At 37.9% G+C, this 244,819-nt stretch overlaps 7 protein-coding genes and 1 long non-coding RNA gene across 13 annotated transcripts; 3 read left to right on the plus strand and 5 right to left on the minus strand.

Moving 5' to 3' along the window:
- Positions 1 to 4,478: 4,478 nt before the first annotated feature.
- naga (N-acetylgalactosaminidase, alpha) lies at positions 4,479 to 13,661 on the minus strand. The gene is made up of 9 exons (XM_039660787.2): positions 13,507 to 13,661; positions 12,309 to 12,465; positions 11,056 to 11,196; positions 10,558 to 10,769; positions 9,768 to 9,862; positions 7,698 to 7,859; positions 7,259 to 7,456; positions 6,088 to 6,228; positions 4,479 to 5,427 (listed from the first exon to the last, which is right to left on the minus strand). The coding sequence occupies exons 2-9, from the start codon at positions 12,461 to 12,463 to the stop codon at positions 5,215 to 5,217; spliced, it is 1,317 nt and encodes a 438-aa protein (XP_039516721.1). The 5' UTR covers positions 12,464 to 12,465; positions 13,507 to 13,661; the 3' UTR covers positions 4,479 to 5,214.
- Positions 13,662 to 14,707: 1,046 nt separating this feature from the next.
- Positions 14,708 to 47,530, minus strand: LOC120471029 (glutamate receptor ionotropic, kainate 2). Its single transcript, XM_039660780.2, has 16 exons — positions 47,147 to 47,530; positions 38,080 to 38,247; positions 36,726 to 36,983; positions 34,750 to 34,931; positions 33,689 to 33,742; positions 30,628 to 30,801; positions 27,859 to 28,002; positions 25,443 to 25,550; positions 25,193 to 25,306; positions 24,666 to 24,872; positions 23,104 to 23,327; positions 21,085 to 21,203; positions 20,740 to 20,957; positions 19,370 to 19,595; positions 19,026 to 19,276; positions 14,708 to 17,717 (listed from the first exon to the last, which is right to left on the minus strand). The coding sequence occupies exons 1-16, from the start codon at positions 47,289 to 47,291 to the stop codon at positions 17,553 to 17,555; spliced, it is 2,757 nt and encodes a 918-aa protein (XP_039516714.2). The 5' UTR covers positions 47,292 to 47,530; the 3' UTR covers positions 14,708 to 17,552.
- Positions 47,531 to 61,788: 14,258 nt separating this feature from the next.
- sim1b (SIM bHLH transcription factor 1b) lies at positions 61,789 to 74,831 on the plus strand. Of its 2 annotated transcripts, none has more exons than XM_039660778.2 (12): positions 61,789 to 61,928; positions 62,267 to 62,599; positions 65,956 to 66,053; positions 66,460 to 66,549; positions 67,086 to 67,194; positions 68,704 to 68,789; positions 68,866 to 69,065; positions 69,593 to 69,699; positions 70,916 to 71,063; positions 72,384 to 72,531; positions 72,855 to 73,095; positions 73,760 to 74,831. In XM_039660778.2, the coding sequence occupies exons 2-12, from the start codon at positions 62,425 to 62,427 to the stop codon at positions 74,101 to 74,103; spliced, it is 1,746 nt and encodes a 581-aa protein (XP_039516712.1). In that variant the 5' UTR covers positions 61,789 to 61,928; positions 62,267 to 62,424; the 3' UTR covers positions 74,104 to 74,831. The 2 variants fall into 2 exon arrangements, with proteins under 2 accessions (XP_039516712.1, XP_039516713.1); XM_039660779.2 differs by having other exon boundaries at positions 65,956 to 66,029.
- A 9,930-nt stretch (positions 74,832 to 84,761) lies between these two features.
- LOC120471049 (uncharacterized) lies at positions 84,762 to 85,843 on the plus strand. Its single transcript, XR_005620735.2, has 2 exons — positions 84,762 to 84,892; positions 85,727 to 85,843. It is a non-coding gene; the product is annotated as an uncharacterized LOC120471049 (long non-coding RNA).
- Positions 85,844 to 86,127: 284 nt separating this feature from the next.
- On the minus strand, positions 86,128 to 92,315 carry fbxo7 (F-box protein 7). 2 transcript variants are annotated; one of them, XM_089126793.1, is made up of 10 exons: positions 92,207 to 92,315; positions 91,873 to 91,980; positions 91,194 to 91,386; positions 90,178 to 90,408; positions 89,923 to 90,067; positions 88,379 to 88,462; positions 87,895 to 87,990; positions 87,626 to 87,802; positions 87,092 to 87,138; positions 86,128 to 86,511 (listed from the first exon to the last, which is right to left on the minus strand). In XM_089126793.1, exons 1-10 carry the CDS (start codon positions 92,281 to 92,283, stop codon positions 86,215 to 86,217), a joined length of 1,455 nt encoding a protein of 484 aa, XP_088982919.1. In that variant the 5' UTR covers positions 92,284 to 92,315; the 3' UTR covers positions 86,128 to 86,214. The 2 variants fall into 2 exon arrangements, with proteins under 2 accessions (XP_088982919.1, XP_039516724.2); XM_039660790.2 differs by having other exon boundaries at positions 92,109 to 92,248.
- A 471-nt stretch (positions 92,316 to 92,786) lies between these two features.
- Positions 92,787 to 100,762, plus strand: rtcb (RNA 2',3'-cyclic phosphate and 5'-OH ligase). Its single transcript, XM_039660610.2, has 12 exons — positions 92,787 to 92,970; positions 93,138 to 93,216; positions 93,593 to 93,660; positions 94,025 to 94,124; positions 94,600 to 94,756; positions 95,105 to 95,261; positions 95,871 to 96,030; positions 96,858 to 97,033; positions 98,287 to 98,475; positions 98,731 to 98,841; positions 99,140 to 99,259; positions 100,339 to 100,762. Exons 1-12 carry the CDS (start codon positions 92,878 to 92,880, stop codon positions 100,444 to 100,446), a joined length of 1,518 nt encoding a protein of 505 aa, XP_039516544.1. The 5' UTR covers positions 92,787 to 92,877; the 3' UTR covers positions 100,447 to 100,762.
- A 672-nt stretch (positions 100,763 to 101,434) lies between these two features.
- Positions 101,435 to 120,572, minus strand: xpot (exportin, tRNA (nuclear export receptor for tRNAs)). Of its 2 annotated transcripts, none has more exons than XM_039660609.2 (25): positions 120,451 to 120,572; positions 118,925 to 119,075; positions 118,191 to 118,273; positions 118,038 to 118,094; positions 117,038 to 117,107; positions 116,732 to 116,950; positions 115,719 to 115,903; positions 114,576 to 114,744; positions 114,166 to 114,399; positions 112,637 to 112,675; positions 112,492 to 112,554; positions 111,706 to 111,830; positions 110,897 to 111,041; positions 108,683 to 108,802; positions 108,258 to 108,352; positions 107,694 to 107,763; positions 107,365 to 107,603; positions 105,957 to 106,242; positions 105,336 to 105,525; positions 104,151 to 104,267; positions 102,824 to 102,939; positions 102,697 to 102,744; positions 102,548 to 102,616; positions 102,208 to 102,264; positions 101,435 to 102,119 (listed from the first exon to the last, which is right to left on the minus strand). In XM_039660609.2, the coding sequence occupies exons 2-25, from the start codon at positions 119,012 to 119,014 to the stop codon at positions 102,093 to 102,095; spliced, it is 2,913 nt and encodes a 970-aa protein (XP_039516543.1). In that variant the 5' UTR covers positions 119,015 to 119,075; positions 120,451 to 120,572; the 3' UTR covers positions 101,435 to 102,092. The 2 variants fall into 2 exon arrangements, with proteins under 2 accessions (XP_039516543.1, XP_039516542.1); XM_039660608.2 differs by having other exon boundaries at positions 120,456 to 120,567.
- A 3,560-nt stretch (positions 120,573 to 124,132) lies between these two features.
- Positions 124,133 to 205,417, minus strand: pthlha (parathyroid hormone-like hormone a). Of its 3 annotated transcripts, XM_089127064.1 has the most exons (6): positions 205,114 to 205,417; positions 204,902 to 205,026; positions 136,567 to 136,634; positions 135,484 to 135,607; positions 127,095 to 127,586; positions 124,133 to 125,922 (listed from the first exon to the last, which is right to left on the minus strand). In XM_089127064.1, exons 2-5 carry the CDS (start codon positions 204,916 to 204,918, stop codon positions 127,118 to 127,120), a joined length of 678 nt encoding a protein of 225 aa, XP_088983190.1. In that variant the 5' UTR covers positions 204,919 to 205,026; positions 205,114 to 205,417; the 3' UTR covers positions 124,133 to 125,922; positions 127,095 to 127,117. The 3 variants fall into 3 exon arrangements, with proteins under 3 accessions (XP_088983190.1, XP_039516476.1, XP_039516478.1); XM_039660542.2 differs by lacking the exons at positions 204,902 to 205,026; positions 205,114 to 205,417 and adding an exon at positions 145,057 to 145,194; XM_039660544.2 differs by lacking the exons at positions 204,902 to 205,026; positions 205,114 to 205,417 and having other exon boundaries at positions 136,563 to 136,923.
- Positions 205,418 to 244,819: the final 39,402 nt, after the last annotated feature.

Raw genomic sequence — 244,819 nt, forward strand, 5'->3', positions numbered from 1 at the left:
ATTGGAAAACAAACCACTTATCTGATTAAAACGTGATGGCAAACTCAAAAACCCTGGAGGACATGTGAAGAGTTCAGATGCAAAAGCCTCTAAATGCCATTTGAAATTTTCTTCTTTAATGATGATTTTTATCAAACTTGTATATTTAAGTTCAGTAATTTCACTTAAATAACAATTAATAGGTAATTATCATTGCCATTTAAGTGAAATCACTGAACTTAAATATACAAGTTTGATAAAAATCAACATTAAAGAAGAAAATTTCAAATGGCATTTAGAGGCTTTTGCATCTGAACTCTTCATGTACAAACTGGGCAAAGAATGGTCAAACTTTTCACATGTGCATCAGCATTAAGATTTTTCCAAAGTATTGCAAAAAAATCCACCTTTAATTCACTGTAACAACTTCTGAGTGTAGATACTGTTTAGAATTATTGATTAGTTTGATGGTAACCCCGCTAGCAGATAATGTTCCCAGAACAAGATTCTCTCGCTCAGTTTGATGTTCGTCTAATGTTTCAGAATGTTCAGAGAACATTCAAATGGTCGTATATTGTTTGAAGAATGATGGAATTCCCTTGATTCGTATAACCAAGAAAATGTTTTAAAACATTTACAAAACTGGATGGGAACATTTTCGTTTTCATAACTTAAAGCCACACTATGCACTCCCTGATTTTTTTTGTAAAACAGTGACCTCTAGAGCCGCTGTGGTGTACTTGCACTGTCGTAAATAACCGTTACTGCATTCCTACTGAACTACTGTCAAGTTTTAGACTACTTTATAATAATAAAGTTGCCGATCGCGTTTGCTGGCTTATAACGTTTTTACATGATTTTTGCTAAATCACAAGTAAATAGCCTATAGTGTAGGACTATATAATTTTAATTTTTTTTTTATTTTTTTATTATTTTAATGTCAGATGACATCAATAAAGTAAATGTACGTCGCATTATTTCATTGGCCGTTATCATTTCATTAGACATGATTGACATAATAGTTAGCAAATGTGTTGAATTACACTATTTATAAACCTCTAGGCTTATGTCCTAATAATTATATTGACTATGTCCTCATGATAATCGCAGGAATCAACATCAGCGTCAAGATTTAATTGATTAATAATCAACACAATTTGAAGAAAAATTGCAGTCGGGAAGTCCACTGTTAGTCAGATAAAGTTTATAACAGTAACTTACGCACGACATAAGAAATCCGAACCAGACACAGGACTAACGTTACGTGATAAATTCACATCACAACACCTGAGTTGAGCTAGCAAACTAGCTCTTGTGGCAACCTCGGCAATAAAACATAACGAAAAAAACAAACAAACAACAAAACTAAGAGAAACGACTGTTTGTTAGGAAGTTACAGCTTTTGTAAACGAAAGCTAGCAAGACGTGTGTGAATTATTGAACTGTTCTAATTATCAACAATGGATGAATGAAGCACCGTAAAAAATGACAATCTACAAGCTAGCGCAGCAATTACAACATAGAACGCAAACAAGTTTACAAATTAGAGATTTACTTACAAGTTCATCACAAGATCGCCAGGTCAGCATCGCAGTAACAGAGCTGCTTTTAAGCTCGCGCCAACGAGTGAAAGCCCGACCGAGTGGACTCCTGTCCGGTTTCTAGCACGGTCCGATTCTCTTTCCCTTTTTTCTGGACATTTCTGACCGAGGTTTTCTTGGATGCGCGCAATGTTGTTGTTGTTGATGTGTGTGACGTCGTTGCCGTAAAGCATTTCGTGATTCTCGCGAGCTCTGTCAGGGGCGCCACTCTCAAACTTGCATGGCTGGTTTTTCCGGATTCGCCCTACGACTTTGTTAACCACCGAAACGACTTTGAAGCTGTTATATTAAGGTACAGATCTTGCATAGAATGCCTTTAATAGCAAAAAAAATTGGAACGTATTTTTGTTGGCTATATTTGTAATAATATACATAAAAATAGTTCTATCTTTTTGTTAGTGGAGGCATTCATTAATGAAGTGCATTTTTTCATTATGTTTCGTGAAGTGAACATGCTGTGTGTTTTTCTCTGATTGTCTTTATGTTGTGCTAAAGAATATCCATGTTTTGCATCCATCTGTGTCAACACGGGACATGGTATCTCCTCACGCGTACAGATGTTCCTCCACTTGTTATTCACTTATTATTTGTTATCCTAATAAAACAAGGAGCCGGAAAATACAGGCAGCTGCAACATCAGCTCTGGACTCCATCAACACGCGTTCACTGCAAATATAATCCATATAATCAATATGAGCGATGGTTTGATACAACCCAACTAATGTTCTAAGAAATCATGATCTGCCCTTCTCAAAACATTACAACAACATTATTTATACATCATTCCTTCTTTGTGTTTTAAATGTCAGAGAACATTCAAAAGTAATATTGAAACTTGGTTTGCAAGATGGCAACATGGAATATTCTATTAATAACAGAGAAATTAGTATTTTTTTAGAACATTCAGAAAATTTTCTGGATATTTTAACTTTTGGCAGTATTTTCTGGTTGTGATCAAAAGAGATATACAAAAGAAAGAAAAAAAACATTATCTCTTAACAAAATGCATTACCTAATCTTCAGATTTCCGTTCTTGAAATGCATGCATGAACGAGAGCATGCATATTTAATTATAGAATACCTTATCTGCATAGGCTATTTAAATATATTATTTGAGAAAACTTGTAAAACAAAAATGTATTTTAAAGACCGCATTATCAGTAAATCACTCAGTCAAATCTCACACTGATGAAAAAGGTTCTGTGGTTCTATATAGAACTCTAGGGTTCTTGGCTCAATTAAAAAAAAAAAAAAAAAAAAAAAAACTTTCCAAAAAGATTCTATATATATATATTGCATAATACTCTCATGCTCAATGTGTAAAATTAAAAAGGAGTTAAAACATAATTAATTAGTTGAAACTAAATCCATAAAAATGATTCCATGATGGGAACCCCTATAAGTGCCTGACAGAACTTTACAACTATTCTAGTTCTATTTAGAACCAATTTAGAAGTTCTATTTAGAAGCTTTTCTTCTTAGAGTGGCAGGACTGAATGAGTTGTCAGGATCTCTCTCTCTCCTATGCATTCGTCATGTGCCGGTCATTTTCCAAACGGCTCCTGATGCACAAACAACACTGATATGCTGTCCCTGTAGTTTTCCACAGAGCAGCCGGAGACTTCATGCTCGTCCACCCACAGTGATTTGAAAACTATCTGACACTCGGGCTGAGAAATTCTCTGCTTTATTTCCAGCACATCAATCCTCACTCACTGCCCTCATTCACCAGTGGGCAGAAGCAGAGGAGACGGGCATTTGAGTGAAGGAACTCAAGCAATGATTTGATGGATTTTCATATTGAAATGTGCGGCTACAATGAAGAGACAAAAGCCTAATTTCCACCAACTTAAAAACTCAAGTTGCGGTCTTAAATAAAGTACAATCAAATTAGATGGGCAAGTCTTTTCACAAATTAAATTAAACTGACTTTAAAAAGTTGATGAATCTTGCATATCTGAGAAAAAAAAGTTATATTTATGCAACACTGTCCTATTTTACCCATGCATATAAATACATACATACATGTACATAATTGTATAAAGTGTGTGTATCTGCATATGGAAAATGTGTATCCTGTGTTCATATTAATATGGGATTTTTCAATGCTTCAAAAAATTGTGTTTGTTGGCCAATAAATCTGGAAATTATTTTGAAGAGTTAAAATGTTTGTCTAAATGTCTAGGCATAGCACGTGAAGTTTATATTCGTTTTGTTTTTCTGTCAAAGTTGATTCGTCAAAGTTTTCAACAAAACTATTTTTGTTCTGCGAATGTGCAATGGAAGCATCACAATGTTCTCAGAGGCTTTGTTTCCACTCGTGTTTCCTGTTCAGTGTCAGATTGTGTTTGTTTGCAGAGGCTGGATGGTTTTTGAGATGATCTGTATAAATAATCTCATGTGTGGTCAGATGGATGAGCAGCTGTGTTTTCCTCAGCATAACCTCGCCCACCTTCGTGTCTTCTCTCATGTTCTCTTGCGATCTCCAGAAACTCCTGACCCACATTTCTCAGCAAACACCAACATCATAGACCCCCAGTAAGACACTGTTTTAGGCTATTTTTCAAGCAATATGTGTGCAGGTGCTCAATATATACACACACACATATATATAAATCTGTTTTCTGGACTGCTTGTTTAGAGTGCATCATGATAAGTAAAAGGAAAGACATTTAAAGCAGTTGAGTGGTGAGATCTGTCAGCAAATGTTTAAAGGAAGACTCCGACTTTTTGGGACTTTAGCCTATTCACCTTATGAGTTAGATAAGTCCATACACACCTTTTTCATCTCTGTGCAGCACGTAAGTCTGTTTGACGCACCCACCGCTAGCCTAGCTTAGCACAAAGACTGGATGTAAATGGTTGCAGCTAGCTTACTAATCCAAATCAGTGACAACATAATGCAAACGTTTTTCTATTTATAGTATAGTCACAGAGTGTACAAAAAACAAAGTCAAATGAGACACAGACATCTTTTAAGCGTATCAATACTGGGAACTATTCTCTGAAGTCGAAGCACTGCTACTTTTACTTTACAAATTGACGTGTTTCAATTCGCAATTTCAAGGGTAATGGAAACTGAAAAAATATGAAATGCTCTTATATGAAGTGAGGTTTGGTTCCTGTTCACTGATTAGTCTGAAATCATATCAAACTGGACATAACAAATTGGATTTAACATTTTTGAATGAGAAACCCTGATTCAGGAACTGAAAACACGTTCAGTCAGTGGATTGGAATTTTCGGTTTAATGAAATCCACCTTTTGAAAGCTGCAGCCAATTATCATCATGCCTCTAACCAATCAGGGTTAAGCATCAAGCAAATACTAGTGTACAGTAACGTCTGTGAGTTTGACCATCATTTGAGTTCAAATACAGTACCACACATCAGCGAACGCATCATGATCTTGATTTACGTGCGAAAGCGACTTGAAATGTGAATTTGCACAAATGAGAGGCTAGCGTTTGGCGTCTTATTAAAGTCAATGCTAAAACATTCATGGAAACTCATTTAAAACACATTTAGTAAAAACAGGCCTAAAAAATGTACATTTAAAAAAAAAAAAAAGAGTGAGGCACGTTTGATTGGCTATAGATCCCTGAGTGCGTAGTTAATTTCCTTTTCAAAAACAATCAAAGAACTAGAGGGGCGTCGACCTCATTAGCATATCGATGGATCTTCGGACCCTTCAGCTTCTCGCTGAAACGACTAGTCTCCGCCCCTTTCCACCAATCAGCTGCTGGATAGATGTACCACATGACCACGCCAGACGGGTTGACCGACACAACGAACTCTGTGCTGTCCTTCAGCTCGGGAAAACGCTTCTCCGAAAACACATCAAACACCTGAGAGAGAGAGAGAGCGAGAGAGAGAGAGAGAGAGAGAGAGGGATCCACTTTTATGATGGACAGATGCACTTTTATGATGGACAGATGCACTTTTATGATGGATAGATGCACTTTTATGATGGATAGATGCACTTTTATGATGGATAGATGCACTTTTATGATGGACAGATGCACTTTTATGATGGACAGATGCACTTTTATGATGGACAGATGCACTTTTATGATGGATAGATGCACTTTTATGATGGATAGATGCACTTTTATGATGGACAGATGCACTTTTATGATGGACAGATGCACTTTTATCATGGATAGATGCATTTTTATGATGGACAGATGCACTTTTATGATGGATGGATGCACTTTTATGATGGACAGATGCACTTTTATGATGGACAGATGCACTTTTATGATGGATAGACGCACTTTTATAGACTTCCAAAAAAATATACCCATTGAATCCTATTATAAAGCTTGGAAGAGCCAGGACATTTTTTAATATAACTCAAATTGTGTCCGTCTGAAAGAAGAAAGTCATACACATCTAGGACGGCTTCAGGGTGAGTAAATCATGGGGTAATTTTCATTTTTGTGAGAACTATCCCTATAAAAGAGAGAAAACAGTGTGTTTTCCAGCTAATCTGTGTAAAGGCTCACCTCATAGACTCCAGGTGTGTATCCCAGCGTCTTCAGAGATGTCATGTATCGATTGGGCATATCTGTCCTCCGGCTGAAGAACACCAGAGCGCTGGCTCCTTTAGAGAGAGGCCGAAGGTACACCTCAATCCCACTCTTCTCCTGAGAGAAATAAGATATCACGTCAAAAATGCACTTTGTCTCATTTATATATATATATATATATATATCTTATATATCATATGATACAGTTAAGCAATATCACACGAGCGCAAATGTGATACTGATTTTATACGACAGTTCAATAAGTGAATTTTCTGTTATATTTAAGACACAATATTGTCTGTTTTTGCTCAATATTTGCACAATAGGTCAAGTTTCATTTCTGAATGAATCAGAGTTTTGAACGAATCAATCAGGTGAACCAATGATTCAATGACTCATTCAAAAACAAAAAACATGGCTAAGGATTTATGAGTAATAAATTCTGTTGAATCTAATAAAATACGTCTCTCTCAATCTATTTTTCTAATGTCTATTTGATGCAGTTTAACACACATTAAATTAAACATTCATTTAACATAATAATGACTTTAAATGAACTTTTAAGGGGAAATTTCTCGGCCAAATTTCATGTGTGATCAATTAATCGGCATAATTAATTAGATTAAAAAAAATGTAATCGCTCAACATCCATTTGTTAAATTTGAACCTTTTCACCTGTAGTGTCTTGGCTTAAAATATTATTAAATAAATACATGTATTTATTAATTATAATAAAGTAATACAAATCTGTTTAAATAATACATTCTACAATATTTAAATAAATAAATACAGTAAAAGTGAGTACCTTTATTAATATTTTTAAAGTTTTTTTTTTAAATCTTGCTATTTTTCCAAAACAAAAAAATATACTTAAAGGTTTTCAACTAATATAAATATTTAATTGAATGTTTATAATTGTCTTAGTTTTAGTCAAAACCCCTGCAATTGTATTAACATTTTCAATTAACTACTATTTATAGCATTCATTTTAGTTTAATTTTAGCAGTTTGCTTTTGTCATATTAGTTTTTTAGGCTTTAAAAAATAAAAATAAAAAAATATTTAGTTGAACGTTTTCCACAAATTGTAGTCTTAGTTGTAGCCAGTACCGCTGCTAAGAGTGAAAGCCAATCCTGTGGACCACTGACCTTGAACAGGCGTCTGCCCTGGACACCCAACGGGTCCTGATTGATGGCGATGGCGGCTTTATTCTGCAGGATTGCGCGAGCGGCGCTGCTAATCGTACGCAGGTCGTTGGACATGAAGAGAGGCGCGGCCATGATCGCCCACAGCGCCATCTGAGTGCGCGATTGGTCCAGGCTGAGGCCGAAGTCTCCAATCAGCAACTGAGGAGAATGCAAATGAGTAAATAAATCATTATTCATTAGCATAAATCATGGCTGTCAGTGGCTGCATTTCTTAATGCACAGATCCAATCGTTTGATCACATGTGACCCTGGACCGTCGCACTTCAGCTAATTCAAATTTGCGGATAAATCTGGTTTGGATTTTTGTGTTTACAACATTGTGTGCATCAGAATGGTGTGTGAGCAGAGATGGGATTGTTGTGGCAGTGGCGATGATCACCATGTCGGGGTCGTTCCACTGGCCCGGTCCGGCCACCGGTTGCAGGACGTCCTGATTGTCAAAGAACCAGTCCGCGATTCCCAGTACACTATCCCACGAGTCCTGGATGTCACCGTAGTTCCGCCACAGATTACAGATCTGACCCAGCAGTGTGTAGTTCACCTGAGGAACACATCCCGACACACACACACACACACACATCACCACACTGAACTCACCACACCATATTACTGACATACTACAAGACACGTGATACAAAAAACTGTTGATTAAAATGCTAAAATTGATTATTTGTTTGTGTGTGTGACGCCCTCTGGTGTTCAGATAGATATGTGGTGTGTGGTGTGTGTGTGTGTGTGTGTGTGTGAGATGCCCACTGGTGTTCAGATAGATACGTAGAGTGTGTGTGTGTGACGCCCTCTGGTGTTCAGATAGATATGTGATATGTGGTGTGTGTGTGTGTGTGTGTGTGAGAGACGCCCTCTGGTGTGTGTTTATATTATGTGTGTAAATGAATAGACTTGGACTTGCTGCTGAAACCCAATGAACAATAGAGACACCAAAATAACAATATTCATGATCCTGAAGCTGAAAATATCATTATTTTAGACGAATGCTTGCACTCTTTCACTGATTAGATCTATTTAAACTAATGTATAGGCCACTTTTACTGGTAACAAGACGTGGCATTATCAGGACACACTAATATGCATTATTACAGGGTTCTCAAGTTTGAGCAAAAGCTTGGAGTGAGATCACACGTGGTTAGGGGAGGAGCCATAATGAAGCCCCGCCCCACCCATCCCCGCCCCCAATTTTACCCATTGTTCATAATTAACCAGAACAAATTAAAATTATAACAATTAGTAAATCTGATAAATGACAGAGCAATTCATCACATCAAATACTCTTTAATGCAGTATTACAAATATAGCTAACCAAAAATATAACAAATTGCTCCAAACAGTTTCAAACAAATCTTTAAAAATTGCATTTTGATTTTTGAATGCGTCTTCTATCTAGACGAATGATTTATTGTGTGGTGGGACATTGAGAACAAATGGACAGATTAGAGTGCACCACCTCTTCCACTGTCTCCTCCTCTAATCTGGCAACCTTTTTAGGGGGCTTACCCTTTGGTGCCCAAAATGACAAAATATCTTTCTGCTTTTTTCCTGACATCTTTGAAAAATACAAATGCAACATTATGACAATGATTAAATATTACCCAGAGCAATCTGCTGTAATACATCCTTAATGTAACTAGAAAGACTATTAATATTACAGTATAATATAATTTAAAATAAAATCAGTAAATCTTCATTCCTTTCCATACCCACTAACATTTCTCTTAGTTTCAGATAACGTAAGATAGCCAAACTGAGCCTGGTTGCAAAGTAGTTGTAGAGTTTTTGACTGCATCAATAATAATGTACGATGGGCTACATATTAAATGTTCTAGCCCAAAAATGTTAGACGAGCTTCTTCCAACTTACCTTCTTCTCCATCACGACACGTGTGTTCGGGCGATGTTGTTGGTTACCTAGTAACGAACGTACGGTGACCGAGGATGTTCCGTCCATTTCCGTGTGTTCGCGCTACTGAATGACATGTCATGTATAGATCAGTGGTGCACGCAGCGCGCATATATGTTGCCTAGTAACGAACGCAATCTGGCGGAGATACGTGCTGGCGGCAGGAAACTTCACTTTGTTTGCCTGCGCCTCGTATACAACGTTAGAAAGCTTTCAGCCAGGACAACTTGGTTGGCATTGCCTTTTCAGCGTGAGAAATACACAGTGTGGCGTGTGAGCGTGTGAACCGGTCGAAATGAGTGTGTCTCACGGCCAATGCGTGAGACTTGAGAAGCCTGATTATTATACATTATATACAGTAGTTTAATGGAGTACTGACACTAAAACTCATTTTAATCTTGAGTGAACTACACTATCCACAATACATATTGGTGCTTTTTTATATTGCGATATATTGTGACACGATACACTCCTGTTAGTCGTACAATACAGTTCATCATGTGTCCGACTAGAGACACTCCAGATATGGACTCACTTTAGGAGGGAGGCCGCCCTGGTAGGCGGGCCAACTGCAGGAGTAGCCAATGGGACGGCCCGTAGCGTTCAGGGCCTTCGACATCATTGGATAACCTGTGTTTGAATATAATCAACAAAAGATCATGAGAACAGAAACCATCGCCAGACATAGACTGTAAAAAACATGAGCGCGACGTCATCCGTAAACAAATAACTGAATAAAGCTGATTAGAGTTGACGTGACTGTTTCTGTTCATGATTTTTTACCTGTTTTATAAACTTGTAGTCATTTAACGGCACGTTGTATAATGAATCGTCTGTAGTTTATAGTCTCTGTTGGTCTGATTAATCAAGCTTTAGCATTTGGTGTGTAAAAGGTGTTTTTTATGCATCTTTTGAATTATTTTACTAAACAATCGGTTTCAATTGAATAAAAGTTTTGACTATGTCTGCCTATTATCCTTTCACACAGTCGTGATGTTGTCGTTTCTCTACTAGAACAGGTTTTCCTGCTTGAATGTTGATTATTCTCCTCATATTCTCCATTGTTGCGGCTCCTCTCTTCCCAGTCTGTCAGTAACGCTCTGTTTACTTCCTGTCTCTATGAAGCCCCTCCTCCTGAAAGCACACTGCGCTCTGATTGGTCGGCACACGGAGGAATTGGTCGAGCGCTTCGAGTGTGTTTGGGTATGTCCCGCCCCTTTCCATAACCGCCAGTTTAACACACTACTAACTAACTCACCCAGGCCCCGCCCCTTTATCCTGCGCATTAATTATTATAATGAGGACTCTAGTGTTGGTTTCCTCACCTTGCTCCTGATAGCTGGAGTTTGAGTAACAGCCGTCCAGCTTGAGCATGTCGATTTCCCAGTCCGCAAACGTCTGGGCGTCCATCTGCACTTTATCCAGAGTTGTTCCGGGGTATCCGCCACACGTGTGTGTGCCCATGTCTCCATAAATGCCCAGCTTTAACCCACGATCATGGATGTAACGCGCCAAATGAGGAATGCCATGTGGAAACCTGCAGATCGATTCACAATCACATGAGTCTGCTGTAGAGCGATTCATCACAGTTCCCATGTTTATTAAAGCTGCAGTGTGTGGTGTGTAGCGCATCTAGTGGTGAGGTTGTGAACTGCACGGTGGCCGACACAGGAAGTGATGTCGAGAGAGTAGCCAGTTAAACGATGAGGTTTCTTTACAAAGATAAATTAATAAGTTACGTTTACTTTATTATTCAGTAAAACGGTGAATATTATTGTGACATCGTCGTGTCAGTGCTTGACTCTACTGTCAGAGGTCAGCACCGTTTGGGGTCGGCCTGCAGTCGGCCCTGATTGTCTCTCTCTTTGGAGGACCAGCAGTCGTCGATGTTGACGTAGACGTAACCCAGCTCTCTCCAACCGTCCTCCGCCAGTCTGTCGGCCATGTCTGTGAACAACGCCTCACTGCGGGACACACACACACACACAGCGGCAGCGTTAGGATTCTTCATGCGTTCAACAAAACAGAATCAGTATTAGATGAAACACTTAGACTAGAAGAACATTAGAAACTTTCTCTTCCTTGGCAATGACCTGAAATAAATGATAGTTAAATCAATGAAATTATTCACTGTTAACAAATAAAATATAACTGAAGTAAAAACTGAAATGAAACATTACATATTTAAAAAAAAATTATCAAAAAATAACAAAAAGATAAAAAAATACACTAAAATTAAAATATTAATATAAAAGCAAATTCAAAATATTAATACAAATTATAAAAATATTTTGATTAATTGAAATAAAGCTGAAATAAAATATGGATAAATATTAGATAAGAAAACAAAGTAAATGGAAATTAGAAATGGTGCCTTGGCAATAAACTGTTACTGAAATAATTTTAAATTAAAGCTGAAATTAAAATAAATTGAACCTAAATAGTAATATTTAAAAAAAACAAAACTGAAAAAGCACATAAAAAAATTCTAAATATCTTTTAACTAAAATTAAAACAATATTAATGTTTTAAACAAATAAACTATAACTAAATTTAAATTTAAAACTTTTAGTTTTAAATATAACTAAATTTAAAACTAAAATTAAAATAAACTGAATCAAAATAATAAAATAAAAACACAATAGCAATGCACAATAAAATGATTATAAATACATCAAAATTAAAATCAAAACAGAAAATGACACAATAAAAGCTAATTCAAAATTTAATAAAAACTAAATAAATGACACTAAAGCATTTTTGTTAATAAAATAAAGCTGAAATTGATTAAATTAGTTAAAAATAAATAAACTAAACCTTAATAGTGATCCTTCCTAAAAGAACTGGAAGCACATAAAAGTATTAAAAATAAACTAAAATAGATTAGAATAGACTAAAAGAACATTTTTTGATTAAATAAAGCTGAAATTGATTAATTAAAAATAAATGAATTAAACCTTAATAGTAATACTCACTAAAAGAATAGACAAAAGCACATAGAATTATTAAAAATAAAGAGAAAACAGAAAACCAGGCTGGTTCTGGATCAGTGAACGAAAGGCTGGTTCTGGATCACCTGATGCAGTTCTGCGGGTCGTTCTCACAGTCGATGTCACAGCGGAAGCGTTCCCATGCCAACCAGCCCATGGGAGGGGTCCTCATCAGACCGTTATCAAGAGCCAAGGTGGCCGCGGAGAACGCCAGAACCAGAGTCAGCGCGGACCCCTGCATGTCTGAAACACATAACCATAACAGACTCATTCTGACGGCATGGCATTTTAAATAAACATGTTTGAGTAGAGAATAGAAAGTTTTCCTTGTGTTCATTACTTTAATGAGCTCGTTAAATTATTACATTGTTTAAATAATACATTTTTAGCAAACTGTGACTTTGCACATTTTTGAAATACATAACTTTGACAGTTTCCACTGATAACAGAACTATCCTAACTGTAACGTGGACTCGTGCACTTTCATGAAATGATGCGTATTGTGAAAAGCGCTACACAAATAAACGTGAATTGAATTTGACAGGAAGTAAGAATATCATTTAATGTCAAGTCACATTTATTTACACAGATTGTATTGAATTCAATTATGAAACGCCTTCAAGTTCATAAGACAATAGTGACATTATTTAGATCAAGACAGTTCAATGTCAAATACTGTGAAAAAAACTGTGACGTTACATTCTATTTGTCCAAATGTAGCAATTCTGTAAACCAATGTAACAATGAACATTGTAATTGGAATTTTTGACGCAAACACTGAATGATTACATAATTGTGTATTAAACAGACATTAATGTGGAATTAGACCATTTCAATTATATTTTGCACTACTAAAGCTTTATTTGAATGTCTGTTGTAAACATCATGAGAGAAACACCTGTTAGGGTCACATGACTCACATGATACACACGTGACTTTCACACACACAGGTAATGACATCCTTAAGAACCCCAAGCTTAAGAAATCTTCCTCACTTATATATATATATATAGCCTACTGGAACAAACAGCGATATCAATCTAATTTTAATGATAACTCATCACAATAATGTGCACGTCTTTTACTTCCTGTTAGACACTTCCTGCTAAAATGCACAACACGAATCTATGTGCATCGCATACATTATAGCCTATAGAAAAGAAGAATTGTTTAAATCTACACATGTATTGATATTCTGTAGAACTGCGTTGATCTGTTTAATCAATATAGTTAAAAGCCTGAATGAAACTGATGCACGCGATTGATCATGGTTTCATCACTCACCGGATCCGGATCCAGAAGTTCTCTCACTCCGAATCAGAAGTCACTTTTTTCTGTGTCGGATCGGTTCAGTTCTGCTGCGGTAAAATGCCCTCTCTCTCTGTGTGTGTGTGTGTGTGAGTCAGCCGGTCATGTGACCGCATCATGTCATGTGACGCAGCATCAGCTGACCGATGGTTCACGAGGAAGTTCCACATACACACAAAATATTTGGATGTTACAAGTAAAATCAAACAAACTATTAGAGCCTGTAACATTATTAAAGTCCCCATGAAATTAAAATGAACAGTGCCTATTTTTAAGACATATTGCAATATTTAAGGCTATTATAAATATATGCACATCGGATTTTTATTCGTAATGTTTAGTCAAAATAACTTCCCCTAATCTCCTCTATAGAGACGGTCTTGTAGAGTAAATCCTCCATTAATTTTCTCCACAGAGAAATTGATTTTTATGGATAACTTTAATCAATTTTACTTTAACTTTAATAAATCATTAAAGACAGCCATACTGTGAGCTACAAGGTTAATCAGCCTGCTATATTATTTATTTATTATTTACTGCTATATATTTTTTCTATTTAATCTTGTTTAAGAGTGAAATTCCTGGTGAAAACTACATTACCCATGATGCTGTGCAAATTGCACTAATCACAGTCGAAAAAAGCAACTACGTCAAAATAGCTCTTTAGCTCCGCCCACTCCCATGAAATCCGAGTCCATCTACCTATACGCTAAATGGGTAGTTATATATTTCTCCATTTTTAATTCGATCATGCTGTTTGCAATGCTTTATGGGATTGTAGTTCTTTCCCTCACTAAAGCCTTTAAGTACTTTTGTCTTTTTGTCTGATTTTCGGAAACATTTTCGCTTCAAATCAAAGTGTTGTGACTCTCCCCGTAACTGGTTCTCTGATGACCTGTCACTCTGATGAGATCCACCAATAGCAAACCACAACCATCCAATCAATTCCCCACGGACAAAATCAAGTCCCGCCCACATTTGTTCTTGTTCCAGAAGCATTTCACTCCTATACACGACACAATAAGAGTGTAAAATTTCCTTTCATACTGACTTTAGTAACAGACAGTCCAGTTGATCTACTAGAATAACTTGATTTACAATTAAAAATGATAAACCGTGAGCACACACACACACACACACATACACACACAGAAAGGGAACGACACGTTCTACACAGTATAATCTCTTTTTTTTATTACAAGATGAGCTTGACCAGTTCTCCACCCGATGCTAATTTGCACATGGTCCAATTCCCTGTAGATTAAACGCGGTTTGGAGAAATCGTAGTGTTTGCTCAGCACACTATTATACAGTAGAGAGACTCGCCGTCAGGTAAAACACAAACATCAGCACACGGAAACAGAAAATATGCTTGGGAATATGCTGTCTGGGTTTGTACCCAGACTGCAACACAGTGTCGTCTCGGATCCGGGCCACATCTGGTACATGTGGATTCTACGCGTATTCAGATGTGAGCCGGATGAGAGCCGGATATGGATCGGATGTGAGCCGGATGTGGGTCAGAAGTGAGCTGGATGTGAGCCGGATATGGATCGGATGTGAGCCGGATGTGGGTCAGATGTGAGCCGAATGTGGGCCGGATGAGAGCCGGATATGGATCAGATGTGAGCCGGATGTGAGCTGGATGTGGGCCGGATGTGGGTCAGATGTGAGCCGGATGAGAGCCGGATGTGGGTCAGATGTGGGCCGGATGTGGGTCAGATGTAGGGCCGGATGAGAGCCGGATGTGGGTCAGATGTGGGCCCGAACTATGTTGCTGTCTGGGATAGAAAAGCTGCTTGCTCTCGGCTAGATGGACGTGTGTGTATGGGGGGGGGGGGGGGTGTCTAATGCGCAGCCGTCCTCTTTAACCTACATATGCATCAGACACAGCAATATAAAGATTTACTACAAAATTTGTCTGTACAAAAACTGCTTTTCTCTTTTTTTCTCGATATAAATCTCCGTTGAATGACAAAGTCGAGTTGCCTGTGACGGACAGAATGGACGCTAGTAGAAAGTTTTCCTAGAAAAGTTGAAGTTTATCTAAACGACAGAACTTTGGTTTGAGTGGTTGATCTTCATGACTCCGAGTGTGAATGCGGCTGCGTCCCAAATGGCCAGGAATGACTTTGCGACCACTAAAAAAGCATGTTCTATAGAGTATGAATGCGATCCTGATGTAGTGCATGTGCCAAGTCGGCATTCACAGTCATAAAGTGTCCATCAGATGCACACTTCAGAATCCCACCGGAAATAGCAGGTCGTACGGGTACTTTCAGCACACATACTGCTTTTCATCCACTATATAGCAGAGAAGTATGTGATTTAGGACGCAGCCTTTAGCACGACATACAACTGACAGACATTGTTTCGTGTATTTTACTGGTGCCTTCAAGTCAGTATTCATGTGGCGTTTCTGTGCGCTCCAACGTCATCCGTCTTCAATCGGGTCATTTTGACCCGAAACTCTTTTTTACAAATTGAGTGTCCAAGACCCCAGGACGTTTGTCGCACTTGAACCACGAATACACACAAGAAAATGAAAAGGATTTGAGGAGTTTTGTGGGTTAAAATTTAAAAGAGTAACAAATGCTTCCCTTGTGGGTCAATTTGAGCCCCTTAGGAATGAATGAAAGTGAGGAATTCTTCAGTACACATAGAAAAACATAAATATGCTCAAAATTCTAAATAAAAATGCTAAAAATGTACCAAAAATCATTTATTTAATGAGTGCACGTGTGTCTGAATGTGCACTGAAGAGAAACTGGCTTTAAATCATGTGTTATTATTATTTTATTTCCACAAGAGGTCAAACACTCACAATGTAAGATTGCTAGAGCTGAATTAAAAGGGTTATGCATGAAATTTGAGTTATTTTGTTTTTAAGTTGGGGAATGGGAAAAAAAAAAATTTCCCCAAAAAATTGCATAAAAAAAATGTAAAAAATATTATCAAAATGAAACAAAATAAGTTTTCTGGACAACAACAAAATATATACTTTTAGGGCTTCGGGTCATTTTGACCCGCAAGGGAAAGATGTGCTACAAAGTGCGAGGAAAAGATGAAGGTTTTAAAAGACATTATTGCGTAAGATAATTTTAATTAAATTAATTTCTGTGTTTAACACATTCTGCCTTCCAGCTTTAGCGGTCTCTTACTCATCATTTTGTTGCATTGATGCAAAAACGCTTCCTGTATTTGTCAGTTTTCGTTCACGCACATCAGATCAGGATCAAGACTTTTGACATCTAACAATTCCATGGAACGTTCTCTCAAGGTTCTATTTTGAGTAACAAACATTCTAAAAACATTGCAGGAAGGCGTCTATGTAACAAAACTAACAAGAACTTTCTCTAAACGTCTAAATGAACGTCTAATAACTAGGGTTGCACCGATATGAACATTTTGGCCGATACCGATAATTCTTTATATTTGAAAGCTGAAGGCTGATAAAATCTAAATCCATATTTTTATTTAACTTTTAAGAGCCTGATTACAAAAACAAAAGTCTCACCATTAAAATCCACATCCCAAACACACAATCATAATGTTATAATGTTCTGTAGCCGATATGACTTTACTGTATTTTCCTTTTTTGAAGTGCAATTCAAATCCATCATGTTGAACCGCGCATCTGAAGCGTCTCAGCTGAAGGAAATATTACATTATTTATCAGATTTAATATATCGGCTACATTTACTTATCCGGCCGATACCCATACATCGTGCGTCCCTACCAATAACAACGTCTAATAAACGTTTGGAGAAGTTCTGGGAGTCTGTCGTCATCCGGCGCTCTTGAAGGCAGCGTTTCTCTCACATCAAAACCGATCCGTTTAACATCTACTTCATTTCACAGCATCCTACATGTCTTTCACAGAGAAAACAGAGATAAGCAACACAGGACGCCGCAGGACAGAGAGAGACCGATCACCGAGTCGCTCGCGTATCCGGATTTCCACAGGAAACATCTTTGTGTCCGTCGTCGGGACGAGAGTTACAGGAGGATCCCGCGGGATCTCAGGCCATGGTCTCTTTCCCCGGGAGCCTCCTGTCGTTAAAGGTGTGCATGTTAATGACCTCTTCTGTTTTGACGATGGCGGGAGGTTGAGGCTTTTGTTTCCGCCGCCGCTGGCATTTCAGAGACACCCTGAGCTCCTCCACCATCGCACTGCAGAACGAGCGCTAGAGAAATCAACATAAGACAGGTGAACACACACACACACACCTGCTCAGGTCATTATTATAGTAAATAATGACTGAAATACTCATTAATGGGGGGACTATTCTTAAATATAATGGCTTTGCATGTAAAAGGTTGTGTATTTAAACATTTGTTGTGTTGACTTCCATCATCAGTTCCTTTTTTATCAAATTAGATTATAGTTCAATTTAAAGTATTAAAATAAATAAATATAAAATGGGCAAATAAACAAATTAATCAATAAAAATTTATGTATTTACAATTTGTGTATTTACCGATAACTGTTTAAAATGTTAAACATGTAAAAACAAAAATAAATAAATGAATAAAGAAATAAACGGGTATATTAATTAATATAAAACAAGTACGGAGGCGTATTGCATTCACTTGAAGAAAAAAAATCTACTCTGTTTTTCTGAATTAACGAGTTAATTTTTCATGGATTTTTTTTGCTCTGTTTTTCTGAGTTAACTCATTAATTCAGAAAAACGGAGCAAAAACTTTTTTTCTCATGAAAAATTAACTCGTTAATTCAGAAAAACAGAGCAAAATCTTTTTTTCTCACGAAAAATTAACTCATTAATTCAGAAAAACAGAGCAAAAAAAAAAATATCCATAAAAATTAACTCATTAATTCAGAAAAACAGAGCAAAATCTTTTTTTCTCATGAAAAATTAACTCATTAATTCAGAAAAACAGAGCAAAAAAATGTTTTCTCATGAAAAATTAACTCGTTAATTCAGAAAAACAGAGCAAAAAAAAAAAAATCCATAAAAATTAACTCATTAATTCAGAAAAACAGAACAAATTTTTTTTTTCTCATGAAAAATTAACTCATTAATTCAGAAAAACAGAGCAAAAACTTTTTTTCTCAAGAAAAATCAACTCGTTAATTCAGAAAAACAGTAGATTTTTTTTCTTCAAGTGAATGCAATACGCCTCCGTAACAAGTACATACACAAACAAATAAATAAAAACAAGAACATAAGGTAAATACACAAATTGATAAAATAATATTTTATGAATGCAAATAAACAAGAAAATAAATAAAATCAATAATTAAATAAATATAAAAAATAGGTAAATACACAAATGAATTCAGCTGTTTGAGCAAGAAGTTCTTCTCTATATCAGTGTCAGTGTTTCTGAACTCCTCCATTGTAGTCTGGAGTTTCTTCCGGGAACGAACACGTCACAATATTCCTCATTATAATAATTCATATGCAGGAAAGGGGCGGGGCCTGGTCGAGTGAGTCAGTAGTGTGTTAAACTGGCTGATGTTTAAGTACCTTCTGAATGTGAGCGTTCTGCCTGGACTTGTAGAGCACCTCGCCGACGGCCACGAACACGGACAGCACGAGCCCGGCGGCCAGAACGATGAAGATTCCCCCGATGTTCTGCACGCCGAGAGCGCTGGCCTCTTTACTCTCCTCCTCGGGACAGCCGTTGCCCCGCCACCACTTCTCCTTCATCATGTGCAGCTTCCCCTCCTCCTGCAGCTGGAGGATCGCGATGGTGATGCGGTCCCGATACGGGGAGCCTGCGGGACAGGGAGAGGAATCAGTCGACGTGTGTGTGTGTGTGATGCGGAGGTGGAGATTCAATCCATCAACCATCTGTGTGTGTGTGTTACCCATGGGAGTTCCCACGCCGTAGGCCTTGGAGTCGATGAGTCCTCCGACCTGCGTGAGGTTGCAGTTGCGCTGCGTGACGAACTCGATGGCCGTCGACTCCATCAGGAAAGCGTAATCCGACGTCAGCACTCGATGGATGCCCTCCTCCACGCTCTTCACGATCACAGACTGACTGCGACTCTTCATGAACTCCCACATCTTATCGTACGTGGAGATCTTGGTTTTCTACCGCAAAGCGCACACAGAGAACTTTACGTTAGCCAGTTAAAGCTGCAGTGTGTGGTGTCTAGCGCATCTAGTGGTGAGATTGCGAACTGCACCCAACAGAAGTTACGGTGGCCGACACAGGAAGTGATGTGGAGAGAGTAGCCAGTTAAACGATGAGGTTTCTTCACAAAGATACATTAATAAGTTAGGTTAGTTCACCCAAAAATGAAAATTCTGTCAGTATTTACTCACCCTCATGTTGTTCCAACCCCGTAAGACCTTCGTTCATCTTCGCAACACAAATTAAGATATTTAAGATATTAAGATCGCTCCTGTATACTAGTCCATAGGCTTCTTGAGGGAATGACTCTTGATGGCCTCGAAAAGTCATTAAAGACATCGTTAAAATAGTCCAAGTGACTACAGGGGCTCAATCTTAACTTTATCAAACGACGAGAACACTTTTGTGCGCAACAAAAATAACGACTTTATTTCAACTATTGGTTTATTTCTCCCTCTGCGCGAGTCAGGTTACTAGTTTAATAGCGTAAGCTTCTGTTATTGTACGTCACACGCATCACACACACATGACCAGCGTCGGCCAATAGTGAGCCTACGTGTGACGTAGCTTTACGCAATCACACTACGTTAACTGACTACAGGCTCATGGAGAAGGAAGTGAATAGTTGTAAATAAAGTTTGTTTTTGCGCACAAAAGTGTTCTCGTCGTTTGATAAAGTTAAGATTGAGCCCCTGTAGTCACTTGGACTATTTTAACGATGTCTTTAATGACTTTTCGAGGCCATCAAGAGTCATTCCCTCAAGAAGCCTATGGACTGTATGCAGGAGCGATCTTAATATCTTAAATATCTTAATTTGTGTTGCGAAGATGAACGAAGGTCTTACGGGGTTGGAGTTATTTTTGGGTGAACTAACCCTTTAATTATTCAGTAAAACGGCGAATATTATTGTGACTTGTTCATCATCGTGTCAGTGTTTTACTCGCTGACTTTAGCAGCTTCTGATCATGAAGAACAACACAGTGACCAAACGCGTTTGTCCGCTCAGGAGCGTCGAAACAACGATCTCTGATATTCTGCATTTGGACTGCAGTGCCGATCTCGACCACTAGCTGTCTTTGGTGCAGGACTGAATGCAGTACCTTGAAGAAGGTCATGGTGGCGCCGTCCTCCACCAGGCCGTACAGGATCTTGGTCTGCTTGGCCAGATCGTCCGCCGAGTCGATGGGCGACTCCATTCGCTCCACCGTCAGGAACGCCGCCAGATTCGCCGTGTACGAGGAGATGATGATCAGCGTGAAGAACCACCAGATCCCTCCCACGATCCTGGTGGACAGAGCCTTCGGCATGAGCTCCGATCCTGAGGAGAGACCACAGTGAGTGTGTGTGTGTGTGTGTGTGTGAGAGCCTTCGGCATGAGCTCCGATCTTAAAGAGAGACCACAGTGAGTGTGTGTGTGTGCGAGTGTGTGTGTGTTCACAGCTCACCCTGACGCATGAGAGCTCCGACACCAAACCAGAAGCTGTTGAGGAGAGTGAAGTTGTTCTCCACCACGTCCGAGTCGGGATTGCAGGGATGAGGATTATACCACTCGTACGGACTGAACCTGCGCGAGAACACACACTCACGCGTTTACTGTCACCACACACACACACTCACTCACTCACGCCTTTACTGTCACGTGTCACCACACACACACACACACACACTCACACGTTTACTGTCACAGCACACACTCAGTCACCGCACACTCACACACACACATTACTGTAACAAACTCACACACACGGATGCAAGCATTTACTGTCACAGCACACACACATTAACACACTGACAGCAAACATTAATATTTCAGACACACAGTTGTTTATGCACTGCTCAGTTTCGAGCTCTATAACAGAAAACATCAAACACACATTTAAGTGTTTATTTTACGGCACTTCTGTTTTTTGTGTGTGTAGATTTTAGATTTAAAGGCGGCGAGTTTGATCATGACGTCACCAGTGAACACACACATCTAACACTCACATGCTCTGCTCAGACTCTCCTTATATCAGCTGTGTGTGTGTGTGTGTTTGTACTGTATATGAACACTGAGTGGTTCAGTCAGAAAAGTGTTGAGGTTAAAATAGGACATTACAGTTTTTTCCAATTGCTAACACACTAAAATGACATGCACAGCACACTTCTTTAAACAGACACACAGAGAGCAAATCTTCTTCACATTTTCTGCTTTACACACATTTTGCATTTCAAAATGCCACTTTTTAAATGCACTGAGCACAGTTCTCTGCATAAGACACGACAATCTGACATAAAGTCAAAACACTACCATTCAAAATGACACTACATGAGCTAATTGGCCAATTACATGTGCCATCTGGCCATTGTGAACACTTCAATCAGGATGTAAGCACTATAAAAACTATAAAAATTATTTTTCTTGCCGCTTTTTTTTACTGTAATATATTTTCTGGAAGTTTCTTTTTCAGTTTACTGTTTTTTTTTTGTAAGTATTTTTTTTCAGTCCCATGTAAATATTTCTGCTGTGCATACGTTGCACTGACTTTTTTACTGTAGTAATAAAATACATTACTGTAAAATGAAGTTTCAACAGCATGTGTGTGTCTGCAAATATTTCTGTGCAGGTGAACAATCTGATACATATTTTAGTATAATGGCACAGCATCCTAAAGATAAGAGTGCTTTTCATTATGCCCAACAGTGTGTAGTTGTTTAGGCAAAAATCTGGTCATATGAATGAAGTGTGTGCCATTTCATGCAAAAGTTGTGTAGTTTCGGTTGCAGTGCTTCATTTTGCAGGATATATGAGGTATTTTGCAGTTTGGGTGTGTGGTTTTGTGGTTTTGATAAAACCAGACTAGTTTGCAAAATTGTGTGTTAGCAATTGGAAAAAACTGTAATATATCATATAATATCTTTTTTTCTTCTAAGTGACTCTTTCTATAGGATGCATCAGAATATAAAATAACTCCAGTTCTCGGTGTGTGTGTGTGTGTGTGTGCAGGTTCAGGAACATCTATGTGTGTTTAGAGGTAATTCAGGGCTTTTCTAATCAATAAAGCAGTTGAAAAGTCAATATTGCAATTATAGAGCAGAGCAAACATGAGCGGGAAGCTGTCGACATCACATCATTCTGCACAAATACAGCTGGAATCATCCAGAACTTACCCAGAATGCCTCACAAACACACTGTGCATATTCCAAACTAACTTAGGTGACAGTCGTGGCTCTGCATTGGTCTCGTCTCGCCAGTAACACTAAACGCCGGCGCTGAGCGGCTGCTGGAAATCATGTGCTTTGATGCCATCCAAATCTCACGGGTTATTTCTAATTACATTTCAGACACGAACGGCCCGGTTTCCCGAGACTGAAGATGCATGAGGATGAAGACGGTCACACACACACACACACACACACACACACACACACACACACACACACACACACACACACACACAAACTAGCGCGAGGTCACATGTTACCTGGCTATGACAAACAGCACACAACTGACACCCAAGCAAGCCAGCAGAATATACATCCAGATATCAGGGGACAGGGGGTTGAGGAAGGAGAACACGCCGGGGTTGGTGCCGTTGGGTTTGCGGTAGAGGATGCTGATTCCCAGAGTCATGAAGGGTTTGGAGAAGTCAATCACCTTCTCTCGCACGTACGTGATGGTCAGCGGCGCCACGGCCAGGTCTGCTTTCTGTCAATCACCAACACGACACACCAATGACACTTCTCTAGCAGCAACAACCACTGAAGCTTCAGAACCAAACAAAAGATTCAAATGAATCACCGAGGCTCCGTTTATTTGATAAAAACTAAACAAAAATACAGGAAAACAGTGAAATATTATTATAATGTAAATCGGGCGTATTGCATTTACTTGAAGAAAAAAAAATGTACTCTGTTTTTCTGAATTAATGAGTTAATTTTTCATGAGAAAAAAAATGTTGCTCTGTTTTTCTGAATTAATGAGTTAATTTTTCATGGAATTTTTTTTTGCTCTGTTTTTCTGAATTAACTCGTTAATTCAGAAAAACAGAGCAAAAACTTTTTTTTCTCATGAAAAATGAACTCATTAATTCAGAAAAAACAGAGTAAAAAAAATTTTCTCATGAAAAATTAACTCATTAATTCAGAAAAACAAAGCAAATTTTTTTTCTCATGAAAAATTAACTCGTTAATTCAGAAAAACTGAATAAAAAAAAAACTGAATTTTTTTCTTCAAGTGAATGCAATACGCCTCCGTAGTTCTCTGTGTGAATATACAGTAACGTGTACTTTATTCCTGAATTTATCATCATTACTCCAGTCTTCAGTGTCACATGACCCTTCAGAAATCACTCTAATATGAGGATCTGATGATCAACACACAGTTATGATTATGAACAGTGTTGGAAACGGTTATAAAAAATATATTTCACATTCTAATAATATTTTAAGTTTATGCAGAGACTTATTTTAAACGATGGCCAAATGGCTTGATTTCTCTGATAGGTGGATACCTCATAGGCGCTGTTCTGGATTAATGGGAGTGGCTTATGGAGCTGTGCAATGTGGTGCATTGTGGGAGTTGTTGTCTTTCATATAAATGTGCCCTAAAATTACTTTGTCTTTTCTCGGTCAAGAAGGCACCAAATACAAAATTTATTTTTACTACATGGCCTACTTTCAATAAAGAGTAATGCTCCCTTAAGATATTAATAATAACATTAATAATAATAATAATAATAAAATATATATAAAAAGCATTAATTATGAATATACAAAATATATAAAATTTATATATAAATATATATAAAATTTTTGATGATGATAATGCTGTTTAAGTTAAAGTGAATATATATATATATTTCTTCTTCTTTTTTGATGATAATGCTGTTTAAGTTAAAGTGAATATATATATATATATATATATATATATATATATATATATTTCTTCTTCTTTTTTGATGATAATGCTGTTTAAGTCAGTGTTATTTAAAAACAATAAAAATCTTACTAAAAACTTTTGACTGGTAGTGTGTGTGTGACTCACGTGGTCGATGAGCTCGCGGATCATGCCGTTCCACTGGCCCGTGTTCTCCTCGAAGGCGCCGTACTTGCCGTCCTCCACCAGCCGGATCTCGTAGCGGAAGCCCAGGATCGCCGCTAGCTCGCGCAGCAGATCCACACAGAAGCCCTCGAAGCGGTCGTTACCGTACAGCGGCTTATCCGACTTCTTGAACATCACGTACGGCTCCTCCTGAACACACACACACACACACACACGCATCGAGTTCATTAGTTACGCGATTAGCAGAACTGTGTTTACAGTGAGTCAAAATCAAAAGCAGGAAAATAGTTCATGCAAAAATTAGATTTAGGTAATTTAGGTCCATTTTTTCGGTTAATTTTGTCTACAAATGTTAAATATTCCTCATAATATCACACATATTGTATGTGGACAACAGCGTGTACAGAAAATCAGAAAACCATGTACATTTCTTTTGAACAAATGAATAATAAGATTAAAATAGATAAATGAATGTGGCTGAGAGAGAGTGTGTGTGTGTGTGTGTTTACCAGTATGGTGGACACGCGCAGTGATTTGTTGGCGAGCGAGTCTGTGATGTTGGTGATTTTACTCTTGTGATTCTCTGTCATGTTCAGTCCACGCGGAGGGTCCCACGTCCCGATCTGTGCAACACACACACACACCAATATATGAATTCACTTATATATTATCACAAAAAAACTACTTACACACACACACACAAATTCACTCATATATTATCACAAAAAACCACTCTCTCTCTCTCACACACACACACACCTTCTCGAGGCCGTTCTCTTTGAGACTGATCACGTCCAGGTCGAAGTCGGTCCTCAAGCCGTTGGTTTTGTTGAAGAGGATTCGCCCCGTCAGTCCGTCCCATGATGCCTGACGAGATATCAGGGATATATAAATATTTATAAATTAATAATATTTCACAATTTAACTCATTAAATAAATAAATAATTTATATTTCTGTTTATTTTAGTATAGTGCTTTGGATGTCAGAAAAGAGCATTACAAATCAAATGTATTATTATTATTCACGTACAGTAGAGGCTTTATATCAGAATGTGTTCATTTCTCTCTGTATGAATCTTATTGGGTTTTATTGGCAGTGTTTTCTCTCTCTCTCTCTCTCTCTCTGTGTGTGTGTGTGTGTGAGACGCATTGTTCCTCAGGATGATGTTTGACTGCAAACACTGCAGGTTCAGTGCGTCATTTCCACAAATTACCAGCTATGAGTCCAAAGATCTGAGGAACACACAGAAGACTCTCCATCTGAACATTACTGCGCAGAACACACACACACACACACCTGCAGTCAAAGACAAAGAGTGAATTATGTCTGAGATAATGACACACACACACACACAAACACACACAGAGAAAACAATCACTTTTATCAGATCAAACTGATTTATATAAATCAGGCAAATTTGTTTTTTATTCTAATATTCTAATATTTATATTTTATTTCAGCTAAAAATAATTCTTTTTAGTATTATTTACATTTTACATACTATTATAGTTTTAATTTTTTTATTAGACCTTTTTCATATTTTGTTTTTATTTTTTTGTGATTTCTATTATTTTTGTGTATTAATATTTTAATTTAAGTTGATTTTAATTTGAATTTAGTTTCATCAAGGCATCAACTAGTTTGGGTTTAATCTAATATTCATATAAATGTTCCACTGTAAGAGCTGAATATGGTGTTTCTCACTCATCTCTGTTCATGATTTCTCATCTGATAATTAACAGCTCTGTGTAACGACACTAATATGTGGTTTAGGTCGTATCTGAGCGGAAGACAGCAATGTGTTAGGGTAAATGGGGTGAGGTCAACTATGCAAGCCAATAATATGGGAGTACCGCAAGGGTCTGTACTTGCCCCATTGTTGTTTACCATGTATATAAATGACCTACCAAAATGCTGTCCAGGCATAAACTGTCAGATGTATGCGGATGACACTGTGGTCCATGTTTCCGCTAAAACATCTAGTCTGGCAGGTGAACACCTGACAAAAGCATTAATTAATATTTCTAAATGGCTTGAGTCATCCCATTTATCCTTTAATGTTAAGAAAACAGTCTCTATGTGTTTCTCCATACGAAATAGACCTTTAAGTGATATATTTGAGGTTCAGATAAAAAAAGAAGTAATAGAAGTAGTTAACGAAGTCAAGTACCTTGGGATAATTCTAGATAACAATTTAAAATTTGACAATCATGTTAAGTACATATGTAAAAAGGTCAAACCAAATATAAACTGTTTTCGATTTATAAGAAGAGATCTGTCTTGTCACACTGCAAAACTCTACATGCATGCGATGATATTCTCACATTTATCATATTGCATTACATCATGGTCACAAGCATCCCCATCCAAACTAAAACCTATTTTCTCCATTTACAAACAGACAATAAAAATTATGGACCGGAAACCTATGAAGTGGCATCATTGTGATGTTTTAACAAAGCATCAGCTTATGGGCTTTGACAGTTTTATTGATTTTAATTATATCAAATTGGTCTATAAATGTTTAAATAATCATGTTTCACCAATGTTCTCTGAATTAGTAAGCAGACGGCAAAGTTCTCAGAGGGCGAACACAAGGGCCACTGTCAGAGGTGACTGTCTAGTTCCAAAGTGTAAGACCTCTTTTGGTCAGTCTGCTTTCTCTGTAAAGGGGCCAAAACCCTGGAATGCTTTGCCCACTAATTTAAAACTAGAGACAGATGGAAATGCTTTTAACAGAGGACTGAAACAATGGCTGAAAACTAAACAACAGTGCTCACATGTATAGTCTATTACTAATACTTTCTGATTCTGATACTTGCTGTTTTTATTTTTTGTTTACTTATTTATTTATTTATTTCTTCTTTTTTTTTTCTTCCCCTTGTAACTGTATTTTATTTTATTTTCAAAAGCCTTCCGTGGACAGGTGTTGAAAATTAGCATGTATGCTATAATCACTAAAAAACAAATGCATATGGCTCGTCCAATGTAATTGTATGTCCATGTCAAATAAAGATATAAAAAAAAAAAAAAAAAAAATATACGTATAGATCTCTGAACTCGCTGAGATGTTTAATGAAGCTCATGGATCTTCTATATGCAAATATATATAAATATTTGCACTGCCACTTTAAGAGCAGTATATGCTAATGATGTGTGTGTGTGTGTGTGTACCTCTTTGATGAGGCTGATGAATCTCCCGCCGAAGCGCCAGGGTTTGTGTCTGTTACACTGAAGAGAACTGACCGTGATCTGAGACGACTGCTGGACGGCCACAGCGACAACGTGAACCGCATCGTACATGAGCGCAGCGTCCGTCTGCACACACACACACACACACACACACACACACACACACACACACACACACACACACACACACAGGTTTGGTTAGCTATACTTGTGAGGACATTCCATGAGTGTAATGGTCTTTATACTGTACAAACTGTATCTTCCGTTCCCCTACACTAACCCTACCCATCTCACACACACGCACGCACACACACACTCTAACCCAACCCCTAACCAAACCCATCACACACACACATACACGCAACCACTCGTCCCAATTAGTGTGAGATCCTTAAGGCTCATAAATAGATCCCATGACTGACAATTTAAACACACACACTGTTACCAAGAGGATGCTCCTCTCATTACTGCTCTTCTGGATAATGTGTGTGAGTTTGAGTGTGTGCGTGAGAGAGAGAGTGAGTGAGTGAGTGAGCTTGAGTGGGTGTGTGTTTGTAAGTGTATGTGTGTGTGTGTGTGTGTGTCTAATGATGGCTTCCAGCTCAGACAGAAGAATTGGAGACGATCCTACAGTGTTTTCAGTCTCTGCATGTGTGTGACGTGTTGAAATCAGCCGTGTGAGTGTGTGTGTGTGTTGAGCTGTGCTCTGATAGACTACAGGATGATGATGAGCTCTTCATTACTACAGTGTTTAATTAGAACCAATCACAGGACTGAAATCACCAGGGAAACCCTTGTCCCATCACAGGCCTCCTGCTGTACCCTAGCAACAAAGATTCACCACACCAGCAACGGTTTCCATGGCAACTCACTGGCAGCAACGGTTGTCAAGATGATAGAGAGAGAGAGGGGGGGGGGTTCTCTCTCTCTCTCTCTCTATTGACTTTCAGTTTGATGGTATGTGATATTTTATATCTTTTTTACTGTATAAACAAAAAATCAACACTCACACACCCACACACTCACAAACAGATACACATTCTCTCACACACACACACACACACACACACACACACACACGCACACACTCTCACACATCCTCACCCACACACACACACACTCTGTCTGACACATGCACAAATAAACACACAGACACTCTCTCTATTTCACAAACACACACGCATAGTTAAAGTTTTAACTTCTCAAAAATTCTCAAATCAGGTTTAGCTCGTCTTCATGAAGGGTGTGTTTTTAAAAGTTGCCAGATTTTGTTTTTCTCTTGGAGCCGAACAGGCGCGGCGTTACCGACGAAGAGCGTCTCTACGGCAGCAGCGTTCCAACGAAGAGCGTCTCCATGGCAACAGCGTTCCGATGAAGAGCGTCTCCATGGCAACAGCGTTCCAATGAAGAGCTTCTCCATGGCAACAGCGTTCCGATGAAGAGCGTCTCCATGGCAACAGCAACAGGATCAGAACAGGAGAACCGGCACTGTTAACCCTGTAAAGCTTTCTTTGTTTTTAAATGCAGCCGTTTATTAAATACTTTTAGGAAATCTAAAAATTAAGTTTGCATGTGTTTTTTGTTGAGCATCATATTTGATACATCAGGCGTTTATGGCTCATATAGTCTGATATAGTGAGAATATGATGGAAAATCTACATTTTATTCAGAGGCCCAAAGTTAGCAAAAATATGCAAATAGAAGATACTGACATCAAATGCATATAAATATGAATCGTCACTCTACGTACATCTGCCAATAATGTCTTATTAAGATGATATTTAAATTAGTGCAGGGCAACGATTAATCACAACTGTAGTAAAAGTTTGTGTTTACATATATATATATGTGTGTGTGTGTGTGTGTGTGTGCAGTGTATAACTATTTTGTATGTATAACTACACACACATGCGTATATATATTTAAGAAAAAAATTATATTTAAAAAAATTATATTTATACAATATAAATTATGTATATATATATATATATATATATACAGTATATATATATATATATATATATATATACACACAATATACACGTGTGTGTGTATTTATATATACAAAATAGTTATAAAACACAGCACACACACATAGGTTATGTAAACACTTTTATTATGGATGTGATTGATCGTTGCACTAATTTAAATGCTTTCTGATTAAAACTCAAAGAAGCTTTAGAGCCGCATGCATCAGATATAACACAGCAGGCTTTATAGGGTTAACTCATTATTATAAACTCGCATCTGATATCAAATCACCGGCTTCATCTCTTTGTCTTTAAATGACAGACAACAAACTGCAGATGAACTTTCCTCCCGCCGACGAGTCCCATTATCCGAGAGTCTGATTAAATCTGAAGAGCAGATTCACTCAGTCATAAACATCCGTAACGCTAATGAAGCGTTTCATCAGCTCACGTCTCCACACACACACACACGCACTCACGTCTCCACACTTACAGCGCTTATTTATTATGAAGCCCAATCCTCTATCTACTCATGTTAATAATAGTTCAGCTGATGATTTACTGCAGATCTGAGCCGAGTTTGAGAGCATTTCTCTGTGGGATTTTCCAGATCGAAGAAACTGGAAGACGGTTAATATTCCCAAACACAGTAAACTTGTGTATATGTGAGTATATATGAAACTGCTGACACACACACACATACTCACTCACTCACTCACACTCACTCACTCTCACTCACTCTCTCACTCACTCACAAACACACACACACACACTCACTCACCGTCATGAACCCGTCCAGCAGGCCTGAGTCTGGTTTGGGCGGCGCCTGTAGTCTCTCCATGCTCCACTTCTCGATGATGGACGAAACCTGTTGACTCTCGGTGTTCAGGATCCGGAAACCCGTCATGTTCACTCCACTGAACCGATACGGCTCCATATCCAGAGCAAACAGATCCTGTGGAGTCACACACACACACTTATGATCAACAGTGTTATTATCCTTAACTACAACTGAAACTACCCAAAAATGTTCTTTTTTTATTTTCTACTAACTTTCGGCACTTGCTGTGTGAACACACACATAAATCAGGGTCATGATGTGAACAGGTTTAATGGTCCTGTAACAATATTCACACTGGTGCTCCTCGCGGCCAGAAACGGCGCACTGGAAATGAAGCGCGAGTTTCCTCTAGTGGACGCGTTTGGAACTGCAGCTGAACAGCATCTCACTGGAAGATCATTCACTGAGATACGGCTCGCATTCACAAAAAACATATTTCATATAAAAATTGAAAATAGTATTTTTGTGGATTTTTCATAACAATAAATGTTTCTGACTTCAGGAATAATCTGCAAGTGTCGTGTTTGAGTAGAGATCTTCAGTCTGTCCTCTAAAACGTTCCAGATTCACCAGTTTCAGTCGTAATGCTCAAAATGTGAATAAATGGATTATAAATACAGCGTACATATACTGTAGTGTCATAAAATACCATAAAAATAGTAAATATTAAATAAAAAACATTATCGAACTAAAATATAGTACATTCGTTTCATTTTTGACCGACACGTGAAGAGCACCAGACGGTTAACAACATTTCTGTTCATTGAAACTAAGCTGAAATAAAATCAATATAAATATTAAAGGGACAACACACACGAAATGAAAAAGCTTCCACATAAAGCTGACTGAGGATGTGATCTCTCACACACACACACACACACCGTGAGTGAATCAAAGCCTGTCGTTTCAGACGAGCCTCTGGAGTCACGGGAGGATCTCAGATCAAACCTCCACAGCGCTCCGAGTCTGAGACGAGTTCAGCGTTCCTCTTTCACACTCTCCAGCAAAGACTCGAGCGCTTTTACTCTCCGCACACACTCTTATCAAAGCAGACGAGACTCAAACACACCCGAGTGACAGATGCGACTTCAAGAAGAGTCCAAATTACACCGTTTAGCTTCAAAATGAAGCTTTCAAACATTCCAAAACAAAAAAACTGTGTGTGTGTGAGAGTTTGTGTGTGAGTGAATGAGTGAGTGTGTGTGTGTGTGTGTGTGTGTGTGTGAGAGTACATATGAGTGAGTGAGTGAGTGAGTTAGTGTGTGTGTGTGAGTGAGTCAGTGAATGAGTTAGTGTGTGTGTGAGTGAGTGAGTCAGTGAGTGATTGAGTGAGTGAGCGAGTGTGTGTGTGTGTGTGAGTGAGTGAGTCAGTGAGTGAGTGAGTGAGGGAGTCAGTGAGTGAGTGAGTGAGGGAGTCAGTGAGTGAGTGAGTGAGTCAGTGAGTGAGTCAGTGAGTGAGTGAGTAAGTCAGTGAGTGAGTCAGTGAGTGAGTGAGTCAGTGAATGAGTGAGTCAGTGAGTGAGTGAGTCAGTGAGTGAGTGAGTCAGTCAGTGAGTGAGTCAGTGAGTGAGGGAGTCAGTGAGTGAGTGAGTTAGGGAGTCAGTGAGTGAGTGAGTTAGGGAGTCAGTGAGTGAGTCAGTGAGTGAGTCAGTGAGTGAGTGAGTCAGTGAGTGAGTGAGTCAGTGAGTGAGTCAGTGAGTGAGTGAGTGAGTGAGTGAGTGAGTCAGTGAATGAGTGAGTCAGTGAATGAGTGAGTCAGTGAGTGAGTGAGTGAGTCAGTGAGTGAGTCAGTGAATGAGTGAGTCAGTGAGTGAGTGAGTCAGTGAGTGAGTCAGTGAGTGAGTGAGTGAGTCAGTGAGTGAGTCAGTGAATGAGTGAGTCAGTGAGTGAGTGAGTGAGTCAGTGAGTGAGTCAGTGAATGAGTGAGTCAGTGAGTGAGTGAGTGAGTCAGTGAGTGAGTGAGTGAGTCAGTGAGTGAGTGAGTCAGTGAGTGAGTGAGTCAGTGAGTGAGTCAGTGAGTGAGTGAGTGAGTCAGTGAGTGAGTCAGTGAATGAGTGAGTCAGTGAGTGAGTGAGTGAGTCAGTGAGTGAGTCAGTGAATGAGTGAGTCAGTGAGTGAGTGAGTGAGTCAGTGAGTGAGTGAGTGAGTCAGTGAGTGAGTGAGTCAGTGAGTGAGTGAGTCAGTGAGTGAGTGAGTGAGTCAGTGAGTGAGTGAGTCAGTGAGTGAGTGAGTCAGTGAGTGAGTGAGTCAGTCAGTGAGTGAGTCAGTGAGTGAGTGAGTCAGTGAATGAGTGAGTCAGTGAGTGAGTCAGTGAGTGAGTGAGTCAGTGAGTGAGTCAGTGGGTGCTTCTCAATATCCCTCCTCGTCTCCTCGCTCCTCCGTCCTCCCTCCTATGACCCGGAAACCGATCGAGCTCAGCCATCTTGAAGGACATCTCAATTCTCTAATTGCACCGTGAGGAGTCGAGGATCGAGGAGATAGGAGGCTTCCTGAGGAGTCATAAGCGAGGATACACAGGTGCATCCTACGCGGAACTGTTATATTGACTAAACGTGACGCACGTGTCAATTCTCCTCCCACTTTACATCGGTCACAATCATTTTAATTTATACTTTACCTTTGCAGTTTATATAAACCACACATCTCAGATATTTCAACAGTATAGCCTATCTTTATTATTATTTATTATGAATTTATTAAATAACCAAACTTCAACATCATAAGGGCAGATCCTTTTAGCGCTGCTGATGACACTGTGGAGTGACGCTCGACTGATCAAGTATTCCAATGGATATAAAAAAGCTTTTATTCGATTCCTCTGTCCTCCTTTCCTTTCCTCGCTTCCTTCCCTCACGTCCTACAGGGGGTGGAGCTGAGACGCAAGGAAAGGAAACAAGGAAAGGAAACGAGGATGCACAAATAAAAAATGAGAAGCACCCAGTGAGTGAGTGAGTGAGTGAGTCAGTGAGTGAGTGAGTGAGTCTGTGTGTGTGAGTCTCACCAGAGTTGTAAAGATGTAATGATAGTATTCTGTCACCATCCCCATTGAAAGAGCCTGTGTGAAATAAAAGAACACAAACATGAATAGGTCATATTTCAACAAATACAAAACAAAACAGAAAATTACATTTTACAGCTTTTACCATTTTATTTTACTTTTATTTTCCTGAGAATGAAGCAGCACAAAGAAACCTTGAGAGTTTTTAGTAACTCTTATAATCCCATCCCAATAATGAATCTCTTTATATTCTCATAACTGCAATATAATGATTCATTATTGAAATAACCATAGATTAATTATCAGTACAAAAAATGAAACTGTGATCTCTAAATCTTTTCCCGTTTAAATAATATATCATTACGCTGTCCCAGCGTACAAAAGTATGTTCTAAGAACGTTTTTATTAACATATATTTGTGTGTGTTTAGTGTTTGTTAGTTGTGTTTGAGTCCAGTGACATTTTTATTTTTATATTTATCTGACAGTGTTTATGTCAGAATGTTGATTTTTAAACCACAACCTTCTAAGTGCTTCTTTTACTGATATCTTTTGCATTTTTTATTCCAAACAACATCAAACTCTGCACACTGCACACACACACTGACGGTCGAGGGACATGCGAGTAACAGACCGATATAGATGTTCAAAACAACCATCCGTGACACTGTATCGTTCTTCACACATTATGGAACGTTACTTTTGAATAAAGTAGAAACATTTAAAAACCGTTACATTTAAAAACACACATCAACTGAAACATTCCATGAGCGATGATGTTTCATCATTAAAGAGCAGATAACTTTGAACTTCTGTTCACGTAACAGGACGAAGGATAGTCAGAAACACCTCCATCATCATCAGCGCTGCGGGGATAAACGAGTGTGTTCATCAGATCTTCAAGCCCTGCGGCCAAACCGCCTTTTTAATTACATTCCCATTTCGGTTTCGAGGCGTCTGTAATAATGTCACACTAATAGAATTTCTAACACTGAGATTTAACATGAGAAATGGAGACGAGCATCCTCGTGAAGGTGTGTGTGTGTGTGTGTGAGGAACGCTCACCTGCTTGAGGATCCAGGCTGCCATCTCGTGACTGCAGTCGAAGATGACGTGGAACTCCTTGGCTTTCTTCATGTCTTTGAGGAGCGGTTTGGCGTCTTTGGTGTCGGCGGAGAGTTGCCGGATCTTCAGCCGGATGTTGAAACGAGAAGGAGCTTTAATGAGCTCCTGCAGACGTATGAGACCTGAGGAGAACAACAGCAGGTCCAGATCACACACACACACACACCACAGCAGACCCATCTCTAGGGTTGTGTAAAGTTTTAGACAGGTCTGAATTGATCTGATCACATGTGTGGACATGATGTCGCTCCGCTGGGACTCGTCTCATTGCAGCAGAGCATTCTGGGATACTCAGAGGGAGGGGCTTCATGTGACCTTAACAACGGTAACTAATGGTCGCCTGGCAACTGCCTCCTGCTACTCTAGGTGAGACTGAGGACTTCAGCAAAAGATGCAGTAAAAAATAATACATCAAGCCTTCAGAACACACACACACACACACACACACACACACACAGTAATATACACTGAATCTCAGCATCACGGTGGCCATTGAACATGTTTTCATCGGGGCCCATTTGATTTGCCAACAGCAGGAGTCTCACACACACACACACACACACACATCACGATGGCCGTTGAACATGTTTACAGGCGTTTGCTTTGCCGACAGCAGGAGCCGCCGCTGAACGCCTAATTAAAACAAATGATTCCGGCTCCCAGTTTGATTCAATTTGCGTGATTAAAGGCAAAACGCTCGGAGAACGTAATACAATACTTTCTATTAATTAGAACAGACTAATGAGGAGACGCAGCGGTGAGATTCATGAGGCGGGAGAGACTGAGATCTGATACGACTGTACGCAAATAAGCCAGTTATTTAGTCTTTATTATAATCATCAACGTTATTCTTCTCCAATAACCCGAGCTCGTGCTGTACTCGCTCTATCAGTGTGATGAATTACTGCACATTATGCTAATTTTCTATATGCATAAAACACCCAGATGACCAACTAGGCAGTCGACAAATGGACCTGTCGGTGAAATATTCTATTTTTATTTACTTAACGTGGAGATTTTAGGTTCAAATTTACATATTTGCATAAGAGAATGTGTGTGTTTAGGTCCTGGAACATTTGTTGTACTATTGTTGTCCTCAATAATCATTTTAAACATTTGCAGAGTGACAAACGTATTTTTTTTAAAAGTACAAATAATCCAAACAATAATTTGAAATTTTTTCTATTTACAATTTTTTTATAATCTTCCTGAGTAACAAATATCATAAATCCAAATAATTTATAAAAGCTATTTAAAACACTTCTAACAAATGTTTATTTATATATATTTACAGTTCTGATTTTTATTTACAAATTCTTTAACTTTTTTATTGCAATTTTTCAATCTTCCTGAGTGACAAATGTATATTTTAAAAGTATAAATAATCCCAATAATTTATGAAAAGCTATTTACTTTTTTTTTCAAATGTTTAGACTATTTACAATACTTTACATTTTTATTTACAAATATTTACATTCTTGATTTATTTACAAAGTCTTTAACTTTTTTATTTGTAACTTTTTAAATCAAAAAGTGAGTGACAAATATATATTTTAAAAGTTTAAATAATCCAAACAATTAAAAATATATATACAATTTTTTTTTTACAAATGTTTACACTTTTTATTTACACATCTTTACATTTATATTTACAAATTTCCTGAATTCTTCTATTTGTACTGTCATCAATAGTCATTTTAAAGGCGTGACAAATATATACTTTAAAAGTATAAAAAATACAAATAATTTACACACCGCTAGATTAAAAACATTTAGAATTTTTAAATAAAAATAAAATAAGCATATTTATTTCTGAATAGCACACTGTGCACAAACTATCATTAAGAAGTAGTCCCTAGATGTGAATGTAGTTGGTGTGAAGAAGTGTGTGTGTGTGTGTGTGTGTGTGTGCTCACCCGTGCTGTCGTCGTACACCACCGTGACGGTCCTCCACCTGAAGAAGTGCACGAGGTCCAGGATGGCCCGGCTGAGCGAGGAGAAGTCGGGATACAGACTGACATAATAAGAGTCCCTGTTATCCGACACCTGGTGCTTCCAGCGGGTCTGAATGTGAGGGACACCGAGAGCGTTCGAGATCGACTGCACCGCATTGGCTGACGAGCTGTGGGAGGGGCCAAAGATCGAAGCCACGCCCAGGGAGAGCTGCTCACAGGCTGCCGATTGGACAGAACAAAACAACACATGACCAATCAAACGCTGAACCACAGAAAATGTTTACATTCTTGATTCTTTTTTAGAATTATAAACATTTTTGATTATTTTTGTACAAATATTCACATTTTTTGTTTTGTTATTTACAAAAATTTACATGATTTCATTATTACTTACATTACGGGGTTAACTTAGAAATATTTACATTTGCAAATACAAATATATATATGTACACATTTTATTTACATTCTCTTTTTTAGAATAATAAACATTTTTGATTATTATTTACAATTGTTTATTTTGATATTTGATTATTATTTACAAAAATGTACAAGATTTCATTATTAATTACATTTTGGGATTTTTTATTTGCATATATTTACATTCTTGATTATTATTTACAAATATTTAAGTTATTATTTACAAACATCACATTTTTATTTATAAATGTGTACATTCTTGTGTAGTGGTTACAGTAAATACATAATTTGTGAGGTCTTGCAGGTTTATTTTGCAAGAGTGTATTCTAGAGTTTACAGCCATCGGATGTGTTTTTAAATCCAAATTATTTTCTGTGTATTTATAGATGATGCAGTTCATACGGTGAAATTAAAGAAACCAGAACTTTCTTTAATATTGGCTCCTCTTTTGTCACACAAAGTGATCATACAATTCTGAAGTGATTTTTTTGTTCCCTTTAGAGCATGACTGTATAAATCAGCATAAATGTACTTATAGTATTTCGTTTTGGAACGACGTGATGACAGAATGCTGTCTGAGCAACACAGAGATTAGCTTTTATGATAAAAACACAGTTTTCCCTCAGCAGTCGAGGTCACTAATGCACATATTCAAATGAGCTGCTTCTGTTCGTCCATCTCAGTCTCAGTTTTAAACTGGATGTTCTTTGACCGCAAACGCAGCTCACATGCTAGTTCTCTAAATGAGCCCAATTTTATTCCGGCGTAAAAAAAAAAGGTCATTAAAATTACAAACGAGGCCAGAGCTGAAGCTTTGGGTGTGCACAGGAAAATAGGGCAGCATTTGGGAAGACAAAAGAGCCCGTTTCAGGAGCGTTTGGGAGGGAAACTCTCTCACCTTTCCTGGACGCCTCGAAACTGTCGAAGACGTTGATTCTCTGGATGTCGTACGTGAGCGTCGTGTTGGGCAGAAGCGTCCGGTTCCTGTTGATGGTGTTCAGGGCGAATTTAAAGGCCAGTTCTTCTGGTCCAGATGGGCCGCTCTCGATCGACTCGAAGATCCCTCCTGCACACAGCGGTGGCGAAAGTCACTTTTAACATAATGCATAATGCAAAAAGTTACTTTTTATGAAATGTAATGGGTTACGTTACTTTTGAGTTACTTTTTCTCACCTGCAGGGCTGGGCTTGCTTGTTTGTTTTTTAATAACAACAAAAAAAGTAATTTTGGTAAGTAAGTTAAGGCCTTTTCTCATCGAAAGAGAAGTGAACAATCCTCATGATGAAGTAAATACAGATTTAACCCTTTCAGCTGCTCATATTCTGGATTACAGAGAAGTCAACACTCTTATGACTAAATCTCATCTAAAGTCATGTTTGCTTATAAGTCTGGCTGAATCAGATCATTGAAGGTCAGCAGCAAAGACATCGGTTAATAAAGTGAGATTAAATACATAAAGTATATTTGTGTCATTTAATAGGGTTAATTATAATTATGGACGTGCATTTTACTATTTATTAATTTTGAGGAAAACTGAATGTTTTCGTGAAAGTGAGACAAATAAATGCATGATCACATTTAGTCTAGAACTGAAATAACCATCATGTTTACACAGCGCGCACACACACACACACCTCACTTTATTTCCCTCAACATGAGGACAAGAGAGCTGTCAGTCAATGAATGTGAAAAAGTAACTTAGCTATTTTGTTGTATATTGAAAAAGTAATGTGTTACTTTACTAGTTACTTGAAAAAGTAATCAGATTACATTACTCAAGTTACCTGTAATAAGTTACAAACAACACTGCCTGGAGAGGAGACACACACACACACACACACACAGACACACACAGGCTTCATCTTCTCACTTACACACACCAACGTCAGAGAGAGAAAACAGCATCTGGACACCAAAACACTGAAACTCCCAAAGCGCCGGAGCTTCATCAGTCAAACATCTGCACTCCTGTGTTCTACTAGATCTTTTGTTTTCATGTTAATCCCTGTGGGGAAAATCAAGTTTTTAATGTTGTTTATGCGTGTATGTGGTGTTTTTAATACACTTTAAGACACTCCATGTGTAAATTCATAAGTCGACAGCATTGCTGAGTATTGTAAGACAGCCTCAAAAACACGGTTTGAAATCGCTGGTGTTTCTGACGTCACAAACGACCTTGTAATCAATCAGATCAAGTGAGTGGGTGAGTGAGTGGAGGCGGGGCTCATTTGCATATTCATAGCACCGCACATCCTAAATGAGGCGAGGGTGTCGAGTTTTAAATGTCATTTTGGTGATCGAAGATGAGTTTAAAGTATGGCTGTCAAACGATTAATCGCGATTAATCGCATCCAAAATAAAAGTTTGTGTTTACATAATATATGTGGGTGCACTGTGTATAATTATTTTGTATATATATAAATACACACACACAGGCATGTATATTTAAGAAAAAAATATTATTTATATATAAAATGTTTATATTTATATATAATATAAATCTATATACAGGATATACATGACAATATTTCTTAAATATATACAAGCATATTTGTGTATTTATATATATATATATATATATATATAATTATACACTGTGCACCCACATATATTATGTAAACACAAACTTTTATTTTGGATGCGATTAACCGCAGCCCTAGTTTAAAGGGATCAAATTATTGCATAACAGGGAATTCATTTCTTTATGTGCTTTTACATTTATATTTATTCATTTAGCTGATTGATTTAGCTTTTGTCATATTCAAATTATTATTATTATTTCAATATTGCTATTAAGGTTTAATTTATTTTTATTTTAGTTTTAGTATTAGTTAATCATAAAAACCCTACTAATAACTGACTTAAATAACAAACTGAAAATACAATTAAAATAAAATATAGAATTAGTCTTTTATTTCAGGCAAATTTCTTGTTTAATCTTGATGTACTAAAATAACTACAACTTAAGAAAAAAATAATAAAAGCTAATGCAATACAGTGCAATAACAGAATTCTGGAGATCAAACTAAATTTAATTCAAGCTTGTTTTATTTTATATTCACTTTCACAAGGTTTTGAAATGTGTTCGAAAATCATGTGAGATAGATAAATAAATATATTTTTGGTCATTAAAAGACTCTTCGGTCTTCTGTAAAGCTGCTTAATTCCTGAATCTAAATTTGATGATGAAGTTTGCATAATTGACTCTGTTTATTACCATGAAGCTGCTTTGAAACAATCTGTGATGTAAAAAGCGCTGGATAAATAGATCTGACATGACGTGATTTTGGATAAAAGCCCTGCTAAATGCATGCAAAATAAATGAAACGAATGCATCTGACCACATCTGGAGGCGATTGGCCACGAGTTGTGCATTACTGTGGAAATTAATTATGCAATGAGTTACCGAATAATTGGCAATATCTTTATGACTCTCACTGCCTCCGTCTGCAGGAACACACGCACATAGAGAAGTGCAGCACAAAGCTCGTTTCTGCCCTCTGAGTGGATCATTATATTCTCCTGCTGTTGAATCTGAGGTGTTAATGTGTGAATGTGAGAATTTACTAATGATTACAGTCACCAAAACACTCTCTCAGACAGAGATGATTGAAACTAGAGATGCACCCGTACTAGAAACTACTGAAAATCACTCCTAACTAATGCTGTAAATACACACATACACACTGTAAATGATCACAGGTACTGTACATCATATTATCAGAGGTTCAAATTAACAACAGAGCCCAAACATGTATATTAAGCAGTAAGTATAATAATTAGTGCTGTGGAATGATTAATCAAACCACAATAAAAGTTTGTGTCCACATAATATATGTATGTGTGCTCTGTTTCATTATTTTGTATATAATACACACACATGCATGTATATCTATATTTTTACTCTGGCTTTTAACACCAGTTAATCATGATTGATGTGGTTTAAATGTGTTCACTTTACTCACAAAATTATTCAATTTGAATTGATTTTATTTTTATGCTATTATTATAATTATGTATTATTGTACATCTTACTTTTTCATTGTTGTGGTGTACGGCACTTTGGAAACCCTGTGTTTGTTTAAATTGTGCTATATAAATAAAGTGGATTGGATTGGATATATATTTAAGAATATTTTTTATTTATACATAAAATATTAATATTTATATATAATATAAATTATATGTAGATATATATACAGTATATACATGCAAATATTTCTTAAATATGCTGTCAATGATTGTAAATAAACACTTTAAAATCAAAACAAAAGCAAGTTTGAGCTGCTGAATCAACAGATGCACGATTAGTTACAGAAAAACTAGACTTTCAGGAATTTTGCAGCTGAATTTATCTCTCCTTCTCTCTCTCGTCTCTGTGTAATTATGATAAAGCTGTTATCCTGCTTCAGTCTTTGCGGAGCTAAAAACAGCCCTGAGTTGAGTCGATGTTATCCGCCTTGCGAAGGTAAAATGTCAAGCCTTCGCTCGCTTTCACGCAGGTCTCAGATCAGTGTTCAGAGGATATAATATTTCATCTGCACTTACTCCTCAGAATCAAACCCAGAACATCTGAGGCTCCGTCTCGTCTCGCGCTAGTGTGATCTGAGCCTCAACTAACTCAATTATTTAACTTCAGAAACAAAACCAAAGAAATCTGAGCTGTTTCATTGAAGCATGACTGACAGATATACTGCGTTTTACATGCATTTCAAATACATTAATCCTATATTTATTAGGGGTGTAACAATATCACGATACTGATACTAAATATACTGAAAAGAATAATATAGTGAGGATTTTAGAGAGCACACACACACATCTGTCTGACAAACACACCGAGACAGACGGCTTCTGCTTACACACGCGCACACACACACACACACACACACTCGTGTGTATGATGGACCTCCTCTGGGCTGATGGATGAATTTCCTGATCAAAGTGTATTAAAAATATTACTATTGATGAAATGTTTGTTTAGATCAATGGCTGGAATTAAGAGCGTCGATTACGGCTGAGTGAACCGACACTGCGGTAGAACTAAAGGAGTAATTCTGCTCATTTCAGTTTAACGAATGTTAATATAAAATAATGTTGAAATAAAAACAAAAAAATAAAATAATAACAAAAAATAAATAAATAAAAAATAAAAAAACTCAAAAATTAAAGTCAAATTAACAAAATGTTAATAATACTATAATAAAAACTTATATAAAACTGGGTAAAACTAAGTAAAAAAAATAAATTATATTAATATAAAATGAAATAAGAAAATTATATAAAAAATAAAACAACATTAATTGAATTAAATAAAAATATAAATATAAAATATCTTATAAATCTTATAAATATAAAATATATAAATAGACCTTTAACAAACATTGCATCTGTGTCTTTGATTTTATGATCTTGCACACCGCCTCATCTCATGATTTACGGCAAAATCAGGATTACCATTATTTCTGTTAATTCAAATAAAGCTGAAATAAAATAAAATAAAATGTAAACAGTTGAGAAACTTAAACTAAATGAAAATAAGAAATGTTGCCTTGGCAACTACTTGAAACAAATTTAAGTTGAAGCACTATAATTATCAACTCAAAACTAAAAATGTATTAAACATAAATAGCAATATTTTAAGAAAACTCAATAAAAATGAAATTCAAATAAAACTATAATAAAAACTTAAATAACACTGGGTAAAACTAAGCAAATAAAAAAATATGAGAATATTCTCATACTTCATTTATTTGTAAGTGCTTCAAATGCAAACATAAGAATAAAAACAGTTTGGTTACAAATATCTTGCGAGCAAACTTCATGCAGGTTTAGAACGAGTAAATGATGAATTATAGGGTTAATCTGCGGTCCCTTCCCACAATGCCCTGCAGGAACAGCAGAACAACAGGAATGAATGTGGAAACCCTGATGAAATGCAGCATTGGGTTTCAGTCGTGACCTTTTGAGCGTCTCGACACGCTCAAACACTGATGCAATCTTCTAACACTCTCTCTCTCTCTCTCTCTGTCGCTTGCCCTTTGACCTGTGTGGCTCCCAGGGTTCGATAAATCACTCTCTCTCTCTGACCTCACAGGTGTGTTACAGGAATATTTCCGAGACGAAGCAAACGCTTGGGTTTGAGAGTGAAGTGAACAGAAGCTCATGTTAAACACTGATGGGAATCAACACAAGTAAATCACACTCGTTTCTGATTGTTTTAGATGCGACGTCTGTGTGAGCTGACAGGTCAGTGTGTGTGTGTGTGTCTGGAAACACCGGATCAATCCCCCTCCCTCCACTCTCGCTCAGTTTCTCTCTCTCTGACTCATGAGTGCCACGAATGCTAATAGCCGATGGATTTGTTCTCTGCTCTTGAAAGCCGTGGTTATATTTTTAAACCGTGAAAGGTGCAATTTGCTCCTGGAGAAACAGTTGACCCGCTTCTGATGTCTTACAGAGGTTCGAGTCGCTGTGCTCCTGTTAAAACGAGGCTGTCGTGAAACGGATGGACACAAGTAGAGGCCTTCCTCATCACATCTGAACTCATCAGGTGTTACGGCATTATTCATAAATATATGTTTAGAAACGTCATGAACACATAAAACTGACTGGCTTTGACACGTGAAATGCCTTAATTTCTCCTACAGCGTGAGCCTGATACATCATTTATTACTTGGAATCGAGCATTATATAATGACACAAATTATAAACATTTTATAATTAAAATAATGAAAAAAAATAAAATAAAATAAGCCCATATCATTAAATTTAATGCTGTAAAAATATGAATATTATATAATTATTCTATTATATAATAGAATAGAAATTATATAAAATCCATATACTAACATTCAATTATCATAAATGTATTATATAAATAATATAGAAAAATAATAAGAAAGGAAAATATAGAATATATAGGAAATAATTAAAAATATTTTGTAATAGGGAAAACTTGTCTACTTTATAACCGTGTTTTTTTAGTTTCTTTATTTTTTCTCCCCATCAGATTGCAACTCCCCTGCTGGAAACACTAAAAATATTTCATTTTTGATTACGGTGCTTATTTTTCCCTTATTTGAATGAAATAATGTGATTAAAACATAAACGGCACAACGTAAACAGACCTGACATTTCATTCAGAAAAAAACACCTTACCAACACAGAGCAACACCCTTTCAACAGACTATCGTCATGGCAACACCTTAGAAACCAGAGAGCAATGTGCTTGCAACGCACTTTAGTCATGGCAACACCTTAGAAACCACAGAGCAATGCCCTTGCAAACACCCTGTTGTCATGGCAACGCCTTAGAAACCACAGAGCAATGCCCTTGCAACACCCTGTTGTCATGGCAACACTTTAGAAACCACAGAGCAGTGCCTTTGCAACACCCTGTCATCATGCCAGCGAGGTAAACAGAACTCACATTCCCTTCAAAACAATGTACACACACAAAGAACACCTCAGCAAACATCGCAACACCTTTCCGTCATGGTGATAAACTTCCGCAGGTAAGCAGGAAAAAAACACCTTAGCAACCGCGCGCAGAGCAATGCCTTTGCAACACCTCGTCGTCATGGAAACACCTTAGCAACTGCAGAGCAATGCCTTTGCTACACCTTGTCGTCATGGCGATACACTTGCACAGGTAAACAGAATTGTACACATGCAGTTTAAATAAAAGCATTCTCTCCATCATCTTCGTTCAGTCAGTGACGAGGTCGGCTTCATGAGTGCGACTGTGACCGAACTCTCCAACAGCAGAAAAGAGGATCCGTAAACGAGTCGCGTTGTTTCTGTTTGATTACAGACGGCCAGTGTTTGTCTAATTCACAGTCACTTCAGACTGACACACACTGTGATGCATTCATAAACTGAGTGCAAGTGTGTGTGTGTGTGTGTGTGTGTGTGTGCGTGAGAGAGAGAGAAGTGAATTCCAGATGAGCTCTGACTCAAGCTGGACAAACAGCTAATAATGACTAACACACACACACACACACACACAAGTGTTTCACTGAGAATCGTCCATCTCCGTCAGCGTAAACATCAGCTGCGGCTACACACACACTCAGTCCACACACACACACTCTCAGTCCAAACACACACACACACAACGACACCACACAACAACAACAACACTACACAAAAACACTACAAAACAGCATACAGTAACAATATAACATAACACAACAAGTCATGAGAAATCTGATCAAAGTAGTCCGACTGAAACAGATTTTCAGGAAGAAGATTTGAATATGATTTGAACACATGAATGAAGCTCCACACAGATCGCGTTTCAAGTGATTTCTGGCCGTTCACACACACACACACACACAGCTAAATCTGATGGGATCTCAATGTACACACACACATCAGATGTGCACTGGCAGCCTGAACGAAGCCTAAAGTACTCAGTATCAGCTGAACGAGGGACCAGGGAACGGTTCTCCGACAGAACACACACACACTCCTGCAGTCGTTCATGCAGCGTCTTTCTCTGGAACGTTTCAGTTGATGTTGGTTTTTAAATGTAACGTTTTTAAATGTAACTTGCTCCTGAACGTTCAGATCCAAAAGTAACGTTCCGTTCTGTTTGAAGAATGATGCGATGGAATGTTCTACACACAACCAATATTTCACAGAACACTCCGTTTTCAGAAAAGAATGGGAACGTTAGCAGAACGATCTTAGAACATAATGTCCAGCTGAAGAGTCAGACAACCTGACCCTCATCCTGACTGTGTGTGTGTGTGTGTGTGTGTGTGTGTGTGTGTGGATCCTGCCGGGAGACACGAGAAGATCTGTGTATGAAGCTGATGGATGAACAAAGATGTGCTTCACACACACACACACACACACAGAGGCCTCGTTTTCCCCACATGCACAGCGCATCTGTGTTGCCATAGAGGCTCATAGTTGTGCGGATGCAGACTGACTCTTAAACGCACACACACACACACACAGGCCAAATGTTCAGAGTCTGATGAGATCTGCCTGTGGCTTCACTGAGAACGAGACCCTCAACACACACACACACTGACTGAATCACACTAATGAAGCTTCTGCCGCTGAAGAAAGATGAAGACTGAGATCTCACAGTCGTTATGAGGATCACACATTCAGATGGAGTGAAGGCCTTAACGACTAATACTTCATCCTGATCATCTTTCAGGATGATGCACAGCTCCTCTTCTCACACTCACGCCCAGCAGATCATACACACACCAGAAGGAAAACACTGGAATGATGTACTTTACAATCATCAGAGTTTCTCACTAACCGAACACGGTGTCATCATCAAATATTCATATGCAACAATCTGCGCTTTTTACATTTAGTTGAAAAAACAACTGGCAATTTGCACCGTTTACGTTTTACAAAGAATTCTTGAAGTAGGGAATCTGAAATAGTATTCTCCTGTGGAGTGTACTCTAATAATCTTTGTTTACAACCTCGAAAAATCATTTCACACTCTATTTTTGTGTGAACTGACCCGTGAGAATCGGTTTCATGAAAATGTGTCATTATTAGAGCGAGTTTTACAGTGTGTGTGTGTGTGTGTGTCTGAGTGAGAGTGTGTCTGAGTGTTTGTATGGATGTATGTGTGTGTGTGTGTGTTCTACCAATGCCATTAATCTCAAAATGCACAATACATCAGTCCACCACTAGCATAAGAAAAGTTATTTTGCAAAGCGTTCGGCTCTTTTGAGATGTGCAGATCATAAGCCCATGACGTGCTCCACAACATCAAACTTGCTGATATTGATCTCCAGCACGCGCTCAATGAGTTGACAGATGTGATTCTGTGCGGCCTGATGTCAAACACTGCGTGAGACTGAGATACCACGGCCAGAAGTGATGCTGAACACCACACACACACACACACACACATGCATGAATCACAATCAATGAATCAATCACAAGGACTCGTCATCATTAAATAATCGATCAACTCTCACCGAATCTGAGCACGTGCGGCATCCCGCTCGACCCGGCGACAAACATCAGCACCGCGAGTCTGATCACGAGCCCCGGTAACCGGAGGAGAGCTCCGGTCCTCACCACCACCATCATCATCATCATCATCATCATCTTCTTCATCATCTTCACAAGCACGGCTGACGCGTCCGTGCGCGTGACACCATCACGGCGGTCCGCGCGGGAGTCTCCGGTACACGGATCCGTTTGTGCGCGAGGAGACGAGCGGGGAATCCACGCATGAGTGGGGTCGATATCATCCGCGAGCCCTGCGCGCGCGACACTGCAATGCCGCACCGAATCTAACGGGCATCTCACGGAGACTGCGAGTGTGCGCGCGGGCGGGCGCGTTCATTCAGACGCGAGCGAGCGCGTCACATACCTGACCGAACGCGTCACGCGCCAGACTGACCCAGAATATCACTTCCCTGAGCAAAAGTGCCAACAAGTGTCGAACACCGCAGTCATACACTAAAAGCTGGTTCCGAGATGAAGAACGCGTAATTTCCCCCACAAAGCGTTCTTTACATCATTAAAATAAGAAGAAAACTGAGTTTTTTTTATCAATTGTTGACTGAAATGTTTTTTTTTTTTTTTTTTTTTTATAAGCGCATCAGTGATTCAGCACTGGACACACACACACACACACACACACACACACACACACACACACACACACACACACACACACACACACACACACACACACACACACACACAGAGCTGTAGTATTTTAAATGTTTTGAAAAATTGTATCATTCATTCTTCAAACATTAGTTTTGAAACTGTACGTTCTGAAACATTTAACAACCGTTAGATGAACATCCAACCCAAACACACCGTAAAAAAGTACCAACCCATGAAATCTAAGAGTTTATTTCCTTTAACAAAATTATATTTTCCTTTTTCTTTTGATTGGTGGTTGAACAATGACCAAGAGATTCCCAGATGTGATTCAGCAGTTCACACACACACACACACACACACTAGATCATGATGCTGCTTGATGATGAGGACGTGTGTTTTACACTCAGAGAGACTGATTCACTAAAATACACACTGAGATCAACAGAGCACTGTGTGTGTGTCTCTGTGTGTGTGTGTGTGTGTGTGTGTGTGTGTGAGAGAGAGAGAGAGAGAGAGAGAGAGAGAGAGAGAGAGAGAGAGAGAGAGACACACACACACACATTGATGCACAAGAGGTCTCTGCGGGATTGACAGTGTGAAGATGCAGATGATGAAGTTTGTCACTCAAATAACTGCAAACACAAACACACACACACACACACACACACACACACACACACACAAATCCAGAGAAATTTACTGTTTGAGACACACACCATCTGTTGCATTAGCATAATTATGCAAATAGCCAGAGAGGGTGTTGTGGGTCGACTGAAAAGGAAACAATACACACACTAACACAAGTGTACACCTCCATATATTTACAAAGTATATACACTGTCTTAGTGTGTGTGTGTGTGTGTGTGTGTGTGTGTGTGTGTACTCTCCCTGCATGTTACACTGATACACCAGTAGGTGGCAACAAATGACTCATTCTAAAAAAATATTTATGAGTGACTCACTGAACCATTCATTCGTTCACACTGATTCATCTGGGAAAGTGAACAATGTTCTCAGAACGTTCAAATAGTCAATTATAAAAACTTTTTTCTTGGTTGTATGAACGTTAAGATAACATCATTCTTCAAACAGGAACGTTACTTTTGAATCTGAACGTTCTGAAACACGTTAGAACATCTAAATAAACATTTCAGGGAAAAAAAGACTACCGTTGTTCTAACGTTCAGATCAGAACATCATTAAAGACCAGATAAGTGCACAAACACTCTATTAATGTTATTGGAAGAACATCTGATCATAACGTCGAGAAAACTTTGGTCTGAGATATAATTGAGAGATATTAAAGACATCGGATCCGTGATCTTTCGGTTCCCACAGGATTTCCCTCTTCTCTCTCCACTGTCCTGCTCTTCTTCTCCCTCTCTCTCAGTGTTTGTTTCAGTGATGCGGAAACCATGGTAACACTCGTGTGGTGTGAGCGAGAGACACACACACACACACACACACACATGACTTGTTTTTTGTTCTATGAACCTATGTAAGCATAGGCGTTTATGCACTGATATATGAATGGTTTATTTTTGTATGCATATTGTTCCCTATATTTGAGTTTGTAAATTGATACTGTTTCAATAAAAACACACACACACACACACACACACACACACACACACACACACACACACACACACACACACGACTCTCAGCACATCTGTCCTTTAGCTCGAACACACTCATGATAACGCAGATAAAGCCATAATACAACAACTCCGTGTACGTCATTCACAATTACGCAAACATCACACAGATATTGGGTAAAATCGTCCATTTTTAACTGAATAATTGACTTATATTCAATATATATCAATATATAATTGAAATAAATATTTATAATTGTAATCAACATTTCTCTTAAATTAAAAAAAAAATGCATTTTGGGATTGCCTTTAGATAAATATGATGCTAAATAAAACGTCTTGTTTGTGATTATGTCTTAAAGGTGCAGTACGGGATTTCTGAGAAACGCTGTCGAAACCACAAAACACACTTGTAGCCAATTAGGAGTAAGGGGCATGTCCACATACGAAGGGGGAGGAGCCTGCGTTGCACAGTGTGTTCATTAATTTGGGGGCGGAGCTATAATGATTGGGGTGTGGTCATTTTGAATATGGGCATGTCTATGCATGATAGGGGAGGAGCCTGTGCTGCACAGTGTGTTCGTTAATTTGGGGGCGGGGCTATAATGATAGGGGTGTGGTCATTTTGAATATGGACATGTCTATGCATGAGGGGGAGGAGCCTGTGCTGCATAGTGTGTTTGTGAATTTGAGGGCGATGATTGTGAAGATGATTGTGGTTTGCTATTAGCTGATCTCAAGTGAGTGACAGGCTATAGCCCCGCCCACGTCATCAGAGAATTCAATATTACCAGGAACATGAATTTAAACGGATAAATAATTTATCACAAACATTGCGATTTTAAAACACACACACACACAATTGTCAGCTTTGATTTGACAGTGACTTTAAGCTTTGAAAGAGCAATGAAACGCTCCTGTGGGAAGAAGCACCACGTCGAGAGTGAGAACGATCAGAACAGCTTGGACTGCAAACCGCTAACAGCTTGAAGCAAAGCGAGTTGGCAGCGAGCGCAACCGAGGCGCTCTCACACACACACCCTTGTGTTTCTGCGGTTCTCGAGCTGAATGACGTCTGATTAAAAGCTCGTTTAGGCATGCCTGTTCCTAACATCTTATAAAACATGACGCAATAAAGGCGTGAAGTAATATAACGTGCACTAGTACAAATCAAGACTCTTAATGTAAAGTGTGCGCTCTCATGTTACAAGACTAAACGAAAAAGCCATCTGCAGTGTTCACACACTCAAACTCTCTAGAAGAAGCGAGCCGGTTGAGCTCCCGAGGGCTTATTGCAGTAATTATGATTTTCATAAACCCCTTTGTGAGCGTCTTACGCAGAGAAAAGCTCTCTGCATTGTATCCGAACCCCAAAACCCGGAGAATAACTCATCCTGGCGCAGCTGTGGTTCTGCTCGGGCCTGAGAGGATTAATCTCCAGAAGCTTCTGCACACGACACGCTTCAGAGACAAAATGACGTTCAGAAGCACTAACCACACCACAAACGAGTCATCTACTGTTCATAATTAGATTCACATTTATGTTTTTTTGTTTTGGTAGATGTGGAGTGGAGCAAGTGGAGCTACTTTTACTTTAATTTCATTTATTTCAATGAAAAAATAAAACTCTAAAAAAGGCTGGGTTGTTTCAACCCAAATTTGGGTCAAATATGGACAAACCCAAATGTTGCGTTAAAAATGCAATAAAAAAAATGTACAGTTGAAAGTGAAAGTTGGGTTGGGTTAAAATTTGAAATTACATTTTTTAACCCAACATTTGAGTTTGTCCATATTTTACCCAAATTTGGGTTAAAACAACCCAGCATTGTCAAGAGTGTATGTATTAGAGCCCGACCAATAAAGGATTTTGAAGGCCGATACCGATACAAATATTTTTGAGTTTTAAAATCCCATATATAAATTCCCATATATTGGCCGATATTTGGACATGATGGTCACAAATTTTGTCATGCTTATTTGAGTTTAGAGAACTGATGGGAATGTTCTTTTACTTGTTATTCAAGCAATGTATGTCTCGTGACCAACTCAACGAGTGTTGCCAACAGGAACGGTGTAGAGCGCCCTCTGGTGGACAAACTATACAACTCCAACACTCATGACATGGTTGAAGCGTGTTTCGTCCGTTTTTATTTTATTTTTGAAATATTCCTTTATCGGCCATTATAACTGCCGATACCGATAGTTTGGAAAATGCCTAATATCGGTCTGCCGATATATCGGTCTGGCTCTAGTATGTATTATATAGGGTTCCTATGTAAATGATTAGTTGCCATCAAAATGATTGCAAATCAGGCTAAATTTACAGACTTTCAGCTGTTTGCAATGAACAAATCAAATGAAAAAGCTCAACACAAATTCGCCTGAAAGTTCAACTTTTAATGACTTTTGCAGTTCACGACAAGCATATTTAGCACTTAGTAGAACAACTTTTACTGTTCTGCAGTAGAGCATGACGAGCTCCACACGCTGAACTGCAGGCCGTGTTCATCACAGCGCTTCATTCTTCTTCCTCCAGACATAACGCTATCTTTTTATAACCTCTTCCTTGTTTGTGAAGGGTAATGATATCTTGTCTTAACATTCGGACCATATTTCTAACACACAGTCAAACGTGATCCTCAAAAAACCTCTCCAGTTCAGATATATTTCATGTGTTGTAGCTCAAGCACACCTGGTGCAGCTCATGAGGCCCTTGATGAGTGAGACGACTCCTGTCCTGCAGATCTGAGCTGTAGTGAGGGGGTTTTAAGTCATTAAAAGTTGCATTTTCAGTTGAATTTGTGGAAAACACTTGAAGCTTTTGTTTGTTACTTTTGTTTGATTTGTTCATTGCAAACAAACCTGATTTGAACACAGTTCCACCTTCTCAAGGAGCGAATGTCCCTGTTCACTGAGCTCTGGACCGCTCAAGGACACACGCGTGTGCCGCTGACTGTAGGAGGTGTGTGTATGAATGCAGAGTGTGAGATAATAACTGAGGAAGAGGAGCTCAGATCACAGCAGGAGGAAGAAACACAGACTCACCGTGACCCGCTTAACATCATCAGTTCATCCCGACACAAGCTTGATTCATTACTGGGAATATCGGAGTATTATGACACTCGTGCTGTGGACGGAGGAGAGCACACACTGATCTCAACCAGAACCACACACTGAACATCCACACACCACAACTACTGTATAAACATGCTGTAAGAACACTTTCTTAATGTCACGATTCCTGTCTTGTGTGGACTTTAGTTATTTCCTGTTCTGAGCCATGTTTTGTAGTCCTTTGTAGTTTTTCTTGTTGATGAGTTCCCCCAGGTGTTTCTGATTAGCCACGCCCCCTTGTTCCCTTGTTTAGCTTGTTTGTCTGTGTATTTAAACCTCTGTGTTTCAGTTGTTGGGTGTCGGTCGTTGTTTGAATGTAGCTTTGTTCCTGTTCCTAAGTTTTCCTGTTTCGGAGTTTCTTTGTTTTCCTTGGATTACTCTTTTGTTTGATTTATTATTAAAATTAGTGCCTGCATTTGGATTCGTCCTTGCCTCATCATTACAGTTAATGTACGTTTATGTGTTAAGTTATGAAAACAGCATTTCTGAATATTCTCGGAATTATCTCAGACAGAAATTATGACTACGTTATATTTATGACATGAGTCAAAATTGGCATTTAAAGACAAAATGAGGAAAAAAAAGTCATATAAAAGTTATAATAATCAAATTGCAAGATCTCACACACACAAAGTTAATAATAATCAAAGATATTTGATTATATGATAATATATTAATCCTGAATAATCAAATTGACGTTAAAATTATGAAAATAATAGTAAAAATTATGCTATACTAAGTCGAAATTCTGAAATAATGTTGTAGTTTAACTCTTAGTGAGTGTGTCAGTCTGAAACGCAGTGTAAATACTGTGTGTGAGACAAGGACGGCGGGCTGCAGATTCACAGGGTCGAGCCGTTAAAAGAGCGTGACTCCATTTCATCGGCAGCGACGGCCTTGTGCTGTCATTCATTAGTGCTAAATGTGTGTGAGCCACAGGGGAGCGGATATATATCACACACACACACACACACACACACACACACACTTGCTCAGCCCTTGACTCCAGAACAGAGATGACAAGCAGACCTACAGTCATTCATCATCCTGCGCTCTCGTCCTTTATCTGTATCTCTCTCTCTCTGTAAAGCTGCTGACTTTGAATATTCAGCTCTATATGTGCTATTTTTCTCCACACATACACACACACACTCGCACGAAGCACAAATTAAAACATGCAAAACTGATGCACACTGCATGTAAATCCGCAGAGCAACAGCACACACTAACCAGACTCTAACCAGAGGGCAAAGGTCATATGACTTGACTCTATGGAATAATCATATTAATGGAATATTTTCACGTATATACATACACCTGCACTTCTTGGAAACAGTACAGTATGTAATGCAGTACACAACAACACTAAAGTAGTTTCCTTCACTAACCACGCAAATCAATCAATCAATCAATCAATAATCATAATTATGTTTTTCTCAAACATTTTAGTTAGATTTAGTTTCTACTTATTAAGACAGTAACGTTTTATCATGTGATATTTTTACTTGTTTTTTATCTGTTTATTTTCTGTATTATAACAATTATCTCTTTCTCTCTCTCTCTCTCAAAACAAATGTGCAGTATTTATTTCTGAAACACTGAGACGGACAGATGTGTGTGACAGACAGAGAGAGAGAGAGAGAGATGGTCATTTTTGCAGGTGATCCTTCACTCAACATCCATTTCACATCTTGACAAGCAATCAATCAAATCTGGCCGCCGAGACTCAGCAAACGGACAGCTGTTACCACGGAAACCCCATCAGCTCCACAGCCAATCAGAGAGCGAGAACAAGGATCTGACAGACACGCCTCTCTGTGGTGACGGATCGTCTGTGCGTCTAGTGAAGCAGCTCATCAATAATCCAGTCAGTTTATAGTGAACAACACATACGTCAAGCTGGAAATAAAGATAATCTGAATGAGAGAGTGAATGAAATCAGTGAAATCCTCACATTCATATAAACTGCTGTTATGATGCGTTTATGGTGTTTTTGGCCCTTTGGAGCTCATTAACGAGCCAATTAAGTTATAAAAATTACATTTTATCATTCTTCAAACATTATGGGAACACAGACTGCAACATTGTGTCGGCCCAGATCCGGTTCACATCCGGTTCACATTCGAATCTGGGCCGAAACTATGTTGCCGTCTGGGAAAGTTACTTTTTAATGTTCTCTGACCGTTCAAACACACACACACACATCCTGAATAATCTGGTGGTCGTCGCCATCTTGGCCACTAAATGTGCAGCGAGGCAGATTAGCTGAGGTGACGTGACCCTAACACAGCAGACAAACGGCCATCCACCTGTCACTCAAGTGGCCACACCCTCAATTATGCAGAACTTTAAGATAAATAAAAAAAATTCACCCGCCTCACAGTCGTCATGAAGAACAAAACTAGCAATATAGAGCAAAACCAGTTTCTGCTCCAGACTGTAAACATGTGTTTTCCTGCTGTAAAGTTGGGTCTATGGGAGTGAGTCTCTTCTGCAGCGCCTCTAGTGGCCAGAGGAGGAACTGCAGTTTGAGGCACTCAGTGGAGAGAGACTGGAAATATAGAGTTAATATTGTGCCCTAATTAATTAGAGAGATATGCATTTGTATGCACTAGATTTGGTAGCTATTTGTTTTTATTTATTTATTTACATTTGTAAAACACAATACATATTTTTTTACTCGCTCAAATTGGCCTTAATTATGGCACAATATTAATTCCATGCTGGAAGGTGGCCGTTTGGTAAAAACCCTTCAATGAATCACGTTTTCAGAGCATTATTTTAACTTTGCACGAAGGATCTTATAGTTAGGAGTATTTTCTAATGACAGTTTCCGCATGGAGAGGCTCACCGGGAAGCGCGCGGGTGTCGTTGCTCGTCCCTGAGAGCGCGCGCGCATCGATCTCATTCACAACTCGTTCCGAATCCCCGAGCGCGCGTGACTGATCGTGAAGGTGCTCTTCTTCAGGTGTTGAGTTCAGTGTGTGCCGGAGATGCTCAGATAATGAGATTTCACAGATCAGAAGTGCTTATTTCTGCTCCGTCCTCAAGAGGACTAAACTCAGATATATTCATTCTAAAGTCTGTGTGTGTGTGTGTGTGTGTGTGTGTGATATATATATATATATATATATATATATATAGAGAGAGAGAGAGAGAGAGAGAGAGAGAGAGTGTGTGTGTGTGCTGTGTGTATGTGACAGAGACGGATGTAGATGAAGATAGTGGCTCTTCTGGGCATTATAATTAAAAGCTGGCTATTTTCCTGATGAGTGTTTTGTAACTGTGTGTGTGTGTGTGTGTGTGTGTGTCCAAACTCATTACTGCTGCTGTCTGTCTGTGAGAGAGAAACACATCAATCAATAATATCTACAACTGCCACAGACAACACTGACCGAGCACAACTGACACTCTCTCTCTCTCTCACACACACACACACACACACACACTCTCTCTCTCTCTCTCTCTCTCTCTCTCTCTCTCTCTCTCTCTCTCACACACACACACACACACACACACACTCTCTCTCTCAAACACACACACACACACACACTCTCTCTCTCTCTCTCTCTCTCTCTCTCTCTCACACACACACATACACATTCTCTCTCTCTCTCTCTCTCTCTCTCACACACACACACACGGGATTGAAAGAAGGTCTGTTGCGCCCTCTATGTGTCAAACCGCTGAATTACACACATGTTTCCACTGCAATATTTTCCAGAACTATCCAGATAAATGACCATAAAAAGCAATAGAGATGTGATTTCAGTCTCACTGGTTGCTTTCAAGTTTCAAACTTCAAACACTAAAAACTGATTTGTTAGAACATTTACATTTATTGTACATTTATTAATTTAGCAGACGCTTTTGTCCAAAATCCGACTTACAAATGAAAGCAATAGATGCAGTGAAACTAACAATATGCAAGTGCTATGACCCTTCAGTTTAATCTAACGCAACATAAAGGTCAGACAAAGAGATTTTGTGCCTCTTTGAGATGATGCACCACAAGATGGCGTTCACTTGCAGAGCGCAGAAGTCTGAAGAAATGAGTTTAGGTATCCTTCGGTATACTTCACGGTGACTCGCTTGCTTTAGTCCTAAATGTAACATGTGAATAAAGACCAAGGTCAGTAGGATCCACTCCTGAGTTTAGGAGGATGTTGGCGGAGAGCTTCATCGTAGGTTCTTCCGAAAGGTGACCAGAAGAGTTAACAATGCTCAAAATATATATATATTTTTAATATATTTTAATATATCTAAATTATAGATTTATTCTAATTTTATCCAGGTATACATTATTTATTTGTATATACTTATATTTAGTAATTAAAAAATAATCAAAATCCTTCAAAAGTCATTATAATTTCAATGGTAAACAATAATGTATTTGTCCATTATTTGTGTGTGTGTGTTTCCCTGCACGGGCCACTAGAGGGCGCCGCTGCTTCATGTTTCACACTCATCGTTATGACACTGCAGTGACAGGAATGTGTTTAAATCTGATCTCTCTGCTAGATTGTGAAATATGTGAATATTAATATTTCTGCTTCTGATTGCATTTGTCCTCATGAGCATCTTTATCCATCTCTCATGAGGGACAGCACGTGCACTTTTATTTGGTCCTTAGCTCCTAGCAACATACAGTTTTGCTAACGTTCCCAGATATTAGGTTAGGAAAAGGTTATTTCTATACGTTCTGTTCAAAAAATGTTTTAATAACGTGTTTTTTTTGCTCAATTTATCAATGGGGAGAGCGGGGCACAACCTAACACATTTTGGTTTTAGCTAAATTATTTTAAAAATGATTAAGTTAGATTCAACTTTTTTTACACAAGCAACATATACACATACACATCTCTGCTACAAAACCGTATTCTGGACAAATGTGGGCAAAACAGTTTTGATTTATTTTTTAAAAATACTTCCCTTGATCTGAGTGGTACAAGACTTGGCTACTTTTCCTACGTTTGCCTCCTGAACACACACAATTTTTTTGACTCAATTCTACAATGTTAAGTGTGTGAAAAAGAAACTCTTTAATCTTGTATTTGGGTCAAAAATGGGCACCCATAGAAATGAATGGGAAAAACTGTAATTTGCAATCTAAAATAAGCCAAAATAAGACACCGGGTGACAGCAAAGACACTTCATCTTTAGGTTTTACATTTGACAACAAATACTACATCATGGATTAAAGTCCATATTTTGTTACATTCAACACAAAATAACTTAAAATAACATTAAAATGTTCTTGCTGCATATTTTATTCTGTTGCGCTTATATTTTTCTGTTACTAAAACGTCTGAATCAACGAGGCTTTAAAAGAATAATTCTTAATCAACTAGTTTTCCTCCAGAAAAAATATTTCAGTGGTGTAATTAACACATTTTACCACTGGAGGGCGTTTTCAATTCAAATTTAAAAGTATGTACAATTATTATAGGCCTACTACTAAATATATAAATAAAAGGGGTCATGTGTTTCATGTGGTAACGAACAATTTAGTCAAAGTTTTCCTTTGACTTGAATTAACTAAAAGTAGGTAGAAATGTTTAGGTAGAAATAATTAACAGGAGTGTAATTCACATGAATTCACCACAGTTCGATCAAGACATTGGACTTATTAAAATTATATTATGTATTTGTTTATTTTAAGTAGGTACAATAAACAGAGAATGATACAATCAATTTTTCATAATTATCCCTAAGTGTATGCATCCAACAATATATTTCATTTTAAAACTACATGTTTGCCAGATGTTTTCAACTATTCATCAAATGATTTCAATCAATGCAAATAATTTAATAAAAGGTTTTAACAGAAATGAAATAATTAACAGCGGTGTAATGCACATAATAGATATATTATATTTTTACAGATATAAGTATATATTTCCACGGAACAAAAGCAAACTTTTTTAGATTTTTTACTATGTCACGTTAAATTAATAATTTATTAAATAATGTGAAATTAACGCAAAGTAAGTGCAGTTTTCCTCTGGCGCTCTGAATACGGTGCAGCAGTGTAATTCACACAGTTCACCACAGGAGGGCGACAAAACTCCATTTTAAAAAGAATATCGCAGATGTAAAATATATTTATAGACAATTTAAAAAAGGAAATTGCCAGATATTTTACTGCGTCACATGGCAACCAACAATTTAGTAAATATTACAACATATTGTAACTCAAAGTTTTCCTCTGACTGCAGAACACTCTTTGTCCAGTATCTTCACGAAATATTATCAAAACTTTCCGCAAATTCGCGGAAGGCAGCCAGAGAAAAAGAGCGGAAACAAACCTTCTTGATCCTGAAAACTATGTAAAAGGTCCGTGTAACATTTAACCCCGCGTTAGGTTGCGCACCGTCCTCCCATATCGTTTTATAAAAAAAGGGGAACTTTACTTTTGGGTAAAAAAACAAAACACCCAATTGAAATGTTTCAAAAAAATGTTTTGAGAACATTATTATAGACCAGATACCTTTGAATGAACGTTCAGCGGTCTATTAATGTTACTGAAAGGGTGTTTGTTCCCAACGTTGACAGAACGTTCCCAGTTGGCACACGCGCGCGCACACACGCACACACACCCTGTTAATGAGTCTTTTGTATGCCGGGTCACTCTCTCACTCTCTCTCTCTCTGCTTCACCAATCATCATACTCAGACAGGAAGTGGCGGTGTGAGACTTCCTGCTGCGCGCGCCCTGTGATGACCTCCTGTTTAAAGCGCGTGTCTGATAAACGCGCTCAGGAAGATTTCAGTTCACAGTCTCACTAATGGAGGAGACACAGGAAAGACAGCGTGACCCGCTGCACACACACACACACACACACACACACACACACACACACACACACACACACACACACACACTCCGTGAACATGAAGTAACGCGCACACGCTCTCCACAGACCGGGGCAAGTTGTCACACCAAATAAACGACTACAGAGTTTATGATTGACTATTTAATGACTTTGCATTGAAAAATATGATGTGATATGATATGAAACAACAACCGAGATCCTGACGTCTAGACACGTGACACCCGATACACACCCGCTCTCACTAATGAGCCATGAAGAGAAGCAGTTGTAAATCTATTGCTTTAGAAACGCACAACACACAGGTTTAGAAGCTCAGATGAAACCAGGAGAAAGTTTCACTTCAGAGAGAGAAAATCCTGCTCTTCATATCATTTTACATCCTCCTTCCCACAGGACTCGAGATCGGGATCATGTGTCTCAGCTCACCCTCATGAAGCTCAGAGAAACTGGACTCTCTCTCTCTCTCTCTCTCTCTCTCTCTCTCTCTCTCTCTCTCTCTGCTCTGTGGTTCAGGGTCTGAACACACATTAATGGTCACTGTGTGCATTACTATGGCAACGGTGAGATCTGCAGCCCGAGCGACTCATCAAGGGTTAATGACAGGAGACCGGGGCATGTTGTCACACCATGAGTGACTGCGACCACGGAGTTTAAGATTGACGATTTAATGTATTTGCATTGACTGATATTTAGCTAACAGATCATTGATCAATGACATGAAATTAAAAAACACACATCTGACATTTTGATTATGGTAAAATATTTTAGCTATAAGTGCATAAAAGTTCGTTTATATAAGATGCGCGTGTGTGTGTGTGTGTGTTTGTGCGTGTTTGAGAGAGAGAGAGTGTGTGTATATTAAATATATGAATTATATGCATGCTAAAGTTCACTCTTATACACTGGACCGAAATCATCAGAAATGTTCCGGAATGGATCATGTGTGTGTGTGTGTGTGTGTGTGTATGAATGGACATGTTCCTTTAGATGAAAAGACTCGCATATAAACCGCTGCGCGTTCTGGGGGGTGCGCGCTCTCGCCCAGCGCACGCGGCCTGCTAATGACACAAGCGTATGCGCGACCGCGCTCCCATCAAACACACACAGATTAATGTGATGATTAATATGATCGACAGATTATGAGCTGTTTCCACATCTTCAAAAGCGGTCTTTTTGTAATGTGTGCTAAACATCACTAACAAACCAGCGGCAATAAACATATTTACAATTACCGCGAATTAGCCTATTAGGCCTATATTGTAGCTAAATAAAGTCAGTAGGCTAGAACAATTGTGCCGTATGCGGAACCAAACATAGGCTATTTTATTTTTCCCACAAGCAATAGTTAGTTCTATCGATAAAAATAAAGAAAGTTTGTGTTATGTAGCCTAGTTAAACGCGCTAGCCTATTTGTATGCACGTTAGGACACTTTCCACAGATCTCCGTCATTTCCTGCATATGGAGTTTGTCGTGCACGAGCAGAAAGAGAAGCAGAGCTGATGTTTTCTCTGAGAGTGAAAGGCTTTTGTCGGTGATTGATAAATAGTTCCTGTGAGGTTAAAGTGTGTGTCAGCGCGAGCGTGCTCTGGAGCTGCAGCGCGTGATTTCGCTCTCTCTCTCTCTTGCACACACACACACACACACACACACACACACACACCGCCAGCCTAAACTAAAACAGCCTGTGCTGTCCACAATATAATCCTAATTTTAAGAAAGCCTGTCTTCTTCTCCTTCGTTTTCTCCATTTCCCCCATTTATTTTCAGTTCTGACCTTTGTTCTCATTTCAGTGTGTGTTCCGCATTCGGTCTGAAAATGCATATAGAGTTGAAATATTCAAATGCTCTGCGAATATATTTCCAGACGACACTGGGATAAAAGGAAAACGTCTATCCTTATTTTTTTTTTATTAATTGCTTTGCAGAGACAAAATTTCGTTAATCCTTTATTTCACAGCGTCATTGTTACAAATGGTACATGTGGTTTTGTGGCTATAAATTATGCACAATTACATGCAATTAACCCTAAACCAAACACCTACATGTTAATTAGAACTTAATTAGAATTACACTGTGACACCTTAAACACGGTGTAACCACATTTTGCACGTGCATAATCGAGATCTTATTCTAATCTAGATTAATTACAAATATAAACTGACCATTTCATTTAAACATAAACATTAATTATAAAATACCTAAAGGTCTATTATAAAAATCAACTCTTCATGATCATATGTACGCTATCTTTTTTTTTTTTTTTTTGCATTTTATACTTGGTTTATATTAAAGGCTTTAATTTGTTAGTCGCAAATGACGTTAATTTGTCATTGTACAGTTCGTAAGTTTGTCTTCTCTCGCGCGCGCCTTCAGAAACTCAGACCAATGAGCGCGTGAGTGACGGTAAGACTGGACAGCTCGAGCTCGTTTCAGACACACACACACACACACACACACACACACACACACGGTAGGCTAACTACCTGAGGATGAGCTTATGTAGTGAAGATTCCAAGCCGAATAGAATAGAATAGAATAGATGAACGGTCTGCGAATGTTGTGGAAATATTGATCTCAAACAAAAGGGGGTGAGTATACGTTATGTTAACATGTTTTTGTGAGTTTTACTGTGATAATAAAATTAAATGATAATAAATAATGATAATAAAATTAAATAGGCCTACTATAGCATTTTAAATTATCATAATTATAAGACATAAATGCTAGTTTTGATAGACGTTTAACTGCACTGCGTGTCTGCAATCAGGCTCGTGAATTACGCGGAATATTATTCAATTCAGTTCACATGTATTTGCTCAACATGCCGTTTCAATGCAGCTTTACAGAAATGCATGCTTCCATAATTTAGAGTTATGTATTTCAGAAATGATGCACGTGATTAATCTGCATTTGCTTTTGTTTATAGCTGGGAAACGGCGGATTGATAAAGTTTTTGTGTGTCTGAGGCCTGCGCGGGTCAGATGCGCGTCCACGCGTCGGTGTCACACACCTGTCCGATGAGCTCTGCGCGTGTCGCTGGATGGACTGACACTTTAACGGGATTTGAACTCTATTCGCGCTGAGATGAAGGAGAAGTCCAAGACCGCGGCGAGAACGCGCCGGGAGAAAGAGAACAGCGAGTTTTACGAGCTCGCCAAGATGTTGCCGTTACCGTCCGCGATCACATCTCAGCTGGACAAAGCGTCCATCATCAGACTGACCAGCAGCTACCTGAAGATGCGCCTGGTGTTCCCGCAAGGTCAGAGCTCTTCAACACACACACACACACGCAATGAGCAAATACAGTCCTCTTTCAGTCAGCGCGCCAAACATTACGCGTTATACTTCCAGTCCGTTCCGCGAAACATTTACAGCGCTGCGAAATTATTATTATTCACACACACACACACTCACTAAAAAATCCTCTTTGTTGAGCCAAAAACTGTTCTTTCACTGGGAAACACCCGTTTGGAAACTTTATTTTTTAATAATAATAATAATAATAATAATAATAGCTCGAGCTATATTTCAAAATGTTCAGCATCTCAGAGTCAGAGGGAAATGCCTCATAAATTCTTCCGTTTTCCATCATATTTTTCACTAGGCCGAAGTCTATTTGTGGGTTTTGAAGAGTCCTGTCACATCTTCAACACGCTCTAAAAATATAGACTAGCACGACATTATAAATATTCTGTCATATAGTAACAGTAAAGCTGCAATCAAACGGTCTGTAGCCTATATTTTTAAAAGCGTTATGCAAATAAAGCGCGTGCTTCATTACAGCTTGATTAGGTTACACTGTCTTGTTTTCCAGTGCAAATATATAAACATACATCAAGATACATTTGCAGTGTCATTACACATGTCACAGTTACTATAACTGTAAATTATGCATAATTACACGCAACTATAACCCAAACCAAACCGACAATAACTATACGGCAATATATTCAATAATATGGTAAGAGTTGCAATATCATGCAGCATAACGGGCTGTTTTTTTATTTTATTTTTTTACAGCTAATAATAACTGGAAAATTTAATATAGCTTAAAATGCGCTTTACAGCCGAGCTTCCTTCGCTTTTCAAATCGATTTTACTTTACAGGAAATACATCAAATAATTGTTCAGATTCATAGGCTATAGTGTGTTTAAAATGCTGCATTGGAAATAAACATTTTGAAAAAAAATTTATTGATTGGTAGATGGATAGAGAGAGAGAGAGAGAGAGAGAGAGTGGTGTTTGTGAGAGGATGAGTCGCCCTGATCTCTCGCGGTCACGAGCGTGCCTGCGCACCCTGCGCGCTCATTACACCGGGCGCGCGTGAGGCTGTCTGGACCCCGCGAGCACGAGTCACTTAAGAAACAGATGAAATTATAATTGATGCTCGAGCGGATGATTTTCTTCTTTCTTTGAAGCCACATCTGCGAGAAACATCGTTTTCATGAATTAAGCAGCTTTAACTTTGCCACGATAATTATCAATGTGAAATAATTAGAGCGGTTTTGGGGTGTAGGGCCTAAATGTTCGAAGTGTTCATCACACCGTAATGGTGTTTACATTTACCCAAATCTAAATGTTTGATCAGAGACCTAAGAATATTAAAATTTAATGAGAACAAATGTTAAAAACTCGTGTTAGAAATACGTAGTCGAAAAAGACACTTAATTTTGTATCGTGCGTTAATTTAGTTATTGTGCCTGAAATCTAATAAATACGATATCCTTACGCGGCCTTTTCCTCCATATTTATCAGCACTGGACACACACACACACCCACACACACACACACACACACACACACATGAAGGAAACGCAAACTGAGTAAAAGGCCAACATATAGGGCAATAATAATAATTATAGCCTAATAATAGTTATCGTTAATAGTAGTAAAATAATAAACAGTATTATCATTACAATAGACAATATATATATATATATATATATATATATATATATATATATATATATATATATATATATATATATATATATATATATATATATATAGGCTATATAGGCCTATATTTACGTTTCGTCGCTATAGTCCCCGTATATAACTCACCGCAATGTGCGAATCATTACACTAATGGATCAATTCAGAAAATAGGCAAGTCCAGCAGTGTGTGCGTGTGTGTGTGTGTGTGTATGTGTGTAGGCCTACGTGTGGCATTTACAGGCTTGTGAGCGAGTGTGTATTAATATGTCGGTCACGTGATTTGCGGCTGATGTCCGTGATTTGCTTTCCCGACGGCAGTGTTTGTTCACGAGCTTACATTCACTCACACTATCGATAGTCTCTCTCTCTCTCTCTCTCTCTCTCTCTCTCTCTCTCTCTCTCTCTCTCTCTCTCTCTCTCTCTCTCTCTCTCTCTCTCACACACACACACACACACACAGCTTATGGCTAAGTGAATGTTATAACAAGGATTATGAGTATTACAATAAAATTATAATTCTGATTTTATAAAATATTATAAAATGTTTGAATTAAAAACAGATTAAATTATAGCTGAATGTAAACATGTAAGTTGTATATGATATTTACCCAAGTGCACAAAACCTGCAGAATCCTTCTGTGGTGTGAATATGAGTTATTGATAAAGATGTGATTATGGGTTATTGATTGAGACGTGTGATTATGGGTTATTGATTGAGACGTGTGATTATGGGTTATTGATTGAGACGTGTGATTATGGGTTATTGATTGAGACGTGTGATTATGGGTTATTAATAAAGACTTGTGATTATGGGTTATTGATAAAGACTTGTGATTATGGGTTATTGATTGAGACGTGTGATTATGGGTTATTGATTGAGACGTGTGATTATGAGTTATTGATTGAGACGTGTGATTATGGGTTATTGATAAAGACTTGTGATTATGGGTTATTGATTGAGACGTGTGATTATGGGTTATTGATTGAGACGTGTGATTATGGGTTATTGATTGAGACGTGTGATTATGGGTTATTGATTGAGACGTGTGATTATGGGTTATTGATAAAGACTTGTGATTATGGGTTATTGATAAAGACTTGTGATTATGGGTTATTGATTGAGACGTGTGATTATGGGTTATTGATTGAGACGTGTGATTATGGGTTATTGATTGAGACGTGTGATTATGAGTTATTGATTGAGACGTGTGATTATGGGTTATTGATAAAGACTTGTGATTATGGGTTATTGATTGAGACGTGTGATTATGGGTTATTGATTGAGACGTGTGATTATGAGTTATTGATTGAGACGTGTGATTATGGGTTATTGATTGAGACGTGTGATTATGGGTTATTGATTGAGACGTGTGATTATGGGTTATTGATTGAGACGTGTGATTATGGGTTATTGATTGAGACGTGTGATTATGAGTTATTGATTGAGACGTGTGATTATGGGTTATTGATTGAGACGTGTGATTATGGGTTATTGATTGAGACGTGTGATTATGGGTTATTGATAAAGACTTGTGATTATGGGTTATTGATTGAGACGTGTGATTATGGGTTATTGATTGAGACGTGTGATTATGGGTTATTGATTGAGACGTGTGATTATGGGTTATTGATTGAGACGTGTGATTATTGAGATGTGTGTGTGTGTGTGTGTGCAGGTTTGGGGGAGGTGTGGGGTCGAGCCCGATCTAGAGATCACACAGCACAAGAGCTCGGATCACATTTACTCCAGGTAATAATCAGCAAGATGCTCCAGGTAATATGAAGACTTTTTTATTATTATCATTGGCTTTAATAATTTAGAAATACTTCAGGAAATGTTTTACATGTAAATAGCAACAACGGTTACACTTTATTTTATGGTGTCATTGTGTAAATATATATTCAAGTACTGAGTCATATTAAGCAACTACAGTACATGTGCTTACTCTAGGGTTAGGATTAGGTTAAGGGTTATTTGCATGTAATTACGCATAATTTACTGTTATTACTACGGTAAGTACATGTAACATATGTAACAAGGACATTGTAATATAAAGTGTAACCTGAGGAGCCCTGAAACACGCATGCCTGGTTGTCAGTGTCTAACGAAGCTTGTTTGCAGATCGTTGTGTGTGTGTGTGTGTTCCGGTCATGACCCGTCTGATATTCTTGATCTGCAGACGTTAGACGGGTTTATATTTGTAGTTGCTGCAGATGGAAAGATCATGTATATTTCTGAGACGGCGTCGGTTCATCTGGGACTCTCACAGGTGAAGAACACACTAACATCTGACGGATGCCACGTTCATGTGTGTATGTGTGTGTGTGAGACGCTGGACCAAAAAACCAGTCACATGACGCACGGGTGTATCAGAGGCAATAGCAAACAATACAGTGTATGGGTCAGAATTATCAATTTTTCTTTAATGATAAAAATCATTAAGATATCAAGTCAAGATCATATTCTATGAAGATATTATGTAAATGTATAAAAATGTATTTCTTTTTTGGACAAGCAATATCGTGAACATAAATGCACAACTTTAGGAGATTTTCTCAATGTTTTGACTTTTTTGCACCCTCAGATTCCAGATGTTCAATAAAAACACACACCATACATCAATGGAAAGCTCATTTATTGAGCTTGATGTGTAGATCTCAACCCTAGTGACTGGCTTTGTGGTTTTGTGATTATGTTTGTTCGGCTCTATGGAAGCTTGTTTCCGCCATAATCAAATATTTGAAAATATTGTGAATTTTGATCTCACGATTGCTCCAGTAGAATGACAGAAGTCCTTCCACACAGGTAGAGCTGACGGGAAACAGCATTTATGAATATGTTCATCCGGCCGATCATGACGAGATGGCGGCGGTTCTGACGCCACAAGCGGCGTATCACACACACTTCGTCCAAGGTAAGACATCACACACGCTTTGCAAACTCACTTTATCTAGAACAACATATTGGTCGATGTCTTGTTATGGAGGCGGGCATATGCAAATTAATTAGCCCACGTGACATCACAGATCCCACCATGTTTTTGAGGTTTTTGAGTTCGATTAAATCTGCTTTGTTTATAACGAAGAGGATGTTTTAAGCTCTGAAACTTGCATGTTTTAATGTTATTAAATGTCAAAATGTTATTATTTCATGACTCCTTTGACCCTCTGGGGTTGTTCGGCCCAAATGGACCCGAAGAATTTAAATAAATGTTTTTTTAAAATCACAGCTTCCTCGGAGTGGTCTGAAATTTGGTGACTTTGTTGTTATTTGGTATTTGAACACCCAAAAAAATTGGGGACAGGATGTGAGTAGTCTAAGTGGTTGTAAAAAAAATTGTCACACTTGGGGTGTTCGGGTCCAAATGGACCCGCATGGAAAATGAATGGGAAATTGGCAAAAATGTGAAAATACTGAGTTTTTTTGTGCGTACAATCTACAAATCAGCCACGATCTTGAAAAAAAGCACACAACAGTGAAGGGGTGAATCTATAAAACATCAAGAGTGCAAAACAGACATATCCAGACACACACACACACACACACACTTTTATACACAAACACACCAACAAATTCAGATTATACATGTGTTTTGCATTTTTAAAATGCTCAGTTTGTCCACCAGATGGCATCCATCTCATTTTAAAAATTGCTTTTATGAGGCCTAGGCTTGACTCTAAAATGAAATACAGCTTTAAAAAAAAAAAAAAAAAAAAATTAAAAAAAAAAAATTTCTATTATGTTCAATGGGGGGAAATTTTGTCATAAATATTGCATCAATACTAATTATATATTTATTTTTTGAAATTTTCTTTTGAAGAAAAAATATTATAAAAAAAATATAATAATAAAAAAATATATATTTTTTTAAAATATGAATCCCGCAATTTGGGTCCATTTGGACCCGAACACCCCGAGTGTGACTCTGAAATGAACAACCCCAGAGGGTTAATAATGTTGTAAGACCGTTCAATAATAATCTTAAAATCCCCCCGTAGTCAATCATTTTATCTCTTAAAACTTCACAAAATTACATATTTAAGCATCATTAATTCTTCATGCCTTAAAATTTCTTGAATGTAACTCGACACCATTGCCTCATTTAGTATGCGCGGATCTATGAATATGCACATGAGCCCCGCCTCCACTCACTCACTCCCTCACTCAGAGATCCACTGGTTGACGATCACATGTTGAACTGATTGGTTACGAGCTCGTTTGTGACGTCAGAAACACCAGCGATTTCAAAGCGTGTTTTTGAGACTGTCTTACAATACTCAGCAATGCTGTCGACACATGATTTGTCTTAAAAACACCACATAATGAACAATAAACAACATTAAACGCTGGATTTACACCACAGGGGGACTTTTTAGTAAAAACCAGAACTCAAGTTGATGAATGTGAATTATTCTCCTTTTAGAGTACGAAGTTGAGCGATCGTTCTTCTTGAGGATGAAATGTGTTTTGGCCAAACGTAACGCTGGGCTCACGAGTGGAGGATATAAGGTAACACTTGACTAATATTTCGAGTTAGGCTTTAGTGATGTGCCGAAGAGCGTAAGAGTTGACCTTTGACCCTCAGGTGATCCACTGCAGTGGGTATCTGAAGATCCGGCCGTTCGGGCTGGACTCGGCTCTGTTCGACGGCTGCTATCAGAACGTGGGTCTGGTGGCGGTCGGACACACTCTACCGCCCAGCGCCGTCACCGAGATCAAACTTCACAGCAACATGTTCATGTTTCGGGCCAGTCTGGACATGAAGCTCATATTCCTGGACTCAAGGTGGAGCGTGCGCTGTAATACACACGTCACACCGCACACACATCAGAGTTTCAGTCTCGTTGCAGTGCATATATCGAAACATTCTTAAATCAAAATAATTGTACTTTTTCAGTTGGTGTTTGTTTTTAAATGTAACGGTTTTTAAATGTTTCAGATTCAAAAGTAACATTCCATAATGTGTGAAGAATGATACAGTGTCTCTGTCCCCGTAACGTTCAAGAAAACACATTCATGGGATATATTTATGTTAGCTTGTAAAGTTTTGTTTTCTGAAAAATGCATCAAAATGAAGTGAGTTTAACAAAATATCTGCCAATAGAGTCAGGAAATTAATCCTGTTTGTTGTTCTTGTTTTAAACACAAACTGATGCATGTTTCACATCTTGATTTCTCCGGTCGTCGTTCTCCTCCAGTAATGTATCTTGATTGGAGAATGTTGAGATATTAGCGCTGTAAAACGAGACTGAGAGGAAGAGCTTGATGTGTTTCGGGGTCAGTGCTGACTCTAGTGTGTTCTGATCTATAAGGGTTTCAGAGCTGACAGGATATGAGCCACAGGACCTGATTGAGAAGACCCTGTATCATCACGTGCACAGCTGTGACAGTTTTCACCTGCGCTGCGCTCATCATCTGTGTGAGTCTGCATCATACAGTAACACACTGTTATTCACTTCTAATGAGCTACTGTTATACATATATATATATATCGCGTCAGAGAGGATAATATGTTTGTTCAGTGCGCTTGACTATGGCACTATAGAAGCTTGTTTCCGCCAAAGAATAAAACATTTTAAAATATAATTGCATCATTTTATCTCACAATTGTAAGTTTACATCTTGCAATTCTGACTTTATTTCTCACAATTGCGAGATATGAATTCAGAATTGCAAGATATGAATTCAGAATTATGAGATATGAATTCAGAATTGCGAGATATAAATCCAGAATTGCGAGATATGAATTCAGAATTGCGAGATATTAATTCAGAATTATGAGATATGAATTCAGAATTGCGAGATATAAATCCATAATTGCAAGATATGAATTCAGAATTGCAAGATATGAATTTAGAATTGCGAGATATTAATTCAGAATTATGAGATATGAATTCAGAATTGCGAGATATAAATCCATAATTGCAAGATATGAATTCAGAATTGCAAGATATGAATTTAGAATTGCGAGATATTAATTCAGAATTATGAGATATGAATTCAGAATTGCGAGATATAAATCCAGAATTGCGAGATATGAATTCAGAATTGCGAGATATAAATCCAGAATTGCGAGATATGAATTCAGAATTGCAAGATATGAATTCAGAATTATGAGATATAAATCCAGAATTGCGAGATATGAATTCAGAATTGCGAGATATAAATCCAGAATTGCGCGATATGAATTCAGAATTGCGAGATATAAATCCAGAATTGCGCGATATGAATTCAGAATTGCGAGATATAAATCCAGAATTGCGAGATATAGTCAGAATTGCGAGATATGAATTCAGAATTGCGAGATAAAAAGTTTTTTATGTTTTATTCTGTGCTTGAAAGCTTTCAAAGGTGCACAGTGTGATGGAAAGTTTCTATATTTATATATATAGATATTATATATATTATATATATGGAACCTTAAAGGGTTCCATCAGATGATATATGTATATATATTATATATATATACATATATCATCTGATAATATATATATACATATATCATCTGATGGAACCCTTTAAGGTTCCATATAGAACCTTCTCTTCTATCAGTGTAACATTATCTAATGTAAAGAGAAACATGAGCCATATGTTTAATGTGATCTCTGTGTGTGTGTGTGTGTGTGTGTGTGTAGTGCTTGTGAAAGGACAGGTCACCACGAAGTATTACCGCTTCTTGTCGAAGCATGGCGGATGGGTTTGGGTTCAAAGTTACGCCACAATCGTCCACAACAGTCGTTCGTCTCGACCGCACTGCATCGTCAGCGTCAATTACGTCCTCACGTGAGTCCCACACACACACACACACACCTGTGACCAGGGGACAAGCGACAGTATTTCAATCGTTACTCACCCTCGTGTCTTTCATTGTAGAGATGTGTTTAACTTTATGATGTATAAACACGTTTTCACACGCCAAATTTGAATATGCAAATGAGATTTAAGAGCTGCAGATTTTTAGTTAACGTAAAAGAGCTTAAGTTTTGTAGTGTTATGATGAACTCTTATTTAAAGTGCGGGGTCAAACTGAGGTCATCTGAAACTCACAGTACAATATCAATATCACAGATGATGAAACCGGCTTCTCATTATGCAAACGATGATAAGAGCCGAATAATGTTTACTGTCTGTCCCAGTGTGGGGTCAAAGGTCACCAACACAAAACCACAGGTGTGAAATCAATGAGAGACGTTTCACAAGTGCTCAGGACTCATGTTCAGGGGTCGCAGTCAGTGACATCATCACAATAAAACGCTTCCTTCATTAATGAGTAACTGCACAGGAACTAACGAGTAACGCAGTTAACACTCGAGTGACTGCTAATCACTAACAACAAACTCTCATTAACGCATCAGTAATAGCGCTCAGGTTCACTCTTAGCTCATCAATAACTACTTTTTTTTTCCATAGAGAACTACGATATACAGGTTCATAAATAATATGAATAATAATAATTAGGGCTGTCAAACGATTAATCATGATTAATCACATCCAAAATAAAAGTTTTTGTTTACATAATATATATATGTGGGTGCACTGTGTATAATTATTTTCTATATATAAATACACACACATGCTGGTATTAAATATTTAAAAAAAATATTGTGTGTGTATTTATATATACAAAATAATTATACACAGTGCACCCACATATATAGTATGTAAACAAAAACTTTTATTTTGGATGTGATTAATCGTGATTAATAGTTTGACAGCCCTAATAATAATATATTATATAAGGTAACTCATTAGTAATGACTCAAGGTTTACTACAGTTTTCTAAAGGAACTATTCATTCATTATCTAGGGGTGCAGATCATGGGAACACACATCAGTCATGGCTGAAGTCGCCGAATCCATCAGAAGAAATTACTATTCAAAATCTAATAAAATAACAATAACTTCAGTCGATATTAGGGAGTTATAATGTTGTTGACTTTAGATACTGATCTACATAATTAGTATTAATATAGGATATAGTAACACTTGATTTATAAGTGCTAAATAAGTGCGTTACTCATTCGTTCCTGTGTAGTTATTCATTAAGACGGAACAGTGTTATAAAGTGTTAAAACATGAGGGTGTGTGTGTGTGTGTGTTTAGGGACACTGAATATAAAGGCCTGCTGCTGTCTCTGGACCAGTTGAATCCCAGTAAACCAGCGTTCCCGTACACAAACCATCACGAGCGCGAGGACAAACCTCCAGTGCCCAACGCCAGGAGCAAGATCTCTCTCTCTCCTTACTCACAGGTCTCACACACACACCTTCAACATTTCTCACACTATCACAGTTTATTAACTTTTAATTTTTGGTCCGAAATTTCTATATGTCACTGGTAGTCGTTGTATGAAGAATATTTGTGTGTAATATGTCCCAGTTTACTTTATTTAGCTCTCCTCACTAAATTATCTATAGTGTCCTGATCACACTTACTGAAAAAATATGAAAAATTTTCAAATTTTTACAATTTTTATAATTTTAGAGGTTTTTTTTTTTTTTTTACAATTGTATTATGTAAACACAAACTTCTGTCTGAATAATTTGTGATATTTTCATTCGGTTCTGTGTCCAGCCGTTCTCGGGCTTCCCGCCGGATCGCTCGGACTCGGATCACGACAGCCAATGGGACGGCAGCCCTCAGCCTGACTCCGCCTCCCCGCGGCCGGACCCGTCAGAAGCGGCGGGAGTGTGTTACGGCCTCGCTCAGGCTGACGTGATGCACATGCACACCGCGCACACACACACACCGCTGGGCGTGAGAGAGGGATGGTGGGACGCCGCGCGAGACGGACGAGCGTTTCATCAAACTCACGGTCAGTGATTGGACGAACAAGTCACATGACCCCGCAGAAATCACACACACTTTAAAAAAAACGAAGATTTGTGGAAACATGATCGTTTTTAGGATTCCTTAATATTGAGGAAGTTTATTTAATGCTGGGAATCATAATCTCTCATCAAAACCACTTTTACATGACGTCATCTTGGCCACGTGTTAAGTATTGTAAATTGGCACACTGGTGTTTATTGTTCCCGATAAAGTCATTGATATTCATGTTTATATTTAAATTAGTGCTGAGCGACAATTAATCACATCCAAAATAAAAGTTCATTTACGTAATATACTTGTGTGTGTGCGCTGGGTATAATTATTTTGTATATAGTAACACACACACACACACGCATGTATTTATTTAAAAAATATTTTCATGTATATACTGTATTTATAAGTAATTTAAATTATATATTAATATAAATATTTTATGTGTAAAAAACAATTTTTATATTTTTTATATAAATATATACATGCACGTGTGTATTTATATATATATATACAGTATATATATAATTCTTCCCATAATTCTCATTACTTTGATGTGAAATCACTCAGATCGTCTTCGTATATTTGCAGATCAGTGCACTGGCAGTTCAGTAAACGACAATCTGAATGTGTGTGTGTGTGTGTTTCGCCGACAGCTCACTGGGACGAGGAGCGTGCGGTCAGCTCACCGGGAGCGTCGTCGGGTGATTCCGGAGACAGTTGCCATGACAACGGACCGTTTCGCTCGACCCCTCGGGATCCGGAGAGGATGGAGACCCGGATCAGAGCCAAACAGGAGATGATTAAAGTGGAGGACGTTCAGATGAGAGATTACCCCTCCCCGGTGCTGTTCTCCTCCATGGGGTGCAGAGGGGCCCCGGGGCCCCGGATCGGCCAGGACGGGACCAGTCCTTACCATGTGAACTCACACGTGCACTTTCAGACGAGCACTACACACACACACAACGGCACATCCGTCATCATCAGCAACGGCAGCTGACGGGAAACACTCACTGATCAGCCGAGGAGGAGGAAGAATCCGGAGTCACTCTCAGCCGAGGAAGAGGAAGAATCCGGAGTCACTCTCAGCCGAGGAAGAGGAAGAATCCGGAGTCACTCTCAGCCGAGGAAGAGGAAGAATCCGGAGTCACTCTCAGTCGAGGGGATTATATTCTGCATGAAGAAAATCAAGTGTGTTTAAAAAATGTCAATTAAGGACATTTTCACATTAATTCTCATTATTGTGATGCAATTGTGCAGTGTTTACAGATCATTGGTTGCACTGCCTTTCACAAATTTATATTATTTGTTTACAGTATTTAGAATCGAAAGAGATAATCATTTAAATTATGAGAATCAAATTCAAAACTATGAGCATAAATTGAAATTTTGATAGTCGTAATTTTGATTTATGTCAGTTATGAGATTAAACGGCAAAATTATGAGATCGAGAAAGTCAACAGATCATTGGTTGCAAATTTAAAAAAAAAAATTTAATAGACAATAAAACATGCAAAATAGAAAAAACACTATTAAAGTGATCAGTACAGTAATGAGAATATGATTATTATAATAAAAAATTACCAGCTTCATTTTGTTTGTGCAGAATATAATTTGAGAATTTGAGGTGTAATATTTTTCCTGTAGTTTTCCCTCCCGAAATGATCAACTCTGTCAAGTGAAATTAAATTTTATATACAATCAACTCAATAAATCCAGAAGTGTGTGTTTCCTGATGTTAGAAGTGTGTTTTCATGCATTGATATTCACGAGAGCTGGATTTGCACTTGATCAGTGGTTTTTACTCTCATGAAACGGTTCACATCACACTCCCTTGATTCCTGCACGTGTGTGAATGTGACCGGTACGTTTGGACATGCATAAAACATGTGTGTGTGTGTGCGACTGCAGTGTGTAGTTCTGCGGGAGAATAATGTGATGCTGCAGTTTCTGTGACGCGAGAATCAGAACGCCAGAGAAATCACGGTCTGATGTCACGTCCAGATGTTAAACACGTGTGTGTGCGTGTGTTTCGGGCCTCTCACCCACAAATGCCTCTAAGGCATTCACATGATGCATTACAGCTCCAAACCTGTGTGCACACACACACACACACACACACACACACACACACACACACACACACACACACACACACACACACACACGTGTACACACACACACACACACACACACACACACACTCTTTCTCATACTCACACTCAGATTTAAACACACACTCAGACTCACACACATACACACACACCTCTTACACACACGCAATCTCACAAGGATAGTACACAAATCCTAGTAATGTGATCAAACCAATAAGCACTAAGTATTAAACTCAATACAACAACAAATTCAGCAACAAACCACAAGACCCTAGCAACCACATAGCAACGCAGTGAAACCAACAACAGTGCATAAGAACCGTACCCAGAGCGTCATAGCAACCGCACAGCATAGCCTCGGTAACCAAGCAACGCGTAACCGCCTGTGGTCGCCACAACACACTAACACACACTAGCGACCACATGCCAGTATGATAATAAACCCTCCCACCTGTTAAAACACACAAAAAACTTGAATAAATGCATAGCAACACCCTAGCAACCACTTAACAAATCCTGAGCAGTAACCTAGAATGATTTAGTAAATCTATAATTGTAAATAGACAAGCTCCATAAACTAGTAATGAATTGTTGAAACATTCTTCATTACATCACACTAGGGCTGCGTTCCACACGCACTTGCAAACCTCCCTACGCACTTACCCTCGGGGGAATCCGCCATTTTGAAGTGCCTTACACTTTGTGAAGCGAACGAGGGAAGCTTAAATGGACAGACACTCGTTCTCTCGATTTGGACCGAGGGTCCCTGTACACTTCAGGGATCTATATGTCCCACAATGCAGTACGATTGTGATGTAACCACAGATCGTCTAATCACCACCACAACAAACACACTCTATGATATATTAATTATAATTTATTTATTTTAAAATAACCCAAACACACCTATATACTTGTGGATGATGCATTTAACACTTACTCTTAAAGGGGACTTTATGGCTTTCTATGGGATATAACATCCCAGTTTGCCCCTCCCTCTTCACACTGGTTAGCCCCGCCCCTTCACCCCTCTCCACCCCACCCCCGACGCCTCTCCGCTCCTCTGTGTGTCCTGTTGTGTCTCGGTAAGCGTGGTAATGTATTCTAGCTCAGGTCTGTCTCATGTGAAGATTAATAACTAATTACTACAGGTCACTCAAGCAGATGGGCCTTCAGAGACTGGGAGTGTGTGTGTGTTTGAGTGAGTGAGTAAGAGAGAGAGAGAGTGTGTGTGTGTGTGTGTGTGTGTCGGTGTCTCAGTGAATTCATGTGTCCTGTCTGAGATGTTGCACCATGTACAGGATTCTGTATCGAACGCTGCTGTGTCGTGATCAACAGATGGCACACACACACACACTCAGAGAATCACTCACTCAGACTCTCTCTTTCACTCTCTCACACACACACACACCTGGTAATCAAACTGTTCAATAGTTAATTGAGGCATTCCATGAGCGCGGGGCAGAACCAGCATCTGATGAACATTAACCTGCGTCTGTGAACACTGAAATTATACTTTATTTTATAAGTGTGTGTGTGTGTGTGTGTGTGTTACTGCCTCCCAGACTGTTTGATTTATGAGCTTTCAGAGAAGCTTCGACCTCCAGCTGCATTTCAGATGGTGAAGAACTGAACACACACACACACACACACACACCAATAACTTTTATTCAGCGGTATCTGCTCTTTAATAATGTTCTTAAATATTTAGCACAAAAATATTATTTACACATCAATCAAATGTTTTTTAAACATTTTATCCGGAATTTAAATATTTTTTTTAGTTTTAGGCTACCTGTTTCAGATCGTTCCCAGTGTTTGAAGAACCAAGAACAAACATTTTTGAAACATTTTAAAAGCAGTAAAACGTTCTTAAACCCGTTTTATTAATCTAACTAATTAAGTTAATTTATTAAGTTATTAACTTAATTATTAAGTTAACGTTAGTGTACTAGTACGCGAAGAGGGTTTTCATGAAGTGTCATCAATCCGGAAGTAGGCCATCTTGGAGGCACTGGACATGAACAATGCCATTGAACTGAACAGACTCACAAATTTGGCGGATTGAAACGGATTTCATGTGCTTCTTAGACTGACAATCTAAACGTAGCGGGATAAGAAATAGAAGGAAGAATTGCAGTAACGTTACGGGCTAGAGAAGCTAGCTCGTTCGGACCTTTACCACATATTACCTTTAGTTTGTCAAAATTTGGCGCTGCAATTGCAGTATGACTGCAAAACGATTGCGTCATACCCACGCGACTCTCTGTCGCACAGAAGAGAGATTACCGTATGGACATGAGAAGAAGCTCGCGGGCAATCGGGGAAACGTGGAGGCAAAATGACAAAATAATTAATCAGAATACCTAGCAAAAGTGTCTCCTGCTCCTCGCTCATGGACAGCTCCTATTCACACTCTCCACCTCTGCATGTTTTGGGAAGGGAATTATTCAGATTTCTCATGCCACAGCACTAGGAGACAGACGGGTTACTCACGTCACATCTACGTCGTCAAGCTCTGTTTGAGTCTGCGCGTCAGGGACAGAAGTGCTAAAAAAAAAATCGCCAAAAACGGGCTTCAATCGTCTCAATAAATGGAGTTACAATGAGATCACTCTGTCCATTTCTTATACTGTCTATGGTGAAAACCCTCTATTACAATGCACTTTTAAACTTGTGTTGAGGACAACACATTTTGTGTTACTTTTAACGAAACAATGTGTTATTCTTGATAATTTTACACACAAATGTGTTATTATTACACAATTTGTGTCAATGACGTAACGTTAGTTAATCAAATTTTTAACTTTACCTTGATAAATCATGTTAATCTTAATATTATACATTTAACTAAACATCAATAAATTCTGTTGTTTAATAAAGAGAGGCGAAAGTGGGGACGTAACCACTAAGTTAACGGTAACGTTAGTTTGTGAAACTCGTTAACCATACCCAGACAGCAAACTGACATTGAATCAACGTGGAAACGACGTCTCTCATGACATTGAAACAACGTTGATTTGCTCATCGAATTAACGTTGAACCAACGTCAGACGCGGCATTCTTCAAAGCTAAATGAAATCGAAAATTGGTTTGCTTTCATAACGTTGAAACAACGCGTTGATTTCAAGTTGATTTTCCGTTAGTTTTGAAAGAATGACGCGTCTGACGTTGGTTCAACGTTAATTCGATGAGCAAAACAATGTCAGATCAACGTTGTTTCGATGTCATATTTCCACGTTGATTCAATGTCAGTCTGCTATCTGGGTAGACATATACACTAGACCTCACCTTGGGGTTCTAAGCATACGTCAAAACCGCCGCCATCTTGGAACAGGGGTCTTGTCATAGGAAGTAGCTAGGTAACGCTGCTATCTCTGCCTTTACTTCGAATTCATTGATGGTGGCAGACTTTTGTGCAGCGTATGATGTTCACGGATGAAATCTGAACTAGGAAGAATGTTTAAAAAAAAAATTCTTTCTGGAATCAATGATAAATACATGTCTGACCGTTGGAACGAACCAAAAAAACAAGAAAAATCGCATTCATGATAATTTATGGTGATTTTATTTGCGTTAGACCTGTGTCTACTACATTGACGCTCATGCATTAAAGTGGAGGAGCTCCCCTGTTTCAAGATGGCGGCTCTATTGACGCATTCGTTCCAATGAACTGCCGTAGCCAAGGTGACGTCTAGTCTAGTGTATATATCTATGCTCGTTAACGAGCTGCAGCATTTTATCAGACATCATGCCATTTGCAACTAAAAAAACAAAGAAAAAACAATCGTTAAAAATGAGTTCTCTCTAGAAAGTGAGGGACAAACCTACCAAAGTTTATGAGGAAAAATAAAAATCATTTGTGAAGCACTATTAACTTAGATGCCGTTGCGGCCTTGTTCAAGTTCAAGCCTCTCGCGTCATCGGAAAGTAACGGTAAACAGTTAGAGGTCGCCAACTAAATACACATTTTACCGTCGAAAAACATAACAACTATGATACAAAACATTTGACAATTTATAATAAAAAATCAATAGAATTACCTGACGCGTGCATCCGAACTTGTTTCTTGCAGAGCCATCAGCCATGTACAGTGTGACGTTGCAGCAATGTGATTGGATGATAGTTAACACATGTTGGACACACTGTGTTGTTTCTCTCTCTCTCTGTTTATTTTTCTTTTTACACATGATCAACTTAAAATCGCACAAAATGTGTTATTAATTAACACATCCTTATGAGAGTGTGTGTTTGGTCAGTCATGGTTCAGTTAGAAAACATCAAATACAATTAACCCTATAAGTTAATTAAGTATAATAACAAACAGACGTATCGGCTTTCAAAAAGGAAATATTACACAGGCATTAAATATGAATAAATCATTCCTCAGCCAGTTGTGTTTATCATTTTGAGCAACAGTTCATGATTCAGTTCATTAAAAAATACATATTCAGCTAAATCTGACAAAGCCTGACTTTAGACACACTCTCAATGCTTAAAGATTCATAAACTAGACTAAATAATGTTTTCATATTTTCGCCAGGTTATTCTAAAAACAGCAGAAGTATGACGTATCATTTATGACATCCGACTGTATTTGCATATCTTCAAGCGTCCACAACATTCATGTTTTCAGTATAGCACAATTATTAGTTATTATCAAAATCATCATATAGATACATTTGCTGATAGTGTAATGCGTTATATATATATACATACATGGTTTGATAAAAGTGAAAGAAGCAAAGCTGAAGAGTGACATCATCCATCATATCATCATCATCATCATAACTCGAGACTTTAAACACTCGTCAGGAATAAAGCGTGTGTGATACAGCCTGGACTGCAGTCACGGCTGTAGGAATAAGTTGCAGCAGTGTAATTCACACAATTCACCACAGGAGGGCGACTGGCTAAGTTGCCTTGTTATAAAGTTTTAGTGCTTAACTTTTTGTGTTCAAAATGTTCAAAGGTTATATAGTGAGCGAGTACATGAATCAGTTGTCCAAATCGTGCTTTGTCTTATCCTGAATCACTGTGGTACACCTATAATAAGTGTTTATATTCGGACTATTTTATACTGGTTCTGGTCTTACCGCTGCGGAGGAGCACAGGACCTGCGTGACTCGTCATACATGTTTGGTTCAATATTAAATTATACTCTAACTCAGGGACGTGCACAGGAATTTTGAGGGGCAGTTGCTCTGACCTGAAAAAAGGGCACCCCCCCCCCTCCTCCCCCCTCACGGGCTATATGAAGGAATATATTCAGTTGAATTTGTCCCCTTCCAAATTGCCTCATCTGGCCGTGTTTATGTCCAAACGCAATGCCTCATCTTATGGTCTTATAATTATTTATAAAGATTGCAAAATGTCAGAGATGAGACAAATGAGCAAAAGAGTTCTTCATATTGTTGTTTATTGTTTTTTAAATTATTTATTTATTTATTTATTTGAAAAGAAATAACCTGGATTGAATGGAAAAAACTCGAAAAAATAAAAAACGCTTAGATTTCGGGAAAAAATACAATTCTTTTTTTTTGCCAATCCTGACCTCCCCCTGGGGCCCTAAGCAAAATTCTGCTAAGGGGCCCTCTACCTGATCTGTGATGCCGTGAGCCATGTAAACCATTTGCCATTGCCACTCAATACCACCCAATACAATCCTCCCTCCTTTAAACAAAACAGTCAAAGAATAAGTACAACAATATAGAACAGAATGAGGTTCAAACAAACAATATTTACTGAATAAAGCATTTTTATAGAATGTTAAGATTACATTAACATTCACATAGCTAAGTGAATATTAACGTAAACATAAACAAGAAGAAAATAATAAAGTACAACCCTGAACTTTGGCTTTTGGGAGTGACTTTGGTTCTCTCTACAGCCAGGGTATTTTCGGAATCAGTAGCCTATGATTTTTATTTAATTTTTTTTTTATGCATGTTAAAGCAAATCTTGATTTATGGTTATTTACTGAGGGATTTGCATTCATATTGACCAGAATGTCCATCTAATCATCATTTTAAATTCAATACAGCCTATAAATCAATCAATCAATGTCAAATTGCCAATACATTGGTTTATATCTTGCATAGTGCAGTTGTTTAGAGTTTTTAACTACACTGAGACTAGATAATCAGTGTCTTTATAATGTGTACTTTGATTGGAAGTGCCATCATTCACGTATTGTACAGTATTTCTCTGGTCTCCACATTTCTGCTTGAAAAATGCGAGCTTCATTTCGTGCACGCGCATATGAACGCAACACACGCGACGCGGTTATGTTTTCCGAGCTGCAGTAAACAAACACTGTTGTTGCACTTTGTCGTTTATCAAAAACAAAACGTAATAAATAATGGTATTTTACTCTCACTTTTGTCAGGCAAAAAGTGATGCAAGAGATGCACTGCCTGCCCAGACAAACCATCAAACTTTGCTGACACTAGAGAGGAGAGAACACAAGTTTACCTGAATGCTGTTCCCGCAATTCACTCTCATGTTTTTCTTCTTCCTCTTTTCGTGACGAGAAGGATAGTTTCGCTTCATTTTGTCATGGACTTCGTACACATTAATTAGCGCACGACACGAGATTGAGGCGCGGCCCGAGTATTTGCGGTGCCTTATTACGCACCGGTCGCGTGCAGTCTATGGTCTCGTGGAAACAGTTTGACTTTCAATTTTTTTTTTTTTGGGAAGTGAATGAGGCTTTGCGATTTTTATATTATTTTTTGTCTAGGCCTACGTGAAATTCTACATCCATTGTACGATTTTTTTTTTTTTTTCCTCAGAAGGGCAACCTGAGTCGAGAAGGGCATATGGGCAGTTGTCCGGGCAACCTGAGCAACCCCCCTGTGCACGTCCCTGCTCTAACTTAACGTTACCTTTGGCTCGTGGAGAGAATAATATTCATTTGAACTTTTTTCATTTCACTTGAACACACACCAGAATTCTTGCAGAGTCGATTTATCTATTTCGCTGACTCAAATCTTTAAATGTTTATGGGTAAAATGACAGCAGTGTAATTCACACAGTTCACCACAGGAGGGCGTCCAGATAAAAACAAATGTTCGTCTTAACCGTATTCTGGACAAAGGTGGGCAAAATAGTTTTGATTTATTTTTAAAAAAAATACTTCCCTAGATCTGAGCGGTACAAGATTTGGCTACTTTCCCTAAGTTTGCCTCCTGAACACACACTTTTTTTTTTGACTCAATTCTATAATGTTAAGTGGGTGAAAAAGAAACTCCTTAATCTTGTATTTAGGTCAAAAATGGGCACCCATAGAAATGAATGGGAAAAACTGTAATTTTAGAGCATTCTAAAATAAGACAAAATAAGACACCAGGTGACAGCAAAGTCACTTCATCTTTAGGTTTTACATTTGCCAACAAATACGTTGTGGATTAAAGTCCATATTATGTTACATTCAACACAAAATAACTTAAAATAACATTAAAATGTTCTCGCTGCATGTTTTATTCTGTTGCGCTTTTATTTTTCTGTTATTAAAACGTCTGAATCAACGAGGCTTTAAAAGAATAATTCTTAATCAAACTAGTTTTCCTCTAGACTAGAGTTACTGCTGTAGAAAAAAAGTTTCAGTGGTGTAATTAACACATTTTACCACAGGAGGGCGTTTCAATTCAAATATAAAAGTATGTACAATTATTAGGCCTACTACTAAATATACAAATAAAAGGGATTAGGGCCTATGTGTTTCATGTGGTAACGAACAATTTATTTAATATGAAATCAATGTAAAATAATGTAATGCAAAGTTTTCCTTTGACTTGAATTAACTAGAAGTAGGTAGAAATTTTTAGGTAGAAATAATTAACAGGAGTGTAATTCACATGAATTCACCACAGCTCGATCAAGACATTGGACTTTTTAAAATTAGATTATGTATTTGTTTATTTTAACAAATCGGGAGGCAGTACGTACAATACACACAGAATGATACAATCAATTTTTCATAATTATCCCTTAGTTTATGCATCCAACAATATATTTCATTTTAAAACTACATGTTTGCCAGATGTTTTAAACTATTTATCAAATGATTTTAATCAATAAAAATAATTTAATAAAAGGTTTTAACAGAAATGAAATAATTAACAGCGGTGTAATGCACATAATTTAGACGCGAGTCTTTAAATTGATATTACAGAAGAATATATTTCCACTAAACAAAAGCGAACTTTTATAGATTTTTTACTATGTCGCGTTAAATTAATAATTTATTAAATAATGTGAAATTAACGCAAAGTAAGTGCAGAGTGCAGAGTTTAGCTCTGGTGCTCTGAATACGGTGCAGCAGTGTAATTCACACGTGAGGGCGATTAAACTCCATTTTAAAAAGAATATCGCAGATGTAAAATATATTTATAGAAAATAAGAATGGTAATTTCCAGATGTTTTACTGCGTCACATGACAACCAACAATTTATTAAATATTACAAAATATTGTAACTCAAAGTTTTCCTCTGACTGCAGTCACGGCTGTAGGAATAAGTTGCAGCAGTGTAATTCACACAATTCACCACAGGAGGGCGACTGGCTAAGTTGTTTTGTTTTAAAGTTTTAGTGCTTATCTTTTTGTGTTCAAAATGTTCAAAGGTTATATAGTGAGCGAGTACATGCATCAGTTGTCCAAATCGTGCTTTGTCTTATCCTGAATCACTGTGGTACACCTATAATAAGTGTTTATATTCGGACTATTTTATACTGGTTCTGGTCTTACCGCTGCGGAGGAGCACAGGACCTGCGTGACTCGTCATACATGTTTGTTTCAATATTAAATTATACTCTAACGTTACCTTTGGCTCGTGGAGAGAATAATATTCATTTGAACTTTTTTCATTTCACTTGAACACACACCAGAATTCTTGCACTCTCGATTTATCTATTTCGCTGACTCAAATCTTTAAATGTTTATGGGTAAAATGACAGCAGTGTAATTCACACAGTTCACCACAGGAGGGCGTCCAGATAAAAACAAATGTTCGTCTTAACCCTAAAACCGTATTCTGGACAAATGTGGGCAAAATAGTTTTGATTTATTTTTAAATATACTTCCCTTGATCTGAGCGGTACAAGACTTGGCTACTTTTCCTAAGTTTTCCTCCTGAACACACATTTTTCTACTTTGGCTCGTGGAGAGATTAATATTCATTTGAACTTTTTTTCCATTTCATTTGAACACACACCAGAATTCAGCTTCATAATATTAAACTCTAGAGGAAAACTAGTTTGATTAAGAATTATTCTTTTAAAGCCTCGTTGATTCAGACGTTTTAATAACAGAAAAAATATAAGCGCAACAGAATAAAACATGCAGCGAGAACATTTTAATGTTATTTTAAGTTATTTTGTGTTGAATGTAACAAAATATGGACTTTAATCCACGATGTATTTGTTGGCAAATCTTCCATGTACAAAAAATACCTTTATTTAGGAGAACAGCTAAAATTCACTTCCGGTGTTGTCACTGTCTTCACTACCCCGTGCTTATTTACTTTCTCTGCAGTGATTAAATATGACTGTAAGCGGAATTTACAAAGCGTCAAACCTTCTGAAGTCCAGCGGGGAGTTTTGGAGGATCTGGATGAGGAAGATGAGCGCCGATTCTTCCTCTCTGACCGTCAGAAAACAGCAGGATGGAATCAGGTGCGAACTTCTAGCGTGACCTCTGACCCGCATCGCTCGATATTATTTGTCTTATTTAGGCTAAAAAAAAGTTGTCACGTTTATAATACTCACTTTTTGTGTATTCAAACAATTGAACAAAAATAAACCCATTGTAATACACTGAGGAAAAAGTGAATTAATTGCTAACGACAGAAAAATATAATGTAATATTCCTAATAAATGAAGAAAACGAAAATATATTACATCAATTAAAGTATACAAATCAAAGGCAATGCAAATGTAAGTCGTTCTACATGCTTTCTTATTTACTGAAGATGAAATGGTGTCCAAATTCTTTTGAAATTCATTAAAAAAGGGGTTGGTGAAGCAGATTCATAGTGTCCTAAAATAAGAATTATGGTTACATTTGGTAGATATTATCATAAATGTACCGATAGTCCACAGTTCAGTATAACGACAGGCCCAAAATATGAATGGACTTAAACTTGCTCACTTCATTCCATAGTTTTAGAACTATAATAATTACTGATGATAATAATATAAAAAATAACCTAACCCTGATAATAATTCTAATATTATCAAACCATATTATAACATCATTATTATTAAAACTAATAAACAGGAAGACTGAAATATTATGGTTGTAGTATAAAAAATAACATTTGATAATACTATTGTTAAAACCATACAATGAAAATAATAATTAATATAATATTATTTTAACCAATTATAAAAAATAATTTACAATTTGACTGTAAATTGATTATTGTTTTTTTAAACACAAATTACTAATATTTAGAGTAATGAATGAAAGCAAGTATGATGCTTGACCCCTGTCTCCGTCTCCTCCAGGTGGTTATGGAGATGTTGCTTCACAGGCTCACAAACTCACAAACTTTTTGATTGAATGTTTATTCGCACACAAGCTCTTGCTTCTTCAAATGTAATGTCTTAATAAAGGGAATAGTTCATTTTTTGGGTGAATTATCCCTATTTTTAAAGGGGTGGTACAATACCCTTTTCATAAGATGTAAAAGCAGTTTCCATTTGCATTCTTCACACACACATAAGTGTGTATGTGAAGTTTGAGCTCAAATACCCCACACATATTTTATATATCATGTTAAAATTGTCACATTATGAGGGTGAGCAAAAATGTGTGTGTGTGTCCCTTTAAATGCAAATGAGTTGCTGCACTGGCGTGTGTTTGCTGCTTTAATCTCCTCACACAGACACACACTGAATTGCTAGTCTGAACGTCCCAGGAATGCTTTAATTAATGAACACACAAAAAAAAAATCATCATCAAAATAATTTCATCGTCTACAGTCTTTAGGAGCTCAAATGAAACCTCTCCTGACGTCTGCTGGTCGATTCCCTCCCGGACGCAGATTACGTCGGCCAATGGGAACGCTCGTTCCGGGGAGGTGACCCGGGAGTGGACCAATGGGGTCGAAGCGTGGGCGGGGCAGGAGGACAGGTGATTGGTCGTAATCTCCTCCGATGATGCCGGGAGGGTAAAGCGGGAGTGGGAGCGGGGGGGACGGGAACGGGGAAAGAGGGAAAATCGGAGGAACGTGGTGTGGGTAGAAACGGCATCTGTGTACATTCTTCAGTTTATACTTCTTTTTGTAAAGCTGAGGGCAAAAAGAAAAGTCATGTCAGCTTTATACAATACAGACGGTTTCAAACTTTTTTGAGACAATGCTGTCATTATTCAGATCACTTATGTGAAGGCCATCAATTATAAAATGAGTTGAATTCAGCACTATCACACCAGTGTTAATAATCATCTCAAGTCAACTCAATATTGGACAGTTGAAAAGCAGAGCTTAGAGTTTAGAAGAGCATTTATAAAAGTAGTCAAATTAACTATTCAGTTTAGATTGTTTGGTGACTCGAGGGTCAGTGAGAAATTATTCTGTTCATAAATCCTTTTATTATCAGTTTCAATTTGGTTTTTATTTTGTGACATTATTACATCATAACATTTAATTTATACATTTAAATAATACAAAAATAATCAACATTTAGATTGTGTGATAGATATTAAAAATGAATAAATTGCTAAATTGAATATTACATTGCCATTAATGTTTTGTTTATAATTTTGCAGAACATGATCATAAGTAATTTCGTTTTTTTTTTTATTATTATTATTGAGTGCCAATGCTATAAGAGATGTTTATAAATGTGATTGACAGATGTTTTGCTCACCTCTCTCCAGTCTGTGTCTCTGTGTTGATTTCCTGCAGAAAAACGCACTGCAAAACCACACAACACTTACAGTTACACTTCATCTGTCTGATAGATAGATAGATAGATAGATAGATAGATAGATAGATAGACATTTATAGATAGATACATGGATGGATGGAAAGATGGATGGATGGATAGATAGATGGATAGACATTTATAGATAGATTGATGGATAGATAGATAGATAGATAGATAGATAGATAGATAGATAGATAGATAGATAGACATTTATAGATAGATACTTGGATGGATGGAAAGATGGATGGATGGATGGATAGATAGATAGACATTTATAGCTAGATAGATAGATAGATAGATGGATGGATGGATGGATAGATAGATAGATAGACATTTATAGATAGATACATGGATGGATGGAAAGATGGATGGATGGATAGATAGATGGATAGACATTTATAGGTAGATTGATGGATAGATAGATAGATAGGTAGATTGATGGATAGATAGATAGATAGATAGATAGATAGATACCCCTAAAGTCTCTGTGCAGCAGGTGTCTCCAGAGTGAAGGATCTTGGGTAGCGACGTTCAGGTCTCGGCACACAGTCGACAGCGAGACGAGAGAGACGACGTCCAGGAGCCGTAACACACGCAACAGAAGCTCAGGAGGAAGAACAGCCAGACCGAACAGAGCCGGCAGACCCAGCGCTGCAACACACACACACACACACACACAGCCATAAAACACTCTGAACGGACTCACGTTACCAGTCTGAACGCATCGCGAGAGGAATCATCACCCTGTCTGGCGGCGGCCATGAGCGGATACACCAGCTGATCTTTAAAGAGACAAGACAGTTTTCTTAAGTCTCTGTAGACGACGACTGCGCTGCCGCCTGCGGAAAGAGACGACTTCATCTGTGAGCATCAAGTCAACTACAACAGAAAATCACACTGTGGTACAAACATTTTTGATTTATATGTCTGTGGTGTTTTTAAAATTTTCTCCTTAAAACATTTTTGACCTTGTACTGTGTCATCAAAATATCTTTGTCCAATGTTGACAAAATATTAGGGATCCATTATAAAAGCTGATAAATAATGTATAATTTCCTTCAGATGCTCAACATGATGGGCTTGAAATAGGATTGGAATAAAAAAGGAAAACACAGTGCCAGTCATATAGGCTACACACAGTTATGATGAGAACATGAAAACACAATGTTTTCAGTTGTGTGCTCGGAAATAATACACATAATACAGAAGATTCATCATAAAACGTACCTGCCCAATCAGCTGTCACATAAGCATCTGGTTTCAGCGCCAGCTTGCGAGAATTCTCCATAGTCTTGTCCATCTTAAGAACAGCTGTTTCACAACAGAGAGAATAAACACTTCAGAAATACCATACATCAGCATAAATATAACCTACCATTTACAGTATTAAAAAAATAAGTTATTCTCAAGATCATGTAATCGAAAAACTGAAAGAATGAGGCAGCTTGATCTTAGGAATAGACACATTACTGCGACACTGACAATCATAAATCTGTGAGATTCTGATACAGCGGACGGGGAGATGTTGTTCGTTTCAACGGCCTTTTCATTTATTTGTAAAAAAGTTTACTAGCTGAGAACAAAAACACTTATTGTCAAAACTTAACTGTCACCGTCCCACAGGTGGGACCTTTGCCACTATATTTTTAAAACAATAATATCTTAGTAAATACCTTTAGTAATATTGACAAACTATATACGTATCATTTGAAAGATTACAATCTCTAGTTTCCATATTTGGTGACTGATTTTCAAAATATATTACAGAGGAACCATAATTTATCAATATGCAACAAGAATATTTTCATACTCATAAAGCGAGTTCAGACCTTTATTTTAAAACAGCAGTGAACATGAAAAATCATGAAAAAATGGTAGATACCTCAGTTTGTTTTCTTGCCAAAAGTTCAAAAGATAACATCCATTTAATTATTTTGGAAAAAAAGGTTTGAAATATGAAGAAAAAAAAATAATAAATTCACCATTTGTGACGTGGCAGCGAGCTATGACTTTGGTTCGCTGTAGGATTTGTGTTTCTTAGAGGTTGAATTCATTTCAGAATCTGCCAAACTTCCCATATTACTTCTGAATAGGATCTCTACTTCATAAATTGTATGAAAATTGTGGAAATAATGGTTCATATCACTCAAAACACGAATGGAAATGCAGACGCCCTTATATGGGCAGTAATGGAGTCTGGTTGTGCCCTAGTGGAAAAGTTTGGTACTGCGCTCAAACAAAATCTTACTGAAAGCTCATTTTTTAAGATATCAACCTAAGATTTGAAACACAGCTTGTTCAGATTTTTGGCTTTGATTTTTCTGCAGTTTTAGAGTAGCCCAGGTTTTGAAAATATATATTTTATGTAAAATATAAATAATTCATATTTTTACAGCATACATTTCCATAAACTCAAACTTCTATAACTTTTTGTCTGTTTCACTTTCTTAATTTATTTCACTTCGACAAATATCTGCCAAATGTCTTCTTTAAAACAAGACCAATCATATGTCTATATTCCAAAGCATTCTTGAATTACAACCATTTAAGTTCGAAATGTGCATTTCCATGTCTATTCAAAAAAGGGGGGTTACAGAATAGGTTTTCTTGTCACTGTCCCATCGTGTCCTAACCAGACGCGATGCGACCCACGGTGATCCTATTTTAGAAACACACCGGACCCGAACAATACACATGTGACTTGATCCGTGACAAGTGAAACGAACGATTATTTTCATGAACCGTTCCGCCCCTAATGCAGATTAACACACCATTAATGACGAGCGTTTGGCCCATTGGCACAGAAACCACTGACACCAGGCTGTTCTCCAGGAGTGGGTGGGCGTATTGAAGCCTGTACACGCCCCCTGCCGCCCGCCAGCCAATCGGCATCTCGCCTGAGTTCACATTAGAACCCTGAAAGGGAGAATAACCAATGTGAGACTTGTGTGAATGTGCCATATTACCGGCACAACTCATATAAACGTGAATCGAATTGAACTATATTGAATCAGGTGAACTCTGACCTGTGGAAGGAAGCCGGTCTCCAGAAGCAGTAAATGTGCCGCCAGTATCAGACAGTCTGATGTGTTTCTACATGTCGCTGAGTCCAGGAGCCTCTCGAGCGCGTGAGGAATCACTCCCTCCTCCTCCGTCTCACAGCACAGGAGCGGCGGAGGAGCGAACACACACTCCTCGTCCTCCAACCACTCCTCCATCACAGCATCCCTCGCACTGCTGCTGTCTGCGCCACCGGCCTGAGTCAGGACACACACACACACACACACACACACACACCATCAGGGTGTTTGTCATTTCAGTTTCTTTTCTTTGGTTGTTGATGCTTATTAAATAATGCCAGCAATGCACTTTTAGGGACCTATGAAATCGCTTTTTACATTATGTTTACATTTTTAAAATAAAAGTTCACAAATCAAAAAGGATGTCTAATACAATCGAATGCATAATACTTTAACGATTTAAATTGAACCATAATAGAGAAATTCTAGAAATTCTATGTTGACTGTTTTCATTTATCTGGATTCTTTTTTAATGGTTTAATTCATTTTTAATCATTATAATATTAGGTCTAATTCATAAAACTTTAACAATTTAATAATTCACAAAAAAGTTAACAAATAATAGTTCCCTATGAAAGGTTTCATTTTTCAGAAATTCTGATGTCTGTTTTTTTTTTTGTTCTATGATTTAATGCAACTTTTATAATAATAAAAACTGGTGACGAAATGAATGCAAACATTTTGTGTATATTATAGTTTGTTTAATGCACTAAATTCAAAACCTCATATTAACAAATGTCAAAATTCAAAATCTCATATTAACAAATGTCAATATATATATATATATATATATATATATATATATATATATATATATATAAATAGAGAGAGAGAGATATTAGATATTGAAATTTGTTAATAAACACACTCACATGTGTGTGTGTGTTTATGTTTGGATGGTCTTGACTGTATTATTTTAATCCTACTGTCCAACAGTGATATATATGAGGGTGGGATCTGACCTCCTCGCTGGAGCCGGGTGTGTTTTCTGCTCTACTCTTGGTTTCTGGGGCAGTTTGTGTTTGCTGAGAGCTGCTCTGGGGCAAAATCACACTGATCATATCTCCAGAAACAACCCCAGAGGAGGCCAGCGTCTGTCCCGTGTCCAAAAGCTCCTCTGTCCCGTTCAGAGACAGCTTGAACTGCACATCAGATCTACACAGAAAGAGAAAGAGATGACACATGCCTCTCCGGCAAGCCTACTTTTATTCATTTCCAGATGTAATTCCCGATATCAAAAATTGCAATTGTTACTAGTAGAAATCTAATTCCTGATATGAAGAATGATCATTTTAACTAGTGAAAATTGAATGGTTGATATCAGCAATCCATATCGTGGAAAGGAATAAAAGTCAAAACGGCTTGCCAGTGCTTTAGATGGGCAGAAATGAAAGTGTGAACATTATATCTGTGCAAAACTATCAAACCAAACTCATGTGGAAAAGCCAACTAATAATAATAATCATCATCAAAAAACAAAAACAAACCAAAAAAAATATGTATAGACAAGTTTAAGTAAATGTAAACAACAGTGAAAGATGAAAAACTTGCAGAAATGTAAGCTTGGCAACTAACTGACGCACTACAATTACTCACTGGAAATAAACAAAGACTTGACTATGAAACCTAATGAAAGCTCACCCCAGCAGGGTGTCTCTGATCCGGACTCTGAGCTCGGAGAGAGTCGGTTCTGGTCCGTCCAGTTCCAGTCGCCTGGTCTGTCTGTTGATTCGGACCCGGAGCTTCATTCTAGACAGAATACAGTAACATGAAACATGAAAACAGATCCGTGCTCCTCAGATTCGCTTTCACTTCAGAGAAACTCTCCAGAACCGCTTTTACTTTCACTAAACTACACAGCGATATTTCACCGTTACCTGCTGAATTTAGCCCAGTGTTCGGTGCCACTGCTTATTCAAAGAGAATAACCTCGAATTATTGTGTTAATATTACATATTAATGAACAAATGTAAACATGTCAAAGTAGCGCAGAAACTGCAGCCGAGCAAAACAGCTGAGCGAGAGACAGTCAAAATAAAAGTCCCATGACATTAGCCATTTGCTGTAAATAAATCTGCCAACTCATTGTCAAGTTTCATAACATTATTTGTCAATATGTATTTAGATGTATAAATTAAAGTTTATAAATATTTATTTATAAATAGCTAATATGTACAGCAAGAAGAAGGCAAGGTCGTCTTTTTTGTAATTTGATGCAAAGGTAATATAACACAAAATATTGTGTTATATATGTAAATACATCTAAAAAAATTAAATATAAAAAACTTAAGATGTAAAACGCAGGATTTACGATAAAGATGACGTTCAAACGCGTCATCATCACTGTCAGTGAAAAGGGTCCGTTGAAAGTGCACATTTTCGGTGCTTTTCCCTGTCGTTTTTATTTACAAATATATAATTATTAATTTATTACTACATTGTATTTATCCCATGTTTACTGCCCAGTAAGTTTATATATAATTCTCCATTTACTACATTAATTGCAATAACCTCGTGGAGCGGTAGGCGGCGCTGAACATAATGAACAAACTCGCGACAATCGTATAAAACCCACGTGAAGAAGAAGGAAGTACCGGAGAAGCGTGTGAAGAGTGTCAAAAGTGCGTTCATTAATTTGATTTTAAAATGAGTCGCACCTATAACGATGAGCTTCAGTATCTGGATAAAGTCCACAAAAACTGCTGGCGGATCAAGAAGGGTTTCGTGCCTAATATGCAGGTAAATCACGTGAAACGCAAACGTATCAGGTTCTGATTCAGTGACGCATATAGAGAATCCAATCATTACATCAATAACACAATTTGTAATACTCAGTAAATTAGTATTTAACAGTACTGCACTTTGTGTCGGATTGATTTAGATGTTGAATAATGCTTTATCCTCAGGTGGAGGGTATTTTCTATGTCAATGATCCACTGGAGAAACTGATGTTTGAGGAGCTGAGAAACGCCTGTCGCGGTGGAGGTGACGTCACCACGTTTTATTGAGTCATTCGTACAAACACCCTGGAAATAACAATATGCGTTTGCATAGAGTAATTTACATAGTCATTTTGCCCTAAATCAAAGTTTGTAACATGGTGATTAATCTCAAAGCTGATTGGCTAATAAAATACTCCACGAACTCAAACACACCTGTCAATCATAGTCATAAAACACACCTTATGCACAGACCCAAGGTTCATTGATATTATGTGGGGTAAATTCTTCCAGAAAAATTCATGATAATATGACAAAACATTAAAGCATTGTTTTAGCCAACAGAAATTGTAATTGCTCATTTGAATAGAACATAAAATGTGAGTCAATGTTAATGAGATGCTCTTGACCTGTTTTCACAGGGATTGGTGGTTTCTTACCTGCCATGAAGCAAATCGGAAACGTTGCCGCCCTGCCGGGAATCGTACATGTGAGTAAAATTAGTGGGATTTATCATCACATGAACCAGCTTTCAGCAAAAGTATAAATATCTATCATACCTTTCAGATACAAAGTAGCGCAGAAACTCGAGATTGTCAATTAAAGTCCCTAGAATTACAGTTGCAACATCTCAAAGTCCCTCAAACTGCGTTTGAGTTTAATGAATAGTGATGTATATTATGAGAAAATGAAAGTTTATGTGACGTTTGATGCATAGAGACTCCAAAACAATATTAGAAAACTTTAAAATAGAGGCACTTTAAATAATATTATTTTGCTTTGTCTGCTCTCGCTCATGCTCACTGCTGTATTTGTTGCTGCCTGTGGTTTCCTCATTCACATCTGTTCTTCAGCGGTCTATCGGCTTACCCGACGTCCACTCCGGATACGGGTTTGCCATCGGGAACATGGCTGCGTTTGACATGTCGAACCCGGATGCTGTGGTCTCTCCCGGTACGTAATGATCCGTGTCGTCTCATTCCAGTTCAATTTTATACACGCAAATCTAAATATCTGAACGTGAAACCGAAGTTCTGTCTATTTCACAATGAGTTTCTTTATAAAAATGCCCTTAAAATGATGAAAAGTAAACTTTTTTTTGCTACAATAGAAGAATATGACTTGAAAAGTAATCTCATCTTACTTTTTTTCTTTTCTGTTATGCACTTTTGCACCTGATCCTATTGTCATAGTGTAGTTATATTATATTGTTTGTACATGACAAATTGTTCAATAGGGAAAAAAAACGTAATGGATCCCTGTTCAGATTCACGATCGATCACTTTACACTTTATTTTTTACTTAACATCAGGATTTTAGATAAATTTAGTTCATTATTGAAAGTATACATTTTTATTTACTTCTCGAAATTGAACGATTTTTGTTTACTACCCTAACCCATGTAAATATCACTGACGACTGTGTGCAGGGGGAGTGGGGTTTGACATAAACTGTGGCGTGCGACTCCTGCGGACGAACCTGGATGAGTGTGACGTGCAGCCGGTGAAGGAGCAGCTGGCCCAGTCCATGTTTGACCACATCCCCGTCGGAGTCGGGTCCAAGGGCGTCATCCCAATGGGTGCAAAGTAAACACCGTTAAACACTAGCTCAAGAAAGCTTTCGTCTTCATCTCGTCTATTTGTTCTCAACCTGCTTGACTAGAGAAATCAGAAAAAGAGATTATTCTAGGGGAAAAGGGAAACACACAAAATGCAGAAGTTTAATGTGTAGTTTTAACAAAAGCCCCGGAGATGTTGGAAAGACTGTCAGATGATTCAAAAAGATGCGGTTCGATTGAAAAAAAAAATGGATTAGAAATTCCAATTCAAATAGTATATAAATAATACTAAAATAACAGTGTTTCACACTCAGGACATGTAAAACTAGCTCTACTGGCACAGGCTTTAGTAAGCGGTGTGTGTGTGTGTGTGTAGAGATCTGGAGGAGGCTCTAGAGATGGGTGTGGACTGGTCTCTGAGGGAGGGATACGCCTGGGCCGAGGATAAGGAACATTGTGAGGAATACGGCCGAATGCTGCAGGCCGATCCCAACAAAGTCTCGTCCAAAGCTAAGAAGAGAGGACTGCCACAGGTACACACACACACACAAAAACTGCTGCAAAACATTCATATCAGACTGTTTTACAGTTGTATAAAGTAGTGATGCACTGAAATTGACAAAGGAAAATATTCGGCCAAAAAATAAAAAGACCATGAAACTGTTTTGGAGGGCCGAAATCTATACCAGAAACATCATGACCGATCGATCGATCAGGTTTCAGCTGCGGAGAGACAGCTTGTTAACTTTACTTATTACTGTTACTTATTATGTTTGTTTACTCGGTTTGCTGGGAAGTTCGTATAAGACACATCTGTGCAGATCTAGCACAAACACTTATGAGTTATAATATAATAACAGAATCTGCTCATATCTAATAACAACAAATAACAGCACGCTTGTTTATTTGCATTGAAGCAACAGCGAAGATTAAAAAATTTGCTGAACAGAAAATATTTCATTATATTTGTACTTAACCTGTTGTCCTCAATCTCATTAACCTTTTGTATGTTTGAATAAATCAAAAAGTTATTACAACTGAGTTGGAATAGAAACACCATTAAGAAGTTGACAAAGTATTATTTGATTCATTAATTGATTATTAAATTAAAACGAGTTTAAAGTCTTGGTTCTGTTGTGTAGCTGGGGACGTTGGGTGCAGGAAATCACTACGCCGAGATCCAGGTGGTGGATGAGATCTATAATGATTACGCCGCAAAGAAGATGGGCATCGACCACAAGGGGCAGGTGTGTGTGATGATCCACAGCGGCAGTCGAGGCCTCGGCCACCAGGTGGCGACAGGTGAGCATCAACTGATCTGTGACTGGATTATAATGCTTTTTTACACACTCTTGCTGTCGTTTCTCTACTAGAACAGGTTTTCCTGCTTGAATGTTGATTATTCTCCTCATATTCTCCATTGTTGCGGCTCCTCTCTTCCCAGTCTGTCAGTAACGCTCTGCTTACTTCCTGTCTCTATGATGCCCCTCCTCCTGAAAGCACACTGTGCTCTGATTGGTCAGCTGGATCAGTGTGTTGTGATTGGTCGAGTGTGTTCGGGAAATGTCCCGCCCCTTTCCATAACCGCCAGTTTAACACACTACTAACTCAACCAGGCCCCGCCCATTTATTTCCCACCCTTCTATTCATTTTGTTTGAGGCAGATAAAAAAGTGCACGGATAAATCTTTTAGAAAACTGCAATATTCTATTAAAAAAAAAAAATGAAGAATAGTCAATTTTGATTTCATGGCGACTTCAGAGCAAGCATCAATTTGTTCACATTTTAATTATTTAGCACACGCTTTTATCCAAAGCTACTTACAAATGAGAACAGTAGTGAAACTAACAATAGGACGGCAATATTATGAGCATTCTCGGTTTAGTCTAAAGGTCCTTGTACACTGAATTTTCACATGTAAAAAAATAAATATAACCTTGCTTTGTCAATCACGTTTAAATCGTACTGCCTCCGAAACTTCGTCCATCATAAAAATAATTTGGATCGAGTTCGATTTTCTGCGTTTTCCGCATATGTAGCAATCGTGACGATTCAGAACCAACTAATATGAACATTTCGGACCCTGTGTGCAATGACCTTAACGCAGTAATTATTTTTGTACCGTTTAGATGCTCTGGTTGCCATGGAGAAGGCGATGAAGCGAGACCAGATCACGGTGAACGACCGTCAGCTGGCCTGCGCTCGCATCTCGTCTCCCGAGGGTCAGGACTATCTGAAGGGCATGGCGGCCGCCGGGAACTACGCCTGGGTCAACCGATCCTCCATGACCTTCCTCACCCGACAGGTCAGCTCAAACACTGGTCAGAACAATGGTGGTGTGTAATCTTTAGTGGTGAGGTTACAAATTGCAACCGACAGGAAGTGATGTCGTCGTCTGAGACCACAGAGTAGCCAGTTATGCAATGATGTTCCTTTACAAAGATAAATTAAGAAATTGGGTTTACTTGATTATTCAGTAATTAATTATTCTTCACATGAAGAACAAGTGACGAAACACGTTTGTCCGTTCAGGGCCACCATAGAAACATGTCGATGTAAGGGGACCCGCGGTGTGTGTACGGAGAAATGCTCATATTAAAGGAGTAGTTCACTTTTGAAAAAACTTTTGCTGATAATTTACTCACCACCATGTCATCCAAGATGTCCATGTCTTTCTTTCTTCAGTCGAAAAGAAATTAAGGTTTTTGATGAAAATATTCCAGGATTTTCTCCATATAATGGACTTCAATGGGGACCAAACGGCTCGAGTTCCAAAAGACAGTTTCAGTGCAAACTGTTCAAAGGGCTTTAAACGACACCAGATGATGAATAAGGGTCTTATCATGCGAAACGGTCGGTTATTTCAAAACTTATTCCAGAAATGTAACTTTTCTAAGGACAAATGCTAGCCTTGCTCTATTCTGTGAGGCGCGTTTGTAACGTCACGTAATGCGTAATTACGTTCAAAAGGTCACGGGCGACGTAGCCGGAAGTACAGAATCAAAATCGTCCGACATTGTTGTTTTACGTTTTAATTCCTTTTTTTGTGAACGGCGTTTGAGTTAGTTTGCACGTTCAACCTATGCGTTCAACTTGTAAACTCTGACTCTGTACTTCAGGCTACGTCGCCCGTGACCTTTTGAACGTAATTACGTATTACGTGATGTTACAAACGCGCCTCACAGAATAGAGCAAGGCTAGCATTTGTCCTTAGAAAAGTTACATTTTTGGACTAAGTTTTGAAATAAACTTATTCATCAGAAAAATTCATCGTCTGGTGTCGTTTAAAGACATTTGAAGCTGCGTCTGAAACTGTTATTAACTGTCTTTTGGACCTTGAACCGTTTGGTCCCCATTGAAGTCCATTATATGGAGAAAAATCCTGGAATGTTTTCATCAAAAACCTTCATTTCTTTTCGACTGAGGAAAGAAAGACATGGACATCTTGGATGACATGGAGGTGAGTAAATTATCAGCAAAAGTTTTCAAAAGTGAACTAATCCTTTAAGGTAAAAAAAAAACAAAAAAAAAACGTGTCCGTACTGACCTTCACTGCAGGCCTTCTCTAAAGTCTTCACCACGACACCAGACGACCTGGACATGCACGTCATCTACGACGTCTCGCACAACATCGCCAAGGTGGAGGAGCACATGGTGGACGGCAAACAGAAGACGCTGCTCGTGCACCGGAAGGGTTCGACACGGGCGTTTCCACCACACCATCCGCTCATACCCGTCGACTATCAGGTGTGAGCAAACCTTTCTCCAGACACCTTCAACATTTCGCACATTATCAGTTTATTCGCTAGAAAATTGTAATAAATTATTGTGTATATATAAATATATATATAAATTTTTTTTTTTAATTATTATGTTGAATATACATAATAATTGATGTATTATTAAAAATTATATCTGGTGTCTGAATCATTTTTGGTTTGACTGTGAACCAAATCAAACAAAACTGCTTCTTTATTCTCAACGTTTCTTCGTGTCCTTCAGCTGACGGGTCAGCCGGTTCTGATCGGGGGAACCATGGGCACCTGCAGTTATGTGCTGACGGGCACAGAGCAGGGCATGACCGAGACGTTCGGCACCACGTGTCACGGCGCGGTGAGCGACCTGAGGAAATGTTGCAGCGATTGTAACACTAGCTTACATGTCAAGTCACAATATAGATAGGTTGACATACACCTATTTATTGCTATATTTTCAAAATGTCATAATAAACAAGTATGGAAATTAAAGTAACAGATTTACAGCAGCTCTAGAATATAGCTATTGTCTAGATAAAGTTAGCTTGATTCACTTCCATTGCAAAGATCATTAGTTGTTAACTTAATGAGCACTAACACGACACCGCTTTAACATGCGCATTTGAATGTCTGATGTGTGTTTGTGAACGCTGTAGGGTCGAGCTCTATCCAGAGCCAAATCCAGACGCAACATAGACTTCCAGGATGTTCTGGATAAACTGGCAGACATGGGCATCGCCATTAGAGTCGCGTCACCAAAGCTGGTGATGGAGGAGGTGAGGACGTTACACTCACATCTCGTTGCACATTTAGTGTTTTTATTTTATTTTTATTTAAATTAAGGATCCAAAACCACAGGGAAAAAAAATATAATTTTAATAAAATATTTTATGTATTTATGCCATGTCAGCAGAAAATAGAATAAACTAAATTAATACAATTTAACAAACTATAGAAGACATTTCAGGTTATTACAAGATAGATATTCTAATACATTCAGGTGATGCTTTCTTTTAAAATACATCAGTTACACAAATTATATTTTATAAAAAATATTTGATTTAATTATACTACTAAAAGGTCACAAATTATTTCGTTTTGTTACTTTATTATTTCAGAAGAGCAGAAACTATGGTTTTATTTCTTTTTGTTGTATGATAGTTTTTCTTTTTTAAAAAAAAAAAACATTAAAATGCATTGAATATTTATATATTCAATTATATTTTAAGTTGCTTTAAGTAACTTTTAAGCTTGTAGAGTAGCGTTAAATCAGCAAACTACACAATTAAAATTTTCATTTGAATTTTTTCAATAATCATCCTAGAATAAAACTCATTGAATATATTCAACTTGTTTTGTGATCTAAATGGGAACAATTTAATTTCTTGTAATTCCAGTTTTATTGAACTATTAAGCTTAATCAGTCCTTCAATCACAGGTCTACTAATAAGAGTTAAGTAGAATAGCCATTAAATTGGAAGTTTCATCTGTTTGTATTTTTTTTAAAGGGGTCATGACATGAGAAATCAAATTTCCATTTATCCATGTACCATTAAAACATCCTCATATGTAATAAACATCATTATTTAATAATGCTTCATCTGTAAATTATGTTTTTTTATGGATAATGTTTCCTATGCAATGATAATCAATTGCTGTTGAAAAACAGTTGCTGTTTTCAGACAGAGGGTCAGAATGAAGACTGAAAATAATGTTTTCTGGTGCAAAAAATGTGTAACAGAAGTGAATTTCAAGGAACATTAAAATAAATAACGTCATGACCTCTTTAATCGGCCAATCCAAAAAAAGCTGAAAGAAATTTAGCCGTTTGAATTGTTGTTGTCTTGCACATCAGGCTCCTGAATCCTACAAGAACGTCACGGATGTGGTGAACACGTGCCATGACGCCGGCATCAGTAAAAAGGCCATCAAGCTCAGACCCATCGCTGTGATTAAAGGTTAAAACATCGTGACGAAGGCGGAGAAAGGCTCTAAATACTGAACGCAATGCGTTTCCTGTGGCGTTAAAGACTGAAGACTCGACTGCATCAAATATTTCTGCACTTATGAAGGTGGAATGGCTCAAGTCAGCGTTATTTTTGTTTCATTAAGGGTTAAAGGTAAAAAGTTTGAGCTGATAATTAATTTCAAATAATTTGTGTTAAATAAGCACGTTTTCTGTTGGTCTGAGTTTAGTAAATACTTTATTGGTCATGACAAAAGGGAGTGAGAGGGGCGTGTCCCAGCATATCAAAAATAAATCAAGTTTACACAGTCTACCTTTCATGTTTCTCTCCTCTTATTTGGCATAAACACAGTGGGCTTGACGAGCAGGACTGAGTGACAGGTGTGTGCTGGGTAAATCACAGCAAGTCTGAAGCAAAGACTCATGGATTATGAGAGACAGTCATTCTAATACATGTCAGTTAATGGCAAAGTGCTTCATCCATTAATATTGGGATACCTTTTCCCCTCATCGTGATTCTCAAGCCAGTGTGATCTAAGTTGAATCGGCCCCCGAGCTTTCCATGTGTGCTTTGATGGGTTTGTATCTGAAGTGGGATCCAGGGATGAAAGGGTTAATACATGTGCAGTGTCACAAAATCCAACACAGATTGTCAAAAATGTCATTCTAACAAAAGAGGCTGATGCAAATGCGCGTCAGATAGACTCAATGATGAGAGTTTAAATTAAATTTCCCAACAAAATGATTCCTAGCAGCGAAATATTCGCACTGCAGATCCAAGGATCAAACCACCTCGTCATATTTTCACAGTCAGTAACATTACACGTATTGCATATTTCAAATGGGCTTTGAACGACAGCGAATCGCAAGACTGTGACGCAGCGGATAAACAGGTAGTGTTCAGTTTGTTCTGAAATGATATGCAGTTACAGTACAGCTTTTGTGAAATGCCGTAGTTCACGTTATTTATGGGGAAACTGGGGGATTGCTGATAAATTAGCAGTTTATTAACCATTGGAGGAAAAAAAACACTGAAAATAAATGCAAAGACCTAATGATTTGCCAGGTTGAGCCCACATCAAGAGCACTTCCATTTGCTAACCTCGTCACGTCAAACTAAAACCTATGCTTCATTTCTGGAAGTTAAAAAAAAAACAAATTAAGTTAAATCGGCCCTTTTTAAGATGAAAGTTTCGGAAAAATCCGGATCTCAAGCGCACACAAAAAAAATAAACATTTCATTAAATTCATTCTAGTAATTTTCTGTAACATTTCCAAACAATTACCACGTTTCAATGGAAAAGCATTAAACTTGTGACTTTCCCTTGAAATTCTGTCCAGGACTGAAGCCCCGCCCACCCTCACAAACCCCACCTACTCTCCATCTCGTCCAATCGCAGACCAGTCCGGGTGGCTGAACCTCCAATGGAGAGCACAACTCTGATTGGGCCAAGGTCAGTGTGGGGGCGTGGTCACCGTCACGTGACAGCCAATCCCTACGTGACTCCTGTTGGGGGTCCGTGTCCGTGGTTAAGCTTCTTTAAGTGCAAAAGTAGCTCCTATGCTAAGCTCTGTCATTATGGTGGTCTGTATGTGGCGTGGACTGCCGAGCCCCTGACACGCTCCGCTTGACAATTCCAGTTTTAAAGTTTGGCCTGCTGGAAGAAAACCTACACACACAGGGAACAGCATGTTAAAACACTCACATCTACATTTAATGATCTCTGAAAACAACAAAGTGTTTCAACCCTGAAATACCTTCATGTAGTTCTTCAGCACCTTAACGTCCGGCTGCTGAAGCACTTGACACAGTTCCTAACAAGAAGAAAAAGTTTAAATAAATCAGATATTTGACCAAAATAAAAGTGGCATCAGCATAATAATTTAACTAAAAGGTGAAACTAATATATAGACTCATTACATGCAAAGTGAGATATTTCAAGCCTTTTTTGTAATAATATTGATGATTATGGCTTACAGGTTATGAAAACCTTTTCAGAATATTCTAATTTTGCCCTACCCTTCCTAAAACCTTGGTTTTTCATCAAATGAAGCGTAAATGTGTCTCTGAGACACCAGAAGCGTGTCATTTCATCACCTGTGTGATCTCAGGCGAGACCTGCAGCGACGGCAGATACTCCTGAAGAAACTGAATACACTCCGGCCCCTGTGCAAACACCAGACATCAAGCATTAAATACTAAGTAGCTATAGCTATTGTTATTGTTTTCCCTAAAAAAAAACTCACTCTTTTGAGATGAATCATTTGCAGAGTCAGTGTGCACTCCGACAGCGTCTGTGACAGAAGAGCAAATCGTTACAAATCAGCATTTAGATTTAATACAAGCGGTGTATAAAAGCCTCGTCTTGCTTACCAGAACCGTCTGCGCATCTGAAAGGTCAAAGGTTGGTTTAAGAGGGGCCATGAAGCATGCTGGGACGATATGCTTGTAAATGAAATCTGGAAATCCCACCAAACCGTCTTTGCCACCTGAGAAAGGGAACATGTTAAAAGCATTATTTATAGTTATGTTAATATTTAGAATTAATTTTATTTTTATATTTACAGTTTTCGTTTGAGTTAATTTTTATTTATTTATAATTTTGTTGTTTTTAAGTCTCATTTATTTGAAACTAAATTAATTTTTAGATCAATAAACTAATCTAAAACTTAAATTAAAATCAACTAAACGTAAATAATCATTAAAAAAATATTTTACACTAATGAGTAATTTTACTGCTTCAATTTTTTTAGTAGGTTTCATTTATATTTCTATAATTTAACAAGTTATTTATATACAAGTTTTCAACTAATATTTATAATTTATATAATTTCAGCTTTATTTCGATTAACAAATGTTTTTCACAGTTTTAGTTAACGATAATAACCCTGGCCTAAAGTCGCTGTTCAGAAGCACATCAATCTGCTTTGCTTAAAGGAGTAGTTCACTTTCAAATAAAAATTCGTATAATTTACTCACACACATCATATCCATGTCTTTCTTTCTTCAGTGGAAAAGAAATGAAGGTCTTCAATGGGGTCCAACGGGTCGAAGGTCCAGACGAGAGTTTCAGTGCAGCTTCAAAGTCTCGACACGATCCAGCCGAGGAATAAGTGTCTAATCAAGCGAAACGATCATTTATTTAAAAAAAAAAAAGTATACACTTTTTAACTACAAATGCGCCATGCATTACGTCATCACATTGGAAAGGTCACGTGTGACGTAGTCGGAAATACCGACCCGGTGTTTACAAGTTTGGAGTAGGAGGATCGTTCAAAGTCATTGTATGTTGAATGACACATGTATTTGTGTCAGTTTATTGTTAAAAATGGTCATCCTGGATGTTTAACAATGTCACGTGTGACCCTTTCCAAAGTGATTACGTAATGCGTCAAGAGAGATTGTACAAGATGGGCATTTGTGGTTAGAAAGTATAATTATTTATGTTTTAGAAAATGGCCGCTGGTTTGTCTGGATCAGACTCTTATTCATCGAGACTTTGAAGCTGCACTGAAACTCACATGTGGACCTTTGACCCATTGGACCCCATTGAAGACACTATATGGAGAAATCCTGGAGTGTGCCCCTTTCTTTTCGACTGAAGAAAGACAGACATGAACATCTTGGATGATGTGTGTGTGAGTAAATTATCAGGAAATTTTGATTAGAAAGTGAACTACTCCTTTGAAGTGTTCCGTACCCCAGAGTTCCACCAGTCTGGACAGAATAATGAAGCATGTCTTCTGGGCGACGGGGTCTGGGAAGTCCACGGCTCCCTGGATGATGGTGAACAGCACACGCTCGATATTCTCAGCTCCTGCCGAACACAAAGCGTTTCAGTCACTTCATGTTTTCAGGCACACGGGTTCGTGTGGTGTGTTTCCCGTACGACTCGCTGCTTCACTACTATAGTACGATGCATCGTTAAAGAAATCAACCAGCTAGTCACGACCGTTTCCTGAAACCTTACTGTCACAAATCGCTAGTCGGTTAATGATGGAGTAATAACTACTGTTAATGAATATCTTTGAGATCGAATTAATGCTAGATGTTTTGCTATATATATGGACACTAGAGCCAGACCGATATATCGGCCGGCCGATATTAGGCATTTTCCAAAATATCGTATCGGCAGTTATAATGGCCGATAAATGAATATTTCAAAAATTAAATAAAACAAACGAAACACACTTCAATCATCTCTCCTTGGCCTGTTATATTGAAAATGTAAATTTACAATTTGCAGTATGATGTTATCTATTGCTAATCATAGACTAGCTAACCACAAAGCTAGCTAATGCCACCATCATCAGTGGAAGACCGCTAACGTTAACATTAATGAGCTTGGAAACCACAATGAACTTTTTCTGCCTAAATAAAGTAATGATTACTATATTTATAACTAGCATATCTCTAGTTACAGTCCCTGCATTGTAAAATGTAAGTTATACTTGCGAGGAGTGAACATTTAGACAGAGAAAAAGTATCAAACGTATCTTGTGCAGAAAAGTTAGCTTTTCTTTTACACGTGTGTGAAATCCAACAATATTTAATAAAAAAAAAAATATCGGCCGATATATCGTATTTTAAAACCCCAAAATATTTGTATCGGCCTTCAAAATCCTTTATCGGTCGGGCTCTAACGGACACACATGAGATTTCCACGACGCGAGAACTGAACACGAAGGAGTAGAGTTAGCTATTAACCCATGTTATAAAAACAAGAAACTCTGCTTCTACCCACGGGTCTAGTCGTTCCAAACACACAACTCTGCGATGCGGTTTGCGAATGTTCGTTGGAACGGTGGTTTCGGGAAACACCGACTGCTGATAACGAATACGATGGTTTCGGGAAACACACCCCAGGACAGCAGTGGCGTCTCACCCTGACTGGCCATGACCTCGTTCATGCCACTGCTAGCGATGGTCTGAATGAAGCTGAAGTAGCTTCTTCTCAACATCTGCTTCTCCAGCGCAGCCGTCTGATCGTTCTCCTCCGCTGGACGAGACAACACCTCGAATATGGCCATCACCAGAGGCATGAAGATCTCCTGGAGGAAAGGAGACACCTGGTTCTGGGGGGAAAAGAGAGTCCATTACAGTGATGTTGTTAAGGGTCCTAAAATCAGTTCACTTCAGATACACATGTAGACATTACAAAATATTAGCTTATAGCATCTCTAGGTTTTTCGATGTGTACTGAAGCATTCCATTCATTCCTATGGGGGTCAAATATTTTTTCAAAGGGTTCATTACTTTTTTAAATTGCAGCCACAAAACTCCTCAAACCCATTCAATAATTTATGCTGTGTGTATTTGTGGTTTGTCTAACCCAGTTTTTTTTTAACTTTTCTTATAAACTGAGTAAAATAAAACTCAGTACACCACATACCAGTACATTTTCTGCATTGTTCACACATTAACATATGACCCCTCTGATGAACACATTTTCAGGTCAAAATGACCCGCGAGAGAAGGTTTGTGTGGATTATTCGTGCAGCCCTACCTTGAACTTGGCTGTGATCTGACTGATGAGAGGAATGAACTCCTGCAGGTCTCGAGGCTCGCAGTCCTTCAGCATGTGCTGCGACGCCGCAGGGATGAAGGGCAGCACCTCTTCCTCCAGGCAGATGATCATGCGGTGGATGAAGGAGCGGACGGCGCTGCGTAACGGGCCTCGCTGGACGGGACAGCTCAGCGCCGGCAGGACCGTCTGCAGGCAGTCCAGATAAACCTCCGAGCAGCCGCACTGCTTCACCGTCTGCTTATTACTGAACGCCTTACTGGTGCGACTGAGGAAGAGGAACAAATCACGGGAAATACTGGACAAACTTGGACACTGAGTCTAATAGACCATTTCACAAGATGTAAACAATACTGGTCCAGAAGCACTTCCTGTTTGAGTTTTTTAACACTACATAAAAGCTGGGTTAAAATACAACCAACAGAACATTTAAAACTGAATCAAAAAGTTAAACAAATATCTTTAAGATTTTTTTTTTTACATGTGAAACAAAGAAAACAGGAAGTGTTTCTGGACCAGTGTTGTTTACATCTTGTGAAATGGTCTATATACAGGTTTGAGGTTCTTAATTTATTTTTATTAATTAAACAATTGTAAACTGATGTTCACTGTGCTTTTTTATAAATATAGGGTTTGTATTAATCATCGAGTCGAATCGATAGCCGTGAAGCTGGGTGATATATCTAATACTTGTCTTGAAATGAATTTAAGTTGCTCTGTATTTGGACAAGCTTTTTTAGGTAGCGCCAACTCATGTTATGAACTAAAAATTGCATCTCTTACGCAGTAATAAATATTTGAAGTGGATCAAAACCTTTCAAAGTTATACATGAATTTTGAACAACACTCGTGCTAGTCTGACAACTTTATTGATCCACTTCAAATGTTGACTACTGTATTTAGGGATGCACCGATATGAACATTTTGATACCGATAACTCTTTATATTTGAAAGCCAATGTCCGATATATTGGCCGATAAATCTAAATCCAAACTTTTATATAATTTTTGAGAGCCTGATTACAAAAACAGAAGTCAATTATAATGACGTTCTCATGATAATTGTGTTTAGCTGATATCACATATTTACGTCGAACTTAACTGCATTTTCCTTTTGGTTTCCAATCATATTTCAAGAAAAAAATAACTAAATCAAGGAAAAACATTTAAAGGTCATTTTGGTGATCAAAGATGAGTTTTAAAGAACAAAATTATAGACTACAGGCAGAATGCACTGTGATTAATAAACATGATATGATGATAAATGGTGATACGGCATTAGTTATAGTTTAAAAGTATTCACCTGTGGCGTCTTGCCTTAAAGCACTTTAAAAGGTTGATTTATTTTTTTGTAAATCAGTTCAGCGGTGCGTGCGTGTGTGTGTGTTTACCTGGCAAACCCCACCGCGTGACTCAGACAGTCCGCCAGCGCCACCTGTCTCTCTTCATCGCCCTCCTGTGGCAGTTTCGCGAGTAGCATCCGAAACGCCTCCATTAGCGGCGTGAGAAGGCTTCGCATCAGAGCCTGTTTGCGTTCGGCCGGACTCTCTCCGTTCACGATCAACACGCCGGCCGTCTCAAACATGAACAGCTGGTCATCGTTGCTGAGCAGCGCTGGAAACCCATTCTCCTGGAGAGACAGAGTTGACATTAGACGAAACAAAGTAGACGTTTACGGCATGTTTAAATGCAGCTGAATGATTTTTATAAGCCGTTTTACCGGGGGAGCGAGTTCTAACAGGTCCTGTATTCTGCTGAGTATGTCCTCAATAAACGCGTTCATGTGTTTACTGCACAAATAAACAAGAGAGAGTATTATTAGATGAATCAACAGCACCAATGCTACACTTTTCTATATGACATAATCATTGGTTACCAAACAGGTCTTCAACACTTCATTGAGCTCATTATTTCACCCTTAAATTACTACATTGTTTAAATTAATAATTTTTTTGACAACTGTGATCTGCTTATGTACATTTCTGAAATTGCATAACAGATCACTCTAAATTGTAATGTGGATTATGTGCATTTTCTGTAAAGCTGCTTTGAAATGAAGTGTATTGTCAAAAGCGTTACTCAAATAAATTGATTATTATTAACATTGATAAAATGTATAAATTAAATGCACTGTAAAATGACATTTGATTCATTATTTCAATGTTTGCTAAAATTGCAGAACTATATATTTAAGCTTTCTTTCACGTCTTATCGTGCTTGAATGGTTTAAAAGCACTTTAATGAATGATAACGTGATTATATCGTGTAACGGATGCTGACTCACTGCAGGGTTTTGATGAACCGTGAGAACAGGTAAGCCACTCGACTGCGCACCTTCGGACTGCTGTGCCTCAGACCACGCTGGTCTAAAAACGCCATCTGAACACAAAACATCTCTGAAAAATCAGGTCGAACTAAATCTGCACCACCCTCACATGTGTAAATAATGGGTGACGCATAGATTCAGATTATTTTATTTAGTGCCATGTCAGCATTAAAAGCTATTTTCATGGCAAAAAAATGCAATACAAATATCATATAAATACAAAAAACAAAACAGCAAGTCATATTATACAAGATTTTTAAATAACCATATGATAAATTCAAAACAGTTTCAGTCTAAATCTTATTAAATATGTTTGACAGATCTTACAGAAAATCAGCTTTGTGGAAAGGAGTGCAATTGAATAACAGGCTTGAAACACTCACCAAGACACTGGGAATGTGCTGCGGCTCAACCAGAAAGAATTTATCATAACGAACGACGGTCTCGAAGAACTCCAGAGTAACAGAGGAATGCTGATATCCGCTCACGCCACAGGAGATGAGCTACACACACACACACACATTAGAGAATGGTCATCTTGATGTAACCTTACTTTGTGCCCGATTTATTCTTTCTTATACTCGTTCTTTCTTTGAGAATGTTTACATGCACATCAATGTGGTAAAACAGAATTATTATTACTATATCTTTTCTTATATACTTCACTGTGAAATATTACAGTAGCAATAATTAATCTGAAATAAAATACATTTTAGTTGAAAAACAATGACAATTAGAAATGAAAATACATTTGCAATATTTATTGAAATTTAAAAAAGCACACAACAAAATTATTAATTGTTATTATTAATTTTTAGCTGCATCTAGTGGTGAGGTTACGAATTGCCGACAGGAAGTGATGTCGTCTGAGAGTTAACTGAGACTAGCCAGTTAAACAATGAGGTTTCTTTACAAAGATAATTTAAGAAATTAAGTTTGCTTCATTATCAAGTAAAATTATGTTATTGTTTAATATTAATATTATTGTTACTTGTTCATATTTGCGTCAGTGTTATATTAACTGACTTAAGCAGCTTCTTATGAACAACAACAGTGATGTAGTAGTTTGTCCGTTTAGGGTCACCGTAGAAACATAGTGGTACAAAATTGACCTTTCGCCGGCCCCTCCCACAAAATGGCCATTGTCCAATCACACATCATAGAAACCGTTACTGTGTGAGCTGTTCCGTCAAACAGTAAGCGGTGCGCCCACGGCGTTAGTAAATCGGACACATGATACCCCGAGAGATTGTCTGGAGAAGTTGTGTTTTTTCCCTTTCCAAAGCCCAAAACACAACGCGAGCGGTGCCTAAGATGTATTAAACAGTGTGGACGCCCCAATCCCAGTTAAATGTGTCGAACATGGTTAACTCGTCTCGCGTGCAGCGTGCGTGCGACTGAGATTAGTCAAAGAAGCACGGAGAAAGCAGATCAAGAGGATCCACAAAGGACTTACTGTACATTTTCTAAAGGGTTGTTGTTAACATACCATGATATTCTCTGGGAAAATGAGCAGCAGTCAGCTAAGTTAGCAGTGCAGCACCGTAGACTACAGTTTAGAGGACGTTCGCAACGGGGAAAGCATGAAGCTTACATGACAACATCAGTTCATATATCAATATCGTAACGAATAGAAATAACCTTAAATAACGTATGGTTCTCTGCCTCTTTCCGTCTCTTATGCATAACGTTAGTTACTTTTTAAACACGAAAATCGCATTCAGCATGAGCATGACACGCAATCGGTTGCTGTGGTAATGAACAACCTGCTTGTTAAAGCGAACGTGCTACTCCTGTATCGGAGGCAAAATGAATAAATATGCAGCGCAAGTTATATATTTCGAACTCCAAACAATTAGCCACTGAACCAGTTTATAAAATCTTCAAGGCTGTGCTGGTTGCATTTGAGGTAACTTAGCATGGTCATGGGGTTTTTCTGATTTTTCTTGAGACTGGTAAGCATTAGCATCAATAGTAGTCGTGTCTCATTCATTTCTTAATTTTATATTTGGAATAAATCCCTCCACCGCATACCGTAACCCCTTTTGCTTCGATCTTGCTTGATATCAGCGGAGGTATTGCTCCAAAAAAGGTCACTGACACGCACGGGAATACCCTTTGCCGTCATGGCAATCTGTCGCGCTGCCCGTGTTTGACCATTTGTTTGACGGAGGTAGCAGCAGTAACTAAGGGGGGCGGGGCTCGGCGAAAGGCTAATTGCTATTTTATTATATAGATAGAAATGACTCATTTTAAGGTAATAAAAACATAACAGTTCATTATGTAAGGTACACCACTGAAAACATAGTTATGTATATTATATTGCATTTCTGTCAACAGATCCTTCTAAATATTACACAATGCACCTTTAAAATGAAACAAAAATAAAAGCTCTTATTAAACTAAAATAACACTGCAGCAAGAAAGGACAGCAAACCTGGAGCATCAAAAAAAAAAAAAAAGATATCAGTAAACGCGACTTTGTCCTGTCAGATAACCAGACATCCATGTTGTTTTGGCTACGGTGTGCATGTAAACGTGATAATTTTCTATTCGCTCAGAGCACTCGAGAGAAAAGCCAGGTCTGCTGGTCTCACCGTCCTCATCATGGCCTGCAGCGTGCTGGTTTTAGCAGTGTCTCCGGAGAAATGCGCTCCATGAGACGCGGGAAGAGCTTCACCCAGCATATACAGCAGCCTAATGGCCACCTCCACCTCCATGAACTGCACCGTCTGCCAGTTCCTACACACACACACACAAATCAATGAACACAGGTCAGGTGATGTCTTTAGATGGGCTTTTTTTAAGAGCACCTATTCTGCTTTTTTTCATCTTTCTTTAGTGTGTAAACTTGCTGTTTGAGCATGAAAAGGGTTTCAAAGTCACTCTCTAAATCAGTGTCAGTGTTTCTGAACTCCTGAAACGCCTCCATGAGATTCTTCGGGGAACAAACACGTCACAATATTTCTCATTATAATAAATAATACGCAGAGTAAAGGGGCGGGGCCTGGTTGAGTTAGTTAGTAGTGTGTTAAAAAGCACAGTATGCTTTCAGGAGGAGGGGCTTCATAGAGACAGGAAGTAATCAGAGCGTTACTGACAGACTGGGAAGAGAGGAGCCGCAACAATGGAGAATATGAGGAGAATAATCAACATTCAAGCAGGAAAACCTGTTCTAGTAGAGAAACAACAACATCAAGACTTTGAAAAAGGACATAATAGATCCTGTTTAAATTTAGGACTTATGAAAAGTCATGTGAGTGCAAGTCTGTGATGTCATAATGAAGACTTCAGACTACAACCCGTTTAGCAGGTTCTTAAGAGTCACGAGGAAGCTTGAAAAGGAACAAACGAACAAGGAAAACAGTTTAATCTGATATTTCCATTTCAGTGGCTCATGTCTTACTGCATGGTGGCGTTGAAGACTCTGTGCACAGACTCCAGCAGAAGCTCTGGAGAGACTTGAGCCAGTCGATCCAGCAACATCTTCAACTGTTTCCTGTATTCGACAAACATGGCCTCATCCTCGCCCTGAGAGAAGCAAACCTTTATTTTTATTATTACAGACAACAACTTATATACTTGGGCTGCAGGATGTTTCTAAATAAACCCGAAATCACAATATGGCTGAGTAGGAATGTCAAAATGGCCGAAAAGCTAAAATTCAAATTTCTTCCTTAAATATTGTCAATTCTAATTATATTTGAATTCTAAAGGCAATAAAGGGAAACAAATACTGTATTTTCTCCTGCGCACATAAACCAAATCAAGCATCACATCTTTTAATGAAATGACATTCACTTTTGAAACAATTGTTCTTAAATAAAATATAATTTCCTTAATGTGCATGCAAGGAAAATTAGGTTACAGTAGTGCATCAGTAACCTGAAAAAACTGGATAAGTTAACAAAAACAAACCGCTTCAGTTACATCATCATGTGACGCCAAAAATTAGAATGCACGGTTTTTGCATTCAAAAGTGCATGTTTTTTGTTTTATTTATTCAACGAATATTCAAAATTCTAATTTTTTTATTTGACAGCCATATAGCTTAGTGTGATTATCAAATCGCAAAAGCTGGAATTGAATTAAATGCATAATCTGGGAACGCCACACTCGCCACTGTAAACACGGTGTTGTCACCACAAACACTGCACATGTATATTGCCAAAGCACACTTTTCCACACTGACCTCATTCTCGAAGTTATACTCGTCATCGTACTTGAGTTTGTTCATCACAGCCAGCATGATCCTCTGTTAGCAAGACAACAATCATCAACAACAGCACTAATCAACACTAATGATGCTGCTATATGAGCCTGTGATGCTGCCGTACCTCCACGTTGCTCTTCTGCTGCTCATTGAGAGCTGGGAGCTGAAAAACACAAACACACAAAGTTAATCACGAGGTTCATGTGTAGATAGGGCTGGGCAAACATTTTTTCTTTCAATTTTTTTTTAAATGTGGTCGATTCAAAGTCGATTGTTAAAGGCCACAAATCAATATTTTCCCATATTTATTTATCTATCACCCATAAGGCAGTATTAGTTATTAGGGCTGGGTAATAAATATCGATTTCTCGATATTAATCGATTCTCATTTTTACGAACCGATATCGATTCTTAAATCTCAAGAATCGATTAGTCATCCTGTTTCATTTGAATGAATGGATCATTGTATCGCGGCTGCGCGCATCCAAAAAATCACAATAATCTTTGTCCTTTGTTACTATTAATATGAAACAAAGTCTCAATTTTCAAATTACGTCCATTTTCTTTAGAAACTCAAAAACATAAATAGTGTTTTGGCGCTGTGGCGTGAGATCGCTCTGGAGAAGCAGCAGCGCTGATCTCTCGTCCGGCTTAATAATACCAGTTACAGCGCCAAATAAACATGAATGAGCATCTGAAAGTGTGTTAAAAGATAGAGTACAACTTATCAAAATCAGCGTTTCAACCGTGGAAAGACGTCAGTTAAACAGCTTGTAATCAATGTGTCGTCATATTTACCTCAGAAAACCCACATCAACTCGTTAGTCAGCTAGAAAAAATAACTCCAGAGGAGTATTTTGCTAAATATATACACCATATTACATATGCATTATAATCTTAATATTCTTCAATATTTAATTCATATTTGAATAAATTGGCAAGTTTTTTATGACAGCCACCATTTAAATGTTTATATTTCATATAATCTTCTTATTATAAAAATAAATAAAAGTGTAATTTAAGTGTATATTTTGTAAATTTTATGTAAATTTTGTATAGCTACAAAACAGTTCATTATTACCTTCATATTAGGCTAATGAAGTCTATAGGCTACAACTAGACTCCCATAGTTTACAGCATTAGTTAAGAGATTTGCTTACCTTGAGAAAAATGGCCATTTATTGTAACTGATATCCAAAATAATTGATATTGAATCGAAATCGAATCAAATTGCAAGCTTGTAAATCGAAATCGAATCGAGTTGTGAAATTTGTCTTAATACCCAGCCCTATTAGTTACACTATTCATAGGCTTGCGTCCTCCATGTCACAGCTAATGCTGTGAGACTTCATGTCTGTTCTTTTGCTCAATTTCCAGCATCAATTTTTCATCTTGCATCAAAATCCTGTCTATTCATTGTATGCATTTGAAATATAAAGTTGGATTTTGTTTTAATGTACACAAGTGTACCACGAGCTTAATATACAGGTTTATGGATTTTAATTTCTTTTTATTAATAAACCATTTGTAGACTTGTTCACTGTTCTTTTTATAAATATAGGATTTGTATTAAATCTATATTCACCGAGTCGAATCATCTGAATCGATACCCAGCCCTAGTGTAGATCATCTGTTATGATTATGTGTGTGTACCTGTTTGAGCACATGCAGGTAGTCGTAACAGAAGCCCACGATGTTGGCGGATATATCGTCATCTTCATGAATTAGCAGCTGGAGCATCAGGGGAACCTTTGACTCCACGGCATGCAGTGTTTCCGCAGAAACCTTCAAATCCGTCTTACTGAGTTTAGTCCAGCTTAGCACCAGAGACTGACCCATCCCGTTCACCAACCGAGAAAACTTGGCCAGAAAATCCACATCTTCCTCCTGATACACACAGATATGATAAATCCAAGATGATGAATCAGTCTGAATCATATGCAACCTTATATATAACGATTAGTGCGATTGTCTAACCATGCAGATTGCAATTTATTAAAATAAACATATGCGCTATCACTAATATGATATAAAAGCTTGATGGTTTAACTGTGTTTGCACACCTGCTCGACATTGAAGAACCCCGCGGACTGCAGCACCTGACACAGAGACTCCACCAGTTTGGTTTTGTCGACCGGATCCATGCCCTTATTGATGATCTCAAACAGACAATCGCACGCCTCCTCCCGCAGCTCCTCCATGGACATGTGGCTGAGCAACAGATTCACAAACCTACAAACACACACACACAGCTCTCATATAAACTGACAAATAGCTGCATTTTCATCAAAAAGAAGCTCATTAGAGCCGATATATTGAAGCGAGATACACATGCATTAGTGGTCAACGTATGCATCAGCCTTTATGTTCCCTTTTAATGTTGTTTATGTGTCTATTAATTAGCTTTAAGTATTTTCTGCTTAAAACTGCAGTGAACCAAAGACAGTCTCAAAAACACAGTTTGAAATCGCTGGTTTTCACCAATCAGATCAACGTATGATCGTCAACCAGTGGATCTCTGAGTGAGTGGGTGAGTGGAGGCGGGGCGCATTTGCATATTCATAGAACCACGAATACTAAATTAAGCAAGGGTGTCGAGTTACATTCAAGATATTTTACGACATGAATGTTTTTTTTTTAGGAAAAAACTTTTAAATATGCAATTTTGGTGATCAAAGATGATAAAATGATTGACTACAGGGGGACTTTAAATCTCACCATCAGCCGATAAGTTATTCTGTTTGGTCAATGTATGTATCTAAAGTGGGACTTTTATTTTGACAGCACGGATGCCAGAATTCTGATTGATCACTCACAAGGTGCGTTATTCTACAATAACCGTCGTCAATAGCAACCCTCAATATAACATACCGGCCACTCTGCACTTCTTTACACATCAGCCACCATACTATAAAGCAGTGTTTCCCAACCCTGTTCCTGGCGGCACACCAACACTGCGTGTTTTCTTTGTCTCCCTAATCAAACACACCCGATTCAACCCATCAGCTCATTAACCCACCTGATTATGAGCTGATGGGTTGAATCAGGTGTGTTTGATAAGGGAGACGAAGAATACACGCAGTGTTGGTGTGCCGCCAGGAACAGGGTTGGGAAACACTGCTATAAAACATCTGCCTTTTCATCAAAATCTCATCTAAAAATCAATATGGGTCCATCTGTATGAGGCTCATCAGAGCTGCTCTGACCTGTCGTTGGCGATGAGGTTGAGGTCGATCCAGGACACGTACGCGCCCACCACCTCCAGACACTGGCAGGTCAGCTCGCTGTGTGTGTGCTGGTACGTCTGAAGGATCTGGAACCAGGACTCCACGAGCGCCGGGATGCACTGCTCGCGCATGCCGTCTTTAATCAGAGTATTTCTGCGAGTCTCCTAGGATAGAGCGAGAGAGAGATGTTTTAATCACAAAAATGAATGTGTGAATGGTGAAGAAACGCACAGTGTAATTTGCCACACACAACGCTCGCTGTGTTTTGAGCCTCTTCTGCCTCACTATATGGACATGAATGCATGAACTTCATCTCCAGAGCCACTCTGACAGTCACTTCATTAGCATTTTACTGTTTTATTTGAGGAAAACTATCATTTGTCATAAAACACACACAAACTCAAAGGTCTTTAAGGCAACCCGTCAAAATAAAAGTCTGGTTTAACTTGGCAGAAATATATACTGTAGACATCTCAGTGTAATAATTATACTAAACACTAATAATAAATTATTATCAGAACTTTAAGGAATAATAAAAAAATAAATGATGTTTCATTTTAACAGTAAAGCTCATGCAGCATGTTGTTTGACAAAAAAGTTTAATTTCATATGATTAAAAGTTTAAACTAAATGAATGCTTTGTGTATTCATTTTATTACCAGAAAATACACAACATTTCATAGAAATTACAATTAAAAACAAAACATTAAAATGGTTGTTTTTGTGAATTTAACTAATTAGACATGCTTTTTATTTAAATTGAATTAAACCATTAAAATGAAGTCCAAAAAAAACTGAACACACACAATTTGAGGGGGAAAAAAACAAAAACATTTCTTAGGGCCCTAAACATGTAATAGTTGTTAAACTTAATTGGAGTAAAAAAAAAACCTGAATCCAGAAAATTTTCAATGGAAAAAACTGAATTTGGGAAAAAATAAAACTGATTTCATAAGGCCCTAAGAATGCAAAGGTGTTTGGGCCTGTTTTACCTCCGGGCTGTGCAGGATGTCCCGATCGACCACCTCAGCATCGATGGCCATCAGCATCCGCAGGTAAATGTCCACACCGTTCGGATTCAGTCCCACCAGAGCGAGGATGTCAAAGAAGAACTTGGGCCAGAGAGTTAGATACTCCATCACAAACGTCAGGGCCAAAACCTGCGCCGCCTTGTTCCTGATGAAGGGCTTCTCTGGATGCAAGTTCATCAACTGGACAAAAGCACCAACACGCACAGATGTAATCATATTTCAATGATTACGCATTCATACACACATCAAAAGGCCAACAGCACTCACCTGAGCCTGCAACCACTTCATCAGGGTCTCTCGTAACAGCTGCTGTTGAGCCGCGGAGAGCGACCCGTGTCTGCAAAACACACAGCGTTTAACGCCATACATTGATATCTTTTAATGATAGAAGCCGTGTGCAGGAGAATAGATCATAAACTGAAAAATTTCAAACAAAAACAAATGAAAAAATTAAAAATAAAAATAGCAGTATTAAAAAAAAGATATACATAAAAATGAAATTACAAAATATTAAACCATTAAAATAACATGACAATAAAAATATAAAATGTAAACTAATTCAAAATATCAATAAAAAAAAATTAATAGCACTGACCAGAACCAAAAGGACCAGGTCTAATTGTTTAAGTAATGTTTGGTAAGTGTACGTTTGGTAAGTAATACGCATCATTCTTAAACAGTCCCAAACCAATATTTATGCGTTATGGGTCTAAAATCGGCATAAATGAAAATGTATTAATCTATTCTTTCAATGCATGTTATAATCAACATGAATCTTGATTTGTTGTATACTGTGCAGTTGTGATGTCGATGACGTCAATTTTACTTTTTACATTCTTGTATTATTATGCTGCAGTAATGTGTGAATTTAATAAAAACTATGTAGTCTAATCTTATTGCTAAAACGATTTATCCATGTATACATTTTTTAAATGTTTGACCTGGGAATGTTTAATCAAAAAGTAATTTTCTTCCAGCAAAAATGACAGACTGATGACGCATACAGGATCCTCCAATCATTTAGTCCGCTTAAACTCCGCCCCTGCCAGCTCATCTGCATACACGAGTGCCACGCCCACATCTGAACATCCAATCAACAACCGATACATGGAAGCAAAACCCCACGCTACATTTTTCTCTCGATTCAGAACATCTGTCACTACTTCTGTTTCAGTGTGACTTTAAATGTACCACCACACTATGACTACAACTCAAAAATTTCTAACACAAATATTAATGCAAATACATGCCAATGATTCACTGATACCTGAATTTGATCTGGTGCTCCAAGACTTGAAAGCAGAAGAACTTCACATGATCGTCACTGACAGAAGAACACATTATTATTAAATGAGGAATGTCAGTATTTCTCAATTACATTGTGGCATTAATACTATATATTACAGCAGGCTTTGCTCACCTGTAAACCCCTTTAACCAGGGCTTCAGCACACACCTCCCATCCATCCCGAGACTCTTTCAACTGCTCAAAATAGGCCAGCGCCTGAAAGCACACAGAAAACATGAGGGTTTTTCTTACTCAATGACACACTGCACTCTTTTGCAAATTACAAAATCTGTGTAAACAGACTCACACCAAATAGTCTGTGTAAATTAATGAATTTAAGAGCACCTATTATGCCTTTCCCCCCATCTTCATCAGTCTATAGTGTGCAATGTTGCTGTTTTAAACATGAAAAGCTCCAGTTCTTCTCTATATCAGTGTTTCTGAACTCCTGAAACGCCTCCATTGTAGTCTTGAGTTTCTTCCGGGAACGAACACGTCACAATATTCCTCATTATAATAATTAATGCGCAGAATAAAGGGGCGGGGCCTGGTTGAGTTAGTTAGTAGTGTGTTAAACTGGCAGTTATGGAAAGGGGCAGGACATTTCACAAACACACTCGACCACACTGTTCCAGCCGACCAATCAGAGCACAGTGTGCTTTTCAGAAGGAGGGGCTTCATAGAGACAGGAAGTAAACAGAGCGTTACTGACAGACTGGGAAGAGAGGAGCCGCAACAATGGAGAATATGAGGAGAATAATCAACATTCAAGCAGGAAAACCTGTTCTAGTAGAGCCTGAAACTACATCAAGGCATAATAGGTCCTCTTTAAGTGTATATATGTTTACTGTAGCGTTTAGTTCTCACCCTCTGCCGGTAACAGGCATCAGCGTTGGGGTTCAGTCCCATGAGGGCCTGCTCGTCCATGATGGCAGGTAACGCCGACTCGCAGGCCATATGTGGGTTAGCTGCTGTCCTTGATCAGTTTATTCCCAATCTCCGCACAGGACACACACATCTGAGGGAGAGACGTGCATACAAACATGAGTCAGACTGAAATATCGTACAGTACACACAATACAAACACCGTAATATAAAGTCAGATCTTAGCCAAAGCAGTGGTTGATGATATTCTGGTAATATAAGCAGTGACCAATGACTGATACAATGCTAAAATATACAATACAACACACTTTTTATATACAATAAGTAAAAGAAAAGAGAATTTGTACATTACACTAGTTTTGCAGCTTGTGTATGTAGTTTCTTAATTAAAATGAGCTGAAGCAACAAACACAACTGCAGTATGTTGTTTTATCACAACTTAATTTCATTGTGTTCAGTGTTGATGATAGATTTGATTAATCAAATGAATGAAGTATGTGCTTATTCGCTTTGTTCATTTTACTTAGTTAACGGGATTTTGTACTGAATTCTGTGTAAGGTTGACTAAATCAGAGTTTAAAACTATATGAATTTTACTTATTAATATTATCTTATACCATAGTAATTACATGGTTCTTGAAAGAATAATACAAGCTAAATGAGGTGAACATGACCAGGTCACACATTCAAAGTTAATATTTCATGAAAATGTATGATCTTTAACAAAGAGCTATTTGTTTATGCAATCGCAATTCCTCACCAGAGCAATAACAACAAATAAATGACCAAACACACACACACACACACATACTGAATCAGCACTTTCATTCTCTTTCACTGTGCAAATGTGCGTTATGATTTTAGGATGTTATGATTTTATGACGTGGTACCAAGTTATTCTGACATATATACAATGGTATTTCTATGGTATTGTTAGAATGTAACTTCTATGGTAATCCATTACCTGACAGCACCTCTGTAACTACTTTTTTTCTGATGCAACACGGGGCCAATAGTGATTTTAATCAAAGCCTTATGATCCTCTAACCCAAAAGCACTATTCGATTTTCACTATACAACTAATTTACCTCAGATATTGACATTTGTTATTATTATAATTCTTGTATCATCAAAATAACAGCCTAATTTCTGCGCGCTCGCGCTGCTAACCGACAAGCGTGTCACGCGCGTGCCGAATCTCAGCGAACGTGGCGTGACCAGACTGAGAAAACACGTCGAAATAACGACAAACCTCCGTTGTACAACAAAACTGCCTCACATGTGTGGTGTTAAGTCACACGCGCGCGTAGTTTAACGAGTTATCGGCTTAATTGGTGGTGAATAAGAGTTGTTGTGAACGTGATGATGACAGACGGCTCGCTCAGCAGCACCACCACCATCCGCGCGCGCTGTCAGACAAAAGACTCGCGCGTAGCGTAACTTTCATCCAAATGAATAAAACATGCCGCGACCGTGTAAATGTACGGATATGGTTGAGGTTACCGCACCTTACCGTGAACTTTACCGCTCCATCATCATCCGCCCTGCTCAAGTGACTCAGTGCGCATGCTATATTCAACAGCGGCGTGTCGGGCCGACCGGATGTGACGGGGACAAGAACAGGAAGAACTTCAGGAGGACGTAGACGCGCGCCGCGCACGCACACTTTACGTGATGAGGATCTGTCATAAAACGAATTAACAATGAAAGAAAACGTTTTATAAACGTTGGTCAAATTTACATATTTATTATATATTTAATATTAGTTGTACTTATTTTATTTGTGTATACGTTTTGGGATCCTTCAGCCTTTAGGGGTCTGTGGCACAGACATATAAAATACAACATTTAAAACACATAAACATTGAATTTATGATGTCTATGGTCTTTGGTCTCTAAAAGATTGAAAAACCCTGCGCTAGATAATTAACATTTTATGTTTATTTCTTTCCACTAGAGGACACTGTTTACCAACTAACGAGACGCGACCGTTACATTCAACGAGATCCACGGGGAGGAGTCGGATCACGATCCAAGGGGTGGAGATGGGTAGGTTTAGGGTTGGGTTTAGGGGTCAGGGGGCGGAGTTGATTAGGTTTAGGTGTATGTAAGGTGGGAGGAGTTGGATCTGGATGTGACTCCTCCCCATGGATTTCATGTTCCGCAGTGAGGACCATCTCGGTAATCTTAGTGAATGACCCGAACTAAGATACACCTATGTGATACACACACTTATTAATCAAATATATTTATTACATAATATATTTAATTCATTTCTCTTCAAAACACAAGTTTTTGCTATGTGATGGAAATGACCGTTTTCTTCCCAGGTAGCAAACTGACATTGAATCAACGTGGAAACATAATTATTAATTTATTTTGCGATTTTTGGCTTTATTTTTACAGGACAGGTGGTGGTAGGCGTACATTCTCAAAGAAGAGAAGATCCCATAAAAGAAAGACTTATTTAACGTTTTTTTAAGGTCAAGAAACGGACAAAAGGTCAAAAAATGTACGTATGTCATGGGGTCAATATAATTTTTTTTCTTTATTATATTCACAGCACGTATCTAGCTATTTCAATGTGAGCAGATTAGAGTTGGGAGGTATTTTCTTAATATTCAACAAGAGGAACACGTACGTTTGAGGGTTGAATTACTCCTGCTTGAACTGCTTTAGCGGCTCTGAAAATCACACTCGGCTCTCTTTGTTATTATATTCGAGGCCGGGGTTTAAAACACGGTCCTGAGCCAAATCCTGTTTTTTTCCCTCCTCTCTGTCGGCGGCAGGCCTGTTAGTGTTTGTTTTAATGGAAAGCTTTTTCATCACAATCCATGGAACCGTGTTGAAAAGCAATCGGCACTACCTCATTTTTGTCCGGCACTACTTTACCACACAGGGTGTTTAAGACCGTTGCGCGCAGGTACAGAGCCGTTGGCTTGGCAAGGAAATCCTCTGAACCAATAATCCTAGGTAATTTTCATGGCTCGGCAGCAAACGCCCATCTAAATTGTGCAGATGTTTCCCACGCTTGAGGGCCGATTGATTTCTATGCTGGAGGAGGTAATTGTCCGATCCGGTTTGCTCGGACAGCCCGAACTACCGACTCGAGTTTTTTTGTTATTTCTTCTTCACTAGAACAAACCGCAGCGCGACCGTTGCAATTACTCCGCTGAATGTGAAAATCAGCCTTTGGTTCGAGCAGTAATTAGGTAAATTAAACACACACATCGTCCCCTGAAGACTTAAGAAAAGCACGTCCATCCTTTTTAGTTTAAGTGTGTTTGACGATGTGCTTTCTTTCCCTGCAAAACATCAAAGAAACACTCAGACTTTCCGCCATTACGGCTCCAGTCTGTCTTGTTCCCAGTTCCCACACACTGATAGAGTTTTACAGGTGGGGTTTCATTCTCGTTTGATTATTTATCCCGCTTTTCCTCCAGGAGGAACCACAGAAGTCCTGCCAGCTGTGTCCTGCACTGTAAAAAAATATATATGATCAATCAGTTATGACATTTTTACATTGTTTAAACTCATTAAGTTTAGCCATTTTCAACTTTTTGAAACAAGACTCAACTCTTTTAAGTCGGTTTAATGTAATTTAAGTTGAATTACTTAAACATCCAAATTGATTGTACTAGGCTACTTGATATTTTTAGGAACTATTTTTTTTTTTTTTACTGTGAGGTGATTATTAGTCTGAGCTTGTTTATTGATTATTAGTCGAAGCTTTGAAATCAGCTTACCTAAATTTTGTCATTCACTAGATATGTGTGTTGGATTTTGTTTGAGTTGTTGGAAAATGCTCAGAAGACTTTAGAAACTTGTTTCCACCATGGAATAAAAAAGTTTTTATTTTTTATAAACTCGCGAATGCAAGAAAATATCAGAATTGTGATGACAAAAAAGTGACAATTTCTTTTTTTTTCTTCCATGCTGTAAACAAGTTTCAGCAGCAACTCAGAAACAAAATCCAGGTAAATTTATGAATTCTGATTTGTGAATTGCATAATAGCAAGACTTTTTCTCAGAATTGTGAGATGGCCTATATAATGAAAGTCTGAAATGTGAGGAAAAAAGTGGAAACAAAAATAAAAAAAAAGATTTTAGTTGTGAACGGCTTTGAGTGGATTCGGTGTGGTCTGATCTGTCAGGGGTCACTTTGCACTATGTCGACAACATGCTGACAAATCTGTTGGTATGTTATCCTGAAATGATCCCAAAATGAGTAAATAGTTCTTGTAGCCTGTAAAAGCTTGTGTGAGATGAGTGCCGGTGGAAAGTGGGAAAAAACGACTAAATCCCATAGCGTGAAGCTCCATCCGCTGATCTCAGCCTTCATTAACTGCTTGTGTGACTTTCATCAAAGGCAAACAAATAAATGTCAGAATTTGAACTAATTCCCAGCATGCCAAGTGCCAAAGACCCCCCTCTTTCCCATGGAAAAGTTGAATATTAATGTTCTGGGAGAGAGAGGGACCTGGGTAATGTTCTGCCAACCATATTTCGAATGCATATAACTTTAAATTTGACAAGTGGTAGTTGTGTAGCCTGTCAATGGAGGGACATAAATCTCTCACACAAAAAAAAACCTTCATTTGAGTTCTGAAGATGAGTGAAAGTCTCACGGGTTTGGAACAATATCAGGGTAATTAATGACAGAATTGTAATTTTTGTGTGAACTATCCCTTTAAATAGCTACACACAGAGCTTGGCATTAGCATGAATTGGCTTCTACAGCCAACTAAAGTCATGGCAGAGCAACATTTTTAAGAGAATCTCGCTGAGCAAGTAAGTTAAAGTTGAACTGTTGACATGTTTATAGTGGCTACATGAAAAATAACACATCTGGTTTAACGGTACAAACATTTGAAGGAAACTCTATCGCCCTCTTGAGTGCTGAGGTTTGCTGCCACCACAGTAGCACAAGAACACATTAAGTGCGTTTAAGCGGACTGCCAAGCGTTCGCATGCTCGCGGAAACTGTGCTTGGCCTTAATCAGCGATTTGTACTTCCACACAAGACCTTTGACAACGTTAAACGGCCACGCGCACGGACTCCAGCTTCATTACGGCCTGATTTTTCCACATCAGAAATAAGCCAAAAGCTCGGCCTTGTTCTTTACTCTCTGAACCTGAGATAGGCCTACACACACACACACACACACACACACACAGAAGTCCAGACACTGCAGGAAAAGTCAGATGTTTAATCATTCAGTACATGTTTTTTTCTCTCTCAGTGCAAAACAACAAGAGTTATTCTATAACGTGTGCTGGTCGTGTACAGAAGATCGTTGTGTGGTTGTGCTCTCAGCTGTGGCCGATAGGTGGCGCTCTTGCTCTCTCTCTCTCTCTTTACTGATGTGATGAAGTGGGACTCGTCCAGGTCAGCAGGAAAGAAACCCAAGATAAACACATAGACTATACAAAAGCCCGTCTGCAAACCCTAGTGAGCTGCATCTGACCTAAATGGCTGATCTGGGTAAAACAGTGGTGTGCGCAGGACACTTTTGAGTTTGACAAGCCGAACAGCTTAAAATAAATGTACAAATATGGGGTAGCTAATGCATGAATAACATTTCAGTCATCTTCAATCAAAAAATAAACAAATATTCAGGCATAAATGTAAGATTTCACAATTGAATTGCATATAAAATTTCCATTAATTAGGATTAGTTTCAACATAAACTTAATGTGATGCATATTTGTCAGTCATACATCAATGCACAGGTATTTCTGTGATTATACTATTAAACTGAGTGTGTTTTAAATGCACAACAACCAGGATTATATTATATATATAATCAATATATTTTACAATATTTTTTGTTCCACGGCTAGCTGCATTTTATCCATGTTCATACTTTTTTAACTGAATACATTTATTTGTTTTACACAATGAACACATTTATGCTGATTCTGAAGTCATGCGTATGCATTTTACTTGTTGAGTTTATAGACACGTAGTGTTTCTTTATAGTGACGTCGCCATCTACTGGCCAGACAGCAGAATACGACTTTGCGTTAGACTCACAATTGTGTTAAAACGTCCAATTCTGTCTTTTTTCTCAAAACAGTGTGAAAAAATTCAGCAACTCGCAATTCAGACTTTATTGTGAGGGAAAAAAAACCTGTATTCTGTCGTCAGGCCAGTAGATGGCGATGTCACTTTGTAAAGAAACATTACGCATTTAGTCGTTTTCACGTTTTGGTCTGTGCGCGAAAAACTCGAAGGAAAAATGTTTTCATTTTTAGCACATCGTTGTTGTGTAAACGCAACTTAAGCTTATTAGTTTGTTACAACGGCGTAATCCAAACGAATGGAAGTTTAATATGCAATTCAAATACGTAAATGTACAATTTTTGAGTGTTGGATGTTTGATTTTACTGTGACTGTCTTGTATGCGAAGGATGCCTTCGGATAGGGAGTCTATGATGCTGTCTAGCTAGGCGGCTCACTAAGTTTTGGGACAGGCTCACAGAAACATGGATGCCAAAGCTGATGAACACACAATGAACAGACAGAGAGGTGGGCATGACTATAGTCTTCTTCATTCAACTGAACCACAAAATACGTCCATTAACAAAATGACTTGTATATATTTCTATATTTATATATCTAAAGTGCATTATAGTACAAAAATATAGAAGGTCAGCAGCACCTTGATACCTTTAAAAAATAAATACACCATTCAAACAAAATAAATTACAGGAATTCTGACACCGTAATAGAGGCATGGTCCTAAAAATAAAAAAAGAATAAAAAGGAAAACGAAAAAGAAACAAAGCAAAGTATTCACAAGGATCCAAATCTGTAGCTCCGCGGAGCTGAAAAATGCTATAGCAGTTTCGTTATTTGTCATTGTCACTGTTCGGGCGCATTGAGAATATTTACAGACAATAAATATTTTCCTCTCACTTTTACAGTGGACGGTAACATGAGCATTTAGGTGTCCATTTCAAAAGTCCTCGCGGATCTGAAACGGAAAAGGTACAAAACTGATTTATTGTTCAATAAATATAGCACTTTTACAATACTTAGTAAACAATAATGCTGTTTGTTATTTAATATATACAGTATATATATATTTTATATGTATTACATGTACATTTATGCGTTTTAAAACTGCAAATGTTATCTTAAAGAGCAACTTGTACTTGACTTAACCCATAAAAATGAACTTTGTTGGTATGAATTAATGTATTTAGGTTGATGTTGTGATGCTGAATATTAATTTTGAGTTGAATAAACCATTACCATTTATTTAAATGTAGCAATTTGTTAGTAGCAAATGGTGCGTTCATGTTCATATTTAAATCGTAATTACGACATTCAAATGACATCTGCAATGTGACCTTTTCTGTGTTTTTTTTTTTAACTTACATAATGAATAAATAATGCACATCGGGAGAGTTTCTGATTTATGAAGGCGGAGTAAGCAATTTATTTTGTTGGTATACTTTATTTAGGTTAATTCAGCAATATTTAATAATATTTTCGACTTGAATAAAACCAGTTAATTTAGATGTTATATATTTTTTTCAGTGTATGGCATTTTGTACGTGCAACTTAAGATTGTTTTATTGTAAATAAATTCATCTGAATACAGATGCTGCATCCACTTTTCTTAATCACTCCTGAAACTCAGGGCTTAAACAAAATCGTAATTATGATTTTGTGATTAAACTTAAATATCCGACATGACTTGAACGCACCATGTACTTCTAAAAGGGGTGTAACAATATATCATATCAGAATATATCGCAATACAAACATGCAACAATATTCTAGTTTTTAAAGTTTTCAGAGTTTTAGTGTCAGCACTCCATTAAACTACTGTATATAATGTTGAATATAATGTATAATAATGCATATTAGTGTGTCCTGATAATGCCACATGTCTTGTTACCAGTAAAAGTGGCCTATACATTAGTTTAAATATATCTAGTCAGTGAAAGAGTGCAAGCATTTGTCTAAAATAATGATATTTTCAGCTTCAGGATCATGAATATTGTTACTCTGGTGTCTCTATTGTTCATTGGGTTTCAGCACTAAGTCCAAATGAGTATCGCGATAATATGAGATGTATTGAATCGTGACGTGAGGGTCTCGTCACACCCGTATCTTATCAGAGAATGCATAACGTACCGTTGTCAAAGACTGACAGTGTTTTAGTGCATCGCCCACTCCAGGTGGAAGCCGCTGCCGAACTCTTCCAGTGAACGAGCCCTTCTCTTCCTCTTCTCCCCATCTCTCCTCTTCCCCACTCTTCCTTTCTTCTTCCTCTTCCCGATGGCCTTCATCGTGCTCTCCTTGTAGGTTTGTGACTTGTTGGTTTCTTGCGGGAGGTTTGTTCCCTCCTCGTCCTCCAGGCGGAAGCTGATCGGCAGATTCTTTGTGCCGCCGGCGGGTTTCGGATGGGCGGTTCCCGTTCCCATGGAGACGCCGACTCCCATCGGCACGGCGACGGTGAAGCCACCTCCCCCTCCGCTGCTGACTCCGCCCCTCGGCTGCTGAGCCTCGCGGATCTCAGCCGTATGAACTTCGTGAAGAAGCTCCTGAAGCCACAAGCGTCTCTTAAAGTCTTGCAGCGTCCGGCCCTTATCGTGCATCAGCTGAGCGTGTGTTACCGAACGCTTGCTGGTGGAGAGAAAACCGAGACACAAGTCAGAATTAATGATAATGTACTCAAGGATCAACATAAAAGTAGATCAGTAAAATACAAGGCTGTGTAATAGGACAGACAGATTTCTAAACAGATACGAGCTTTAAAAAAAGAATTAGCATTGGTCACATTTACCTGTCACTCAAAAATAAAAGCTCTCTTTATAATTTAATAGCAACGCCCACTTTACACAAACCAATCAATTCCCAATTATATATGCCGTTTTCAAGTAAAATGGAAAACATGATGTTGTTCCTCAGTGTTTCTGTCTTGTTTTCCAGCACAAATATCTAAACATTCTTAAATCAAGACAGGTACTGGAGCAGCAAAATATGGGAGCTTGTTTCTGCCACTGAATAAAATAATAATAATAATTGCAACTTTTTATGTCACAATTGCGAGAATCGCAATTCTGAGAAATTAAGTCGCAATTGTGAGATATAAAGTCGTAATTATGAGAAATAAAGTTGCAATTATGAGAGACTTTTTATCTCACAATTCTGAGTTTTTTCTCACAATTATGAGAAATAGTCAGAATTGCGAGATAAAAGTTGCAATTACCTTTTTTATTTTTCATTATGTGGCAGCTTTCGTAGCAAAATGACTGAAGATATTACTGAAATTTTTTACAAATTTAGTAAGTTTGTGCTTAAAACAAGAACAAATATCTGCCAACGGGGTCAGCAAAATAATCTCCGTTCAAAGGGAAAACAAGATTATTTTTGTGACCCCATTGGCAGATATTGTTTGATATTTTAAATAGAAAACAAGACAACATTTTTTTGCAGTGTAACATGTTGATTTTTTTCTTTACATTTTCCTTTAACACAAAATAAACAACCTGCCAAATGATCAATGCAACAATGCGAAAACAATCAACAGAAAGAAAATCGAAATAAACTGCAGTTCACTTAAAAATTAACAATAGATTACACACACACACACACATTATTTAGGCATAAGATTTAGAGCCTAATCAAGATTACAATGATCAAGTCAAGCTTGCAGTAAATTCAGTGTGCACCACACACACTTTACAGCACATGTGTTTGACCCTGTGACCTCAGCATTACTAACTGAATGTGTGTAAATCAGTTTCTCAGGCCTCCCACATCGATCTGAGTCTCTTCTTCATTTCATTCTGTTTCCCACGCAAATATTTCAATGTTTCTAATTGCTGCAATCCCGTTACCACTACATGAACTCACACAGACAGACACACTCTCTCCAACACACACAGTCACAAGCACTCACTCTTTCTGACACACACACTCTCTCTCACTCACACACACACACACACACAAACAATCTGTCTCACTCACATTCACACCAATACACAATCTGACATGGTGCCTTCAACCCAAATCCACTGACTGATCAGTGAGTGTTTGTCCTATCGCTCCTGTTCAATGTGTTTTTAGTTTAATCCAGATCCCGCATCCCAAATCTCAGAACCCGGATCTCGCATCCCAGATCCCAGATCCAATCCTCGCATCCTACATTTCACATCCCACATCCCAGATCTCAGAACCCAGATCTCGCATCCCAGATGCCGCATCCCACATCTCGCATCCCAGATCCCACATCCCAGATCCAACATCTCGCATCCTACATTTTACATTCCAGATTCCAGATCCCGCATCTCAGATCCCACATCCCAGATCTCAGAACCCAGATCTCGCATCCCAGATCCCACATCCCAGATCCAACATCTCGCATCCCGCATCTCAGATCCCACATCCCAGATCTCAGAACCCAGATCTCGCATCCCAGATCCAACATCTCGCATCCAACATCCCAGATCCCACATCTCGCATCCTACATTTCACATCCCACATCCCGCATCCCAGATCTCAGAACCCAGATCTCACATCCCAGATGCCGCATCCCAAATCCCACATCCTAGATCCAACATCTTGCATCCCACATCCCAGATCTCATAACCCAGATCTCGCATCCCAGATCCCACATCCCACATCCCAGATCCAACATCTCGCATCCTACATTTCACATTCCAGATCCCGCATCTTAGATCCCACATCCCAGATCCTGCATTCTTAGGTCCCAGATCCCACATCTCGCATCCTACATATCGCCTCCTAGATCCTGCATCCCACATCCTGCATCCCTCATCCGGCATCCCTCATCCGGCATTCCAGATCCCTCATTGAACCCAATCAAACCATCAGGAGTGCTGAAGTCCAGTGCACAGGCTTTTTAACCGGGACAGAGGCGTGGATTTTAAACATGATACATCAAAACTGTCACGGGCCGAAAGTGGCAAACGCCAATAATCACAGGCTTGACTGGAGGAGAACTGATGCTTAAACACTCACTGCAATAATTATAATTAATGCTTCCAGTGAGTCTCGGCTTAAATCATGTGTAGGTCGTTCCTGACAGCCTGGCGTTCGGCTCTATGCTACCGCTAACAGTTTTAGATGCTCGGCTCCATCCAAACGTCTTGAAACAATTACACACATCTCAGAGCCGGAGCCCCGCGCCAGACAAAGTGAAGCATGATTCAGTATCCACTCCTTCATCCCGAGGAGACACTCAGGTTAAAAATCACAAGCCGGTGTGACCACAAGGGGGCGCCAGAGGGTACTAATCAAACCAGGACACTGTAGGGAGTGTGTGTATGTTTGGGTGTGTGTGAGAGAGTGAGTAATGTGAGTGAGTATGTACACCAAGAAACTGTCCCTGAAGAAACAGCAAATCATTCATTTTTGGAGTTTAGTAAACATTTTCTTTCGGGAAATACACAGACACACGCACACACACGCACACACACACTCTTTCTGTGTCATAATAAGGCACTAAATGCATTGTTCCTATTGCATTTAATTTGTTGTTTAATCCCAGAGATAAATTACAGATTATCTTTTTGTTAGCTGTTAGTTGTAGCTAAGAGCATAAAAACAATTAATCACGATTAATTCATCCATCCATCCATCAATCCATCAATCCATTTATCAATCCAGCCATCTATCATCCATCAATCATCCATCCATCTATTATCCATCATCCATCCATCATCCACTGGGGATCTATCATCCATCCATCCATCACCCATCCATCCATCTATCCATCCATCCATCACCCATCCATCCATCTATCCATCCATCCATCACCCATCCATCCATCTATCCATCCATCTATCCATCCATCATCCACTGGGCATCTATCAGCCATCCATCCATCCATCACCCATCCATCCATCTATTATCCATCATCCATCCATCATCCACTGGGGATCTATCATCCATCCATCCATCCATCCATCCATCCATCCATCCATCCATCCATCCATCCAGCCATCCATCACCCATCCATCCATCATCCATCCATCCATCTATCCATCATCCATCCATCATCCACTGGGCATCTATCATCCATCCATCAATCCAGCCATCCATCACCCATCCATCCATCCATCCATCACCCATCCATCAATCTATCCATCCATCTATCCATCCATCATCCACTGGGCATCTATCATCCATCCATCAATCAAGCCATCCATCCATCCATCACCCATCCATCCATCTATTATCCATCATCCATCCATCATCCACTGGGGATCTATCATCCATCCATCCATCCATCCATCCAGCCATCCATCACCCATCCATCCATCATCCATCCATCCATCTATCCATCATCCATCCATCATCCACTGGGGATCTATCATCCATCCATCACCCATCCATCCATCATCCATCCATCCATCTATCCATCATCCATCCATCATCCACTGGGCATCTATCATCCATCATCCATCCATCATCCACTGGGCATCTATCATCCATCCATCCATCCATCCATCCATCCATCCATCATCCACTGGGCATCCATCATCCATCTCTCCATCTATGAATACTGTGCCGTACAAACAGCTTTTTTTCCAGGCTGGTTAAACTGATCCGGGAGATAATTCCTTGCCAGGCGTGGAACGATGAGTTTTCCTTTCTTTGGAAAGTGTCTTTATTCTTCCCCAGTGTCTCCTGAATAACACTTTGCTCCTGGCAGCTCGTGTCCTCCTCTCCTCTGTCACCTCTTATTATTTTCTTAATGTACTCGGACAGATTTATGAGCGAGGAACGTCCTGAGAGAGCGAACCTTTTCCATGAAGCCCAAAGCCAGTTTATGTGTGTCCGCAGACGAGAATGACGCCTCAGAAGTAAAGCTCTCTCTCTCTCTCTCTCTCTCTCTCTCTCTCTCTCTCTCTCTCACACACACACACACACACACACACACACATCTATCTATCTATCGTTCTATCTATCCATCGATCTATCTACCTATCTACCTATCCATCCATCCATCTATCTATCTATCTATCTATCTATCTATCTATCTATCTATCTATCTATCTATCTATCTATCTATCTATCTATCTATCTATCTATCTATCTATCTATCCATCCATCCATCCATCCATCCATCCATCCATCCATCCATCCATCCATCCATCCATCCATCCATCCATCCATCCATCCACCTACCTACCTACCTACCTATCCATCCATCTATCTATCTATAAATGTCTATCTATCTATCTATCTATCTATCTATCTATCTATCTATCTATCTATCTATAAATGTCTATCTATCTATCTATCTATCTATAAATATCCATCTATCCATCTATCCATCCATCCATCCATCCATCCATCCATCCATCCATCCATCCATCCATCCATCCATCCATCCATCCATCCATCCATCCATCCATCCATCCATCTATCTATCTATCTATCTATCTATCTATCTATCTATCTATCTATCTATCTATATAAACAAATAAAGGTGGACTGGTGCATGTTATGAGGAGGTTTATGTAAGAAACTGTATAAGAATGAATTGACCATGTGCTTTTTTCATCTCATAGAAACGGATTCAAGATTCCATGAATGTAAAAAAAGTCTTCTGTTTTTTGCTTCTACACTGTTTGAGTTGACTTTAACCACTACACGAGGAGTACTAAAGAGAGAGCGGGAGAGAAAACTCTTAGCGTGGCATCCTTCCATCTGGTCCTTTTTAGCATACCTGAAGATAATTGCTGCTTTGTGCTGGTTTAATTAAAAAAACAGGCAGAGAGAGAGAGAGCGAGCGAGCGAGAGAGAGACATGCGGTTTGATCTCAGGCTCGTGTGTTTCATCTTCTCAGGCTTTCTGGCTCGGGTTCAAGTCAAACTCCAGTAGGAGTCTTTGTCCCGGACAGCGATGGACTTGTCAGCATTAGCTGGTTATAAACGGTGAACGCCCTTCTGATGTGCCGTGAGATCACTGCGATAAAAGCGCTACAGTGAACACTGCTGAAAGAGGAACTTGTGTTGTTTGGCCACCGGCTGGATTTATCCTTCTGCTCTTCAGAGCGATGGGGAACATCATCACATCAGGCCTAGCCCTGTTGCTCTCACTAACTAGTGGACATTAGCATGTTTACTCTTCAGAAACGTGCCAGTAACGTTCAAACCAATGAATAATAGTGATAGTGACCAATTCATTATTTATTAAGTTGTGTTTGTATCACTTTCCCAGGCCTTCAAAATCTCCCTAACTTTGCAAAATTGCCCAAAATACATTTATTGCATTTATATAAAGCAAGTAATTGAACTCTAAAAGAAGGTTGTTTGTATTTATATTTATCTATTTAGCAGATGCTTTTATACAAATCACACACAAGAAACACTCTCTCTCCCACACACACACACACAAATGTACAAATCAGGCAAATCACAATTTCATTACATTAATAAAACATTATTAATTCTCGTTTTGAATGTGCATACAGCAAAAGTGTGCACAAAACCTCACAGCGTCTCAAAACCAAAGTGTGTGTCTCTCTCCTCACACACACACACATATAAACACAAACCGGTTGGGTTGCGTCTCTGGCACAAGCTGCACAACAATCCGCAGACGACGTCTCACACACAAACACACTCGCTCACATCATTAAAAGCCGATATGAAGTTCGGGAGGTCCTGGCACACACACACACACACACACACACTCTAAAGCTCAGGGAAGCATGTTTTGCATTCTGGGCCCTGCTGAGGGTTCGGGACATGAAAGCGTGTTTGGCATAATACACTCCAGCGGGAGAGGCCCGTTTGACTTGGGCCGCGGCCGAACTTTACATCAGCAATCTTTGTGCAGTGAGAGAGATATGAAACGGCACTCTGTTCAAAATGTCTTTTCCTTCTTAGTCGCTTGACGTTATCCTTTTACACGGGAATATCCTCGAGTTATCCTGTGAGGATCTTTCCTCAGATTCAGGTGTGACAAAAACTGGAAAAAACAAACAAACTGTTTTTTGTCTGTGACCCCCTTTTTCCCAAGAAAATATTTTAGGGCCCCCCTTCACATTTAATGATATTATCGCTCTTGTAAGCTTGCAGCAAGGATAACAAAATATGTTTTTTTTTCAAACAAACGGCATGTTTATGCACAAATAATAGCCTGTAATATTGAAAATACAATGACTAAAACATCAGTAGGCCCTTTGTAATTTAACAACGTAAGCCAAGAGAAGCCTATTAATTGGCCCTATTTGAAATGCAAAAATAAAAATATTCACACTGGTGTTTAGGTTAAAAAAAAGAAGAATATCTGCTATTAAATGACTGTTATCTGGTGATTCAATACTTGCATGTTATCTGTGAGGCTTTATCAATGTGAGGCTTTATTTTTACGCTTTTGGCGCGTTAATAAACTTGCATTTATTAACAGAATAATGCGTCTTTCGGAAAGAACAGTGTAGCCGGAACTACTTCTCTCTGTGTACGTCTATGACGAGTCACGCAGGTACTGTAGTACTCCGCAGCGGCAGCGATCCGAAATAGTCCCAATGTAAACACTTATAATAGGTGTACCATAGTGGTTCAGGATAAGACAAAAACACGGATTGATGATGAACTCACTCATTATATACATTTTGTAAAATTTGAACAGAAAAAAGTTAAGGACTTTTATTTAATGCTCATTGCTCAAACCCCCCCACAGAGCTCGCTGAGGCCCCCTTGTGGGCCGTGACCCCCCCTGTTAGGAACCGATGGTCTAGACGCTGTTTTATGTTAAATCTTCTATTTTTCTCTCATTTTGTGGTAAAATTATTCTTATTTTTTCATAGTTTATCTGGAGCTCACTTCTCTCTCTCTCTCATGCTTCACTATCAGAGGACAACATCCATCACAAAAGCATCTCTGTGTGTGTGTGTGTGTGTGTGTGTGTGTGTGTGATCAGCAGGTGGGTCCCTTGAGCCCTGAGCAAACACACAGGTGGGCTCAGACTATCAAAACACCTTCCAGCACGATCCAAAAACTGCGTTTTCCAGTGCATCACAGCCAAAACGACACACACACACACACACACACACACACAACAATCACCAGATCTCAACGTTTGCTTTAGAAAACGTGTAAAACGTTGGCTGTTTCTTCTTGTTTTGCATGAAAACATCTCAGATCCCTCTTTCATTTCTAGTTTTCTCATCATAAGTCTGATCTCATTCCTAGTTCTCTCATAACTGATGAACTTTGCGATGTTAACACGGTTATTGAACTGAACTGAATCAACATTGAACTGAATTCTGTAGAGCTGCTTTTACAGCTGAACTTCACAATTATTGAACAGAATTGAATCAACATTGAACTGAATAATGACACTGTTGCTGAAATCCGATGAACTTTACAATTTCCAACAAATTAAATCAAACTGTTACTGACAGATTCAAGAAATAAAGCAGACTTCAGACGCGACCATTCTCTCCAAAACTCGAAGAGCAACAGTAATGCACAAGCTTTAGCAAAACATTTATGTGTTTACGTCCACAAATAAGTCAGTGATGTACAGTGTGACTTACATTCGGCTGCTGAGGGCATCGACGGGCCGGCCGTGGTGCGGGACGGGAGAACACAGTAAGAACAGAGCAAAGACCCAATGCTGGAGAGCCCGTCTAGTACAAACCATCCTCATCCTCAGCGGACCTGAGCAAACACACACATCACACTCGTCAGTGCCAACGGTTCAGCTCTACGCCTGTCCAAAGTGGCATTTAGCATCTCGTTCTTGTGACGCGGAAGGTGAATATGTTCAGTTCAGTCTCATGCATTAGAAATAATAAGCTTTTTTTGTGTGTGTGTGTGTGTGAACATTTCAATGATCTATGGAGCCGTCTTGCACTATAAAGCACCTTTTGTGCAATGAAAAAGTCCACCCATCTTACTCAGCATTTTTTGCCTTGTTTTCCAGTGCAAATATCGAAATATTCTTCAAATCAAGACACATTTACTTCAGAGCATGTTATAGTTAGTAAGCGAGTTTATGCATGAAACAATAAAAATACCTGTCGGCGGGGTTAGAAAAATGATTTTTAATTTAGTTTTTTTAATTTTTAATTTTAATTTATTTTTTATTTAATTTTTTTTATTTTTTATTTAGTTTTCCATTTTAATTAGTTATTATTTGACCCTCACTGGGAGATTAAAAAAAAATGGTTTTAAGCATACACTTACTCAGCATTTTTTGCCTTGTTTTCCAGTACGAATATCTAAACATTCTTAAAATCAAGACACAATTTACACTTCAGAGACAACATTTGATAAAAAAATACAGTGAGTGAGTTTATGCATCTTGTTTTCTAGATGCTCTTTCTATTCGTTTTAAGCACAAACATACTTCATTTTGATCCATTTTCCAGAAATCAAGACAAGTAGTTTTGCTTCTCAAGTTAACGTTTCTTGATTTAGGAGTGTTGAGACATTAGTTGAAGCGAATAGATGTTCTTAACACTGATGAACCTTTATTAATGAGTGCTTTTCTCCCTCCACATACTGAAGAAGAGTTAGCTTTAACTTAAACCAGTTCAACATGTTGGAATTCCAGTAAGTCCACAACAAAACCCCCAAAAGCCCCATGATGAGCAACAGGAGAGAAACGTACTCACAATGATGTCTGTGTCTCGGTCTCTTCTGTCCTGCGAGACAGAGCGCGAGTCTCCTCAAAGTTTCCAGGCTGCGATCAAACACACAAACAAATAAAAAATCAATGAGTCCAGGTGAACGAGTCCTTCAGCATTACGTCTGAGATGATCTCGACCACTAACGCCACGAGAATCCAGAGGAGTGTGTGTGTGTGTGTGTGTGTTCCAGGTGGTCTGTCCTGCACTGACTGACTCAGTTCTGTTATAGAGGAGTCAGATCAACCCACCAATACTGTGATGGGAAACTTTCTAAACTGTCTTTGCAGGAGAGAGAGAGAGAGAGAGAGAGAGAGAGAGAGAGAGAGGGAGGTGACGACTGGGAGTCCTAACAAAGACTCGGGAATCAACTCCTCTGTGTTTACATGAGAGACAGATGTGGCAAAAGAGCGGCAGAAGTCTTTCAGGAGAAATTCTTTTCTTCTTATATACACTCTCAGGAAACATTTGGGCTCCCCAAAGACCCCGGTGGTTTTAAAAAGAAACCGTTTGAAGAGTGTGAAGAAGAGCATTTTAAAGTCGCCCTATGGTGAAAATCAAGGTTATAATGAATGTCTATGTGGTGTTTTTAATACACTTTAAGACACACCATGTGTAAATTCATAAATCGACAGCATTGCTGAGTATTTCCTCCTTTAAACTGCAGTGAACCAAAGTAATAATAATGATTTGATCCCCTTAAACTCATCTTTGATCACCAAAATGACATATTTAAAGGGGTGATGAACTGAGAAATCAAATTTTCCTTGAGCTTTTGACATCTAAGAGGTCATCATATTATAGGAATATCCTGTAAGTTTCAGAACTGAAAACGTCCTTGTTAGTCCAATAAAAGCTTTTATTGACACCAGCCTCTGAAAACGACTCGTTTTTAAAAGTGGGAAACTATGACGTTGAAGGGGTTAAAACCCCACCCCCCGGCCGGTTTAGCCCCGCCCACCGATTCACACATTACACGCATAGCTAAGTAGCCTAACATACATGCCTGTAAAAATGAATATGCTTTATCTAATCAATAAAATTGTGGCAACAGATTACAAGCAATATTATTTATTAAATTGAACAAATTAGAATTGAGTAATAGTTAATCAAATTAACATTCTAATTAATTCTAATTTGCACAATTTAATTAATAATATTGCTTGTAATATGTTGCCACAATTTTATTGATTAGATAAAGCAGATTATTTTTTTCAGTGTGATGACAAACCGGATCGTTCTACCGAGCGATACAGAATATTGTGCAGTGCTGGTTGTGGAAGAAGACAGTCGCTGCATAAGCTTCCAATAGGACTTAATGGATAAACTTTATTTTTAATGACGTTCCAGCTGATGAGGGTAAAACATCGTTGTCTGTTCGCTTCATTTCACTGAGGATTGTTTTGTAAACAAGACTGGATTTGCAGATGATTAAGAGTAAAGAACGGTGCTGTGCCGTCTATATTGGATCTGACAGGAATGGTGACTCTTGGTCGAACATGATGTATGGGCGAATCCGGTTGCCATTTGACAACATTGGACGTTTTCCCCCACGAGCACCGACGGGTGAGTTAAACTCATTATAATATGCAAAACTGTTCTCCACTCACATTTATTTCCAAGTCTTCAGTGCGACACGCCCATAAAAACCGAGCGTTTTCAGGAAGGCTCACAACTTGGGTACAAAATAGCCTATTACTTATTCATTTTGATGTTTTTGAATGCAAAAACCAAGCGAACGTCATAAATTGAGAAGCTCAGACAACAATATAATAAAATTTTAAAAGCCAGTTCATGACCCCTTTAAACGTTTTTTCACTGAAATGTCTTAAAATATCTTGAATGTAACTCGACACCCTTGCCTCATTTAGTATGCCTGGTTCTATGAATATGCAAATGAGCCCCGCCCCCACTCACTCACTCAGAGATCCACTGGTTGACGATCACACGTCGATCTGATTGGTTACAAGGTCGTTTGTGACGCCAGCGATTTCAAACCGTGTTTTTGAGACTGTCTTTGTTTGGTACTCAGCAATGCTGTCGACTATGTCTTCAAGCATATTAAAAACACCACATAGACAACATCATAGTCAAGCCAAAATGAGCCAAAATGAAGAATTTCAGACATTTAGTTATTGCATTGAATTGCAAAACAATTCTAAAATAAAATGAGTGCAATGAGCTCTATTTCGTAATAATAAAAGCAGTCGACTTTCTTTAACCTTCACGTTAGCTACTTTTATAATTGGTGACAAACTTCTTCTAACCCTCCTGAGGACCGCTGGACTCCTCTGTAGTGAAAGGTAAGTCAGTTGACATTTGGGGTTAGTAGGAAGTCATCTGTGCGCTAAAGCTCCTCAGGTGATGTAGTTTGTCAGCTTGTGTGTGTGTGTGTGTGTGACTGAAGGCTATTGTTGGCCTTTCGGTGCCAGATTTCAGACACGCGTAAGCAAAGACATTTTCCACACTCCCTGATCTTTAGCTTTGGCCGGCCGTGAGCGCTTGTCACTCAGCAGATTTCTGGTGCAGTAAGGGCTTCTTTTGCATCGAACTTTCTATTTTTTATAATATTTATATGTGTGATGGTGGATATTTCAGCCCAGATCATCATCAGAAACACAAGAACGTCTCGAATGAATTTTCCAATCTGGTTACCGTTAGTTAGAAGCGTCTAAACTAATCATAAAGCAGCAATAATCTAGGATCACTTAGTTAGTTAGTTAGTCATGTGTAAAGATTATTGACTTCCTCAAACGTTTTTAAACTAGCGCCAGATCTTTACTTTCATATTGTGACCTGCATCCGAATGTAGCGGATTATCGGGGGTGGGACGTGGTTCTATGCGTCGGTTGTTGATTGGCTGTTGAGATGTGGGCGTGGCACTCGAGTGTATGCAGATGAGCGTGAGCTGAAAGGGGCGGAGTTTAAGCGGATTAAATGATTGGAGGATCCTGTATACGTCACCAAAGAAGACATTTTGATTAAAAGGTTAAAAAATAAGCTCTATGGAGTTATAAAAAAAAACTGCATTATGCATATAGACAATACTCATATGGCATATCAAGATGCATAACGTAGGTTTGACATCAATAGCTGCGTTTTTAAAATTCTTCAAACTGCAAAAATTGAAATTGCGAATTGAAAAAAACGCCGAATGGAACGTCAATCTCCTAACAACTCCAATATATCGCTAATAAGTTACGCTCGCATGAGGAGGTTTTTCAGGTAATTCGAAAAAGTTTGCAATGTAAACAGTTTTTTTCGCATTTACAGGTCACATGATGAACGTAACAGTCAATCATTCTTTAACGAAGCCGCGGTGTGTTTGGACAGAAGACGAGACAGTTCTTTATTAAACTCATAAAAAACGAACGACAAACAAATACCACAATTTATCAAGACCTTGACGTAGATATGAGGGAGAAACACCCAGAAACTCACAGTACACTTTCCTTGTCATTAATGCTTGGATAACACAACTACGTCTTCTTCCATTAAAAATAAAGGTAAATGCAGTTGCAGTGGCGAGTTAATATACATAAACCAACCAACATCCGTTTTTAGAATGACTAATGATCATTTCGCAATAGTTTTTTATCGACAGTTAGAAATTATCGGAAACGTTTTGCGCAAATCCGTAATGGAAACACGGCTAATGACACCAAACGCCGTTGCCCTCACACTTACACCATAAGATTTACAAATGTAGAGTATTTTAGTGACTTTACTATAGTACGACTTCAGAAGAGTTATAATGCGCACAAATCTTGTGTACTACTTTTATAACCGGGTTTATTCGGTTCGTTTTAACGGCCATTTTCCCACCTTAGAAGAAAAATCGTTAACACTTAATTTTACAACGTTACATATAGTAAGTATAGTAATAACAGTAAATTATGCATAGTTAATGCAACTAACCCTAACACCAATTCTATAACCTTATAATGTAATTACTTAATATTACTCATGTACAATTACTCTGTAACAGACACACCTTAAAATAAAGGGTTACCCTTTATTTTAAGGTGTCATTGTTACATTTAAGTAAGGAGTCATATTAATGAACTACATGTGCTTACTATAGGATTAGGGCTTGGTTGAGGGTTATTTGGATGTAATTATGCATAATTTACTGTGGTAAGTACATGTAACATATGTAACAATGACAAGTGTTTCCCTTTAATGGTTAAAAGAGATCGTTATGTATTATTATCACACTTAATTGCGGCACTATTTTGGTCTGTGGACACTGGCAGTTTTTATGTGTTAATTCTTAATCTGAATCACATCCGAAACTTCCTCTTTCCCAGAAGAGTGACTCATTACCGCTTCTCATTCATCAAGGTTAATTGATTTTCACAGCTGTCTTGTACATTAGTGTCCGTCCCACGCACAGACGTGTGCGGAGAACTCGAGGAATCCTTCCGGATCTGATCCAGTCACACACAACTCTCACATCCTCACTAATCAATCAGAAACTCATGCGACTCAAGTGTCCATTTAAACATGAGGTTTGCAACAAATTAAAAGTTTGCAGTGATGACGGAATTTCGTAAACTGAAAAAAATAATAATCATAATGATATAAATATAAAATATTATAATAAAAAAGTGGGTTCCTCGCAAAAACTTGGATTTTATCACAGTTTATGATTATTATACGTTTCGTTCATCTTCACAAACAAAAATTGGGGCCGAAATACAATTGGCAGAAGTAATAAGCTAAATTAAAATTACAATTTTGATTTTCTCTTGAAGATCTGTGGAATAATTTAAACGAAATGTCTGTGTGTGAGTGGAAATCTGTCATCGTCTGGACGTGTCTGACTCTCGGCTCACTTGTGTTTAAAGTCAACACGAAATCAAAACAGACTCTATTTACTTTCTTAATTCATGTTTCTGGTCTTATTGAGAATGATTCACCAGTCTATACATTATATAAACAAAATGTCTTCATATTCATTATCAAAATATAATAACTTGTCATTGATAATTTCCTAGGTTTCTGTCGCTGTCATTCACACAGAAATACTTCAGACTACATGTTAGTGTTTCATGCTGGCTGTAAACCACTAAACGTTGTGTAGGTATTTCTAGCGTTTTGATTTGCTTCAGATGTTTCTGCGTGTAAATGTGTTTGTGTTTACTAACGCTGGCAAACGCAACAGGTTGACAGAACGTCTCGCGTCATATAGCTCGAGGCTTGAAGGAACGATAGAACGATCCTATTGACAAAACACCTCGATTACTGTCTGTTGTGGTGTGTGTGTGTGTGTGTGTGTGTGTCTCGCGTTACTGCACTGCAAAAACTACATACCAATTAGCATTTTTGTCTTCTTTTCTAGTACTAATATTCTTAAATTAAGATACATTTACTTGAGAAGATGACTAATGCCCTGGTATCAATCCTTTAAACAAGAACAAATATCCGACTATGGGGTTAGAAAACATCTCACAATATTCCTCATTATAATAATTAATGCGCAGGATAAAGGGGCGGGGCCTGGTTGAGTTAGTTAGTAGTGTGTTAAACTCGCGGTTATGGAAAGGGGCGGGACATTTCCCAAACACACTCGACCACACTGTTCCAGCCGACCAATCAGAGCACAGTGTGCTTTCAGGAGGAGGGGCTTCATAGAGACAGGAAGTAAGAAGACAGACTGGGAAGAGAGGAGCCGCAAAAATGGAGAATATGAGGAGAATACTCAACATTCAAGCAGGAAAACCTGTCCAAAAGCCTCTTTAATTTAAGAAAATAGATACTTGTAATGGAAAACAAGACAAAAACATGATTGTTTTGCAGTGTGTGTAATAGCACACACACTCTTCCCCGTCCCGACGCTTAAAAGAGAAGAGCACTGATGATAAAGAGCCTCCGGTGTTTTACTGTGCATGTTATACGCTTACATGCTGATGTAGTTAAAGTTCCACTTCAGTCACACAGGTCCTGTCTACCTGTTTCAGCTCCTGTGGTCCACACACACACACACACACACACACTTATATAAGGGTTTCGTGTTGAGTTGGAAAAAAAGACCTCATTCGGGGGCACTCTGTAGAGTATACTTTACCTGCATATAAACAGGTGAAAAAAGTCTTTCCTGGCAGGAGGCGTGAAGTGGGACAGCGCCAGGAAAGCTGTTTTAGATTCATCCAGAATTACTGGCTTTTGGCAGAGAGCGGCATACATACACAAAACAAATGTTCGCTTTTAATCTTACTGCTTTTTTCCTCCGTCTCTCTCACACACACACACGCACAAGTCGTCTAATCTCTCTCGCCATCCGAGGACGTTTTATTTAGACATCAGATTCAATATTGCAACACTAATATGGGAAGGGCGACTTAATTAAACGAGAGTGCACATTTACAGTTAAGACTTTACAGATGTTTAAGCCAAAAATAGACCTCATTTACATCGACCAGTCACATTATAATGCTTGTTTAACGAGGGTGTGTTGGTGCATGAAGGGTTAAACCAGAACATAACCCGGCATTGTTCCTCGTCCCAGAGTAAAGTCACATCATTGGCTGCTTCTTGTCTTTTCATGTGGATTTGTCTCATTTCTCTCCTGAAGTCATAAAGTATTATATCACACCGTTCTCTTTACGATTCAGACTCGCACAAACCCAAAACCCCTTTTTTTCACATTAATGGATCTTTTTCCCCCATCCAATTATAAGCAGAGTTTGATTCTTGGGATTATAGTGAATTAATACTCACTATATGAGCCGGAGAGATTTACGCCGCTCTAATACTTTAATGAAGAAACTTGATCTGCATATGAACCTTGACCATCAGACCAGTAGAGTCAATAAAGCGAAATCTGCTTTAAATATCACATCTAATCAGCAATCTATGATGAAACATCAAGACTACAATATATGTGAGTGTCTGTGTTAATGTCACAGCTGCATTTAAAATGCATTAAAATAGGTTTAAGTCAAGACTGTTTTAAGTTTACTGAAATTTTATATATTTTTAAAGCCTATTGAATGTTTAAAATGAGGGCTTCAATATATTATACAATAAAATAATATTATATTAATAACATTGGCCGGTGTTACTAATTTCATTCCCAAAAATCTTTGATATATATACTGTATATATATCAAAATCACTGATATATATATATATATATATATGAAGAGTTCAGATGCAAAAGCCTCTAAATGCCATTTGAAATTTTCTTCTTTAATGATGATTTTTGTCAAACTTGTATATTTAAGTTCAGTAATTTCACTTAAATAACAATTAATAGGTAATTATCATTGCCATTTAAGTGAAATCACTGAACTTAAATATACAAGTTTGATAAAAATTATCATTCTAGAAGAAATTTTCAAATGGCACTTAGAGGCTTTTGCATCTGAACTCTTCATATATATATATATATATATATATATCACATCGTAAAGATAATATAAAGGTTGGTTTTGTAGTATTTTTGACATTATTTGTCACATTAATGCATCATTTTAGTAAAAGAGAGAGTGTCTGAAGCTAAATCAGCCAGAAATCTCAAAATTAGCTAACATTAATCTCACACTAACACATCTGAGAATTAGGAGACTGAATAATCTTCATTTAATCTCATAATTAACATCTGCGTTCCCAAATATTAAAGGTGAAGAGCAAAACCTATGAGTTCATCTTCAGCGAGATCCAATCTGATCTGATCTCTCAGATAGAGGATCAACATCACACTGATTTACTGTCATCTCTATCGCAACCCAACTCAAACACACAACAAGATGTCCTCTGAGCCGCACACACACACACACACACACACGTGCTTCATCAGGAATCTGTGAGAGCCTGTTGTTGAGATACTCACAAAAGAGAGATTCCACAAACTGAGACTTTTGCTTGAGTTTCTCCTGCAAAAAATAAAAAACCTCAACTCCAGATTTGCAGAAGAAATCTCAGCAACATCTCAAACTGAGCCAGGGAAAGTCAGCGATCTCAATCTGATCTCCAACACTTAACTTCCAACACGTAAAGTTCGATTTTGTAGTATTTATGACATTATTTGTCACATATTTTTAGTAAAGAGAGAGAGGGTGTGAAGCTAAATCAGCCAGAAATCTCACAAATTAACTAACATTTCTCATTAAACTCGATATAGAGCGAATGATCCATATTTTAAATATCTATACTCTTACTGTTGAATCTGTTTTCATTCTCCTGACAAACTAAATCAGAGTTATTTTATTTTACTAAATCAGTATTTTACGAAGTTACAAAGTTATAAAGTTTATTTTAAGAAGTTACCTGTTACTATATTGACTTGATAGTGAATCTACAATAAGTTGATTCAATAATATTTCATAAAACTAAGAACATCATTAAGTTTCCTGAGCCATAAATGAGAAACCTTTTAATAATAAGACCTCGACGCTAATATACTCTCACAAACCTGTAAGTACCAACAAGAACAGTGATATTTCACTGCTTTAAAAGATGAAAAATACTCACTGAATAATTCAGATGGAAGTCCACAAAGTTGCCTTAACAATCCATACGGATATTTCTTCTGCCGGTCAAAAGTCTTGTGTTTACGGTCCTGAAATCGGTCCTGATCTCTTGAGTCTGAAGCTTTCTTGACTCTTGAGCTCCTCTGCTACTTGTGAAGGAGTTGAACGTTCAAAATATATATATATGAGGTTCAGGGCAGCTTCTGACATCACTGAGTAGTCAACACTGCCGCCTCACACACACACACACACACACACACACACACACGACATGCTGCATATGAAATTAGACGATGCCTCAAAACACACACACACACACACAGACATAAAGTGTGGGTTGTGGGGTTTTATATCTAACTGTATGCCAACGTAACTTTTTTTGAAACAGAAAATCACATGTTATTCATTTTTCACAGTATTTTTCGTGTGATTCACACCGGTAAAAAAAAAAAAAAAAACAATAAAAAAAAAATAATAATCACACACTTTCCCAGAAAACTTGCCCCGTCGCGTCACACACGCTGATACCCAACACTGCAAATGACTGTTATTTCACGAGCTTAAATGCTACATAAACTTCTCTCAGGCACATTAATATTATCATCATGTAAAAGCCGAATATGAAAACAGACGTCGAGACGCAGCTCTGTTGTGGCGTTAAACCGTGATAATTAACTTAGGCCCGAGTGTGGAGGAATGTGGCGAGTGTATGAACACGCTCCAAACTCAGCGCAGCGGTCAATGATGTGTGTTTAACGTCACAGCTAATCTGAGTCTGCAGGGAGAGAGAGAGAGAGAGGTCGTCTGAGCTGAGGTTGAGCTATGTTTAGTTGCGGGCGCTGCTGGTGGTTTGGGCTTTACTGTGGCCCGTGGCGTGTGTATCAGTGTATCGTGACCCGCTCTGTGCTCCGACCGCTGACTGGGAACGGCACCACAAAACACCAAACACACACATTAGAGTCTGACACAGCCCTGACTGAGGAGGATCTGTGTGTACTTGTGTGTTCATGAGTGATGCGGTGATGTGTGGCGTTGACACCAAGTGTACTTGTGGTCATTCTAGTAGCCATGATTATGATTTGCATAAAGTCTGGTTCACGTTGCAGTTTGTCCCGAAGCGTGTACTTTTGTTTTGTTATTAGAGGCGCAGATCTGGTCTGATAAGGACAAAATAAGTCAACAATAAGTTAAAGTCGCTTTTAACGTTGTTTATGTGTCTATGTGGTGTTTTTAATACGCTTTAAGACAAATCATGTGTAAGTTCATAAGCAGAAAGAGTATTTTCTGCTTAAAGGACAACTCCGGCGCAAAATGAACCTTTGGTCTAATTACACATTGTTACCTAGTCAACCGTTATCTGAGATTTGTTTTCATGATTGCCAAATGTAAAGAGTTTTATCTCTAAAAACAGTTTAGCCTATAACGCTAGTATAATGCTAGTATATAGGGCATAGAGTAATGACAAATAAAAATCGCTTGTTATTACCACTAACAAGGCTCAAAATAGCCCCACACCAACACGATGACATAATAAGAGTCCCTACATTCAAACCGAAGCATTGAGAACTTTGTCAGTGTCCAAACAGTTTAATAAGAAGATATTTTATACACACAGTCAACTTCGCGAATACAGGAAGAAGCCATCTTGGAAAAATAGTCTCTACCAGTCGATCTACGAACGCCGATCCAAGTGCGCTGGTGAGATGTGAATAAGGTGATAAGGTGAGCGTGAACAGTAGGCTACATGTACATATTGAAGAGAAGTAAACGGTTCGTGTTTGAGACCATATGAGATTCTGCACAGTTCAACGCACTTGGATCGACGTTCGTCGATCGACTGGTAGAGACTTTTTTTCAAAGATGGCTTCTTCCTGTATTCGCGAAGTTGACTGTGTGTATAAAATATCTTATTAAACTGTATGGACACTGACAAAGTTCTCAATGCTTCGGTTTGAATGTAGGGACTCTTATTATGTTATCGTGTTACTGTGGGGATATTTTGAGCCTTGTTCGTGGTAATAACAAGCGATTTTTCTAGCATTATAGTAGCGTTATAGGCTAAACTGTTTTTAGAGATAAAACTATTTACATTCGGCAATCATGAAAACAAAACTCAGATAACGGTTGACTAGGTAGCAATGTGTAATTAGACCAAAAGTTCATTTTGCGCCGGAGTTGTCCTTTAGAGACTCAAAAACACGGTTTGAAATCGCTGGTGTTTCTGACGTCACAAACGACCTTGTAACCAATCAGATCAACGTGTGATCGTCAACCAGTGGATCTGTGTGTGAGTGAGTGGAGGCGGGGCTCATTTGCATATTCATAGAACCAGGCATACTAAATGAGGCAACATTCAAGGCATGAAGACGTTTTTTTTTCAAGGTATAACTTTTAAATATGTAATTTTGGTGATTAAAGATGAGTTTTAAGGGATACTTATTGAGTACAGGGGGACTTTCATTATCAGCAACAGCTAGTGAGTATCTTTGCCCTTCAGACGGATCGCGTGAATCGGGAGGTTTGGAGATGTGTGGTCCGTCTCGAGTGCCAGCGTCTCTCAAACTCGGACTTTCTTCTTCCCATGTTCTCTTCACTTTTACCTGCTTCTTCCTCAGGATGTGACCTGAAATATATCCACCTGGTCCTGGCAGTGACGGTGGGAGTTAGCAGCCAACACACTCGTATAGCGCTCCTCAACGATCGACTTTCTTTCCAGACGAAACACACAAGAGCGATTTTTTGACCCGGAGGTCAGTCGAATTCCTGAGTTTTTCCTCTTTAAGGGTAAATGACTGTGGTTTCTGTGCAAGGCAGGTATTTTATACTCAGGCATCCCACTTTAAACACATCCGTCTTTTTGAAGGCATGAAAAGGAAGATGGATGTTATGAGGTCAGTTTAAGGCCTAGCATCACATGTTCCTCTGCTCCCGAGTCCAACAGAAACGACGGCTACTTTAATGATCACACACTCGCAGGGAAAGCGAATGAGTTCGTTTTCCTGTTGGCTTGCATGAAAGCGTCAAGCAGGCAAATGCAGCTGAAAAGCTAGACGTTCAAGGAACAAACAACATTGGACCCCATTGACTTTCATTGTATGGACAGAAAAATGTTAAATCTTACACTAATAATGACACATTGAAATAAAGTAGAACCAAATGTTATTATACAGGTATGAAAGCAACATTTGGACAAATGTTTGAATTGGATTGAAGTTTCATGTATGAGTGAACTTAACATCACTTCCCTTTTTCCACGAAAACACATTATGCCCAAATAACTGGAAGATAATTTGAAGAAATGTGTCTGTTACAGACTATAATTACATATAAATGTATATAATTGGATCATGTCCAACCCGATAACACATGCTAAGTTGCACTCAACTGGAAAAATTCATTAGCAAGATTTGAGATTGCTCATCAAAGAGAGAAGATGCAATATGTTGCGCATTTAAAAGAGTCTTTGCTTTATTACAGCATTGAGTGAATTGAGCTAAAATGCTTCCACGTGTGTGTTCGCAGTTTGTTGTGGAGACAGAGCTGAAATAGACAGATATGGAATGCATTTTAACTACAATAAGAGTTTTTTTTTTTAAAGAAGCCTCTTTGAAGGGCTGTAATTAAGACCAGTCTGTGCTAATTGAATTAGCACAAGATGCTCCTGATTACTTCTCGCCCACTACAGAGAGGAAGTTGTCACTTTATATGTATTTTAAATGGTTGTAATGGAAACGAGTAACAGTCTAGCGGAAAAGTATAGTGATATTAAACGGCTGAGTTGTATTTAATGTTGCATATGATATTCTACATCGAAAAACAAATCAAATAATTTCAATAAAATGTGAAACTTGTCCAAAAACAACAATGACCTGATGCATGAGATTTGAGTTACAACTAGGGATGCACCAATATGAACATTTTGCCCAAAACCGATAATCTTGTATTTTTGAAAGCCGATAACCGATATATCGTCCGATAAATCCAAATCAAATTTTTCAGAGACTGATTACATAAAACAAAAGTCTCTTAATTAAAAATCATGTCCCATGTACACAACTAATGATGTTTTCATTATAATTTTATGTAGCCGATATGTCAGATTTGCACTTTTTTCAGATTTCCTTGTTTTTAAGTGAATCCAATCATATTTCAGGCAATTTAAATCCATCATGTTGAACAGTGCGCATCTGAAGGAAACATTACATTATTTGTCAGTTTTAATATATATATATATCGGATAACAATAACATTGAACTTTAATAGATATATCGGCCGATACCGATATGGTGACCGATATATCATGCATCTCTAGATACAACTGGGATTTTTAGTGAATAAAGCCCTAGATTTTAGCCTACGCTATCTCACGACCAATTCGTACGAATTCGTACGAGTGATTCAAAAGTGGCTAATATGACCTCACTCGTACGATTTGTCTAAACCCACGTGATGGTTATGTTTAGGGGCGGGGTCAGGGGTAGGTCATTCGTACGAATTCATACGAATTGGCTAATTCGTAAAATATGTACGATTTAGCAAAATCGTACTAATTCGTACGAGTTAGGTCGTACGAATTAGCCACCTCATAAAATTCGTACGAATTCCCGTGAGATCGGGTTGTTTTAGCCTGTTCCTCACACAAAGCGTAGGACGATAAGGTGGCTAATATGATAAGGTAATTAAGTATTATGGCTAATTCTTATTTACAGTGAATTAACTTTCATTGAGCAGCGTGAACGTATTTTGTGTTTCGCATCAAACCTGGAATGGCATGAGGATGAATAATGGATGACATTTTTGGTAGAAAAAAAGCCCTCTTGCAGCCAATCGTAGGACCAAATCTTATTTTGAAATGTCACGGTTTAAAACCACTTCCAAGAATCTCAAATCCCTCGACTGAATCTCGACCCAGATCCATTTCTCTTGTGTGTCTGCTAAACGCAGGAGCTTAGCGTGTTCATCCGACCTCCACGATGCTTCACATGGAAGTGTCTTGCACACATACGCCGATGGAAGATCTGAAGTCTGTAATTAATCTGTGGTGTTCGCTCTGGCTATTATTAGCCGTGTGATGTGTCCGATTTGCTTTGTGTGGCAGCGAGTCGAGAGCGAAACTCAATCCAGGACGAAAGCGTCTCATGTAGAGCCAGGAATTCAACAACACTTCACTTTCTCTCTTGTCTTTGGCATCGCTGGCTCATATGTAATACTGAATTTATTGTGCATTGTTTGTCAGCATGAATTCTCCAGTGGATGTTATTGGTGGGGTTGGGCTTCATCTGTGCTGAATGGCATCTTCCTCCATAGGCCAACTACATCTTGGCCGTTTCTCGAGTGGAATAATGGGGGTGGAATTACAAAACTGCGCTGCATCTTAATCACCTGAGAAAAACACTTGGAGAGGCTAAAAGTGTACTCTTTAAAGTTGTGCTTGCTGAGTCAAGCATTCTATTATTGCTTATTTAAAGTCTCCCTGTAGTCAGTAATTATATCCCTTAAAGTGTTAGTTTACCCAAAAATGAAAATGATGTCATTAATGAGTCTCCATTATGCCCATCAGACATTCATCTTCAGAGCAGTTTAAGATATTTTAGATTTAGTTTGAGAGCTTTCTGTCCCTCCATTGGAAATGTGTGTACGGTATACTGTCCTTGCCCAGAAAGGAAATAAAGACATCATCAGAGTAGTCATGTGACATCAGTGGGTTAGTTACATTTTGGAAATACATTTGGGTCCAAACTTAACAAATACTACGACTTTATTCAGCATTGTGTTGTCTTCCGGTTCTGTTGTAAAGCCGCGTTCATTAATGACATCATTTTCATTTTTGGATGAACTAATCCTTTTAAACTCATCTTTTATCACCAAAATTACATATTTAAACGTTTTTTTCCTTGGATCCTCGTTAAATATCTTGAATGTAACCCGACATCTTTGCCTCATTTAGTATGCCAGGTTCTATGAATATGCAAATGTGCCCCACCTCCACTCACTCACTCAGAGATCCACTGGTTGACGATCACACGTTGATTTGATTGGCTATTTTTCGATTCGATTGGTTTTTGAGACTGTCTTTGATTCACTGCAGGTTTAAGGAGGAAATACTCACAGTTAACAGAGATGGAGTTTAAGCACACTAAATTGTTACGTCACCAGAGATTTATGAGATTTAGAGGTCAAAAAAGAAAAATGCGCGAATTAATCTTTATAAGACCAATAACACGATTTTTTTGTTTTTAAATTGTGAATTTCCATTCAATGCTGACTGTGCATTTATGTGGTGGTAACAAACCTTATAAGCAGTCCTTCCAGAAAAACGCTGCTTTTTCTATGATTGCCTCAGGCAAAAATCCTTGATCATGAGGCCCGTTTTCTTTAAAAATGTGATGAAAAATGCAGGATATTTATGCAATTTTATGTGATGAAATTGCGGCAACTTGCAAAAACTGCGGTTTGATGAGAAAGAGAAAACACCCCGTTCTCACTAGGCTACTGTAAAGAGAGTCATTTCTTATTACTTCCTATGATAAGCAAGCATAACTACATCATAGAAAGTGCTGGGAATATTTCAGTTCTCAGACCTTAATAAACACATCAAACTTACAAAACATTGATGAGTCAAACAGGTGGGTCAAAAGGAATATACTGCAACTTCTGTACAAATGAATAAATAAAATATAAAAAATAAAGTGTGCTCCTGTTTTACAGCATTTCGATGACGTTCATGTCACGTAATTACATCACTTCATAACGTTCCCATGGCAACAGGGGGAAACGGCGGCTCATGTGTGAAGCAAACGCAACATTTTTCAACTTTCTACGGGATATATGGGACTTTTTTTGCAACGAAAATGCCAGGATTATGAAATCATGCAAGGCAAGCCCTGCATATTTTGCACGGAAATCGCAATTTATGCAGCGAAAGTGCGACTTATTTGAAAAAAAATGCCCTGTTTGGCTGATTATGCACTAAATCAGGTTCTGGAGGGACTGTATAACTCATGGGTTCGATAGTTATGTTCAAAGGCCTCTGACATTAAACCGAATCAATGGCGCCACCAGGGGGTGGCCAGGGGTGGCCATGGCCACCCCTGGCCGACTCCTGGCCACCCCATTGGCCACCCCAATGGCCAGTATTAATTTTTGTAGCATCAGTTATGCATTTTATAAATAAGTCAAAAATATTCTTAAGTAAAAGAAGACGGGGAATTATGTGTCGTGACGTGCTTTTTAAGTGCCAAATGGTATACTGTTATAGCAGCTTTTAGGTGCGTTTTTGCCACGTTCGGACAGGCAGGGATGCAAACAGCGCGCTTTTCGGCACCTCCCGCTTTTTTTACGTCAGTTTGGGTGACAAAGTCATCTGAAGTCATTCCATAGCTTAACGTGAGGGACAGAACAGAAGTATATTTACATCATTAAAGTATAAACTCGTTTTCCCTCCTCTGCGGCTGTCATCATTCTCCATTCATATTCAAACAGCACGCGCGCCTCTTGGATGCACGGTAAAACTCTCTCCAATATGATATATTGACATTATAAATGCATGATCTGTAGATAAAAGTCTGTATATTCGCATAAAATTACTTTATTTTCTTGGAGTTTGTTGCTGTTTTTAAACGACTCACTACCGTGTTCTGTTAGATCACACATACATATCACAAGGATTATGAATCGGCATCAAACGCACAATAACTGTGAAACAAAGGAACAAATCGCACTTGGATTTGTGCGCTCAACATTTCTTCGATTTGTGACATGAGCTTTTAAATGCACACTTCTGAAGCGCAGTGCTGCTGCACACTGTGACTCCATGTTGCTTTGAGCACATCAATCTGCACCCGCGATGCGCATACACGCTGTGTGCTCTCTGTTTTTCATGTAATCATGGGTTTGCGCACTGAAATATTATTAAAAGCCAATATATTTTGTTATACCTAGCCTGCTCAATACATTTTAAATAAGCATAATTTAATTGTATATAATTTATTTGTAGTTTAGGCTATGCACTTCTGAATTCTTGACATTAATATATAAATATAAAATTGTGACATGATTGCCTGATTGAATTTTAAAAGAGAACTAATAGTAATTTGTTTTATTAACATATTTAGATTTTATAAAATTACTGTGCAGATTTTTTCAAGAATTACTTTTTGCTGCTGATGTATACACTCATTAAGTGTATTAAAAATTCATAATACATTTATGTAATATTTAAATGTGTTAACTGTAATCTTACACTGCAAACTAATAACTTAAAAATGATTAAATTCATCACAATTATGTAAGTATCTGGAAATTTACTGTGGGGCAAGGACCCTTATATATCATATAATATATATCATTATACAATGTAATATATATTAGTTGGGCCCTACTAATATCATTAGTAACATTAAATATTACACAACAAACCAAAGTATATCAGTAGGAGTTTCCTTAAGTCTTTCTGATAGTTTTCTACAGGCTGGTTTATTACAACAGTAGAAAACAATTCTGAAATTATGGTTTATACTGTAGTTTTGGTGTGCCACCCCAAGATTTTAACTGGCCCCATCTGGCCACCCCTACGAAAAATTTCTGGAGGCGCCACTGAACCGAATGTGTTATTATTTAGGAGTTTTTTTACTGACTTTAACTAACTTACAAGTGCTCAGCGACAGCAAGATGCCATGACAGTGGATGAACTGGAAAAAGAAAGTCAGAATCTGCAGATTTTAATTGTACTGGACAAAAAGGCAAGAAAAATAGCCAACAAGACTGAAGAAAAACTCTTTTTTTGTAGTAGTAGAGTCACTCACATTATCTTTTGAAAATGTTAAAAACCCAGGAGACGACTTTAAGCGATCTGACAGAACTGCGGGATTATTAATGCATTTGCTGAAAATGTCACAGGCCTCATTCTTCACAGATTAGCTGTGAGGTTTCCAGGGCTTCGTGGGAGGAAAACAGAACAATGATGCCGTTTAGTTTCCAAACACAGTGATGAGATGCTCTCTGTGTGGCCCACTTTTCAAATGAGGCTCAACATGTTTTGCATGACGCTTCCCATAAGAAAGAAAATTCACAAATGAGACCTCTTAAATATCTCACTTGTTGCCTATAAACAGCACTGAGATTAAATACAGAGAAAGTCTTCTGCTTCTCAGATGTTGACAATGACCCCTCTACAAAGTCTTGTACGGTGCTCAGAATCAAAGTCGGATCTACAATCAAGTCAGAGATCTCAATATGAGCTCTAACAACTCTATAGTCTTACACCTAAAGTTTTGATACGAACGAACGTACATTAGAAAATGTCATCCTTGTTCAGTGTCTGCGCCATTTCTCTTTAGAAGTTATCACTAATAAAGATGCCTTTGTACTTTAAACTAGCGTTGTGTCCCAAATCATGCAATATACACTACAACTATGCACCATTCCAGCTAACAAAATAGTCTATGAACATTTGCTGCTGCTCCCATTGAGTTATCTTGAATGTAACTCGACACCCTTGCCTCATTTAGTATGTGTGGTTCTATTAATATGCAAATGAGCCCCGCCTCCACTCACTCACTCACTCACGATTGACGATCACGTTGATCTGATTGGCTACAAGGTGGTTTGTGACGTCAGAAATACCAGCGATTTCAAAGCGTGTTTTTGAGACTGTCTTTGGTTCACTGCAGTTTTAAGCAGAAAATAAAGTAAAAGTATTTTATCATCCTTCAAACAATTTGTACACGTTACTTTTGAATGTTCTCTGAAACAAGTGGTAACATTACAGAATGCAAGACGAACGTCCAACTAATGCGTTTCAGAAAAAAGCGTGTAAATAACGTTTTGAGAACATTTACTAAAGTCCCCGTGAACCGGAAGTTCAACATGACATCATGACTTTTGCGTAAACATACACATGCACGCCACTTTCGAGTCAGGTGGCGTGTTATCTCTACGAATTTTGAGCTATCTGCGTGTATCCGCATGTATGCGTGTATGCCTACGTCATTAACGTCCGAGTCATTACGCGTGTCTGTACACGCAGTCAAATCTCCAGTCATAACCACCATTAACCCCAGTGACGGTTAAGTTTAGGGACGGGGTTGAGGTAAGTCATATATTTATATAACGTTAAGTCAACGGCGTTCATAAACACGCTGAAAGGCGATTATGCGTCTTGATGCCACGCCAAAAATGGAAATACGAATTGGCGTGGCATACACACGCTACTTCATGAGATCAGTCTGGGAAGTTGCAAAGGACTTTTCTCCAGTGTTGACGTATTTCCGAGTGTAACGGAATACTAAATGAGGCAAAATAGTGGGCGTGGCTTTTTTTTCCAACTAGCACCTGATTGGATCTAGAAAAATGGGTGTTTCATTCTGAAATGGAGGATGACGCAAGTTTACACACGCTGTCAATCAATGCTCGCTCGGCGCTCGCAAACGCACAGCAGCTGTCAGTTGGAGGGGCGTGGTTATGGATATTAAGGAGACACCCAAACCGTAAAGCCTATGTCATCGGGCAAGGTCCTCCAATGCAGAGGGGAGGGGTATTTTCAAAATTTGATTAAAGATTACGAAGCCAAAACATTTTTTTTGTGTGGATTGACTTGCATGTATGAATTGTTCACCACAAAACGATCAATTTAGGCAAACAAAGTAAGTATGGTCAATTTTGATTTCATGGGGACTTTAAAAACCAGATAACTTTGGAATGGAAAAGCGCAATAATGTACAAGCACGCAACCTTAAGTGGATGCATTTACTGCATGATAACCTCATTTGACTCAATTTCGGGGAAGAAGTTGATATCTAAGTGAAAAAATCAAGTGATATGAAAGAGCAATAACATTTTCCTCTTTCTTCGAGACATAAATGCACATCACAAACTAAACTGCTCCAACACCCAGCATGCACCATGATTCTCCCACGCCGACACGGGTGAGAACACAGGGGATTCCCTGCGGGCCAGACAGACTGTGCTGGATAATGCTTTAATGACAGGGAACACCACATACAGCGAGTGTGTGTGTGTGTGTGTGTGTGGCTGCTGTGGTTGCTGTTTCACAGCTCTGAGCATTTCACAGCGTCTTTCACTGGCCAGCATTTCCACTGCAGGGTTTCGATCACTGACGCATGCGATCTGTTCTGTCTGCGATCTGCAGGAGTGAGCTGGAAATGTCACTCGTCTGAAATAGAATAAAAGTCGCATATAGAGATGAGTCACTCACGCCCCCGCGATGACTTTACGACAAATAACTTTAAATTTGGTTTCATGGCATTTGTATTGACTTTTTTTTTGATTGAAGTGAGAATGGGTCACATCAAATCCACCGTGACCTTTGGCTTGTGAGAGCTAGATTCCAGATTTATGCGAATACGCAAACAAACGCAAACGTTTGGCCTATGCAGTTTAGAAAATGTCACAATTTTGGAGTTGATATAAGAACAGTTTAAGTTTACTGGTGCATAATTAGTTTATTATTACATAGCTAACTGTGATTATGTATACGAACATTTCTGAAATACATAACTCTGATAACAGATAAACTAAATTGTAATGTGGACTCGTGCATATTCTGTAAAGCGCTGTACAAATAAATGTGAATTGAATTTATATTTAGTCTAGCGACAACTATAAAGAAAACTACAACCACATTAGCATATGCAAATCTTGTCGTCTAGCCCTTTTAAATGTGCGAGCTTGTTTAAATCTGGCGGATTCTGATTGGCTGTCAATGTTTTTATCTTTCATCAGCTGGAAAAAAGCGATGTAGACTTTCCTATTCTCATAGAATTAGAACGATAACGAAAACTTTATAGCTATCGTTCTTTTATCGGCCCTTAAAGGGATAGTTCACCCAAAAACGACACACACGGCACGTTATCAGAAAATGCGACGGGTAAATTGTGTTTTTTACCGACTAAATTTGCAAAATTTCCTTTTACTTTTAGATAGGGAAAATATTTTTTCATTGCTTGAAGTTTTCATCTTGGTTATAGATTCTGAGTGTTAACAAACATCGGTCCTCAAGGGCGGCGACAGAGTTTCCTTCACATGCATGTGCCATTAAACTTGGATGTTGTTACACAGGTTTCCATTATATAAATATGCAACTCTCAAAATGTCGATAGTTGACCTGCAAAAGAAGAAAGAAAAAGCTGTAGTGCAACTAATGTAGTCAAAACACACCAGAGAAAAGGGACACTCGGTAAAGAGCTTTTATTACTGTCTCCTGACAAACTTTCATTGATCATTTTATCCTGCTAAAGCATCTATGCTTAAAAGAACAGAAGCTCTTCCACTAACTGGGCCTCCAAAAGTTAATCTGTCACATCTATTAGAATAAATGAGGTGAAAAATGGCCTCTAACAGCAGTTGCAGACATGCATTTGGACATACTCGACACCTGAGACCAATTTCCACCTTATATTGGACTCTATCAGTCTCTGCCAGACTCCAGTCTGTTAGCGAGGAACCGCATGCTAAAGTCTATTGGCATTAGAGATACAGCTACTGAAGTCTGCATACCTGAACGACGTAGAAAATAGAGCATCGAAAACTGAATGAAACCGAAATTAAAGTTTTAATTGAACAGAAAACCAAAACTAATGCTGATTTGACAATCAATCAAATTCATCTAAAAAATACATTTAATCATTTAGCAGACACTTTTTTTTCGAAAAACGAAATTTTTTCCACTCCAATTTGTTGCTGAAATGTGAACATGGTTGATCGTGAGGCGGCCACAATAAAGAGTGAATGAATTTCATTATAAAACTGACAGAATTGAAAAAGCTCAGACTTTGTTTCATGTCAGAATCAGAAGTAATAAAGCTTATTGCGATTAACAGATGGCAACAGAAATAGAAACCGACACTGGAGACACACTAATAATGAGAAAATTAATCATCCTTGTTTAGGGTGGAATTCGTTTCGGATTATTTTCGTTTACCAGGATTTTGGTGCATCACTAATCAAATCACAATGTGGTCATATTTTGTCTTTTTACAAAGTCTTGATGTTGTCGTTTCTCTACTAGAACAGGTTTTCCTGCTTGAATGTTGATTATTCTCCTCATATTCTCCATTGTTGCGGCTCCTCTCTTCCCAGTCTGTCAGTAACGCTCTGATTACTTCCTGTCTCTATGAAGCCCCTCCTTCTGAAAGCACACTGCGCTGTGATTGGTCGGCTGGAGCAGTGTGTTGTGATTGGTCGAGCGCTTCGAGTGTGTTTGAGAAATGTCCCGCCCCTTTCCATAACCGCCAGATTAACACACTACTAACTAACTCAACCAGGCCCCGCCCCTTTATTCTGCGCATTAATTATTATAATGAGGAATATTGTGACGTGTTAGTTCCCGAATCTCAAGACTACAATGGAGGCGTTTCAGGAGTTCAGAAACACTGAAATAGAGAATAACTGGAGCTTTTTAATGCTCAAACAGCAATATTAAAGTTTTTTAAAAAGCAGAATACGCTCTTTAATGCAAAATATAACTTGTGAGTAACGTAACCATATTTAAAAGGGTGATACGTTGCGATGCGATTTTTCACATCTAAAGTGAAGGGCTCCATAGGAATTAATAGTTTCAATTTAAAAGCTCATTGTGGCTGTATAAATCTGTACAGCATAAACACATCGGGGTCACGCAGCCATTAGGGTGTCAAGCGTTACTCGAACCGTAACCCACTCTCTTCTGTCTCTCTCGCTCGCTCGCTCTGTCTCTCTAATGCTCCAACCCTTGATTACGCTAAACCTCAGCCATCACCACAAATGCCCTGAGCTCTGCCAACACACACAGGCTCGAGTTCTGTCAGTCTGGGCTTTATACACTGTAAACTCTGGGATGCCGTGCTGATGTCATGGGCTTGCGTTTGGACCGGACTCAGACCATCGGGGGAACGACGGGCTAAAAACAGGGACGAGTGGGAGAGATGTGAGTGTTGTGTGGATAAATGTGGGCTCTTGTGGGTCACACTGGTTCTGAAGAGCCACTAAGTGGAGATGTATCATGTGTCGTCTTTTTCCCAGACGTCTAGCATCTATAGCAGCCAGACACATCTAGGTGAAGCCCATACACACACGTCTAGGTCATACTGCACAACTAAATATAGAAACAATAGGAAAAATATACATAATCATTTTTGCTATATATACAGTATATACATATAGCAAAAATTATTATGTATATTTTTCCTATTGTTTCTATATTTAGAAACAATATTATATATATATATATATATATGTGTGTGTGTGTGTGTGTATGTGTATATATATATATATATATAAATAAAATCCCTTTTTGTTGCATTGTGACATTATGATGTTCTTAAAATACTGTAGTAGTTATTTTTCAATGACAAATGAACACATATAATTTTATTATTTAATATTTATTCTTTTCATTTACATATTTTATGTAATAATTTAATTATGTGTGTGTAATTATGTTTATTTATATTTCAATATTTAATTCAGTCTTTAATAGTTAATAGACTTTTAGTAGCACTTTACACTAAGGTCTCATTTGTTAACTTAATATGAACTAAAATGTACACATAATCATTTAGCAGACTTAGAAACAATTCTACAATACTTTAATTGTTCTTAGTTAAAATTGCAAAGCTCAACATTTACTTATACATTATTAATACAAAAATGTCCATCTGTTATTATATTATTTAATGGATCTGAGCTGATATGAACAAACAACTTAGTATTATTAACTGTTTTTATTAACTAACTAACATATTGCTCATTGTTAATTAATGCGTTAAATAAGCTAATGGGACTTTATTGTAGAGTTAATAATTTCTTGCATTGTGACTTTATTTTAATACAGATTTTAAAAAAATATGCAAAATCATTATGAAAATACTCACAATTCAAAAAAAGTTGTAATAACACCAGTAGTGAACTGATTAAATTTCATGTGAATTCGCTCTCTCTGTTTGAGGTTCACTGCGTGTGTTTACTGGGTCTCAGTAAAAGTGACCATGCAAACCATCCCCTGTGTATGTGTGTGTAGGTGTGTTTATTTTTGTGCATGTGGTTTGTGTGTGTGTGGGTATTTGTTTTCTGTGTGCATGAAGAGTGTGTGTGGGTTTGTTTGGGTGTCATGTGTGTTTGCTTCAAGTCTGTGGTGACGGGTTTAAAACCAATACATTTTGTTTAATGACACCGCAGAGGAAAAAACATGTCTGACTCAATATGGCAGCTTTCTCTCTCGCTCTCTAAAGATGGGCCGCACTGAGCAAAAAAATAAAAAATAAATAAAATAATCTGTATTTGTTTAATGTCAGGTGTCAGTCTGTAGTAATCATTTGGGATTGGTAGAGCAATGTACTGTAGAAACTGGGATGCAAAAAAAGCGCAACGTTCGGGAATATTAATAGTCTTTTAAATCAGTGTAAACGAATTATAATCTTGTCACAAACTACTTTCAGACTATTAAAAATATGACTAAAATTTAACAAAAATTACTGTATAATTGTAAAGGCTTTAATTTTTGTCCAGTTTGAGCATATAAAATTTACAGACCAAAAGTTTACAGACTAAAATATACATTTTATCTTTATAAAATTTCCCAATGTTATTTGAGATGAAATATGTGGATAAAAATGAATAAATATATTTTTTTGTCAGGTTAAATACTGACTATTAATCCCTTAAACTGCTTTAATAAACCTCTCTACTTTACAGTCTCGCACATCCGCCATGTTTGTAGTTTTTAAGCACTTTTTATTCATGTTTGTAGTTCTAATCAAATCCTTGTCCTTGTGGGAAATAGCCGTTAATAGTTTGCACGGGTCTGCACTTCAGATTCTAACCGGGAAAAATATATTTGAAATTCTCATTCCAACATACGATTTGGGACATTAACACTAGTTTAGTTTTGAAGACTATTGAGTATGCGAATACATCTCTAGTTTCCTGTGTTTATTTCCTGTTTCCTCGGTTTCTAAGCATGATCCACAACCTGATCTTGCCTGACATGGTAATAATATAATAATTGCACAAATATAAGAGTGATAAACACTTTTGAATGGAACAAGTATCCCAGTCTGAGTTTGATGTGGTCTTTGTAGTTTTTTTGCTATTTGTTGTGCTGACTTGGGAATTGAAAGCATCTGGTGCCAAATAAAATCCACCCACTCAACAACACAATGACACATTAAGGCACCAGAAGGCTGGATGAAGAGTATAATGTAGTGTCTCTTTAGCGTTCAGACACACTCTTCAGTGATAAACAGTGAGTGTGAGGGTTCGAGACCCCACAGATATCAGCTCACACACACACAGCTGCCTTCAATTGCAGTTTGTAGGGTGGGGGGGGGGGGGGGCGGCTGATGTCTGACGAAGCGTCAGCAAGACGATCTGTTTTTCCACGGAGACGCCCAGTGTCAACAGACTGGCTGTCTCTCCCACACACACACACACACACACACACACACCATTCACACAACCCGGGGAATCACAGAGCAACCACTTCACATTAATTACTGAAGAAAAAAGGTTCAGTGGGGTTCCATATAGAAACCCTAGAGTTCTCGACTCAAATTTAAAGCCAAAAATGTTCTGTATAAAGAGAAATGTCTTTTTTCTAAGTCTTGATGACGTCGTTTCTCTACTAGAACAGGTTTTACTGTTTGAACGTTGATTATTCTCCTCATATTCTCCATTGTTGCGGCTCCTCTCTTCCCAGTCTGTCAGTAACGCTCTGTTTACTTCCTGTCTCCTCCTTCTGAAAGCACACTGTGCTCTGATTGGTCGGCTGGAGCAGTGTGTTGTGATTGGTCGAGCGCTTCGAGTGTGTTTGGGAAATGTCCCGCCCCTTTCCATAACCGCCAGATTAACACACTACTAACTAACTCAACCAGGCCCCGCCCCTTTATTCTGCGCATTAATTATTATAATGAGGAATATTGTGACGTGTTCCCGGACGAAACTCAAGACTACAATGGAGGCGTATCAGGAGTTCAGAAACACTGATATAGAGAAGAACTGGAGCTTTTTCAGGCTCAAACAGCAACGAAAGATTAAGATGAACAAAACTAGAATAGGTCCTCTTTAAATGATTGCAAAATACTTGTATGCATGTTTAATGGGTTATTTTATTGACAATGTATATTTACATTGTGTTTACAATATAGCAAATCTCAGCGGCTTAATTGCTAATATTGCCAAGAAAATGTAAACTATTTTATCGGCCAGCACTAATTAGAAAAATGCGACTATATGGCATGATACAGTATTAAGTCATCATCTGCGCAGTAATGCATCACACACACACACAATTAGTCACATGGACTAATTTGATTCGTCCTTCATTTCAGCTGTGAATGATTGATTACCTTGTTTATCTCTTGTATTTAAGTTTCTGATCTTAGTTGTCCGGTCTTGTCTATGTTTAGTTTTCATGTTCAGTGTGGATTAAACCATAAAAAGAGAAAAAAAAAACAGTGTTAATTATGCAAAGCTCTTTAAAAACATAAATCATTATTTGTTGGGTCATTATTCAGATACAGTTGATTCAGTTCAGTTCAATAACAGTGACGATGCTGGAAGGTTATTGTTATTATTCAGCTCAATTCAGTTAAAGTCGCCCTGTGTTGAAAATCACATTTTTAATGTTGTTTATGTTTCTATACGGTGTTTTTAATATGTTTTAACACACACCATGTGTAAGTTCATAAGTCGACAGCATTGCTGAGTACCAAAGACAGTCTCAAAAACACGGTTTGAAAATCGCTGGTGTTTCTGACATCACAAACGAGCTCGTAACCAATCAGATCAACGTGTCATCGTCAACCAGTGGATCAGAGTGAGTGGAGGCGGAGCTCATTTGCATATTCATAGATGCGTGCATACTAAATGAGGCATGGGTGTCGAGTTACATTCAAGATATTTTAAGGCACGAAGCATTTTTCTTCCAGGAAAAAAACGCTTATTTGAGTTTTAACTATAAAATGATTGACCACAGGGGGACTTTAACATTTTGCTCTCGATTGATAGTGTCAGTAAATCAATAATACTGCATAATCATTGTCTTTACTGATGTGAACGCTAAAACTCTAAGCATTCCAGCAAAAAGCAATGTGGCATTTTTGTGTTTGCTTTGCCAGCGGGGTGTAAAGCCGTCTGTACTTTGCAGCAATAACTCATTGCCTCTCGGGTGGGGTGGTTATTTCAACTTAATCAAGTTGTTTAAAATACAGTTGTGCGCTAGGCGACAGGGCAGCTATTTTGACGCCAGGGATATTCACTGGGACGGTTCTGCTCTATAAAATGAATCCCCTGCTCACTTTAATGGAGGAAATCAGACTCGGCTTGAACAGAATTTAATTCACCTAATTGTGCTGGGGGTTTTTCTCCATGTTACTCACTCGACGTGCAGTTGTACTCATTATTTTTGCCTCCGTTTGAGTGGCTGTGTGGAGGAAACATGGCCCTGAGAAAACCACATCATAAAACACACAGCGCAGTAAAATACGACTTCAGTCAACCTCTCCCTCGCCACTTTGGGGTTTTTTACTGCGCTGATTTGTCTGCAAAGCAAACAAATACATTTAAAATCTAATTTCACAAGTTCATTATTTTTAACATTAGCAGAGAATTCTTTAATCACCAGTTCTGCACAAATTAACATGTTGAAAGTGTTACCCATAATGAAAGTTTATGTGGCGTCAAGTATCACCTTTCAAATCGTCCAAGCATCCACGAAATACGTCTGTCGTGAAACGCAATTCAGAATGTTTTCTGCAACAAAAAAAAGACATACTGCTTTTAACCCAAATGCTGGGTTCAGCCTGCTGGGTCAATTTATTTTATTTTTTATTTTTCTATTTTAACCCAATTGCTGGGTTCAGCCTGCTGGGTCGATTTATTGTTTTTTTTTTTTTTTTTTTTTTTTAACCCAAATGCTGGGTTCAGCCTGCTGGGTCGAATTATTGTTTTTGTTTTTTTTTCAATTTTAACCCAAATGCTGGGTTCAGCCTGCTGGGTCGATTTATTTTCTTTTATTTTTTATTTTTCAATTTTAACCCAAATGCTGGGTTCAGCCTGCTGGGTTGATTTATTTTTTTATTTTTATTTTTTTTAAATTTTAACCCAAATGCTGGGTTCAGCCTGCTGGGTCGAATTATTGTTTTGTTTTTGTTTTTTTTTTGTTTTTTTAACCCAAATGCTGGGTTCAGCCTGCTATGAAAGCTTGCATCCGCCACAGAATAAAACATTTTAAAAGATAATTGAGACTTTTTATCTCACAATTGCGAGTTTACATCATTTTCATTATTTTACATTATTTCTCAGAATTGCGAGATATAAAGTTGAAATTGCGTGTTATAAAGTCTGTTTGATATAAGAGCAATTCTTTGTTTATTTTGGTCAAATTTGAGACTTGTTTATTTCTTCCAATTGCGAGTTATATCTCACAATTCTGACTTTATAACTCGCAATTGCAACTTTATATCACGCAATTCTGAAATGTAAGATGTAAACTCGCAATTGTGAGAAAAAAAAAGTCAAGATAAAATGTCGCAATTACCTTTTTTATTTTTCAATATGTGGCGGAAACAAAGGGGTCATTTTATTGGGTTATTCTGTAACTCAGTTGCTGGGTCATCACACACCTACCCAGCGCTGGGTTAATGTAACCTAATGTTGGGTGGTCTGTGCCAAAGCGGTTCAAACTGGATATATTTGTAAACGGTAATTTTGTGTTCCTCCAAACCTTTCAAACGAATGAATATAAAAGAAAGCCATTTAATGAACTGGAACAGCCCATTGGCTGCTGTTGCTGCTCCTGTCATGTCCTAAAACATTTACTAAATATTTTTGAGTATTTTATAAATGTAAACTTGAGTGACTTGCCATTAAATAAATATATATACAGTATATAAACCTGAGATTTTAGAGTGCATTTATATCATTTATATCAAAAACCCATATCAAATTGACTGACCCAGCACCACCAACCAGCAAATGGGTTAATGTATAAAACCCAACAAGCTGGGTAAAAATAACCCAGCATTCGTTGTGTTCAATAATTACCCAGCACTGGGTTGACAAATAACCCAAAAATGGTTGTTTTTAACCCAGAATTTTTGAGTGTCATGACTTGCAGTTACAACATTACTCAGTCAGTAGAATGACTTGCGTTATCCTTAATTATTATTAGCACAAGCAATAAAGATAAGATCTTTTTTTAGGATCATTATTTAGATGTTTTGTATTAAAATCACAGCAAGGTCCTTGTGCTACCCTGAGAACCGCTTCTGTTCGCACTAAACCCTGGAAAATCCCAAGCTGTCCAGCTACTGTACATGGAGCCAACTCATGGTTTAGCCTTCACTTTTCCACCGCCGGTTTCAAATCCAAAGACAAGGCGGAAAACAAATGAGCAAGTCAGTTGTCAAGATCGTTAGCAGATAGAGAAATGATCCATGTTATTGCTTCCAGTCCCTCCGAGCGCATCCAACTCTGCACTTCTCATTGTGAGCTCTTCATCCGCAAGATTTCCAGAAATATCTCGATGTTACCGAATCTTTAAACATGCACACGTATAAACTAAACACAAACTGGCTTTCACTACTTACAGATCATGACTTATGCTTTTGATATTAACAGAGCACTCAAATTACACACCGATTCAAATACAACAAAGAATATTTAGGAGGCCTTTCATTTCACTCAATTGGTCTTTTTCTAGACTTGAACCGTTTCAACTGGCTAACAATTGAATTGAACAGTAGATTTATATTTGTTTGGTAATCGTATTGCAAACAAGGATTTACTGTATAATTTTCCAAAGATGCTCAAATTTTCCATGCAGTCTCAATTAATAAGGTCATAAAACGGCATAATAATCATAAAAGATGTTAGCAAATCAATTAAAGATTAAAGAATGTCGCAGGACATGCAAAGGTCCCAAATCTACTGTCTCTGAATGCAATATGGATCTTCATAACAATGCCTTTGATGGTCACCAATCAAAATGCAAAAAAATGCTGGGTTGTTTCAAACCAAATTTGGGTCAAATATGGACAAACCCAAATGTTGGGTTAAAAAATGCAATTACAAAATTTACAAGTTTTCAAAAAAGTGAAAGTTGAACTTGGGTTAAAATTTGAAATTACATTTTTAACCCAACGTTTGGGTTTGTCCATATTTTACCCAAATTTTGGGTTCAAACAACCCAGCATTGTTAAGAGTGTATGCATTTGGCAGATGCTTTTATTCAAAGCAAGGTATACATTTTATCAGTGCATGCATTTTCTGGGAATTTAACCCATTTTGCATTGCAAGAGCCAAGTTCTACTGTTGGAGCATGCTGGGTTGTTTCAACCCAAATTTGGGTCAAATATGGACAAACCCAGCCGTTGAGTTACATTTTTAAACAAACCATTTCACCCAATGGTTGAGTTTGTCCATATTCGACCCAAATTTGGTTTAAAACAACCCAGCATTTTTTAGAGTGTACAGGAATGCATAAATTTAACATATTTTGAACTATACTAAATAAAAGTAACATTATATTTTTGTTTTTTGACTGAAACTTTGCTTTCTACTTGGGAAACTTCTGCATCAGTGTGCAAAAAAGAAAACAAGCCTTTGTCTTTTCTCACTTTGACTTCTGTAATGCACTTTTTATGTAACTGCCTAAAAAAACAGACAGAGTGCAGCTTGTGCAAAAACTGCGGCCAGGTTATTAACAAAAGCCAGTCAGAGCAAGCATATTACACTAGCTTTGGCTTCCAGTCTCAAAAAAGGATTGATTTTACTGTTCTTTATTTGTTTTTAAAGCACTAAATGGCCCAGCACCTCCGTTTTAATTTAGAGTATCAGCGTTACACTACATCAGTTGTGATGATCACTATTGCTTTTTTAGCCACAGACTGACTTTTCTTCACCTGTCCTCATATTTCACCTTTTATTTTGCAAGCTCTTGGTCTGAGAGGTAATAAAAACTCGATTTTTACATTTTTCTGAAGAACATTTACAGTAAGTGGCGCTTGCAAAGCTCGACAATACTAGAGTATTGTGGATGTGCACCAAGGTTTAATAACTAATATGAGCGATATTCATTTGTACACACAAACACCTAAAGGTTGTGCTTTGAGACAATCTGTCTACAGTTAAAATTGCTTTATCTTATTAAAATAAACCAAAATCGTTTCCAGCTTTTAACACTTCAGACTCTTAAATGGTGTTGCCTCAGATTCTGCATTTCATTCCCACGTTTTTCCCCTGAAAATGACTGTTTTCTCATAGCCATCCACTGTAAACCAGCAAAAGTAATTTGATTGCTTTGGTTCCAGTTCTCAGACATTATCTTTATCCTATAATTCGGTTTCTCTCTCCGAGACAATGATGCTGCTTTTCTCTCACCTTAGTAAATTTGAAGCTTGTCTACATAGAAATTAAAATGAACTCATCCAGCTAGTATATTTATCAAATGCTTGGGTTTCTGTCTGAGTCAACATTATTGAAACATCAACCATTGTTTTGGTTTCGCTCGACTCCAGATACCCACTTAAATCAGTGAAAGCGCCACAAACTCTGATAGAAGGCCGTTCTTTGTGAGCGTCGTCCAAAATCAACTCTAGTATGATGATGTGCTGACAATCATCCGCAGATTTAGGCCAAGCATTTCCCAGCATTCATAAAGATCATTACATTGTGTAATTATTTTCGATTGCACGCCCCAGCGCTCCTCAGATTGGTCTTAATAACACATCAGCACTGATTTAAACATGCATTTACTGGATTGAAACTAGATATAATTTTGCCATGCAGCAAAAAAGAAAGTTTAGATATTTGTACTGAACAACAAGACAAAAATACTGAGGAAGAACATCATTTTTTGTTATCTGAGGAAATGCTATTGGCAAAAATTAAGAGCGACATTAAGAGCCACAGGTTTTGCTGTAATCAGCAGAACGCCTGGCAGGAGAGAGAACGTTTCTGTTGGACCACTGAAATAATTAGATTTTTTTTCTGATGTTTTTGGACTCGCTGAGGATAAATTATAACTTTAAGAAATAAATGTTAGTGTTTTAAAATTGTGTGCACTCTCTGAAGGATTTATTTTTTCCTGCTGGTGAGCAAACGGAGACTTTTGAGAGGAAATGAAAGAATCTTTGCCAGTGACAGATAACAGGGAAAGAAGGGCACAACAGATTTCCCTCGGCGAGAGATCACACGCCTTTAACATGAAGTTTTCCTGCACATGTTGAAACTGAAAGCTTATACTTGTGTGAGACTTTCTCTTGAACTTCTAGAAATCAATTTACATGAAGATTAAAACAAGCTGCGATACAAGAAATGCACCATAATCGGTCAACTTTCTTTACCTTAAACCTTTACCTTCCTTTCCTTTCCTTAAACATACAGTCTACTTTCTATGTATAACATTTTTATCTAATAATGTAGTCAGAGCTGTAAGACAGATTGTTAACTAATGAACAGGAGAATCCGAGCGCTCAAGTAAAATAAAAGTCTCAACAAGCGCGTCTCGCGTCACTTCAGAGTTCCTACAGGTGTTGCGAACGCAACCAGAAAAACGTTCCTAAGGGACGATTAGTCCTCGGGGAAACCCCCTTGTGGTTCGATCTTCGAAATATCCGATGTATATTCCATATATATTCCTGACGTTCCCTAGAAATTAGCCGTTGAGGCTAATTTCAAGGGAACATCATGAATATATATGAAATATACCAACACAGTCTCATGAAGATGCGTATCTATCCCACGAGTGTCATTTCTCGTGGCATTTATACGCCAAAAGTGTTTTTTTCGTGTATATGGTACGCACTAAAAACCCTGGGTTAGGTTTAGGGGGGTGGGGAGTTCGTGCGTATAATACGCAAAAAAGTGCGTATCATATGTACGCGAAAATCGCGTGCCATATACACGCAAAAACTGTTTTTTGACGTATAAATGCCACGAGAAATGACATTCGTGCCATAGATACGAACTTTCATGAGATTGGGCTGAATATACATTGGATATTTCGATGTATATTCCTGCTGATGTTCACCTGCTGATGTTCACAAGCACTGTGTGAAGTCTTTCCTCACAGTACAGGCTGATACTGTTTGTCCTGCTGGCAGACGAGCTCTGCTTTAATTATCTAAACGAGTGCTAAACGAGAGCAACACTGCTCAGTCTCACCCAGACCAGACAGAGCTGTTTACCCAAACACATCTAGACATCATTACAGTCTCTCCACATCCCTCAAACATGTTTGTGCTTTACACTAACCTACATTTTATAAATTCAATCATGACTCTTCATAGAATTCGGGAAATTATTTAAAAAGCAAATTATTAATTGCACTTCATCGGCTTTTAAATGTCTCAAACTTCTATAGTTCTTGAGTTTTCAAGTCTGATGAGAATGCAAAAAAAAATATATATATATATTTGTCTCGATTTTCAGTAAAATATCTAAACATTGTCAAATTCTATTTGCTTGAGAAGCAAAACGACATAGATCAAAGTCTTCTGTAAAATTCATCAAAATTAACTAACTTTATGGATGAAGCAATAACAAAAATCTGCCAATGTGGTCATAAACTTAAACTTAATAGTATAAACTTAAATTTTCGTTAAAATTCCTTAAGTAATCTTGATAAATCCAGAGTGATAAAAAAAATTGCCGTGTGAAACATCTTTTGCGTGATTCTGAGATCAGTGAAACGTATATATGACTGTACAACAAATGAACATTATGTTTTGGATTGAGATGTTTTACCTTTATTTTTTACCTATTTTTTCAGGTTAAGTTTGTTGACCCTCTACATGTTTCCCAATGCTAATGCTAGTGCAACAGCAATGTATATAATAACATTAATCAATGCTGCATTCACACTTAAACAGCTGGAGATCATTAGGCACATTTCCAATACAGATTTGCGCAAAACTATTGCGCTTTTCTTTTTTTAAATATTGATAAAAAACGATCGCGAAATGACGGCTTTTCCATTAACCGATGTTATGCGACTAAAACGTAATTTTAACGTATATAAACGGGAGTTGCACGTGTTTCCATTGTGAGTATTTTCAATTCGCAATTTCAATTTGCGCAATTTGAAGGGTAATAGAAACACGGCTATTGATGATCATGAAACGTATGAAACCTCTAAATTGATGTCAGCTGGATTGGAAAGTCATTTACAAAGTTAGTACATTTGGGTGAAAGAATATGAAGACAACAGCAAGTGTATTAATAAAGTAAATAGGGTTAATTTTGATTTCACAATCTACCATCAACAGAAGAAGAAAAAGAAAAAGCTGCAGGTAACTGTGGCTTATAAAGCTTTCACCGAGATGAGCGGACAAATCTGGACAAGGTCTGTCTGTTCTTGCAGGAGGACTGGACATAATTTGTGATAACTGGAACGGCTTTGTAAGCAGCAACTCAATCTTTTAGCCCAAGGTCTTCACTTGCCTCTGGAAAATCGCCCAGATCTGATCTCTAAACTCATTTCTGACGCAGACGTGGACAACCTTGAAGAACTCTGGCTTTATTTCATACACCATATATGAGGCCCGGATTACACAAAGCTTCAGGTGAGACTGAGACGGATCATGGCTTTGGTTTGATGCTTAATCACCTCTGTGGCCTTTTTTCTTCACCTTCACTCAAACCACAGCGCAGGAGCTGGTTTATTTTCTGGTGTTTAGCGCAGGGCCGAGGGCCGCACCTGAGATGCCTCCGTAACTACATAATTGGATTGGCCAAAGTGTTTGATTGGATACAGTTAAAGTATTTCCCCTTCATTATACGCTGAGAGAAAGCAGCTCTTCTACTGCAGACTGTTCACTTTATTCTACAGCGTCCTTGTTTACATACGTTACATGTACTTACCATAGTAATAACAGTAAATTATGCATAATAATGTGCAACTCTAACCCTCAACCAAACCCTAAACCTACCCATCACACACACACACACTAACCCAACCCCTAACCCTACCCATCACACACACACACACACAAACTAACCCAAACCCTAAACCTACCCATTACACACACACACACTAACCCAAACCCTAGCCCTACCCATCACACACACACACACACACACACACACACACACACACACACTAACCCGACCCCTAAAGCTACCCATCATACACACACACACACACTGTCTTTTTACATTTTCAAAAAAACTCATTATGTATGATTTATAAGCTTGATTCCTCAATTTAGGTCCAGAGTGACACGAGTCCCCAAGACACACACACACACTCAGCACCTGGCAGCAGGTGTATGTGTATCTGTTAATGGATTATGCTGCATGTGCCACGTAAACCACACACAGAACATTTGTGTCCATGTTTGTTTGTGTGTGTGTGTGTGTGTGTGTGCTTGTGTGAGGTCTGAGTGGTAGACCAGCAATTACAGCTGAAAGATGTTTACACTCTTCATCGTATTTACTTTACTGCATCACACCTGAGATGCCCTACATGACTGAAAGACCCTCTGTGGCGTGTGTGTGTGTGTGTCTCTCTGAATGCGCATGACTGATGAATGCTGTGGAAATGAGCTGAATCTCACCACATGTGTCCCGAGACTAACACTATAAGAGTGCCACACCTGCTCTGACATCATAACATACACCTGAGTAGACTTACGCACACACATTGGAAACATTCCCACACTTCCCTTTACATTTACGCATTTGACAGAAACCATTATCCAAAGCAACACATATTACAAGATTTAGATTTTATCAGTTCCTGCATTCCCTGGGGATCGAACCCACGACCCTGTGGTTGCAAGCGCAGTGCTCTACTGTCTGTGCCACTCTTTCATGGCTCAAGGCTTTTAAGTGTAGTTAACAGGAATTACTGTCAAGTAAGAAGACGAACTGTGCAAATATTGTGCATTTATACGGCTCATACGGGTTTGAATTTTTATTTTTGACAATGAGTCTCAGACAAAACCATTTAAAGCCCCGCTGAAGTGCCTTGTAACAGCATCTTTGTTTGATGCGTTGACGTAATTCCCTCTGAAACACGAAGTTAAGACGGGACATATTGAAAGGCTCCTCCCCCTTTTTTTAAAAATAGCCAATAGCGTTTAGTTTCCCTCACAGACTGACCTCGAGCGTTTGAGCAACCGAACACACACTCCAACACACACTGCTGTGTGTCTGTCAACGGGCGCTTTGGCCAGGTGGTGTACTGTACATAGCAAAGGGGGCGGAGCTTCAGATTCTAGGGAGCATTTGATTGGACAGAAGATGTGATGAGAAGTGTTGATGTCATGCCACATTGGTGGAAGTGAGAGTCGGCAATTTTTGATTGCTTATATCTCCGAAATGTGAATTTTGTCATTGTTAAGGTCATTCCATATTCATACTAAAAGCTAAAAAGCGTAAAATTTTGGTTTCAGGGGGCCTTTAAGATATCCTTGTGTTTATAGTGCATCAGAAAGGCGTGGGTTTTTGGGTTTTCAGGGCACAGCTGTTCTTCATGAAGGGTGAAGTTTGGTGGACTATGGAGACTCCATTAGTGTGGATCAGGGAAGCTCAGCGGCTCCAACTGCACTGATTGCCTTTTGTCTAGACTCCATTGAATGTTTTTCATAACGTGTGGACATGGAAGTATTTATGAGGCCAGGGTTTAATGGACAAAGCTCACATTATATGACCTCCAATTCAGTCGTTTTTACATTCACGTCTACTGGCAATCCTGAGCCATTCCTCCAGCGCCGAGACGGCAGTCTGCTGTAACTGGGCTCAGGTTTATGGGAATCATGGGTCGAGTGCATAAAAGTATCTACTCCATTGCTTCTTTATGGCATCTCTGATCTCTTTATGTCAGATCTGACAAGACTCTCTGGGGTCAGAGGTCATGGGTGAATCTCATGATACCAGTCAAGAACATGTCTAGAATATATTCCACTTAAAATCCCAAAGAAAAGACTATATTGTTCCTATAAAGAGTCTTTTTAAGGACCATTAAGATTTATTTGCACTGTAATATTTTGAGGGCAACCAACCACAGTTTCCCTCAATATTCGTATTTCATTGAAAAACAATAATTTATGCAAAACAATAATTATGTAAGACGTAAATTATGTTTTTAACCCAGTGTTTATAACAAGTGTTGGGTTGTTTTTGCTGGGTAAATATTGGACCAAACACATGTCGGGTTCATTTTACCCAGTAAATTGGGTTGTTTATTTAACCCGGCTGATTGGGCTAATACATTTAACTATAATACTAGCTTTTTTTCTTTTTTTTTTTACTTCAAACATGAATTAATGATTCCAGATTAACTTGAAACCTCTGAACTTTTTTTAAATACTCACATCGCGCCCCTTAATGTTGCTTTGCATAAAATTAAACGATATACGGCACAGTAACAAATTTGAACCACCCAAACACTGGGTTGTTACGTCTGACCCAGGAGCTGGGTAACACAAAAACTACCCAAACATTGAAAAAAAAAACAACCCAAAAAAAAATTACTCAACCCAGGATTTGGGTAGAAAAAATAACCCAAGATTTTTTAGAATGTAGATTGTAATGGTCCAATCAGGCCTAATTCTTCTTATACAAACTGCAATTTATATTTTTTTTCTTTTGATTTTGGGGTAAAGTATGATTCAGGTGAGATTCACCCTTACGCAGCCCCTCTGTGCTGAATCCTGTCCATGTAAAACAGCTGAGGGGTAAATAGAGCCGGGGACAGTAATGCATTAGTGTACTCTGCACTTTGGCTGGGAGCACACAGAGTCTAAACAAACTCAAACCAAATACTGTGTGTACTGTAAATAGCCTTTTGTACAGTTATTTTTCAGTACCAAAAATAGAAATCATGGATAACATTCATCTTTAGAAGAGAGGAAAATAAATAAACTTCTCATCAAAACAAACACAGGACACATCAGGAAACCTCACACTGAGCCATTACGACAGAACTCTATTAAAATAAGTATGTCCTGCAAAAAAAACCCTTGCAAAGCCCTTATAGGCTTGTTAATTAGAACCAAGATTGGGTGAAAAAAATACATATTTCCAGGTGGGCCAAAGAAAACCCTTGAAGGTCGCAGCAATTATTTCACAAATGAATAAGCGCAGTGTGGAAATGGCAGCGAGTTCAAACAGAGACTTTTTTTGCAGGACTTGGCATCAAACTGCATGACGTGACATGTCAAATAAATGTCTGAAAAGACCTCGGAACGCTTGTCCACCGTAGAAAAATGCACTTACTTTTCAATTAAAAAAAGTCTACGCTCGTCTTTTTTCTACGCTGCCACCCCCCCCAATAAGGAAAGCTTAGTGCAGTCCTGTGTCTTGTTCATTTTGGCCAATGAGAGTGTAAAAGTGTCATTCGCTGTGACTGTGTGGGCCCTTATGGAGAGGGTAAACTGTGCCAGAGCAGTGAAATCACTCCAATGGAGAGAGAGAGAGAGAGAGAGAGACTGCAAACAAACGCGCAGTGCAAGGATTGCAGCAAGTTCAGTTAGATGATCCCATTAAATATATGTATGTCATCTAATTGGCATGATAAGATTACAGATTTGTACATTGTCCAGATTTACATTATTTTTTCCCCACAATTATCACTTACTCGCATCATGTATAGAAGCTTGTTTCCACCACAGATTAAAAAATATAAATATCACAACTTTTTATATCACAATTCTGACTTTTTTATCACAATGAGTTTACATCTCGCAATTCTGACTTAATATCTCGCAATTCTGATTTTATATCTCGCAATTCTGATTTTATATCTCGCAATTCTGATTTTATATCTCGCAATTCTGATTTTATATCTCGCAATTCTGACTTAATATCTCGCAATTCTGATTTTATATCTCGCAATTCTGATTTTATATCTCGCAATTCTGATTTTATATCTCGCAATTCTGACTTTATATCTCGCAATTCTGATTTTATATCTCGCAATTCTGATTTTATATCTCACAATTCTGATTTTATATCTCGCAATTCTGACTTTCTATCTCACAATTCTGATTTTATATCTCGCAATTCTGATTTTATATCTCGCAATTCTGACTTTATATCTTGCAATTCTGATTTTATACCTCGCAATTTTGACTTTATATCTCGCAATTCTGATTTTATATCTCATAATTCTAAGAACTAAAGAATTGCCAGATGTAACTCGCAAATGTGAGATAAAATGTTTTATTCTGAGGCGGAAATAATCTTCCAGAAAATTCTCAAAAGGTTTTTTTTTTTTTTATGAAAGTTGTTATACTAAAACTGCATTTTATTACTTTGTCTTGTTTTCCAGTAGAAATATCTAAACATTCTTAAATTGCAATATATTTACTCAAGAAGCAAAATGACGATGTTTTCGGGGGGGAAAAAACTATCAAAATTAAGTGTGTTAAAGGATTAGTTCATTTCAGAATTAAAAATTCCTGATAAATTACTCACACACATCCAAGATGTTCATGTCTGTCTTTCATCAGTCGAAAAGAAATGAGGAAAACACTCCTGGATGTTTTGCCATATAGTGACCTCAATGGGGTCCAACGGGTCGAAGAAACTGAAGAAAGAAAGATATGGACATCTTTGATGACGTGAGTAAAAGAAAAATCGGGAAATATAAATTCTGAAGTGAACTAATTTAATTTAATTGAATGCATAAAACAATAATAAATAAACGTAACTCAAAGGAACTTTGAGTCAACTGGCCAATACGTATAAACTCAAATATTTCAGAAAACAAAACTCAATATCTTGTCATTTTGCATCTCAAGTAACTTGATTTTAGATATTTATGCTTGAAAACAAGATCATCCTTACAATTTAAAGCCACCCAAAACATTGCCCAGGATATCAGATCAACAGGTTATTAACCTACCAATTTTATTTGAACAGGTTTCAACAGAGCGATAGTCTCAATGGCCATCAAAGGACAAAGCAGAGTCTTCAGGGAGAGTTAAACTCATTTGGACAGTTTTACGCACAGCATTATGGGTCCTCTAGCCCTGTGGTTCAGTGGAAAGTTTGGTTAACCAGGGGCGGTGTCTGCGCCCCAGAGTCGTGGGCGATTAATAGCCCTCTTTGTATTTGTTAATGTAGCTTGTTAGGGTTCAACCTTATATTGATGTTGCATATGCAGTGGTAAACGTGAAAGCTGTTTTTATTCAGTAATAACTGTGTTTGTGGCGGGGAAAGTAAAGACAACATTTATGCACATAGACGTCAAATTTTTTTACACTTTTGACAAATATGGATTTTCTACGTTTAAGCGAACGGGGTCGGATATTGTCCAAAGCAAACCTACACTGAAAAAAATAAATGTTGAAGGATTTACTTTGAAAGTATTTTATCACTCAATTTCAAGTATATTTTACAATTAATTACAAAAAAAAATGTTAAGAAACATTGATTAAATGTGAATTTTTGACGTTCAGAAGTGGCCTTGGAAAACGTCTTCACTTTATTTAAATATTATTAACAATTTAGTAATCATATTGCGTAGTTGTGCTTAGAGTTTTATTTGTTATAACGCAATGAAACATGCCAAATTGTGCGGACATAATTTTTGGACAGGCTGTCATTCAAAGAAATTATGAATGCATGCAAGAACAAGAGAGAACCAATTAAATATTAATAACTGTTTATGTTGTTGCCAATTTATGCTTTTTCCTGTCAGCTTTTTGTTTACAATGCATCTGGTGTCTCCATTGTTCATTGGGTTTCCAGCACCAAGTCCAAGTCTATTCATTTGCATTAGCATTTTAAATCAACAGTACATTTTTGATCAAATGTAATATGGTATCGTGATATGTATCGAATCGTGATATGAGGGTATCGTTTCACCCCTAACCCCAATTGATATAGACATTGCTTGAGACAGAGAGTCTTTTTGAGACCTTTAAAACAGTCTTGAAACTTGCATTCCTTGATTTGAACTTTGCAGGTCCGAAAAGCCTGTTCATGCCATTAGCTTAAGCTGAATATTTACTCTATATTATAGACAAATAAGAAAAATTACTCTCAAACAACATGCTTTCCTGACTGGCTGCAGTGAGAATGACCCGTAATAAATGTCAGCAAATGGACGAAAAGCTTGAACGAGTGAGTGAGAAGATAGTAATGAGGAGACACGGACACGACAGTGCGTTTAAAGTATCCTAATGAGAGCCACAGGTTCTGGTTCCTGCTCATTTGTGCCTCAACTCTGGCTTTCAGACCCTTCTCCTATATCCCATCATCCCTTGAGGAACTGAAAAATTGGTTGCATGGAGTCGGTTGTTTTGCTAGCAGTCGCTGACCCAGCGTGTGTTGTTCTTTCTTGGGTTTGTGTTGTCATTTAAGTCAAAAACCGACTGGTTGTCGTTGGCTTTCTTTGGCTGCATTGCAGAAAAACCTCTCCAGCAGAAGCCAAGAGGTCATATAAACCTTGATGCACTCAACCACTCACTCACTCAGCTTATTTAATTAGCTAAACAGCCTTTCCATATGGAAGAACTTTAATTGCTCCAGTATTGATGAAGCGTTTCCCCAACAGTTAAGAAACGGTTACCACCAAAGTTGTAGGGGTATATTCGGCTCTACACTGGAATAAAACCGATGAGATTGACCCTATCTCACGACCAATTCGTACGAGTGATTAAAAAGTGGCTAATTCGTACGACCTTACTCGTACGAATTCATACGATTTGTCTAAACCCATGTGATGGTTAGGTTTAGGGGCGGGGTCAGGGGTAGGTCATTCGTACCAATTTATACGAGTTGACCAATTCGTAAAATATGTACGATTTCGCAAAATCGTACTAATTTGTACGAGTGAGCTCGTATGAATTGTTACGAATTAGCCACCTCGTAAAATTCGTACGAATTCCCGTGAGATCGGGTTGGATTGACTGGATTGCTATAAACTAGAGATGCACAAGATACTAAATTTCAGAATATAATAGCTAATCATGCACGTTTTTCTAGAAATAACTTGTATTAAATTGGAAGAAAAGACTGCAGTGATCCGTCACGTCACATTTACGTGTGAATTTCGTGATAAAATGTACATAATTTGAAAGCCGAACCTTAGTTTCTAATCAGAAGTAACAGAGCGATTATTGGACGGGACGCGCTACAAATAATGTTTGATGTAGGGGAAAAGTCCAGTCTGAAATGGTCATCTTTTTTCATCTCGACCCAAAAACTCTCACGCCTGAAGAACTGAGCATCCAAGAGCAAAGACAGTCTACTTTCCAGACGGTTTTGGGCCAATAGTCTTTGAGATAAATGGGAATGCTAAAGGATAACACTCCATCATAGACCTCTCTGAGCTCACTAAGGCAAATCTGGTTTTGCTCTACTTCTTTAAGTGCACTTTAATGTGAACATGTGATGGCATGATTATTTTACCCTCTGGAAGCAGTTCATAGGAAACATTAAGAGCACTTCTAACGGTCCAATGTCTTTACCAGCAGGTTAATATGAAAAGGTGTGTGTGTGTAGCTGTTGAAATGCCACATTTCTGTCTGCTGAATCATAGAAGTCAGGCCAAGGAAATAAATCCATTCAGCAATGCGAGAAAAATATATGCACGCCCCCCTCTACGTCTCTATCCTGCTCGCTGTCTGTATATATTTGATTCAGTGTGTTTTTGCAGTCTGTGTGGTCACCGTAAAACTTTGCTACTGCTTTCTTGGCATTTCCTGAAAGCTGTGTAGCTGATCAGTGTTTGTGTTGATGTGCATGTGTCTGCATTAAAGTTTCTGCTCTCTGGTTTTCTGTTCAGCCTGAAAAATACAAGAAACTGTAAATGCAGTGTATAGGATAGCCCTTAACCCTTAGGTGCTCTTCGGTCATTTCTGACCGAAAAATTTTCTGTTTTGAAATTTTAAAAATCACAGCTTCATCGGAATGTTACGAAACTTGGTGACTTTTATGGCATTGGGTATGTGAACACAAAAAAAAATTGAGGTCATGATTGATTACATGAGGATTACACCATGACTTTACGCTTTTTCTCTATACTGTAACCAGATGGTGCTAATTTTCTTCAAAAAATGTTGTTGTTTTTTTCTGAAGGCCTAGACTCTATATTAAACTAAAATACTGCATTAATATTTTTTTGAAAATAATAATATATATATAGAAAAATATATATATTTTTCCATGGCAAAATAAACCATAAATATTGCATAAATATTAATAAATTCAATTAAATTGTCTCAAAATACTAAATTAAAAAGAATAAATATTATAGAACAAAAATAAATTGCATTGGTTTTACTGGGATGGAGAAAGTTTCATTTTTAGGTGTCCGTTCACTAAGAGCACCTGAGGGTTAGGATTAGCTCACTTTCCTGATAATTTACTCTCCCCCACATCATCCGAGATGTCCATGTCTTTCTTTCCTCAGTCAAAAAGAAATTTCATTTTTTGAGGAAAACATTTCAGGATGTTTCTCCATATAGTGACTTCAATGGGGTCCAACGGGTCCCCAATGTGAGTTTCGATGCAGCTTCAAAGTCTCGACACGATCCCAGCCGACGAATCTAGACAATCCAGTGGTCATATTATTAACAAAATAAACATTTATATAATTTCTAACCACAAACGCTCGTCTTCCACTAGCTGTGATGCGCCACACATTACGTATTAACGTTGAAAGGTCAAGCGTGACCTAGGAGGAAGAACATACCTAATGTTTACAAAGCGAACACGCAATGCCATTTACAAATGAAAAAATGTTTTAAATAGAATGTAAAACATCGATGTCAGATGATTTTGAAGTTGGGGGAGAAAATGAGATGTAGTTGATCTTTCAACGTGATTACGCAATGCACAGCTAGTGCAAGATGAACATCTGAGATTAAAAAGTATATAAAAGTTTATTTTTGTTATAAAACGGAGGATGGTTTGTCTAAATAAAACACTTATTCGTCGGCTGGGATCATGTCGAAACTTTGAAGCTGCACTGAACTTATATTTGGACCCCATTGAAGTCACTATATGGAGAACAATCCTGGAGTGTTTTCCTCAAAAACTTTAGACATTATCAGGAAAGTTTAATTCTATAGTGAACTACTCCTTTAAGAGACACACTGGGGAAATTTCTGTAGACCAACTTCAATTGGAGGTCTGGTAAAAGCCTTAGCACTCTATGGCCAAATCATGGGTGCAAAAAGTCATGGTCAGCGACCATTCGGTTAGTCCGTGTTCTGATTAAGATGGGAAGTCATTTTCATTGGACAATTGATGTTTTGTTTTTGAATGTTAAATCTGTTTGACAGCCAGATATTAGTTTCCCTGATGTTTCCTACTGTAAATTCTCTCCGGTGAGTCAGCCATCGCATTCGTTTTTCTGGGGAGGAGGTGATTTACGAAACGGCTATTTTTTGACATTTTCTTGATTTCGTTTGGAGCACGAAATTCGAAAAACTTTCCATCACATATCACTTTACAAGGATTATGGTATATCTATCAAGCCATTGGATGCAGTTGCTTGCTGGGCATGCATACTGCATATTTCATGGAAAATGCATGCTTTAATTTGCTTTAATGAACCTACTTAAGGTGCCGAGTGCGCCATAGTGACTGTAGGCTCAATGAATCGCCTGACAAAAGAATTAAGGGCGATTTTAGAGTACTTGAAGATCCACCTGTGAGATGTTTTAGTTTCAATTCACCACTTTAATGACAATACCATCCTCTGTGTGGTGAAAGAGATCCTACAAACTTCCTTGTTGCGACTCTCTGTGGCTGTAAATTGTTTTAAAATGTCTTTGTGGAGAGTGAAAGAATTCAAGGAGTGGGAAGAAAGGTCATTTAGTTTAGTCCTTTCAATTTCTGAAGAAAAAATAAGTAAAAGGTAAGCGTGTAATAATAATAATCACACACACAAAAGTTACTCACATGACAATAAAACTAGCATAAATACTAGCAGTCATAATATCTTGAAGAGACTTGAAAAAAAAAAGATAAAAAGCATCATGGTTTTAACTTAGAAAGAGCATTTTAGAGCAACGTAAAAAATAAATACGACTTCACGTTTACACACTACCGCCAAAACTTCATCCGTCATGGATACAATTCAGATTGGGTTTGATTTTCTGTGTTTTTTGCATTCATTACAAGCATTTTGAGAGGTGTTTTGACAATTCAAAGCCAACATACAAGCAAAATTCCGAATGCCTAGCAGCACCTTTCTGATGCTATAGTTTGGTGTGAGTGTGTGTGTGTCCACCTTGGACATACTGCCAGTCCCTGTTGAGGATCAATTGGTTTATGGAAATTGGTGGTCTCCTTTGTAATATGTGGTTCCAGTATCGCTAGCAAAGCATCAAACTGAGCCAGTGACATCCTGAAGTAAACTATAAATCTCTTGGGAAAACTCTCCTTCCTCTCTATGCAATCTCAGGATTGGATGGACCCAATATTTCCTATTTCTTTTTCTCTTTTTAAGAAGAGAGAGGACAACAAAATCATCCTCTGCTTGAAGACTCCATTTTCTATTGTTTTGCGATTTCAAAATGGATATGGACAGATGCACTTTTATGATGGACAGAAGCACTTTTATGATGGACAGAAGCACTTTTATGATGGACAGAAGCACTTTTATGATGGATAGATGCACTTTTATGATGGATAGATGCACTTTTATGATGGACAGATGCACTTTTATGATGGACAGATGCACTTTTATGATAGATAGATGCACTTTTATGATGGATAGATGCACTTTTATGATGAATAGATGCACTTTTATGATGGATAGATGCACTTTTATGATGGACAGATGCACTTTTATGATGGACAGATGCACTTTTATGATGGACAGATTCACTTTTATCATGGATAGATGGACTTTTATGATGGATAGATGGACTTTTATGATGGACAGACGCACTTTTATCATGGATAGATGCACTTTTATGATGGACAGATGCACTTTTATGATGGAGAGATGCACTTTTATGATGGATAGATGCACTTTTATGATGGACAGATGCACTTTTATGATGGACAGATGCACTTTTATCATGGATAGATGCACTTTTATGATGGACAGATGCACTTTTATGATGGACAGATTCACTTTTATCATGGATAGATGGACTTTTATGATGGATAGATGGACTTTTATGATGGACAGACGCATTTTTATCATGGATAGATGCACTTTTATGATGGACAGATGCACTTTTATGATGGAGAGATGCACTTTTATTATGGATAGATGCACTTTTATCATGGATAGATGGACTTTTATGATGGACAGACGCACTTTTATCATGGACAGATGCACTTTTATGATGGACAGATGCACTTTTATCATGGATAGATGCACTTTTATCATGGATAGAGATGCTCTGATGGACTCCAAAAAATATACAGCCAATCACTGCCATTATAAAGCTTGGAAGAGCCAGGACATTTTTTAATAGAACTATGATTGTGTTCGTCTGAAAGAAGAATGTCATACACACTTAGGATAACTTGAGGGCGAGTAAATCATGGGGTACTTTTCATTTTTGGGTGAACTAACCCTTTAATACGCATCAGACTCAGTGCAAGGTTTGAGTGCATGACAAATATTTAGGATGACGAATACGAAAAAACACATACAAACATTTCGAACTCATTGTTCATGGAACTTAATACTAAACTTCTTGAGTAGGCCAAATCCAGACGAGTTTCCCTGTCTTGCTCTTAAAGACCAAAACTCCCAACACTGCCGCTTTCACATACACACCCCCTCCCCCCCAAAAAAACTCTCCCTGACATATTCTACGCTTGCCCGTCCAACAGTGTTTGTGTGTGTGTTGGCGTGTGCGTGTGTGTAAATATTTGGTATTCTCTCTTGACTACTCAAGAGCTGTCTGACATTTTCTGCCCTTTTCTCTCCAAATAGCATAATGAGAATTTACTGCATCCTGTTAGTACTAATCTCGTAATCCTTTCCTCTCAATTTCTAGAGCAGCAGGCGGCCAAAACTTCTCCCGGTTTCAAAGGGGCTTCCATGCTCCTTGTCCCCTGGCTTTTCTGATTCAAGATCATATTTCTCAGAAATGAGAAACCTGTATTGAGATGTAGAAACTTGCTGACGCCTTTTCTAAAGTTATAGTGACCAAGCATCCTCAATTAGCCGGACATTGCAAAGTGCCAAAATGGACGTCAGTAACAACTAACATCACAACGCTGCACTTTCTTTAATACTTAAATGTGGCATAAGGAAGAATTTTAAAGTTAAGCTTAGGTGAAAATCAAGCATTTATTGTTGTTCATATGTCTATGTGGTGTTTTTAATATACTTTAAGACAAACCATGTGTAAATTCATAAGTGGACAGCATTGCTGAGTATTTCCTCCTTGAAACTGCAGTACAAAGACAGTCTCAAAAACACGGTTTTAAATCGCTGGTGTTTTTGACGTCACAAACGACCTTGTAACCAATCAGATCAATGTGTGATCAGATCAGTGAGTGGATATTCATGTAACCGCATTTACTAAATGAGGCAAGGGTGTCAAGTTACATTCAAGCGATTTTAAGGCATGCAAGTTTTCAAGAAAAAAAAACACTCTTAAATATGTAAGTGAACAGTGTCCAATATAAGGTTAGATATTTCAAAGCAAACGAGACATATTGTCACACTACACATATATATAATGTAATAAATGTTTTTGAATAGAAAAAAAGGTATTTAACAGTTAAAAATATGGATGGGTTTCACAGCAGAGCTTGATCATTATTTCAGTTTGTCTAATTCTTAGATTGATCAATTGAATTCACTACTGGAAACAACTTTAACTTTATTTAATTTCCTCAGTAAATAACACCGTAACTGACTCCAGCTCAGCCCTGAAGTTGAAAAGCTACAAATCAGCTCTAAAATACAGGCCTATAAAAGTGTTCACCTCCTATTTTATGTTTTGTTGTTTTACACCATAAATCACTTTAAACTTCATTTTGGATTTAATAATCAACACAAAATGATTTTTTAATGTGAAAGGAAAAAACGCTCTCTACAAAGTGACCGTTACTGTTATGAATAGCTGATATACTGATTATGATTATTATTACAACTGCTCTCTATCAATCCATGTGTTAAAACGATCAAACTTCCAAGAAAGTTAATTATTTTTAAATGTACTGTGTATTCAGCAGGCACATCTATCATAACATCATAATTTATCTTAATATATTATTTGAAACACATGAACACTAAACATGACAATTGAACGTGAATGTGTTCTGAATTAATGTGACGTGAATAAACGAGTTGGAGAAGGGCAGCGAGGACACATTTTAGACTTGGATTGTTTTCTGACCCCTTCAAATAAAATCACATGCTTATTACTGGTTTCAAACTTTCAATTTGTTCTTAATCTAGACGATGCCATGAGACTTAGGTTCATAAGACCACCTTTTCACAAGGACTCTGGCGCACAAATAAAACACCAACCAATTCACAATAACCTTTACTGTTTTTAATTTCAGTTTAATTCTGTTTTTCATTACGACGCAATGTTCAAGTTTATAATGCTCTACATGTGTTTCATGTAACATAATGACTTTGATTGACCTCCCAAGGAGATACTGGAGAAATATCAGTGTTAGCATGATATTAGCACAGCGCCGCTCTGACGTCAACGTGATTGGCTGAGTATTTGCCGCTGTTCTCAGAGAAGCGAAACGTTAAATGCAAAGCAGTCTATCAAACTGCTGTTTTCAGACAGCAAATGTCTCACATTTGTATGATTCAGTCAGAGCTTTTACAGGCGTTATTTAAGCTGGCGCGGGACGGTTGGAGGAGATGAACTCCAGTCTGCATTCAAACCACTTTCCCCCTTTTTTTTCCTTCCCAGAACAGAGACAAGCTAAAAATAAGCCTAGGATTTAAAGAGTGTGGCTTTTAATGGCAGCATGTAAAATGTGCTGTGTGTTAACAGCCTTGCTGAGGCCAACCAGAAGACATGGAGAAGCAGACCCAAAACAAATTGGGACGACAAATAAAGGAACGAGCAGATTTATTGAGCTGTACCCCTTCAATATGATGTTTGATCCGTCCTGCTGACACCCACATTAACTATGAATGACATATTAATAGAAATCACAGTATTTTTGTCTTGTTTTCCAGTACAAATATGTTAAACTTCTTAAATCAAGACACATTTACTAGAGATGATTTAAGATACTAAGCCTTGTTTTCTGTGAAAAGTAAAAAAAAGCTAAATTATTTAAAACAAGGAAAATATCTTCCAATAGGGGTCATAAAAATAAACTTAATTCAAAAGAAAAACAAAATAGTTTTAAGCATAAACTCACTCAATTGATCTTAAGTCATTTTCCTTCTCAAGTAAAACACGCACAATATATCGGCTAAAATATCGGTATCGGCCGATATGTTATTTTCAATGTTATCGTTATCGGCTCGATAAGAAAATGTGGCTGATATATTAAAGCCAATAAATAATGGATTATTTCATTCAGCTGAGACACTTCAGATGCGCTCTGTTCAACATGATGGTTCGAAATTGCTTGAAATATGATTGGGCAAATCTGTCATATTGGCTACATACAATTATAATGAAACCATTATTATAATTGTGTGCTTGGGAGATGACTTTTAATGCTGAGACTTTAATTTTTGTAATCAGGCTCTCAATAATTATATAAAAACTTTATCGGCAACTATATTGGTTATCGGTTTATCGGTTAAAATTATCGGTTTATCCCTAATGTAAACATATCACATGTAGCGTTTATCCAATTAGTGACACTGAACAATGTATTTTGTTAACCCGGGGTTTACAGTGTCCCAGGGTTAACTAGCACAAGTGTAAAAAGCCCTATACTGTACCAAGCACATGTCAAACCAAGACACCTTCAACATTTCTCACATTATCACAGTTTATTCGCTGTAGTTTAGGAAATGGTAATAAAATATGAGCACAACTATTTGACTGGTTTTGTCTGTCCTTCAGTTAGACTCTCACACATGAATTATGTTGAATATCTGTCAACTACCGGTTTAGCTCAACTAGTGACCAAGCAATGTCAGTCTGTGGTGTAAAAAAGGTCCATTAGCAATTAAAACATGCAAAACATGGTCAGGTTTAAGTGTCTGAATAATTTTTGGTCCCTCAAATGTTACTGGTAGTCACTTTATGAAATATTTTTGGGTATAATATGTCACTTTTTTACTTTATTTTGCTCTCCTCACATACATAAGTGAACTATAGTGTCCTGCATAATTGATTTGACTGTACCGGTACAAACACGGTACAGTGGCTAAACATGCCTTATTTTCAAAGAGCTTTTTCACAGTCACACCACGACAAAAATACCATCTCACTGAAAATGTAAGCCAAAAATATTGGGGGAAAAAGATGTGTTTTCAAATTTATCTGGATTAATGTGGACGTACCCTAAATTTCGAGATCACTAAAGAGAGAAATATAGGGATCAGTTGATGGAAAGTCTTATTTGCGAGCTGCAGTTTTTGGGTGGCGTCTGTTGCATGGCGCTGATCTCCTTCAAAAGCCCAACGTCACTGCAGCCCCTCTGGAATCACAAATACTTCATCTGCTTCTCTTCATAAAAAGTGAGTATGAGAGAAAACGTTTTTCTGGGTCCCACATCAAAGTGTTTTGCCATATCAAAGTGTTACGCCATGACTCTGTTCTTTCTGTTCTTTAGGACCATTCCAATATTTTTTTCAGTAAACAAGACTGCTTAAAGCTGCTGCTTGGTAGCATAGTTACAGATGTGGATATAACTTAAATGATTACACTGCAAAAAACTTTTCCAGTATACTGTAAAAATGTATAAGCTTTATCTAATCAATAAAATTGTGGCAACAGATTACAAGCAATATTATTTATTAAATTGAACAAATTAGAATTGAGTAAAAGTTAATAAAATTAACATTCTAATTTGTACAATTTAATTAATAATATTGCTTGTAATATGTTGCCACAATTTTATTGATTAGATAAAGCATATAGATATCTAAATTCCCCTGTAGTCAATCATTTTATCCCTTAAAACTCATCACCAAAATGACATATTTAAACATTTTTTCCTTGAAAAAAATGTTTCATGCCTTAAAATATCTTGTGTAACCCGACACGCTTGCTTCATTTAGTATGCACGGTTCTATGAATATGCAAATGAGCCCTGCCTCCACTCACTCAGCTCAGAGATCAACTGGTTGACGATCACACGTTGGTCTGATTGGTTACAAGCTCGTTTGTGACGTCAGAAACACCAGCGATTTCAAAAAGTGTTTTTGAGACTTTGAGTCTTTGGTTCACTGCAGTTTTAAGGAGAAAATACTCGACTTATGAATTTACACAGAATTTGTCTTAAAGCGTATTAAAAACACCACTGACACATAAACAACATTAAAAAACTTGATTTTCAAGTTTATTTGAGCGCGGACGAGCAACTTTTGAAAACCTATTGAATGCGAACGGAGAGGATTTTAAAAGCGAAATAAATGTATTAATGCAGCTTCGGTTCCTGTGAGTTTCCCGGATGCATTTTAGCAGCTGGAGACTGATGTCTGTTCCTGTGTTAGGAAAACACACAGTTTGTTTTGCTACTGACGTTGGTGAACACGCATATCAAAAAACGTCACCAGCTGTGCAGTGGCTGCTAAGTATAAAACTCAGCGACCTAAATATACAGCATTTTTTTTTCCTTTGACTAAAAACATGTGTATAAACTTTGCTCCAACTGTAAATATGGAAGGTAATGCTGTGTTTGTGGCCACCGAGGCTTTGTTCTGATGATATGACTGCTTGTTTTTTTATTCATACTGCGGCTACTCCCACGGTTTCGCTACTGAGCGGAGACGAATCGCTTTGTTGATGCGGTAAAATGCGATGATGCAAAAGTCCCGATGGAAGGGTGTCGTCCAGCCCATAATGTTGACGCATTTCAACTTTCTCTCACTTTCTGTCTATTTTTCTGTGTCTTTACTTAAAGGCCTTTGGGGTCTGGCATTTCTCCAGCAAAGCAAAGGGACTCTTTAGTGGTCACTGGTTAAGTTGGCCAAGAATATATGTTTCTCATTCAAGATTTTCTTTCTTTTTTAAAGTCTACAACACTGCTAAAAAACTAAATTAAGTGAGTTTTGGCTTAAAACAAGAACAATTATCTGCCAATGGGGTAAGAAAAATAATCTGAAGAAAAATAATCTAATTTATCTCTATTTTTCTTACCCTATTGTCATATAATTTTGCTTGTTTTTAGCAAAAACTCACTTTATTAAAAAAACGTTCCCCCAGAAAACAATATAATTTCTTATGTCATACTTATCTAATAAATGCTTCTTGATTAGAAACATTTTAGATATTTAGACTGGATACAAGACAAAAACACTAAGCATTTTTTGCAAGCAAAGGGACTCTTTAGTGGTCACTGGTTAAGTTGGCCAACGAAAAATGTTTTTCATTCATTCAAGATTTTCTTTCTTTTTACAGTTTACAACACTGACGTCAAAGGCATATTTTAATATGGTCAGGTTTCTAAATTTTGACCAATTCAGTGTTGTTTGGGTAACTAAAAGTAGCACCAACTTAAAGGCAAAGTTCATCCAAAAATGTAAATGGCGAATTATATCTTGTTTTCTGAAGGAAAAAAAACTAAATCAAGTGAGTTTTTGCTTAAAACAAAAAAAAATTATCAGAAAAAAAAAAGAAAAATAGTCTGGTTCTAACACAAACAAGTAGGCAAAGTTGAGCATTCAAGTCATCTTCCTTTCCACTGAGGAACAAAAAAACATTATCATACATTTTATATTGGTTTATTGTGTTGATAGTGAATAATCTGTGTATATATATGTATATTTATTGTTGTTAAAATAAATAAAATTAATATAAAATGTCCTGTTCACTGCAAAAAAATGTTTTTCTTACTTAGTATTTTTGTCTTGTTTCCAGACCAAATATCTAAAAATTTCTTAAATCAAGAAGCATTTATAAGTTAAGTTGACATAGGAGAATTTATATTTTGTTTTCTGAAAAAATATCAAATATATACAATATACAAATAATCCTGTTTTCCATTTGAATTAAGATTATTTTTCTTTTTGTAGGGTTAGGCACTTTGTCAGATAATGTTGCTTGTTTTAAGTTTTGGTTCATTTTAATCCCCTCCCCCAGAAAACAAGATATAATTTCTTATGTCATTTTACACATCTAGTAATGTAAGTGCCTCTTGATATAATTATTATTATTATTTTTTTTTGGACTGGAAACAAGACAAAATACTAAGTAAGAAAAGCCTTTTCTTGCAATTACATAATCTGATATTACATAAAAGATGCTACCCCCTTACAAACCTAAGAAATTAAGAGAAACAAGCGAGGAATAAAGCATTACAACAACAGCCAGACTGAAATAAAAACAACAATGCAGAGTAATTACTCCAGTCTCATAAAAACGCCCCGTGAGCTTGTACACACCCACATCTATTTTGTAGTACAAATTGTTTTGGGTTGAACCAATAAAGAAATGAAGAGGAGAAAAGCCAACCAACAAGCAATTCCAGGAGAGGTCGTTTTGTGGCGTGGAGATGCTGGTCAAAATTCACAAATATTTATAATTATATAACATAATTCAATGCATTTTTTCAGGAGTTGTTCCTGTCTCTACTACTGCCACTTTTTTAAAAAAAACTCCAGTTCGATTTTTGAGACATAAGTGTTCATTGAATCGATTTTCCATGTCTAAAGACATTTCCATTTTCAACACCAAATATAGGCAAATCCACAGACACCTAACAGGCATTAGGACAAACGTAAAGAGTGCGCTTAAGATGCGAACAAGTCAGCAATACATCGTGCACAATGACAAACAGGAGCGCAACGTTCAAGGATTGAGATTAACAACCTCCAACCCACCAGATCCGGGTAAAAATTAGCTTTGGCGGGAAACGGTCAAATCACGAGCCAATCTGGCGTGTTTATATGTTTACTCACTTGCTGGGGAAGTTTGTGTAAGCCAAATCTGCGTGGATACATACAAATCTGATGCATAATACATTAAATACAACATATTGCAGAGAATCTGTGCATTTCTGGTGTCACTACGCAACAAATAACGGCGCGCTTGTTCACTTGCATTTAAGTAATAGCGAACATTAAAAAGCATTTGTTTAACAGAAGACATTGTTATTTTACAATATCACACATGTTCTGTGTACTGTATTGATCTGTTCGCCTAAAGCACATTTTTGGTTAAAATAAAAAAAAAAGCTGTTAAAATCGATTCCGTTTTTGTTTTCGAAACTTGTGTTGGTTTGTCCGATCGATTGTGCAATCGATTTCGAACGTAAAGTGACAGCAGACTGATCTCATGAAGTGGCGTGTGTATGACACGCCAATTCGTATTTCCATTTTTGGCGTGCTATCAAGACGCATAATCGCTTTTCAGCGTGTTTATGAACGCCGTTGACTTAAAGTTATTACTGTATATATAAATATATGACTTACCTCAACCCCGTCACTGAGGTTAATGCCATTTATGAGTGTTCCCTTACCATCCTAGGAAAAAAAGAGATCGCTCCCCAGATGTAGATCTACATTTTGCTTCGTTTCGAGCGGACATTTGACGTGTACAGACACGCGGAATCACTCGGACATTGATGGCGTAGACGTACACGCATACACGCGGATAGCTCAAAATGCGTAGAGATAACGCGCCACTTGACTCGAAAGTGGCGTGTATGTTTACGCAAAAGTCATGATGTCATGTTGCCTAGTCTCTAGTTATTTTAATCTTCCCCTTTTCCCATGATTTATGAAGACGAGTGTATACCTTCATAAATGGAGTCAAGTCTGAGCTTCTGTACATCGATTCCGTTAAATAATTCATACTGAGTCACAGAAACGGAGTGGTTCATGCCAAGCTGGCTCCTTCAGAAGGGGAAAGAAACCTGATAGGCGACCCTGAAGATGAAATCATGGGATTTATAATTAAGTTCAGTACGAGAAGCACCTCTGTGTGATTCAGACACTGGACCTGAAGCTCTCTGGCTCAGTTTACCCACGTCTCTTCATCAGCACAAACGCCAGTGAATGTGAGCTCATTGTTTTCAAAGAAAAATCAGTTCTGTGGATGAAAAGGAAATGCAGTAGTAATGTCTGTACTTGCCAATGGAGGGACACATTTCATTCAAATATCTTCATTTGTGCTTCAAAGACGAATCTTACGGCATTGGAAAGACATGAGGTTGAGTAAATGATGACCATTTTTTCATTTCTTATACACTTCAAACATGGAAATAATGATTTTGTTCCACTGAGATCTTTGCAAGGTCAAGTTTTGTACACAAGACGGTATAAACTTACGCATTTGGCGGATTTTATCCAGAGACTTGAGACTTATTGTCTTCCCTGGAAATCGAACACATGATTTTAGCGTTTCTACTGCTTTTTAGTTACAGGAAAGCTAATATATGTGGATGTGCAAGTCTAAACATAATTTGCAGGCCAAAATTTCAGAATTTTCTGTTTATTTTACAAGTAAATCTGTGGATTTTTTGCATTTGCACAGCCATTAGCAAAGTTTTACAATTGCATCATTTAATTAATGCAAACGCACAATTCACATTAACTTTCAGGACAAAACTAAAAACAACTTGAGAGTACAATATCCTTAAGGACTAGACAAAAATGGTTACAAGATTTCCGGCATGTCAGGGGAACACCTGGATGTGTGTGTGAAAGCTGTGTCATTTTGCATGTATTTCCTCTAGAACAGCAGGCGGGAGCAAGAGGAGCAGTTAATGGCGCTTGTAAAGAGTATTAATGCTTTAGAAGTGCCGTCTGAAGCCAGAACGAGCGGAAACTATGTGAAGGTGAGCTGGGGAACGTTTGTAAAGTTCAAGGCCCAGCAGGCATCCTGTAGAAATGCTAATAATCATTCTGTAGGTTAAGATTTCCAAATTAAACCGGATACTGTGTTCTCGAGCTACCTGGGATTCCTGTCTTTGAGGATGTTCATTAATCTTGTCTGCGTGGAAAGAAGATCTTTATATTTGCACACTGTTGACTTTGGTTTGGATCATTTACGTGTTTTAAGCCACGGATTGGATCATTTTTCGGATAAGCAAAAAAAAAAGTATATATATGGGGGGGGGGGGGGGGCTATAACTTTGCTTGTCATGTATTATTTATAGATAACTTGAAGTTCTTCGATATTACATTAAAAACTACCAGCCTAACTGATACGTTTCAAACATTATTTAAAACAAGTGAACAATCAGTAATAAAATAAGAAAAAATACACCAATTACAAGCAGAGATTAAGTCTAAATTACACGGTTTAACAGTACAGAAATGAATAATTATGCCTAAATGTAAAATAACACTTTGTTCGCTGTTGAAATTAAATATAGTTTCATCTTTGTTAAAGCTTTGTTATTGATGACTCAAAGACCAGTAGGAATATTAGGCTGCTGTCACTTTAAGACCGAATTGTGTGTGTGTGTGTGTAACACTAATGTAACAGCTCACAGTGTGTGCTTGTGGAGTAATTTACAACAGCTTTGAATGCAGTCCAACCAATCAGAATCAAGGAGCTGAACTATCCGTTTTATAATTATTAACTTTCACTCTATGATGATTAAATTTAGCAGTTTATCCACGAATCAAACGCGTGCCGAACCGCGGAGGAGCGGATCCGTACGGATCACGGTTGCAGCTCTAATGTTGACTCAATAAAAGTACCCGCCGGATGCCGTTCATCATCCTGAAACTGAAAGTGTTATTTTAATTACAAAGTCAATGAAGAAGACCGTAATGGGGATGCGTGACCAGCAGGTGATGACTGCGCACAGATGTTGGTCATTTTGGTCTGGTATTCTTCCTGAGAATGTTTATAGTTAGGAAATGACTAAGGATGATGTCACGTATGAATCGGTCACTACAAGAAGAATCCCATTCAAATGAGTTAACTAAGAAAGTCCGTACTAACGGATGTACTAACATGAAGGTACAAATGAATGACTGTATTTTTTAATAACTAAGTCACTAAATCAATATAAGGTAAAACAAAGATGTCGGTCGATTTTGAAGTTGGAGGAGAAAATGAGATGAGAGTTTTTCGCACATTACATTTTCCAACGTGATTACGCAATGCGTGAAGTCGTGGACGTGCAAGACCAGCATTTGTGCTTAAAAAGTATATAAATGTTTATTTGTTTTAGAAAAATTGTTTTTAGAAAATTTTTGAATGTTCTGAAGTGAACATCAACGACTCTGTCTGTGTTATACAGAAGCACACAGCAGCGTTCAGCACACGCATGTCCACGGTGTGTGTGTGTGTGTGTGTGTGTGTAAGACTGTGGTCAGGCTGTGGTATTCCGGGGAATCCCAGTGTTGTCACTGCTGTGGAAGGCCGTTCTCCCTTCATCCCATGCGCTGTAAACATGGCCGTGGGTTGAGTGTGTGTGTGTGTGTGTGTGTGTGTGTGATATTAGTCAGTTCTCCTGCTGAGCGGTGCCACCCTGAAGCTCCTCTAAAAATAACCTCTATTTTACTCATCTAACACATCTCCTTAACTGTTCTTTCTCTCCATCTCACCAGTTACAGTAAGTATAGTCTGACAGTAATGTAGTATCATCAGTGTTGGGAAAGTTCACTTTCTACACAAACTAGTTCAAAGTTCACTTCACACATTTTAAAACGAACTAGTTCAGTTATAGTTCTTTTTTTTCGATGTTCCCAGCTTTTTTTTTTTGCCACAGCCCATATACAACCACAGACAACAATTATTTTATCGACGGGCAAAGTTTGCACAGAAATGTAAGATTTTTCCCATCCTCACCGAACTCGTCATAACCCGTTTAAATGATCATCTCCTCGATCGCTGCTTTGTCGACGGCGGCTGCGGTGCGCGAGTTTTTCGCTAAATATTAAGGCCTGTTTACGGTGTGTCTTTTCGCCTGGAAGGCTCTATAGAAATCTGGCACCCTATTGTACGAAGTTAAACAGAGAGGGCTTGCGTTCACAGACACGGTTGGAGAAGCAGAAAAAAACTAGGGTCATAGGGCACATGAGGACAGGGACAAGAGAGTGGAAAATAGGGGTGCAACGGTACAGATAACCCACGGTACAGTCCGTACCTCGGTTTTTGGGCCACGGTCTCGGTTCGGTTTCGGTACATGTTTTGTACAGAAAGAGACTGCTATTTCATCCCAAAAATATGTTTTATTTTTCTTATGAGCATAAACAGAATGTCACAGTAGGAAGAACATCAATGTATGAAATAAATCTACACTCTAGTCTGTACTGAACAACACTAAGCAATACAACCTCTTCAACTACCACTTATGAAATACAAAATGTAAACAAACACACTTTAGACTATTCAAGTGGATCCCAATTCCAAACCTTGATAACTGGTATATGAAGTGATCAATGTGAAAGAAAAAGTGTACTTTTAGCTTTAAAAAACATAAATTAGCTTGTGGTTTGAATAAAAAGAGCAGAGCAAAATAATATAATAAAAAAAAATACTGCATTCAGGATTCAAAGTGCAAAGTTATTTACTTATCCACTATTGAGAGATTCTTGTGCAAAAAGATACTGCAGTCAAACGTTTGACTGGGTTTGCGTTATGCATCCACTAGATGTGCTGGGAATGTAGCGAGTGCGCGGAGCCGGAGGTGAGGCGTTTATTTAAGCGTGAGCGCGCTGGGGCGGGCACAACTTACATTCGCAGCCATTCGCTTACATTAACTCATATGAGTATTCAATGTGCGGCGGCTCTCTGACCGCAACGGCTGGCTGTTTTGAATGAGACGACCCGGTACTGTGAACGGGGAGCGTTTTATGAACAGCTGTGACGCGCGAACAGCGCCGGGGACAGTGTGTCGTTCATGTGTCTGTTAAGAGTGAGCGCTCGTGAGCGGGAGACACACACATAACCTGATTTATACGAGGTTGAACTGGCCGTGTGACAAAGCGGGCATAAGCTGGACACGAGCGCGAGTTCGCGGGGCGAATTTAATAACGCGGAGCGTTGTCAACTAATTGATCCATAGCCTATAAGGCGCTCCGGATTATAAGGCACACTGTCGTTTTTTGTGAAGATTAAAGGCTTTTAAGTGCGCCATATAGTGCGGAAAATACGGGAAAAGGGTCAGCACGAACTCTATGGCAAAACCGAAGTCCCGCGGGACACGAGGGTAGATTGTCCCGTGCAGGGCTGACCGAACGGTCCCGGATTTTACCGTGTACCGTTGCATCCCTAGTGGAAAAGTACCCAAAAAACATTTGTAGCACAGATGCAGGTGTTGGGAGGCACTGGGAGAGAAACAGATTGTATACAATGTAACAATGTGCCACTGGGAAAAGCGTACTGAAACAAGGAGCCCATTGTGTAAAAAGACATTAATCCAGATGTCCATTTTTTTTAAAAGAAATGAGACGCATGCGCAAAGAAGGTTGTCCCAATAAAATGATGATGCAGGTGTTTTTAATTTGGGAGGAGGAGCAAAGAGAGAAAGATAACAATCTGAGCGCTAATTGGGTACCACAAGGTATAAGAATGTGTGCAGACTATTGTAAGATTAGATGACTGGCCGACATCTCACTTTGTTGAACTGCTCAATAAAGTTACTTCTTCTGAGACCCAAAACCTTGACTCTGCGCAATTACTTCAAGACCTGAACCAAATCTGCCACAACAACACCAGAATGAACGCGTTCACAGTAACGTTCATCAGGCAGTAATACAGTACGTTCAGTTCACATTTGCCCAAAATATGAATGCGTTCATGAACTTTCGTTCATTGAACGCGTTCAGGCACAACACTGAGTATTATGACGTCAGCAAGTGGTGACTAGTTGCTTCAGAAATTAAATAACAATCCCAGATATTGTTCATTTCTGGCAATGGAAGCCCAAAATGAAAATTCTGCCACCATTTACTAACCCACATGCTTTTTCAAAACAGAAGATTTTCTTCTGTGCAACACACACACACAAAAAATACATTTTCAGAATTGATTCAACTGTTTTTGTTTAAGCAATGGAAGTCAATGGAGTCCAAAACAACAAAAATATCGAAAATATAACTTAAAAAATATCGAAATATAACAAAAATAACTTTTTATCGAACATTTTACATTTTTTACAGAATCTTAATGAATAAATGATGAAAGAATTTAATTTTGGGTGAACGATGTCTTCAAGCCAAAAAGCGCACTGCATTGTGGGATATAGTAACCAGCAAACAATGTTCTAGGCACATTTTAGAAATATATACATATTATTTACTGCAAAATTGATATAGTGGTATGATTTCTCATTATCTTCTGTACTGGTTACACCAGTAGTGTTAAATGCTGATTTTGCCTTTGGACTGATGGCCTTAATTCTAACTGATTTAATTGTTTTGCATATTTGTTGACAGTTTCGTAGTTGTGTTGCAGTTGCTATGGTACAGTTGTAGGTTGTATGCTTTGTATTTGATTTTAAGTGGAAATGACGGCAGACAGCGAGGCCACAGAACCACTGAGACGGCCACAAGTCTTTGGCCCGGTTTCTCCGATTCTCATTTTTAGGGAGGTCTTGTTCAACCTAGTGCAATGCCTGCCAGTTATTCTTGTTTTCTTTAATTTGAAGCACAGTAATTGCCAATTACTGGCGGGTGCCAACCAAAGGGCTTCAGGTGGGTGATGGCAGCAGTCGTCAGGACCCTCGGTTTAGAAATGCAGGGTTTTATTTCTGGTAAAGTTAAGAGCCGGACAAATGAACAAGTGTCTCAATGTCTGCACTCCCTCTCCTCCTGCTTGTTGTGTAATAAATCCTGCTGGTGATTAATTAGACCAATAGTTAGAGGAGGCAGAGGGAAGTGGTGCCAAATCCTGGGCACTGGGGAACCGGAGCGAGGCGCCTTTATAGATTATAGAGCAGTTATGCCACACACACATTCACAGGCTCAGAGGATACTATGACATGACAGGAACACACCTGGTGCACAGGTAATAATGAATTTAATAACATTAGTTCAACATATTAGTTTCCATGAACTAACAATGAACAATTCTTCTAAATAATTTATTAAATTAAAAACACTTTAAAATAAGGTTCATTAGTTAACATTAGTTAATGTATTAGCTAACATGAACTAACAATGATCAATCAATACATTTGTTACCATAATAGTTAATCTTTGTTAATGTCAGTTAATAAAAATCCAGCTGTTCGTTGATTGTTCATGTTAGTTCAAAGTGCATTAACTAATGTTAACAAGTACAACCTTTGATTGGTAAATGTTGAAATTAATATTACCTGAGATTAATGTTGTAGAAGCATTGTTCATTCTTAGTTCATGATAATGTTAACTAATGAACCTTATTGTAAAGTGTTACCATTATTTAAATATTGTTAATTTCAACATTTACTAATACATTTTTCAAATCTATTAACATTAGTTAATGCACCGTGAAGCAACATTTATGAACAATAAATGAACATTAAAGGGGACCTATTATTACAAGATGCAATATATTAAAAAAAAAAGTTTTAAGTGTCCCCGTGTGTGAAGTTTGTACCCCACAGATCTTTTATTATACCATGACCAAAATGGCCCTTTTGGGTGGAAGCAAAAACAATGTTTTTTGTGTGTGTATCTTTAAATGCAAATGAGCTGCTGCTCCCGCCCCCTTTTCGAGAAGAGGGAGGAGCCTTTACAGCTCACGCCTCGGATACTGCGACAACAACAAAACAGAAGAAATATTATAGGGCTGTTTCCAACGAACATTTTTTTAATCCCATTTGGGGGAATTGACAGACAACAAGTTTTCTTTAAAAGTTACACTTTTTAAAAGCGCAAGATGCTGTAAAAGATAAAAACACAACAGTCAAACACGTCCATCTAGCACGTTTATAATGAAAATCAATGGAAAAGTGGTGCAGTTGAATGGAAATTCATTTATACAGCCAATAACAGAACATTTAGATTGTTTATCATATAGTTGAAGGCCGATTCAGTCATTAGTTGTGGGGGGGGGGACTGTTACTGTACATTGCGATGTCACAACATAAAGAAAACAACTTATTTTGAGACACCGTTTATGATTTATGGGGAATATAAAAAATGAGAAGGTGGATTTTTATCATTATATGGTGGTTGTGTTCACCATGTTCAAATGCAATGTAAAAGTAAATTAAAAAGTAAAAAAAAGTTAGTACAAATTTAAGTAAATTTTGTTAGTACATGTCAGCTAATGCATTAACTCATGTTAACAAATGAGATCTTATTGTAAAGTATTGCCAAAATGTCACTGTATCCAACTAATTAATGCATTTAGTCAATCCCAATACTCTCTAGTTCAGTCGCGTCACCATTTTAAGAAGGTAATTTCTTCTTAAAATAATTACAGGGCACTTAAAAACATTTGCTTCCTAGAATTTCCCAGATTGCACTGTAAAAATCTGCACACTATAGTCACTCACTGGAATGTTGTTTTCTCAAGTTGGAAAGGAGGACGAGTGCATAATTCAAATTGTCCCTGTGCTTTTCAGCAATTACGGAGACGTACGATAAACAGAACGTGGCATGTTATACAGACATTTTTGTTTGTTAATACCAGTTACACTTTAATGACCAACCTTATAACCATATAGTGCATAGTCACGGGCCGTGTTTACTGGATAAAGGCCCAAATTTCTGTTTGCAATTCACAGATGAACGTCATCGGGATCTAGGAAGTGGAATAAAACACCACTGTGTCATTTTTATCGTTGAGAAAGGAATTTGCGCAACTACAAATGTTATGACTAGTCGGTAGGTTGCCGGCATTAAAATCATCAAAACTTGTTACCAAAAAAGATTTAACAATCACCTTATTGATTGAGTGACTAACCGGCCATCATTATCCATCCCTACATGTTACACAACGATTATCAACATCAAGAATTCCACCTGTGGCTAATTCACCAAAAGGGACCATTATCAAATATCACACTATCTGTCAGAAAGCCAGAGAATTTTCTTTATATCCTCTATTACGATTTTAAAGGTCCAATGACCTTCGTCCATCCACCGTCACGAATGAAACACTGCGAACTTCCTCTGTCTATTTCAGGAGAGCTGTTTCTAAAAGAGCACTGAAAACAAACCAGACCTTTCCAAATTTAGCTCTGACTTTAAGAGAGCCATGAGTCTAAGTGATTCCCTTCATGCTATATTTATAAACCATAGCCAAGCCATAAGTCTTATTTCCTGACACTGAGGCATGTTATGACCTCTGTCATTTTGGTCTGCGGTGTGGAGCTTGTGGGCAGCTTTTCTCTATTCTTGCCCCGTCACTCATCATTTACAACGGGGTGACATACTGAGGGACACTTTACACTGTAAACCCCACAAAAAGTGGTCAGATTTGTTAAAGTCCCCCTGTAGTCAATAATTGTATCCATTAAAACACATCTTTGATCACCAAAATGACTTTTTTTTCCCTTGAAAACAAATTCTTCGTGCCTTAAAACAGCTTGACTGTAACTCGACACCCTCGCCTCATTTATTATACACGATTCTATGAATATGTAAATGAGCCCCGCCTCCACGTACTCACTCAGCTCAGAGATCCACTCATTGATGATCACACGTTGATCTGATTGGTTACAAGGGCATGTGTGACGTCAGAAACACCAGCGATTTCAAACTGTGTTTTTGAGACGGTCTTTGGTTCACTTTTCTCTTTAAAACTCTTTAAGTCTCAAAAACGCGGTTTGAAATCGCTGGTGTTTCTGACGTCATACATGCCCTTGTAACCAATCAGATCAACGTGTGATCGTCAACCAGTGGATCTCTGAGCTGTGAGTGAGTGGAGGTGGAGCTCATTTGCATATTCATAGAACCACGCATACTAAATGAGGCAAGGGTGTCGAGTTACATTCAAGATATTTTAAGGCATGAAGAATGGAAAAAAGGAAAAAACTTTTAAATGTCATTTTGGTGATCAAATGTGAGTTAAACAGATAAAATTATTGACTACAAGGGGACTTTAAAATGTCTTCCGAGTTATAAACGCGCAACCTCTGAGCAATAAAACTTTCCTCTATTGTAAAGTATAAAACTTTGATATAAAAGCCAACATGTATTAAGTTTGTTCACCACTAATTAAACTGGGTCTTTTGGAAGAGTACATTTAGTTTTCCGAAAACTAGCTCTTTGCTTGATTTGAAATTATGGAAATGAATAGTCTGATTATTGTTGAGGGGGAAAAGTACCCAGACTGCTCTGTGTTTTGTAAAGAAAATTGACATTTATCTCATCAAATGAAGGAAGTGAGCATTGCAGCATCGTGTCTGGGCTCCTGACTTCACTGGCTCAGAGTTTGGATCTGGTTTCTGAAGCCTCTTTAAACGAGGCAGAGAATGATTCTGCAGAGGTGCTGGTAATGCATTTCTGACTCCTGATATGTTCATTAATCAAACTGCTTTCCCCCCTTCAGTTACAAATGGGAATATCCTGGCCGTTCCACTCTGATCTCCACTTCTCAAATATTTGGCATGATGCTTTTCGCTCCTTAGCATGATTATATTTGAACACACATGGTTATAGGAAAGCATCTCAGAGTCTATTAGACCACAGTAAGATTATCAGAGTCAGACCTGAATTTATTACTAATTTAATTTTTTTACTCCAGTCGAAAAGAAATTAAGGTTTTTGATGAAAACATTCCAGGATTTTTCTCCATATAATGGACTTCAATGGGAACCAAACGGTTCAAAGTCCAAAAGACACTTTCAGTACAAACTGCAAACTGTTCAAAGGGCTTTAACCGATTTCAGACGACGAATAAGGGTCTTATCAAGCGAATGATTAAACGATCGCACATTTAATAAATAAATAACAAAGTTTAAGTTTTATAAGCTCAAATGGTCGCCTTGCTCTGTTCTGTGATGCGCATTCGTGACTCTCCTATTCGAACTCATTCCTCAAAATGAACGAATCTTTTCCCGAGTCAACTCGTTCATTTCGTTCATTGAATGAACCAAATGACACGAAAAAAGATTCGTTCATTTTGATAAACGAGTTCGAATTGGAGAGTCACAAATGTGCATCACAGAACAGAGCAAGACGAGCATTTGAAATTATAAAACTTAAACTTATTTTTTAATTAGCGATTGTTTATATCTTGATAAGACCCTTATTCATCGCCTGAAATCGTTTAAAGCCCTTTGAACAGTTTGCAGTTTGTACTGAAAGTGTCTTTTGGACCTTGAACTGTTTGGTTCCCATTGAAGTCCATTATATGGAGAAAAATCCTGGAATGTTTTCATCAAAAACCTTCATTTCTTTTCAACTGAAGAAAGAAATACATGGACATCTTGGATGACATAGGGGTGAGTAAATTATCAGCAAAAGTTTTTTTTTAAAGTGAACTACTCATTTAAAACTCATCTTTCATCACAAAAATTACATATTTAAAAAATGTTTCTGTGAAAAAAAAAATGCATCAAGCCTTAAAATAGCTTGACTGTAACTCGACACCCTTGTCTCATTTAGTAAAGTTTAAAGGAAAAAATAATAATAACCATCGTAACGGAGCTGGTGGTTTCCATATAACCATCACGGGTCAATTCAACCCTCGGGCTGGGTGAGGTTTATTAGCTCTGTGTACATCTGTCCACTCACAGCTAATGATTCACCTTCACTTTCAGTAAGGTAGTTACACAGAGTGACTTAACAGACCATTAATCGTTTCACCGTGTGCACTTGATGATTTTGTGACTTCACACACACATGCGGTTGGACCGAACATGGTCTTTGAAAAGGAAAGTAAATTGGTGCTTCAGTGACAGAGAACCTGTCAATCACAGCTGTCAATCATGACGTCACAGCACCGTTTTTATAGCATCACGTAACAAACTAAAAACAAACTTATTTTAAAAACCAAGCCATACAATTTTTTTTTAAAGGTCTCATATCTACGGAAGCCCTGAACCGCAACCTAAAAAAAAAAAATCAGCAAAAAAAAAAAAAAAATCTGTAAAAAAAAAAAAAATCTGTAAAAAAAAAAAAGTCGGAATGTTTCGAGATTAAAGTCGAAACATTGTGCATTCATAACAGTGCGCGTCCACTGGCTCAGAGCGCGCGCGTGTGTGTGTGTGTGAAGTCGAACTGCCATGGATAAACCCAAAATAGTAGCTTTTTACTTTTATCTGGGCTTTCAACAAAATTCTACACACGTCACACGTGCTAGTGGCAGTGTTTCTGAGGTGTTTTCGTGCTCGTCTAGTCAACACTATCTGGGTCGAGAACACAACAGTAACTGTTCGGTCTCCCTCTTCAACGTAAATACGCTCTGGATACATTTTAAGTGCATCATTCTGTATCCAATCATTTGGCCGGATCCTGTGATTTCCTAAGATTTAATAACCACTTATGGTTGAGGAGAGATTCTCTGATATGATTGTAAAGCACTTTGAGTGTATATAGGCATATATGAAAGCGCTATATAAATGCCCTATTCATTCATTCATTCATAAAGCTGGATTTCTCCATCCAGTCTGAAAAGTGTTTTCCGTGTTGGTTTTCCTATAGGCTAAAGTCTATTCCGGCGCATTATATTTTATAACGATAAAGTAAGATAAGTAATTCAGATAAAAGTAAAAAGCTACTATTTTGTGTTTATCCATGGCAGTTCGACTTCACACACACACACACACACGCGCTCTGAGCCAGTGGACGCGCACTGTTATGAATGCACAATGTTTCGACTTTAATCTCGAAACATTTCGACTTTAATCTCGAAACATTTTGACTTTAATCTCGAAATGCTAGATTTTTTTATTTTTTTTTACAGATTTTTTTTTTTTATTTACTGACTTTTTTTTTTTTAGGTTGCGGTTCAGGGCTTCCGTACATATCCATCTACCATACCCACAGCAATTGTTGTGGTTTTCCACGAGCTAAATACTTCGGTAGATTACCTTACAGACAATGGTGCTTTTTGGAGCTAGCCAATATAAATTTCTTCCAAGGAAGAGCGCTAGTTTATGCTAGCTTAAACATTTTTTTAAAACCTTATTATGGTAACCTGCTTAATTATGTCCCATAATGCGGCTGCTTATAAAGACAATATTACAAGTGGTAATGATAATAGTGTAATTTGTACACAACTGCATAAAGCTCAGTGATCACTAATGTTATGCATCGTATTCTGCCAATTACAGCAAATAAATTCCCATAAAGTAAAAAATTACTTCATAGCGATGCTCGAATGCATACCTGGACTATATCTGGAAACAGGTTTAAACAACATGAAAGGCAGCACCTAAACCACACCACTTAATTAAAGAATCTCCCCGGGCTATAATGTCTGTGTTGGAGCGCACACTCGCACACACACACACTGACAGCTTGGCAGACACAAACAGCACAAAATATTTACAAGAGGAAATAGCTGCGACATGCAGACTCAGAGCCGGTTCTGTGTGGTCCGTATCCATTATGAGGATCCGTCAACACACTGATCCAGAGTCAGTGAGGGCCTTTTCCACAGGAGCCAATCAGAGCCCATCGTCCTGAGGAGCGTTTCTCGTGCGACGCCGTAACTCGCTGCTTGACTATCATAGTACGATACATCCTTGAAGAAATCATTTAGCTAGTCACGACTGTTTCCCGAAACCGTATTGTCGCAAACTGGTCGTTCAACCACGTCGGTTAATGATGTCACGCAGGTGATGGAGTAATAACTACTGTTAGATGTTTTGCTATATATACGGACACGGCATCTGAGGACTATTTCTCATTTTTCTCAGTTATTTTGCTCTATATTCAGACTCAATCATAGACTCGTTCTTACACACTAGAGCTCGTTCACACATACACACACTCTTCAAGGACGTCACTTTAAAGCCGTAAATGACATTTGTATGTTTTATAAATAAAAGATATACAGTAGATTGTACTGAATGTTAAAGGAGTAGTTCACTTTTGAAAAAAACTTTTTGCTGATAATTTACTCACCCCCATGTCATCCAAGATGTCCATGTCATTCTTTCTTCAGTCGAAAAGAAATTAAGGTTTTTGATGAAAACGTTCCAGGATTTTCTCCATATAATGGACTTCAATGGGGACCAAACCGTTCACGGTCCAAAAAAAACTTTAAGTACAAACTGCAAACTTGTTCAAAGGGCTTTAAACGATTCCAGACGATGAATAAGGGTCTTATCAAGCGAAACGATCGCTCATTTAATAATTAAATAACAAAGTTTAAGTTTCATAAGCTCAAACGCTCCCCTTGCTCTGTTCTGTAACGCACTCCTGTTCGAACTCGTTCATCACAATTAACAAATCTTTTTCCGAGTCATTTGGTTCATTCGGCGAAAGAAACTAACAAATTGAATCGGAAAAAGATTTGTTCATTTTGTTGAACGAGTTTGAACAGGAGAGTCACGAACGTGAACAGAACAGAGCAAGGCGAGCGCTTGATCTTATAAAACTTAAACTTTGTTATTTTTAAAAAAAATTAGTGATCGTTTTGCTTGATAAGACCCTTATTTTTAGTCTGGAATCGTTTAAAGCCCTTTGAACAAGTTTGCAGTTTGCACTGAAACTGTCTTTTGGACCTTGAGCCGTTTGGACCCCATTGAAGTCCATTATATGGAGAAAAATCCTGGAATGTTTTCATCAAAAACCTTCATTTCTTTTCGACTGAAGAAAGAATGACATGGACATCTTGGATGACATGGGGGCGAGTAAATTATCAGCAAAAGTTTTTTGAAAAGTGAACTACTCATTTAACTTGCTGATTTTGCTCAAGATAAGGATTTATTGAGTCCACATGTCATGAAACGCAGACTCATTGAACTGCTGATGTTAGCCATACTTGGCTAACAGTGCTTTCGGGAAACACACACACCTGATCGAGGCTGGCATGTGGACAGAAGCGGGATGCCATTCATCTCCAGTTTAGACAACAGCCATCATCTTATATCATTGCGGACTCAGATGTCACATGTCATCTCATAAACCACTTGAAATACGCTAAATGAGGAAAGAATCAGAAAAATTAGAAAACACACAGAAAATTAACAAAGTTCCCAGTTACCAAAACGAATATTTAAAACTTACATCATTTTGTTTTTCCCCAGCCGGTGTTTATTCTGTGACGTAAACGGAGACTCCTGTTGCCTTTAAGTGAAAAATAACACAATTTAATTAGCACAAATAGTTCTGAAATGAAAACATGACCACATTACTTATTGGATTAACAGCTTTAAAAAAAGACTCTTACCTGAAACAAGTCGAAGCGGTGAAACGCCATGATGTACTGTAGGCTTTTTGTTTATTTCTGGTTTCGTTTTCACATATTTTTTTCCCTTTTTGTGTATTTATAAAGCACTTTCAACTAAAATCTGATACTATACAATACAAATGCAACAATATAAAAGAACACGACACAACACAATACAAACATTATACTTTGCTAAAAGCTATTGATAAAACTTCAGTTTTTACTTTTTTGACTAAGTTCTTATGACGGATGCTTTGATGTTTTCCCGCCAAAGAGACATCTGTAAAACCGCGACCCCCTCAAATATTACTTTTTTTAAACCAGATTATAACTTTTGATTGAGCATGACTTAAAATATCCAACAATTGAAGGGCTTTAATTATTTTTTCCCGCACCTGGACTGAACAAATCTTTTTATTATGAAATCATGCACGTCCATCTGTAGGTCAGAGATGCGATAGCCGTCCCCGAACGCTGCCCTCTCATGGATGGCGTCTGGAAGTGCACGCTAACTTTCTTGATTTTGCATGGCCGCATTTCCAGGATAACACCATATATTACACGGGGTAATTAAACACAAACTGTCTTCAACACAAGACTCACTTCTGCTTACTCCTAAACACCTCAGAGTCGCACTTCTCTTTTTTTCCTTCTCTCTCTCCTTAATTTTTTTCCTCTCCCTGAAACCAGAGTTGCTCGACACTCATAAATGCTACATGGGAAAGGAATGTATTGACCCATTTTTTGGTCTGATGTGGTTCTGCTCGCTGCTTTACCATAAATGTGTTGCAAGTTCCACATTGACCTGTTTTTGTCTTACAATAATATTAAATACTTACAGTCAAACCAAAATTTTATTCAGACACCTTTAACATTTCTCACATTATCACAATTTATTCGCTAGAAAATGGTAATATGACATGAACTTAGTTGGTATTTGACTGGTTTTGTCCGTCTTTCTGTTGGACTCTCACACATGATTTATGTTGAATATCTGTCAGCTGTTAAATTGAACAACACAATTAGATAATACCAGTTTAGCTCAACCAGTGACCAAGCAATGCTTCATGTTGTTCAGTGTATGTAAAAAGAGCATTAGCAAATTCAGCAAAACATGATCAAGTCAAAGTGTCTGAATAATTTTAGGTCCCAAATGTTACCAGTCGTCACTGTATGAAGAATATCTGGGTATAATATTTCACAGTTTACTTTATTTTGCTCTCCTCACTTACATAAGTGAACTATAGTGTCCTGCACACACTAGAAAAAATATATCTTGTGTCTGAATTTTTGGTTTAACTGTACAAAAGATGATCCGGCTATCTAATGCATTGCAAACGATTATCAAAAAAGACATGTAAAGCATAACCTTTTTCTTTTTGCTCTAACAAGGTGAAACTGGTGATTTCAGTCAGATCTTGCCATATTATACAAACCTAGTGGGACACTAGGACTAGTTTATTGCATGTGTCCTGTACTGTGTTATGAATAGCTAGGCTTGAGAAACGGTTTGCTTATTTAGACCCTGCATTCAGTAGGATCTGTTAAGCTGCTGGATTTGAAGGACTGGGTGAATATCTTGAAGTGGTCAAATGTGTGTGTGTGTCACTGGCCATCCATACAGTATGATTAAGACAGGAAACATAAAGCCCAGACCCACTGCAGGTAAGAGCCCTGAGTGATTATGTTGCTCTAACTTGTACAAATATTTACAGCCTGATTATTTTGGGTCTGCCGCTGGTATTTTTTTCATTCTGCCGGTCTTGAGACTGCACAAACATAGGAGACCCGACGTCTGAACAAGCTGGCTGTCTAGTCATGACAGGACACCCATAACCCAGACTACTGCCACTTTCAGAGCACTAGACCTGACCACACACATACCTGCACTCACGCAGGCCGGTTCATATGCACAGCTAGGCACAGAGACACACAGCCAAACTTCAAATAGATTAAAAAAATAAAAAAAAAAACATTATTTTATATCTTCATGTCATTCCAATCCTGGTTGACTTTATGTTCAACATGAAAAGATGTTTTTAAAAAAATATCTGCATTTTTTGTCCATACAATGAAAGTGAATGGGCATCCATGTTGTATGAAAACACTGGAAAAAGTGCAAAAGATGCAAACATTTATTGGATGTAAACGTCTGTAAACAGAATGATCAGTGTGAATTGTTATTATTTTGTCGTTTGGAAAATATGTAAATATTTTATGGAGCATCTAAAAAAATAAATAAAAAAAAGATCTTTAAAGTGCCCCTGTAGTGAAAATCAAGTGTTTAATGTTGTTTATTTGTCTATGTTTGAGATTGAGGTTTGAAATCGCTGGTGTTTCTGACGTCACAAACACGCTTGTAACCAATCAGATCAACGTGTGATCGTCAACCAGTGGATCTCTAAGTGAGTGAGTGGAGGCGGGGCTCATTTGCATATTCATAGATCAGCGTATACTAAATGAGGCAAGGGTGTCGAATCACACTCAAGCTATTTTAAGGCATTATTTTAAATAAAAAAAATTAAATATGTCATTTTGGAGATCAAAGATGAGTTTTAGTGGATGCAATTATTGACCACAGGGGGACTTTTTTATACAATATTTACAAAAATTCAGGGTATGTAAACCTTTGCATCACCAGTTTGATCAGATAACATAAAAACACACACCTCAGATGAACAGCATGTCTCTTTAAAATGGGTAGTACTGTATGAACAGAAGAGCTAGCTCGTGTTAAGATAAAGGCGGAAGAAATGTTGAAACTCAAGAACTGAAAGAGTGGTCTCTTAACCCAGTCCGACGAGTGACCCAGAGTTTTATGTTTATGAGCAAAGTGTTTGCACTCCACCCGTCGTGTTACTCAGAAGTGATTAATTTCCTCTTCCTATGACTAATTGACCCGTTTGCTCCAACGAGGCTCTTCCGAATCGACTCTAAATAAAGGGATACTGATTTTTTCCAACATGGCTGACAGTGGATATGTTTACATGCACAACTTGTGCTTCAATCGGGCTGAATTTATTCCGATTGATGAATCTGAATGTAGTGTTTACATGCACGCTAAACATGTGATCGGGTTCATGTGAGCGTGATTATATGTCAAAAGCTTCAAATCGGGATAGATTTTTTGACATGCGCACACTGCATTAATATTTTCTGCTGTTTGCGCATAATATTCTCCTACATTGGTTCATTATTTCTTTTAAACAGCAGACTTAATATTTATCCATTTCTGGTCATAATTTGGCAGTAGCCGCGTTTCCATTACCTTTGAACTTGCGCATTGAAAATACGCCTAATGGAAACACGTCAATTACGCAAAAACTCCCATTTATCGTTAGGGTTGGGTATCGAGAATCGAGTATCGATTGGAACCGGGACTAACTTTTCGTTTTTCCCGAAATCGTTCAAAAGTTAAAATTTCGATTCCTAGTTTCGATATTCACAGTCCGCCGACCGGAAGAAGAAACTGCTGAACAACACCAACAAAGAAGCGTCTACCGGAAGTGTTGGCATAACCGCGCGAGTCGAACATGAGTAGCTTACGTCGGCGATCCAAAGTGTGGCTTCACTTTTCTAAAAATAACGAAATCTCAGCAAAATGCAGAATTTGTGACAAAAGGAGTATTTCCTTCAGAAAGACCGTGGGTTAGCAAGGTTAGCTAAACTTTTTTGATCCTGCCTCTTAAAAGAATCGGAATCGAGAATCTTTAGGAACCAGAATCGAAACAAGGAATCGGAATCAGAATCGTTCAAATTCAAGCGATACCCAACCCTATTTATCGCCAAAAAATACGCTCGCATGAGGAGGTTTTTCAATCAATTCGAAAAGTAAATATTTCGCAAAACTGCAATGGAAAGAGTTTTTGCACATTTGCAGGTCACCTGACGTAGAGAGGTGTTTGGACAGAAGTTCTTTATTAAGATCGTAAAAGACGAAAGAATTACAGGATTACTGTTTTGTGAAAATCTTCAATGGAAATGCGCCTAGTGAGGATATGAACTGTTGTGCCGCTGCTTATGTTTATCAAAATGCCCAAAACCAGTCATCTGTGGATGAGAGTCTGAAAGAAAAAGGACTGATGGGACGTTGTGTTTCGGTTATCAATCTGATCAAGTGTTCACATGGTCTCTCGATCGGATTTGAAAAGGAATAACCCAAAGCAGATCGAAATTTCATTTGGATTAAACTCAATAGGAACGATTAAGGTGTTTTTACATGAAGCCATACTGAGCCGTCAATCCCATTACTAACGGATTATTTGTTTGCATGTAAACGTAGCCAGTGATGTGGACCTCACAACCAGTGTGTCCCCCTAGATGTTCTGGCTCTCCCCAGTGTTTGGACCACATGGCCAAACACAATCAGGCCTCTGTTAGAAAAGGTAATTATTTGGAAAAATGACTGGCAACACACCTTAGCGTCTCCTGACAGCTCCATTAAATCTGACATGGCTTCGTTAGTCTTGGGAATAACAGTCAACTACGCTTACTTTTCTGCTACCACACTGCTAAAAATTATGTGTTCTTTACTTAAAAATATATGTAATGTGATATAATCCACTAAGTAATTGCAAGTTTTGTTAGTAGATTTTATCGCGTTATTTATACCAAGTAAAGAATGTTGAGTGAACTCAAATATTTAAGTACATATACAAAGGTTTTCTTGTTAATTTCAAGTAAAATTATTCCAAGTTGGGTTTACTCAAAAAGTGCGATGCAAAAATGGTGCATATATATTTTTATCTATATCAGACATATCATTTTTACTAGAATTCTGTAGAGATCAACGGAGACTCATCTTCGTCAGTCACATGGCGTAGTCTTGCTAACTGGCCTGTGAGTGAGATGGTGGGTGGTTTCAGCAGTCAACCCAGTTGCTAATTCATTACATAACTGCAAAATGAAGAGAAAGGCTGAAGGAAATTGAGATTTATTTCAGTGGTGAAACTGGTTGTGTGTTTTGGACCGCACTGCTGTTTTCTAAACATGCCGGGTGTGTGTTGGTCAGAGGGGAGGTGAACAGCAGGCCTTTGTGGCCCGGCCCGAAGCTAAGTGTGTTTGGGCTTGTGGTTTTTGGGAGCCCTATACGGCTGAGATCGGACGTTTTACTGTCGATGGAAAGTGTTTAACAATAAACCCATAAATAGACTAGTTGCCACTGTCTGTCCATTGAACATCTAGATAGATAGATCTTTATTAGTCATTGTTAATCAAAAGATGCTATATTTTCTAAATGTCGCAATCATTTAACAAACAAGTATACATTACTTCATTACTTAAATAAATTTTTAGCTAACTGTGACTTTGTATTTCTGAAATTCATAACTTTTTCCTCTGATAACAGATAAACTAAATTGTAATGTGGACTTTTCTGTAAAGCTACTTTGAAATGATGTGTATTGTGAAAAGCGCTATACAAATAAACGTGAATTGAATTTAAAACCAAACACGTTTAGCAGGATAACTATAAACGATGTAAACAGTCAGCGTATATAAATAACTGGGACAACTGAAAAAAGATAGACACAATGTAAATAAAAAGTTATAAATATATCCAAACAAATAAACAAACAAAGAAATAATATAGAATATAATATCTACATAATATCCAATATGTAACTTTTCTAAATTAAATAGGTGTCATGGTTAGTACAACAAATTAAATCTATCCAAAGTTGCTTTTTATACTGATTAAGAAGAGATAAGGGACGTTAATTTAATTTTCCCCTCTAACCGAGAACCGAAGCTCGTTAACTGATCATTTACTGTTAAATGACAATATAATGTTTTATTAAAAGTGTCTGTGATGCAGATTTACATGTGAAAATAGCTGCATAAACAACATAACTTGAGGATTAATGAACCTGCAGCGCTTCCATGAACGGAGAAAAACTGAATAAAAATCATATATATAAAAAGGAACACATAGGCTAAATATATTTTACTTAAATAATAAACCGATTAACAAAAGAAACAAAGCATATTCTGGGTTTCGTTTCATTTTTGTGACGCGCTCCACAATAAAGTTTACAGAAAGGAAACCGAGATGGCAGAAAGTGGCATTCAGTTTTATAAAAGCACAATGTTTTGTTTTTAATGTGGACACAAATAAAAGTAAACCCTTTACAGTTTCGAATGATGCCTTAAAATAATGATCTAATGCACACACTAAGTTCTAGCATTGCTAACTATCAAAATAAAAGTCAAAGAAAAGTCAAAAAGTGCTCCGTAGTCCGTATTACAATCTGTGCCATTACGTGAGACTGTGGTACATGTGAAGGATGATGTTTTATGTCAATATTTAAATGCGACTGGAGTACAAAGCCTATAGTTTACATATTAAATAGTAGTTTGGCATCCAAATAGTAGTTTTGGCATTCTTCAAACAGATTTATTCAGTTTATCTTCAATTTGTTTGAAGGTAGCTTAACTCCTGAGTTCCCTGGAAAGAGATCATCAATACTAGCCTGACCTTAAAAAGTTATATTGATGAATCCAACCTTCGAAACTGTTCTCAAACTTGATAACCAAGAGCTCATGAAAAAGAGAAACACATCATCAGTCAAATGTTACCTAAGATACTATGACGCTGCCTTCCTTCTAGCATAGGTTAACATTTTTGACTCCCTGTTTTGTTCAGAATTTGTTGTTCTTTTCTGACATTTCATTTCATTTTCATCCCCACAAGCTTGAGCTTCCTCTGATCTTCTACATATCTTTTGAAGGTCATAGTTATTGTGCCTCTGGGAGTTCACATATATAGCCTGGTTTAGCCTGGTTTATACGTCAAACCGCGATCTCCAGAAGTTCACTAACATCGTGATAAAAAAAATACAGTCCGAACTTTGCTTATTCCTCATACAAAGACTCAGAACGCTCAACTCTGCTCAAGTCTTGGTGATTCATTATTGGCACAGACACAACATTTATTACACACAGTTGTGAGAATTATTGCGACAGGTTTCCTTTAAACAGGCGCAATAAACTCAGTGCCAAAAATATTTCAAGTGTGTGGTTTAATCTACTTTCTCCACACTCCAGAAAGCAATGAAATTGACGGGTGACGATAACAGGAAATTTTTTAAGACACTTAACAAAACAACATCATAAAACCATCTATATACAAACCAACACACTTACGCTCAGAAAGCCACCCACACACCTAACGCCATTTCATTAAAACCTTTTATAAAATGGCACTTAGATTTTGTTTAAAGTGGTAACTGTACTTCATGAATGCGCTACCTTTAGGAGAACTTGTATCTAATCAAGAAAGAATCTGAAGTCTTTTTTAATCGCTTGCAGATTTTCACTGCCACCCAGGACTGCAAATCTTTGCCTTTTGCCTCATGCTGGGTTCAGTGTGATTGCTTGAGTGTTTTGAGTGGTTTTTCATATGTTGCTAAAGAGTTTTAGGTGATTTTCAAGTCAAAAGAGACAATCTCCTACTCGATTAATGCCTGATTTAAGATGTGTTCACACCGTTATATAAACTTGCAGCTTATAAATGCACGTTTGCTTTTCACTTTCGAAATTTGTGATCACGTGTACTATTTATCAATGTAATGCAAGTAATGTAATCGGTGTGCAGCCAAACACCGTGTCACGCCGGCTACTCTAACAAGCCTATTCTGAATGCTAAGTAAAGTAACAACATTTCCAGTGCATTTGTATTAAATCAATTCAATTTCCAGCCTATATTAAATATTTGGGGGTATCTATTTTCATATTTTATTAGGTTCTTTGATCAGGTTACAATACGAAAGCCGTAGCAACGTAACTTGTCCCCATACATCCGGCGTCACGTGACATGTCACAAAAGCAGTGCGCCAAGCAGCTCCCGCCGTAGCCACGACAACAAGAACGGAGAAATAAACGAGAAGATAGAAGACGAGGTGTGGCCGAAATTGAGGTCGAGAATTTACGTAATTAAACGGTCAGGCTGCTAAATCTAATGTTTGGGACCAGTTCTCAGAAACAGTTGCAGCAGGAGACATTATCGGCTACGTGAAATGCAACTCGTATAAGAAAATATACAAACAGAATAGCACAAAACAGGCATTTCTAAGCATGTCTAGGCATATTTGGGGGGGGGGGGGGGGTTAAGAAATAAAACATTGTTTAGCATATTTATTCATATGACCTGATTTATGGTTCATATTCATAATCGTCTGTTGTTGCCAGTTTAGAAAGCGATGTTTCCAAGCACTTTCAGGCTGAAATAAAGGCTGTTTTCATTTGCATTACAATGCCTAGTATGTCTATTTAACGGTCGCAGGTGCGGGGCGGGTTGTAAAAATAGATATAGTGGTGCGGGACGGGCTGGGGCGGATAATTAATTATAAATAAATAATTAATTTCAATAGATAAATAATTTCACAAAAGCGGGACCCGCGGGTTAGGAAAAAAGCCGACCCGCGCATCACTACTTATCAGTCTAGACCTAGTTTTTGATTTGATTTATTTAATTGTATCAAAAACATCAAATACAATCAAGGATAAAAACACAATAAAGTCCGGGACTTATTTCCATTGACACTTACAGATTGTGTTATAATCAATGACATAACATAAAAACATTAATCTTCAATAAATTAAAAGAATAAAAAAAGTTAACCGACCCCTGATTCTATACATATTCTCTATGCATAACTTACTTCCGTATTCCGTAAAACAGATCGCATCGCTTCCGGTTCAGGTCTTCATGAAATTTTTTATGGTTTTACTCAAGAGAACTTAGGAGCGAGCAAAGATTAGTATAACCAATGTCCCTCACATGTGAAGATTGATATTTAAACGTTTTATATTTTTTCTTCTTCACAGTAACGTTTAGATATTTAAATGGAATAAAACGCCAAAAACAAAGTAAACTAGGTAGGTTAGCTGATTACCTTAAAAATCCATAGATATAGTCAGTTCTTACGGCCGTTAACACTTTCTCTGACAAGCGAATGCAATGAGACCTGTTTTCCAGTTTGGTCACGTGACGCCCTTCATAAAGCCTATTCTGCTTCCCTCTCTAGTAATCAGGCCTTGATTCTCTTTTTGAAAGAGTTCATGCTGGAAATGACTTTAATTGGCCGCTCTAACATTGTGTGTCCTTTACCTTAGTAATAATACACGACAAAAAAAAATAGTTATCACATCACAACGTGTCCAGTGTAGACGGTGTTAAGCTCAACACACACCGTCACTCAAATCCTGCATGAGACCGCAATTCACCTTTATAATGAACCTAGAAAACAAAACACCTGGAATATTAATAGAAACTCAGTAATTGCGGAGAGGGAGGAAATAGGCTTGTTGCGCGGCCAAATGTTTTTTAGTTGGACTATAGATTTTGTTCCAGGTTTTTTCTTGTGTTGGGCTTAAATATCCCAGTGAGATCTACAGGGAACCGCAGGTGATTACTTGAGCAGAGTTTTACAGGTGGTTGATAAATGGCCCATGTCTAGTTTAATGTGAGTCCTATGGCTGTCTGAAGTGACCACGATTATATTAAATGGGACAAACCACACAAGTACCACTTTATGCAAACTGGATAAAGTTGACTGAGAGATGCAATATTTGATTGTGTTGAAAGTTGTTTCATGTGCATAAATGCACTTAAAGTCCCCCTGTAGTCAATTTTATCCCTTAAAACTAATTTTTAAACCCAAAAATTACATATTTAAACATTTTTTCTCTGAAAAAAACATCTTTGTGCCTCAAAATACAGTTGCTTTAATGTAACCCGACACCCTTGCCTCATTTAGTATGCGTGATTCTATGAATATGCAAACGAGCACCGCCTCCACTCACTCACTCACTCAGAGATCCACTGGTTGATGATCACACATTGATCTGATTGGTTACAAGGTCGTTTGTGACATCAGAAACACCAGCGATTTCAAACCGTGTTTTTGAGTCTTTGGCTCAGCAATGCTGTCGACTTATTAATTTACACATGGTTTGTCTTATAGCGTATTAAAAACACCACATAGAAGCATAAACAACATTAAAAGCTGGATTTTCACCAGAGGGCGACTTTAAAACAACAACCATCTAATCAACAGTTTTATAAACCCAAACCTTTAGCAAATGAGACTATCTATCCAACCTACATTCAGTAAAATATACAATTCTACATGGAATAGTTGTGAAAACCAAAAATAAAAAATAAAAAACAGGTTCAAAAGACACAAGCTTTGAAAGGAGGCAAATGTTCCAGTTCTTTACAAGACACTTTCCATCCAATTTAGGGGCCCTTCAAGAATGCACACTCTTGTATTTGACCTCCCGGGAGGTTAGAAGTAAACAAACGAACGAGGGGAGTCCCGGCACTGTATCTAGGGGTCTTTCTTTAAATAGAAATCGAGCTGAATGGCTCGTCTGTTAAAGTGATCAACTCAAGACTTTTCTGGAACACACATGGGCACGATTGGGGAAATGGGGCAGCTGACCTCCGTTCTCGTTTGAGGTAATGTTTAAAAATAGCTCTGGGTAAGTTCGTCTGTGTGTGGGTCGTTTGACGAGGTTAACGAGCTTCGCGAGGGTGCGTTTTCAGGAAACGTACACCAACCTTTAACCTGAGGGGTATGATCGCACAATGCCTCCACCAGATACGCCGAGGGCTTTGCGTTCGTTCTCATTTGAGTTCCTGAATAGCTTTAACTCTTTGGCCCGAGGAATCTGTACCTTTCAACAACTCGCTAGCTTCTTTTTTCCTTAACTTGTGTGTTATGTAAGCTGCTCTAGATGCTGAAAGAGAACAGAAGAATTCTTTCAAAGACACTGACAGGAGGGTTTCATTTGGTCGCTCAATATGAAAAACAGATGGTGAAGGTCATAAAACTGTATTTAAAAAAAAATGTTTTAACTGAATAGTACTGATACCATATAAGAAAATATTAACAGACAAGGAAACCGATTGCAAGCCAACAAGGTAGTCTCTAAATAATAGAGGAAAGTTGAATTAAATGCACCATCAGACCATCAAACATCTCTGCACTCATGAAGTCTATATATATATATATGGATCCCAATGGGAGAAACACTTTTTTTATTATTCGTAATGAAAGGTGGAGGGAATGAAAAGTGCATTGTGCTTTCAGCCATTTGAGTTAGCTTGATTACTTGTTTTGAATACAAAATATTACATGGATCTGCTAGTTGCACATAAAACAACATGGAAAGTTGTGATGTCCATTTATCATGTCACACTGCTAACTCGTAACCGCACGAAAAACAAACAAAAGTCCGCAAAGTATGAGGAAATATTTAGTCACAATTAAATGGAACTAATGACATCTTTTCTTCTGACGTGACGAATCTGATTTTTCATGTCGTGATGCACAATAATCTGAGTGTGATAGATTATCGAAAGGTTTGCAAGTTTTGTCTTAAATGCTTTTTAAATCAAAAGTGGTTTGATGTGGTCAGATTTAAATCCTTCTCGAAAGTGTTTCGGAGGACATTTTATAGCTATCCAATCAGAAGTGACCAAGCGTGAACAGGTGATGATTCAACATTATGAGGTAAAAACAAATAGTGCCGGGCAACGATTAATCGCATCCAAAATAAAAGTTTATGATTACATAATATATGTGTGTGTGTGTATATTTAAGAAATATTTAGCATGTATATACCGTATGCAAATAAAAATATGTTTAAGAGGTCTTTTATTCCAAATGCTGTTAAAATCCTCAACTCGGCAAGCAAGTGAAGAGATTATCCAAATGACAACAGTAGGAAATGTGACTCATCTATTTTTTTATTTTATTTTTTTATTTTTTTATTTTTTTTATTTTTTTTATGAACTTGTGATCTGTGTGTTTTTAAGACTGTGTTTAATATGTCTGTATATTTATTCTGGTTGAGCCAAAGACAATTTTCCACCCTGGTGGACAATAAAGATATTATTGTTATTATTATTTATATTTATATACAATTTAGATTATATATAAAGATAAATATTTTATAAATAAATAACACATTGTTCTTAAATATATACATGCATGCGTGTGCATTTAGCCATATATACAAAATAAGTATACAGAGTACACACATTATGTAAACAAACTTTTATTTCAGATGTAATTAATCATTGCCCTAAAAATATATATATATATTTTTTTTTCAAATAAACAAATGCACGTTTGAATTGTTCACAATAAGATCTGACAAATTTCCAATTCTTTCGCACTTTAAATGCATGATTTAATGCAACATTATACAGGCAATTCACCTTATGTTTCGCAATCCAAGCTCGCATAATTCATTAAGATGTGTGATCTGGCGACACTATCTGTGTTCAGCATGTCTTCCCTACACCAGTACCAGAGATCTGAGGAAGTTTTGCAGCCGTTTCAAAAGAGCGAAAACTATAAACGAGACATTTTTTCTCCCTCTTTCTGTACCTTTCCAAAAATGTGCTTCTCCCAGACAGTCTTTGTTTGGTGAGTCCTCGAAATGGCATGTGCGTCCATTCCCACCGAAGGAATTTTTCCTCCGTTTCATGGCTAGGTGTCTACATCCAGGTGGGCCAGAGACAGGAATGAGGTTTATATTAACTTCAGGCCATTGTTTGAAGTTGTAGTTCCTGGTATGTCTTTTTGCAAATAAACGGATGAGAGCGTCGGGCACGGTGATGGCTAAGTGAGTGGCGAGAGGTAAAAATCTCCTGGAAAAAAGAAGAGAATGGAGAAAGAGTATTTTGGACGTTGCTTTGTGTTGGTAAAGCCACAGTTGAAAAGATGAACACCTGGTGTTGCTTCTCGTACATCCTGAAGCATAATGGTGCGTAATCTTGCTTCTCTTGTGTTTAGGACATCTCCTCTTTTGTTAATTGTAGACAATATCCATGCCTAACATGGAGCAAATAGTGTTTTCTTCTTCAAGGCTATTGCCACTCCAGCTTTAAAGTAGTTTCTGTCATGTGTGAAGACACATGGTAATTAAATGCCTGTGGGATAGTCATGTAATTCTCTGCGTGTCACTGTTGATGTTGTATCTCTTTTCAGAAATACAAAGGTCAAGTGCCGTCACATGGATCACAGACAGGGACAGAGTTGGAGAGTTTACACCTCGTCACTTCATGCGTTTTAACTGATCGGATAGCCATCTGATTTATTAAAATGATTGTGTTTACTGTACGCACACACCGCCGTGCACAGAAGCTCTGGCCGCCAGTCAAAAAGTACGGGAAAGCCAAGTCAAGTCATCCTCATTTATATAGCGCTTTTAACAATGTAGATTGTTTCAAAGCTGCTTTACAGAGATAAACATATAATTTAAGATAACAGAGATTGGTTTGGTTTTATAGCGGATAATTAGTTCTTGGATAATGTTATTTTCCAGCTAAAGGTAGTTTTGATTGATTCACTTTCGTCGAAATGATCATTTGGCCGCTAAGACGACACCGTTCACTCAAAACAGACTTTAACCCACTGGGGTCTAAGGTGTTTTTGGGGTCCTTGAGATATTTTAACATTTGTGCTTTTTTCAGTTGCTTAAAGGGTTAGTTCACCCAAAAATGAAAATTAAGTCATTAATTACTCACCCCCATGCTGTACCAACCCCGTAAGACCTTCGTTCGTCTTCGGAACACAAATGAAGATGTTTTTGATTGAATCTGAGAGCTGGATCAGTCCTACATAGGCTTCCTAAGGGACTGGCTCTTGACGGCCCAGAAAGTCATTAAAGAAAATGTTTAAATATTCCATGTGCCTACAGCGGCTCAATTATAAGTTTATCAAGCGACGAGAATACTTTTTGTGCGAAAAAAAACATAAATGACGACTTTATTCGACTATTCCATTACTTCCTTATGGGCCTTGAGACGAGAATTGAAGAGATTTCCAGAACGCATGCGCGAGAACTGAGATGAGGACGTTCTCCTTCGACTACTACTTGTTACCGGCTGCTCACCGCTTAGGAGTATTACCGCCACCTACCGTATAAGATGATGATCCATATATAAGGCGCTCCGGATTGTAAGGCACTCAGCACTGTCGTATTTCAGAAGATTAAAGGCTTTTAAGTGCGCCTTATTGTGCGGAAAATACGGTAATTGAAACACGTATGTACAGCGCGCATCTTCCTCTGCTTGTAAACAGAAAGTTTTGCGCTTCCAGTTATATCAGCACGTCATCTTATACGGTAGAGGGCGCTAATACTCCTAAGCGGTGAGCAGCCGGTAACAAGTAGTAGTCGAATGAGAACGTCCTCGTCTCAGTTCTCGCGCATGCGCCCATAAGGAAGTAATAGAATAGTCGAATAAAGTCGTTATTTATGTTTTTTTCGCAAAAAGTAGTCTCGTCACTTGATAAACTTATAATTGAGCCGCTGTAGGCACATGGAATATTTAAACCTTTTCTTTAATGACTTTATGTGCTAGTCCCTTAGGAAGCCTATGGAGGAGTGATCCAGCTCTCAGATTTAATCAAAAATATCTTTATTTGTGTTCCGAAGATGAACGAAAGTCTTACCGGGTTGGTACAGCATAGGGGTGAGTAATTAATGACTTAATTTTCATTTTTGGGTGAACTAACCCTTTAAAAACATATTAATGGCACAGGTGAAATTACACCCTATTTAGCACAAACAGGGCTACCATAATATGTGAGTAACATGTATGTACATGTTTGTATTTTTGAGAGAATATTGTTCATGCATGGTTATTGAAAAAACAAAAAATGAAAGTTTCTGAAATAAGGCCACAAAACACATACTACATAAGTGGAGACATTGATGTAGATTTCTAATCACTGTCCATGTTTATGTAACGGAGGTCAGCTAGAAGTTGCTGTGCAAGTAAACCTCACTCCTCTGATTTCAATAGGCGCTCTAGCGACAGGCGCTAGGGGCTGCAGTCTTTAGCCTCCTTGTTAGAGCGCCCGACTCTCATGCCGGAGACCTGGGTTCGAGGCCCGCTCGAGTAGGACCCGGGTGGAGGGTTTACATTTACAAGACAAAAATGAGCAAATCCATAATGCTCTCCATGCTCTGCTGATCAAAATCTGTAGAAATATTTTAATTTTTACATTTGCAATTATGCCTGTATGCGCTACACTATTCCAGCCACTGAAAACAAGCGCTTTTTTGTGTTCGACTTAAACCACACACACAGCCACTCGTCTATTATCAGCGAACGCATCTCAGCGAACGCATCTCAGCGAACGCATGAGGTCATCCATGAAGTGACCTCAGCACCGTGCTTTCAGTCAGGTCCTCTCCTCAGCTGGCCGTTCTCACGGGCTGTTGTTGACTCTAATTTGGACGCTTTGAAGCATGTGTGTAAAAAAACTGTACAAACAGAAAATATGCTCGAGGACGATGGCATCTGTGTTTTTGCTCCTTGGGGCCCTTCAATCCCTGAATCTGTGTGTGTGAAGGGTAAACCAGGCCTTTGATATGATCCGTGTCACATGACTTACCTTGGGTTTATCTGTAATACTTACTTGGGTTTATCTGTAATACTTACCCACCCAGGCCGATTGTGCTGAGCACCAGCTGATATGTAATATCAATAAAGAGGAAAACGCCCTGAATATAAACAACCCGGTCGAGCCCCTTTTCATTTTCTGACCCTCGTGATCTGAAGGTGAGGTGTGGAGTTTGGCATGGGTGGAGGAAATTGAATCCATCCATTTATTAGTTCCCGAAGGCTGTGTTGTTGTAAGGATTAGGGATGAAAAAGGCGACAGGATTAATGCCACGGCAAGACAAACATGCGCCAAGCGTTATTTCCCTGCATAAAAGGCTGGCTTGTACATTCGCCCACCCTTTTCTCTGTAGTTAAACGACGGTATTGGGTTACGCTTTATTTTGTCGTTTTTAAAGGCAGAATTTACTTCAAATGTGCTCTTTAATGCAATAAAGCAAAAGAAAAGAGACTCTCTTGCCAATGTTCTTTGGCCACATTTGTGTGATTTCCCTCTTTATCTCTCTTTTCATCACATGTTTGAAGAGATTTTCAGTTCCAGTGATCTTGGGATGTAGAGAATCACATTTTGACCTTTTTTTTGTTGCAATCTTTGGATTTTCAGGTTGAACTAATTTTTGTAAAGGGGCTCATACTTTGGCAAGATCAAGTAAAATGAATCAAATGGAAAATATAACAGCATAAGTAACAGCATTTTTCCATTGAAAGGTCATGTGTGAACAGAAGCCGTTGTCAAAATGCTCTGGCAACTGAGACCTGAGAAGTTCTTAAGGAGAAGTGATGAGTCGGTTGTGAGCGATTTGTTGGTTTTGAGGTGAACGAATCAATTTTGTATCCGGTACTGACTGCATAGCCTGAAGACCCAGAGAAACAATGAATTAATCGTTTCGGTTTCTCATTATTTGGCCTTCTCCTCGCATTGCAATTGTTTTCTTATTCTAAATGTGATCAACATTTGATGTGTTTGGAGAATTTAGCTATTAACATGTAACATTTTAATTACATTCTGCTGAAATGAACGAATTGACTCGAAAAAAGATTTGTTCATTTTGATGAACGAGATTCAAAGATTCGAGTCAGTAAAATGATCCTAACTTCCCATTACTATATAACGTATTTGCATAAATGTCCTTTTACTGTGTAGTATTTAGATTCTTGTGGGGGGTGGGGGGGGGGGGTTATATATATATATATATATATATATATATATTATGTTTTTGGTTATATATTTTGTCATGCTCTTCTTGGGGTTTTTTGCCTTTTGTTTTAAAAGCTTTAAAAGTGCTATAAATTATCATTATTATTAAGGAGGTGACAATTACTTTGGATGATATATACCACCTTAAATTTTTTATTTTTATACAGGCCTTAGATGTATGAATCACCATTTACATTTAATAAATAAACTCAATTAGACTAATCAGACACAGCTTCGTCATCAACTCCGGATCATCAATCAATAGTCTAATGCCTTTGTTTACTTTGTAATCCAGGAGAAAATCTTGTTGAAAAAAGTTGATCACAAACCAAAGGTGAAAAAGATGTACCGTTAAATGTTTTAAAAATGCATTATAGTATATTTGTATATTGTACTAAAACCATACTCATTTTTTCAAGTACATTTTTAATACATTTAATAGTCTGTCTTTTTAACCCGGCGTTCTGCTTAGGCTTATGATGCTTTTGGAAGTGTAACACTTTTTGTTTGTTTTTTCCAAACTTGTTAACAAAATTATTAAACTAATATCTTTACATTTACCTCCCAAGCTTTACCTTTACTTCACTGAGTCTTCTTACACACACACAGACCCCGTGGTCTCGGGCAGATTTTGCGCTCTTCACATCTTCCAGTCTGAACGAGAAAGCGTTGTCCTCCATCAACCCCTTCATCCTTCATTCCTCATCCAGAAGAAAGACTCCCGCATTGAAGTCGACGCTCTGCTTGTGTGGTCCCTCTCTAGTAGGAACGACGTAATGCTGTCACCCCTGTGTGTTTGTGTGTGTAGACCTGCTCTCACTGATGGCTGATGGTCATTTTCCACCTGAGAGGATCATGAATGTTTATTGTTCAGTAGAATTGGGAGCATATTTCAGCTGAGATCGTTTCTGAGTGAGGGTTTCGCTCACTGTCCTTATGGATTTTCTCATTCCTCTTCTAGTATTCTGTAAAAAAAAAAAAAAAAAGTTGCTGTCTTAAATTTTAATATTAAAAAAACTTGGATGTTTAATTCATTTTAACTAAAACTACATTAAACTGACTTTAAAATTGAACTTATATTGTATGACTTAAAAAAAGTTGCTTACAATTACTTATTTTGATAAGTTAAAACAATGTAAAAACATCTTGTTATAACTTATAACATATCATTTTTATAGTGTAGTAGGCTGGTGATGTAGGGTTTTATCTGTGATCTGTCATAGCTTAATATTCAGATATTATTATATTTTGATGATTTTGATAGTGAGGTGTTATGATTATGATATTTAATGTGAATCACATACTCTGAGGTATTAGTAGATCTATTGTATTCTTTATGCATTCATGAATCATAAGATTAAAATACGTACTTAATTGTTTACCGAGACGTCGACGTCACGCAACTAACGAACCAATGAGCGAGTTGTTGACGGGGCGACACGTCAAGCCCCGCCCCGAACATGGCTTATCACGTGACTGCTATGCAAAAGAAGCCGGCGCGATTGCCGCGCCAAATATGAACTAGTAACTTATTCAATAACATACAAATTTAATTAGTTTGAACCTGATATTATACACATTTTATCTAACTAATGGCAATCTTTACTGAGAAAATGAAAATATATGGAAGCAAAAATCAGCAGGTGCATCAAACGTTTTTCAATCGTGTCACACAGCCTAACTTACGTTACTTGAAATTAAGAAGTTTAACACCCAACGCGATTATGTATTTTGACAGTTTACTGTTTGAACGTATTTACTATCGTTTGGGGTTGAAATGGAGATGTTAAATGAACATTTCCCCTCATTACCTACCTTTAAAACGCGAAAAGATGTGAGAGGCTGGATCCCGATCTCGCTCACTCCTCAACTGTTGAACGCGCATGCGCAGTACCACCGTATCTCATCTGAGGACTCACTTCAAAATAAAACTCCTAGCTTCATCGATGTTTTTCTCTGCAACGCAATTTTTTTGTCAAGTGCTTACAATGAATAAAATACCTACTTTGTGTATCATAAAAAAATATGAATGCATGAATTAGTATTACCTTGAATGCTTCTTTTTTAAAACACCTCTCAGTGATTGAGTTACATTGGTTTTATCTGATTCCAAAGAGAGAAAGAGAGAGAGAGAGAAAACTTGGTAGAAGTAATGATGTGTAACCTCGACTGTGAAGGAAAACTTTTGGAAAAAAGACGTAATGCACCAGAGGAGAGTTTGCCATGAATGCTCACTTTGAGTGGAGGTTTTTCCCTCTTTGATGGACTCAGTGATTCAGGAGGGGAGAAGATGAACTGAACTCCACTAGAATGGTGTATGACTGGGCTCTTGGGTGGAGTGTGCAAGCAGTGTTTTTTTATTTGGATGATGTCAGTGTTCGAGGATTGCTGGCTTGCTGGCTCCACTTCCAATGCCACTTTGGAATGCCAATTCTATGCTTCCAAAAACACCTAAAATGAGTCAAAAATTAACATGGAATGTGGCAACACATCAGGGGCCAGTCTGGGGAAAAATTATATTGTTGATGTATTAATTGAGAAGTTTCACACACAATTAAAATGACAATTCTTTTTTTATGGAATATTGCAGTATTATAAATTATTTATTGGTCCGTCAACATCTCTTCTCTGATACTGGCGTGAGGTTGATTCAATCAAGCCCCGCCCTACATTTGTTCTTGTTTGAGAACTCGGATATACTGACTTCCCTTTCATGCCGATTGTAATTATGATTGTAACTTATTGATACAAAATAATTCAAATATTTTTCCAACACTCCATACTGAAATTATTGACTATTTAGCCAACCTTTGGGTTTTTTCCTATTCATAATAGTCAAGTTGACTGACACAATGAAGAAATTATAGCCTAGCAACAAGTCTGTTTTCTTGTCATTTGCAGAGAGAAAATGTAAATTGCGCTGAAACACTATTTCTAGAGTCTGTAAGTAAATGCATTTGTTTAATAGTCATTCACTCAATGTTTCTAGACATTCAGGCTGCTCGGCACTTCATTTGAGGAGAACAAAACTCTACAGATCTCAAGCACACATGTAGACCAGATCAGTTTAAGGTCAGCATATGAAGTTATGATGTCTGTGGTATCATCAACACTGTATTGACAGTATTATAATCTTATATATCACAGCACTTGCCCGGGGAACAATGACATCATTGTTAGAAACCTCATAGCGGGTCCCATTAAAGTGAGAGTGTTAAATTGCTGGTTATCAAATGACTGGAAATTAGTCAGAATTACCAGTTCAATTTGTTACCAGTCCTTCACCAAAATTGCTCCCAGGTATTGCTTTTTGCAGCACTTGTATAAAAGCCTTGTTTTCTAATACAAGTCATTTTCCTTCTCAAGATTTAGAAATGTGTGGTTAAAGTTGGATATACTTATATACAACTTTACATAAAGAGTTGGGCAATAATACTTTATATTTTTGCATTAAAAAAAGTTTTAATGTGGCAAGGGTTCTTGACTGGAATGCTTTATGTCTATAAGGAGAAATGTCTTAAATTATTGCATGATACTTAATGGGTAAATAAAATATTTTCTACTGATAAATTGTCCACAAGCTAGATAAATCATAAAATTTAATTACAATTAAAATAAAGTGATCGTATGAGAAAAAAACAATTCTAGAGAAAAAATTGTCAGATTTGTATAAACTCGCAATTCTGAGAAAAAAAATCATAATTGTGGGATAAAAATGTTTGGTTTTTTTTAAATGCAATTATGAGATAGAAACTTGAGATTTTTTTTTAAGTCAGAATTGCGAGCTAAAAATGTGCAATTTTGAGAAAAAATTCAGATTTATGAGATAAAAAGTCGCAATTATCTTTGTTAGTTTTTATTCCGCGGCAGAGACAAGCTTATAAGGTTCAATAGCCTATAAGATATATTATCCAACTTTTAGCCTATGGGTAGCAGAGTCTCTCTTTTTCGGTTTAATCTGCAACCACAGACATCATGGTCTGATAGTATACACTTTGAATGACTGTCATAACAAGTCAAACAAGTTAAAAACATGTCTTAAATTTCAGAATTAGACAGAATTGGTTTCCATTGTTGACATATCCTTTCAGTTACTAAATGAATCATCTGAGTTTGGAAATGGACTCGTTTTTTTGCCATGGTAAGTGCTTCCACAGTTAACAAAACCTTTTCCATTAACTTATGAAAACTTTGTATATATATATTTGAATGTTCTCTAAATGCTAAAAATGTTTATAACAAAGAAAAAAAACAGTTTGAACATTTAGAGAACATTCAAATGTAACGTTCACACGATGTTTGCAAAATGGAATGTTTCCTTAAAGGGAACATTCCGTTTTGCAAACTGTGTGAACGTTACTTTTGAAAGTTCTCTGAACATTCCGAAACAAGTAACAGTTAAACGCGCCCTGTTCCCGGGTCTGTGTTGCTGTAGGTATTACCGATATCATGTTTTCCAGCTGCACTGATGTGCATGAAATCATCGCATGAAGCGAATGAGGAATTACAGTTGGTCTTGTTCCTCTCGGCACTGATAGTTTGGCCCATCTGAGACCTGACAGAGATGATGAGGAGATGATCAACATTAACAGGAGAACTCGGATGATTCCCAGATGTGAGTGCTTGGCCAGATAAATCACCTTCAGATAATAATTTGACACTCATTTTGGGTTCCTCTTTGTACCCATGCCAATCCCTCAGGTGACCCGACCTCAGAGCCGAAGAACAAAAAGCTTTCAGGGTTTCTTCTTTTTACCCCGTTGACGTGTTCGGGGGAGTTTTGTGGAACAAAGCAGCACACACATCTCCTCACTTCCTGAGCTTACAGGAAACTCTCGCTCGCTCCGGACCGCTTTGAAACCAGGAAATCTGGAAATTTGAAACCTCAAAATTCTAATTTCTATCTCATAATTCTGACTTTTCTTCTAAAATGTTTTAATTTTTATCTCGCAATTGACTTTTTTCCTCAATTTCATATTTATCTGGAAATTTGAAACCTCAAAATTCTAATTTCTATCTCATAATTCTGACTTTTCTTCTAAAATGTTTTAATTTTTATCTCGAAATTCATTTTTTCTCAGTATTATGAGTTTTATGAGTCTCATAGTTCTGACTTTTCCCCTCAGAACTGAATTTTTATCCCACAATTCTGACTTTTTTCTGATTTTTTTCTTTAGCCCACCAAGTTGCCATTTCTAACCAAAAGTCACTATGCCAGCAACTTAAGTATAAAGAGAGCGGTCATGTGCAAAAGTGGCTCTGGGATGTTGATGAACCTTCATTGTGGTGTAACTTTAAAGACAAATATGTTGTTTTACAAGTAACTTCCAGAAATCAATTTGATTCATGTGTTAGTTTTAGCCCAATAATGACACCATTGTCTTCAGTAGAGCTGCTTTACAGCTGAAATCAGATTTGTATCATAATTGATGAAGCAACATTGAACTGATTTGTTCTCCATAAAGTCTCATAATGTATATACAGTAAATAATGCTTTATAGATAAATGTATGTGGCTTGATGTGTAACGCATCGCTGCTCAGGACAGAAAAGGACAAAAACAAAAACTATATGTGAAAAATCAAAGATTAATCAGAAGAAAAACAACGTCTCTCCATTCTCTACACACACACACACACACACACACCCTCTGTCACATTTCCTGCGGAAAGACCCGCGTGTCGCAACACAGTCGGGGGCCGCGCTGCACAAATTCATTTTTCAGAGGGAAACCATGTTTCCCCCCTAAGTACATTAAACATGTTCTGTGTGCTTACGGTGGTTAACCAACGGCTTCAAATTGTTTTCTCAAATCACACAGTGTCCAAGTGAAATGAATGAGCTCTACTACATCTGGTGCTCTTTTCAATTACAAGCCGTCCAAGTCCAACTCCACCTCGCCTTGCGTGCAGAACAGAATCAGATACGAGTTTACACGAAAGTTGAGCCCTCGGCTTATTATTAGGGTGTGAATTTACAGCAATCACTTACAATTAGTGGTCTTGGTTAACATTTGGTCAGCATGTTTTAATTTGTGACGAGATCAGACCTGACAGGCTGGATGAGTGTTTTATTTAAGAACATTATCAAGTATTAAATGTCAGAGTAAAGGTGTGTGTGTCCCGTGCTGATGTCCTGTCCTTCTCCATCAGGGCCTGCTGTGTTTGAAAAGAGCAACACACACACTTCATGTGTTCATTATCACCTCGTTAATAAACTACATCATCACTCGATGCTGAGGCTTAACATCCTTTTACGTTTATCAGATTTGATATTTGTGCCATAAATAAACATGCATATGTTGTATGAAAATATTTTCCATGCACATATATTACAAGAACATGCATATTTCAAGAATGCATGAAATATATTAGTGTTATTTTTGTGTTATACATATTTTGGTTAGCTTTTATTTTTTTACATTTTAATATTAATTTTAGTTTAGTAATTCATTATGTGCTTGTCATTTTATTCGTGTTTAAGTTTAAAAAAACATTGCTATTTAGATTTTTTTTATTGGTTTTAGGTTTTTAATTTCCAGTTAATAATGTTAGACCTTTAACTTTAACTTAATTCAGTTTCTTGCAATATTTCTCATTTTCATATAGGCCTACATTAAGTTTTTCACCTTATATTTGTAATTAATTTTATTTCAGCTTTATTTCAATAAACAAAATGTTTTTAATAGTTTTAAGTTAATGATAATAACCCTGATATATTTGTGCACCTGCACAAATATCTAAACGTACTAAACATTCATAAATCAAGATACATTTACTGGAGAAGCTAAATTATATAAGATATCTTGCTTTTTGAAAATATGAGTGAGTTTATGCTTAAAACGTGAAGAAATTTCTGCCAGATGTGTCAAAAAAAATACTCTTGTTTGAATTTTGGCAGATATTTTTTCAGTGTTTAAGTAATCTTGCTTAATTTTGATACAGCGTTCATTATCTTCAGTCATTTTGCGTGTCCTGTAAATGTATATTGATTTAATAATGTAGATACTTATGGAAAACAAGACAAAAATATCACAAAATGTAGTTTAAAGGCTCTAAACGGGTGTTTTTGCAGTGATGCCATAAAAGAAACATTTCTGGTTCCCCCAAAATCTTCAGTGATCAGTTCTAGAAACCATTTTCTTCTTAGTGTAAACTAAAGTACATATTTGTCCCGATAAAGAAAGTTATTGATTTTAAGAGTGTTTGAATGATTCCTTACATCATGCATGTTGTGAGGACTTTGTAAGTGATCAGATGCACAATTTTCACCTGGCAGAAGATAAACGTTTTGTAATCTTGTTGTTAACAATGTTCTATTCTATTCTATTCTATTCTAAACAAGGCGAAAAACCTGCAGTATAGACGTACACAGTCTCTGAGCAGAATATGATCAGTGTCAGAGTTTCAGTTCATGAATCACTTCAGATGAACAATGAGGACTTTTCATACCATTTCTATTATTTTTAGAAGGCTTCGAGAGTTTGACAACTTGAGGACTTTATAAGTGATAAGATGCACAATTTTCACCTGCCAGAAGATAAACTTTTTGTAATCTTGTTGTTTACAATGACAATAATGCTCTATTCTATTCTATTCTATTCTATAGATGAAAACCCTGCAGATGTATTAATGTAGTGGGTTTTCTTCTGCGTTGTGTTTGATTTTTAAAGAAAGAGATCCCACACAGTGATGTACTTTAGTTTTTCTTTACTCTCAGCCTTGCTGTGTCTGTGTCAAAAGAAATAACAGACACGATCACAGTCAAGCACATTTTGGACATTTCCGGTCTAGCCGTGCCTCTCGCCACAACATCCAGCGAAAGAGAGCTTAACAATCATAGAAATAAATGAAGTAATAAAAAGAAAGAAAAATAAGAAATATAGAAAACTGACAAAAGTAAATGATCCATTTACATACCTGTGTCAAAAGAAATAACAGACACGATCACAGTCAAGCACATTTTGGACATTTCCGGTCTAGCCGTGCCTGTCAATCAACACACTACAATGTAAATTCATATACAGAAAATACATTTGAACATCGCATGGATCCTTCAAAATAAACAAATATAACTTTACACAATTACGAATATATAGCTCAAATTAAATTCAACTGTACAGGTTAACGAAAAATATATTGTTCTAAACTCACAAGCATACCGCACGTGTAACTGCGGTCATTAATCGAATATACTTCGATCAAACATACTCTTATCACATTTATAACCCATCTTGTTGATTGCTCAGTACAGAAAATAAAACGATTAAACTCATTACCTACAGAAAATCCTTATACAACACTCAATAAGACATATTTATACACTTCTCCGGGGAGCAGATAAAAACGTACCTCTCGCCACAACATCCAGCGAAAGACAGAGCGCGCACGCAAATTGCATCAGCATTAAAGGCCAATTTATACTTCTGCGTAGGATGCGCGCAGTAGGTACGGCGTAGCATACGCACAGACGCGTCCCATACCGCGTACCCTTCCGCGTTGCCTGACGCGCACCTCTTCAAAAATGTAACTACACGTCGCGACGACGCGGACCGCAAGATCGGTGATTGGTCGGCTTGGTAGCATCGTATTTCCTCATACGCATTTCCGCACGTACCTTCTCACGCATTTCCACACGTACCATCTCCCCCGACGTCTTCTCTCATTTCTGCCTTTCAGTTTTAGTAATTTCACTAAAATGAACTGTTTTTCCACCCCAATAAGCTCCAACTCCAACATGATCCACTCTCTTTCAGTCGCTATTGCTTGTAGTAACCTAGCCGCGAGGAATCTAAACGCAGTGGAACATTAAAACCCTCCGCCGCCTCCTAGCGTTTTGGAGCAGTACTGCAGAGCAACCAATACCTGAACGCAGAAGTATAAATGCTCACAACGGCGTCGCCTACGTGCGTAGCCAACGCCGTACACTACGGCGTACCCTCGACGCAGAAGTATAAATCAGCCACGCATGACGCAGCTTACGTAATAGTGCTTCCTTAATTTAGTGTAAAAATATTTATCAAGAGTGAAACCAAAAGTAATACAAAAAAATAACAATATACATGAAGAATTGAAAACAACGCAAATTATTAAATTTATGAACACCTAACCATTAACAACTGTGGAGTTTCCAAAACAAAGGTCTTCAAAATAAGAGTCCAGTAAAATAATACTGTTCTTGATTAAATTATGTCAATAATCTAGTGTAACAACATTCACTCGTCACATTAATACACCGTGTCTGAGCAGAATATGATCAGACTCAGAGTTCCAGTTCATCAGTTCATGAACGATGAGGAGAACAGCACTAAGGACTTTCCGTACCATTTCTATTATTTTTAGAAGGCTTCCGATCATTGATGGAGTTTGACAACTGAACTTGTAATGAACTGCATGAGTTGGTAGTGCAGTTCTCCGTGTTTCTGAAGAATAGCTCGCGGACTTCCCGTTCACACGCATCTGTCGGATCGGGTTAACGAGCGCTTGGTTTCTCAGTCGTACACAAGCTGTGACTGACCTTTCAGCCGCTCCACTTTAATGAGCATCGGAAGGAAACTCATTAGCGCTCGTCATCACGTTCACTTCACGCCTCCATTTACTCAGATGTTTTGCACAAACAATCTGCAATGTTCCTGTCTGAATATGTGTGTGGTTGACCCATGAAACATGAACGGTTTCTGGCGGGATATTGACGTCTGACATTGTCGAGATGATTCAACGCTTTAAACATTTCTAAAGAGCCTAAATGAGCAAAAAAATTAATTGTGTTAAGATTATCTATAAAAGTGTAATTACACAGTTTTAAACCTTGCAAAGCAATAAATATAAACGAGCTGTGCTCACAATTTGAGGTCGATATCTCAAAAAATGAGCTTTCAGTAAGAGTTTTTCCAGGACCTGTGTGCGTGTGTGTGTGTGTGAGAGAGAGAGAGAGAGAGAGAGAGAGAGAGAGAGAGAGAGAGAGAGAGAGAGAGAGAGAGAGAGAGAGAGAGAGAGAGAGTGTGTGAGAGAGAGATTGTGAGATTTCCAGTGTGTGTGTGTGTGTGTGTGATTTCCAGTACAGTTAAAGGCCGCATTTTCACCCCTTCCACACACAAAAAACAGGTTATTTATCCATTAAAGGAATTTGTTTGTAATTGAGTTTTAAAATGACGCAGGAACAGTCAAATGCGCACCAGACCACGAGCTGAAACACACACACACACACACACTATTCAGTCGGACACAGATCCCGTCACGATCCCGTCAGGATCCAGAACCCATTACGGTGTCGAAGCGGCCTGAGAACGGCTCATAGTTTATATGTTTACAGATACACACTTCCCTCCAGTGTGTGTGTGTGTGTGTGTGTGTGTGTGTGTGTGTGTGTGTGTGTGTGTGTGTGTGTGTGAGGCAGGAGAACAGACTTGTGTTTGTGTTGCGTTTCGATGTCACGGTTGCATTATTGCAACTCACCGTTTCATCCAATGGAGCATTTCTGCAGGAGCTGCGACTCAGATGTGTGTGTCCACATGAACGCCAGATGGAGGTGTTTGCACTTTGAGGCTAGAGATGGCGATCAGCTGATGTTGGGCTATTACTGTTCAAATTAGGATGACCGTCACACAAAAACACGAACTAACTCACTGGTTTGAAAACAACATCCACCCTAGGCCGTAGAAACACGTTTGTTTGTTCCCTTTAAACCACAGAAACACATTCACAGATTTACAGGCCACATTTATAATATTGTGGCAGTATATTCTTATTGTTATTGATATTGTTTTGCTTGCTGGAAGAGCTGTTTGTGTGATTTAACATGACTTTAGTTAAGCCATCTTGAACAAGCATGTAGCTGCAATTGTAACTGTAATTTTCAGCATGTAAAATTAAACTAACTTCTAAAAGCATTAAATCTTTATAATATTATTAATGCATTTCTTTGTTTTGTTCTTTTCCTTTTTTATTAAGCATGAATGACTTTACTTGTTTAATATATACATTTTTGGAAATGATCTAGATTTGAGATGCGTGTTTGCACTATTGTAAAAATAAATCTTGGGAAAAAACTTTCATGCAATTGTAAATGCATGAAGCTTTGAATCAAATGAATCAAGTAAAATGATTCCCTGTTTCAAAGCTTCCGTGCACTCAAATACATCTTCTGGTAAAAGCTGTGTAAAGCTGTGTAAATGCAAGGAAAACGCTGCAAAAACAAAACAAAACACACGTTCAATGACATCAGGTGAAAACACACGCTCTTCTAGATTTAAAATAAGATCCTCTAAATCATGCTGTAATTCACACCCTGTCCTGTGAATCTGATAATTACCTTCAAAACACCCCAAACCTGCACTATGTGTGATCCGCCAAAGCCTGGGCCGCATTAGATGACAAATGTAGAAACTGACCTACTTTAAGACACTGCTGCTAAAAACAGATCCTGCAGACTTCCTCTGGTCACATCTCCTGGAACGCTGAATTCTCACAGCGCTACGAACAACCGATTAAAGTGAATATTGTTAATATTGTTTATTCAATGCCTATTTTGTATGTACATTTAGTTATTTCTCAATAATAAACATAATACAAATCTGCTTACACGACAGATGTAAACGCACATATCCGATTTATATCTGCAGATATAATATTTTTATATATAATATATTTGCAGATATGAATGAGGCCTGAAACTGATAAGAGAACATCAGAATCAGGTGCTTTTTTCCGGTTTGCGCTGTCATTGGTCACGTGGGACGGGGAAGATGAAAAGGTCAGATTTGGGTCAATTGAAGCATGTGATGTAAAAGCGTAACGCCTCTGATCTCCATCTGTGGGACATTCCTGACTTCTCCAACCCGTTCTGAATAGCTTTGGATAGTTTGGTCTGGTGAAGCGTCAGGCACGGGCCATAAAGCTGCTGTCTGACCCTCCAGACCCCGTCTATCTCTCTCTCCTCAGCATCGGTGTCTCTCGCCCTTTAGCAGAAGCACCAGCTCAGTTTATTTAAGTTTGGCTTGTCTGGTGGGAATCACTATACGCGCACTGAAAACACTGGCACAACCGCATGAAAGCAGGTCCAGGTCACATTTAACATCAAGATCAATAGGAAAAAATATTTATAGTTTTTATATCACAATTTCAAGGCCCATTTTAAGACTTTTTATGACAATTAAACTAATTTCTCCTAATATTTCTAATTACCATAATGCATCTGGACGTTGTATTCTTTGCATACATGTTTTTATTAGGTTGCTTTTAAATATTTCCAGGTCACGTTTACATTAATTTCACATCAACATCACATGAACATTTTTAAATAATATTGTTCACATTTTCAAGAACAACAACTCTAATTTTAGGACCATTCAGGCTTTTTGTGACATTATTTTTGTGACAATTTAGCTAATTTCCCCCCAATTTCCAATTACCATAATGCATCTGCATTTTGCATATTATTTTATTGTGCATTTATTGTAATTTCATATATATTTGTTTTTTATTAGGCTGCTTTTAAACATGTCCAGGTCAGTTTTAACTACAAAATCAGTAGAAAGAAAATATTATATTATATTATTCATATATTTTCAGGAAAATTAAGTCTATTTTTAGGACCAGTACGTTTTTTTTAAGACAATATTTTTACATTTTATTTGTGCATTATTTATATAATGAATAAAAATGTAATAATATATCAGAACTGATTTTTCCAGCGTGATGCCAGGTTTGCGCAGCGGCTTCGACAGCATCTGTGTGTCGGTGTTTGAGATGAAAACGAGCCTTCGGAAACATTCCTGATTCCAGCTGTGAAACACACGGGAGCAACAGAGGATGGACAGACGTGTGTCTCTCTGCGTTTTCTTCTCTCTCTCATAAGTGAGGGCAGATGGAGGGACACATGCGGGACACATGCAATTCCAGGTTATTTTCCTTCATGTTGCTTGAGCGTTAAACAAAACACTTTGACACTTTACAGATGAAGGCACGCTACGGACACACTGACCATCATTAATCAAGTGCAGGTTATTTTTAGTAAAGCGGAAACCTTCCCCTCCTTTCTCTATACGCCTCCATTGTAGTCTTTAAAGAGTTTCTTCCGTCACAATATTCCTCATTATAATAATTAATGCTGAGGATAAAGGGGCGGGGCCTGGTTCAGTTAGTTAGTAGTGTGTTAAACTGGCGGTTATGGTAAGGGGCGGGACATTTCCCAAACACACTCGAAGCGCTCAACCAATCACAACACACTACTCCAGCTGACCAATCAGAGCACAGTGTGCTTTCAGAAGGAGGGGCTTCATAGAGACAGGAAGTAAGCAGAGCGTTACTGACAGACTGGGAAGAGAGGAGCCGCAACAATGGAGAATATGAGGACAATAATCAACATTCAAGCAGGAAAACCTGTTCTAGTGTAGTATAATGTCATAATAGGTCAGCTTTAGTGATCTAAAGAACCTTCTTCTGGTATAAAGAAGCATTTGTGCAAGTTCTAATGGATAAACAAAGTAAATGCTAATAAAGAACATTTAGGAAAGTGTAAAATGCATTTCTACACACACCATAGCTTCTAAAACAGATTATTTTTAGTCTCTTAGAGGTCAGAGGTCAGTGCAGGAAGGTTATGATAACATCACACACACACACACATATTTCCTCTGAATAACGGCTGTTTGCGAAGAACGGCCTCTAAAATTCCCCTTCCAAAATAGGGCTTTAAAAACTGAACATTTTTGAGAAGACATTGCGACCCGACGGCCAAACATCACAGCCTAAGACAAACATAAGTCTTCGAGATGCTGTGGATGTTGGATGTGGAAACCTGTGATGTGTTAAATAGCTAAATATAGTGTTTGTTCACTTGTGTCATTGTCTGCTCTTTCTCTGTTCAAGGAAGTTAGGCCAGAGTTCTTGTTTTGCTTTATAGAAACACTGTTTTAAAAAATTATTAGTCATGTCAACGTAAAGTAGGGCAGGGCAATTACAATTATATAAATCTATCCTTATCTAACCTAACTTGTCTAACATAGATAACCTATGCACGTATATAAATAATGACTTTTGTACGATACTATGGGACATGAATGAGACGGTTTAAATGAAGCGTAATTCTACAAATTCCACCCACATGAATTATGTCAATAAGATGTTCATCCACCTAGAAAAGACAACTCGATGGATAAAAATAATAAACCTTGTTACTGAATAATTCATGCAAGTGCTTTAACAACAACAAAACATTTCTGCTTTTAAACCTTTAAGATGTCACAGACCCTGTTAAGACACATTATATAACCCGGATCATATGCCAGTAAGTGTCTGCAGGCATCAGTTGATTAGTTCAGTGTAGTATAGTGTAGTCTAAAGTACCGGTAGTTTAGTGTAGTTTAGTGTAGTTCAGTGTTAGGTGTTGTTAAAGAGCTCCTATCATAGCATTTGAAATGTTCCTATTTTTGTTTTAGGAGTTCCCAAAAACAGTTTAACATGCATGCAAGGATAAAAACACTTTATTTGTCTTATAATATGCATTTATTTTTAACTGATTTGCTCACCGACTCCCAGATGATTCGTAAAACGACTAATTTTTCCAAACCACTCCTTTGCGTGACGCTAATCGGCGGTGATTGGTCAGATGACAGACCCAGTCAGTTATTGTTTGTTAGCATAACGCATAAACATATTGATAAAGCACTGCAGTACTACAAGACGATCTATTCTTTATGACAACTCCAATAACAGCGACAAACATTTCACATATTTAAAAAAAATTGACATTGGAGACCTAGAAGCTGCGCTGAGCGTAACTTACACACACACACACGCGCACACACATACTGCCTCGCTGCTTCAAAACCCATAAAAGCAACAATTATTAATAATACTAACAGGTTGTGATTCGAAGGAGGAAGCTGATCCATATACACTGGGTAAGTAAGTTACTGAGCCCTCCTTCAGGAACAACCGCTTGCGAATCCACATTTGAATTCGTTTATGTTTTTGAACGATTAATTAAAATGATGAGAACACAATCAGGCTATACTGTTGTGGTATCGTTGCAAATATGAACTCTAACCACCGATTCTTCACATGCTCGTCCCTGGTGAATAAATGAAAACAAAGTGGCTGAACTATCTTTGCATTGCAGAACACAGCGTCTTCTCGACACGATGCTATGATCAAGTATTTAAGTGTGTAGACTTCAAGTTTACACTTCCTCTGGGCGTGGCCAATATGTCTCTACGTCACTACGAACCAGCTAATGACTCGTTTCAAAAACAATTCATTTCATAGACTCAGAGTCGACTCTCACTTTTGAAAGACGATAACTTTATATACGGTGCACTTTCAGATATAAATCTTTGCAGGATGTTTTCATTCCCTTAGAGCTATATTCCACACCACATGAACAGTCATTTTCATAAATCCATGATAGGGACTCTTTAAGTGTAGTTCACAGGTTTCAGAGCCACTGTATCAGGTGTGTGTGTATGTGTGAGAGAGAGGTGAGTGTGTTTCTGAAGTCTTTCCATTGGTGTTTTCGAGGGGAAAGCCCCTGACCTCATGAGGCATGTCATTCCCTAGAAAATTACAGCAATTACTTCTTCATAACAGCGCTGAAACACTGTATACATTGAGGAGAACAGTTTCCATGTGAAATGCACTCCCGCTCATGCATGTATTTATGCATAATGTGTAAAGTAATAAATAAGATTGTTAAAACGTCGGCACACATGATTCCTCAGTCTCCGAATGAAAATGTGTCCGTTTGCAACCTGATCTATTCCTCTTTAAATTCAGACACTGTGTTGAACAGTTTATAGGCTGTGCTTTATATAACTACTGTGCAACATTATCAAGAAAATAAAAATTGTGTCAAATGGCAGTAAGTTCATGTTGCATTTTTTTTTTTTATATCCATCCGCGGTGCATTATGGGATTGATCCGTTATAAACACCCGCTGACACACTGATGGCATTTTCTTGTCATTTCTTGCCCCCCTGCAACAGGGTTTAATATTTAACATCATCATTTCGTTGGGTTACGCTGAAGCGCTGTGAAACTCAGAGGAAGTGGAAGGGGAGATTGGATTGGACCGCAGGAGTGTGTGTGTGTGTGTGTGTGTGTGTGTGTCCGGTCCCACAGACCCACTGGAACAGAAACACTGAACATCCCAGATCACTGAGGAGTTTCACACACTTCCTGAACTACAGGCTCTTTCCCATAATGCATTGCAACGAGACTGCAAGAGTGAAAGGGTTTAAAATTGCAACATGAACTACTGCTATTTGACTTCATACGGGTGAGAGTGTGTGTGTGAGGACATTTCGGCCATCAGGTTATAATGAGGTCAAGGGTCAATTTAGGGTCAGGGTTCAGGTTAGGCAGTTAGTTGTGATGGGTAGGTTTAGGGTAAGGAGCTAGAGATTACATTGTCAATGAATGTCCTCACAGAGACTGAGTGTGTGTGTGTGTGAGTGTGTGTGTATTCATGCGTCAATCAAATTTGGGAGCATTAATATCAATGTGTGGACATTTACTTTATTTCCCAGTCGTTCTGAAGCAATCCGACCCTCAGACACACAGTTGTTTAGTGTCAGCTTTACCTGTGTGAAGTTTCAGCTGGGAGTGTGTGACGTGTGTGACGTGTTTCAGCAGCACACACACACACACACAAGCCTGCATTCAGACGGAGGGAAGCAGTTCGTCAAGCTGTGTGTTCCCGTCGATGACAGTCCCGGTGGGTCTCGAGCCTCGTCACACTCTCAAGTTACGCTGAAAACTCCCAGCATGCAACAGGAGAGCGGCCTCCGTCAGGGTTTGGCTGAGAGTCTCTAAAGCTGGGGAAAAAACGGAGGTATAAAGGTTTCAGACTTTTTTGAACGATAAATCAAAAACAATAAAACATATTTATGTTACATACATACACAGACTACGCCCAATTGGAACGGCCCATTTTACCCATCATGCAACACTAAGACCAAATGCTTACTAGTCCCGATCCGTTACTTTAAAGTTATTTGAATAAATTAATTGTACACAGGGATGTGCAAAGAGTTTATCAGAGACCTCTATTTTTATTTTAGTTTGATTATGGCTTTATTAATATGTAAAATTAGCTTTTATTTTTTACACATGCACATACACACACACACATACTACATTTGTACAAATTTTAGTCATTTTGTTGTGATTTTATTCACTTTTTTCATTTTAAATATTGGTATTTAGATTTAATTTATTTCATTTCATTTATTTCAATTTTTTTTAATGTTAGTTTGTATTTATTTCCAGTTAGTTGCCTCAACATTTTTAACTAATATTTACATTTCATTTTATTTCAGCTTTATTTAAATGAACAGAAATGTTTTTAATAGTTTGTGTAGAATTATTATTAACTAAAACTGAGTAATCATTTAAATAAACTTCCGTTATGAATCAGGATTACAATGAATCTGTCCTCTAAAATCATTTTAAAAAGTCCAAAAATACATATTTTTTGTATATTATACACAGAAATGCCCCGTGACCTGAAGCAGAATCACGTCCAGCTCAAAACCAAGGAACTAACTACAGAGCAAATTATGCTATAAAACATAAATCCACTTGGAAATATCAGTTATCATCTCATCGGTTCAGTTGTTGCCTGCAAGCATCAGTTTATGAGCATGAAATGTGATTAGTGTTTATATTTCAGTCGGAGTTGTTTTTATTTTTTGGGGCTATAAATCTTTTTATAGCAACGGTGAAACGCTGGCAGTGCAAACTTCCAACCTCGGGAACGTTTAAATAAGCTTCCCTCCTGTCTGTGGGAATCAAAGAGCAGATACATACATATATATATTTGAGCTCGCTGACGTTCCTCGGGTTCATCCTGTGGTCGCCCCTGGCAACACATCCCAGAATTCCCCTGCTGTCAAACCTGAAAGGAAAGGCCTTCTTTCTCCCGCTTTTTTTCCCGTCTTTTAATGGATCAAAAATCCATTTGTGGAAAGATCTGTCGGACCTTTAGAGGAAAAGGGGTCAATTTGAACTCAATGAACATATAAAAGCATGTGTATTGGGTTCCCTCACCACCCAGACCTCCGTCTTCTGATAATACAGGCTTTATTTGAGCGAGCGAGGAGCGTTTTCCCAATGCCAGTCTTGCAGGAATTCTGGAAGTAAAAAGCTTTATGAAAAGCCCTACTGTGAGCTCAGAGCTTGATAATCGATGCTCTTTGTTAAAGTTATCCAATCAAGGTGTATTTTTTAAAAGAATCATGTTTAACTATGGAATTCCTGGTGAAAAACTACATTACCCATAATTCCACACAAAATTCCACCAATCAGAGAGTGGCGCCGAGCAAATCGCACCTAAAAGAGTTTGAATTACGAAAAGCAGTGTGTCCGAATATTTTTTAATGGTCGTAGAGTAAGTGTAAAACAAATGTATAGTATGCGATTTCGGACGCAGCGACAGTCTTGTATCTTTGTCTTCTTGTGCAATTTTAAAATACTATTTTGCTCCAAATCAAAGCTCGTAGATGGTTGGTTTGGTTAATGACTTAAATTGCGTTAACAAAGACTTAAAAAAAATACCTTTTGGAAAAAATGAATGGAAAAAATGCCAGTGAAAAGTGGGCGGGACTAATGCACTCTATAAGCAGGTGAGGGTGCTGTTAAAGGGGTCCTTGATTATGATGTCACTTTTTTGTGTGAATGAGAGTCTGTGTTTATGAGAGAATGTGTATGTGAGTGTGTGTGTGTGTGTGTGTGTGTGTGTGTGTGTGTGTGTGTGTGTGTGTGAATGAGAGTGTATGAGTATGTGTTTGAGTGTCTGTGTGTTTATGAGTGTGTATGAGAGAGAGTGTGTGTGTGAGTGTGTGTGTGTGTGTGTGTGTGTGTGTGTGTGTATATTCAGAACGTTCCCATACTCACTCACACACTCCACTCTCTGAAACTCCAGCATGAAATGTTCTATTTAATGATTTTTTTCGTTCTTCTTTCCCGTGTTGATTCTCTCTCTCTCTGTGTTCAGATCGGTGTGTGAGGCCAGTCATTCATGGCAGGTCTTCAGGGTTTCAGTAGCCGGCCTGTGTCTCCAAAACATTATACTTTAAGTGTTTGCTTGGAGCGAGTGTTGAAGCAGGACCGCAGTGGGAGGTTTTGACATGCTCTCTGGCGTTTTACTGCAGATCCTGTGAAACTCTCCCTGTGTCCCGAATGTGGGAACCGGGAAGGAGAGTCCAATCCATCACGCCGTGGGCCGGAGATGCTGCATCAGCGCTTCTGCATCAGTGTGTGGGAGAACAAGCGCACGAGTGTGTTTCAGACACACACTCTCCTCTGCATGGGACGCACGGCTGCACAATTAGGACAAAAATCATCATTTGTGTGTGTGTGTGTGTGTGTGTGTGTTTGAAAAACAGAGAGAAAGAGAAAATCAACACAACACACACACTACAAACACACACTCATACACACGCTCTTTCTCTCTCTCTCTCTCTCACACACACACACACACACACAGTCACCCACTCACACTCTCTTGCACGCTCTCTCTCTCTCTCTCTCACACACACACACACACACTCTCACACACACGCACACACTCTCACATACACTCTCATACACACACACGGTCACACTCTCTCTTGCGCTCTCTCTCCCTCTCTCTCTTTCACACACACACACACACTCTCTCTCTCTCTCTCTCTCTCTCACACACACAAACACACTCTCTCTCTCTCTCTCTCACACACACACACACAGACACAGTCACTCACACTCTCTCTTGCACTCTCTCTCCCTCTCTATCTTTCACACACACACACACACACACACACACACACACACACACACACACACACACAAACACTCTCTCTCTCTCTCTCTCTCTCTCTCTCTCTCTCACACACAAACACACACTAATACCCACACAGTCACAAACACACGCATACACAACCTCTCTCTCTCTCTCTCTCTCTCACTCACACACACACACACACACACACAAAATCACATCACATACTCACACACTCTCTCTCACACACACACACACACACACACACACACACACACACACACATTGACATGACACTCATGATAAATCATATTTGTCGATTGTTCCCTGGAATTGTAATTCTAGTTATTAATAACGATTATCATAATTTACAATGAATGATGTTTCGGACAGCTGTATGCCATAAGCGACTGCACGCCATATATCAAAATAAACAAGCTAAAAACACCTTAAAAACTGTGATTGCTTTTATATAGCATTAAGCCTCAAATGTCAAAAACATTTTTTTTAAAAGAAACCAAACCAAAGTAAAAATACGCATGCACTCTAAAAAAATGCTGGGTTGTTTTACTGTAAATTGACCCAATTTTGGGTCAAATATGGACAAACCCAGCCATTGGGTTACATTTTTAAATTACATTTTTAACCCAATGTTTGGGTTAAAACAACCCAGCATTTTTAGAGTGTGGTATTATACTGTAATCAAACAACAATAGAAAAACAGCAAATCACTCACTCGCTGTTTTTGAACTTTCTTAAGAGCTGTACACAACAAGCCGTCAAACAACAAATCTAAATCCTCAAGTGACCAATTGCAAACAACATCAACATTCATATGCATACAACAAACAATATTATCCATGGATAAAGACAAATTGCCCAACAAACTATCTGTACACATAATCATCCAACACAAACAACAGATTTCCATACAGTTGTACACTTCTCTCCCAATAAAACACGTAACACACACATGCGTGAAATAAACATCATATAGGGAAGCGATTATCAAATGTGGTCGGAGCCATTCATAACTTATTCCATCTAGCCACATGACTTATGCATCAATATGATATCAGTATATATAGAAAAACCTAAAAACAATGGCCAACATTAAAGCCAAAACAGGCTTAAATTTAAACATATATATTTACTGTAATGATGAGCTTTGGGCCAGTTCGTGTACTCTATATAGAGCTATAAGGCCATCTAGCGGCAGGACTCATGAACTGTCATGTTATATTATTTCCCCACAGGACAGAGACTCTTCAACGCGTTTCATGGAACGGAGTTTTGCATTTTATAAGAAAAAGATTATAGATTATATTATTACAATTAATTATTGATAAAATCAAGTAATTTAGAGGCAAATAAAATAAAGAAAAATATTTTCAAATAAAAAACAAGTTAATTAAACGTGCTTTTGTAAACCATAATAGGCTATAAAAAAGTTTAAATTATGTCATGCTCAGTAGGAATCAAAATCATGATTAAAAAATATATACAAAATTATATGATATGTCATGTAAGCTTTCTGAACAAAAAAAAAAGTGAATAAGTATCATTCTTAGTGCTTCGGAAAGATTTGATAGGGGAGGATGAGGTTATGGTGGTGAAGCAATATTAATCATGACGTAAAAATTCGAAATTATTGCATTCCAGGTCATCATTATGAGATAAAAACTGCTGAGACAGAAATAATGACTGTCATAATCTTGATTGAATTTTGATCCCGACTGAGCATGACATAATTTAAACTTTTTTTTTACAGTGGTGGGCCGTCAGGGTCAGCAAGGCCTTCTCTGCTGGCCTAAACACTGACTTGCACTTTAATATATTTTTTTCCATGAATGAGTATTAAATTATTCCAAATAGTTCATTCTCTTAATTTCATAGCTTTTCTCTAGGTTGCGCTGCTTAAAATGAATGGCAATGAAACTGTTTCTTTAACCAATCAGATAATCAGTCAGATTTAATCAGCCAATCAGATTTCGCTTTGACTGCAGCGGGGCCATCTAGCACATAGATATCCATAATAAAGGCTAGATGTCTTACGGCGGAGTCTCTAGCGTCACCACAGGCGGCCATCTTGTCACAGGCAAACTGATGTAAGATGAGTGATCTGTACGGATTTACAAACGGTTTGGTTTCTTACAAACGTTATTAAAGCTACACTGTGTAACTCTTTTAATTTATTCTTAGCTAAAAACACTTAGTTCTTTCAAAAATATATGTGCTCATTAATGTATATTTACTTCGTTCAAGTAATAAAGTATTCTCGTGAGTGTATAATATCCCATTGAAAATACATACGTTTAAGAGGATCTAATGTCGGTCGCCATGTTGCCCCTCCATCTTGATAGTACATTAGCCAAAGAGGGACATACCCGTTAATTCAAGCTTCGCCTTTCGCGTTTACGTTGGACGAGGTATGCCATGTTAATCTTGAACTACATTGGCCACCGTAGGAGTTAAAACGAAATCGGAATTGAGAGGAAAAGAAACTAATATTCACTGGATGGTCATATATCTTTTCACCGCTAGATGGGGGTAAAAATCACACGGTGTAGCTTTAACGTGGCGATAATGATTATTTATTTATACACTTATTATTTATTAGTATGCAGCGTCATTACATCTGACGTTTAGAACAAACCAAACCGTTTAAAAATCGTAGAAAATTGAGCAAGTTATGGTTATTTAAAAAGTACATGCACCATTAAAACACAATGTTACGAGTGAGCGAGCTGCCTGTGACAAGACGAGACATCTAGCCTTTATTAAGGATATCTATGATCTAGCAGGCGTAATAACGTCGAATGTTCTCGTTCTTTGATTGGATGCTCAGAGCGCGTACTATTACTGGTAGTATTACTGGTACAGTTATCTTTTTTACCTAAATGATAACTATACTGTATTATAGCCTAATAACTCACCAATTATAATCCTCTCCTCTGTCAAATTTGCCATCGATAATGCCATTCCATCGCGAGCGCTGTCCTGTTTCAGCTCCAGGAAAGCTATTTATGAACATTATTAAAGTTTTTACAGCATATTTATTAGAATAAAGTAAAAGCTGTGAAATATGGAACATGTTTTGTATGTGAATATATAGTAAACTATTTTATTCTTGTTAATCAGCACATTAGCATGAACTCTGG

The sequence above is a fragment of the Pimephales promelas genome, chromosome 24 (genome assembly GCF_988280905.1).
Source record: "Pimephales promelas chromosome 24, fPimPro1.hap1.1, whole genome shotgun sequence".
In the NCBI taxonomy this organism is placed as follows: Eukaryota; Metazoa; Chordata; class Actinopteri; order Cypriniformes; family Leuciscidae; genus Pimephales; species Pimephales promelas.

Excerpts from the sequence above, each read along its gene's own strand:
- fbxo7 (XM_089126793.1), bottom strand. The coding sequence starts at position 92,283 with ATGTCATGGGACTTTTATTTTGACTGTCTCTCGCTCAGCTGTTTTGCT. Across the intron at positions 91,981-92,206 it reads TTTCTGCGCTACTTTGACAT|AATGAAGCTCCGGGTCCGAA; the intron begins GTTTACATTTGT and ends TATTCTGTCTAG. Across the intron at positions 87,803-87,894 it reads CATGGCCGCCGCCAGACAGG|CGCTGGGTCTGCCGGCTCTG; the intron begins GTGATGATTCCT and ends TGTGTGTTGCAG.
- rtcb (XM_039660610.2), top strand. The coding sequence starts at position 92,878 with ATGAGTCGCACCTATAACGATGAGCTTCAGTATCTGGATAAAGTCCAC. Across the intron at positions 97,034-98,286 it reads TGACCTTCCTCACCCGACAG|GCCTTCTCTAAAGTCTTCAC; the intron begins GTCAGCTCAAAC and ends CCTTCACTGCAG. Across the intron at positions 98,476-98,730 it reads TCATACCCGTCGACTATCAG|CTGACGGGTCAGCCGGTTCT; the intron begins GTGTGAGCAAAC and ends CGTGTCCTTCAG.
- sim1b (XM_039660778.2), top strand. The coding sequence starts at position 62,425 with ATGAAGGAGAAGTCCAAGACCGCGGCGAGAACGCGCCGGGAGAAAGAG. Across the intron at positions 68,790-68,865 it reads TCACGAGTGGAGGATATAAG|GTGATCCACTGCAGTGGGTA; the intron begins GTAACACTTGAC and ends TTTGACCCTCAG. Across the intron at positions 72,532-72,854 it reads CTCTCTCTCCTTACTCACAG|CCGTTCTCGGGCTTCCCGCC; the intron begins GTCTCACACACA and ends TTCTGTGTCCAG.
- pthlha (XM_089127064.1), bottom strand. Across the intron at positions 135,608-136,566 it reads ACCGAGACACAGACATCATT|GTCCGCTGAGGATGAGGATG; the intron begins GTGAGTACGTTT and ends GTGTTTGCTCAG. Across the intron at positions 127,587-135,483 it reads GATGCCCTCAGCAGCCGAAT|CAAGCGTTCGGTAACACACG; the intron begins GTAAGTCACACT and ends TCTCTCCACCAG.
- naga (XM_039660787.2), bottom strand. The coding sequence starts at position 12,463 with ATGCAGGGGTCCGCGCTGACTCTGGTTCTGGCGTTCTCCGCGGCCACC. Across the intron at positions 7,860-9,767 it reads AGGGCGGCCTCCCTCCTAAA|GTGAACTACACACTGCTGGG; the intron begins GTGAGTCCATAT and ends TGTGTTCCTCAG. Across the intron at positions 5,428-6,087 it reads ACACACCTGGAGTCTATGAG|GTGTTTGATGTGTTTTCGGA; the intron begins GTGAGCCTTTAC and ends TCTCTCTCTCAG.
- xpot (XM_039660609.2), bottom strand. The coding sequence starts at position 119,014 with ATGGCCTGCGAGTCGGCGTTACCTGCCATCATGGACGAGCAGGCCCTC. Across the intron at positions 118,274-118,924 it reads ATGCCTGTTACCGGCAGAGG|GCGCTGGCCTATTTTGAGCA; the intron begins GTGAGAACTAAA and ends GTGTGCTTTCAG. Across the intron at positions 114,400-114,575 it reads GGTTCTTCAATGTCGAGCAG|GAGGAAGATGTGGATTTTCT; the intron begins GTGTGCAAACAC and ends TGTGTGTATCAG.
- LOC120471029 (XM_039660780.2), bottom strand. The coding sequence starts at position 47,291 with ATGATGAAGAAGATGATGATGATGATGATGATGATGGTGGTGGTGAGG. Across the intron at positions 34,932-36,725 it reads GGTGTACGACGACAGCACGG|GTCTCATACGTCTGCAGGAG; the intron begins GTGAGCACACAC and ends TGTTCTCCTCAG. Across the intron at positions 17,718-19,025 it reads AGAACGCTCACATTCAGAAG|CGCTCGTTCTGCAGTGCGAT; the intron begins GTACTTAAACAT and ends TGATTTCTCTAG.